Consider the following 269,234-nt stretch of genomic DNA (forward strand, 5'->3'; position numbering starts at 1 on the left):
ATCCCGCAAAAACGTGCATTACGGGGAGCACCGCCCAGCTGCTCCGGAGTCGGTACCTACTTTCCTGCTGGCTGACGGAAGTACATGCTCGCATCCGGCCGCCAGAGGAGACGGGAAGGCTAATGTAGGATCTATCAAATAAGAGCGACAACCTCCACCGAAACTGACACTGGTACACAAAGGTGGAGAGATGGAAAGAACTTCAGCCATTGTACATGGACGGTCATGTCGGATAGAGCCCATGCCAAGGGACGGACGTGCATGCCCTCTTGGTTGATTTGGTGAGTAATATTCAGATCATGGCAAGCAGAGGGTCCAAGCCAGATGCTAGACTCTCCCCTTTGCCAAGCTACCGGGTTAGCACCAGGCAGAGATCTCTTAGTCGTACGTCGTAATCCGAACCATGACGGTCGAAAAAAAAAAAAAAAAAACCGAGGGCTGGAAATGGCTGGTCTTGAAACTGCTCAGGAGGGGGACCCCATGTCTATTCCAAGACTCCACATCAACGGGTATGATTGGCTATGTGTTAGACATACATAGCCGCTGTGCATCATGCAAGTGCTGCAAAGCTAGCATGGCCACCCCTCCCCCTCTTCCTCTGGCTTGGGTTGTATCATCCTAAACAAAGCTTCAAGCTAGGAGCAAGGCTGCAGGGACTCTGCCGCCATTTCAACCTCGAATTAGGGTTGACGGAATGAGAAGCGAGGGAGCATTTGGCCTCAGCCATGGCAAGAGTTCAACGAGGATACGCCTGGTCAGCACCGTTGAATTGTCCAGGTGAGCTGGTGAAACATTGATTCGTTCATCCTTTATGACAGGGAGAGCGGTTTGATGATCCGATTGGGGAGAGCAGCATTGGTGGCGCAGAAGGCGTGACTCTCAGGCCTGAACAGCGACGCGGGCTTCGAATTTTACCGGAGCTCTTGTATGACGGTGAAAGGACTTGTCGACACTCTGGAGCTCCAAATCGTCGAGATGCTATGCAGCGTACGACAGGCTCGCGTGGTGTGTAGAGTCGGTGTCACAGTATTCCATGCGGAAACTTGTACTTGTATCTTGTACGAGGGCTTTCGATGAGAGAGGGGCTATGTTTTGGAAGACATAGACGTCATTGCCAGAGTTCCTGTCATAACCTGCCAAACTACTGGATTCCAGGTGAGAGAGAACGAGTAAAGCATATAGCGCAGATCAATAGATGAACACATGCATCGCAATGGCTCTCTGCTGATATGGGACCCTGCTCACGGGGGGGCCAAAAGCATCAAGTGCCGTGAGTGCGCAGCTTGCACGCAAGCGCGGCTAACATACCTGCGGAACCACCCCGTACCAAGCAAATCCACTGGATTCCAGACCGAGAGATAGGATGGAAAACACGCTTGCACTCTTAGCAGCCGAGCCCCTTGGTAGGCGACTGAATCTTCTGATGACAGTCCGGCATATGCGGCGTAGCTCCCGACTTGAGACTTTGCCAACGGCAGCGAAGCAGGGCTATGAATGAGATGCTTTGGCCGGGGTTGTCGGTATGGCCTTATGCCAGATCAACCCGCGGCTCATACTGCAGCATGTCATGCATAATGAGTCTCAGGCGCGCAGCGCACATTGTGCAGTGTATCCGTAACTGGTACCTCCAAGGAGGCAGAGCAATGTGCCCACCCTTGGCGCTCATGGGACAAAGAGCCGAGCGCGAAGCAGTAAGAAGCTGCTGTCATTTGATGGCAATCTCCAAACAATGCCAGCCCGAATAATCTTCCCCGTGCATGGGTCGTGGTTAAGCGCGTAACATGTACGAACTCGAGCTTGTTCCAATATTGTTGCCAACGGCCTCACATCCAGCTGGGTGGCAATCCCCTGCCCCTGGTCAGGCACTAATTTTCATTGATAACTTAGAAACCATGGCATACTCAATTGATTCGTGGTACAGTTTACCACTCCCGACCGCCGGAGCAGGCCGTTTTGATTTGGCACACGTGAAAGAAAACAGCTAACCGCCTCCACTGCGGATAACAAAGCCCTCATTGGCCTTTCCGCAGGCTGCGTGATGGTTGCTCCGAAGTAAGACAAGGAAGATCAAGATTGTAGCCAAAATTATACTAACTTCCGAGAGCGAGTTGGTCGTGTGGCTGGCCATGTGTCCTTTGTTGAAACGTGCTGGCGAGATGATACAGCCAGTGGGGAACGGCCAGCTGTCAAGCCTCCCCAGATGCAAGACACCACAACTGCTCTAGTTGGCTGGGTGTTTCTTTTTTTCTTTTGGTATCCCCGCTCCTGCAAGGTTTCTTGGTGACATACGAGAACCGGCCACGATGGAACTTCAAATTAGGGAGGATCTCTAACGCCGTCTGAGCTGGGTCTGACCCATTCTCATACTAGTCGTCTGTTTCGTCGTAAGCAGATATTCCCTTGAGCTCGACGATGTACGGAGGGAGAAGACGAAAAGTCGAAGCAGGTCGAGGTAGATCAAAGAGAGCGGGAGAAAGCTTGCCAACTCATACCCCCCTCCCCCATCACCCTCCACTTCCTTCCCCCTAAGCTCAGGCCATGCTTCGATAATGGATGGCTGGTAGGAAGTACCTGTACGGCGGGAGTGACTTGAGTACAGTGCGAGTAAATTACCGGCACCATATCTTGACCACGGCCAGGTACTTTTGGTACTTGGGGACATTAGCAATGGTAGCTTTGCGGAAGGATTTTTTTCTGGCGTCCAACGGCTCGCAAAGGAGGCATATCAGTGTTTATGAAAAAAGGGAGAGGAGAGTGGTAAGAGAGATGAGTTTCCAACTGATACCCCGGCAAACAGGTTGGTCGCAAATCCAAGCAGGCGACATGCTTAAGCCTCTTCTGCCAAAGGGGGAAAGAATTGCTCTATCCTGCAGCTGATAGAGCAGATAGTGTAGTTGATCCATGGCCCAAATTAATTGTATACACGGAGATCCATGTGGAGTACGGATACAGAGCAGAGCAATCGTACACAACAAGAAGGATGCCTTGACTGCAGATACGGCGTGTCGGTAACTCGGCCGTGAAGCGTCCATCCTCAGCAGTGTTGGTGGCGAACATCGTCAACAGGTTTGTTTGCCGCGGCTGTGCATAACCTTTTCATGCAAGATATGTGCAAGACACTTCTCTGGCGAAGCTGTGTCAATGCATGTACGGATTCTTGCACACGCCGTGGCAAGCGTGCATCAGGCAAGATGGGAGGCGCTTTAGTCCCCGACGGAATCTTGCATTCGGTCGGCAGTACCCCACTCTCCTTCTGCAGTGGCACCACATCCTAAAGCCGGCATGTGGCGGATATCAGATCCTCGTCCACCATCTCAGGACCTGCGTGAAAATAGCCATAGTAGGTGTACTTTAAGGGTAGAATACCAAGTTTCTGTATGGCTGCGAACGGGGAGAGCGAGAACCGCAGTCGAAAGGTATCAAGTCCGCATTTCCAAGGCCAGCCTTGCTCTCCGGGAGAGTGTAATGTAAGGGAACTCTCCGGGATCGCAATGGTTGGCAGGGAATACCTTGCAAATTTTCACTTGCGCTTGCACTTGCGCCTCTCCACATATGCCAGGTCCTCGGTGATCGCAAAACGCCCGCCTGGTTAAGTTATCCTCCGGCTGTGGGGTCGCCGGGCTGGAGGTATAGACTATGCTCCGTAGAACGAATGGATGTTGAGGTCGGCGTTGCACCCTTTGATAAGGCGCAGAATCCAGTTGTGCTATTGTATTTGCCTTTTCCCTAGCGACGCCCTTGGGGGAAGCCAGGGGAAAGTGTCGATTGAGTTTCCTGCGCAACGAACGATGACACGCTTATAATTGTTGCTTGTCCAATTTCTCCGACGGATAGGATGGCCCGGTGGAAAATGTTGGCTTCTCGTGTTGTCTTGACTGTCCATATATACACATCGAGAGAGGGGTGTAGATGTGTAGCCGAACAGGCGCCTTAGTCAGATGAATTATATACCACATCGAGGATAACATGTGATGCCGTTGCGGATGAAGCATGGTCGATTGAGGTTATGCCGGGTATCTTGCATCTTTGAACATTCGTGCACACTTGGCACATGTAGCACAAACTTGTCTCGGTAAGCGTTGCATAGGCATATGCGGGAGCTAATGAGAGACTGTCTTGGATGGCAGCAAGTTTAGCATTGATGGACTGGCAGTGCGTGAGTGGCAGGTGTGATTAGGGCCAGCTGGTGCCATTGGCCGTAAACTAGATTGTTTCTGAGCGAATTGTCTCGCCCACGCCATGACGCGACCATAAGCCCAGGTTCAGAACAACCAATGGTTGCCAGTCGAAGGCAGTTTTGCACGCAAATAGCTGTGGGCTAGCTGGAATCAAAGCTGCTCGTTGGGGTCGACGTATCAAGGCGTCTTTGGGACAAGTTCAAGCACGATGGCTGCGGCCCTGTGTCGAACCAAGAGTTGCGAAAATGCCTTGCAGAGGCGCATTCGGACTTGCGGCTCACCCATGGAGGAGCGTTTCCCCCCGGACATGCAGGATCCTGCAAACGTTGCCGTGCGCTTGGACCTATGCAAGATGGATGCATCGTGGAACTCTGTTCCTGATGCGAATGTGCGTCGTTCCCCATCATGCGTGCGTGCATCTTGCATCTCCAGCCCGGCTATGGGCGCACGTTGGCGCTATGCCATGCCAGATCGCCTGAATCGACTGCCTGTAGCAAAGCCCACACTGTTTGCAAAAGTTCGCGGAGAAGAAGTGCCTATGCCTGTGCTTGTCTATGTCTGTAGTCTGTAGTCTGTCTGTTCTGTTCCTGTCCATACTGTATAGACAGACAGTAGAGCATTCGTGTCGGTCCGTAGCTCCGTTTCTATTTTCGGCAGCGTCAGGTCGAGGCTCTGGCCACCCTGATCGTCTGAATCCTCACGGCACTTTTCGTTTGAGGCTGCAGGAGTGGCGCTGCAGCGGAAGCGAGCCGAGGATCGATTTGGCTCGATGCAGATTAACAGGTGATGGTGTTTTCTGTTGGGGATGAAGCTGGATTGGCCACCTTTGCTCGGTGAGTGGTCGCAAGCTCTGTCCAAGTGACTTCCACCTTCTACAGTAGCATGCACCCACGGCTCTACCTTCCTTCCCTCAGATCGCTGCAGAGCGTCGATCCGAAGCGGGGTGTTCCGCCCAGTACACCCTTATCGATACTGTGCAGCATGTACAAAAGTCTGCAGCAATTTGATGACTAAAATCTGGAGGCGCCCACTGATACAAAATGTCCGGTACCTTTACAACTCATATCAACGTGTCAATGCTAAGTAAGCTGTCACGCACGTGTTTATCCGTTAACAGTCAACGTGTCTGGCGTCTTCGTAGCCACAAAACACAAAGATCACGACGCACTGCCATCGCCAGGCCCAACAAAACATTCAGTGAAAAATAAAAACTCAACTCGCTGCAGCCTTTGGCCAATCTCCCCAGCGTTGCCGAGCAGCTTCCCAAGTGCAGCTAAACTCACGCCAATACTGTACTTGGACCGACGCAAACTCCACCTTGGCAAACAGCTAAACAAGTACCTGCAGAGGCTGTGCGCCCTAGCAAGCCGAGCCGGACGGTATGGTAGCCTCTTCACCCACAAGGCTAATGCCCACAGCAAAGTTTTGGCCTTTTCCATGCTAATCCGGTTCTCTTTGACAAAAGCCCATGTGATGTCACTCGACAGCAGGTTTCCACGTATAGACTACCTTGTCGATATGGGCTGATAGCGCATGTGCTAATCGTAGCAACCGCATAGTACAAAGTCTACCCTCTGATGACAGTGGAATACGAAGACCGGATTCAAGCTAACATTTCAAGTGTGCTAACCGGGCAGCTTTTTAGTGGGTAGTTGAACATCAAACTTTCAGGAACAGGCCGAGGAACAATGCGGAAAGGCTACCAGAAGTTGGGTATCGCGCACGTGTTTGTGCTTTAAGAACTTTGATTATGACAAAGCCACTTGGCTTAGTGCTGCAACAGAGTTCCGCGGAAGCTGCTTGGTATGCCGCAGTGCAAATCAACAGTTTACATTATTCAAAGTTGGTGTTGATGTGATCTGCCCACCAGTGGCAGCATTGTGCTGATCAGCGGAGAATGGCTTCCAGATTGGTGTGGGCGCCACCGCTGAGCTGTTTACTGCGGCCTTGTGCTTCTTCTTCACAAAAAAACACAACAACTCGGCGACGGCGCAGTCTTCCGAGTTGGCCCGCGGCCGGCTATATGGATAAACTTGAGCTCAACTCCCCGGCCTCACGCACAAGTGTCCATTTTGCTTTCACAGCTGAACTGCTAGCTGTTTGAATGGTGCTGGTCAAGTAAGCCCGTGACGTCGAATCATCTAGATGCCAACAATGTGCTGACCCTGAGTCGAGTGCTTGCTCGGCGCTGAGTTGAGGACCAGAGTACAGAGGCAGAGGTAAGCCGGACCACTCGTATCGAGACGAAAATGGCCTTGTCTCGGCCACGCCTGAGCAGCTCGGCGGATCGGTTCGAAGGACGGTGTACATACGCAAAATGGGTTTGCTGACGGTGGCCCAGCCACTGGCATTGCCGTTCCGTTGGCAAAAGCAGCCGAAGCGCTCGAAAATGCTTCGTCGGCCGACGGCTAAGCCGCTCCCAGACTAGCACAGGCAGGCCACAACAAGAGCCAATGGCCTGAAGTCGATGCTCATCCCGAGCTGGTGTCGGTATCTCACACGCTCGAGGCCAGCTGTCGCGCCCTGGACCCTTGATGCCGACAGATCAGGACGGAGCACTGCTGATGTTCGCGCCTGTAAATCCGCAATCCCAAAAGAGAGGATAGGATGCACTGATCATTTTGCTTGCCACAATGCCCACTAGGATTTCCTTCCCCTCCCTGGTGCCAAGGCAGGGACGGGAAGCTCATGGATATTAACCCCCCTCCTCTAAACTTCCCAAGAGAGAAGCGCTTGTGTCTCCCCGAAAGGCTGTCGAGTCTTAGCCTGCGCTCTCGCTAAGTCATCGCAGGGTGGCTAGCACCATTCATCGCCCGGCCCCCCCAACCCAGAATCGTCTTATCTAGGCAAGATCTCTGATGCGATTGTCTAATCGTATCAACCCTAGTCCCATGTACGAGTACATGGTACGGTAGCACCAGGCTCTGCATCCGCAGCAGAGTGAGGTCCGCTCTCAGACCGACAGTGCTCGTGCTTGTACATACGGGGCTCACGCCTGGACACGCACATGGTATCCGTCGTAAGAAGGGTCCGTGGATGTCAGGCCATGCCCAATGCCCAACAAAGGGACAGACAGAGACAGATGGCTAGATGGAGGGAAGACGAGAAAGCGGTGGACGAGAGTCAAAAGGGAACGACAAGAGCTCTGGAAGAGCCAAGCAAGCGCCGTCAGCACTCTGGGATTTGTGGCCGGAAGCCCCGTCTGCCCGTTGTCCGTCCGTCCCCTGTCGACAAGTCCAGGTGGGCCGTAACTCTTGCTAACGACCATCGACCATCACCACTTCACCTTGGCTCCATCGAATCCTGGTGCAACGCTGATCCACCCACGCCGCGCTGGCACACCCCTCTGACCCTTGTTCGCGGCCAGGCCCTGCGTTGGACGCCCAGCTCCACCCCAAATCGCAAGTCTGTACTCGTACGTGCTTGGTCTCGCAACAAGTACCGTCCGCGCGCCATGGGCCTTTTTTTTTTGCTGCGGAACTCCTTCGCACCATTCGGGAGACAGCTTGTTCTGCAAGCCTGCAAGCAGTGCGCGCCCAACTGTGGAGCCGGCGCCGTGGCGGAAGAGACCTGCAGATGCTGGCAGGAAGAAGGTTCGTCGATTGCTGCAGCGTTTAGGCCTCTACGGGCGAAGGATGGCAGGATATCGCCCCTAGCCAGCAGAAGCTGACCTGAGGGCGGCGAGAGGGCGAAAGAGGGACAAACAGCCCAGAGAGAGAGGTTGGGGAAGAGAGGAGAGGGGCTCCCCAGCTGAGGGTGCTAGAGAAGGACAGCGGACAGACCGGGCGCTGCGCTAGAAGCAACTGGCGCCCGTATGAGGTACCTACTGCTTGTATGGCACGGGCGTGGGAGCACAAGTACCTACCAGAGCCGTTCAATGGTAGAGGCAGCGCCAGTGCGTTGTCCCTCAGCGCGATAACGGCCCCGACGCAAGCTACAGCGGGCAGCTCCAGCGCCGAGTGCCCTGGCGAGGCCCGGGGTCCAAGTGAAGCGGGCAGTACGAAGCACTGTGCCGTGGAGCAGCCCGGCGGCTGGAGATATGTCGGGACTGTACTCGTACCTGCGCGCGCCAATCGCACCTAGCAACGGCCGCTGTGATGGGCCTCTGCGCCATGTACCAGTACCGGGATGCCTTGCTCTGCTTGCACAGTCACGGTGATATTCCATGTCCATCAAATGTTGCCAGCAGCGCGAGAGAGCCCACACCAGGCCGAGTCGCCAATCCACAGTTTGGCCTAACCGCGAAGGGCTGCTTGGCTTGTCTTCTTGTCCAGACCCCCCCCTGCTATACCCTACCGCTGCTGGCTCGTACGCGCCCAAGGGGGCCGGGACAGGACATGGCCTGGATGTACCGGCTGGCTGAGCGGTACCTCGTACGCACCGGCGACTGTGCCCAGCACTGTCCAAGTACAAGTCGCCGCTGCTCAGTGAAAAGTACCCTACCGTCCCCCTCCACTGTAACCAACTGGCAGCGCTCAGTTCCCCACCCCGAGCTTGTGCTTGTCCACTCTGAACCTTGACTCTACCGCTATTCCCTGGCCCGTCCCAGGCCCCGTTGGTCTGCTCCCCTCAACCGCCAAAAACAAAACCGTCCCCAGCCTGGCCTGGCGACAGTCTTTTTGCTTCTCTTCCTCTTGTCTTCACGACTCCACCGACCTCCTCATTTTTTCCTTCTCTTCCCTTGTGGTTCAGTTTCCGAGACTGAAAGGCCAGGACCAAGGTAAGTCGAGCATTGAGTCTTTGTCTTTTGTGCCTTGTCCGTTGGCGCCGTCTTATTCCCCACTGCAGTCAGCCGACTGAGAAGAGAGAGAGAAGGTCAAGGGAAAAAAAAGAAAAAAAGAAAAAAGAGAAAAAAAGAGAGAGACATTGCCAACCACGGCTTTCAGTCTCTACATCTTCTCTCTCGTCCGCATAACCCTCCTCTCCTGTCTTCCTCGTTCTCCTTCTCTTTTCTTTCTTTTTTCTTCTTGCGCATCCCCCCCCGCCTCTTTTTCTCTCTTATCCGGCATTCAACGCAGCTAATCGGTCTGCATTGCAGTAGTGGGTGACCTGACCAGGAAGCGAACAAACGTCTGCAGTTTGTTTGCACACAGCTGTGGCCCGTCCCAGAGCTTCCTCCACCCTCCAAACCGACCTTGTCCTTTCAATCGCAGCTCCCATTCCTCTCACTTTCGACTCAAAGTCATCCTTGCCCGGACTTGGTTGCAGCGTCTGTTGCACCGCCCGTCATCACCGACTTTGCCTGATATTACCTCAGAACCAGCACTCGCTGCAAGCACCTGCAACGATTTGGAGACACCAGTTCGGATGTTACGATTGAGACGAAACGATTGAATTTTTTGATGCCTTGTTACGACTAAAGACGCTTCTTTTACGAGTATCTCTTACTGTTACGGAAAAGAACAAAAAAGTTTTCGCCTCGTCTTTCTCACCGTTTGCTGTCAAGCGTTTCGATCACCGCTAGATTCTCCCGAGCCCCGTTTGGACCTTTGGAAAAACCATCCATCTCTCCCAATTGTCTTGTCATTCTTGATTGGCTTTGGACTCTTTCATTGCGAGCGTTCTTTGTTGAGTGGCTAGCGTCGATTTCCATCGCATTTTTTTTTCTTCCTGTCTTGACGAGACTCGATCCTCGTCTGCTCCATCCTCCTGCTCTTACAAGACCAACACCGGAAAGCTGGATTTGCCACACAGTCAAGTGCACACCCGAGGGCACTCAGACCTCCCGTACTTGGGCTTTCACGCCGCTTCCCGCTCATCGTTTATGAGCAGCGATAGAGTGCCGTCTCTCCCGCCGCTGCCGTACCAGGCAGATTCTTCAAACACCTCTTCGCCCCGAGTTGGGTCCATTGCATCGTCAATTAGCTCTCATACTGGGTCTCTGTCGTCGTATACCTCTGTTTCATCGTCAAACGGCCCCAAGACCCCGTCTCCCACGCTGCCTGCCCAAGCCATCACGGGGCCGGCCACTACCATCGTCAGTTACGACGCGATGAACCAGAGTGCCGACATGTACTACGCCACACAGCACATGTCAGCTGGGCAGCCGCCCCCTCCTCAGACCGTTACTTCTGGCGGTCTGGCGCACTACTCGCAGCATCAATCTCAGCTGCTCCCCCCTGGGCCTTCGCCGTACTCCAATCCGGCTCCTTACAGCCAGTATGGCTACGCCAATGGCCTGACGTCCCCTCCAGCTCCTCCCCCTTCAGTATCAAATCCCATGGGCAACCCTTCAACTGTGCTGCCTTCCATCCCCGGGGTTGCAGGCCAGGCCCAATATGTCGGTTTCGACACTACGGGCCAGCAGCCTCCCCCAGGCATGAAGCCTCGCGTTACTGCCACGTTGTGGGAGGACGAGGGCAGCCTTTGTTTCCAGGTCGAGGCCCGTGGTATCTGTGTGGCTAGGCGAGAAGGTATAGTAAACCCAGCTTTGCAAGCTCTTCGTTTGAGCGGTTTTCACTAACTTGGTCTGATGCAGACAACCACATGATTAATGGAACAAAATTGCTCAATGTTGCGGGAATGACCCGAGGCCGCCGAGATGGCATCCTGAAGAGCGAAAAGGTTCGCCACGTTGTCAAGATTGGCCCTATGCATCTCAAGGGTGTCTGGTACGTTGAGCCCCTCTCCTTTCAGACAAAAGCCGTGCAAACACTAACTTGAAATTTCTTTCATCAGGATCCCCTATGAGCGCGCATTGGATTTTGCAAACAAGGAAAAGATTACAGAAATGCTGTATCCGCTCTTTGTGCACAACATTGGCGCCCTCCTCTACCACCCCAGCGCTAATCCAGGAAGGACGAGCCAAGTCATGACCGCTGCTGACCGACAAAGACGTGAGAGCGTCCCGATGCGAAACCCGCCCCCCCCTGGCCTTCCATCCATCGGAGGACACCACTCTTTGGCTCTGCCCGGTCCTCAGCAATCGCTTCCCTCACAATCTGGCACCAGCCGGCCTCCGCTTGACCGGGCCTTGACCTTCCCCACGCCGCCCACGAGCGCTTCCAGCGTCATGGGAAGCATGGCAACCTCAGAAGGCTTTAACTGGCCGAATCAAGGCATGAACGGATCTCAGGGCGGCAGCTCCATGTCGATGGATGGTGGCATCAGCAGCGCACGCTCGATGCCCAACACTCCGGCTGCAACCCCTCCTGGATCCATTCAGAGCATGCAGCCGTATCCCCCTGCTGCTCAAGGCTATGACAGCCAGCGCCAGATGTACAATGCGCCCCCTACTCAGCAGTCCCCCTACCAGAACTCGGCGAACCCTCCCCCGGATCGCCTGTACAGCCAAGCCGCTTCTTATTCGAAGAGCGAGATGGGACCTCCTGCTAGCCGAGCACCTGCGCCCCTCCCGTCTAATGATCAATCTCAAGACAAGGGCCCTAATGGCATTGTCTCTGAGCAGCAGAATCAGAGCCATCCCGAAGAGGAGGGTGAGCATGAGGCTGAGTACACTCACGACAGTGCTTCCTATGATCACGGTCGTGCTCCGTACAACTACAACACTGCCGCAGGCGTGGCCTCTATGAACAATGAGGCAAACATGCCATCCGATATGGCCAACTCTCAAAGTCACCCCCCTGCTTCAGGGCGAGCGACACCCAGGACTGCGGCGCCCCCTCAGCCCTACTACCAGCATCACAATGGCTACAACTCCCCGCAGCGTGTTCAGCAGTCAACCAGCAACTTGTACAATGTGATGACGAACGACCGGGCGCCAACAAACGGCGCTCCTGGCAATGATGTATATGCACCACCCGCCGACATGTCTAGCTCCATGTCGAACGGCTACGCCCCCCAGCCCCCGGTGATGAATGGCTCCGGTGCGGGCATGAAGAGGGGACGGGATGACGACGATGACATTGGTAGGCCCCAAGGCGATGACATGGGAAACCTGGACCTTAAGCGACGAAAGACTATGCTGGAGACAACAGTATCCGCACCTACGTACGACGCCATGAGCCGACCTGCTTCGGCTATCGCTGCTCCCCGCCGGCGGTAAGAAACAAAACACATACACAACATACGTAATCAAACCTTTTCCGCCTTGACGAGTTTCATGTTCCACTGAGTTCCATGTTCTCGAGGTATTGCAGCATCTTCAGGTCAACCACGGTGGGGGGTAGCGGCGGCGTCATGAAATAATTTTTATTTGCAGCGATTTGTGGCACCATTTTTTTTCATTTTCTGCTTCTTCTCAGTTTTTTCTCCAACGGTGTAACGACATTCCTTGCCGTGTATTGGATTTTTTTGTTTCTTTGTACCCGCAGACGACTTCATGGGCTTTCGCACCATGCCAAAGACGCGATGATGAATTCACGACTAGCCATCGATTCTATGTTACTTACGATGCCCTGTCACGGATGTACATGGCTGATGAGTGACGGCTTTTTCTGCATGGAGGAATTTAATTGCACAAAAAAAGGCGGCACATGGTTGACGCTTTACTCGTTCTCTCTCAATATCCTTCCCGTGGGCTCTTTGAAGAGGCGGAGTGCTACGGGCGGTGAAGATTAGAGGATTCCTGTAATGATCTCAGGCGAGATGTGGTCGGTTACGGTTGAGAGAGGCTTTTTCTCCCGTGATATTTGGCCTTTTTTGCTATTATGTCCCTCTGCTCTTTTTTTTTGCTTCTGCTTACCATTTCTTTTTCTTTTTTGCCTTTTTGGTCTATTTGGATCGCTTTTTCTTTGCTTCTTCTCTTGCTGCTTGTTAGCTTTTGAGGACTGTTTCTTCGCGAAAGACGTGCGGGTTTTGCTTTTGGAAATGAGAGAAGACGTCGGGGCAAGTCCTGATAATGACCTTATGACCTACCCTTGCTTTTCTCTTCTCTGGTTCTTAGCCATAAAAAGCACTACAGACGGTGCATTGGATGGGTTGCGTTATTAGGTAACGAATTATGAAAACGACAATAAAAGCTATTGAGTATACGTTGAAATTAAAAAAATAGAGTCTTGTGTTTTAGTTTTGTTTAAGTTTTACTTTCCGAGTCCATGATGAATACCACTGGCCCAGAGCTATTTACCTGTTGAAACTCCTTTGTTCCATTAAATGCCAGTCAAAAGTGTTGAGGCTTCGTCCATCTTCCATCCAATGCCAGTTGATGGACATTGGAGTTCAACCTTTTTGGTGAATGGCGGATGCGACAGGCCAGGAACAGCCCGGCCACAGCGAGGCTAGCGCTCCTTTGTTCGTAATTGGCAGCATTCCAGGGACCTAGCCAGTGCCCCTTTCCAGGGTCTCCAGGGCCCTCTGCGGGCATGTTTGGCAACTGTGAAACTCTCGTAATGTCCCCTCACGTGAAAATCAGCGCAGAGCTAGCCCCGTTATGGCTTAACGCGCAAAAGTTACCGGGTCAACAATGCAGCGCATAAACAACAGGAAGCCCTCAATTCACTTTTATTAATAGCAGGCAGGGCCCTGGTCTGGACAAACTACTAAGAACTAGGAGTGCCTACTAAGAAGGCGGTGCGAAAGTTGGCCAAGTGACACCAAAGCTTCCATCTCCATAAACCGAAGCGCAACGCAAACGCGCACACAAACCGCCAGCAAAAAATCGAGAAAAAATCCAAAATCAGGGGCGCAAATCAGGGAGGACAAGTTGCGCAACAGCCAACACGCCGCATTCGCATCATGTCGTCTCCGCTGTCGCCGTCCGCCGATGCAATGTTGAATTCCACCTCGTCAGCGTCAAGCACCGTCAGCGACAAGTATGAGGATGCCTACGATGACATGACCAGCACACCGACAACAGACATTTCGCAGCCGGAGCAGTTCAGGCCGCCGTCGCGAATCAGAACCGACGACGCACGCTTTAATCAGGAAAACATTTCGCCCGCCAAATCCCGCCACAGCCGCATTATGTCAGGCACAGAGCTGTCACCGCTCAGGATTGTGGAGAGCCAGAGGAGCTCATTGGACGGCTCGCTGCTCAAGGTGAGTGGAGGGGCTGTGCGCAGCCCACGCAAGGTGTCGCCCGATCGCCGGTTTCCTGTTAAGATCAACCTTTCGGGCGACGTGCCATCGCGACCGACATACGACACGCAGTCGCCCAGCATCGACGAGGTGGTCCAGGACAGCAACGGCCTGAAGAAGCCCATTTCCATTTACGAGGACGGCCCGCGCAGCATCCGCGAGGAGGACGAGGCGGGCATGGACGACACCGAGAAGCTGCACCGCGGCGATGCCACCGCCGGCGACGAGGACTTCACCATGGACGTCAGCACCTTTAGCGCCTTCTCCGCAGTGCCCAACATGGCCATGCTCGCAAAGCTGGGGCAGACGCCCAACGGACGCCGCGAGTCTTCGGCTAAGAGGGCGCATCACGCGATGGAGGACGACAACTCCAGCCTCGCGGATTTCGGACGCTCTCAGAGGTCTCCTCCCGGCAGGCGAGACGTCTTGTCGCCTTCCCGAACCACGCCTAACCTGGCATCGACGTTGACCCCCAGCCGCCAGCTCTCAAACCTCCTCGATAATGACAAGACGCCTAGAAGCATTCCGTCGATCACCCCGCGGGAGCTGGAGACGCTCAAGTCCGACTTTTTGTCTCAGATTTCTTCACTCAAGGCTTCGCTGAGCGGCAAAGAGGCAGAAGTGCAGTCCCTCAAGACGGCTGTCACGGATGCTGAGAAACGGGTGGGCGAGTCGATGGAGAAGCTGCGCGAGGAACGTGGCCTGAAGGAGCAGATGGAGGGCGTGCTGCGCATCGTGAGAGAAGAGATTATCGAGACGCAGAGAGAGAAGGAGGACCTGGAGCAAGAGCTGGAGGAGAGTGAGATGCGAAGAGAGGCGTCGGAAATGATGCACCAAGAGGCAGAGAGCAAGCTGGCCGGCCTGCGCGCTGGCAGGGAAATGGAGAGAAACGCATCCCCCGAGAAGCCCAAGGACACGCGAGAGGTGGAGATTGCCGTTGAGCGAGTGGCGCGAGAGCTGCACGGCCTCTACAAGACCAAGCACGAGACCAAGGTTGCGGCGCTGAAGAAGTCGTACGAAAACCGATGGGAGAAGAAGGTGCGGGAGCTCGAAGCCAAGATCCAGGGCCTGACAATGGAGAACGAGAAGCTGCGGGCTGGCCACGACTCCACCATGACCATGGTTGACCATGCTGATATGGAGGAGTGGAAGGCCCGGTCTGTGCGCGATAATGCCATGATCAGGGAGCTGGAGGCGGATGTTCAACGACTGGAGGCGGTCATCTCGACGGTGCGCCGCGACAACGACGAGCTGCGTGTCAACTTGCAGCAGGAGAGGGTTGAGAAGGGAGAGCTGGTGCAGCTTGCGGAGGAGCTGATGGCCATGCAGAACCTTGCTGCTGCTCCAACTCCAGCGCCGCAGCGCCAACAACCTGCACCGCCGGCGGCGCCTCAATCGCCACCACCACAATCATCCCTGCGTCAGCCGGAGCGAAGAGAATCGGTGTCCAAGAAGCCGGCGCTGGAGCGATCAGACTCGGTGTCCTCCAAGACGTCGTCGAGAGCCAACCCGAACCGCATCTCCGTCTCCGGACTCAGGGCGCCGGGAACGGGGCTCCGGCCGCCGCACGAGCGGGGGAAGAGCAGCATCGGAGGAGGCTTGCCTCGGCCGGGTGGCGCAAGGGGGAGCGGCATCTTGAACTCTATTGAGAAGATGGGCAATTACAGGGGACGCGATTGATTTTCCATTGCAATTTACGATTAACCCAAGCTTAGCCCTCTTCCCCACGGGGCTGAAAAGGGAAAAGACAAAGACGAACACGACGTTTACGGCCCCCCGCTTAGCATAGTGATGAAGGGAAGAATATGATTTACCAATGGCGGTTCTTCTTTTCTTTCTCGCCTTCGTCACTCACACTCTCTTCATGTTTTCTTTGGTTTTTTAGAACCGTCTCTCTTTTTTAGATCACATGGTCTTATTTCCTACGATCACCCGACTTTTTCTCTCACTATCTTTCTCTTCTCTTCTTTCTTTCTTTCTTTTATTAGGGTTGGATTTGGAACGGCAAACGGATTTGGAGAGGAAAGAATGAAATTGTACGAAAGCGTGCGCCGGTCGTGTTTCTTCTTTTTTCTCTTAACTTGAAGAAAAATTGCTGCCTGCATGGTTTTGTTTTGTTGGTGATGATGATATCCTGGTTGTGTGTGAGCTGTCGTGTTCACCACGTGTGGGGAGGCTTTTTGATACTTTTCATTTCTTACACTTTCTTCGTCTTCTTCTTCTTCTTGTGGTTGTTGCCCTTCTTTCTTGGGGGGAGTTTATTAATTTAGATGATGATGATTTATGCTGATGAGAATCTTATTTACTCGCTTTTGTGCCTTTTTTTGCGTGCTGTGTACCTTCGTGATGATGAATGAAGCTCTTTTGGTGTAAACGTTGAGCATATGTTTGCTTTTAGACTTTGTGTAAATGGTGTTTTTATTTACTATTAGGTAGATGGTGAGATCTCATTTCACATAGTTCATTAATAAAATCAAGCATAACAACTCGAAAAGAATCTGCCCGCTCCTCACAGCCCATACGCTTGCTTAGCCGTACCCCCAAAGATCATGGCGCGATCCTCATCGGTCAACGACGCCATCCAGCACATCTTCTCAACCACCTCCCTCCACTTGGGCCAGGCCTCGTTTGACCCATCACCGGCCTCGTCCTCGTTCTTGTCGAAGCCGACGGCGCAGACGGGCCAGTCGCTGGCAAAGATGATGCGGGACGGGCCAAACGTGGCGAGGACGACGCCGAGCCAGGGCAAGGTAGACTGGAAGATGTGGGAGGGGTCCTGCTCGCGCAGGGCGGGGGTCATCTCGGCGAAGCCTCCGGAGAGCTTCATGTATGTGCGGGCGCATTTGCCGAGGGAGAAGATTGCGGTGCGCCAGGCGGTGAAGGAGGGATCGGAGGAGACGTTGTAGACGGTGAGGTCGGGCTTGCAGAGGTGGTCTGTTTATGTATTAGATTGGTTAGATGAAAGGGGGGAGGATGTTGTGTTGTAAATGGAGGTTTACTTACTGATGATAAAGGTGACCTTTTCATCGTCGGGGACGCCCTCGTGTGCTCGACCAATCATCTCGACCGTCTCCTCGAGCTGCTTCCGGCCTCTGCGGTGCTGGTCAATGGCCACTTCGAAGACGAAGCCGCGTTTGCCCAGATACTTGAGCCCCTCGATGAACTTGTCCTCGAGCATGGTGCCGTGCGGCTTGTCCTGCAGGAGGTACCTAAACCCCTTGATCTTGGGCCACGCCTCGCCGGCCTCCTCCTCGACTCTCTTGAGGTACTTTTCCATGATGGCCTCTCCGCAGGGCACGGGGGCCCAGGGCACAATGGCCAGGCATAGGGACTTGTCCTCTGGGGAGTGGCCCTCGCCTTCGAGGGGCGTGCCGAGGGCGACGCGCTTCAGCCAGCGGACCTCCTTGAGGGGGCCGTCCCAGCCGGCTTCGGCTTGGGCGTCGTCGCCTGAGGTTATGGCGGCGAGGTCGTTTTTGCGGTCTGTCTCGACGAAGATGAAGCCTAGGAGGGACGGGGCGGAGCGGGCGGCGTGCTTGAACTGGTCGACGGAGAATTGGCCGGCGAGGGGATGGTCGGGGGTGCACCAGGCGAGGTTGGAGAGTTCTGATTCGGGGTAGATGTGGATGTGGGCGTCGATGATGGGGAGGATGAGGCGGTCGTCTTGGGAGGAGGCCATGGTTGGGGAGGTCGGTGAGAGAGAGACTGATGTCGATATCGGGTGTTGTTGATTTAGGGGGAACAGGTGTAGTAATTGTTGATGGAGGTTTACTTGATTCGATTGTAGAAGAGGAGTATGGAGGAAGAAAAAGAAGAAGAAGAAGGAGATATGGATGAAAAGAGATGGAAAGAAGCTGAACCGTATTAATGCAGCTGGTCACATCACGAGCTCCGTCACTCTTCACCCCAACTTTGCTATCCCAAAGCTCTCCCCTTGTCCCCTTTTTATTTACATACTACCCCGCCATGCTAAGAATGCAGCTCCGAGTGGGGAGTGGCTCTTCAGGGGTGGATTGATTTTTTGATAGCGGAGAACAAAAAGATGCAGATGCAGGAAGCAAGAGAGTGGGGGGTTTTTAGATAGTTTTTCAGAAGGAAATGGATGTGGTCAAAAGGAAAAGGGCAACGGAGCCGAGATAGCTTTTGGGTTTGGAGGACATTAACCCGAGGAGCCGGAGGCCACGATGGGATTGGAGTTTTTTATTTATTAGTGGAGGTGAGATTTTGGAGAATGACGATAGCTAAGAGTGACCGTCTGGTGGCTGATGGGGATAGTGGCGCTTGGTTTGGGGGTGGCGGGCACGCTAGGAGTATTTGTTTAAGGCGACGGGTATTTTTGGTTGATGGTTTTGGGGGTTTAGGGATGAAGATGAACCGAGACTATGGATTTGATTGCTTAGATGGAGAAGTGGGACACGGGATATAGTGTATACTGTATTAAAGAGGAACAGATAGATAGACTGCCTATAATAGATGGGGATGTGATTACAAGATGTAATAGTCTTTATGTAATTGTAGCGAGAGAATGGTGCATTGGTATGCTATATCAACTGGTTTGGACATGTTTGCATTGTGTAAGTGTAGTACAGACACATATAATCTACTTGGTGCTTCTTCTTCTATCCTTTTATTTCTCTCCCTCACAGCGAATTCTCAAGCTCAATCAGCCCTCCCACAGCCACGTCCACCTCGCCATCCAACTTGGCCGCATCCACGGTGCTCCCCAATGGCCTCCTGCTCCGGCCACCGCCGTACCCATAGTACTTCTGCAGCGCCGCCTTGATGCCCGCAATCCCCAGCTGGACGAGCGCCCAGTCGGCCCTGCTGAACCGTGTCTGCAGCTCCTGGGCCTCCTTGAGCTTGCCCTCGTCGTACAGCCGCAGCATGTGTTGGTGCGTCTTGGGCAGTAGATTCGCCGTGGCAGCAATAACACCATGAGAGCCGCCGACCAGGCCGTGCAGGAAAAAGTCCGTCTTTCCGGCAAAGGCAGCAAAGGGCCGGCCGATGCGCGGGTCGTGGGCGATGCGCTGCAGCTTGCCCATGTTGCCGCAGGTGAGCTTGACGCCGACAATGTTGGGGTTGGCGACGGCTAGGTTGATGATCATGTCCGAGTCGAGGTCGATGCCGCCGGTGACGGCGGGGAAGTTGTAGAGGACGATGGGGATGGGAGAGGCGGAGGCGACGTCGTTGAAGAAATTGAAGATGACGGGCTTTTGCATTGCGCCAACTGATTGATGATGATGACAGCGTCGTTAGCATTCATCCTCTACCTCTTCAATCACCATCTATCCTCCATAAACTCACCCCAGTAGCTCGGCGACAGCACCAGCGCATAATCGGCGCCCGCCTCCTTGGCCTCGCGGCACAGCTGGATTGTCTCTCTCGTGCTCTGGACGCCGCATCCCGCCACAATGACGGACCCAGGCTTGCCGTGCTCGTTGAGGACTTCCCTGGCTAGTCTCAGCACCTGCTGCCGCTCGTCGTGCAGCATGTGCATGGCCTCTCCGTTGGAACCCTGGATGACGAGGCCGTCGACGCCGCCCTTGGCCAGGCGCGTGAGATGCGCTCGGATTGCATCAAAGTCGATTGTCTCGTCGGGGTTGAAGAAGGCCACGGCGGGGACGTAGATGCCGCGGGGTGGGCACGGGATTGCTGCGGCCATGGTGTTTGTGTGGTCTGCGTCTGCGTCTTTGATGTTGATTTTTTGACTTGGTCTTTTCCCTGGCCTGGACGACTCGATACCTTATACTGCTTTTGCTGCAAAGAAAATCGAGGAATCGGGAATCAAAGAGTCAATTCGGGATATTCAATGAAGCTTCCCTTCGGCTTAAGATATCCCACCTGTCCCGCACCGATTGCGGAGACCATGCCGCCTTGTAAGTGCTAAACACACCATCTTCCCCCTCATCCCCTCCATCCAGCAATGCGTAGTAAATAGCGGATTTTTATCCTGCTCAGCTTGCCAAGCAAATGTGTGAATGGCTCATCTTTCTGCCGCTCCAATTACCACATAGTAACAGGCATTTGCGCCTATGAGCGTGAAGCAACCGCGCCTTTTCTGGTCGTCGTGGTGTTATGTATGTGCTTTTGTACCCCGCTGACGGAGACGGAGCTCGAGTTCCGTCTGCTGTTGTAGTGTGAGAGCAGACGGATTAATGGGCGTCGTATAAGAGATTGTAGGGATGATGAAAAAGAAGCTGTCGAGTATGGAATAGCTGAGTTGAATTTACTCCAACGGAGATGTCGGACAGCCCTCGAGGTACATACATGCTTGCATGCCTTAAACATGCACATAAGGGCACACACACAATAAAAACCACGTGCTGCGGCATGTGCTTTCAAAAAGTCTCAAGCTACCCATATACCGACGCCGTCTGCCTTGAAAACATGCCGCAACAATTCTTTGGTAATCAAAAGCCCAGAAACATCGGCGATAATAAGAGTATGACGCTCCCACCAATATCGCTCACCTCATAGGCTGGCGGACATAACGCAAAATAGGCTAGACCCTAGGATTGCCGGCAGCACCAGCCGAGATCCGGGACGCCAGGGGCCGTTTGGTCCATCGGTCGAGGTTTAAACGCCGAAAGCATATGATGGCGATAAGGCGCCAATAATTCGGGGTTGCCTCAACATTCGAGGGCGGCGTTACTGTGACGTTGTTGATGGAATGAGCTGGAGCTGGAGCCGGTTTGTAAAGACCGATGATGGGATTTCGCTGCGATGGATTGATGGATAGATAAAAGGCCATGAGTTGGCACTTTTGTGCATGGCTTTTTGTTCAGCATCATCAAGCAACTTGAGCATCACTTACAACAACTCTCAAAGCATCTCTTGAAATCATCTCTGAATATACAACAACGAGACACTTGCACAGCTTTTCAACTTATACCTCAGACAAAAACAACAACAAAGCAAATCAACACCAATACCAACAACAATGGCTATCCAACCTGTCTGGTTCATCACGGCCGCTTCCTCTGGCTTCGGCCAAGCCATCGCCCTCTCCGCCCTTCGCCGCGGCCACACCGTCATCGCCACCGCCCGCAACGCATCCCGCATCCAAGATCTCGCCGCTGCAGGTGCCCATACTCTGGCCTTTGACGTGACTTCGCCGCTGGCTACCATCGAGGGCGTGGCTAAGCAGGTCTTTGCCGAGCACGGCCGCGTCGACTATCTCATCAATGCCGCTGGCTACATCCTCGAGGGCTCTATTGAAGAGGTCAGCCCCGAGGAGGTCTATGATAGCTTCAACACCAATGTCTTTGGCACCATGAACACTGTCCGCGCATTCTTGCCGCATATGCGCGCACAGCCGCTGGCTGATAATGGCGTTCGAGGCGTTGTCGCTACGTTTGGAAGTTTGGGCAGTTGGCGTGGTTCGGCGGGTTTTGGAGTCTACTCCATGACCAAGTGGTGCTGTTCTGCGCTGGGCGAGACGTTGGCTGCTGAACTTGAGCCTTTCAAGATCAAGGCGACGGTGATTGAGCCTGGTTACTTTCGCACTGGATTTTTGAACCCGGGCACAAGGGTTTCTTCCAAGGCTCGGGTTGATGCGTATGAGGATGAGAACACGCCGACGGGCAAGACGCGGAGGGCTATTGTGAAGACGGATGGCAACCAGCTTGGTGATGTGAAGAAGGGGGCTGAGGTGATTGTCGATGTGCTGTCGAGCACTGGTGTTGCGAGCGGCAAGGAGCTGCCTGTGAGGGTGATGCTTGGTAGTGATACGGAGAAGGTCGTCAGGGATAAGTTTGCAAGCACCGTTGGGATTCTCGATGAGTGGAGCGAGGTTATTAGGAGCACTGATTCTCCTCTCAACTGAGGTGTTTGAACGAGTGCGAGGTTGAGGAGAGAGAGGCGGAGGTTGGCTTTTCTTTTTTGCATACTGGTTCGAGGGCATGGGCTCAGCGTTGGATATTAGGATATAATAGCATATAGATGATAGAATCCAGTCTTTTTTGTATCTACATGTAGCTGGTGGTAGAATCTACCCTGCATGTGAATTCATAACCCATTCATCCATATCCGATTCCATTTGCAACCAAAAGGTCCCATCATTTCCACATAAACTCTAGTCATGCTGAATACAAACAAATGATAGTAATATAACAAAAAACAAACTCCATGCTTGTGAACCTCATGTTCTTTTAGAGACCCAATGCGCCTCGCAGAATCTGCATAAACTTCCAAACATCCTCGAACCGGCTGTACAGCGGCACCGGCGCCACGCGCAGCACGTCCGGCTTCCGCTTGTCGCACATGACGCCATTCTGCTCGAGGGCCTGGGCAATGTCGTCCAAGAGGCCCTCTCGCAAGAGGACACTCAGCTGCGTACCTCGCTGGGCGGGGTCTCGCGGCGTGATGATCTTGAAGAAGGGCTTGGCAGCGTCAGTCTCGGTGTTGATCTGGTCCAGCAGGTGCTCTGCGTAGGCGGTCAGGACGAGGGCCTTGGACCGGAGATCGCGCATGCTCGTCTTGTTGAAGATGGAGAGGGCGGCGGCAACGCTGGCCAGGTCCAGGGCGGAAGGGTTGGACACTTGATATCCGGCGGCGCCGGGGGTGGGCACAAAGGTGTTGGCCATGTTGAAGCGCACGCGCTTGTCGCCGCCGTACCAGCCGGACAGACGAGGGCGGTAGTTGGGGCTCTCCGAGTTGTCGACGAAGTCGACCTTGCCGTAGCGTTCGTGCACAAAGGCTCCCGCGGTGGCTCCGGGCCCGGCGTTGATGTACTTGTAGGTGCACCAGCAGGCAAAGTCGACGTCCCAGTCGTGCAGCTTGAGCTCGACGTTGCCAGCGGCGTGGGCGAGGTCCCAGCCGACGACGATGCCTCGCTCCTTGGCGTAGGCGGTGATCCGGGGGATGTCGAACAGCTGGCCCGACCAGTACTGGATGCCCGGCAGCAGGATCAAGGCCGTCGAGTCGGCGTGGGCGTCGATAGTGGCGAGGACCTTTTCCGTGGGGATCAGATAATCCTCATTGGGCTCAATCTTGATCATGCTCTCCTCAGGATTCAGTCCGTGCCAGACAATCTGGCTCTCGATGGCGTAGTGGTCGCTGGGGAAAGGTTTCCACTCCAGGATGACCTTGTGCCTCTTGCTGTCGGGCTTGTAGAAGCTGGCCATCATCATGTGCAGGTTGACCGTCAGCGTGCTCATGTAGACAATCTCGCTGGGCGAGGCTCCGACGAGATCGGCCGACTTGTTGGCGCAGTCCTCGGCCATGTCCTGCCACTGCACCAGCGGCGACTGGCCCATGTCGGTGAAGTGACCGTTGACGCCCACCGACGCCCACGTCTCCAGCTGGGCGTTGACATAGTCGCGGACGGCCTTGGGTTGGGCGCCCAGCGAGTTTCCGACAAAGTAGATGCCCTGCTCAGTCTCAGCGCCATTGACACCGTTGGTGCCGTTGGCGGTGCTCTTGGCTTCACCTGCGGTATATGATTAGCATCTTTGTCGTTTGAATTTGTGTCAATGAGTATGCGGAAGTAGTGAGATATGAGATGAGTGAGTGTTCAATGGCTTTGGTGCTTATGTCTGAGCTGAAATTGATTGGATTGGCGCCCGTGATTCTGCTGCTTACCAGGAATTGAGCCATCCAATGCCTTCTTCTTCAACGAGGCCTTTGTAGGTAGAATAAACTCATCGCGAAGATGCCGCAGCGAGTCCTGGGAGTCGAGTTTCTGGGCGAACTGCAGCGAGTTTGCGTCCGCGGGGAACTTGGGAGGGGCGCCGCTGCGAAGCCGCTCTACGTATGCCGGCAAGTCCATTTTGCTGTTGCTGTTGCTGTTGATGTTGATGCTGCTAATTGGTCTATTCCAGCTTCTGAATGAAATCAATGCACGCCTATTCAAGATTCTTGTTGGCGATTGCAGCTTGGTGAAGAAGACGTGAAGGGGCATCTTCTTTCTTTGCGTTTTGGTAATCACACTCACTTTATCTTCCCCAGAGCCCAAAGAGCGCCTCGCTGTCCCGCTCTGATCCGCGTCCTGCCGTAAAAAAAGCCCCGGCGTTTATCGATTGCAAGGGAGAAAAAGGGCGGCCGATAAAAAAAAAGGTTGCAATCCGTGGTTCCGCATTCCGAGATCCCGCCATCCGAACTTCCGTGTCCGGTTTGCCGCCAACGTTTTACGATATCTGAACACAAGAAATTGCGGCACCGGCGAATCAAAGAGACGCACAGACAGCTAAACTTGCTGCTTTGGGTCTTTTAGTGTCTTACACGTGACTAAGCTTGAGTTGCCGTGAAAGTTGCTTCCGCATCAACTGTCACATTTGTTACGGTATATGACGCGGATTTGTGTCATGTAAGTCAAATGACATACAGTAATGTACGAGTATACACTGGACCAACAAGTGCTTATTCTAACCTTTGCTTCATATCAGCTGGATTTTGAGTATTGTATCGAGTAGTGTATCTGAAGTAAAGACTTGATATCATGGCGATGCTGCCTCTTCGTATCCGTGGTATGCTCTTACGCTGGAGGATGAATGCACGTGAATGACCGCATCATCTGAAAACAATATTCATATCCAAGAGTTTCAATGCTCCGAATAAGTGTAGTCAACTGTCAATGCTCTTTCTGGCCGGTGTGAAAGCCGAGTCTACCCCTTGACAGCTCCCGCGTCCATGGCGCTAGTCTCCGTGGATGGAACACGGATCTTCGGATGTAGACGGATCGAAGGATACGATACCATCTCCCTTCCCAAATCGTGATCAAACTCTCTCCTTTTGTTAGACTAGCTGCTGTATTATGCTCCGTACTCCATAGATTGGACCGGGCTAATGACGAATCTTGACAAAGAGAATGATTACTCTTGAACCGTTCCGAGTGTCCACATGGCGTGATGTTTTCCTTTCTTTTCCTCTCCATCCGCTAGGGGACTATTGCTCCCAACTCCTCAACTTCCCCGAGTAGGGTCATATAACACCTTGCTCGCTCGGTCCAGAAGCCAAGTCCTTAATCGAGAGAACACAAGAGAAACTGACAGTCTCATACTGCTTCATATCATCCACCAAACGGACACGATACAAAACGAAGATCCTGTTTCAAACCATCAGTATCCATCATGTCTCCCCACGCTATCCGTCCAGAGGCCTTGAGCCAAGAGCAGACAGACCTGTCCAAATTTGCCGTCTCAAGACACGCCTTTCTCCCTGAAGACAGCCCCCCTAAGATGTTATCGGATTCGTACTATGAGCCGTGGGAACTCGTCGCTCACAACCTGCCAGAGCTGATCAAGGCTGGTCGTATCCATGATGCCATCAGGGAACTTCCGATCCTATCAACTGAGGGCCTCAAGTCCGAAGCTGAATGGCGGAGAGCCTATGTCATCCTGTCTTTCTTCACACACGCATACATCTGGGGCGGAGATGTCCCTGAGCAGGTATGATTGCTGCCCTATCCAATCTTTGGCCGAGACTTGTATGCTAACACAAGATTCTTGCCAGATCCTGCCGCCTTCAGTGACCGTTCCGTATCTCCGTGTCTCCGCTCATCTTGAGCTGCCCCCTACCTTGACCTATGCCGGCGCCAATCTTTGGAACTTTACCTGCAATGGAGAAGACTTTTCCAACCCAGAGGAACTCAGTACCTTGTTGTCCTTTACCGGCACCGAATCCGAGTCCTGGTTTCTGCTCATCAGTGTTGCCATGGAGGCCAAGGCCTCTTCCATCATTCCCATCATGACTCGAGCAATTGAAGCCATCAAGGTCCACGACTATCAGGTCATCATCAAAGCATTGGAAGAGCTGAAATCACATATCGAAGAAGTTGGAACTCTCCTGGAGAGAATGCACGAGCGCTGTGATCCCATGACATTCTATCACCAGATCAGACCATTCCTTGCCGGTAGCATGAACATGGAGGCTGCCGGCCTGCCCAAGGGTGTCTTTTATGACGAAGGAAACGGCAAAGGCGAGTGGAGGAAGCTCCGGGGCGGAAGCAATGGCCAGAGCTCACTCATTGCGTTTTGGGATATCGTCCTCGGCGTCATGCACAAGGGCCACTCAGACAGCAAGGGGAGCTTCCACGAAGAGGCCAGAGATTATATGCCGGGCCCTCATGCTAGATTCCTAGTGCACGTGGCTCGCCTGGGCAGCATCCGCAAGCTTGCACTTGATCTTGAAGATCCTCTGCAGGAAGAAGAGCACCTACTCAGGGCAGCCTATACGTCTGCAGTAGAGACCTTTACTGCGTTCCGACAGAAACACATCAACATTGTGACGAGATACATCCTCATTCCCTCTAAGCAGCCTTGGACCGGACCGACTCGCGTGAATTTGGCAAGCTCCTCATCGGAAAAGAAGGGAGAGGGGCTTACTGGCACCGGAGGCTCCCAGCTCTTCCCGTTTTTGAAGCAGTCGAGAGACGAGACTACCGTTGCGGGCAAGCTTGAGAACTCGAAGCCATGAACGAACTTGGCTGAGGGATTGAAAATTTCAACAATGCATAGACAGGGACGGGCGTTTTGGGTATTATGACTTGATGTTTTCTTTTTTTTTTTTTTTTACAGGCAGGACAGCGAGTGATGGTTATGATTGGGCTTTTGGTGCCCTACTGAAGCAAGAGGATACAGGTATTCGAGCGATTGATATGATACATGAGGCGTGGGGCTGGAATAGAGTTGTCATGATCATGAGCGATGAAACGAGGGGCACTGGATATAGAAGGATGATGTAATCCATGTATATAGGAGAGAAGATATAATTGGTATATATCGGATAGTCTATAGGTATGTAGTTGGCTAAGAGAATTCAACACCTCTCCCCCCAATTCATACAGGATGAACCGACAACCACTCGGCATCGGCGCATCAACACGAGACCATGATGAGTCCTAGCTCTGGCCTATGAGTCAGTGGGAATGAACCGAAGCCCCTCAGTGGCGCTGCTGCTGCAAAAGACTCATACGATACACCATGTGGAGCTGCTAGTAGCATTTCTCGGTTGCAGGCGTCTCGTGATCGATTGCTGCTCTCAAGAAAATTAAGCAGAAAAAAAAAGAAAACGCAAAAGACAGGCCGTCATCCAGAGGCTGCCCGATATGCACGTCACGCATCCTATGAGAGGGCAATCTGCAGTCCAAAGTGGGTGGCGCTCCGGCCTGTGGAGGTGCGATGCCCCGCCCAAAGTTACAGGTGCTGTTAGTGCTCCGAGGCCACTGTGAGCTGCTGCACAACAGCGCCCAGCACCGCGCTAGCCGGCCAATTAGCGGTTTGCCAACGCCTGAAAAACAAAGAGCGGTGACGATTGACGGTTTTTTCATTTGATTCGCATCGCGGCATCTGGTCCCAGGTTCAGGCCTAGACGGGCTTAGCCTCTCCCCTTCGTTGCCTCCCTGCGAATCAGATCGCAGACCCCACACATTTGGTCCAAGAAAAAAAAAAAAAAAGTTTGGGATTGCAGTTCTGGCAAGAGGTACATGGTACAATGTACTTGTCGCGGGGCCTTCAAAACTTTTTTTTTCCCATTCGATTCTCCTCCTCCCCTTTGCTGCATCATCAGCAATCAGCTTCAAGCCCAGACAACGAAGTCGCCCTATAGCCCAGGATTCAACCCTCAGAGCACCCCCAGTCAGAAACTTCGTCGAGCCACAATGCCTTCGGCCGTCGCTGAGCTGTAAACGCCCACTGCGGGCCGTGCCCATCACGGCTCGCAGTCCAGCAGTTCAACGAGCCTAATCAACCAATTCGTCGACGATAGTTTTTCAACAGGCTTTTCCCGCTACAGAGCTCGAATGCTCTTCCAAAGCCCGTCTCTGAATCACAAATCCTGCCAGTTGCCCGCTTTGATAGGGCCTTCAACGTCTCAATTGCTGCAAAAAAGTTTTCAACAAAACCCAATCTTGACAGCTATCACATCTCCTTCCCTCCTTCCACCCCTACTACTACGACAAAAACACATTTACCCTCGACCCCCAATACGCCCAACACTACGTCTACTTTTACTCGAATCAAAAGTCCAGCAGCAAGCATTGAAAAGTTATAGACCACATTTGTACTGAATCGACCTGTTCAACCTTTTATTGTTTTCAGGGGAAGAGAGAGAAGAAAAGGCTCTTTATCACGGCTAAAGTGCTATCAATTACCGACAGGAGAAAATTTCTTTTACTCAAAAAGTTTATCTGATTACGGGACTACACAAAATGTCTCGCAACATTCGTCAAAAGTACCCCGCAACTGCGGCCAAAGCTCAAAAGCGTCGTCGTGGCTCGGACACATCGTCATCCCTTGATCTTTCCGATGACTCGGGCTACTCAGCCGTCGAAGACATTAGTGACTCCGAAGACAACGATGAGGAGGATGTAACGGCGGTCGAGGAGGCAATCATAGTCACAGAGGACAGACCCCGTTCCTCTAAACTTCCTCGACCGCAGTCGGATGAAGAAGAAGAAGAAGAAGACGGTGACGAAGACGATGCTGGAGAGGAAGCCGAGGATGAAGACGACGATGCAGATGTCCTCCCAGATGATGCGGATGATGATAATGCAAGCTGGGCCGGCATCTTGTCCGACGTCGACGACGGCAATGCATCCGATTTCTACCATGATCCCAACGCTTTTGCTTCAGATCCCATTATAGAGCGCCATGTTCGCTTTGATGTGCCGGACAGCGATTCTGATTCCACCGAAACAGAAGATGACCACGCCGATCTATTCCCCGATATTTTTGTCTCGCAAAACTCACTCGATCCCTCGTTCCGTAAAGAGCTTGAGCACGACCCTGATGAATCGTCCGGCTCCAATTCCTTTTGGGACTACCATGGCCAGTACGAGGAAGAGGAGGAAGAAGAAGAAGATTCTGAATCAGACGCCGAAGAAGTCGTTCGACAACTCTCCGATGACGAAACTTCACCTGCCATGCCCACTCCTAGCGCTGCTAGTGTGGTTGAAAATTTTACTCCCACCTTTGAAGAGTCTCTAGAACTGGATGGTTATGAGTGTGAGTATTATCATTACACAAGGTGGAAACCGGCTTGCCCCTGTACCTTCTTGCTAACACCAATGGCTCAGCTGATGGCGACACAACTGATGAAGAAGACATTCCTGAACCTGTCATCCGCAAGAGGACTCGACGTCAGTCTAATACAATGAGTGACGAAGCATCAGACTCGGAGGCAGACTCGCCTGTCAAACCAGAGCGTGGCCAGCCTCGCGTGGGCCGCTTCAACCTAGACCGGTCTGACAAAAAGCCCATTGCTGTTCTCAACCCCCTGACACGCAAGATGATGATCTTCACACCCCATCGACGACGACAGCTGGACCTGTCGCCTGAGCAGTTCAACTTCCCCTGGGCCATCGAGGATCAATCATCACCGCTGCTTAGCAACTCGGCCAACATGATGCTCAGCGCCATGTTCTCTTCCAACACCTTTGGCGACTTTGTCAATGCTCAGGCCATGGGGCCCGCCGAGGCGTTCTTCCCGTTCCAATCCACGGCCAACGGCGATGATAGCTCAACGTCTCCTAGCATGGAAGACGAGGACGAGGAGGACGACGAAGAGAAGCTCAACATCAACGACTTTATTACGTTTGGTGAAGCTGATGATGATGATGAGTCGTCAGGCGACGAAGGAAACGACAATTGGGGCGCATCACCTAAGCGCCCAACCACTGCATCTGGCGAGATCCTGTCACATCTCAACTCGGATACTGTTGGCGCCTTCCGCCGCAATCAAATCAACCAACAACTGATTCTGAGCAACCAAGCGACCCAAGATTCGCTAGCCTTCAGCGGGCCATACAATTACACCGCCCTTCGGGGTCTAAAGTCGGATCGCTTTGACACTGCAGCTGTCCCCCTGACTCCGGCCAGACGGCACAAAAAGCAGCTGAGTGACCGCGCTCCTCTCGAATCAACCTCCACGAAGCGCAAGGCTACGAGCGAGGCCAATGGAAGTAACCACAAGAGACACCGAAGCATCTCTTCGGATGTCAACTTCCTACGGATATAAATACGTATCGGAGGCTAGCTTTGGCAAACAAGGCAACCAAATACGACCGAGGACGGTGCACAAACGTGCCCCTGGCCTCAACACTTATACATTCTTTTCGGCATCTACATCAAAGCATTTCCTTTCCGTTTATTTTTTTGAACAGCTCAAGCCAAGACACGACGTTTCCTTTACAGCGTTTACGAAAGTTTACGTTTTCTCCGCCTGGTAGACGGCGTAGGCAGGATGTGTGGCCTTGGAAACAAGCTCTGTGGTGGTCGGGATACTAAACATGGTTACAGGAGAATCTCTGTGGGAACAAAAGCATTAGAGGTTTCACGTTTACCCAAAAGTTTTTTTTGTGTGTGCTACCCAAGGACAATGCACGTCTTGGCCCTGGGTTTTATAAAAGCTCTTCCCTTGCTATGGCCGCGAACTAATGACTTAATGCCAATCGACGATGGCTGATGTGAAGATGAGTCCGTTGCCTCACTCGAACTACGTCTGTCTCTTTGTCTTCATGACGATTCTGCATTTCTTTTTTGTTTCCTTTGCTTCGTTTCTGTATTCTTGCTACCGTTTCTGAGTGTGTATGTACGAATTGAATTGAAACAGTTGAAATTACCTTTTCTTGCATTTCCCATTCTATGTGCGTGTGTGTGTATGTCTCTCGCTTACCCTTGTCATGTCTAAGGTGACATTGTTACGCGATGAAAAAAAAAAGGCACAGGGATCGATCTCACTGAAGCCGTGAATTTTAAGTCTCAATCCCTGGCAAAAAGTAAAAAAAAGCTAGCAAGGGTGAAGCCGATCTCATGCAGCGATTCAACAGGATCGAACAAACTCGAGCTCCAAAAGGAGCAAAAAAAGAAACAGCCTAGTCCGATCTAGCCAGGACTCGAACCTGGAACCTTTGCCACCGGAAAGCAACGCGCTGCCATTGCGCCACTAGACCAATAGTTGGTATGTGAATTTCTTATTTAGTACTATATGTGGCTCTTCAATTATGCAACCCGTTCGATTTTCTTGAGCAGTAGCCGAATTTGCTAATCGGCCTCGGCTATCGTCATTCCATTTCCAAACCCGCGATTTCAAAGCAATTTGAAGACCGTACATCACAACTTACAATTTACAACTGCCCACAATGTCATTGTCTGTTGGAAATTCTCTGCGTCCTGCAGCTTTCCGCTGCGTTGGTGCGTCTGCCGTGCGCATGCGATGTGCTTTTGGTACGACGGCGTTGCGAAGAAGCGAGAGCTCGACGCCGGGCGAGCTTGGGGTTGGAGAGCTGCAGGGCGCGACGTTTCGCATTGAGCCTCTCCGGAGGGTTGGCGAGGATGCCTCGACTATGCGAGCGAGACTTTTATGTATGAAGAGATCTACAAATGTGTTTACAATCACGTTCAACTGGCTAACTTGTCTGCTTTAAAAGACCAATCTCGGAAGCGCGGAACGCTCGAGTCGGACCTTTTACTGTCTACGTTTGCGTCACAGAACCTGCCCACGATGACTGCTGAGGAACTGCGGCAGTACGACCTCTTCCTCGACGAGAATGACTGGGATATATACTACTGGGCAACGCAGCGGGAGCCCAATTCCACGACGAACCCCTCCGTGACGGAGAGTCCCGCGAGTGCGTCAGCGAGCGAAGGGTTCGAGGCGAGAAAGCAGGATGAGTTGCCTAAGAATCCGCCGAAGGGGGAGTGGGCGCAGACGGTGGGCAACTTTAAGCCTGCGTATAGGCCGGTGCCGCAGAGGTGGAAGGATAGCGAGATTTTGGAGAAGTTGAGGGCGCATGTGAGGAGGAAGAGTGTTAATGGGGGGGAGGGGACGGGGATGGCGTTTATGCCGCCTTTGGAGTCGTGATTCTGACGATGGAAAGGATGAGAAAGAAAGACAGAGAGAAAGAAAGTTATGAATGATAAAAGGGATTTTGGGGGGAATGTAACGATAGGGAATACGAGATGTGTATAACAGACAGGATTAAGTGACGACGGATTGTCACGAATAGAATAAAGGATCTGGATCTTGCATGATGAATTGATGGAGGCTGGTTAGCTGACTACATGCTACTTCGTGGACTTACACAGCTAGTCTTGAAGAGAATATTCGATGTGGGCTATTCTACTATCCCAGGTGAACTACAGAGTATATTTCCAATTCTACTTGGTCAACCGTTCAAGCTCCCTTCGCATAAAAGAAGGGGGCGTATATTTGTGTATACATGAGACTGCAATCCTGGGAACCCTACGAAGGTGAATCTCTCTTCCAAGGTGGTGTAGCTTAAGCTTTTCCGACTAGACGAGGAAATGGCCGACTGACTCATTGATAGGTTGAACCTTCATCCTGTGACTCAAAGGACTAGGAGCAATATGTCTATCTGTGTCATGATACAGCCCGCTATGCATGCACCTTTTTCACAGCATTTTGAACTCCTCTCAAGGCCCGGAGACGACAAATCAAGTCGATTTCCTCTACTTCTATGGCTTAGGGGGGCGTGGCTCTTTCACAGCAGTTTTAACATCAACTCCTGAGGCTTGAAGAGGAAATCACATGCAGTCACACACTCACTCCACTACGGTGGTCGGGACAGGGATGAGGTCTCTTTCACAGCATTTTTAACTCCCCGCCAGGGCCTGGGGGCAGAGTACACACCAAGCCAACTATCCACTACCTACCTAACACCCAGCATCCAGTGCTGCCGTGAACTGGACAACAGCGAGCGCTATTGGGTGGCTTTTTACTGCTGGTCTTTTATGTAATTTTTCGTGTTGGTTGTTAGCCACTCTAGTTGGATACTTGACACGAAGCCACTTTGTTGCAAATGCGAAGCCAGAAGTTGATGCGATAAGAGCTAATGTACACACAAATTACAGTCATGGGAAGAATGTAGTATAAGCGTTATGTCCTTTATCTCCAGGTATGCCCGGGCGATGTGAGTGGTGGAAGTTGCATGGAATCGGTGTAAGTCGGATGGATGGCTCTACTGCAGCTTCAGCATCCGAGATTTGTGTAAAAGTGGTAGCAAGTACCGTTGACATGATGTTTAACAGTGGAGAGAAACCACTAGCTTGAACATGTATATTTGGAGGAGTAAGATCGATGCTGGAAGGGGTTTAGGACGTGCATCTGGGAGTGAGTTGTGCATCTTGAACCCTTGTCTGATTAGCTGCGGGTACTTGGATTTCCTATCTTGGGCCGTCGAGAAAGAGATGGTGGTAGATTTCTAGTGGTGGGTATAAATAAACACGTCTTGGTTGGATACAGTTGGAGATAAATATCAAGATACGACTTGTCTACGTATTGATCATATTTACAATATTGTATTTGTAGAAATAGAGAAATATACTGGGGACATACACACGTGTACATGTATGCAGTATGCAGAGAGACGCCCTGCATGCGAAGCGAGGCTACTCCTATCTTGCAGATAAAAGTCACCGTGCTATCACTTATCGTTTAGGTGAGACGAGAGCCTTCACCGTTATCATCAGCCACGCATGACTCTTCTCTCCAATCTGAGGGCGTTGCTTTAGGTGTGCGCAGGATGCGGACGTTTATTCGTTGCTTGGTTGTTTGGTGGCAATCCGGTGGTGTTGCGGAACGGCTACCCTGCAGTAGTTGATGATGTATGTGTGGGATTTTGGAAGATCTATGATGGATTTCACCGACTGGGGGCACCGACGGGGGGGGGGGGGGGGGTTTGTTCAGATATTATCGTAGTTTCAATATAATCTTGCCCATGGTACATGATTTACATGTTGGTGAGCAACTAGGCGCTGATCATATGGCTATAGGCAGGTACAAGAGGAGAGTAAGGTAACCGCTATTTGTTGTCATCAAACTGTATGATTCACCAATGTAATGCGTTTCATTTCTCTACATATCCGATCATGTTATAAATATGAATCACTATTTTGGTTATAAGGTTCTCTGCAACTGGTAGTAGTGTTGCTAGCACTAGTAATATGCTTCAAGTCTCTTTTATTGCAACATATTGTAACCATCTATTCATCCGATATTCTCAATTGTAGTTGGACAATTTAATACTTCAGAATTTAGGTGATAGCATGTCTAGTGTCTACTTTATACAACATACAATTCCCATTTATTAAGCCATCCCATCTTTCGGCTCTCCAGCAATTGAAACACAATTACCGTACTCTGACTTGTGTACATGTAGTGTTAATAAACTGCTTCCCTATAGTCTGCTGGCCATTCTTTGGTGTCTAATCCTCGACTATGGCCGTTAAGTGTTCTTTCAAACCTCATCTCCGAAAGTTATCCGAATTTTGCTACCTGATTTAATATCGATACTTCGGACCCTAAGAGGGGGATTCGGGAGATCTTCTTTGGGGGCTGGATCTCGTCTCTCGACAGGGTGATCCGAACGACCTCCTTCAGGTTTAGGGTTCAAATCCTGTCCTTCGTGAGAACGACTCGGGCAATTTGAACGACTTCGTCCACGGTTGGGGTAAAAATCCTGTTCCTCCTGAGAACGACCCGGGCGGCCTTGTCTGTGTGTAGAATCTCGTCTCTCACGAGGGCTATCTGATCGATTCCGGTTAGGGGCTGGATCTCGTCTCTCGTGAGAACGACTCAGGCGACCTTGTCTGAGTTTGGATTCTTGTCTCTTGTGAGGGCGATTCGAGTGACTTCTTGGCTTAAAGATATGTCGAAATTTTGGAAATGTTGGCCGTTTAACTGGTGCAGAAAGATCTCTCAATGAGCCCTCGGCATGCAGAAAAATGGTCTTTAGCATTCGCAAGAGTTCCTCCTCATTAACGGGCTTTAATAAGTGCTCAGGTTTGAAGTCATCAAGTAGATCTGTGTTGTATTTCGCTTTATCTTCCCTGATTCCCTTGAGGATCAAGGCTCTGTCGTCATCGCCGTCTTTAGAGTTACTAGGAAACAACTCCTCAGTGGGAAACACTAGACATACAGCGTGCAAATCGTGGTCAATAAGAGCTCATATGAATACAAGGAGACGATATAATCTTACCTTTTTTTGTATAATAATCCATAAGAGCGGATAATAACTGGATTTGATGTGATATTACGATGCATGCGACCTCGTTGTTGACTTCCCCGTAGAGTTTTTCCGTTGGTTTTACTCTTCTAATGTAAGCTTTCAATAGTTTGAAGTTAATGTAGTGATCCCAAAGCCCAGGTTCACCCTTCATTTTAACGTAATTAAATTCATGGAAGATATCTCCGACATGATCGAGAGATTGTGAGATAGCGTTACAAAGAAGGGGCATTGTATGCAGACCGGTATTGTATGCCTTTGGCAACTGTCTGAGAGAGTCAAAAAATAAAATAAAATAAATACTCCTTCAAGACTTTGTTAATTTTATTCGGTGCAATTGGTGATCATTTATACTGGTTGCGCAAAGGGACTGCTGAAGACTTCTGCTTGAACAACAGACAGCGGGAACAACAAACATCGAGGATGTGAACAAAGGAGAAAAAGCGATTCACTGCAAACAATACATAATCGTTTGATAGGCTAATTTTGGAGTGTTCCTTTGAGTTTACTGCCTATTTGTGAACATATTGTTTCAGTGTTCTTCATGAACACCCATGCTATTGGATGCATCTGCTTTGCCTCTTAAGCCTCAGCGGCTGTGCCAACAAAGAACTTGCGCATGCGACGCTTGCGTGCTCTACCGCGCCTCAAATGATGATACCACTGAACAAATAATGACCACAACCAATGACAAACGCTGGTCTTTGTTCTGAGTCCGTTCATCAAAGCCTGTCTGCGCTAGGGAGTCTTTCATCCTGTACTGAACAATGAAAAGTCATACGTAAAAGTGACTTTTTCATCTACTTTGGCCACATAAATACCGACATTCGTCCTAGTCGAGTGGCTAAAGACTATATTGCAGCAAAGTTCTTGCAGTTCTCTTGCGGAGAGGATTAAAGACATTGGGAACTCTTCCACTCGCGTATATCGAATCAACCGGCCGAGAATCCTCAAGCAAGTGTCGCAAATTGCATGTCAAAAGACCGAAAAAAATATAACTTGGATTAAGAAGGCTACAGAAGCACTTCTCTTTGGAGTGTGCAATCAGCTAAATGTGCGTGATCCTTGAACTCTGATTAAAGCAATCTAAGAACTGATGAAGGGTATCTGGAGATATAGCAGCATATCATGAGTCAGACCAGTGAAAGCATGGAACAGAAGCCAGAAATGATAATTTCGCAGGAGGATTTGTTGCTTCTGCTAGATCCTAATGCTGTCGCTATGCACACTGCTTAGAAACAAATTCTCAAAAAAGTACTACACATTGGGTTACCCATGGTGGCAGAGGCACAGAAACGTATCGAATGGCTATTGACAAATAAGAACGTCAACCATTGGTTTTCATCAACCAAATCACAGACAATTCTTGTCAACGGCTATGGTTCCTTGGAGCGCGTTACAACAATGTCGATTTTCTGTGCTATGCTCGCACAGAGCTTAAACTCACCTGGCTCCCTCATCGTCTTGAGTCATTTCTGTGGCCTTCAGATGCTTGACAGGAACTCACAAGATGCAAAAGAGCAAAAAACGAGCGGCTTGTTAAGAAGCCTTCTGATACAACTTCTGGCGCAGTGGAAATTTCCCAATATTACTTGCCTCAAACACGACTTCATAGAGAAGTTGAAGAGAACCAGTCCGAATTGGAGCTCTCGCCGACAAGGGCGTCTTTTGCGTCGCCTGGTGGCTGAGCTTCCCAAAGCGACACCCATCTTCATCATTATTGATGGCACCAATTATTACGAGATTGCAGACTTGTGCGATGTCATGAAAGAAGCGGTGGAGGAAATTAACGAACTTCTCTCTTCAAAGAGTGTGGAAACAATGGTCAAAATATTAATCACGAGTCCGACACGGTCATTTGATCTCATCGAGTACTTCAAAACTAATGAGATTATCAACGTGCCTGAAGACATGGATGACACTATAACAAGATTTTCTGAGTCCAGACTTAAGCTACAGTTTGATTCTAAAGTGGAAGATTTGAAGCACTCGTTGAGCAGAAACGAGTACATGTGAGATATGTCCTTGATGGATTACTAAGGGACATATATCCTTGGGAAAGAATGGAGCACATTGCTAGAGATATTCAGCGTCATGGGATAAGCCTCTCGTGGACTGATTCGAGCATGAGGAGGAATTATTATGAGGAAGTATGGGAGCCAACGTGTGGGTTTTGATAGGTTTCACGGGTGCTAGTGACGGAGAGAGTAGACCTGGTTATTCTGGCGCCTCTGTTGACTCTGGGGGTCCTGGAAATGGCCTTAATGACCTCTTTAACCAGTCAAACAGTCTCACCAACTACGTTACCAGAATTCATTGTGAAAAGTACGAGTTATGAGATCAGACAAGTTATTGTGATTTTTTTTCTTTGTTCTTTTATAACTTAAATTTATCCTTCGTATGCAGTTCCTTCGCGACGAATAGAGCGGCCTGGTCAGCTTGAACGCCATCAAATTGACAAACGTTTGGATTCTCTGGAGCGCAGCCGAGGCCTACTGGACTAAATGCGAATGGGTTTGGCCATAATGTTGTGACCGGATCGTGGATGCATGGCTGAGTGCTCATTAGAAAGAATGATAGTAATACAGCAAATTTCCCGTCCAACAGAGACGCTATCTTCATATACCCAGTTTGTTATAGTTTGTAGTATAAACGAAAGCTAAGCAAAATTCAGGGTAAAGGCTAATAACAAAATGTTTTCAAGGCTACAGACGCATTCAACAGACTAAATTCCAAATGTTACTTGAGTTTTCTTCGTAATCATTGGCTAGGAAGGTACTTTAGTTATCTAAAAGAGTGTAGAGAAGCGAATTTGCATGTTTAGTTACCGAGACTAAAGTCTGAAGCTTCTGATAGTTTAAGTAGATTAATAAATCGCATGAATGATCTAGTAATCTCCTTCTAATCAGTTCCGACATGATTTTGATCTAGAACTACACACTCCGCAGGCACATTCTTATAAATGTGAGAGTCGGGTAATGATAATCTATCATTATGTCAAGGTTTGTTTACCAGCGTTGACAGCACCAGTAAATTGGCTCATAGAGAAAAGGTCCGGTAGCGCAGGATTGAGAAACCGAATAACAGTTGTGAAAATTGCCGCCCTTGGTCCATACAAAGCCAGGCTTGCCGCTGCTGTCACAGCTGTTGATTCCATTGCCGGTGCCGTAGCCTGGGCCACCGCTGCAAGGGTTGCCTTGAAATTCGTTCTGGGAGAGACCAATATCACCACAGTTGTTGGCGGCGATGACCCATTCGTCCGTAACCAAAACGTTGTTTTGTCCTTGCCATTGGTACACCTGCTTGCGGCCGACGCCAACTTCGCCTGAGTTGCAGATAGCATTGGCGCCTTGAAGGTAGCCCAGTGAAAGGAAAGTAACAGCTGTCGAGAACCTCATATTGATTGAGAGCTGATGGATGAGTTGTTTGGAGTAAAAAAAACAAAAGGGATAGAATTGAGAGTTAAGAGACAAGCAGAAATATAACTGTGAATCAATCGGTTGTTGCGAGAGTCAGATTGCTCATATTCTGCTTGATCCATCCCTTTCTTAAGTGCGCCCTTCCTTTCCTTATATACTTCTTCTGTTCATGTTGCCCCCACTGTTAATTTTCTCATTTCACCATCCCAGTGATCGTAAGATCATTTATGAACTCCGGACTCGCTTCGAATTCGTCTTAAAGCGGCATTGAGGAGCTGGGTAAACCCGTTTCTAGCTTTCGCTTCTCGGTTCCTAGTTCTACTTCCACGGCTATAGACGTAGCTAGAGTAATATATATTCTCCGAGAAACATTTTAAGTTAGTTCATTGATATGGTGGAGGGTCTGGATTGTTTAGATGGAATCTAAGAAGCTGATGACCTGACTTATTCAGAAGATATGACTTTTGGGTTACTTCAATTAATCTCTGCAATAATCTTGGCTCCCTATACGATATCTTACAAAGCCCGTTGTGAAGATAAGCATCCCATAAGTTTCCCAATAGTAACACGATAAGCTCACATCAAATATTATACAAAGCTTGTATGATATATCTTCTATTGGTGATCTTTTTCCAACTGCAAGATCTATTCTGGACAAGCAATCACCGCGATGTATTCTATAGCCCAAAGTCACGTATAGAAAGTTGCCTCTGCCAGCTGTAATTTAGTGTCTTAATGGGCTGCTTATTTCAGTAATTTTTTCCGAGGAACATCTTCACCGGTTTGTTTAGTAAGCACTAAAATCTTATATCTTATTGATAGCTGGGGAACGTAATCTAGATCTACCCAGCTGGTTGATCAGGCAGTCGCTTATTCTGCCTCTCTATTACAGAGGCGGCAACATAATTCATAACTTTACTGACTTTTTTCTCTTTTAATCATAAATATATATCTCAGCGGAGTGATAGTCACAGCTGAAATACTTGACAGGTATTAAGTAGCATCTATACGCAATGATTTTTGTACGGCCATGATAATATCTTCTGGGGGTATAAGCTTAAGAAAGAGCCTTAATTTAGAGACTATATTTCGCTAGCTTAGGCAGTACTTGGGTATGGTTTAGGGGCTACTTGTGTTAAAGCAGAATTAGCTTAGGCATTCGAATGAAGAAGGCAATCTGAATATCAGAATTCGGGTGGTATATTCGGCTGTTGTACTAACCACCGCTGGGTACCAGTCGTCCTGTTACATATATACCGAGTCTAGACGGCAAGGATTTCCTCACTCTGCTAGGATCTTGAACCCTCGTTGTTTTTTACCAGCCACATTATAAGTGGACACCTGACATTAATCTCACGCCATCTAGTTTCCAATGTTCCATGCCTACTCCCTAGTCAACTAGTAATGACTCGATTGTTACTGTATACGCTTTCGGCCAAATGGTTTGTAAGCCGCCCTTAAACTATAGAGGCATAGCATGTAGCTCACCGTCTAGAGACGTGGAAGTATTGAGGGTTATCTACCAGAGTTGTCTAGGACATGAATCGAATTCACTACTCAACTCCGTACCTACCCATGATGTCATTTTCGCGCCCTCTTGAGACTTTGCGCCCTCTTAGGACTTTACGCCTTCTTAAACTTTGCGCCCTCTAAGATTTCACGCCTTCCAAGTTGTCGCGCCCTCCAAAAACATCATGAGAATTATTAATGTTTCTTGGTAAGCCAAGCCTGTCGATGCCAAAAAGGGCTTTGTCTTGAGCTTATTCATCAAGATGAATAAGTCTTGTGTCTTCTTGTTGGTGAAAAAGCCTGTCGATGCCAAAAAGGGCTTTGTCTTGAGCTTATTCATCAAGATGAATAAGTCTTGTGTCTTCTTGTTGGTGAACAGTCTCAGGACTATATCTACAGCGCTTCGCATTCTACTATTTAGGTTTCAATATTCATCCATCTACTGCATTTCCACTTACAGTAATCCATAATGGCCACTACTTCTCAGGAATCTCGGCTTCTTGACCGAGTGATTGAGGCACACGGCGGATTGGACCGATGGAATCGTGTCAAGTCCATTGATGTGACCTTCAACTTTTCCGGTGCTTTTCTCGAATTAAAGGGTTATCCCGGTCACCATCAACCAACCATTACTGTTGACATCGAGAAGCTTAAAAGTGTCATTCAAGGACTTCCAGGCACCACCCCTGACAACAGAGGGTATTTCGACGACGATAGGACGTGGCTAGAGGCAAGAGATGGCTCGATCATAAAAGAATACAAGAAAACTCGCTCCTCTTTCAAAGACCACGTCCGTACCACTCAATGGGACGATCTACAACTCACATACTTCATTAGCTACGCGATGTGTAACTACTTGTCCATCCCGTTTCTCTTTATTCGCCCCGATTTTACAAGTCGTGAGCTGGAACCGCATACGGAGGGCGGGGAGAACTGGCGCGTTTTGGAAGTAACATATCCGGATGGGTTTCCGACTCACACGAAAGTTCAGAAGTTTTATTTTGATGACAAATATTTTCTCTTGAGGAGGATGGATTATGTCACAGATGTTGCGAAAGGAGTGGCGGCTCATTATTGTTGGGATCACAAGAATATCGATGGCCTGATTTTTCCGACACTGAGGCGGATTGTCCGAAGAAATGGAGACGATGCCGCACTCAACGGGCCGTCAGGGTTTTTGATCGATTATACCAATGTAGTTATCCATGATAAGTCAGCTTAAGTAGATCTGAGCCTCATGTCAAATGGAAAGTTTTTAGTGACAACGAAGAAGTTTGAAGTAAGCCATACGATAGTAATAGAAATGACAATATTATATAATGACTGGTCGAATAGACTATACTATCAATTTCTTGCTATTCGTAGTATTAAGTCATTCTTAAATAAGGATCGCACTCTCTCTTGCACTCTCTGCACAAACCCGTCAGGCCTTTTTCGGCTGTTCGCGTTCGCCGATTGATCTAGGAGCTGTATGATGCTGTTACGCCTCTTCTTCTGAGCCAGTGACCGGACAGTCTCGTGATTCACATGTTTTGCATCAATGTCGATGTTGCCCGTATCAAGAGGCAACCTCACTGCTTTATCACGGCCAAAGTGGACGGTGGCTAATAAAGGCGTCCAGCCGTTTCCGTCCGCCCCTCTATCGATCAACAACTTGATGACATTCGACATACTGTATATGATGGCGTGTCCGTCCACATTCATCTGTTGCATTTATATCGGCCCCTTTGTACAGTAAAAGTTCTTTGGCAACCAGGTTGCTATGTTGACTGCTGTAAATGGATGGTGTGCAACTCTCTGTATCTGCCATGCTAGAATCAGCTCCACATATACTATCTTGTGTACTGAGTGGCTCCTGCGACAACACTATAGTCGATAGGGGCCGAAGTCCTTATATCCAGCGCCCTTGACAAAGGTCTGCAACCATGGGCCTTGCGTCTTCGCCTCTGCGAGCTCGCAGAAGAGCTTTGCATGTGCCTCTCCATCAATCTTAAAAGCAGCTGAGCCATCTGCCTTTCGTTCATCGACATAGTAAAACCTATGCAATGGTCAGTCACATTCACTCCAGCAGTTAAATGATAGTAGGAATTACATACTTGAACCCTTTGTCTTTGTATTCAGAAGCGGCAGCCATCATCATGTGCGCAGATGCTGACTTGCCAGCACCGGATTCCAGGAACTGCGGGAGCGGCTTGACGTTTAGTATGTTGCCCGTAAACGCGAATACCTTTGGTGCATTGGCAGGGAGCTCCGCGAAGCCGAGCACGGCCTGCTGTGCTGCGACAAAAACACTGGTATTGTTGACAGTCATGTCTCGCTTGAAAGCGTCCAACGGGATCCCAAATGGGTCGCCCGGGGAAGGGAAGGTCGCGGCGCCGGCTACGAATGCTTAGCAGGTATTCAGTTAGTGTATCTGGTGCTAAGGCATACCGTTGTATATCACTACGCTCGGGATTCCCAGCTCGCTCTTAACCTTTACAAAGGCATTGACAACATCGTCGGGGTTGGCGAAGTCGCTTTTGATGTTAAGCTGACTGCCTGTGCTGTCTGCCTCGTTCAGTGACCGGGCTGCGATTGCAACCTTGTAACCTTTGGAGGCAAAAGCCTTCGCCGTTGGGAGGCCGACTTTAGGTCCTGCACCGAGGATGAGAACGACAGGAGATATTCCGGGCATAGTTGGGAATGAATGGGAGAGGCCAGACCGTGTGCAGTCGAGCAAGAAAGCGAGGTGCCTTTATCTGCTTTATATATGCTTCCATGTCTTCGCATTGAGGCAAAGAAAGGCACAGGCAGTGATCCGAGACGGTGAGGGTTCTGCTTGTACTGTTTGTAATGGAAGCCATCACGGAGCTGGAGCAAGCCTGTATGCCTATTTTGGCTAATGAGTGGATTCTCGCCGGTCCCCCGGCCCCGGACCCGGAGCCTTCGGAAGGTCCGAACTCGATTACATAATGTTCAATTCCGTTCCTTACCAATGTCGCAGTTACTTCTTTGAGCGGCGGTGATATCCATTTGCTGCCTCAAACTCCTATCATTCCATGCTATTACTAATTATTTACTTGTACGTCAAATATTGTCATTGTCTTTGAACCTACACGAAGTTGCTCGTTCCATCCTGCGTAAGGAAATTTAGAAGCGGGGCATGTTCCCGTGGATTACCTATCAAGTGAGAGGAGGGTTCTGTTTTATCTGCGAGTCCTCCGCTCCGGCTGACTTTAGTCCCTTGTAGTTGCATAAGCTTGTATATTCGCTTTCCCTTTGTTAATTCGGTTTATTGAGTTGAGTAGGAATGTTGTGTCGTAATGTCAACATTTGTCAGCTTGCTACTCCTTCATGATGAATGTTGAATCAAGTAGAACTCTCAAGGCAGGCAGAGAGAGGCGATGTATTTAAAAGGAGACCGAAAGTACATGACACCGAATTTTTCTTGCGCTATATCATCTACTGGATCTTTCATCATCAGTCAACACCTGAATCAATTTGCAAGCTCTCGATCCTACAATCTATCTTCGTATATCTCGATACACCTTCATCTAAACGGGTGAAATGGAGCCGATCAAAGTACTTGGAATTCACGGGCCCAACGCTGGCAAAGTTATTCTCCTCTGTGAGGAGCTAGGTCTGCCATATGAGACCGAAGTCATCCCACTTAACGATGTCAAGAATCCCAACTACGTCGCCATCAACCCAAATGGGCGCCTGCCGTCTATCCAGGACCCAAACACAGACCTCACGCTGTGGGAGTCGGGCGCTATTATCGAGTACTTGACAGAGAAATATGATACCGACTACAAGCTAAGCTTTGTGCCGGGCACAGCTGAGGCGTACCATGCTCGTCAATGGCTTTACTTCCAGACCACTGGCCAGGGACCGTACTACGGGCAGGCGATGTGGTTTATTATATATCAACCGCTTCCCGAAGCGCGCGAACGCTACGTCAAGGAGGTTAATCGCGTGACTGGAGTACTGGAGGGGCATCTGGCAAAGCAAAAGCCCGACGCGGACGGCAACTCCTGGTTTCTAGGTGGCCGCCTCTCCTACCTGGACATCGCCTTCTTTACGTGGCAGAACACAGCCGAGCCGCGAATTCCGAATGAAGAGTTCAACCAGGATGACTACCCGCACGTCAAGAAGTGGCTTGACAACATGCTCTCGCGACCGAGTGTGAAGAAGCTTCTGAAGCTCCAAGAAGCTAAATAATAGAGTGTGGCAGGGGGAACGGGTCTCCGTCTTAAACAGGCGAGTTGCTGCTGAGTGTGGTTGGGGATGGAGATAGGGATGGATCATTTAAAGTAGGATGATAAATAGACACTCCTACCTTATGCGCCTCTTGCTTGGTGTTCCATTAATGAGCACAGATTGGACCTCCAGTGCTTGACATCTGCTTGGGTGCATAAAAGCCCTTCCAACCATCTTGAAGGTCCTGCAAGACCGACTTGCAGCTACGGGGGCCAAATCAAAGCGTGTTTCAGTTCAAGGCAATTTGTATAGTGACAGACATCTTGCTCCAATAGGTGTCTTTGCTTGTTTTGATACAACGACTATTAGTATCTAGTTACCTTGAATACACTCGTCCTGTGATTGAGCACCAGGTCAGCAGGAGTGAATCTCCGTTTTAACCGCCACCACGTAGCCTTGTCCCTTGAAGACCGGCGTAGCTAGATAGCAAGCTTCTCGACCAATGGTCAGAGGTGCCAACCCCTGTTCGCTACACTTGTCGTGGCAAAAGAAAGGTGGCCTCTTTATAGCTGTGATGGCTATTACTGTTGTAGGGCCTAGAGAGTCTAAGTGTTGCGTCTTCAAAATCCGAGGCTTGCTTAATGGTTGTGTGTTTAGTTGGAGGATTAGCTACCCTGGCCGGAGTCATCCAGACTGCATTATGCGATGAGTGCTCATAAAGCCCGCTAGGCGCTTAGCCACTGCGTCGCAAGGGCTGCTGCTGTATCTGGGATAGGTTGTTAATGAAGTTTTATTAGAGACCGGTTATGCTTAGATGGTTATGTAAAGGACGCCAGAGGTTTTGAACTGAAATGTTGAACAGCCTTTTTGGCCTTGAGGTTTAAGCTTTTGCAAGTGCGATGCATTTGCACCAGCTCCTTGGACTGTGAGATTGTGTTTGGATCCTTGGCGAGTGTCTCCAACAGACGTAGAAATGGCTCGATGAGATTGAGATCTGAAATTGCATTTGGCGATATGGGATTATGTGTCAAATTATGGAGCATGCTGCTAGCTGCAGCGAAGAAAGCGTGAAGAAGCATCCTACAGTGTGTCAGATAAAGATGTCCAGAAGGTTCTGCTTCTCTCGAGATCACTTACCAGACACAGGCACAGTCTCCTTGGGGGATGGCTTCAATAAGACGGATCGCTTTGCGTGCCTCAGCGACGCATAGGCTACCTGGGGGTGACATTGGTTCAGACCGGCTGAGCTCTTGGTTGGAGAAAGGTTTCGCCGCTAGAGGCAAGTGGCGATCGATCATTGTGAGGCAATGAAGATATGTGAGTCGTAGGACCACTTTGTGTATCATCTCGCCTGAAAGTTGGAACCCTGGTAATGCCGCGAAGTCCTCTAGTATTTCCAGCTGCGCGCTGGATTTCCAGTACGATAATAAAGAACTCAACTCCTGTGCCGCAATCGCTCTCTGTGCAGCCGTTTGTCGTCCAGCCCGTACCGAGTACAATTGTTTATACACTTGCCCCTGAACAAGTGCAAGGCCTATGCGACAGTTGAACAGGTCCAAATTTCCGGACTCAAGACTTGCTTTTGATGGCAAAAGTACATCCATGTCATCATCATCTTGACCAAAGGGTCGGCCCGTCCGTAGACTAACATCCTTGTCAAGAATATACACCTTCCAAAACACCCGCCTCCGTTTCTCGGCTTCTGATTCCGTGACTCCTGGGCTGGAACATTCTCTGTGCAGATTCATAAGCTGTGCCAAGCGTAGAGCTGCGGCCACGAGCATTGCGGCTGGCTCCGGATCCGGTGTGCCCTGAAGAAGGCAGGCCATACCCGCCAGAGCCTGGACAGCAGAGAGACTTCGATCGGAGACATTCAGCTCGGAGACGACGCTGAGAGCGTTTTGTGCATAGCCATAAGCCAGAATGTGCTCCTGTGTCGGATCTAATGTGCGTATGGCGCGGAGGCGATGAGCTATCGACAGCACAACATTGAGGCATGCCCACCAACCAGCATCCCTAGGACTAGAAGTCGAATATTTGAGGTGAAACTCTCTCAAAAAGTCCTCTTCGTGAAAAAGTGGAAGAAACCTATTATAGTTACTGAAAGTTTCCTCAATCAACTCCTCAGCGACTGCCTTTGTGGGTAGCTGCTGACGCGCTGGTAGAGCAACTAGGCGTGATTCTGGAGCGGAACGAGGCCACATACGGTCAGTTACATAACTTCCAAGCGTAGACCAATCGGTTGCATCGTGGTCGGGTACTCGAAATGTAGCTCCATGGCGAAACTCAACTGGATTGTTCGTATGTTCGAATGAGGGAACTTGTAGCTCATTCTCTGGCATCCATGAATTACTTTCATTGTGAGATTTGATCAGTGCTGCTGTGTCAGGTAATGTTGCGGCCGTCGTCTGGTCTTTATGCGAAATGATGTTAGGCACAGTTGGCTTTCCCAATGACCTTTCTCCTAGCAAAGCCTCTACTCCCAAGAGTCTTTTCTCGAGCTGTGCGATGTATTTGAAGCTGCAGAACACTTAATAAAGGCAAACTTCGTAGGCTGGAGAAGCATACTGACCCAGCTGGTCTGCGAGGCTTCCTCTTCATTGCAATTGGCGTAAAATGACACACTGTGCCATATTTGGTGCATGGACTGCATCCTTGGGCAGTAGGCTCGCAACGAATCTTTTTCTTCCGGCACATGTCGCAAGCCTTGCATTGAGTGTCAACAGATGCGGAACGGCATTGAGTACGAGCATTTGGTTCAACTCACGCGAACGATGACTGGCCGCTCCTCTGCCCTGGAAGTTGGCTGGGCCGCAAAACCCGCGTGTGAGTCCATAACTCGGATTGGAAGGGTGTAAGGTGAGAACTCGGAGAAGCAATTGATTTGCTGCCTAAGCGACTTCCAAATACATGAGGAAATTAAACCTCGCAAAAATGCATTTGACGAGTTCCAGAATGTTTATCATCCATCAGCTCTCTCACCATGGATGGATTATAAATCAGACTCCTTCAGCTATTTAGTACAAGACAGCCCAAGCCCCACACTTTGTCTTACTCTGATTCGCTTTATCTCGTCACTTATTGTTCCCTGTTGACAGGCCTCCATCCTCAAGCTTCAACAGCATCACTTTCGACAATATCCTCTTTACTCAATATAATGTCGCGATTGATTCGAAGTCATATAAAAATTCATTGAGAAGTCTTCACGGATGTAAGATATTTATTAATAGAAAGGAGCCATTGAAAGAAATGAAGAGCGAGAATTGAAACATTCCACATGAACCACGTATATAGGCCTAATATATGCTCGACTATCAATTATGACAATCCATGGGGCATACATGTACTTTTTGGAGGCAACAATAGGTTATGGGTCAGATTGCTATAGCTGCCGGAGTATATGTGGCGCCACCTAGGCGAAAAGACCTTTCATGGTGCTGATCCCATCCTTCGGCTTAGGCAGCTGAGGTAGGAGAGTCTGAATCCAGCCAACAATCTGCGGAGCCTGGACAGAGATCCTTCAAGACGTCAGTAACTTCACTATTTTCAACGGGGAATGATATGGAAAAGAGAATACTTACTTGCAGCCAGTTGCAGTGGAGTCCATCTTGGTTCGGGACTTGGACTTGGAAGAGCTGTGGGACCCAGAGAGTGCAAAGGGGCCGTACCCGACGGAAATATTGGCCGATGTGGACGATGCAGAGACAGCGCTTTCGAGTTTAGTTGTGTCTCCAGAGAACTAGAGAAGACTGGTTAGATTGAAATCTGAAAAGGTGCAGGCTGGAGGGCGACTTACACTGAGCTCTACATCGGCAGCGACAACAAATGCAGTTGGAAATGAGGAGAACTGCTGGTACTTGCCTTCAAGATTTTTCTCATTTTGAAATGCCTCCTTGAGTGCATCTTCACCAGGCGAGATTTCGAAGCTGTAAAGGGTTTACGGAGTCAAAAGAGTTCGTGGACCACAGCAGTGGTGTAGGAAGTGATTGAAGACTTACCTTCCAGAGTCAAGCTCGGCATCGGCGAAAAGCTCTGCGTGGAGCCAGGGGCGTTCAATCTCCACGACCATGCAGCTCATGCTGATCTCAACGTCGAGGTTGGACATTTGCTGCATTGCCTCACTGAGAAATACTTAGTATGGCAATTGCTCGGCAGGAAATTTGGAAATGATAAACTCACGAGCTGCTCTCAGAGTGACTCGCGCTGGCGGAAGCGCTGAAAAATCCCCAACCTGCCTTGGCTGCGATTGCAGAGGCGGATTGCGACGTAGAAGTGACTTTGTTATCGGACTTGGCGGAAACCTTGCACGAGATCTATTACAGGTCAGTTCATTTGAGTCTGGAGCAACTTATGAGCTCTATTCAGTCGTTGAAACGTTACCTTCGTCCAGGGGTCTGGCCCATCGTCGGTCTTGTTACGCCAAGTCTCCTCGTTGTCCAAGTCTTCAATGTCTGGTTTGCCCGGGTTCTTGATGCCTAAGAACCGCGTTAGCCCTCTGGTCGACGAATCCAGAGTCGCACCACGAAAAAAAAAGGGGGAGGAAGATGAATTACTTGGGTCGGCCCTGGCTTCTTCGTCTGTTATGACAATGCCATTTTCATTCACAACAGGCAAGGGGAGAAGCTTAGCCTGGGCCTGCTCCTTTGCAATGCCCAGCTGCTCTTTCAGATCGGATATATCCGCCTCCAGCTGCCCGATCCTGGCGTCTAGCCAACCTTTAACATTAGCCTTGTTCGAGCCGTCGATGTCACGCACAGTCGCAGTGGTGCGGCTAAGGCTCTTCTCAGTGTAGTCTTTCTGCGCGTTCTCGAGTTTCGACAGAGGGGACTCCCTCTTGGCAGCGTTGGGGTCAGCCTCAGCAGGCGGCGCGCCTTCCTTCTTTTCAAATAGTTTCTTGTTCTCTTCATCCATGCTGGCATAGACCGCCGTGTAAGCAGTTTGAAGCTCGCTCTGATCTGCGTCCTTGTTGCTCGCCAGAACAGGGAAGAATACACCGTCGTCAACGGCCTGATAAGATCAGCTTGGATCACATCGAGTATAATAGGTAGCTATTGTTTTATAATGGATCTTACCTTTTGTAGGGTCTTGTGAGACACCAAGAGGTTCTGAAGACGGCGAATCTCGGCGCGGACCTCGGCGGGGGATGGCCCCGAGTTGTTCTTTTTCCAGTTTAGGACTTTCTTGGCCACGATGGTTGCCCTAGGTTTAACAGTGAGCATAAGTTGCTCCATAGAGAGTCATGGTAGATTACACTTACCAGCTACTCGGGCTGAGCACAACTCCGTTGTACTCGCTTGAGCCATCAGGAGCAATGACTGTCAGGTTTCGGTACGCTTCCTTGCTGTTCTCAATACGCTTCATGCCCGAGGAGATGTCGACAACTCCAAAGTGGAAATCGACCTGGCAAAACGTAAGTTCTCAAAACGTAGGCGACTCTGCAAACTAGGGTGCCTCACCATGAATTTGTAGCCGTGCACCACCCAGTCCATATACTTGGTCTGGATATTGTTTTTGAACTGATCAACACGCATCAGTATTATACTCTTCTGCTTAGCGATATAGCACTCACCTCTCGGGCATGCTCTTGGATCCACTGCATATACTTCTCCTTGGCCTCTCGGACCTGCGCAGTGGTGGCCCCAGGTGGCGGCTGGCTCCTCTCCATGGCTTGAGCTTGAGCCTGGGCATACGCAGCCACCTCCTTAGCCCACATAGACTGCTTCTGTACATACGTATCGACCTTTGACTTGCCATTACTGCCAGGGGTGTCATCTGGGGAGGTAAGATACGCCATGGACAGCTTGTAGCGGTCACGGATGGTCTTGAGGCGCTCGTCTTTGACCACTGAGGTATCATTGCCGATCACGCCAGAGACTGAGGCCTCCACAGGGACCAACAAATCTAGTGCGGCGAGGTAACTTCGGGCAACACTCTTTCCAGTCTTTCCGGCCTGTATCGTCTCCATCGTTAGCGATCACATTCACAAAGTCAATACGCCAGGATGTCTGGACTGACGGTAAACTTCGATAATGGGATCATTCCATCAACGAGCCTAGCCTCCTTGACCTGAATGTCCAGTGGTGGCCTGATGAGCTTGGAGGAGTTATAGTAGTAATCCCTGACCATTGAGTCAGTGTGTTAATATAGTTCCAAATAGTGAAAGCTCTTCAGGAAATGCCATGATGCGACTTACTTCCAATCAATAATGGTTCCAGGCAGCGAAACAGTGAAGACTTGGTTGTTCGGGAATGGCAGCGGCAATGGCAGAACGGACAGTCAATTGGGAAATCAGCATTGCTTTCATCTCGATTGTGGGACAAGACTAACCTCGGAAGCATTTTTCATCGAGCTGAGCACAGCTGCTGCCTGTGTGTCCCCCATTGTGAAAGATGATAAAGTTGAAAGTGCGTTGGAGGCGAGAGTAAAAGCTAATAGTAGAGGGGCTGTTATAAAAAGATAAAGAACTGAGAAGTTGCTGATGCAAAGTTCGACTCTTGATCTCGGTTGGATGTCGATGACATTCTTATAGCACCGCTTAGTTCATAACATGACATAGATAGCCGCTCAGCGATGGCCTCCACGAACTACTGAAAACTCCAAATCACATCACGGAATTGTGATCAGCTCAAGTCTTGATCGTGAAGGCTGGGGTCCATAGTGGCTGAAATATTGCCAATAGTCATTTTTTATTCTCAAGCTGATAATGGAAGCTCGTACGGTAAGCTATAACCAGATAAAATGTAATCGTCATCAAAACAGTCAAGATCAAGGGAAATGGTGAGTTGGGGGTGCGTGTTCTCTGCCTTGCCTGGATCATGTCTACCTTCGTCAAATGACCTTTGATGGCCATGAGGGCGGACTATTGGCAAGCCACGATGATGAAGATGGCTCGCTTACGAACTCTACGAGATCTAGACGAGTTCAGTTTTGACAATGTTTACCAAAAGACCGCAACAGTATCCCGATTGAGGATATTGTTTGTTAATAGAGGTTGTTCAGGTCGCCACCTTGTCGGGATGCTTCACGCCCCCACCTTCTCGGGATGGCTCAAGTAATCTGGGGTGGCATCCGAAACCATTAAATGAGATGCCCTGGCGAAGGTAGTTAAGCCTATGAGGTATTTGATTTGGCGATGCGCACAAGAAGCACGGCATCACCGTCAATAAGCGGGCTCACCACAAGGCGCACAATGCGAGTCACTCGCCAGGACTAGTTAGTACTTACATGTCGTTATTTACACACGATCTTGAACACGGCAGCGCGGGCGCTAATACCCTAATCTAAACACCTCGGGAACCATCACGGCTATGTCCGGTTGCAGCAATAGTAGCGATGGCGGAACATGCCTCAGCTCGCTACTTTTCGACTTTGACGCCCAAACAGGTACAGGGATGGAGCGGGAGGAAAATCATGGCTGGCTGTTCCTTGCATATTAGCCGCCGAAAACCAGACTATCTGTTGTGCCGTCTCAAAGCGGGTCTTAGACTAGATCTTTATGCGTTGATTGGACTGGCTGTTTTGTACGAGAATCACGATTGATGCGGTCTTGACCTGGACATCCGTCTGGATCGCCGTCTGGGGTGCTTAGGAGGAATATGGTTGGCCGCCTCGAGACCTGTCTCGTAAAGCCACGGACAATCACTCGTCCACGCAATTCTCAACCAGCTGAAGGTTCAAAAGTCTCGCCCGCCGAGCAGATGAAATATTATTACCTACCATTTGACTACACTGGGTCTCCGGGCGGCTTCAATTATGTGTGTGTTGGTGTGAAAAGACTGTGTGTATTTGAATTAAACCCTATAAGGCTTGAGACTACCTATGACTTAGTGGTGTATTAGCCTCAATTTTATGTAAATGTAAGTTTGATCTCTGGGCGAATATCTACCCCTTATACTAATAATAACTTCACGATATTGGGAGTCTCATAAGGATTTAATGCTTAGCATGTTTAATACCCCTCAGGCATTCAATGTGACAGGATTCTGTTACAAGCTGTTGTAAAGGGCAGTGATAGCATCGGCTGCTAGCATTGGCGAATCTTTTAATCCATTGGCTCGATTAGCAATCGTTCCAATTTTAGTTACATAGAACATATATATCTAGCAATATAAAATAACCCAGTAAAATAATTTAAGCCGCTATATACGAGTACAGTTTACACTCCCATACTAACACATGATCATGAGCTGTGGAAAATTTGGGGACTCGTTAGACTCTTGATCAAACTTCGGGATTGGCTATGGATTTTAAAGACTTAGAGTTCTCAAAATTGGAGTCACAAGGTTCAATTTTTAAGAGCAACTGAAATCACAATCTAGTACACGGGCGCTCAACGCCAACGTAAAATCTATATACACAAGAACGAATCAACCGTGAACAGGTCAAGTTGAAGCCAGAAGAATACTGGGGTCAATACCAGAAACAAATACATGCATATTTCAAGGTGGCTTAGTTAAGGCACTGAGAGTACCACTGGTTCTGTGACTTGCAGGTGGCCGGAGGCTGGCAAACGGAAGGACCTGTCCAGCCAATGCCTCCACACTGGCCGTAGAGTGTTTGTTGTTGTCCACCGGTGGATGGCGGTGTCGATGATACCGCTGGCTTTGCCGAAGATGTCACTGGCTTTGCAGACGATGTCACTGGCTTTGTGGATGATGCCGCCGGCTTTGAGCTCGAACTGCTGGCGGGAGGAGGCAGGCTAGTGTCATCGCCTAGGACGGGCGTGGTGTCGGTTTCTTGTATTCCATTGCATTGACAAGTTCCCCAGTCAGCAACAGCCTGGCCCGGGCAGGCAATAGGCTCAAAATCAACAACCACATTGTCTCCAAAGACCTGATTCTGTGCCATTATGTCAAAGTGGTAGCTGTAACCATACTGGTTAGTATCACCGACATTTGGGCACCACTGCTGATTTCCATTATAGGGGCACAGGTTTGTGACCATCACGATAATGCTCTGGCCAGCAACACCACCTGTGCCACAAGTAGAGCAAGGTGCCTCTCCCGTCGACGTCAGTTTATAGCATTTACCGCAGCCCGCGCCGCACCACGATGCACCGGCCGTATCGAAAAAGGCCTGAGAACCAGCGGCGGTATAGACTCCGTTACCAATGCCCAGCTAGAGAAAAAACGTCCATCAATTACTGCTCATAGTCTGGACAAGCTTTGAGTCTTGACTCTTACCTGCCATGGGAATCCACCAGAGCTTGAGCCGCATCCACAAGCACCCTCCTGCCCATCATAATAATGCTAGACTTCCAGTTAGCCGCGGTTAAGCAGACCTCATTAGACTGCATATATGCTTACAGTAGTAGTAGCCTTGTATGCAGAAGCAGCGCCGATAACGGCAGAGCCAATCAAGAAAGAGGTCCTCATATTTGCAGGTGCTAGATCACGATGCAGAAGAAATGCAATAGATTGCCAATGTGCAGCAGTCAAGTAACGAAATGTTTACTCAAGGCCGGTTGGTAAGTTATATAGACAGATATGTTTGGGAGGATTGCTGTGGTTGGTTACCATGGGGTCTTTTATAAACAACTGTAAGGGGCAATGCTAACGTACAAAGTATTGTTTGCTTCTGCTACAACAGCTCAATTCTCAGTATAACACCCCTTTATTCTATTTACAATATATCTCTGACCGCGTGGCGCCCCTTCACCTGAAATTCCCGGGCCGGCTGAATCCACCACATCCCCTGCATCTGTGCCTGAAAGAGACTAGGGTACGGGGATGCTGCCGCTGAATGGCTGCAAACAAAGAGTTTCTGCGATAAATAAGGCCAGCAACAAAAAATATTAAAGGCTATAGACAGTATTTGCTAATTTCACTTTTACAATAAGAAAGCAGCGAACTCTTATCTAGTAAATGAACATATAATGATCAATCATAATGTCTTATAAACTAGTAAATAATATCAGCTCACACCTTGTAAGGATATTACCTATACCTTGTACAAATACTCCGTAAGAACGTTAAAAAAAGGTGCTAATTAAACAAAACAAAAATATTAAAACAGCGCCCCGGAAATAAGCAGTACCAGTACACACCGATGCAGGGATATATAAGTTATAAAGTGTGGCGCAAAACAATAAGGACCTCAAATCTCTCGGCAAGGAGATAATAATATACGTGAGAGTTAAAGAGTGGGGAGCCCACAGGTGCCCATAGATGCGAAGTCCTTGGCAAGGAATTAAACGTTCGTCAACAATGCAGAGGATAGGAGCGAGGAGGAGATCGCAGTAGGACGTAGAAGAGAAGTTTGGCTAGAAAATGTGAGGTTTCGCTTGTAAAGATTGGGAATGAAATTCGAAACTAACTAACACTTACGAGTGAAGAAGATCGGATGTTCCCTTGATGTAGATGACGCGTGGTATTGGCTTTTTTGGACTAGTTCTGAACTTGACTCCTGAAATGGGACAGCTAAATCAAGTGCTTTGTTACTACAGCCTTTCCAACAACCTTCAACTCTTCTTCTAGGCTATCAGCATGGAAGGCAGCTGCTCTTTGCTTTCGTCGAACATTGCGTCTACTCATAATACACTTTGTTGATCAGTGTCCCAATTTTCTCAATATGCACTCTCATATCGTCTCCATGCTGCAAGACTATCTTGGGGCTCCTAAGTCCTCCTATCCCAGGTCCCGTACCGGTCATGACGACAGTGCCTCGCTCAAGCGTTGTGCCCTGTGAAAGAAACGAAATAGTCTTGTTTATACTAAAAATGAGTTCCCTGGAATGAGTTAGCATCTGTTAATGCATGACTAACATTCTGCCTGGCTTACCTGGTATTGGAGCTCTGCACAATAGTCCCGTTGTGAATCCCTTGAATGTCTAATATCGGAGGATCTCCGATCACGTCTGGCCTGACGAGTACAGGGCCAATTGGCGCTGAGCCATCAAATCCCTTGGAGAATGACCACTGACTGTTTTTGAACTGTTGACTCCTGCAAGAAATATCATTACTACAGGTATAGCCGAGAACATATTCCTGTGCTTCCTCTTCTGGAATATCGCGCCCATCTTTCGAAATGATAAACGCAAGTTCCGCTTCGTAGTCGCTTGTGCCATCCTGAGCAATCAATGGCACGTTAATCGTTGCGGGATATGGCGAACTAATAGACGTCCGGGGTTTTATGAAGAGGATAGGTTCATTGGGAACGGGAATGTTTGCTTCCGCCGCATGATCACGGTAGTTAAGACCAAGGCAGCGAACTATTGGTATTTCGTGCTGGGCTAGAGGGCAAAGGAGCTGTACCAAATGAGAAACTATGTCATTATACATTATGAGCCATGGTTATGTAGCACTTTACCTGCTTAACTGTCAAGATCTTATTGGATACTTTCCCGTCAAACGCGCTGCCAATGACGAGGTTTGCCTTTACTAGTTTACCTGCCTCGATATTGAGTCCAATGTCTATTGAAGGATCAATCTGGCCCAGATGGACCTGATTATCCTCTTCGGCAATAAATCGAACCAAATGAGTCCAATTTCGCTCCATATCAGTGAGTCAGAATGTATCAATAATAAGAACTTGGGTAGTCATATGTGAAAGCAGCCGAAGAGTGCCACACGTGTAGATGATTATGTGCGGTATTAATTCTGCCTCGCGTATCATCACATCATGATGAATTACATACCGAATACTTCGAACTCCATTATCGATAGATGTTGGAGTCGGGTATCTCTCCCGATGAACCCGACGGAGTCACTGATGCCGAAGTTCTAGGCTGTACTCCTATTCCGAACTCCAACGGGAAGCCACCCGACGGCCCGACAAAGTACAAGGGCGAAGATGACAAGTTGTCGGATTTATGTCACATTACGTCTTATCTCCACATATTTATATTGGTACAGAGAGTCACTTTAATTTTGCCCACCGTTACAGGCCGACCGTGTTAAATACCATACGCGTGCGTTGTACAAATAACCAGTTCATGTTAGTTTCGTGATGTATTAAAGACTGCGAGGTTAGCCGCCTCTAGCCTAAATATCGTTAGTAATGTTAATATTCTCTATTACACAAGTCTCTCTCCCCTTCCCCGCAAGTGACACAAATACAAGAGTAGTAAGACAGGATGAGCTGCTACCACATACAAATACATTACCACTGCATATTATACTCAATGCTTACCATAAACACATTCACATTCGCAAGTCCATGGCCCGTCCTCTTGTGGTGTAAAAGCCACCATCAACTGCCGCCTCTTTCTCCGTACTTGTCCGGCCTGTCATGGCCACCTTCCTAAAGGAGCTATATAGCTTTATCCAACTCTATTTTCCCTATTAATACCCTGATTCATAGAACCTAGTTTCAATTCGAACGCAACCAACGGCTTTTCATGTCTAAATAACAATGGCGGAATCGCAGAGCCTTAATGACCATGACGCAGGTTCTATGCCCTCTTACAAACGGAGACGCGTAGCGGTCGCCTGTACATCCTGTAGAGGTCGAAAGTCTCGCTGTGATGGGGCCCGACCGTCATGCAGTCTATGCGTTCATCTTGGGTTCGATTGCTTCTACGAGCAGCCTTCAACAAGCAATTTTAGAGGAGCGCACCCGCAGCCAAGGAACAATGACAATGATAGGCTCTCTAAAATCGAAGAGATGTTACATATTCTCTTCCAACGAAGCCATCAGACGGCCGAGTCTATTGAGCGATCGAGTCCTTCAACCCAGCATGCTGAAGTTGATACCCAGAATCAACTCCATAGTAAGAATGCTATGGATATGAATCATCTCATACCACGAAACGATGCGGATTCGGTGGACGGCATGGCTACCCTCATGGGATCGAGGACAGTGATGAGCAAATTTTTCGGACCATCTTCAAACATAGAATTCCTTCGACAAGTTTCGGATGCGTCGGTAGCAATTTTGAAAGCCAATGTACAGGTGAGAGAATCAACGACCGACGCGATCGAAGCAACGATAGTGGAAGGATCACATGCGGTTAATGTCCCATCGGGTCGGCGGCTCAAGTCTCTACAAACTGCCGATCTGTACGATTTGCCAAAGGAGACAATCGCGTTACGCCTCATCAAACTGTTCTTCTCTGATACCGGGATGATCTTTCCAATCACAGATGAAGAAACCATCCTTCAAGCCTACTATTCAGTAATAAATGTGGATGACAGACTTACAAATCGGTCCTGCGTCTGTCTTCTCAACTCAATCTTTGCTATTGCAACATACATCAGCGTGAAACCTGATCGATCCCCGATCAAGAATGCAGAAGACTCCGAGGCGTACTGCGAGAAGGCACGAGCCATATGGGCCTGCACTGAATCAAATACGGCCCAGCTGGAAACTGGTGAGTGTAATATATAGTGACAGCTTGCGCCCCAAGAGCCGGTTAACGCTCCTCCCTTCGAAGCGGAACAAAAGTTTACCAGACACAGTGCAGTATCTCCTCCTGATGGCGCACTATTACCAGGGTACGAATAGACCGGATGAAGCATGGAACCTCCACGGACAAGCAGTGCAAACAGCGTACCAGCTTGGGCTACACTCGCGATCCTTGTGCTATGAGTTCAGCGCGTCGGAAGCCGAAAGAAGGAGAAGAACCTGGCTCGGTTGTGTCGTACTGGATAGGTCAGAAGAGCTATCTTTCATAACGTCATAATATTGGATGTCTAACAGCAAGAGTCTAGGTTGTTTAGCATGACGCTGGGACGACCGTTAATAATCCCATCTAGCTATATCAATATGGACCCCCCTGATACTAATACGGTACAAGGTCTAAGCGCCTTGAGAAAGTCAAGGAATGGATCGTGTTCTTGCCATACCGTCTGCTTATTCACTGCAACAATGTATGTCAGAGTGGCGCCAGTTTCTCATAGTTATTGACACGACCGTTGCAGACGATTATACGAAATTCTTCAAACCATCATCGCTGATTTATATGGCTCAAACCTCGATCAAAACTTCTCGCTTGACTTATCTGCGGCATTTACTTATATCATGCCAATAGAACAAAGATTGAACGAGTGGCGAGAAAAGCTGTACAGACAGCTGCAACGGAGACCATGGGGCGATAATAATTTTACGGAAAATGATTCTGAGGCTATCTTTGATAAGCTTAGTACTATCATGACGCTGAGGTATCTCAACATCCGCATCCTTCTTCATCGCCCTGTTTTGAGCACTGTTCTGCTTCATTGCCATACTTCGTATTCCGATAGACGCCCTGAAAAGGATCCGCCGTTCTCCAGGCATGTTGCAGAACTCAGCATTGAGAGCTGTCAGCAATCAGCTATCGATATTATCGACATCGTCTATAAGACGCGCGGTTCATATCTGGCGCTGAAAACGTGGTGGTTTACCATATACTACAGTAAGATATCCACTCCTTCTCGCATGGCATTGTATATACAACTGCTTAACGCGTCAAAGCATTCAACGCTGCCGTAGTCATATTCAGCTGCATACTCCTGGAAATCGCTAGCCCGTCCACCAGTTCCAGCTCTGAACAAGCCAGCACGACCACCGATACCTCCCGCTCTAATAAGATTGTGAATTTATTTGAGTATCTCCAGCGCGCTGCTGAGTCTTTGCAGCGGGTCGGAGAGAACACCAAACAAGGAAGCAGGGTTAATAAAATGCTGCAAAAACATCTAGAAATTAGCAGCAAACTTATCCGAGAAAATGCAGACCGCTACTCTGTTCCTCTTTCAGTCCTCTCACTCGGCCAGGAGTCCCAAGACAGTAACAGTCAGCCCAATGTATATAGTTGGGATTCTCAACTTGATAACAATGAACTTCTGGCTGTAACCAGCTGTCCCCCTAATCCTTTGGAAATGTTTGAGCTCGGGACATCTCAAGAATGGATCAATTCTGATCTCTATACTGACCTATTTCAGGCAGGAGAAGGTTCGGCGACTTAATTCTTGGACTGAGTGCGTCGGTATACTTTTCAAGGTCTTGTTGGTCCTACCCCAGACTAACCAAGTTTATTCTAAGCTAGAAGCATAAATACAAATCATTATATTGTCGGTTGTATACATGTATTGACAATTATTTCTAGCCGTTTCACTTGAATTCGTCTTTCCTATAGGTTCTTGGTTTCTTTCCACCGTTGCAATTTTGACTCTAATCAACCGGCAAGTGCCACCTATTTCCATTCATATGGGACATGTTTAATCCCTCCAGCTCACTACCTTTGTCTGAACCCACTCGTCAAGCCCTTGCAAACCACTGAACCGTCCCCAGCCACTACTCTTCACTCCTCCATGAGGCAGTGCTGGCTCATCATGAACAGTCATGGAGTTAATATGTACAGCACCTGACTCTATCGCGCGGGCAACATTGAAGCCACGACGGAGGTCTTCCGTGAACACAGCGCTGGATAAGCCATAGGGGGTGTCATTTGCAATTGCGACAGCCTCCTCGTCAGTGTCGACCACAAAAAGAGATACCGTTGGCCCAAATGACTCGGTGTTGTAGATTTCCATACCAGGCTTGACATGCTCTATTATAACTGGCTGCATTCGCGTGCCGCCATACTCAACACCATGAGCAATGTTGTTGGCAAGATTGGCTCCCTTTGCCAATGCATCTTTGAGGAGCCATTGGTTCTTCTCCACAGCAGTAGTATTCACGAGCTGTGCAGCATCAGTGCCTTGATCCGCAAAGAATTTGAGCACGGCAGCGCAAAGAGCTGAACGGAAGGTGTCGGAAATCTTGGCGTTGACAATGATGCGCTCAGTAGACATGCAAATTTGGCCGGAATGCAAAAAGGCACCCATTGCGCATTTGAGAGCAGCCTGTTGGATATCGGCATCCTCGCATACTATCACAGGGTTTTTACCACCGAGTTCCATGACAGTTGGCTTCAGGTGTTTACCCGCTTGCTGGGCAATGACGGCACCGACAGGCGTTGAGCCGGTGAAGTTGATCTTCTTGATTGCCGGATGCGCAATCAACATGTCTGTGATCTTGGCGGCGTCAGCTGGTCGATGGTACAGCGTATTGAGGCAGCCTGCCGGCAGACCGGCTTCGTGAAGGATAGACGCAATGGCCCACAGAGTCCCCGGGGCCGCTTCTGGGCCCTTTAGAACCACCGTGTTTCCCCTTTACAACGTCAGAATATGAAGGCAACAAGGAAGGAAAATGAACGACTTACATCGCCAGGGGCTGCAAACAAGCACGCAGACCCAACACGTTGGGGATATTCCAAGGAGATATTGCCAAGACAACACCATAAGGCTCTTTAACCAACATAGCATGACGACCCTCCTCGGCAACAATGGGCATCGACGATGTAGTCGCGACCTGGATTAGGCCCGCAATACTTCGGCACGCATTGGCGGCAAAGCCATGCTCGATGTCGAAGATGTTCTGTGCTGCGCCCGTTTCGGTGTGGCTGTAATGAAACATCTCTTTTCTCCTTCTTTCAAATAGCTCTGCGGCCCGAAGAAAAATGTCTCTTCTTGTGTCTGGCTTGGTTCGAGACCAAGAGACGTATGCCTCTTTCGCGGCATTGACTGCTCCGAGTACATCCTCTTCAGAGGCAGAAGAGCATTTGTACAGGGGGTTTTGATCAAGAGGAGAAATTACATCGAACGTCTCGGCGGATATAACTTGCTTGCCTTCGAGCCAGAAAGGGATCGTTGACGATGTAGTAAAGGCGGAGACGGACGAGCCGCTGTTCGCTCCCATGGAACCCATGTCTATAAATGATGGAAAGAAATGTTAGTTAACAAAAATATGGGACTTATGGCGTCTATGATAGGATATACGATGAATTTTCACTCTAGCTTGGTGTATATTAAATATATATATATACATATATAAGATCATGGCGGAATAAGCGGCCCTACCTGGTTGCTGGAATAACGGGGGATAATCGGCTGCTCCAGGTCTTTGCCGCCTTTACGTGCCGTCGGGTGTGTATCGGCAAAGCGTACATGTGTTCCCCTGCCGCATCTCTGCTATGTGGCCATGGACCTTAATAGCTATCATGTACTTAACGCCATTGACAACCTCTCCTAGCCATCTCTCATCACATCTCATTCATCTTATCTGACTCGACGAATACAATCATGGCCTCTTTCAAGACGAACCAGCACGCCAATGCGGCGGCAGACGCCAGCCAAAAGCTGTTCAAGCTGGCCTCAGAGGCACATACCAAGCCTCTATGGACAGAAATGGCAAAGATTAACCCACGAGTCCCGAATTCGTCGTGTGTGCCAGTGGTCTGGCAGTACGAGCAAATCAAACCTGTCTTACTACTTGCGGGGCAGGTGGTGCCTCCAGCGGAGGCTGAAAGACGAACATTGATGCTGATCAATCCAGCTCGAGGTGTGTAAATTAAGCTATATGATTGCATGTAATTTGGGGTTCAAAAGAAGTGACGCTGGACAATGTTATGTACAGAGCCTCCATTTGCAAATGACACGTTGGCTGCGGGACTCCAGATCGTGATGCCGAATGAAGTCACCGTCGCACACAGACACACAGCCTTTGCCATGCGCTTCATCATTGAAGGCGAAGGTGGCTTCACTACTGTGGAAGGCAAACGTCTTCGCATGCAGCGGGGAGACTTGGTACTTACGCCTCCGTGGCATTGGCACGATCAGGGCAAAGACGGGTCGGGAGCCATGGTCTGGCTTGACGGCCTTGATGTGCCGAATTATACACTCATGCCGGTGCACTTTGTTGAGCACTACCCGTCTCCTGCATATCCGTACGAAGAAGTCGATTCCAAGTCTTCGCCTCTCGTTTTCCCCTGGGTAGCCATGCAAACCAAGTTAGATGAGAACGAAAGCGATTGGTCATCGGAGGATTATACCAAGTCAGACGGTACATCAGGTATGACTATAGCAATGAAAGTCTCTCCAGATTGTTTCCTTAACATATTCGATAGTTTCACGAACTCTTGGTGGCGCAGCTGAGCGTCTGAACGCAGGCTGCACATCGCCTGTCATTCGTGAGACTGCCTCGTCAATATATCACGTATTCTCGGGCAGCGGGTACACAGAGATCAATGGACAGCGCTTTCGTTGGAAGCAAGGAGATACATTCTGTATACCCGCATGGAATAAGTATCACCACGCTGCTGATATAGAGAGTCGCGTATACCTATATAGATTCCATAACAAGCCGATGTTAGAGACGTTAGGATATTACCGCACTGAAGCTAATTAATCAAGCACTATTACATCCACTGGATAATGCTGCAACTTGTTCTTGCGTTATAATTTTTATAGCAGTTAGGCAAGCTAGGTTGCTTGTGTGTTATTTACTGTTTGTCAGTCCAGTTTAAAAGTGCGTTCCTTAGCTGTCAATAAAATGCTTTGTTTTAGCTATCCTGCTGCGAGGCCTCTGAGAAAACAGACGTACTTTTGAGCAATAGTGACGAAGGGATTGAGCTATATATTTGACTCCGGCACAAAAGTACGCTTATGCCAGGCGGCCTTCAATATATTAGAGCATGTATTTGGCATAGTTTAATAAAACAGAGCTACTGTTACTATTTGTTTTGTACTAAAAATTTCATTCGTACACATACTATATTACAACAGGGTTATATTTACAGATACTGGTATTGTACTTATTTCATTTTCTTTAGCTGAACTCATTTGACGTTATTGAGTAAATGCAATGGTATGTAACAACCTGAAGTATTCTATTAGTATCGTGACTCTATTGCCATTATTGGCTAACTAAAGGTACTCATATGGAAAACACCCCAGACTGATATGTTGTTACAAGTAGGCACGGTGGTGAAATTTCCTCCGCGACAGCCCAGCATTTGAAACAAGAAATGATAGTTAGCTGCTCTCAGTTTAAGCAGGACTAAGCTAGTAACGTTAATTCTAGTTATGATATGTCGTGCAATTAGGCTATTTTTTATTCAGTATCACGATAACATAAAATGATAAGACTCGCCATCTACGTCTAGTTCTCTTCCATCTACCGCAGTTGCCCTCCCTCAGAATCTTTCGTAGCTCGTCTATAACGCACTGTATCTCCAGTTGGCGGAAATGAAACCGTCAAATTCTTAATGTATCGTGGCGTCGGATCTTTCCCATCTTTATCTTCAGGTTGTATGGCATCTGAAAGATCAATACAGTGGGTAACTCGAAGTATCGTAGAGAATTTAGACATATACGAGAAACCACTATTATGGTATATAGAGACAACGCCTAGCAAGATACTAAGAAGAGTCATACCAAGGGCAATTCCATACGCAAGCCAAAGAGTATTGGCCGCATATGAGTAAATTAAAGCATAGTGTGTCTGTGTCACGGGTACATCAGGTGGTGCGTATGGGGAAGAATAATTGGGCCTGTGAGTATATTAGCATAACTGTATATGGCAAAGAAAGTAAAGTATAGGCAAAGAGATGCTAGAGATATGGCTGACTGACTGCAACAAAGAATTGCTCATTAGGGACACAGTGGCATTGCGGAATAGCTCCTCCATAACCCCAGCCATAGGGATGGTCGAGTTGGCTGCTGCTTCGACAGAATTGCCGTTCCACAGTATTGGGGAATCAGCAAACCCTTTCAGGAACTTTGAGTTACCTGTCACAATAAGAGGCTGCAAGAAGTTGAAGTCTTTCGTTCGTAAGAGCGGTGTTGATGCCATATCGGCAGCAATTGTTACCCCCACAGTGTTCCCATACGCATCGCCGTCAAAGTCACGGACGATAGCTCCCACAAACATTCGCCCAAAAGCATCCATTACAGCCTCATAAGCATAATTTTCGACTCCTTGTACATTGTACATGGGCGGATTGTGAAGGGTTTGGTTAATTTCGAGCGGAGATGTACCTGCGATGGGTTCCATCGCCGAGATGTTATTGAACGAGCCTTGCGTTGTAATATTTACGCTCTGAATGTTGTTGACGTATGTAAAGTTTGCTATGTATGAGGTGTTATACATATAACAACTCGTAATGGTCATATTAGGCAGCTGTCTTTGGCAAGTACTGTTCTGATCCATGCCCGGCATGGCTGCGATATAGAGTTCCAATACTTCAGCGTCCCTGCTTACTGGCCCGAGCGGCAGTGATGGTGGTTCATATACAGCACTACTCAATTTGCTATCCGAGATATTAAAGAGGCTAGGGAAGGGTAACGAGCTGATGGCTCCGGAATTGATATCGGGGACAGTCGGCACCCAAGAGAGGTAGCCGAAAGATCGCACGCAACCGGCTGCTCCCGCAGTCATTGCGTTGAGGATATTATCAGAGATGTTGTGATACAAAGCCGATGCTTTGTTAATGCTTTCGCACGACAGAGCCGGCCCGGGAAATTCCAGCAGCCATGTAGCATTGTCGTATGGTGAGGATATTGGCAAGACATAACCTCCTGTCGTGCTTCCCGCCACTGTTTGCAGGACAGCGTATTGGGGATTGCTGTATGCATACATAGGCGAGAGGCTTGGTTGTGATTGTATGTTGGCAAAGTTCAAACTGGTAAAATCGATCTGTGGGACTCTCATTAAGGATGTGGACGTTGTTGCTGACCATACTACGTTAAGGGTGGCTGGTGTTATGAAAGACGTAATGGATATAAGCCTATAAATGTGAGTATCTATAGGCTTCCGTATATGTATATACATCATCTAGAAGATCCGTATTTACCATAAAATAGTGACTAGAATCATCCTAATCGGGCTCTCTCTCCACAATCGGAAGTCAAATATACTCCAGATTCCGGTTGTCGCGGTCGCCAAGTTGTCAATAGTGCCCAGCTTCAATGTTTTTGTCCGAACCGTTGCCCACAGCGCCTGATCCGCCGCAGTGGTTATCACAGCGCCAAAAGCAGAGTTGACAAGGAAGGCAAATACGGAGCCGACGGCCAAGTTAACTTGTTGTCCAGTTAAGCCGCCACCAAGATGGCTGAAATATACTGAGCTTGGCGGCGGCTTTCCTGACAAGCTTTGATAAAAGAAGTGGTGGCCTATGGAAAATGTAGCGCCGAACAGCAGCATCACCACCATTGTCCCCATAGCGCGATGGGTTGCCCACTTTGGCAGCATAGTGAATATGGTCTGTATGTCCAGAAAGTCTGGCCAATTGTACAGGTATACACAGTAAGTCGTCGATTGTGGAGGTCCAGGTGAATCAGCGAGGCAGTCAGCTCCTCATTGAGAAATCGGAAGATCGTCTGTTCCTAGAGAGAACACCATTTCCCCGTGCAAAACTGGACTGAGTCGTTCTTTTTATGGCAGCATGCTAAGGTGGCGAAGCTAGCGTATTATCTATCATGATCGAAAGAGGGTTGATATATGAGGGAACACACAGTCCAGTATTGCGAGGGAATATATAGGCGATGCTTCATTCCTGCGGCTCTGCCCTCACTACGTCCCTGGCTAGCATCTCCGCCCATAGTTACAAAATGCCTAGCGGCTATTAACGACCGGCGTTGTAGTTAATAGTACATTTAATGTGTGAAAAATGATGATATTTAGGAGTTCCATGGTGCCAGTGTGGGACTGAAGGATTTGTGCAAGCTTCGTATCAGGCAGGAGCTGGCAGAATTGATGATGATTGAATGAGGGGCGGCCGTAACATGAAAATGGATCTTACTGCTAATTATAGCGCATTGAAGACATCAGTGGTATGATCGAAAACAAGAAGAAGAAAAGATGATCAACGACAATGCTAACACAGACCAAAAGACCCGCGAGTATTAGCACTAGACTCTATGCTAACTGCCCCATGCATACATTACTAACTTATAAAGGCGCCTTATAGCGAAACTCTGCATCTCACACGCTTCGTGTTTTACCCAGTCACTGTCAAGGTACACCCATGTGATGCTCCCTCGGGTAATGAATTGTGTATTCATTGGCACTAATATCTGGAGGTGGCTGCCAAGTCGGCGTTTCCAGGTCGGCGTTTCGACAATCAGGCTGGCATCTTGACCAATCCTCTGTTTTCAACTCCGCCAAAAGGTAGCATTGAGCTGCAGAGGCCGTCACCGAAACCGCACCAAATGGGATGTTTTCAGCACGCCTTGCGCCAAGCGAGAATCGACGTAGGTCTGATAGATGGTTCCGGAAATCTGGTGGTTGATGAGGTACTGCGTGAATTCGCCTCATGAAAAGCCCCAATATACTAATGGTATCACCAACTAACTCATTTGTATTGACAGTTGTTCTGCCATTTAGTGAGACTATTCCATAACTGACAATCTCTCATCATCATGTCGGTGATTAATAAAAGCGTTAATGAAAGAGTCAATATCGTGAATGGGGTCAGTAGATGCCGCTCTCTTGCCAAACGAATGGTATCTGCTTCTTCGGGCACGCTTACTCCTAGTTCTAGTAGAGGCATGGGTAGGGGAATCCTCGGGGTCTCCCATGAATAAGAGGTGACCACCAACGAACACCGGCTGATTCTAGCACCCATTTGACATAATAACGGGTCATTTTGGTAGAGATTCCATTCTCTTTTTAAAGAGACCGAGAGGAGAGAGAGAAGAGAGAATATCTCTTTTACATACTATGCAGCTGGCCAAGACCAGGCTGAAGGCTGTGTCACCACGGACCGACCAATCCAACGCTTGAAGGTCCAGCCAGTAATAGAGGGCGTCTGCCCAATCATCTTGACCAGCCTCGAATTGGGACGCGGCCCTGTCCGCCTATTAGGCGCTGCCCGACTTGAAAACATCTAATTGACAAGAGCCTGGGAAACAAATTGCGTTGCTCGCGAAGCTAAGGCTTGACGACATTTTGCGGTATAGGTGCCAGGTTTTGCTCTGCTTTTACCGACCCTGGAAAATACCGCTTCCACCCAATTACTCTGACCCTCGAGTTCTTGGAATCTCTGTCGTCAGCGCAGCAGCGTTATGTCAGCCGATCGCTACCAAAATTTTAGGCTACGAGGGATCCCATGTGAATGCGAAACCAGGGCCGATGTCCGTGAGCTCGTTAAGAGAATCCTTTCCATGGAAGCCGGCGCCAACGTTGTTGTTCATTCACTTGCAATCAGCCCTATCGAAAAAATCAGCAAAGTCGCAACTCTAAGTTTTCATACCCTCCCAAACTGTCTGTCCGACTGCTCTCGAAATGAATGGGTATTCAACCTCCCGGCGGACGAAACTTCAGAGGAGGATGGCTTCAGCCGGAGAAAATCACTTGTGTTCGATACTCATTTCTCGGGTTTTACGCCTCTTCAACATACCAAGAACGATGACTGCTATGTGGAGTAAGTCAACGGAGAATTTCCAACAACATATACTGTGTTGACAAGTACATTCAGTGTAATCGCAATATCCGGTCTCGGCGGACACGCGTTTGGTTCTTTCAAAGAGAGACATGGGTCCTTTATGTGGCTCCGTGATGCTCTCCCAATAGATGTTCCCGGTGCAAGGATCTTAATCTATGGATATGACACTCGACTCATTCGGAGCAGGTCATTTCAGAACTTAACGGACTTGGGCAAAGCTCTTCAAATCGACATAAAGGGCGTTCGGGTTTGTAGAATTGTTTTCTCATATTCAAATTGACTCCTCGAGCTGATCTTGTGTTCAGGAGCTCACCCAAACTCGTCCCACAGTTTTCATTGGACACAGTCTCGGTGGTCTTGTGATTAAAGAGGTTTGTGTTGTCTCCACCAAAAATTAATGAAGCAATTTCCGTGCCACATACTTACAATCCGAGTCACAGGCTATAGTCAAGTTGAAAGAAGAATTGGACGAGAAAGATGCATCAATACTGAAGTCTACTTCTGGATTCCTGTTCTTCGGTGTTCCTCACCAAGGGATGGCTATTGAATCACTCGTTCCTTTGGTTAAAGACAACCCTAACAGGAGTCTTCTTGAGTCGCTCAATAAGAATTCAGCACTCCTTCAACGCCTCGAAAAAGACTTCAGCAATGTATTCGGCACAAAACGTCTTCGAATTGTCTCCTTCTACGAAACGGAGAATTCCCCCACTGCAGTCGAGGTGCGCTCTTCAGGATTTCTATCTTTTATATTACTGCCCTGAATTGCTGCTCATATCTCGTTCAGATGGAAGATGGAAAATGGGAACTCTCCGGAGATCCTAAAGTGTTAGTTGACGTCTCATCCGCGACATGCGGCAGTAAGCATCAACATCCGATTAATCGCAATCATTCCGAGATGGTGAAATATAACAACCAATACGACGAGCTCTACACTCGTGTTCGGATCGCTCTAGAGCCACTAATAAAAAGATCACAAAGCAAGTCTGCTACCATGAGTACGGCACTAATAAGAATATCACAAAGCACGTCTGTTGCCATGAGTACGGCACTAGTAAGAATATCACAAAGCAAGTCTGTTGCCATAAGTACGGCAGTTAGAAATAACTGTGCGTGACCAGCCCTGACTCTACATATACAATACACTAACGGCTCCTCCAGCACCAACACAGCTTTCGGATGAGAACATTGGTGTGTAGATTGAGAATCATTTGCAATAAGTGACTGACCCGGCATAGAGTGTCTCCAGTCGCTTTCTTTTCGAGAACAAGAGCACAGGTACAAAGAAATTCATTCAGCACAAGATACTTGTGAGTGGCTCCTCGATGATTCGCAATACCAGGCTTGGATGAACAGATCACGAGGTCTTTTCTGGGTCAAAGAAATCCCGGGGCTGGAAAGTCCGTTCTCATGAAGTACGCCGTTACAATGATGCATAGCAGAAAGTCCCGGGAGCTCGTTGTGTCCTTTTTTATTCACGGTCGAGGAACGCCTTTGCAGAAGAACCTACTAGGTCTATTCCGTGCATTACTGAACTCCATGCTCATATCCTTCCCGGAGTATCTCTCTCAGCTCACTAAACGGTTTCATGACCAGGAGAGACGATTCGGGACATACCAGGAGAATAGATGGGCTTGGACCAAAGAAGAACTTCAAGATTTCATGTCTGAGGTTTTGACCAAAGGGACGAGGAACCGGCCTGTAGTCATCTTCGTTGACGCGATTGATGAATGTGGAGAATTTCATGCCAAACACCTGTTGGAATACTTCAAAAGCCTCATGAACAAAGTTGAACGCGAAGAAGCGCAGGTAAAGATATGCTTTTCTTCCAGGCATTTTCCACTTCTTGGCCTTTGCACGACCTCAACGATCTCTGTGGAAGAGAGAAATGACAAAGACATCCGGTTGGTCATTCGAGAGCGACTGAAGCAAATTCAACCAAAAGCAAAGCGCCAGCAGATGGAGAAGGAGATCTTGTTGAAGGCTCAAGGAGGATTCCAATGGGTAGTCTTAATCACTTCAATGGTGATTGATGGAAACACAATTGGCATCAAGGCGGAGAAGCTGCACGAGATGATCACAACTACCCCGGAAGCCCTTGACGAGTTGTACAGCAACATTTTGAGCGGCGTTACTGGAGCCGAAAATCATCAGATGACCAAGCTGTTCCAGTGGGTTCTATTTGCTGAACGACCCTTATCCGCACAAGAGCTTCGGGAGGCGCTTGCTACAGATAAAGACATGACTTACACGACTGTCTCCGAACTCAGAAACCACGACAGCTGGTCCGATACTTTGGAGGATTTCGAAAAGCACGTTAGACACATTTCCAGAGGCTTGGTGGAATTCCGCACCCGTGACCTTTGGGAGCAATACGAACCTGGCGGAGAAGACTGGGATCGGGAAGTTCAGTTCGTCCACCAATCAGTCGCTGACTATATACTCGAGAAGTTTCTCAACCATGTGAGACTTGGGGATGCCTCTCAATCTCAAATCGGAACTGGCCACTTTGAAATATCGAGGTCCTGTCTCAGATACATGGCATTGAGGGAGGTGTTAGAAGGGGCTCAGCTATCTCGCGGCACATTCTCAGCAAGATTTCCATTAGTACCATATGCAGTGCGTTTTCTGTTCCACCATATCAGGGAGGTGGAGCGGGAAGGAATTTCTCAACATGATCTCCTCCAGCTCATTCAATGGGATCGACAATCTGAATTCATGAGGAAAATTGCGAGCATATGGAGAGTCATGGATCCTAATAACGCCCACTCACCCACGGGGTGGCCCTTCATTGGAGCAACGCCGCTGCATGTCCTGGTTGCACTTGGCTCGAAAAGCGCCTTCGACGCACTCCTGCAGAAAGATGATGTAGAAGTTGATGGTAGAGACTCGGACGGCAATACACCACTACTTCTCGCCCTCAGAGATTGCCACCAAAATATGGCACTCACGCTGCTGAATCGGTCGACCGAGTGGCAGCAGCCTCGAAACGAGGCGATTAACCAAGGCATCATTCAGGACAAAGACACAGACGACCGAAGTAACCACTTTGTGGACATCAATGCGGAAAATAATGACGGCGAGACACCGTTGATGATTGCCCTAACAGTGGACGCCGAGGAGGTGATCTGGAAGTTGATTGAGGCGGGTGCTGATCTTTTTAAGCAGCAGACCTGGCTCATTTTCTATGCCATTGGTAATAGAAACAAGACGCTACTCTTTAAGCTTCTTGAGAAACACGTCAAACTCGACGGAGCTGTCTATTTTGCCTTAAAAGAGCTCTCTTACAAGGACTGTGACGACGTTCTTGAGGAGTTTCTTTCGGAATTGCTCAGAGCTGGAGCCAATACACATAAATTACAAGGATTCAATAAAAGCTTCGAAGACAAGGACGAGGATGAGCGTGATGATGAAGCACTTCTCTTAGCTTCACGAAGAGGTCAAACGGCCATAGTCAATCTCCTCTTGTCACACGGCATATCTGCAACTTGGCGAGACAAACACGGGGATTTTCCATTACTGGTGGCTGCAGAAAATGGCTATGAGACTATCGTGAAGCTGCTTCTCGAGAACGGAGGGGACGTTGACGCCAAAGATACGTTAAATTATGGCTATGCTTCGCTGATGAGGGCTCTTCAAAATGGCCACGAGGCAGTGGCAAGGTTTCTTATTGACAAAGGAGCCGGCGTTAATGTCAGCGATATAAATGGATTATCATTGCTCTCGTGGACCGTATTAAGGGACTTTGAGACAGTGGTAAAGTTTCTTATTACCAATAAGGCTAACATTAACGTTACTGATAAAGATGGAGCATCGTTACTCTTATGGGCCTTACAGAGTGGCCGTGAGGCAGTAGCGAGCCTTCTGATTCGTAATGGAGCCAACATAAGCGCAAGTGATAAAGATGGGTTGACACCACTCTTATGGGCCTCACGGAAGGGCTACGAGGAAGTAGTGAGGCTTCTGATTTATAATGGAGCCGACATCAATGCCAGCGGTAAAGATGGGTCGACACCACTTTCATGGGCTTCACAGAATGGCCATGTGGCAATAGTGGAGCTTCTTATTCATACTGGAGCTGATATTCATGCCAGTGATAAAGATGGGATAACATCACTCTCATGGGCCGTACGGAATGACTTCTATGGAGTCGCATGGCATCTTGTTAATAGTGGAGCTAATGTAAATGCCAGCGATAAAAATGGATTAACACCACTTTCATGGGCCTCACAGAATGGCTCTAAGGAAATAGCAATGCTCTTGCGCCGCAACAACAGAGGCCCTTTTTTGGAATAGCAATGTTTCTTGTTGATGAAGAAGATGATATTAATATTAACGATAAAATGGATTAATACTAGAGCACTTTTATTATTTTACGGAACGGCCGCAAGGTAATAGCAAGGCTTCTTATTAATAAAGGAGCTGATATGAACATCAGCAATGGAGACGCATAGGTACATTGACACCCGACTACTTATATTGGCCTTTCGGAATAACCGCAAGGCAATTTTAGGCCTCTTTCTTCATAAGGGAGCTGGGATCAGGACTTCTAATCAGCAAAAGAGGCTAGTGTTACACTAGAGGGCAGATGTTCATCTTCTTCCGCTCACTGTTCTCCAGTCTATTCTCGAAGTTCTGTTGCTGAGCTCTGTTGCTGAGCTCTGTTGCTGAGCTCAAAATGATTAAGATCCTTGCTAGCCATATGACACAATTACCCACACCTAGAGATCATCACGTTCTATCTGACCTAGGTGTATCTACTGCAGCTCGAGAAATTTCACTTCACAGCTATATTGAGGTTTCAGCAGAGGGACTGACCGTGCTCTTGGTGACATACTTAGGCGCACGACGGCGCTGGCTTCACAGCTTCTGGAGAAGGAGCGACTACTATATTCAGCGATATTGTACAGATAAGATGTCTTTTGCCTGAACATGTAGGGAGTACACGGAACACGCCCATCTTAGCAAGCAATGCTGATAATTGCGACAACGGCTTGGCATTAAGAGAGCGATAAAATGCCTTACGTACCAATTGTAAGATCTCGTTTTCTTATGGTCTAAAAAGTGGTGGTGGTTCGCCGCGTTGCTGACCGGGGTCATGCTAACCATCGTGCGTGAAAGAAAGCTGTGTAATTCGGTGATCAGTTGCATCTCGCTGTGAACTAATAATTACTGATACCGGAAGCTTGTAGTTATGAGTCATAGCCTACCTAATCTAATACATTATCGGACTCTGATGGTGACGATGATGACGAGGGCGTATCCACTCACACCACTTACACGCACTCTGCGGAGCATGCTTTGGGCGTGTTGCCTGCTGTCTACCTTTCCTTTGTGGTTCTTCAATTACCTTTTCTCTAGTAATTGTTTCCAAAAATCATGCTTTTCCTGTTTTCTTGTTAAGAGTGATTCTATAATCCTCTACGACAAGCTCTCTTCACACAAACATCTCCCAAAGGGCTAACAACGGTAATAACAGGAAGTCTTCAAAGGCAAAAACATACCTGCTCTCCCAATACCAAATCTCTTTTCTTCATTTATTGACGGATGCGCCAAACTATTGCATTGTTCGCCTAAGAACCTCTTTCGCATCAAATTAAGCACCATGACCAAGGTCACAGCTCCAAACGCGGTGCCTAGTGACTCAAATGAGGTTGCTGTGTTGTTGGACAAACCAGAATCAAGTCCCGAACAAGCAGTCGCGGTTAGCGGAGATCATCCAAAGTCTAAATCTGAACCCTTCATCAGCATTGAAGACGGCGTTCACACAATTCATGGTGTCGACTGTATTTGGCACAACATGTATGCTGAATCGACTTTCACCACTTTCCGCTGGATTTCTCCCTATGATGGCATTGACGCGATGTTGATCAAGGTGGCTCGCAATGTGGAACAGGGACTGTACTCCATCATTAGCATGAGTGCATCTAAGCATTCACTTACTGTAGTTTGCGCTTGTGAGAAGAACTGGGAGGATTTGCCAGTGGGTTGGTACTGCCGTTAAGTCGTTACCCTGACGGAATAAAAAGACTTGGATTCAGAGAATGTTGCGCAGATTCATCTTCTGTAAGTCAATAAGTCCATAAATGTGATTCGCTATTATGCACTTGGAGGCACGTATATACGTATTATATCTGCCTCATGCGATGAGCATAGACCTGAAGGATCTCGGGTTGTATTCAGTGATAGTCGCGTTCGCGTCTTCTCTCGTTAGATCATTATTGGATAATTTCAGGCAGCTGCCCGGGCTATTACTCCTCGCCGTAGCGTTAGGATGTTGGGTGTTGGATGTTGGTTCGTTTGACGCTGCATCTTTGGCCCCTGTCCTCTGAGTTATTTTACCACTGGATTGAGAGTTTAGGCAAAGATGCTGATGAATATTTGTTGACATGGCCCCCGCCCTGTTTTCCCATGCCAATTTGAAGCGTTCTAACGAATGGTATCATATTGTAGATCTTTGTTCCGGCTTTCATTTATACTTGGGCCTGCCTTGGGATGGCAATCGAATTGCCTTTTGGTTAAATATCCCAGAATCACTACGCTCTTGATACTGCTCGATACTAGTATTCGACGATTCAAGAATGCGAAATGGCTCACAATCTGATGGACGTGAAGGGCAAGATTTCCAGTCTCACAAATGAAGACATATTTGGTATGAATCCGTTTCGCCGGTTGTATGCAAGAGTGGCATCCTACTAACACTTTTCCTAGCCTCATCTCAGTATGTGTCTACATCCCATCCGCCAAATCAACCTTGGCCTGGGATTTTGACCATCCTCATTTCTCATGGTAATGGCTTCTCTATACCGGATCAATACCATCAAGCTGTTAACAGCGTTCAAAGTGGCTCTTCTTTAACACAAGCCGAATTATCCAAGAGGCCGTGGCTCAATCTGAACGGCCGCGAATTGTCGCTGCTCTATGCCATTGTAGAGTATGACAAACTTTCCGCACGTTCATTCTCAGCTTCAGAAACCTTTGAGAATCTACGGACCATTGAGAATCTACAGTGGGAAAACTTAGGATCTTACAGCGTGAAATTTAATGTCTTTCGCGCTGCAGAGTTGGTCTTCAGGTTCTACCTGTGCTATCCTGGCCGTGGCCAAGGAAGTAGCGATTTCTTTCTTGGAAAGGCTAAAATTGAGCCAGTGCTTGAAGAGAAAAAGTATACCAAGTGGCTACGATTGGAAGATGGCGCTGGAGAAATCTGTGTTGAGATTGAATACACCAAAACCGCGACGCCGGGGATACAAGCGGTCGGCGGCCGCCAAGGTCAATGTCTTAGGGACAGCTGTAGCCCGAACCCCTGTTACCATTTCCAAGTCGAAAGGCAAGATACAAATTTGCTTTACGCCAGCAAGAAACTTTTAAATGTCGACGCAAGTCATGTATTCTTGTCTCAGGCGGGCAAGCCATTCGTCGCACCGCTCGGGTTTGTTGCTCCCATTTCCGAGGGGCTACAGTTACATGCACCATTTATTCATGGAGGGCCACTGTTTTATCACCTTCAAAAACCACGACGTTTTGATGTTGATCGATGTCGGTTCTATGCCGCAGAGATCCTTTGCGCATTCGAAAGCTTACTGCAGTCCAACCCTTCATATCGCGGACCCAAAACAGAGAACATCCTGCTAGACTCCATAGGACATGTTGTTCTTTGCGACTTTAGTCTCTATCATCTGGATACATAACAACCTGCCCACAGCAGCGTGGAATATTCTGCCCCTGAGCAGCTTTTGCATGGAAACTCCAGTACTAAACCATATGTACGCTGGTGGTGGACCTTGGGAATATTTCTTTACGAAATGCTAACTGGATTACCACCCTTTTACGCTGAAACTACCGAGAGGATACATGAAAGGATTACGTCTAGTGAGCAAATCGTGTATCCAAATTCTCTTCCACCATCTGCAAAAGACATCCTGGCCGGGCTTCTCGAGCGCAACCCTGAACAGCGACTAGGTGCAAAACGAGGAGCAAGCGAGATCAAACAACACCCATTTTTCGACTGTATTGACTGGAACAAGCTGACGCGACGTGAATATCATCCCGACTTCAAGCCTCCCAAGGTTACGATGCCCTTTCCGGAGTCACACAAAGCGCGAGGGCTTGCCAGAGCTGAAGTCATGAGACGATTGACTAAAGGATCCAATTATGTGAGCTCGGACCAATATAAAAAGTCCATGGAAATGATGCAAGGGAAATTTCATGTTGCTACCTATTCTCTTCCTCCGCCTCCTCCTCCTCCTCCTTTTCCAGATGTCAAGATACCTATTGATGACAATCCGGATTGGGAGTTGGTTTGGGACGAAGAAGCCAAAGGCTTTTACTTCTACAACCGCTCCAACAACGCAAGACAAATAATTGTGCGGCAAACATTTTATCCAAGACAGCCTTCGAATCAAGCCCATGACGGTTCCTCTACGGGTGGTGTCGGCAATTTGCCTAGTCAGATCCAGAAGGAGGATGCACTTGAAGTGGTGTTGAAGGCTGGATATAGGCATTTGATCCCACAAATACTGCACAAGTATGGTGGTATGGACCTCAACGTTAAGCTTTATGGCTTTCATAGGGTACCAACTCTGCTTGAATTTGCTGTCGAACAGGAAGACGCAAACCTACTACAACTGTTCATTGATGGGGGCGCCACCGATACGTCGGGAAACGCGCTGTTCTTGTCGTAAAAAAGGGCTATCAGGAACTTGTCGCCACTCTGGCCAAGATGGCCGACAGGGTTGATCTCACCAGAGCCTTGGGAAGGGCCGTGGATCGAAAGGATATGGCTGTCATCGATATCTTATTAGCCAGCGGCGCCAAGTGCGATTTCGAGGACTCTGATCGACCTCCTCCTCCTTCTAGAGGCTACTATTTCCTCGACGTCCCGCACAATGAAGATTATATGCCTCCTCTTGTCCGAGCCGTCAGGCTGGGTAACATGGAGCTGGTGCGATTACTACTTGCACACGGCGCAGATGTTAATGTGGGATACCATGAGTTTCATGGAGAGCGCCTATCTCTCTTTATAGATGTGACGTGCGGAAGGGTGATAGAGGCGGCCATGGAGCTGGGACACCGGGATATAGTTGAGCTGTTTCTAGAGATGGGGGCGGATATTCATCTGCCGCAGCCGACCTGGCAGTTTCGCGACTGTTGGATGATAGCAAGGCCGGTTTACTTGAGAGTTAGGACGCAATTGAGGGAGGTTGAAGCGGCGTGGCAGTCGGCAAGAGATTCGGCTGAATGGGTAGTTGTGTAGAGTGCGAGCGTATGTAGTCCTTAATTGCTCTATTTTGTACATGTCTATTGATATCATAGCATCAAATTGCTAAAAACAGAGGTACAACGAAAACTGCCAAGAGAACGTCATCTTTAAGATCTGAGGTCAGACCCCAAAACTGACGGCTCGGCTGGTTGCTCGGCAGTGGCTTCAATGCCCATTTTCTACAAGTATCCAGCTGAAGAGATGTTGTGATTGCAGTTTGTCTGCTATGGTGAGAGAAAGACCTACAGGATTTCACATGGAGCATTTACCTAACTGAGGTACATCACGACAACTTCCTTCAATTGGTAGAGGTATACTTGATAATGGATCTGAGGAGGATTACCAACCTAACCTTAATGCAGTATTTCCCTTTACCAGCTAGGTGCATTTCGAAGCGGGGTTGGTTAGCTACACCACTCCGAACCAAGGTCGGTAATTTGATGCCTCGGCTGGAGCTTTAATACCAGTGGAGGTAAGCTATCAGATTGCGTGTACATGTAAACTCTTACCTCTGACGCCACGTGATGTGCTGCATTGAGGGAGACGGACGCTTATTCGGACGTAAAGTATGAAACGGGCACCATACTTGAGCCGGGAGTCCGTCTCCAACTGGTGTCGCTCGCACTCAAAAAGTAAAGTAAAACATAGACCATCGGTTCGTTGTATCTAAGAGTCCGGGTGTGGGGAGAAGCTGGCGCGACTAAAGGCTTTGGCGCTGCATTAGCTTGCTTGAACAGGCACAAGGACAACATTTAAGGCAAGGCCTGAAGCTGGAGCGAATGCGAGGACACTAACGGCAGTCCGCGGGCACCAGCCCGAATCCAGCCTCGATTCTGTCGTAACGGAGCAAACGGACACTTTCTGCCCACCGATTGATTTGGTTTGATTTGATTGATTGCAATTCCACATGCCAGAGCGTTTCTGCCGCGGCCTGACTTGGGTTGCGATGCTGGGCCAACAGTTGTGTGACATACATACGTTTCATCTCCTCGGCTCGAAATAAATCCATCGCAACAATTTCGCATCTACATCCATCGCATCTCGACAGCTAGCTCCTGCGCTGCGACACACACTGGAAGCTTCAACTCAGCTGTTACATACAATCAGCACTAACAACTAGCAAGCCAGCAAGCTACCCAGCAGTTACACAGCTCTTCTAGCAACCATGGCGCTCAATACAACGGGCATCCCGCCGCTGCAGTTCACGGCCCTCGACGACATCACGGCCCAATACAACAAGGTCCGCGCCACCTTCAGATCCGGTCGCACAAAAGACGTCGAGTATCGCAAGCAGCAGATCCGCCGCCTCTACTGGGCCATCGTCGACAATGCCAAGCTGATCGAGCTGGCCCTCAACAAGGACATGGGCAAGTCCAACTTCGAGGCCAACATCTCCGAGATCGACTGGTGCAAGCAAGAATGTCTCGACGCCGTCGACAACCTGGACAAATGGATCAAGGACGAGGGCATCCCCCACATGCCCCTACAGTTCATGGCCATGAAGCCGCGCATCAGGAACGAGCCGCTGGGCGTCATCCTCAACATTGGCGCATACAACTTCCCCTTCCAGCTCAATGTGACGCCCCTCGTTGGTGCCATTGCGGCGGGCAACACCTTTGTTCTCAAGCCGTCCGAGATATCGCCGCACTCAGCCATGGTCTTGAAGAAGATTATGGACGAAGCGCTAGACCCCGATAGCTACGTCTGCTTCAACGGCGGCATCGATGAGACGAAACATATCCTGGAGCACAAGTTTGACAAGATTGTCTTCACCGGCGGCAAGCGAACTGGCACCATTATTGCCCAGAAGGCGGCCGAGACACTGACGCCCGTGCTCCTCGAGCTGGGCGGCCAGAACCCTGCATTTATTACCCGAAAGGGAGATCTCAAGATTGCGGCCCGCCGTCTGATGTGGCAAAAGTGCCTGAATGCTGGCCAGGTGTGCCTCTCCCACAACTACGCGCTCGTGGAGCGATGCGTCCTCAACAAGTTTATCGAGGAGGTCAAGAAGCAATACGCCGAAATGATGCCTCAGGGAGCAAAGGCAAGCCCCGACTTTTCCCGCATCGTCAACCAGGGCCACTTTAACCGCATCAAGAAGATGCTGGACAATTCCAGAGGCAAGATTGTCATGGGCGGGTCCATGGATGAGACAGACTTTTTCATCGAACCCACCGTTGTCTTGGTTGACGACATCAACGACAGCATGGTGGTGGAGGAGAGCTTTGGCCCTATCTGGTCCATTGTTCCGTTTGATACCCTGGACGAGGCCATCAACATCGCCAATCAGGTTGATCCAACACCATTGGCTTTGTTCGCCTTTGGCTCGGATGCGGAAACCGAAAAAGGTGCGTCATTCCACAAACATCCCTCCCGCTGTATCAGTTGAGAAAACAAAGTATTAACGTCTTCTATAGTCATCAACAGCGTGACGTCAGGGGGAGCCACCATCAACGACGGCTTCTTCCACGCCATGCTCAACCCAAGCCCCATCGGTGGCATTGGATCCTCCGGCACGGGCAACTACCACGGCTACTTCTCCTTCAAGGCCTTCAGCCACCAACGTTCCATCGCAAAGGTCCCAACCTGGGCAGACAAGCTGCTGCGCGTGCGATACATGCCCTATTCAGCCAGCGAGCTGAAGCGCCACCACCGCATCTCCGAGAAGAAGCCCAACTTTGACCGCAACGGCCAGCTCGTCAAGGGCTTGAAGTACTGGTTCACCGTGCTGCTAAGCTTGGGCTCCAAGAATGCGGCGAGCTTTGCTCTCAGGTGGGGGGTTCTTATTGCTCTGGCTGTGACACTAGGTCTGAAACGCAACTCTCTAGGACTGTGAATGAAGATGAAGAGACGAATGAAGTGAAGAAATAAAGTTGTGTCAAACGCAATGTCTATTGTGAGATGGGGTCTCTCTGGTAGCCCCTACGTTTTTCTCTGATTTAGTATTTTGCAAAAGCTTGAAAGCTGAGATACCGGGTTTGTCAAGTACCTTTATGTATTATTATATAACACACTTATAACACTCTTCGCCGGCTGCTTCATACTAGAAAACAAACAAATAACTACATGTAGGTAGTGACCAGGCAGCATCCAAGATCTAAGAATCCATCCAGTATCCCAGCATCCCAGAGTACATCGCCGAGTGATCAACATGTGGGAAGCCATCTAGAACAAGAGACGAGTAAGTCAGCTTACAGGGACATTACTAGATCCAGCATCGTGATGTAACTCACATCCATACATCGCCGATAGAGAAGAGAATCAAGGCTCAGGCTCCCTTGGTACCTGTTCTCTCAGCTCAAGAATGTGTGCCCCTACTATGCTCCTGTGCCGCTCACACTCAGCAATACGTTGCTCAAGCTCGGCTATGAACGCCTTTGTCTGCAGCAAATATTGCTCATACACCACCCTTTGTTGCTCCCACTCGTCAGATATTATCCCATACGCACTCGTAAGCGTGTTTTTGCGCCACTCGATGTAAGCGAGGCGGTCTTTCAGGTGCCTGATATCATAGTCAATCTGTCGCATACCCGCGAGCATGGCGTATACGGTTTGTTCGATAGTTGGGGGTTGAAACATGTCCATCGTGGGACACGAAAGTTGGACAAATAAAAAAAGCAAAAGAGGTAGGATATAGCGAGGAGAGCAGTAGAATAAAGCTGCGTTTGGAGGGGTTCTGGAAGTGGTTTTCTTATTTTTAAAAAAGAGGCAGAGAGCGATTCCAGGGCACTGGCATTATTTATAAGATGTCAATAAACTTTGTGCCAGCGGCTTCATTACACCTTACTTGGCGAGTTTCAACGCGGAACGTCTTTCCTGATGGAGAATAATTTACAAAACGGCTAGAAGACCAAATTCTTAGATGGCGAGACTACTGCGGCCATCATACATGGATAGAAATGCATGATTCATTTCCAACTTTTGAGAAACAGTACACGAAAGAAGACTTACCGTTGAGTCGGAACAGTTCATCGAAAGAGGAAGGAAGTCCTTCAAGCATCGGTCCGGTTCTAAGATCAAACAGTCGAGGCAGCTATATGTCCGCTAAGTTCAAGGTTGTCCTTATTGCTGGGTCATTGCTTGTAGGAGACACAGGTACCAACGACTTCTAAGCCAACAGAGCAGGCTTATACATAAATCAAGCCAAACAGCGTTTCGTGTGAGAGTCTTCATAATGGATTTGGACAATGTCCAATATCTTGCATCAACATTACAGCTTTTGCTATTCCTCAGTCTTTTCTATCGTCCAGATAACGCTGCCGCTAGCCTTTTCCCTCGCTCTCCTCCCAAGTAAATGTCGTCGTCTGCCGACTCTCTTCCAAACTCGACTGCCTCGTGGTATCCCCTCGTCACAGTGTCTTCATCAATCTTGACTCCATTCTCCACCAGTGCGAGGATCACACTCCTGCACCGCGCAATCTCTCTCATGGTGGGGACATCGATGTGATTGTTTTGGCTGGAATAGATTTGAGAGCTGACGCTTTCTTCCATGCGGTTGATACCCGCTGCCTCGGCCGCAACGTCGCTCTCGATGTGCTTGCTGATCCAGATGTATCCGTTGACACCCAACAGGACGTCAATCTTGCTGCCTGCGTTGGAAGTTTCCATGGTCCACAGCTGGCGCTTGGAACGCACCACGCCTCCACCACCTCCCGTGCCACCGACGGCGACGAAGACGCCGTTCCTCAGCTTTCCGTACTTCAAACTGCGGGTGTGCAAGCTCGCAGCACCGTCCTGATGCAGCTGCTGGACTTCAGCGACGAGGAGATCGCCCTCTGAGAAGAAGCTGCGGATTTGGAGCTCATCCGTCTCAGTGCGCTTGCGGAGGATGCCACCGGGGAGATTAATGGCAGAGATCTGGAGGATGGCGAGCTGGGCGGCAGCGACATCGACGCGCCAGCGCTTGGCCTGGACCTCGACGATGCGGCCGACAACGAGGTCACCGATCTCGGGGTTGTAGCGCGCCCTCAGGGGACGCACTGAGAGCAGCTTGTTGGTGCGGGTGAGTGTGCCGGCAAGAGAGGAGGTAATGGAGGTGGTGTTTGGAGGGACGTATGTGCCGTGGCCACTGAGACAGGTTAGCAAATGGTGAATTTTCAAATGTTTTGGTATTGTGGGCGCAGATGTTCTCATGTATATGAAGATGTATGGTTGATACTCAAAACACCAGTTGATGCAGAGATTGAGGGAGAAGAACGTGAGGGAGAAGCTGGAGAGCATAGGTGAGATGGTAGGGGGGATAGTACCGCATCCATTGAGCATTCGACGTGATTACTGTTCCAGGAGTGAGAATCTCGTCTCTAATGTCGGTCTGCTCTTCATCTTCATCCTCTTCATCCACATGCATGCTCTCGCCGTCGAGCATGGGAATGTCGCCCTTAATCGCTGCGCCGCCGTTTTCTGAATCTGACTCCGAATCTGAGGGAACATCCATATCGATGTCTACTGCACGCGGCCGCCGCGGTGCCGGCGCGTTTGGCTGCGGGTTGTGAATTGTGATAGGCATGGCGGGCTGTGAGATGATGGTTTTTTTCACTTGTTTTTCTTGGGTGTGAGAGATTGAAGGGCGAAAGGGCGCCAATATTTGGCGGCTAGCCTGCAGGAGACTAGGTCCGGCTGTCTCTGAGTAGAAGACCACGATTCTTGTACTTCGGTGTGCTGGATTGATGCTTTTGTGTTGATTCAGTCGTTTGAGTTGATGCTCTTTGGGTTTGTATGAAAAAGTTGGTATGAAAGGTTGAAAGTGGGGCCGGTGTTTGGTGCCGGTTTTCGTTTGTGAGCCACGGGAGAGCAAAGACGGCGAAGCTGCCAGAGCGAATGTTACAATATTACCACAGAAATTTAAATAGAGTCGTCTTTTCAGATGAGACGATTAGAATTCCGGATGAATTATAAATTAAAGTTCCTTGCAATGGTGCCGTATCTACTGCAATTACATATGGGACTCTAATGACATGCGATAGTGGCTGACAATAGCACGTTTTACTTCTTGCCTGCGTACAGAATAAGTGCAATACAGTTTCGATGTGGGAGCCAAATCAAGAGAAGAGATAATTCAATCCGTGTATCTAGCTAGGTAGCTTGTTTCCCATGACCTGAGATCGCGTGCGCCGTTTTGTTTTCCGAGAGACCATCTCCATATGCCCCTGCTTAATCATACATGAGGTAGTACATAATATACATAATAAGGATAGTTGTTGATATTAATCCAATGAGCCATGACCGTTTGGACACAATTCTTTCATTCGTGCATGTATTCATGAGCGAATGGCGCCGAAGCAGAGCGCAGCTCATTCCTTCATCCCGGGTCATTCATGGGATCCTGCGAGATATGTACATCGCAGATCCTTTTAGTTTGTGCAACATGAGAGGCCAAATGATCGCATTCGCACGGCTGCAAAGAAAGACACCAATGCCTCAATCTCATTTCAGAGCTCTCCAAAGGCCCATCCATGCGAGAGCGGCCGAGATGGTCACGATGCCAGCCCTTCGGCTCCTCATGCCAAAGATCGACTTGCTCTGAAGAATAACGGCCCGCTGCTTTTCGAGCTGCGACATGCCTGAGAAGTAGCTATAGCCCGCAAGACAGAAAAATGCACCACTCCCTATTTCCCTGTCAGCCTCTCCTTGTCCAGATGAGACTGCCTTTGCATGAGACCATTACTAACCTATAACTTTGCAGCTCAAGCAGTCATCGCCGCGGTCCTGGCGCAAAATGTCCTGAAGCCGCTCTGGTTTCTCAAGCGACTGAAGAGTCGGAATCTTATCGCCGGCCATGTTGAAGAAGCCGCTGGTTCAGTAGTTGAGGCACTCAAACTCGAAGCAAGATCGAGTACGATTCGATAAGAAACACCTGATAATGGTGGGTTTTCAAGCAGCTTGTGCAGCGACGTGAGGTGATTGGCACAGCTGCCTTAGTCAGCACAATCCACCACCGAGTTTCGTCATGCTTAGTTGCGCGACTGGAGAGCTGGAGCTCGTGGCATTGAACCTTGGACAAGGCGCTGAGCCGTCACCATGAACGGCGTTATTGAAGCGCTGCACATCTACGATGACAACAGGTAACCTCTCAGCACCCTATAGGCCCTTCCAAGCACTGCTAACAGGTATAGGAATCCCATTCTATCGCACACCTATACGGGACGGCCCCTCTCAGCTTCCCACCTTCTCTCTCTCTACCTCGAGCATCCGTTTCCTCGGCCGAGCCTGATCTACCTCCCCAATGCAAACCCTCCGACGCTCGTCTTCAGCCTGACACACTCCAATCTACTGTTCCTGGCCACCTCATCGACCGAAATCGAACCCCTCCTCGTGCTCGAGTTCCTCCACCGGATCGTGGACGCCTTCGAGGACTTTGTTGGGGCACCCTTGCTGGCCGTCAAGCTAGAAAACAACTACGATGTCGTCGCTCAACTTCTAACGGAGATGTGTGATGCAGGGACCGTCAGTACGACGGAGCCCAACGCTCTACGAGAAGTGGTGGAGATGGAAGGCTGGGTCGATAAGTTGCTAGGTAGCATCAACCTACCTGGGTATGTGCAGACCTACAACACTTCAGCAACTGATGGATATGCTTCTCTCAACTAACTTTGGAATAGGAAAAATCCACTCAATACAAATTCAAACACACCGTCCCTAATAGCCTCCAACACGCCAGCGCTCCCGTGGAGACGGGCCAACGTACGGCACACGTCAAACGAGCTCTACGCCGATGTCGTCGAAACCCTCTCCGTCACGCTAGCTCCTTCAGGAAGGCCTTTGGCTGCATTTGCCAATGGGACAATTGCATTTACGTCAAAGGTGTCAGGCGTTCCAGATGTTCTGGTGACCCTAAGCAGTCCGTCAGGAAAACATAATATCGGTGGCATCATGGAACTACCCGTCTTCCACCCATGCGTTCGGCTGAACAAGTGGAATGAACGACCTGGAGAATTGAGCTTTATACCACCCGATGGACGATTCATCCTAGCTGGTTACGAGGTTGACCTGTTACCTTTTACAAGTGGCAAGAGTGGGAGCGTAAACTCAAACAATCTCAAGCTTCCCGTTAACCTTGAGATGAAAACCGGCCTTGGACCTGTGGGATCCGAATTCGAAGTCAGGTTACAAACCAACAAGATTTTTGGCACCCCTAATTCATCATCAGCGGCAAGCCAGCTGGGGCGTGCTGCAGGCGTACCTGGAATCCCTGGACGGTTGTCATCACCGCATCCTGGAACCCCAAGCTCGCCACTTCTAGATGACTTGACAGTCACTATTCCTCTGCCTGAAGACGTGAGGAACCTCTCTGATATCAGACCGTCTAGGGGGGATGCAAGCTTCAACAGGGCCGAGGGGCGACTCGAGTGGCACATCCCCGCAAAGGAGATATCTGGCCCGACGTCTCATTTTGGATTGAGGTGTACGGTGGTAGGGTCTCTAGCTGATGACGATGAAGGGGAAGAGTTTGATCCTACGGGATTCGGCTTTGGTACTGACTATTCATACAACGAGCCATACCAAAGCACACCAGCTGCCAAAAAAGGCAAGGAAAAGCAGGGCGCGGATGATGAACAGGACCCTAAGAGGGTAGCGCAGAACAAGATTCTGATGCCTAGCTCGGCATCTGTAAGCTTCTCTGTCAAAGGTTGGCTGGCAAGTGGGTTGAAAATTGAGAGCATTGTAATAGACACAAGGAAAAGCCGAGGATTGGGCGAGGGTGTGAAGCCTTACAAGGGCGTCAAGTATCTGACAGTTAGCAAGGGAGGAGTAGAGATTCGCTGCTAATAGACTGCTAGACTGGGTTTTGAATTGCGTTGCTCGCTATTGTTATTTAGCAGTATCCCTGCTTAAGCAGGCAGATGGAGTGTCATGCTCGTACTCGTGTTGGGATTTGAATAGTATAAGTCGATCTAGTCAATACCCGAATCAAGTCCGGAGCGACTTCACTATTACTGACATCCCCCGGCAACTGCACACCAATAAATACCGTCAACAGATCCTTTGGGCCCAACAATTTCAATTGCCCCAACGAACAGCTGCAGCTTCCAGTAAGCGGAAGCTTTTAAAGATGCCGGAATCTGCAGCCCTTTGGCATTGCCGTGGCTAGGTATTTGCTAGTGCAGATGCTACAGTTCGGTGACAGCTCGGGAACAGCCACTTATAACGCTATACCCCACGTGCTTCTTATCCGGGTGCGTCACTGCTCCTTATCCTTATCCTCGGATGAGCTTCTATAGTACCTACTTCACTTCTGTTTGGCCATTCCATATCCACCCTGTCATGCCGATTCTGGCCGTATAAAGCGCAATCATCGACCTGAAAGAAGGCGGAATTCCCGTGGTTCCAACATTGGCCGTCGCGAGGCCATGAAGCGCTTTGGGGGTCCTGTTCTGCATTGCCGGCGTAGCGCGAGGGTCAGCCGAGATGCGTCATCGCTGACATGGGCTTCGCGATGTTGCGCGCCGGCATCTGGCGGACATTCAGTGCGATGGAGCTCGAGCAGGCCTGGAAGGCCGCGGACGGCGATTTTCTTCCCGGGTGAGCTTTGCCTGTGCGATTGCCGAGGTTTAGAATAGCTCTTTGTGACTGATGCGAGCTTTGCGCGAGTGTGGAACAGGTCAGGGAGTGCAAAAGGTTGGCATGCTGTCGCCTTGGCTGGAGGCGTTTCCCTCGACAGCTTCGCAGATTATCGAAGAGATTGACCACTGCGCTGGGTTCAAAATCTCCGACGTCATACAGAATGGCCCGTCCAAAGTGCTCACGCAGACGACCATGGCCCAGCCTGCCATCATGGCCACGTCCATCTTCATCTTGCGCATCCTCGAGCGCGAGTTCAATTTCCGAGTTGCTGACCACTTCGACTTTACGCTGGGTCATTCTCTGGGCGAATTCACTGCATTGGTCGCTGGAGGATATATTGCCTTTGAGGACAGCTACTATTTAGTGCAGCGGCGCGCAGCTGCGATGTCGGAAGCGACGAAGAAGGCTATACAAGAGTATGGAGGCGAGTACGGCATGGTGGCTGTGATTACAGAGCCGGAATATCTACAAGGCCTAATCAAGGCGATCCGGGATTTCGTTGGGCACTCGAGCGACGGGAGCAAATCGGAGAGCAACCAAGATGTGCCACCGATTGAGCAAGTGTTGATCGCCAACATCAACAGCAAGAACCAAATCGTATTGAGTGGCAACATGGAGAGAATCAAGATGCTAATAGCGCATGTTCGCCAGTTCTTGGGTCACGACCCACGAGCGGTGCGACTACACAGCGACAGTCCCTTCCACAGCCCTATCATGAAGCCTGCGGTAACTGTCATGAAGACGCTACTGGAGAAGAAGAGTCGCGTCCCAGGCCGAGAAAACGAGGATATCGTTACGTTCCCGGGACTGATGCCATGCATCAGCAATGTCTCAGCCAGACCGTTCCAAAGCAAGGAGCAGCTAAAGGATCTCCTGGCAAGAGGATGTCTCGAGACGGTTCGATGGTGGGCGGCAATCAAGTACCTCGACCAAGAGGAGAAAGTCAGGCGATGGGTTGGTATCGGCCCCGGCAAAGTAGGCAGAAACCTGGTAGGAAAGGAAGTGGGCATGAGAGGAAAGGATCTCGTCAAGGGAGGGGGCGTATGGGCGATTACAGACCCGTATGAGGTGGAAGAGGTGCTACGAGGATTAGAAGAGACGGCAAATATCTTAGAGGATGAGGACGAATGAGGGATGACAGCTTTATAGATATCTAGGTTGGAGGGCTCAGCTCCGGTATATAGGGTTCCGTGTATTAGTAGGGTAAGGTTAGCAGAAGATGGCGAGCACATTGGCACGACGGATGCGCCCAAGGGTGTTATTTTGTAGGCGAATTGTAATATTATTTAATGATTTTCTCTTTATAATTCCTGTAAATCAGCTGCAGTGATAAAAGATAAGGAGTCTATGTTACCATGTCTAGCGAAAAAGGTGAAGCTTTTAGAGATGACCGAGGCCAACCCCCACCAAGATGGCCGTACTTTATACGTGCATCCTAATCCTTGCCCACTGCAGCTAAGCTCCTGCACCTCAACATCAACCGCAACCTCTCCAAACAACACACAAACGAACCATGTCAGCCGCAATACCTTCTGTCGCCTGCCTCGGCGTCATCGGGCGCAATGTAAGCTTAGATTTTCCCTCTTCTCTCTCTAGAAGCTAGAAGAGCGCAACAAGATTGGGCCAGCAGCTGACGAAATCGCGCCCGCAGAACAACCCCCTACACATCTCCATCTTCCCTTCCTACGATCCAACCGCCAACGCCTTCACGCCGATCCGGAACCCCCTGCAGTTCTCCCTCCTGCTGTCCTCGACAATCGACGTCTTCGACTTGCGATCCAAAACCAGCACTGCGTCGGGCGACTTTGGGCTCCTGCACGCCATCGACGACCGCCTCGCGGCGTATGGTTTCGAGACCAACACGGGCGTGCGGATGGTCTGCATAGTGGACATGCGCGGACGACGCGTCGAGGCGGGAGGTAGCGGCGTTGCAGGTCCAGGTGGTGGTGCGGCGGGAGCATCGACAGCTTCCTCGACTTCGGCCTCGGCGACGGCGGCGCGATCGTCTGTGGGGAGCGTGGGCGCGGGATTGCGGGATTCGGAGATCAAGCCTGTGTTTAGGGCGATGCAGAGCGCGTATGTGCGGCTGCTGCAGAACCCGTTTTACGATCCGGACGAGCATGCGCCGCTGGGGGGGAAGGGTGGGCGGAGGATCACGAGCAAGAAGTTTGGGGATGACATGAAGAGGATAGGGGAGGCGTGGACGCCAGGAGTGACGACTCTGTGAAGATGAGGAGAAAAAGAGAATATTGAGGGAGAGGGAGAGAGATAGAAAGCTGTGATTAAGGGTAGGGCGATTGGGCATTTGCATTGGCGTTTTGGCGGGTGGGCTGGCTATTCATGATATCCATGATTGATATGGTGTACAACTAGCGAGATTGCGAGATGTCGTTTGGTTTTGGCTCAGACATTGTTTTCCTGTCTAGGGCATGTAGGATTTTGTAATGGTTATAGTCCATCTTCAATACATCTCTTGAAATCTTCAGCCGTCTATATCTATGAAGTACTCCATAGCAACTAGACACATAACACCTATATATATGTCATTCATGTCCATTTTCTCATTCCTTTTCCCCGCTCAGCTTCTTCAGATGCTCAATTCTCCATTTTGATAGTCCTGCTACCTCTTCTACCTCTACACTCTCCCCCATCTTCTCTGCGCTGTCCACGGTCTGCTTCACCATGGGCTTCACCTTATAAGGCTTCGACGCCTCTCCCCCTTCCCAGTGCCGTGCCTCTATTGTCAACGGCTGCCACCAATCTCCTGTTCTAGCATGCCACCTCGCGCTGCACAACTCCCATAATCGCGAAGCCGCTCTCTTATAAGCAAAGCGTTCGTCTTCTCCCGTAAAGGCGCCCGTGTTACCAAAGTCGACTGGCCGCTTCTGTAAGCCAAAGTCGGAATCCTGGTCCGGGTCGTACTTGGATGTGGCAGATCTGGTGTCGTAGTAGGACACGTTGGGACGGAAGGGGGAGATTTGGTCTTGATAGACTTCAGCCACGGTTTCCGAGTATGTAGCGTCGTCAGCGTCGGTGTTTGCATTCTCGCTGTTGTCGTCGGACTTTCCTGATGAGCTTGTAGATAGCGATGTCTCGGGGAAGAAGAGATCATCAGGAGGGTTTTCGGCGCGGATGATGAGCTTACAGCGAGCTTCATACATAGCGTCGAGGAGGGTGATGAAGCGCCTTGCTTCGTTTTTGCTTAGTATTGTCAGCACGGGGACGCGGTCGATGATGAATGTGTGGTAAGTGGATGCCATTGTGAGATAGTCTGCCGGTCCGAATGATTCGACGAGCTTGTCAAAGTTCCAAAACACAAAGCCGTTGTAGTAGCGCGGAGTGACTATTTGACGGCCGTAGACGATGAGCTTGGACGGCTCCCACGGGATTGGCTCGCTGTTAGATCCCGAAACGGCTTCTTGGACTTTCTGAGTAAACGTTTGCTCATCTTCACCAACGAGATAATAATAGTGTGGCCTCTTTTTGGTCGTGCTCTCATCGTCTGCCTTTTCAACTGGAGTGGCGATGCGCGCAACACCATTGACATCTTCCAACTGATTCACTGAAGCATCAGGACTGGAATGCTCTTCCCTCCGCCGCCAATCTTGGACTCCCTCCATCTGCCAAAAATCGCATCTAGCCTTGAGGACCTCTAGAAATGCAGCAAAATCACTCGACTGGCCGAAAAGCTCTCCTCGATTACGTGTCGCGCTCCCAAATATCTTGCCCATAATACCCCTCGATGTCGGGGCGTAATCAATGCCCGTAGCGTTCTGTAGCTCCTCCGGCATCCGATTTGATGATGCGACAAGGACTCCGCCGAGCTGGAAGAAGGTAACGAATAAGTTGCTGAGAATTTTGCTAGCAGCACGGTCTGGGAGCTGGAATTCGTCTAGGAAGAGGATTGGAGACTCGTCGATGAGTTTCTTGGCCATCCAGAGGAGCGAATATTCTGCGGCTGCGTCTGAAGACTGAGGGTGTGACTTTCGATGATTTTCGAGTTGGGATAATGTGTAGAGCATGAACGTGTTGAAATGCCATCGCTTCTTCTTCTGCGTTGGCAAACCCTCAGCGAGAAGATCCAGCAGCATCGACTTTCCCGTGCCAACTTCTCCAGAAAGAAATAGTCCCTTGGGAGAATCAATGTCAATAGCTGTTTGGTGATTGGTAAGAACTCGAGTAAGAGCAAGGCTCTCTCTACCCTCAGGCGTGTTGAGTAGATGTTTGAATATGGGATTCCGCCATATTGCGTGGTGGCGTAGTGCCAGGATGCCCTCTCCGGTTTCTTCCTGCGGTGTCTTTTTGGGTTCAGTGAGACGGGCTACTTGATCCAGCCGCTGGCGATATTCGGTCTGGGGAGAGTAGTCCTTTATACGGACATAGATCTTGTGTAAATGGCGTGCCAGACGGTGTTGGGCCGGGTCGGGAGAGTAAACACCTGCGGCAACTAGTGACTGGTATTTGACCAAAGGGTCGGTGATGATAACGGCCGTGGAAAATCTCCTCATGCTGATTATATGGCTCATCTCTCTAGTTGTATATAAGTGGCCATTCAGTGAGTAATGTTCGAAGATTTCTTGCTTGATATTTCTGCCATCTACATTCTGGTCTTCGCGGCGGTCCTGTATAGAAGCGAGGAAGTGTGAAAGGGGAGGATATAGAACGATGAGGAGAATTGTACAAGCGAACCTCTAGAATACGAATGAAGAAGGAGACATCCAAGAGTTTACAATAAATACAGTGTAGAGCATCTAGATGCAGTCAGATATGCGATTGTCTTAATTGACATCAAAAGATTGTCCAAGTGCCAGATTTTATAACACCCGAGGTTGTCTGGCAGTAGCTGTAGCTTACCCTAGGAAGTTCGAGGGAGTAGCTGAGCTGGTGCCATTACAGTACCTGCATGATGCTAAACACCGTACACTCACAGAGATGTCTTCATACCTGCAGTCGCACGTCTCCAGTCATAGTTCTCAGCCCTTCTAGGTGGTTGGTGAATCAATGCTGCATGTAATTTAATTGTATTATGTCAATCAATGCCATTGAGCTGCTTGAACAAGGTAACTGCACTGTATTTGATACCAACTCGATTGCGTGTTGGAGATACGGAGTACTTTTTAATAGCAGCAAAATAACGTGTCGGCCGTTGTACTTGTGCACGGTTCTCCAGCTATGACTTTTTTTTCTCCTTGTCCTACCTAGTAGATGTCTGACGACAGTGTGATTGCTTTTTTTTTGTTGATTATTACCCGGCGTGCAAGTACCTTCTGATATACTAAAGCCTCATTGGTACTTGTTCCTGAGGTATCGCGTGGGTACGTCAGATGGCCCATCGTTCGGCGCGCCAGAGCAATGCTACTTAGTAGGTACCTCATCTTGTATTGTAAAGCAAGTGGAAGCCCACGTACCTACACTGTCTCCACCTCCGTGCGCTGGCGATTCTGCCCATTTGTTTTTCCACCGCCAGCAGAACCAATGAATCCAAGCAGCTGTTTTGCTTCTCTCACGCACTACACCACATTTGCCCTTTGGCCTGTGGAGGTCAATCTTGCATCCTTCATTACCCAAGAACAGGCATTTCGGCATGTCCTTCTGAGTCTCTTTCCATCATCGAATCCATCTCCCGAAAACCCCCGGAACCATCAGCTGCTGCCATCGCGACTCGCGCGCCCGGCGCGATCCCTGCGATCTCAAATTCCAGTTCATCGCCTGGTCCAGCCTTTTCGTCAACTATCATGTTTTCTCCATCCGCGAACGAAGGTGGCCCGGCCACGGCGACTCGCTCCCGACGGCGATTGCGCCCTAAGAGCCAGGAGCAGCTCGTGACGGCTCCCAAATCCAAGAGACAGCGCGTGCCTCTGAGCGAGCAAACTTCGACCAACAACGACGCCCAGCCCGAGATGGTTGAGGCCAGACCGGAAAAAGCTGCAACACCCGTCGAGCCCAAGAAGGATATTGCCGTCGAAAACGCTCCTCCAACACAGACCGTATTGCGCAAGGAGCTAATTGTGCGGACGAAGAAGCCTAAGCATGGCGATCGTGCCGCCCAAAAGGGTGATGGGAGCCTCGTTCTAGTATGCCGCAAGCTTCATCCTCGCTCCCCACGTCGCATCAAGTTCTTCATCAACAACTCCATTGTCGAATGCTAATATTTTTTCCCCTTTCTCTAGACAAGCACCAATGCCTATACTGTCAGCAAATTGCCAGCACTGCCAGACAGAATCCGGAGTGACTGGTCTGGTATGTTTTGTTCAATTTTTTTTTTTCGCACCTGCGACATCGCGTTCTAACCTGAGCAGGGAGCCAACACGCCGACATTTTCTCATCATCCGGCTATGCATTGACACTAACACCTACACATGCTGTTGTTTGGCCTTACAATTCGACTTCGCAATCCCCCGAGACCTTCACCTTCACTCTGCCGTCCTCCTCGAAGCCCAACGATGCCCTCCCGGTGGGATGCCTCGTCTCTCCCTCTGCGTCATCAACCGAACCTGGACTGGTTGTTGTTATGGCTAGTACTGGCAAGGTCGTCTTTTGGGAGTCTATTTCTAGCGCTGCTACGTTCGCCTTCATCAAGAAAGACAGGTCCGGCGTCGAGTATCAGATTTCTGGAATGTCTTCGGGCGAAAAAGTGGTTGCCATCACTAATGCAGAGACCGCTGGGTTCCTCCTAACCTTTAATAGTGGGCGCTTGGCCTACATGAACGTGCGAGACAGCCACGGACGACCGGCAATTTCTGTTCAGTTTTTACGAAGCAATCTTTCGACTTCTACCAGCGGCATATTCGGCACCATTCGCTCTGCCTTTTCGCACCTAAGCCTTAAGGGGGATATTGCAGCTGTCCGGGCTGATAGATCCACAAGAGTTGGTGAAAAGAATATTGTTGCTATGACAAACAAGGGCAAGCTGCAGTCATGGAATGTTCACCGCGGAGGCCACAGTGAACCGTTTGGCGAATTTGATGCCCGAGAGTCCATCATATCAGCACTCTGGGAAGTCGACCCTTTCTGCCGCGACCTTCCAGCCGACTCCTTCGAAGCTCTCGACTTTACTTTTGTTCCGAGGGGCCTGGAGCACAAATACCTAGATCTTAGCAAGCTCAGCGCCGCTACATCTACGGATGACCCATCTGTTCAGCAACTGCTACTGCTTGTTAGCTTGACTAGCCGAGCCGTCTCCCGTTACGCCCTCGTCGAGGTGATTCTAACGCAGAGGAGATTCCAAGTAGGCATGATTCGACCGATTACCTCCTACACTACACCAGTTTCCCCGGCGGATTCTATCCAGGCTGTAAGGCCGCGGCTCTATCTGCCACGTCCTGCACTCGTGGCTTTCGCAGTATTTGACCGTGCTGCGGTAATAGCGTCCATTGCAGTATCTCCAGAGTCCCCTGATGCCCAACTTCAAACCGACACACACACCCTGTCTCCTTCATTTGAAGATGTCATCGACTTTCGTGAAGATAACGTGCATGAGGTCATTGGATCTGGATTTGAAGAAATGTCGCATGTATCGTCTTCCAGCGAGGAAAGTCGAGCTGCTCGCGCCAAGAGCAAAAATCCAGCCGTGGTGCTGATGGTTCGCGGAGCTGGAATCGTCCGTATTGCGACAACGGATGTGGACAAATTCGCCAGTGATCAACCTCCACAAATATCGGCCAAAGGCAAACTCGAGCAGGCCGTCTTCTTTGGCACCAAGAAGAACAACCCTCTGGTTTTCAATGCCCGCCAGGAAGTGACATTTTCAAAGGACGAAATCGCGCAGGCGGCACAAGAGGTCAGCAACGAGATTCTGAGTTCGACTACCGCATATATGTCTACCTTGCCTGCGTCATTGGAAGAAAATCTTGTTGCACGCTCGAATGCTTTGGAGAAGCTTATCCTTCACCTCAAGGCTACTGGTACCCATCTGGACCGCAAAACCCGCTGGAGTCTGTTATACAATGCTGAAAAAATGCACGTGGCAACGCTCCTTTGGAAGCGACAGGAGGCTTTTGTCGCAGCGCGCCCGTCTGACAGCAAGAAGAGCTTGATCGGATACATTGTTGAATTCATTCATCAGGATCAAAAGCACAATCCTAGTGCTGAAATTGGCGAGGTTGATCGTATCCGACACTGGTTTATTAACGACATATTCCGTCTTGAACTCTTTGTGGCATGGGCATACGAGGTTATTAAGATCTTGTACAAAGATAAACTACTGGATGACGCCAAGGTGACAATGATGATTTCCGAAGCACTTCAGATTAACATATGTGCTCTGCTTGGAGCTCTGGAATTCCGCAAAAACAACCTTGCGTTCTACGGGCTGGGTGACGAGAAGCTGAGAATGGGCATCTTGCGTGATGGATACGACGGCCTCCCTGAGCCATGGACAGGATGCCATTACGTTGCCAACAATGTCGCGCGCTTAGTTGAGCTCTCGGATCAATGGTATCAGAAATGGTCAAAAGCCGCGGATGAAAAAGCTAAGCCATCAGGCAAACCAGACCCTGCCATCATTTCCAAGATTTACAAGGATCTCCCATCGGCCATTGACGGCATGCTCACTTCTATTCTGGAATATGCTCGATGGGCTGAGACGACACCGGACCAGAAATCCATGGGCCAAACCTTTGCCAAGGAATATCAAAAAGAAAGGTATAACAGACCCATCAGCCTTGGACGAGCAGGTAAATGGGAAGAAGGAGCTACTATCGCCGAGAAGCATGGCTGCCTAGATGGCCTAGCAGTTATCCTACTTGATCATATCGAGGAATTAGAGCTGATACTCAGCGAGCCCACACTGACTACTTTCGAGTCACAAAACTTGAGGGTTTTGAAGAAAAGAAAGGAAGCAGAGCTAGAAGAAAGGTTCACCCGATATGGCCAAGAATTCGCCTTCCCCGTTTACGAGTATATGCTCGAAAAGCACGGAGTTGATGCTGTGTTGGCATTTGGGCTCGAGACATTAGGCTACAAGACCCGGTTCCTTCGCAGCAGACCTGAATTGGCACGGATATCATGGATCAATGACATTCAGCAAGAACAGCAAGTCGGTCATGCTGCAGAGACGCTAATCCATCTCGCTCTTGAAAAGGAGCATCAAGTGTGGAGCAAGAAAATCGAGCTCAGCCTTGGAAAATTGGCCTTGTTGGCTGAGATAGAGAAGGTAGAGAAGACGTCGCCGCCTTCGAGCTCCAAGCCAAAGACAGACCTTCGACTTGAGCAGAAACTGGCGCAGGTTGACAAGGAGCTCATTACAGTTAAGATCCAAGATCAGCTCTATGCCCAGATTTTCCCCAGTACTTACGACGCCGTTGACGAAGCAGCCGCTTTGAACCTTGCCATGGAGGCCCATGGTGCAAATGTGCCCAAACGCCAGAAAGCTCTGCGCCAGGTTTTCGAGGATGGCATGGAAAGACTGCTCAAGCATGAAGCTCTTGATGCCATGACGCTGATTGACCTGTTGACACTCGTGGAGCTCACACAAGAATCCCGAGAAGAAATAGCACATCCGTTTTGGTTGGCTCTTAAGGTGGCCGAGAGCAGTTGCCACGGCGATGAACTTCGCGACGCCAAACGGCTCATCTGGAGGAGGCTCTTTATCCGGGATGACTGGTCAAAGATCAACGACACGCAGTTGAAGGATGACAAGGAAGTGGTGGAGAGACTGGCAAGCACTGAGCTATACGCAATGCTTTCAGACTGCATTCAATACCGTGAGTGGAATCAAGAAGACAAGTAAAAGAAGAAAGCTAACGCAACCTTACAGAGACTGCCCATAGTGTCTTCAAGCCCATGTCGCCTCAAGATGCCCTTGGTGCCTTTTCAGAGCATCTTGACAGCCGTTTCCGTGACTTTGAGGCGGGCATGAGGTCAAAGCTGATTGACGCCATGCATCACGAGGACAAGCTCCTCACACAATACATTGAAAAGAATCGCCTGACGGAATGGGAACGCACCGCTCTGGAAGCGGCACAAGCCCAGCACATCAAGGAGCAGGCAGAGAATGCCATTCCTCCCTTGAATCTGTCCGCGCCCCTGTTGGGCGGCGAACTTAACCCTAGCACTAATGGTAAGGCCTTGTAAAAGGCCACGCGGAGGAAGAAATGAGATGAGTGAAAGAAGGTACGGAGGGACAAAACCGGGTTCAGAGTGAAGAAGGGAAAAGACGTAAAGAGAAATGACTTGACAAATTTCTGTCATTGGGCGGCGTTTGGCTAATTGATTCATGTTCATCTGGTCTCATCGATGCTGTACAATAAATAAACTAAAGGAAGAGGGGAGGAAGAAATGACGCGTGGGAGAAATGGATGGAGAAAGAGGCAAAAAAAGCAACGAGGCCTGCTATACACAAGGCACTCGAGAGTATTATCTACTAGTTTTACGACACAGAATGCTTGCTTTTTTTATGTTATGACTCCTTGGGCTGGGGAATACAATAAGGCACTGATGTGCCTATTTTTCTTTTTACATCTATGTCTCCTTACGTTTGAGATGTGCACGTCTAGTGGAATGGGGATTTTGAGAGAAGTAGAAGACCACATTTTGCTTTCGATAGAATGGCTGTCGAGAATTTTGGAGATCATTCAAGTACTACAACAATATGTATCTTACCGAAGTCAAAGAAGAGTCGTGTATTGCTCATTTTCCTATCAGCTTCAAGTATCAGGTAATGTGGATATTTAATATATATATGGATATCATCAACAAATGCAGAGATCGCTGAGATACCGTCCATGAATGTCTTGCGGCGTGTATTGACAGTTCATCTACAAGTGAAATGTGAAATGGGTAAAGAGTCACTACGGGGCACATGCCAACTTTACACGAATATATAGATATTGACACCCGTCATTCCGGAAGAGACAGCTCTGTGTCAAACGTCAAATCATTTCGGCGTAAGGCATATGACGACCGCTATGTATCTCATCTGTTCCATGTCCATAGTAGATCAAGAGTAACTTGCTTTGTACTTTCCCTCCCCAATATAAACACAGCCTTTTAGCCCTTGCATCTTGGGCTTACCGCTTTTCCTCCATTCCTCCCACAGCCTGATACCCCCATTTCACGCCGTGTTTGACACCATGTTAAGGGCATAGGATGAAAATCGAAATGGTGTCTCAAATCGATCCAATAAGGCAGAATTTGCCGTTGCAGAAACATCGCTTTGAAAATCAAGCACCTTATTGGATATTGAATACATACGCATGCGTATAGAAGCAGGGCTAACCTTAACCCTGCATCTTCTTTCTCTTGCCGATCTGGGCAGAGAAACCCGTCTTGATGGCTGTGACACTTCGTCGTGAACCGCAGTTGTTGCAGGTGATGAAGTACAGACGGTTCTCACCCTTGTTGAGCTCGGTATCGGGGGACCTGCAAGTTTTGCAGGTAACGTACTCGACTGAGAAACAGGTAGTTAGTATGACATTATTTTATCAAGATCAAAGAAAGAGGATAGAGTGAATGGGAAATGGAAGAGTAAGAGATGGCGATAGGAGTGAAGAGGGTCTCGTCTTGGGCCCGGGATGGACAGTATGAGGCTCCTCCCTCCACTCCACTCCACCGCCTATGCGTGATAGGGTAGACGTACTGATGTATTTTCTGACGACGTTCTCAATTTGCTTCTGCTGGAATCGACCCTTGATGACCAATCTCCTATTTCCGTCAACGGAGCCGTTTGTACCCAATTCGGCAAACAGGTAGGCGGTGAGATGTTCTTCGGTTCGCTTCATGCGCTTGCTGATGTCGGCAATGTTGGCAAAGACAGTTTTCCTGTTGCCTTCACGCATGCACTGGGGAGGAGGAATCTTGTAGCTCTTGGTGCCGCTGAGTGAGTGGTCGGGATTCTTTTGTGATAGGACGGTGAAGAAGCGGGAGAGCAGCATGGTGTAGGGGATTGTCTTGGACTCGTCGTGGGTCCAGACACCGGTGCCAGTCTCCATGTCACCCTCGTCCTCCTGAGCTGCCTCCTCGGCCTCTTCGGCGTCCTTAACCTCGAGCTGTTTCAGCTTGGCAGTGAACTCATCTTCCTCAGCACCCTCGGCCTTCTTGACCTTCTTCTTCTTCTTCTTCATGGTCAGGTCGAGACCTCCATCTTCGGCAGGGGCAGCGCCATCCTCAGCATCGGCATCGGCTTCGACGCCCTCGACCTTCGTCTTTTTCTTCTTCTTCTTTTTCAGGAGAGATAAGTCAAGGCCGCCATCTTCGGGAGGGGCAAGTTCGTCGGCGGCGGCTTGAGATGAAGTATCAGCAAATGCTTCGAGGGCGGCAGACAGAGGCGGCGTACGAGGCGTGTGTGACTGAGCCGTCTCCTTGGGTTCCTCGACAGCACTCATGATGGTTATTGAGCCGTCGGTCTCGACTACTAATTGCTCGTCGGTGAAGGCAACGGATTTACGGGACGGCTTGCGTTCGAGTTGGTCCTGCGTAGTGGGGAAAAACAGAGGGAAAACGTTAGCAATGCTGGATGGCTTGTCTCGTGATGGAATTGAAAAGTCTAACAGAGGTAAAGGCAATGGCAAAAAAGGGAAAATCTCAAAAGGGATTAGGCTGGGGAGTGGTACAGTACTGATGATGCCTGGTGATTTGTGATGCCGTCTAAATGGCAAAGGCTGTGACTCAGAGGTATGACAAGGGAGGAAGAATCATCGGGTGGATGAACAAAATGTCCGCGGTGAGTGTTGGTGGGGTAAATTTGCAGTGATTGGGGCTATTTTTTGCGTGGCCGGTGCTGGACCTTGTGGGCTGTGGGAAGAGAGGGGCAAAAATTGGTGTAGGAAAAGCAGAGGGAGAGCAGAGCAGCTGGAGTGGCAACGCCAGGGCTAGCTTGCTTGGTCCAGAAGGTAAAGAAGGTTTCCATGAAAACGGAGACACCCTCTTGGTTGGGTGTACCCAACTGTAGTGGTGCAGCGTAGGGTGGCAGACGTCAGACTTACCAGTACTTCGTTGTCCATGATTGCGGTGGTTTCTTGACTTTTTGCCTTTGTCTTGCTTGTCCTTGGCTTTGTCCTTTTGACAGCTCAGGTCTGCTCACTAGAGAAAAGCCCCTCTCTGTGCGCACGTCTGTCTCAATCGCTGTCCTTCCTTGCGTCGCTGCTTGCTTGATAACTGAAGCTGGCCGCTTATAGGCGCTGAGATGTCGAGTCGGCGGGCGATGGCTGACGCTTTGCAGCCAAATATGCGCGTATCTGCACGACGATGGCGTTTCCTGCAGAGGCTCACTGGTCCTTGTTGTAGCTGCAGATGGAAATGTCGAGTGAGCAGCGCTGAGTGAAAAGGTTGAGTTTGAGTCAGCTGCACGTCATGTCATGGGCCGTTGTTTGGGCCGATATTCACGGAGCTGCTGGGCACTGATCTGATTGCACGGGGGAGTCACACCAAGAAGGAGGGGGGTCACGTGAGTCGACAGTGCACGATAAGATAACAGCTTCTGTGCCATTGAAGTTCCAAGTTGCTCCTCATCCAGCCGACAGTACTGTACCAGGTACGTACCTCAGGCCTGAACTGAACTGAACTGCAGCGCTGCAAACCTCCCGAGGTGGGCCAGTTGCAGCCGCCCTTCGGCATCAGTAGATCGGAACAAGCTCCACTGCGATTGCGAGGCCCAAGACCGTTCACGACGTCTATCCCATCCGCAGAGACAATCCAGATCCAGCAGTCGCTTGCATCTCCATTCATGGCCTAAGATCTCCGACGACGCCGTAAAGCGACCTCTCGTTCTTCCCATCGGGTCTCTCCCTCTCCGTCTCTCTCCATAGAACAACCACTCCATCCTCTCTCCCTCTCCCCCGGAACCTCGTCGCAATGGCCTCAGACGAGTCCCTCGTCGATCTCCACGCCTCCTCCATCACCGACGACAAAGACGACGTCGATTCTCTCCCTTCCGAGTCCACCAGCGATCTCTACTCCGAGGCCGACTCCGAGGCGCAGGCAGAATGGGACCGCAGCCTTGAGCAGCTCCAGCTCCTCCTCACCATGATTCTGGTGCCGTGGATGGGGAAGCTCTTCGGCCGCAAGTTTGCGTATTGGAGTGAGTTGCGCCGGATATCTCCATTCTTTTTTCCCTCTATATGTCTCAGCTGCTGACCATTGCTCTTGCGCTTAGGCTGGGGTAAGTACATGAACTGGGTGCACAACGTAGACGTGCAAGTTACGAACAAGAAGTCATTCAATGCTGCTGGCGCCGTGGCCGCAACTTTATAGCCGTTAGTCGGATTAAAGATCATTCGGCGTTTTTGGATCGACTGTTTGTCTTCACAAGCTGGGAGTGGGAATGCATAGATTGATTCCGGTTCGATATATAAACATCAATCCGATAAAACATCAGAGCCACCACATCCACATTTTCGGCAAAATCTATGACCAAGGCCTTGCAAATACATGCTAGGAAGCACGAGGGACATGCTACTGCCAGGAATAATACCACATGTAGCGCAATGGTAATGGGCGACGAATAATGTATATATAAACATGACTTTGTTATTCATCCCTCAATTACTACATTAGTTATCATTTCCATAATACTGTCCCTTTCCCGCCAACCTTTGGCAATACCAACCCAATACCGAATATTGCCCATCGTAAATGTACGTGCTAATACAGCGTAACTTCATATACCCGCCCCGACCCATCAACTTGACACCCATTAAACATGTTGGCTTCTTCTTGACAAAGCTCTACTCGCCATGTGTTGAATTGAGAGAACATCTTCATATTAAGTCTAGCTCCCTCAATTGCTAGATGATCCACCGGGGACAAAATCCTGTTGATCAACAACAATAATCCTCTCATAGCGAAAGAGCGAGGGATGTGAGGGGAAAGGACAGTGGAGGCTCTTAGTCGAGCACACTTAGACCTGCGACATGGCAGGCCGAGATGATCGTGAAGAGCGGGACGTCCGGATCGACCCGCCAAAACCGCCGCTGCTCTTAGAATCCAGGATGGTGATGGCCAAGAGCAAGCTGAAGCACACCCAAAGGAACCACATGAACGCAGTGCTGGCCTGGATCTCACGGCACCTCCTCTCATCATGGTGAGAACCGAAGCCGATCCAGCCACTGGGCAAGTGAGCACCGGAAATGTTGCCGCAGTTGGGAGCTCGCAGCTCGGCGGCCAACACAATGGCGCAGATGAAGGTGAGCAGAGTGCCCAGACCGTCCCAGAAGACGAGCGCAAGAGGCACGGCGAGGCTCACGACGAAGACTGCAAGCAGGCCGTAGAGGAGCGCAACCCAGGACCAGGCGGCGACGAACATGGTGAAGTTAATGGTCTTCATGTGACCGTTGACATTGGCGGCGATGACATTTCCGATGAGGGCGGTGATGAGCAGGGTCCAGATGAGTGCGATGATACGCAGGATGATCTTGAAGAGGTTGGACATGGTGGCGGTGAGGTCCAAGCTTTCGATTTCACTGTTTTGATGTTGATTTTGGTTTGATTCAATTCAATTGGCGATCCAACAGTCAGTCGCGAATTGTGGGATTGATCTTCCGCAGACCAGGCAGGGGGAGGGCGTGTCTTTTGTCTGCGGGTTTCTTTTCAATCGGCGGAAATGCCTGTCCGTGCAATGGGAGCTACCGGCACAATCGGTGAAGCAACACGATAGCGAAGCTAATAAGTGTAGAAGCGCCTAGCAGCTAAGTGTATTATGTGGGCGATATTGTGTTTGGCTTGGAATGGAAAATTGTTACGGATTCAATTGAAGCAGAAAAAAAGACACGACGCTGCACACGAGAATCGTCGAGGCAGAGACGCAGGCGATTCGAGTGGGAAAGGCGTGATGCAAGAGTGTCGACCGAGCAACCACGGAAAGGAAGCTTATAAGGTGAGATGGGCGGGCAGTGACGTGTGGGGGGAGAGGAGCTTCGATCTACCACTTCTAAGGTAAGGGTAAGCTGGGAGCTGGGGGGTAAAAAAACAACACGAAAACGACAAAAACAAAGTACAGCGTCTCCGCGATTGGCAGAGACGGTACCTCTTGCGTGTCTCAAAATGCCAAACGAAGGAGGTGTAGCTTCATGCGTCTTGTGCTGCCGGAGTTCTCGGCACTTGTGAGGGCTTGCATGACGTTTTGCATCCGGGCGTCGATCAAAAGTGTCAGTGTGAAGCTTGTTTTTGCCTGTGACTGCTGGCTGCATTTTGCTTTTGGCAGAGAGTTATGTTTGGGAGAGTCTAAAAATGCCCTTTAAAACACCCTGACGTCACACTCGTCTCAAGCGAGAACAGCCCAGCAAAAAGCATCCTTCATCACAAAGATAAAAAATTAAAAATAAAATACAGCCACCAGTTACTGTCTCAAATCTTTCACCTGTTGTGACACAATTGTCTTGTCTGCCGCATTGTCGCAAAAAGCTGTTTTGTGCTGTTGCGTGTGCGGATTGGCTTCATTGGTTGCAGCTGGACCCTACATGAGACAGATCTCCCTGGTTAGGAATAGTCGCGCGGCTGCTCGTTGGCCAGTGGACAAATCCATGTCGTCATCGCCATCATTGGTCGGGAAGCTTTTCCACGCCCGAAACGGACCTAGCTGAGCACTTTGACGAATAAATTGCAGATGTTATGTGATGCGAAGGGAATGTTGGAGGTGAAGCGCGTTCTCGTGTTCGTATCCTCATCCGTCTTCTTGTTTCAGAACGTTGTTTACGTGTATTGAGCACAGCATGTAGCCAGATGCGAATGGCCAATCATTGCGCCGCTCCGATCCGCCCATGAGACCATTTTCATAGGACCTCAGCTGAGGCAGAGTAAGATACAACTGCCAATCAGAGCAAAAAGATGCCAAGAGGAAGAACAAACTGTGAAGTCTAGTAGAGTCATCCGGATAAACAGTCCTCCGTTATGGATCTCATAAATGTGTCTCAATAAGATGGACTCCGGCTAGCCTCGCTTGTCCACCGCCGGCCCCGAGCTCCGAGTTCCGGGGACTTAACCGGAGCTCTTCGGTGGTCTTCGGACATAAACGGGGTCATCAACGGTTGCATAGCCTTATCAAAAGCAAGCTGTGGCAACGTCTGTGCTCGTTTTAATAGAACTCTATCACGATGGTATTTATGCCAGAATCCTCATCCAACCCAAACCAGTTACATCTCCGTCAAAGAGGCACACAACAGCCTGAACTCACCGAGGAATCCCCAATTTTCTCCATACCGGCTCTACAAACGGAAGCCAGGAGAAAGAATGCTTCAGGTAACTTTACTGGAACTTTGTCATCGCTTCCCTCGCCGTCATGACGACGCAACCCAAAAGGCCCCCGAGGCAAGGGCAGGTCCCCACAAGGCTTCGTAAAATGACATGCGCAATGGCTACTGTGGCTGAAGAACACTGAAACTCTGCTCAACCTTGGGCTTGATTCTTCGAGGCCCACCGAGGCCATGCTCTCTGAATCAAGCAGCTACTTTTCCCGGCCTTTGGACACGGGTAAAGTTGCCGGTCCCACGTGGTGGTTAGGGTTGAGTGGCTTTTTTTCCCTCCCTCTCATTCATGAGCCACCTTCAGCTGGGGACAAGCCCCATTGATGATAAAGAGTTTGGGCTGTTGCGTGGAATCAAGGTGGTCGCGTGCGTGTCCCACCATCTCCGGTTGGCGGACCACCAGCCATATGATGGCTGGAAAAGCTTGTCACCCATCTTTATGTGCGTATATTCCACGTCACGTAGAGATGAGATTGGGCTTCGTGTGTTGGATGACATATCATCTCTCCCAAGATATCTTGGCAGATTCCCGAAGATCCGATCGCGTACCCGCCACGTTGCTGATATTTGGTTACGTGGTTTACCAGACTCCTGGAGCGATGCTAAGAACCAGTATTCTGGGTCAGATATTCTGGTGAGAAAATCGGAGTTCCGCAGTTGATGGGGAAACTAAGAAAGCCTGGCGTTTGACAATGTCGTTTCCTTGCTCTCCTCTCCGTTGTCGGTAACCAGACAAACATCTCAATCAAGGGTCAAAGCTATCATCAAGATCTAGTAGGGCTTGCCTTAGCAAGAAGCTCTCGCCAACTCAATAAGCAATACCTCATAGCTTCTTTCATACGCCGGGAGTTGCCACAGTAGAAACTCTCGTCTGTTGTAAAAAGTTTGGAACTGAGTACCAAAGCTACCTTCTCGTGCTTTGTAATGTACAACGAGAGCCATTAGCCAAAACCCTATCTCTCGCTGAAACAAAAGACTAGATTTACATTCCGATGTACGGCGTGGACAGAGATGCTATGTGATTCGTTCACTCTGAACAAAGTTGATTCGCAAAAAGTTGCAAGTAGAAGCTACATTGAACAATATGTCAATGCCACACATGAGGCTGAATGAAGGTTATTTTTTCCTTTCTTCCGAGACCTCCGTTCTATTTACAACTTCCCAAATTAGCAAACAACGTGTTGCAATCAATCTCCTAGTTATTTCCCTGGGCAGCCGCTGAACGAAAGTACAGTTCTTTCAACGTGTTGGCTAGCAATTTGGTGCAAACTCTCTCTCTTCAGGTAGGGTGAAGTTTATGCCGCAGAGGCTCGGCGAATAGTGGCAACGAGTTTGCCGCAGCGTAGAAATAGCCGCGTGTTAAAAGGGAGAGTGAAATGCGTTTCTCCGCTCAGGCGCGCCTCAAAAGCTTGGGAATCGGAGATATGGCGGGAACTTCTCCCAACGTGGAAGTGGCACCGAATATCCGCAAATTTCTTAAGCGACACTAGATGATTCAGGGTTTTAGTTGGCGGAGGTTGATAGAGAGGCCGATGGTTGATAGAGCTGCCGATGCGTGGAGGGCATTGAACCGTGGTTATGTGTACATCTGAGACTTGGGACGTGTAGGAAGGGCTGAAGCAAGTCATGTACATCTGGAAATGTTTTCGTAGAGATGGGTAGGTGTATGATATAGAATACTATGTAAATGTTTAGCGGTGAGATGATCCATGTTCCGTGCAACATTTAGGAGGATCGAAGACAATCGTGCTATATATGTCTTGAGCAACAACCTCACTTCTTATTCTAAGCTCAACTGAAAATATTGTCATCTATACTACGAGGAGACCAATCCTGTAGCGCCAAGTTATAATGTAAGACACGTAGAGCGTGCCATCCCTAGTCAAAGAAGGATTTCTGTAGATCGTGCTATCCTTAATCAAGGAAGGGCTTCTGTGTAGGGGAACAAGTATACAAAACAACAAGACAAGACAAGTTAAGCTCAAATCAACCGAGCATTCACAGTGGTACCACTCAAGCGAAGAAGAAGAAGAGTATATCAAATAAGATGTATCAATTGAAGTGAAAAGTAAAAACAAAAGTCTATAAGTCCTTCGCTGGTATCTATGTAAAGGAAATTCGTAACAGCATCAAGCTATATTGTAAACACCAATCCAATCTTTTTGAACACCCGTTCAACCAAGCCTTCCACCTTTATCCACATGATCCACACTGCATCGAGGGGGGAATCCTTCCAAACATTCCAAGATAGATAGTCATGAGATATCATGTCCCATCAGGCATGTAAGCAAGGCTAGGCACCTTAGTTTCCGGAGGCTCGCGCCTTAGTGCTGGCGATGCTGCTAATCGGCCATCATCCGAAGGAGCGAAGAGAAGCAGCCGAGATCGCCTCGACATGTGAGATTGTACTAAATCTCCCATCTCGTACGAGGATGCAAAGGTCCTGGGCTAGCCAAGAGATTCAGGTCCCCGAATAGGCGGCGCCGGATAAAGTCGAGTTTCCCGTCTTGGATGTTTTGCTGACGCTTGGCTGTATAGGCGACCCTAAAGGCCCTAACCTTTAGGGGCGGAGGCAGCGCCAGGGGCAACAAGGTCGTCCGACTCTTTAGCGGGCTTATGTGGTTCATATCGCCCTTTGTGGGTCCCGCCTTTCAGCGATCGCACAAATGACGAAAAGGAAAAAGTGGTTTCTGTAAATGAAGAAGAAAAAAAAAGGGGGGAGAATGTGAAGAAGAAGAAATTGGGTAGTGCATATGTGCATGCCAATTGGCGTTTTGGTGTGCCTGCATATGCATTGCGAGGTAAAGATGGGGTAGCGTGAAAGTCATCAGTTTTTTCTCACAGGAAGAAATTGTTGTGAGTTGACAGGTTGATAGTGACAGGTGTAAAAAGGCTGCCACGTTCCGTAACTTTTTTTGGTCATGGTATCATGATGATAGGTAAAAAGTTTGTTGTAATGGTGAATGTGATGGTGAATATGCTGGTAGGAGTCCCTGCGCACAGCCGGATTGGTGTAAGTGTTGCAGGGTCTTCTCCTCCAGGTGGGAAGACCGAACTCTTTTTGGGGAGATTTTTTGTTTTCCTTCGTTTGCTTTCGTTTTCCGTGTATGTCATGGAGAGGGCGGCCGTCCTATGAAGAGCGCAAGGTGTGATCCAAGGGATCGACCAGTGTGGTGGCTCAATGGAGCAAAGCGTGGTGATGGGATGTGAAAAAAAAAAAAAGTTGAATGAGGGGAGAGCGACAATGATATCACGCTTCTGCACCGAGGGCGAATGATCGCCTGTTTGGGGCAATGGCCAATTGCTCATGCCCTGGTGTGATCCCAGTATCGCTTGCGCGCCTTGACGGCTGTCTTGTCGCCCTGGAAGCGGTGCTGGAAGAAGTTGAAGACGGCAAACTCATCGCGGGTCATGACATAGGAGTCGGGCTGGGCCTGGACCTTGCCCCAGATCTGTGACAGAGCCAACTCGAGGATCTTGCTGACGGTGGGATCTGAGGCACCATCGGGGCTTTCCCTGGCAATCTCGAGGGCCTGGGCAACGGCAGCATCCTGCTGGGCCTGGTGCTGCTGGGCAGCGGCGGCCTTGGAAGCGTGGTGGTGATGGGAGTGACGATTGCTCATGCTGGCGTAGCCGAGCGAGACGTCAGGCTGGCGGTGAGGCATGGGGCGGATGGGAGAGTGGTTGAGGTGCTGCTGGTACTGGATCTCAGAGGGATAGACAGACAGCATCGTACTTGGTAACTGAGCGGTGGTGGTCGGGGCGATGGTCATATATGCGTGGGCGTGTACGAGCAACTTGGGGAGGAGCTTGTACGAGTGGGTGTCGGATGGAATGGCGTGCGTCAGTGACCGGGGTCTGGGTATGGCGTATATATACACGCACTTGTTCGGGGTAGCGTATATATAGAAACAAGAACAAGCAAGGCAAATTACTCGAGGCGTCCAAGTAATAACCTAGGTATGCATATAGTACTTCGAGTAGTACAGCACTACCAGAACCAATATATGCGGTGGAGAGTGGGCGGGAGTATCGATCCACGATCAGGCTCTGCCAGGGAGGGGGATCCTTGCTCTTCACACACACTCCCAGCAGGCTTGACGGCTTGGCGTACGGTCCGTGTGTGGGGGCCAAGAAGCGGGTGTGAGCTTGAGTTCTCTCGTGCGTCTGGAGTCTGCCTGTGGTGTCCCAAGAGGGGGTTCTCAGCGAGACGCAGCCGCTCTTCTGGGCAATCTGACACTCGTGGGGACAGGGGGGTTCCCTGCTGGCCAGGGCGTAGCGGTATCAAAAGCAGTACAGTACAGTAGACCAGGCGCAAGTCGGCCGTGTCAGGTTCGGGACACTGGCAAGAGAGTTACCGTCGACGTTTTGGACCGGTTGGGTTGTATATCAGTCGAGAGGGAAAGTCTCTTTTGTGGTGGACACGTGCAAGATGTTGGGGGAGAAGTAAAAAGAAGAGAAAGAAGAAAAGCCAAGAAGGACGTCCCAGAAACCCGGCAGCGAAGGATAATTATAGTTATAGTTATTCGACCGACCCGGCGTGCTGGGAGAATGAAACAACGTTTTGTTCGGGTTTCCCATCAAGACGCAAAAAGCTTGACTAGCGCCAATTGCAATGGAAAAGGCAAAAAGCACACGCACGGAGCTGAGACATTCGCGTTACCTGTTGCCCAATCGAGCATGTCCCGCGCCAGCCCGTTTGCCGCCCAGGCTAAAACGCCTCCGAAGCAGGAGAGACACAGTTTGCAGCGTGGCAGAACAAAGGGAAAAAAAGAAGTGACAAGAAACTGGCATAATTGGTAATCAAGCGGGACCCGAAGTTCCGGGACTCTTCGCCGCCGTGGGAAAAGTTAAAGATACGAAGTATGGGGTACAAACGTCCACTGGTACAAACGGCGCTGCGAAGTCGGTACGGTACTGGTGACATTGGCGGAGGCGTTTGCTGGCCATGCGAGCGCCGGCACTAGTCCGTTGGCCGTGACCGTGACGGTTTAGTCAGGCCGAAGTACGAAATACATGGCCAAAAGTCTAAAGAAGGAAACCGAAAATGCTTGACACGACACGACGCAGAAGCCCACAAAATGCCCACAAAACGTTGGATGGCAATGGCAAAATGGAAAATTTTAAAAAAGGAGAAGAAGGAAAAAAGAAGATGATGATGATGAAATTACAATTGGTCCGAGCAATCTCGGAACTTGCCTTGAAGCAGAGTTTGCTGCCCAAATTCCGATGGCGATGGGCCTGAGCGGAACTATACGCACACGCACACACACGCCCAGAGACATGCTTTCAAGAGGCCGAAAGTCAGAAATGCCGCTGTGTGCAAGAAGAAGCACGGAGTACCGAGCACACACAGAAACCCAGTTTTTGAGTCAACCATCCCGAAGCTAGAACAACGTGAGGGATGTCCACTTTCCAACGCCCTTTTTAGCGCATGGCACCATGACACGGTGGCTGCTGTGCAGTCCCTGATGGGCAGCGACTTGTTCGGGTCCTGATGCGCTCTGGGAAGTTATGGGAGTCTGGGAGTTCTGGGCTACTGTGGGCTGCGGCTCCGTGGCATTCGGCGATAATTCCACCTAGCCGGATAGGCAGTACGGAGAACCGGACTTGAAGGTTTGGGACTTAGGACGTGGACAGTGGACACAGAGACGGACAGCCTCGTTCAGAGTTGCTGATTACATACATACTCCGTACATACAAGCAAAACCTACAAGCCTACACCTACACCGCCTTGTTTGGGGTGGCACCCAGAAGATCCGGCTTGTGTTTTGTAGAACCATCTCGTGTGTGTCTGGTGTGTGCTGTGTGATGTGTGCTGCATGTTAGTCGTGCCCTGCTGTGTGCCCTGCTGTGCTGTGCTCAATGCAATACTGTTGAACTCTACTTACCACTGTGTTACTGTACGAGTACGTATACTGCGCAAAATAATCATCATTCAATGATAACAATCATCATCATAGTAAAAAGGGATCAACTTGGCCCGAGTCCCCTCAGTCCCCTCAGTCCCCACGCAAATCTCGATTCACCAAGCAATAACAGGCAGCCGCCAAAAGGTTTCTGTTTCTCACACGAACTTGCCCTAGGGGCGAAGCTACTCAGCCGCTTGGGCTCAATCTTGTGCCTGCAATCAAATCAAATCAGATCAATCTGAGTTTTTTTTTTTGTTGCTGGCGACTCAAGTGCTCTGTGTCAAGCAAACCCCCACACGCCATAAACTGACTTTGGCACCATCTGGGTCCCTGTCCAGCCCAGCCTCAACGCGGGTGCCAGGCGGTCAAGGGCACGTCACCGTCGTGCTGGAGGAAGTGCGGAATTCGCAGAGGTGCGTGTGCAGTGCTGTGTTTCTTCACGCCTCCAGGCCTTTTTTCCTCCGTCCCTTGTCCGTTCTGTTACTCGTCCGTCTGGGCTCGTCCGTCCGTTTGTGCCTCTGTTGCAACATCTTGTATATCCGGCCGGCATTTCATCGCTCTCACCTCGCTCTTTTTTTTTTGACCGACCGGGCTGCCAAACCCAATCCAATGCATACAGTAATACCAGCCTCTTCTTGAGCGAGTAATGCGCACGCGCCGCTTCTTCCTCTCCCCCAAGAATACGAACAATACAGCCCGAAATGGTGAAACGCGCTACTATTTTGGGACGAACCTTCAAACCCATCCCCCATCTCGAGGGAATGCCAGCTCCAACCGTTTTGTGCTCCTTTGCCTTTGTGCAGCAATTACACTTTCTGCTCGATTCCATTCCAACAGCGCGTGCCCACGAGGCTCGACCCTCTTCTCTCCACATGACAGGCGCCCCCAAATCTTCCATTGGGACGCGCCAGCTCAGCTAGAGAAAGTGGGCATTGCAACGACACCGTTGAAGTGTAAACCGTGCTTTTGGCAAGCCAATATCAGAATCTTAAATTGGATATCCCACTTGGCTTTCCGACCCCATTCTATCACAAACAGCCTCGTGCCCATTCTTAAATTTTTATGTTTTTTCTTTTTCAGCTCGGCCTTATGCTTGTTATTCATACTTTGGGCATTCATGCTTACTGTCTGATTCACTACACGTTTGCTCATGGGCTGTGAATACGCGCCGGGTGGAGAGAGGCTGCAGCGCCGCGAGAGCCCTGATCAGCCTCCTTCACGCCTCATCTTCGGTAACAATAACACCACCTGGGACAGATGAATTGAAACGCCGACACTACCAGCAACCGGTGGAACTACTGGACGGCACTCGGATTATAGAGCGGCGTTTGGAAGGAAGCCTCAGCGAGCCAACCGTTGGCTCACCCCTATTGCCCTAGCCCAGCAGGCTGTCTGATGCAAAAAGTCTAATTCCTTTAGGCGTTTATTCAACCACCACACAACATCTTCTCTAACCGCGCATTTTCTTTCCCTACCGCGCGCATGCATTAGCAATTCCTTCGATAAGAAGACCTCGCGGATTCGTTAACAAGAATTACTTGCTTTGGTTAGTTTATGCGAGTAGGAGATCCACGAGTAATGCCTCCCGTCGTCTAGCCTGTTCCCTGACGCCTTCGATGAGCGTGTCTCTGATCCGTCGTTGAAATCGAAATCGAAGATGCGGCACTCGCTCAATCAGCTAACAGGGACCGTCGGCGAAAGTCGGTGCCAGTTCCCCTGACCGACAGTCTCGAACCATTGGCTCTACTCCGTACATGGCCTAGAGGAGAATGTCAAGGCATCTCGCTGCTCGTCTGCTGCTATTATATGCTTCGTATTTGACCAGGCACAGCTAATAATAGGATGCAGTCAGCGAGGTTAGATAAACAGAAATCCCTACAATCTTACATATAACAATAACAACAACAGATCCAAATATAAACCCAAACCAACGTCAACGTCAACGACAGACTTTGGATGCTCAAGGTATCCCATCTCGCCCGGTCCCTGTACTCGTACGCCCTGGGTGGATCGTTTACGGTGTGTCGTGACTCCCCACGATCGTCGTGGAGCATAACAGCAGCCCACATGCACTAAACAGCGAATAATGACACATAAAACATACAACTTGCTTGTTGGCAGAGCCTCTGCTCCTGTTTTAGGGCCCCACCGGAGATGCTAGTGGGCCAGATTCGATGTTCTGCACTCTTTAGATGACGCCGAGGGCAGATGCGAATTGCCTAATACGGCCCTTGCACTGACTCGTCATGTACGTACCCCAGGCCTTACTATCCATGTGCCGAACAGCGCCTTGAGCGCCTTATGTCGGAATACCTACCCCAAACAAGATTCTCTTACTCTATCACGCCTTTCCTGAAAGAAGGACCGGACAGTCGCAAGTGTGCAGCAGCGGCGGTGGTGGGGGGTTCTCCAACTTGGGGGGGGGCTGGAAGGACGGAACCTTAGAAGTCAACTTTTGAACGGAATACATGGATGACGGAGTTCCGCACAACGGAAGGTCGAAATTACGGCAAGCCATGACAACATGAATGTCATTCCGTTGGCTCGTTAGAGGCCGCTGTCAGGTAACGCATTAATTCACTTCATTTACCGCTATTTCGTGCCGGTTCGTTGCACGGTGGGGGCCCTCCAGCGTGAAGCATAATCAGACCGTTTTACACAGACAATGGTAGTGGTAAAACTTGCCCATGAACGAACATGGCTCTTCGGCAATCCACCCCGAGGTGCCCGTCGTTCTGCATCGCGGCGCCCAGACATACAAAGTCCCAGAGAGCATGGGGATCGGTCACCAATTGCCGGCATGACATAAGTGCTCCCCATTGGTGGAGGTTGGGCGCTGAAGGCTGAAGAGCATCAGCACCTATTTGCTAATTCGTTGGTTCTCCACAATTGCGAGACTATTGAGAGAGAGAGATGATATACTTGTAACTGCCAGCGGGCGACTCTGATGCGCAACGACTCATGCTGCAGCAGCGTCATGATCAACGGCACTGTGACAAGAAAGTGTATTCTTGTGTGTCGCATCAGAACGAAGAGGAGGGAGGGGGGGGGGGGGATTCAATGGCTAAAACCTCCCAAGCACAAAACAAAAAAAGAACCGCCGCGAATCACACACTCTGGAATACCGCATGTTCTGTATACGTCCACATGCGTTTTCTCGTTGCCTTTGGATATGCTACTATCAACCACCCCCTGGCCCGCACTCCACGCTTTCGTTCCCACGCTCGTCCAGTAGGCATTTCCAAAGACGGCAAAGGTAGCGGCGCTAGAGAACTGGCCATGCATGTCAGAGTCGAACCATGGCCCGGCTTCCAAGAGATTCCCGCGTAGCTCCCCCATACCAAGACGCCCCGCCGAGTCCCGGAACCCGAGTATCTGGGAAGAGCCCTTTTAATTTCTTTTTTTCTCCTTTTTCCTTTTTTCCCTTTTGTGGGTGTGTGTGAGCTGGGCTGAAGACCACTCTTTTTTTTATATATGAGATCACTTTTCTGGGGCCAATTCTTGTTTAGATGTCAGACTTGAGCGTTCTACCTTTCAAGGGCACCGCTCAAAAACAGCCGATATCACAAAAGGGCCTGCGTGGGGAGACAGAGTGTGGCTACACAAAACGACCTGTTTCTTACACGGGGAGACCAGGATGAGGATGGCGTTTTGATGCATGATACAAGTTGCTGGTCTGGTCCAGTTAGCACGGGCGGGTAGTTCCAAGGAAGGGCTGCCGTGCGCACATCGTTGCATGGCTGCACTGCACACTGACGGAATCTCCCAGAGCAAAAAGAACTCAAGGCTCGCATTTTCCCACCCGAAGTCACATCACACTAGGACAAGCGCAGATCCTTTAGCATCGTGTACCTACGCCGCATTGAGATGGTAGGTAGGTACCCAGGCTTGCCAGGTCTGTTTTGCTGTATGTATGTGCAAGTATGTATGTATGTATATGCAATGCACGACTAAATAGTTTTGGCCCTTGTTTTCCGCCCAGTCGCCGAGAAGAGAGGGAGAGAGGGGTGTGCGTGTGTGTGTGCGAGGAATATAGGCGAGCACGTATACCTATAGTGTCGTTTGGAGGAAACAGAAAAAAAACCCCGAGCAGCATCAAATCACATTGCCTCGTTCATTCAGCCAAGCGAGCAAAACGAGCAAAGATCCTTCATACTGTACACGTAAACACGGCAAGGCGAGGCAAAGACGGGATCAAAAGGTCCTCTGCCGTCCAACAAAGGGCCGTGGGCCCTTGTCGTATGTTTTTTTTATTTTTTACTGGGCACTCGGGAAAAAAAAGAGAAAACACACCACCAACGAGAAGAGGGAAAAAGAAAAGTGCAGTGCGGTCTCCTTTTTTTCACTATGCGCGATCCCTCACCGAGCCAGGATGGGCATATGCAAACCGCAACTCTAAAACGAAAAAGAGGCGTGACCCTTTCGGAACGGGTCCCTTGTTTTTTTCTTCTTTCCCTTTCCCTTTCCCTTTTTTCTTTCTTCTTTCCGGGGTTATTTTGTCTTGCTACGCCTTTTCCGCTCCGGTATAGGATAGATAGATACTGCCTAGTACGTAGGCGCCAAACTCGGCTCTCGTCCACCCCAAGCTCCTTCGATGGTCTGGCATCTAGAACCTGTCCAAGGAAAGCCGCCATGGTTTGGGGCTGGATGGATTTAGCCACGTTCATGTTGGCTCTGCCGCAGATGCCGCTGCTTGCTGCTGCTGCTAATGCTCCGTTCCGAAGGAAGGGCGCTGGCTCAGGCAGATCAAAGCACCAGCTCGCGAATGAAGGGCGGCCACCGGCCAACATCCCTGGCTGCCGGGAGGAAGGGCTTTGGAGCCATACGCATAGGCCGCGCATGTATGCTGGTCTTGCAGAAACGGGTTGCAAAGTATTGGGTGCATCCCGTCGATGCTACTGGCGGAAGCTCGCATGTAAACTAATGTACGGTATAGCCTGCAGTTGCAGCGTGCAGCAGTTGAAATGCAGGCGGCCCTTTGTGTCTCATTCAGCTATGCCGGATGCAGTTTTGCCTACATATGAGGCCCTCGGCAAATCCTCCATTACCGCCCGCATATGCAATGCGATGCGCCCTCGTCCGCACATCACCCACGCGAGCATGCGGGCCTCGTCCCTGGAGAAGCCAATAGGCCGAATTACTTGGTTTTTTGGAGCCGCCGGCCGGTTTTTTGCACCTCGAGCACCTTTGGGAGCTTTTTTGATCACGGTGTGCAAATGCCCGACGACTCGGATGTTTGTAGAGAGAATTGAATTGATTCCGGACTTGTACCGTTAGCCTGGTGCACGCCGCGAATAGAGTTTGATTACAGACTGCTGGATCGGCGCGCCATACAGTAGCAGTCTCAGTCTCTCCCAAAACCACCAATTGGCATCCATTGAGGCAGACACAAAACAAAAACACCCGACCAAACAACCGACCAGACACCCGACCCTTGGAAACCTGGAAGCCATACACAAACCGCTCAAAAACTGCCCAACCCAACAAACCCAATTGCGGCCTAGCCAGCCCGCATCCTGGACGGCCGCTCGCCAGAATCTTCCGGCTCCACCCCGCCGAGTCTCCCTGAAAACTCTATTTAATGGGCTTTGCTGGGCCAGGGGACGTGGGAGGGTCTCAAATAGCGGCAACAACGTGGCTCCAGTTACGTGGTGCGTGGGCAGCGGAAAAAGAGGGAACCCGCACGCTTTCTCATCGCTACTTCGTGGGTGTGGTTTTTTTAACTTCCATTGGAAAATCCATCTTTTTTTGTGTTGCCTGTTCTGTTTGCTGGCACTGGCAGGTTGGTAGTAGTTTCGAACTCTGTCGGCTAGGTCGCGAAAAGGGGATGCCCAAGCGAGCGAGTGCGTTGTTTTCTTGTCACCTTCTTCTTTTCTCTTTCGCTCCATTTTCCCTTTTCCCTTTGGCTTTGGTTTTTGGCTTTGGCCCTTTTTTTTCGTGCAAGTGCCATGTGAGAATTGGTCTCCGTTATCCGCTTTTCCGCTTCATCTCACTTCTCCTTCTTCTCCTTCTTCTCCCCCATCTTCCATCTCCCCCCCTCACCTCCCCTGATAAACCGCAGCCGGGAGCCGATTCCCGTACAATTGCCCGGGGCCGTAGTTGATGGCGTCTAGGCTTCCCACGTCGTCTCATCAAACTGGGGACACAACGCGAGCAAGTGGGAAAAATCCCGCTCTGTGACATCTATCTGGATAGACAGCGAAAAGAGGCAACTAGCTTCCGCTGTGATCCGTGATGCCCTGTGAAGTGAAGTAATAACAACGTGGCTTGTGGGTTCCCAACCACACACACTGTCGCGAGAGCAGCATGTCACTCATGAGGGTTGTTTATGGGGAAAACGCATCATCACAATCACCTTACCAAAGTGCTCTGATGTCTGTCTGACTGCCTTAACCTCAACGACTAAACTACTAAACATGCCATAACCATACTACCTCCATACCTACTATTTCACAACTACCTCCAACCTTGTCAAAGTTCCCCACGTCTTTAGCAGTCTCAGACTCCATCGTCGAAAAGCACCGAAAACCCAAAAATGTGCCAGTCGGCGATTACAAGGTGGACGTGGAACGCCTCCCCATTACCAATCTTCGTCTTGTCTTCTTTTCTCCTCTACGTGGTTTCCACAAATGGCAAATTCCCAGAACGCGTCAAAGGGCAACAAAAATACAATAAAATGAAATAAAAAAGACTCACCCGCGTTTCCCGCATTGTCCGATCTTCCCGTTCTGAGTAATTGCTGTTCCTTCATCATTTCATTTCGTATAATATCCCGAGTTGGGAAAACGAGCCCGATCTGTATCGTATGGCTACCCCCCCTTCTTCTTCTTCTTCTTCTTCTAATGTTGTGCGCGACTCATGTTCTGAACTTTCTATTAGAATTTTTTGTTCTAGAAGGGCTGATTTACACGCACTACGGGTTGTTTGCTCCTGGGGCGGCGCCGCCTCGTTTTGCTAAGAAGCCCTTGGGAAGAGATTACAACTGCTGGACTACTCTCTGCCCACCGGAAGGTAAGGCGGGCCCAGCTTTGGCCGCTTGTCAAAAAAGAAAAACTGGTCTGAAAGCTAAAACGCACGTTTTAGAGGAGGGGCGAGGCGTTTTTCGAGCGTCTTCGTTCGCCCCGGCTTTGTCACCATGGCCATGGTAGAGGGGGCTTGGGGGGGAGAGGAGAACACCAAGAAACGCCGCACGGCGTCCAATTTCCTTGTCTCTTCTCTGGAAGAGAGAGAGAGCGAGGGCCTTGTCACTGTGTCCGCTGGGGACACACCCCCCTCAATCTCTGCCAACTAATGAGGAAAAAAGGGTTGAGACCAAGTTGCCCACCACGCTGAAAAGATGGCCAGACGCTGGTGTTTCTCATGTTAACACTGGTGTTCCTCCTTGTGACGCTGTGTGTGTCGGCCCGAGATTCCCTGATTTGCCCATTCGCAGAAATCTCCTTGAAGAAGGGGGGTACGGAGACGGACGTGAGCCCGATACAGGCCCGGAGAAAGCTGCGGACTCTTGTCCGTACCCCTATCGAGACACGTCAACGTCGCCCGCGGAATTGCAGCTCTGGGTCGATGTGCCCTTGTCTCGCCACTTTTTTAATTTGCTTATGCAATTTCTCATGGATCTTAAGCTTTTTGAGTTTCCTTCCATTCAAACGTCTTTTTTTTTCTTGCTGACTGACTCTCCCCCTTTCAGCTCAGCTCTCTTTTCTGTTCCCACCCCAGGTTTTGTAATCACCCGCCCATTCCATTCCAGAGAGACGGGAAGAGAGGGAAGAGAAAACGTGACAACCCCGGACCGCTGGGACGGACGCGGCGTTTTTCTTTCCCTTTTTCCCTTATTACCTACCTACCTAACCCATGGTAGTGCTCTTCTTGCTTGTGGCGCCGAGTGGTTGACGTGATACGTCATGTTTTCTTCTGATTACCGATGACAGCTACTTAACTGGTCTTGGCTAGATTTCCGCTCAAAGAAATCGGTGCTAAGCAGTGCTGGTAGCTTTTTTGCGGCTTCGACAAGAAAAAAAAGGGGGGGGCTGAAGTTGGATGGTGTTGTCGGCTTTTAAGACTTGACTTACGGCCTTTTAAGCTTGTAGAAGCCGCTGGCGGTGTCTTTCCTTTCCTTCGTCGGCCTTTGTCCGTTGCACTACTGCGCGCTTCTGCTTCTGGCGCTATCCGCCGTTGGAAAGTTGCCCAAAGCCCAAATGTGATATCGGGAATCAAGATACGAGCAGCCGAATAGCCGTAGAGAGAGACAGAGAAAGAGAGAGAAAGAGAGAGAACTGGCCCCCATCTCTAGTTTTGAGGCGTGGCTTCGTAGACTTGGTATTGTGCAGAGTTGTTGGCCAATCTGTCGTTGCCAACGAATGTGGTTGCGGGCGCAAGCGGGCTCATTGCGAGTTTGTGTGTACTCGTATCGTTATTCTATGGTATGGAGAGTCTCTGTCTGTCAATCAAGAGCATCATGTTCTCTGTCTAAGCTTTTTTGGTTGTCTCTGCCATGTCTCTGTCATGTCTGTACTCTTCCAGCCTAATATTTGCCAAAACCTGTCTAGATGTATAGTAGTGCGATCCGTACGCCCGTGTCTAACTGCACCACTGCGCCCTCCCCCCAACAAACGTTGATAATAGTATTACAAAATTCATACAGCCAGATAGAATAGCATGCTTACTTGCAGATCTCAAATGCCAATCTCGGCTTCCTTCGGGTTGTCTGTCATTTATGACCGTGGGGTCCGTTTGCCAATATTCCAACCCCATCCACGAAGCACCTTGACCACCTTGGGCGTCACCGCCGCTGTCAAGGGCACCCGAAGAAAAATGAAGCTCTTGTGGATGGCGTACGCCAGTGCCAGCTGCGTTGCCAGGCCTGCCAAAACAAAAGATCATTAGCCTCCTGTGTCTCATATCATGCCATACTGTGCCCTCCTCGGCTGCTGCAAGTTACACGCCTCGAAAAGCAGTCGGGCATAGTCCGATGACGTGGAGTCGTGCAAGACATTGCCAACGCAACAAGACATTCTCGGTGAAAGGGGGGGCCGTTCAAACTCACTGGCTTCTTCCTTGTTGCGCTGTTGCGCCTTCTCTACTCCCCAGCCCGCCATTTCCACCTTGTCGCTGATATCGTTGCTGCCCAGGTGCTGCTTCTCTTCCGACTTGAGAGATTCTCGCCATTCGTTCCATCGTGTTCGCACCGATTCGGGGATAAACTTGGAGACTGCGGACACGACGTAATGTTCAACTTGACCTGTTTGCCATCCCCACGCTCACATCAGCATACTCATTCTCATACTTATACCCATACTTATATTCCTCTAGTACGGCATCGACGACCGAGAGGCACACGTACCTATCCGCTCTGTCCCGACCACCCTCACCAGGAGGAAGCAGAACGGAAAGTCTAGCACGCTGAGCGCGAAGTAGACGCCGACGGCCGACCACCCGTATTCCCTGGAGAGCTTCTTGAATCTTCCGCTCAGCGACAGCTTCTCCTGGGTTCCTTGCGCAGTGTTGCGCCTCCATGCCGAAAATACAAAGCTCCGCCTTTGCGCCCCCTTCGCAAAGCTGTCAGCGAACTTGACATTTGGTCGCATCGAAGCGCCGTGGCGCGTGGTTTCCCGCCAGGGCTGAATTGAATGTAACCTCGTCCATGATGTGCTGCTGCTGCTGCTGCTGCTCTGCAGCTTTGAGACAGGCTGTGACGAAAATAGCCTTGCCCAAGCATCCCTCAATGCTCCATATTGTGCCGTCGTGCCCTTGGCCGCCCTAAACGGTGCCGCTCTCGATTGAAACGCTGCTCGAATCATTTTGTAGGATGCAGGGAGTGCAGAGGTTCCTCTTCTTCCTCCTTACCCAACGTAGTTGTTTATATCGAATTTCGCTCCGTTCGTGAAAGGCAAAAGAATGACAAAGGACTCTGGAATGCTCGCCGAACCTCGCAGAAGGAATCACCGGTGAGATGGAGATAGCGGAGCCTCGGAGCTGCAAGAGTCCGCACCGGCAGCAATTTCGTATGCCGTGCAGCTCAAGCCGGAATTGCCGAGAAAAATGCGTGTGTACGATGCCGAGAGCGCAGCAATTCAATTGCAATGGCTCCCCAAGACGTAAATAAATATGAAAAGCAACAAAGGGAAAGAGGTCAATCAATCGAAAAGCCCGCTTTGGCCTCCTGAGCAAACAATGATATTGCTTTGTTGGGGCTGGTGGGGTGATCAAAGCATGAGGTAGCTTGCAGCTGGGATTTTTTTCTTAGCCTTCTAAATTTTTTTCTCTCGCTAGGGCTCTTCCGACATTTCTCTATGCCGTCAGGTCACGATGATGTAAAATAACGGCTCTCCCCGATCCGGGTCCATCAAAGGATCGGGACAGGGATGAGGCGCGCTAGCAGGGCTGGTGATGCATATCACGTGCTGGAGCTCTGGGCGACGACGTTGAAGATGGAGAGAAAGCTGAGAAGGCATCGATTGAGAACGAGTGTAGACAAAATATTTATTCTGATTAGCTTTCAAGAGAATTATATAGTATACGACCCTTCTTTGGTCGGCTGGTGATGCGTATCGCATGGCTTTGATATCCACTCTTATGGCATCATGTGTCTGAATGATGATGATTCGGAATTCCTGGCTTGATAGAAGCAGTTGCTAGGTAGGTGTAGCTATGTATAAGAGAATAAGAAAATTTATTTTAAATAATAATATCCTGGTTTAAATTACTTTTCTTTCTGTTTTCCCATTGATGTCGTAGATGCTTTTGACCAAGCGTAGATGTAGCAACCTTTCAAGACACCCAAAGCATCCTGTATCACGGCCTGCATCTTTCAACCACTGACACCGGATTCCTGTTTAAAGATGCATTAATTCAATGAAATATACATGGTTATTATCATAGTATTAGATACAAGACTGCAGGATATATATGACGCATTGGGCAACCTCGTAAGCTTGCAGTTCATCAGCATCGAAGAATATGACCTATCATGCACACTACCACCAAAAGTGAGCCATACTCTTAATATAAACTCCCGTCCATCTCACACATCCGATGAGTGTAAACGTGTCTCTAGTTGCAGCCTAATCGTTTGATGCCCAGGCAGTGATTCAGGGACACGCTGCAGGTGGCTCCTGCCACATGTTCAGTGGCATCCTCCCCCTGAACAGCTGTTCATCACCTGCCAAGTCCTCCAGGGCTCCAACATCCGGCCAGTCACTCCCTAAAGGCCTCTGAATTAAAATTCTGCCGCAGCTTGCACCATAAAGGTGCATAAATATGTACGTTTCTTCTCCTCACCGACATCGGCGCCTTTTTTCTTCTTCTTCCTCCTCCTCCTCTCCAAAACATGGGCTCATAAGACTCTGCCCTCTCTCGAGAAGCAACACAACGCCTGTCCTCTGTACTTGCGCTCTTCCTTTCCGACAAGACAAGATTTCGCTTGCGCCTCGCCTCGCCTCGCCTCGCCTCTGGGACATGAAATCTCCCAGCTTCGCCGACCGCCCTGACCATATGTATGATCCTGGTGGCCAACCTTAGGGTTTCCAGAGGTTGCTTCTCCTCCGCAGCGCTGGCTTCATGATCTGCCCTCGACAATCCAAATTTTACCTCACCACTTGGGAGATTTTGGTTGCCCATACCGCCATTCACCGTTATTTTCCCATTCCACTCGTTTGACTGACTGACTCCAATTCACTCGTTTTTCCTTTGTGGTTCCTTTCGTCACTCATTTTTCGTTTGTCTTGTTTTTTAAGCCATTTGGTCTTCTGTTACTGGCTCATTCACTTCATTTTTTGTTCCTCTTCTTGTCCTTACGGCTTTGAAATGGCGCCCCCGCTTCGAACCTATGGGAAGAAGAAAAGTTTGCTTGGTCCCTTGGGCTCCCGACATCGTTCCAAGGCCTCGGCCGATTTCCTTCCAGCAAAGAACCCCGGTAAGCCATTTCTTTTATACAATACTTAATAAGAGGCGAAACTAACTTAGGGACAGATCTTGGTTCACAATCTGTGAACCCCTGCTCCGATATTGCGAAGCGACACTCTCGGACTCAGAGTAATGTCCAACCAAACAGCATTGAGGAAATTGCGAGCGCCTTACTCGATGACAGCAGTTCAGAGCTGCCAGCAGAAGGGGATGCCAAGGGACAGTTAGCAAAGGACGATCCTGACTGTACAACTTCTATTCCTCCAGTTCGCGAAGACTCTACACCAGAGGTTGGAGAACAACCCATCATCTCGCATTCGCCAAAGTCGTTAAAGGAAGGATCGACTAGCAATAGTCGAGCACTCCGGCCGAGTGCTCCGAGAATTCAGAAAATGTCTCCCAACAATAGGTTTGCAAAGTCCTCACGGCCTCGTGGAAGCTCAACTTCATCTCCTAAACGGAAAGACTACAGCTTGATCCGCCCCCTCGCGGACTCTGTGAAAAAGTCGACCCATCGTTCTCCGTACCCTGTTGTGAAAGATGCCGAAGCTGTTTGCCTTCTTCCGCACAACGTCATGGATGGAACTCCAAGAATTCTCTTGCAAAGCGAGTTGGCTGGTCAAGGCCGCGCTGTGGCGACTAGTGCCGATGAGATTCAGGAGAAAGTATGTGCCATGTTGGCGGCAACGGACGCTCTAAAGCCGTCTCCTTCTCAGCCGAGAAAGTCGCCTGTTTCCAAGATGACTCGCATGACTCCATCAAGGGTATTGGCCAAAGTATCCAGTGCATGGGATCGATGGCAGGTTAAATCGTCCAGCGGAGGAACCAAACCTCGTGCGAAGCTCGCGAAACAGCCCGTTCATGAAGACTCCCCTAATGGCCCACTGACTTCCCATCCCGTACTTGTGTCTCCTGCCCTCAAAAGAGCGTCCTTTGTCGACACGATTGAGATCCGTCTAAATGAAGGAGACAATCTCAATAGAAAGAAGGTACAGCAAATGGTGGGTGGTCGTGTAGCTCGCAAACCTGTGGCCAATGACGGAAAGGCCCTCAGGAGCGGCCGATCCATGGACGATGACCCCTTTGCTGAGCCCGCTCTATATCATAGCCCCAGTGCTATTGAAAGACGCCAACATTTGAAGATTATGGTTGGATCCAATACAGCGTCTCTGCTCATCATCGACCCTTTTGAAGCTGAAAAGGGATTCGAGAACAACCTCGAAGATAGGATCTTGAGTTCTTCCCCGGTCTGTGCATCAACGCCTCGGATTCATCTCCATAGGGTTCAAACTCCCACTCTTGAGGATAGTCTCGACGAACAGTGCTCCAAGCTGCCGACTCAGATTAGCCTAGAGAAGGGGACCACTGACTTGACCATATACCAATCTCAAGAAGCCATATCTTTCAAGAAATCCCCGAATCAAAGTGGGCAGATGAAGACGCTGCCAAACACCGATCGCATCACCGTTGGTTTGATACGAGACGGGTCTTCTCTCGATACGTGCAGCGCAAAATGGTCAAAGAAGCACCCATCTCCGAGCAAGAGGGATCTGGAACAGCTTGAGATAGCCTTTCGATGCTATAGCGAGCTCAAAAGACGTGGTATAGGTGAAGAAGCTGATGAACTCGCGGCGCACTATACACCCTCCACTCGGTACTTGTCCCCTCGAGATACGAACAAGATGATGAAGGCTCGTGAAGAAGGTGTCAAATCCATGTCTAGCAGTGAATCCCAGTCTCCCGCCAAATCGCAGATACGACGCCCGACTGATGACCTAAGACGTCATCATCAAATTCGCCTTGCTCCTGTTTACCGACCAACGATTCCGCAATCAGATGAGGTTGACGTATTGCAGTGAATCTCTAGGTTGAAGTCATATCTTTGGTGAAAGGGGAATTGGAATTGCAACTCATTCAAAAAAAAAAAAAAAAATAGAAAATGCTACAAAAAAATGGGATTGGGACGGGAAAGTACACAAGGATTTGCAACAGACTCAGTGAGATGACAGGGCATCCAGAATGGCTTCTACGCATAGGTCCGTCTAGAAATTGTGCATTCAACGGTGCTCGCACAGGAGCCACATCTACAGTTGGCTTTGACAGAGTATAATAGACAGGAGTTACAGGGAAATAATCGGCATGAATTTGATGTTCTCAGAAATATCAAGGTAATTATTCAATAGATATTATTAATTTAAAGAAAAAATGAGTGTGAGGCGTTGCAGCTATCCTCTATATGGGTATCATTCTGTGCCATCATCATTTCGTGAAGTTTAAAGCGCCTTTACAAAAAGCGTCTGCGACGGACGTGCGATCCACGACCATCTGTGCCGCGCATTCTGCGAGTTCCGGCAGCCTAATTTTTTAATCGATGTTAGCCATCAAGTCTTTTCTTCTCCAACTGTCATGCAGTGGTAAGAAGTGTAAGAGATGTCGGTCATACCTTTACACCTGGACGGCGAGTCAAGCTTCCCCTCAATTTGAGGAGAGCGCCGCTGACTTTGTCCTTGAGCGTAGGCTTGCGCTGGTGATGCACGCGAGGAGCCCGAGTGGTTCGAGGAGTTCTGCGGGAAAAGATGCTGCGGCGATAGGGCCGGGCTGTAGTGGTGGTTGTTGTGTGGTGATGGCGACGGTGGGTTGTGAACGGCATGATGGTGGTTTTGTTTGTTTTTTGTATAAGTGATTTGTTTTGTCTTAATATTTGGTTTCTTTTGTGTTTTGTGTGGATAATGTGTTTATGATGGAATAAAACATTGGTATTATGGAGGGAAAGAAGGGGATTTATATATCTGATTTGCAGTCATCTTTTACATGAGGAGATGGGTCGATAACATGATGCAAGTCATTGTGGAGGGTACCCTGCAGGACCAAAATCGACGATCACAACGTAATCGATGCGTTACGTGTAATCGTGCCATATAATTGAAAACAAGGTAATATAGTTTGTATTATGGTTGGGAAGCTACACGATGGCTTAATATGTGCCATGGTCGTGCAGACAATGCCTTGGCGATCTATTAAAAGATGCTTGGAGTCCGTCATTCTACGTCACCTTGTTGGACGACGTTCAATCAGGATGCTGGGATCGTCATTGGACCCTGTGGCTAAGGACGTCATTTGTGGCGCTGGTGGAGGGTGGGTGTGGCTGGTGGTGCGTCACTGAGGGGACCTGGGATCGAGATCAAGCAATTTGAGGACTGGATTCTAGGCTTTTCTGTAATAGGAAATTCGAATGCTTCAAGATTCTAAGCTCTAATTCAGCCGTTTAGGTGGAAATAGAAACTGGATATGCAACAAGAGTTTGAAGTTCTCGATATAGCCATCTTCAACGTTATCAAGCGTCTGTGTGAATCTGGCTTCCTTTATAGAAACAAAGTGTCATGGTTTTCTGACAGCAATTGTCATTAGGTTGTTATACAAATACTTGTTACCGCCAGGTTGCTCCAGACATTTCCCACAGCTCCTCAGCCTTCTTTCGGTAATATCTCCTCTCTTCGCTCTCAACTACAGTCCGCCCCATACGGCGGTCATCAAACTTAAAATTAGCTCCTGCTGCTAACAGCTTTTCAACAATCTCTCGCCTGTTGACTACAGCGGCCATTAAAAGTGCAAATGTTCCTTGAGGAGAATCAGCATTGGCTCCCGCTGCCAACAGCTTCTCAAGAATCTCTTGGTAACCGTCTTGAGCTGCTATCTCAAGTATACTCTGTCCCATAGAGCCAGTAGAAATAGAATTAGCATCAGCTCCTGCTGCCAACAGCTTCTCAACAATCCCTTGATGGCCGTTTCTCACTGCCATCACAAGTGCAGTTTCTTTATCAAGTGTGCTATTAAAAGCGTTAGCATTAGCTCCTGCTGCTAATAGCTTGTCAACAATCTCTTCATGGCCGTTCCTAACTGCTATCACAAGTGCAGTTTCATGGCTATGTGAATCTGTAAAAGCACTAACAAGAGCTCCTGCTGCTAGTAGTTTCGTAACAATCTTTTGATGGCCGTTCTCAACTGCTACCATAAGTGCAGTTTCATCGCGATATAAACCAGTAAAAGCATTAACATCAGCTCCTGCAGCTAATAACTTCTCAACAATCTCTTGATGGCCGTTCTCAACCGCCATCACGAGTGCGGTTTTTCCACCAGTTGAAATAATAATACGAGCATTAACATTAGCTCCTGCGGCTAATAGCTTTTCGACGATCTCTTGATGGCCGATTTCAGCTGCTGCTATGAGTGCACTCCAAGAGCGAGGAAAATTCACATCAGCTCCTGCGGCTAATAGCATCTCGACAGTCTTTTGATGGCCTCCTTTAGCTGCTGCCAAGAGTGGACCCCGTCCTACAGGGCTATTTAAATTAACATCAGCACCTGCTGCTAGTAGCTGCTCAACGACTCCTTGACGGTCGTTTTCGGCTGCTGTAAAGAGCGGACTCTCTCCGTAGCCGTCAATAATATTCGCAATAGCTCCGCGTGCTAACAGTAACTTGGCGAGGACCTCATGTCCGCTGTGGGCCACATACCACAGAGGCTCTCGGTTGCAAGCATCTTGCTCGTTTGGGCTGTATCCAAGTTCAAGGAGTGTATCTGCGGCCTTGTGCAACCCAAAGAACCCTGCCAAATGGAGTCCAGTAATTTTCTTTGGCAGCGATTGACTATAATTATCCGCATTGACTGTCAGCACTTGACTCGATGCCTCAACCTTGGCTGGACTCTTGAGGAACTCGATGACTTCTTGACTCGCTTCATCTTTGGGAGCATGGTGCCCCCAGTTGCGTGCGGCATAACCGTAGAACGGAAACAGTTGTAATCGTTTCCTAAATTCCCGGTTTGTTTCACACCGCCCAGTCTCGAAAGCGCTGAATGAGAGGTAGGTGACGCAAACTGTGGTGATTTCGGTCTGTTTAGTTGGAAACCAACGATTCTGTGTCCGCTCAAAGTATTCCTGAGTTGTATAGTGGACTAGCCGTATGATCTTGCTTTCTTCGTCGATAGTAACCAGCCCGGCACATACCGAGACCATGTCTTCGATCTCGACGAGGTTTTCTTCATCTAATTCGGTCTTGCCTATTTCTACAGCAAGCGCATGCTGTAGCTCCTTTGTAGTAAGTGGGCATTTTGCGCAAGTAATCCATGATAAGACCAGCCATGCTAACTCCTTGGAATCTGAATCGAGATCCTGGATTCTTCGTACAGCCTCTTCGTAAGCAAAATCGTATGCTTTCTGCCCGGTCGGGAAGTTTGCTAGGATATCTTTCAGTTTCTTTAACGTCTTTTTAGTTTTAATAGTTTCGAAATGAAGCTGTGCGAGGAGGAACCTGTGTACATGTTATTTGTTGCCAATTTTTTATGTAAAGGTAAAACAGAAACTTACATTCCCTGAACCACTTTTGTTATATCTGTTACGACTTTTTCGCGATGTGTTTTTAAGAATGCTGAACCAAACTGTATTATCCGGCTCTCTAAATATTTTCGCACGTCTTCATCATGAGCACGGATCTCAACCTCTGTGCTACCCTTGAACTTATCCCTAATATCCGGGATAAACCTCGATGTCACAAGGATATTTGCTCCATTGCTCCTTTGTAGTTTAAACAGTTCCGAGATAAACCTCATCCGGCAGCCACTGGATTCCTCGCATTCATCAAGAGCGTCAACGACGATGAAGATTCTTGAATATAGTAACGTCACAGATTGAAGAACTGTCAAGATTTCATTAATGGAAGGACGTGTTCGAAGGGCTTTATGGCGATCATAAAGATCTTTGACACTCTGAGGTAGACAAAACTGGCCTTCAGCTAACTGCTTTAGCACGCTTGCTAATAAATCGTCAATTGTCTGCTTATCCCGCATTCTGAAGTTGCAGTAGATGTAAGCAATGCCGATTTTCGAGTTGTTATAAAACTGTGAGCAAAGGTAATCGACCACAATTGACGTCAGGATAGTCTTTCCTGCTCCGGGAATGCCTGGACAAAACAACGTTTGCTTGCCCGTAGCAACCCAATTTTGGAACTCTACCGACTCAAGAAACCAAATTCCAGTTTCTGGTTGACGTCGGTTAAAGTAATCGCTTTGCTGCGGACCGTAGTCGGTTCGTGTAAGCCAATCGAGGATTTCAATATCATCCTTTCCATCCAGCTTGGCCTTGATGTGTGAAACGTCATTATGAACTACATTTAATATCAGAGATCCGCCATCCACTTAACTGGGAACAACTTACCCTCTTTAATTATGTCTCTCACTGGTCGCTCTTCGTCAACATCGCGTGGCTGAATATAGTGAAGAAGTTCCTTTGCAAATGCCGCGGCTACTGCCGCAGCATATTCCTGCCAGTCTTTGTTCTTTTGCGAGTCTGCGTAGTCGCAAATGCCCCGAATGATAATACATGGGAAATTATTCATCAATCCTGCGGCCTCCATTTCGACACACAACACATTCCCCTCATAGCGCTGGTCAAGGCGGTCACGAAACTCGGCGTCTTTGACCACTTGGTTACCGGAAGCGATCAAACCATAATGCACGCATGTCTCTCTCGGCTTTCCCTTATCTCCCTCGGCCGCAGGAGTATGCAAAGGATCTTTAAGTGACTCTGACCAAGTATACTTTGACACGAGTCTCGGCCATCTCTGTCTTAGTTCGTCTAGATACTCGGGTATCTTAGACCCGCTCAACTCATTGTCTGTCCTCAGTTTCGTCAAGGCCGTGCGGAGGAGAGCCGGTGGGTTGTTCAGCGATCCGGTCTGCTTAAATTCACCCCCTTTCTCTGCCTTGCCGTAGTCCCATTGAACCACCCCTGGATAACGCCCAGTAGGAGCACTAACAACTACATCGCCAAGTCGAACCTTGGGGGCAATGCCTCCGCCAATACCAACCATTAAGCCAAACTTGATTGATGGAAAAGTGGAGATCATCCATGTCGCAAAAGTCGCTGCTGAACTAGTACCGATTTCACCTTGAGGCAAGCAAGCTATAACAATGTTGTGCTTGCCGATCGATCCCAAGGTATATGTATTTGGGTCATTTGGCGGCTTGAGAAGATCATCATGTCTCTCATCAAGCATAGCCGTAGCCGCGGTCTGCTCTTTAGATAGGGCACAGACCCATCCCACAGTGTAGTCATCATGAGTCCTGCTCTTGGTAACTGTTTGGGCCGCCATGTTAGCCGTTACGGAGTTGAGTAAGGCCCCATCCCGGAGATGGGGTTGCCTAACACTGGCGTACTCGTATGTGATACAGTAGTTGCGGATAAATACTTTTACCGAACTTGAGTGGCCTTTCTGTAACAGGAAATTCGAATGATTCAAGACAGGACTCGGATATTCAACAGAGTCGAAGCTCTCAGTATAGCCATCTTCAACGTCATCAAACGTCTATGGTATCACAAACAACAATGCAAAACAGATTGATAACTGCCACTTCTTCTCTCGTCATCATGGCAAAACTCAAGAACGAATGTTCTTCTTCACAGTAATAAGATCTTCCTCTGACAGCCCCAGAACCTTGGTCACATAGCCGTCCCAGCCACCAAACTGCTCTTCGAGACCCCCGACAAAGGCAGTCCAGTACTGCGGTCGCAGCTCAACGAGGTTGTAGAAGCCTGGTACCTCCATATCGTTGGTGCCAACGCTATCCATGGCGAATCTTAGAAGTTTCTCGCGAGCGACTTCGGTACCGATTCGGGAAAGCATGTAGTCACGAACTGCATCGTCCGTGGCCGTACCGGCGAGGTGGTGAAGAAGGCCGGCGAGAACTCCGGTGCGGTCACGGCCGGCTAGTTTACCGTGTTAATAACGAGGACGCAGCCCGTAGCCAAGAAGAATTGCCTACCTGTGCAGTGAAAGAGAAATGGCTCCGCGGGACTATCTCTGATGTGTTCTAGGACTGCCTTGTATGTCGGCGCATAGGTGAGAGCAACCGCCATGTACTGGTCCTTCCAGGCGGCACTGCCGTCCCCCTTGGCGAAATCCTCCAAGCTCGGCGTCTTGTATTCTTGCGACCCAGGGAACCAGACATTCTCAACTCCCTCAATCTCGGGGTCAGGGCCGTGTTCTCGTTCGAGTGGCTTGCGAAGGTCGTAGATGCGGCGGACGTTGGCCTTGATCCAGGCCACGGTGTCGGGATCATGGCTGGCGTACTCTAGGGTGCCGCAGCGGAAGATGCGCCCAGAGGGAATCTTGCTGCCGGGCACAGCGCCGATATCACGGGCGTTGATGAGCGTCTTGCTGGGAATGAAGGGTGCAGAAGAGAGAATGGGGAAGAGAACATCTGGAGAAATGGGCTTGTCAACACGAGTCCGAACGAGCTCATCGAGCTGGGCTGGTGAAGTCGGTGTAGCCATGGCTGTGACTTTGTTGGGTATCAATTAGGCCTAGAAGCTTTCGACAGGAGTAGCTCGACCGTGTTCTGAGTTCTCTCTTCTTTATTTCCAAAAGAAGTATCTATTCGCGGCAAGAGGACAAGAACAAGGAGAAGTTGTAAGGGTGAGAGAAGGAGAAATACGAAGTAATACGAAGTGATACCTGGGTGGTTTGCTAGTCTAATTGCGATCAATGCGACAAACGGCAAGTCGCTACTCTGTCCTTAAGCTCTTTCCTTTCCTAGATGATGCCATCACCATCGCTTGCACACGTGATTCACCGCCGAATTTCTACTTCACACATCACATTATTCCAATGCAAACAAAACAACAAACAAACAGCCAAATCACTTGACAGACCAGCAAACGAATCATCAACAACCCTCACAAAAAGGCTGTCGCGCAACCCCAAATCCCACTGAGGGGTTCTTCAACAGCCTGCCCCTCCTTTTTTCGGCGCCATTTCACCCCGCCATGCCTCCAACTCAATGCTAGTGTCCGCAAGCCAGTCCCTGATCAGCGGCAAAATAGCCATGGATTCAACAAATCAAAATCGATATCGCAATCCTTTGGCTAGAGATAGGGCGTCGCACTGCAAGGGACCAAAAAATGTCTCGGACTACGGTCGGGAAACCAAAAGAAAAAAAAAAAGGCTTCTCACAAAGGCGCACTATCAACATTTCTAGGACCACTTTTCGTGCCCTTCATGTAAAGCATTAGCACTTTTGGCGTAAGCCATGCAAATATCATGTCAGAGTGATTCCGAAACTATAAGAAAAAAAATTGTATATAAGCACTAACTTGGGGATAATTGCTGTTTCGAGACTTCAGAATCAACGCCAACTCTGAGAAAAAAATGGCTTTATCGCCGCTCCTTCGCTGGGGTTCCATTATCTCAGTTATTGCAGCCGCGGTTTTTGCCTACTCTTTCCAGCAACATCCGTTTCTGTTCACGGGTGTTCACAATGACCCTCTTCCGGTATATTGCTACCAAAGTGTGAGGACTCATGATGCCGCACATCCGTCTGCTGAATGTTTCTCGGTGGAGGGTGGTATGTTTCGCTACGTCTGGACCCAGGATAGCAAAGATTCTCTGCACCAAGTGAAAGGAGCCGACATTACCGTTTCAGACGGCTATGCGATTCCTGGTCTCTGGGATGGCCATGGGCATCTGCTACAGTATGGAGAATTTCTTCACTCGATTGATCTTTTTGGCTCCAAGTCACTCGATGAAGTGAGAGATCGCATCAAGACATACCTTGCCGCAAACCCCGGAGCCGGCACCAAAGGCCAGTGGCTTCGTGGTATTGGATGGGACCAATCTGCCTTTGGGCGTATGCCTACTGCTGTCAGTTGATGACTTCCATAGATACCCTTGAAACCTACTTTGCTAATAATTGATCGTATCATCAACTTTTAGAACGATATCGAGCAAGACGACGAGCTCAGAGGAATTTTCATGATGCTGGACAGAATTGATGTCCACTGCTCATGGGTTTCACAGTCAGTGTTGAATCTCCTCCCGGATGAAATCCCAGACGTTCCCGGGGGTGATATTATTCGTGATCCTGGCCCAGGAGTCTTCTGCGATAATGCCATGGACATGATTATGGCCCTATGGCCGAAGCCCGGAGAAGAGGAGAAAGCTCGAGCCGTCAAGTCAGCTATGAAGGAGTTGAACAAGGTTGGCCTGGTAGGAATGCACGACGCCGGTGTGACGGCAGACAACGCTCGGCTGTATTCTGAACTGGCAACTTCTCCAGATTGGACTGTCCGAGTTTACAGTATGTTGGAGTGTGCGAAGAGAAACACATTTTGCCCCGAAGCCACTTCTCAAATCAGTCTTTCAAACGGCATGTTTGGATTACGCAGCGTCAAACTCTTTGCTGGTAAGTCACTCAACTTTAACATATTTTATTGCAGTGCTGATTTGGTTTTCCCTTGATCAAGATGGAGCTTTGGGAAGCTGGGGAAGCGCCATGCTTGAGCCATATAGTGACCACCCTTGGACTTCCGGATCACTCCTAATCAATGCATCAGCCCTTACAGAGGTGACCAAAGCTTGGGCCAGAGAGGGTTTTCAAGTCAATATTCACGCCATAGGTGACTTGGCCAACCGCAATGCCATTGATGCCTTTGAAGCAGCCTTGAAAGAGCAATGTGAGCGGGAAAATCTTGCTGACTGTCAATCCAATCACCGATTCCGCATCGAACACTCCCAGATCATCCACCCCGATGACCAGAAACGCATGCACGCTCTCGGCATCATCCCTTCCATTCAGCCCACCCACGCCACCTCCGACATGAAGTACGCCGAGGAAAGACTCGGACCAAAGCGAACAAAAGAGGAAGCCTACCGCATGAAGTCTGTACTCGACATCAAACCCATCCTTGGCAGCGACTTCCCCGTCGAGCCACCAAACCCGTTTCAAGGAATTTACGCTGCGATGACGAGGAAGAACCCGCACACTGGATTAGGGCCTGACCCGAAGAACCCCTCGCAAGGATGGCATACGCAAGAGACTCTCAGCTTGGACGAGGCCCTTATGGGCTTTACACAAAATGTTGCGTATGGAGCGTTTGTCGAACAATATGCAGGCGCAATTAGGCGGGGTGCATTTGCGGATTGGGTTGTGCTTGATGAGCCGCTGGAGGACATGGATATCGAGAAGCTTCGCACACTCAAAGTAAGAGAGACTTGGGTGGCGGGAAGAAGAGTATACTCCCGAGACGAGACACGATGGCCCTTGTCAGATTCCAATTAAGAGCAAATTACTAGGTGTGTGCAGTTTATGCACTGTACTTGGATGAAGAACGTAAATTTTATGAAGATATGATACCAGATAGAAACCTCCCTCGACGGTGATGATCAATGACAAAATCAAGCCCATATTGGAAATAACATGACACCCCGCTATTAACGCCATCTAAGCTGCAAAGCTCTTAATTTATGCATCCGAATCAAAGAAACCTTTCTCCTCTTCTCTCCGTAAAGATCTTCATCTGAGCTCACTGTTTGGCAATCACTTTGCTCTCGAACCACTTGGCAAACTTGACAGTAGGAATGTCAACCGCTCTCCAGAAGATATCCGCCCACCACACGACCGTGGGAATACAAAAGCACGCCCCCAGGACGAATCCGGCATTGTACCAGTAGCCTTGCACTCCAGTCAGGCCGTATGCCCACTTCTCAAAGTGGTAGCCAACAACGTGCATGGCTGGTCCATGCATAAGGTAGAGGGCGTATGAGATCTTGCCAAAGTACTGAACCACTGGCAAGTTGAAGAAGCGTTGCCATCGAGGCGAATGGCTCACAGCAATGATGAAAATGACGGCACCAGTCGACTGCCAATAGCGGTACCTTTCTTCCTTCCACCACTTAGGTATGAGGGAGGATAGCCATCTCCATCCAGGGGTAATCTCACCACGACCATCCGGCTGACACATCAAGTACAAGCCAAGAATGCTGAATAGGGCCCAGAAGATGGGCCACAGCTTGGTTTTGGTCGAGCGAGGCTTTTCTTCCATCGGTAGGGCTGGGTTAGATGTCGGGACGTGCGCACCACGGATATGATCATTCTCAGCAATGAGCATCCCGCAAAAGAATAGCAAAAGTTCCCATCGGCTGTTGCGATAGGTAACCAACATGACGAAGACAACAGTGAGCCATCTTACCGAAGTACGCAGGCGGGCAGTGCCGATAATGGTAAGAAAGAGGTACAGCGAGCATCGGAATTCAACGGGAATGGTCCATAAGTGGACATCGTAAGCTGGAAAGAGCGTGTCAGTATGCATTTCTAGAAGATATGTTAAATAGGTATGGATCATTTCGTCTTACAGGTACTTCCGCCAAATTTGTCCCAGCTGAACACTTGGAGAAATCTAAACATGTGTAAGAGCCAATCTTTGTATTGAGCATATGCATGTTCCATGCGGGCCGGATGTGGCTCTACAATGTTTTTCATGTACTTTCGGTCGTTGGCAAAATCTCGAGTCCATTCGTATGCGCCGATGCGCAAGAAACAAATAATCATAAAAGTTGAGATTGCAGTAGGAAGATATAAACGAATTCCACGTCGAAATATTAAAGAGCTCATGGTATTGGCGAAATCAGGCCAAGCTCCGTTTCGAATTAGTTTCATAGGTCGGTATGATAACGCATATCCAGAAATGACAAAGAAGACACAGACGGCCGGAGGGCCTTGGTACCATAGACGAAGGAATGGCAGTTTGAGAATGTGGTAGTTGGTCTCGCCACAACCCCATCCCTCAGCGATAGTGAATGCTTGATAAAAGTAATGACAAAAGAAGACGAAGAGTGCTGCTAGACCGCGCATGCCGTCAAGGTAGGCAGTTGGAGCAAGCTTAGCCGGGCATATCTGCTCGCGAGCGTGACGGCCTTGCAAGAAGCTAGGTGTGAGAAAGACAAGGAAGCGGACGGCAAGAATCCTCCATGGCGTTGATCGAATGTATCCAAAGGGTGCTTTCAGGGAATCAGCTGAAGGGCTTAAAAGACCGAGTTGAAGATGGCCGTCAGTATGGACCGGAGTTGTGGCAATACCAGCGCCAGTCGCAGTACCAGTACTGCTGTCACTGACGTCTGTTGCGGCATCCGAACCCCGTCTTTGGTCCAGTAGGCCCATCTTCTCTTCTGATGGTAAATCGTTGATAGAACTGTGATGGCTCATTGCCACTCAATAAAACAATTAGGGTTTGGGGCTCGTCCAGTACGGAGAGCCAGGGTGATAACTCAAATCACGAAACTCGTGGATATCGAGATATGCTCAATTTGCGGCTTCTTGTAGGTAATGAACGGTTGTTGAAGCGAGTGGCACGATCCTTCCGCTGTTTTCATTGGCGTGTGTATACTCGTACAGGATCAAAGGAACGAAGGTGCGCTGAAATACAAACTGAAAAACAGACTCTATAAAGAAGAGAGTACAGTAAAGGCGAACCAGTCGGGGAACGAGGCAAGCGACTAGAGAGGGCAGAGGAGAGGTAACCCGGACTCTCTCTCTGTCGTTATCTCTCCCGCGGTTTGTATAAGAGGGACTGAGAATGGAAAGAAACACAAGACTGAGACAGGGAAGAGAAAGGGAAAAAGAAGATAAAGAAGATAAAGAGGAGAGCATTTGTTTACATCGGAAATGAGAACAAAGAAGGAGACGACCAGAAAGGAAAGGATGTGAAGCTAAAAGGCGAGGATCAGTGCCTCCTGCTCATAATAGCTCCAGTACAAGGCGATACCTTCCTTGTCGATCCGTGTGAGATGCCCCTTCCGCATGCAGGTTTCGGATTTCCACATTTATTCAAGGCCTACCAATGTGTGGCTTGAGCAAGTGCTCGTACGAGACAAAGATTGCGACATGCGTCCCGAGTCCACTTTCACTTTCCACTTTTCCATGGTTTTATGAAGAAGGCACGGTCGGCCAAGCTGTGACATGCCAAAAGATACATGCAGGTACACAGTTACACAGATATCTGTACGGAATATCGGATGGCGTCGAGGAAAGAGCCGTGGATCGTAGACGGGAAGTTGCGTCTCTTGCCGGTATCCCCAGATCTACAAAGGGTCCAAAATGGAATACCACTAGCTATTGAAAAATAAGAATAAAAAAATCTTAAAAGTGAAGGCAGTCTAAAAGTGCCATAGATAAATCTTGTGAAATTTCCGGTGGCCCGAAATGGTCGAACCATGATCGACGAGTCTCACATCTCAACCGGAGGCGGATATGTATATGTGACCACCAGTGAAACCCATTGCGTGCCCTAATTGCTTCTTAGAAGTACAGCATCATCTTGATTTTGCATCTAACAACAACTGCTGCAATGCCCAGATGCTTCAATCTCGTTTCCTAGAATTAAAAAAAAAAATGGCATTGGATGGATGGAGATGTTTGAGCCATGAATCGTTTGAGCATTCTTTCGAGCATCCCATAGTTCAGCAGAGTCGGTCCCACGGCGCCACCGCTATTCATGCATCCACCGATCGGCGCATGACGGAGCATCGCTGGTGCTATTCGTGTTTCTTTGGCGCTGTTCCCTTCCTAAATGGACGCAAACATCCTTGACCGGGGCATGAAGCACAAAGAGAAGTTTGCCGTTGGCTCTCCTTTTTGTTGCTGTACGAGTAACACAGCTCAAGTTTTGTTGGTTTACTTGTTTTCCCCAGAATCTCGAAATTACCAGTGCGTCTGACATTATCCGTTTTCAGACCGGATGCAGAACATCTTAAAAAGGATAGTGAAGCAGCCAATTGCTAACAAAGAATAGCATGTGGCACCCATCGATTGTTCTGCCGTCATCAAACAATCAAACCCCTGCCGCTTCATCAGCTACACCACGCATACCGCCAGGGGCGGCTGAAAAGCTTGTTTGATCAACGTTCTTTTGGCTGAATCTAGTTGCAATAATTGGCTTCTCATCATACGCTAACGGCAGTGCCCACCGACGCATACTCGTAGCTGTCCATTTGAGTATCCCAAACTCACACCTCATGGGAAAGATAGAAACGCTGTCCCTGAAAAAGCCCCCCTGGACCCACGGCCGATCGCATTCGCCAGTTTCCTCTTCGTGTCCGTGGACGGTCCGTTGTCTGACCTACAATAACGCTGATTACTCTTCTCCGCACAGTATCTCCTAAGAGTCCGTCTTATGATAGTACGTTGAACTCTTTCCTCATTACCATGATTAAAGGTGCTATGCTTGGTCAAAATCCCATACCAGCATGAAGTTTGCTTCAGTATCTGTATCATTTCTCATCTGCGTGAACCATTCCGGCAGGCCTGCCTATTCAGCCCATACTAAGAGCCCCGGGTTCTCTTCACTGTCATACTTGCCGGCGTCAATACCTCTCTGCACCCCAGGCCTTGCTGCAATGCGATCAATCCACTTTAGAAGATGCGGAAACTTGGGCCGCATGTCGGTTTCTTCAGAGAATCCCAATGACCGGTACCCTCGAACGTGAGGCCAAGTGCCCATATCAGCAATACTATACTTTCCTACCCCATCGCCGGCGAGGTATTCTCGAGGCACTGCGGATTGCCCGTTATACTGTCCGCTAAGGTGAGCTTCTAGCACGGAGTATATGCGAAGCATGGCCCTTTCGAAATATTGCGCTGCATCTATTGTTGGTCGTTGAGCCTAGGTCCTTGAACTATTTCCTTTGTCTTGAGAATGAAAAAGGTAACGTTACGTACATGGTATGGGTTCTGCGGTTCCCTTCATAAAATGCCGAGCGTGTCCTTGCACCGGAGCCGAAGAATGCCAGAAGAACAGCCACTGTATCGCCTGGCTTTTCTGGTGGGCGGAATCGAAGCCAAAGACGTTGCGTTCATCGTACTTTTCTTGTAAGTAGATGAGTATGGCCGAGCTCTCTATGATGGAAACGATGGTCTCCGCTTCAACGATGTCTAGAAGGACTGGAATCCGGCCTAGGTGATGTCAGACTGTTAGAGCTTGCGAAACTGTTAAAAAAGCACTTGAGAAATACCATTTGGGTTCAGCTGGAGGAACCAGCGTTTCTTCTGCTCGTCTGTTTCGAGGTCGATAAGGTGAGTGGTCCATGAAAGCCCGTATATATCGTGGAGCTCCTCTAGTAGAATCTGCACCTTTTTGCCGTTTGGAGTATTCTCTGTAAGCAGCTGGAGAGGATACTAGAATCGAGACAGCAAGGTGTCGTATCAGCAGTTGATCATGCGCCCAGAAACTTTTTGGACTTGTCTTTTATTTTGTTTCCTTGTTTTGTCTTGTTTTCTAGCAGTGATTTTCCCTTCTTTGCCTACCTTGGACTCTCTCACTTGTAGAGGCGTGTCTGCGCTGTAATGCACCTCCATGTTTATGTTATATTTTACAGCTTAGCTGGACTTTTGAGTTCTTGGACGCAACACTCATCCGTGGAGAGAGAGCATTATGCAATTTCTACGCAAGATGGTAGAGTTTTACCATGAGAATTGTTGACTCATACGCCGAATCCTCCGCAGGAACTGTTTTCCCGCGTTTTAGCATATGGTGCCATCTTCGGCACTTGGACGACGTCGGTACTGGACGATGTTGGATGCAATGTCATCCACTCCACTGCGGCAGGATGCGCATATCTGGCCAATAATGTTTTGCATTGGTAAGCTGCAATAGAGTTGATTGATACTTTATTTGTGAGCAATAGAAGGAAACTACAAGACATGGTAACTAGAGTGGAAGAGAGCACAACATATGATGAGAGAAAGGTAAGGGTGATTTACTGGCGATGGAATCGTACTTGTTTCTACACTTAGAATGAAAGTATGGTAAGTATTTTTAAAAATCCTCGCTCCCAACTTCAATGTCACAAAATTAAACATGACGTGCATATGCAGATAATTATGATGCTGTTGGTTGGTTACCCATCCCACAACATCATGCATCCATCTGCACGCCAGGGCGGAATCTCATCGCAGCTAATCTAATCAATCCGATCCAATGTCCGGCCGAATCATCAATATCCCCGACAGCCTTGAAGTTTCCCCCGAACTCCTACATTGACAACTCCGATCCTAGGAAATTTTTAAGACCTGTGGAGACTAAGACATATATTTTTCGCTACGGATAGAACCCCGACTTACCCGATCGCAAATAGATACCCCAAAGCCTCGCCATTAGGATGCCGCGGCAGACCATCTTCGGGTCCCATTCTGGCTGCGCTGGTCGCGCACAAAGTTGCCTCTTTTAAAAGAAAAGGAGCACCGAGAAGTCACTCTCCGATCTGTGGATTATTATATGCATTCAGTAGCACCTACTATGGCTAGGTGTACAGATTATTAACCATCTACCGTATTTCAACCAGCTGCCCAAGGAAGAGTGGCCGATGAAGGATCTCAGGATTGATAAGCATAGCCAAGGGATCTGATAATCAATATCAGAGAGACGGAAGTTCCCAGAGTCTAGGCTATTATCTTGGCGTATCTAACATACCTTGCTGCGAGGCCGCATAGGCCAAGCAGTCGGATGATCAATATTGGACAGACGGGAATTCCCAGACTGCTAGGTACTCTCTAGTATACCTTGCTGCTAGACCGCATCTCCGCTTTGTGGAAAACGACTATATATACTACTTAGCCAGAATGAACCACTTAGTTGAGAACCCATAATCTCAACAATTCATCTCAACCGTTCTCTCTCGCCCTTTTGCCTATTCCTCCACATACATCTGCTACACCACTACCAACCAACATGGCCATCATCCACCTCGTTCTAGTGGCCTTCAAGCCAGACGCCACTCCCGAGGCCATTGCAGATGTGCGTCTATATCCTCCAATCTCAACATCAACCTCCAATCCCCCCATCACAAGAAACAAAACAAAATACTGACACAAACCCCCCAAATTTCCACAGGCCAACGCAGGCCTCCTCGCCCTCAAGGACAACTGTCTCCACGCAAGCACAAAAACCCCCTACATCAAGTCCGTCACAGGCGGAATTAACAATTCTCCCGAAGGCCGCAACGTAAGTCCCCCAAAATCTCCGTTGGCAGAACTATTGAAACCCCGTGTTTTCTTTTCCCTAGCTACTCAAGATGAGAGGGGAAGACGTTCTGTTCTCTCTGGTTGCCCATGATGAGAAGGGGGAGATAGATCACAGCTAATTGGGCAAAACAGAATGGCTTGACTCATGGTTTTAGCTTCGAGTTCGGCTCCCTCGAGGACAGGGCATACTATCTCAAGGAGGATCCTGCTCACCAGAGCCTAGTAGCCAAGCTTGTTCCCATCATCGAGAAGCTCACTGTCTTTGACTACGAGACTGGTGTGTTCTAGTGATTGGTGGACACAGAGATGAATAGTGATACAATAGCTGTATAGACTAGACATTTGAAAAGCATAGAAGAAATAGGAAACAAGTCAAAACAAATACCGTCATGTGCATCTCGTATCATAGTACAACACAATGAGGCAGAGTAAAACCAGGCGCAAAGAAACAGATGTTAGCAGTCACGAACGGCATCAATTGATGAGTAGAATATTGAATTAGGAAAAAGAAAAGCTTCAAGTATACATCATTTCATTACCCTCGTGTTCATAACCCATGCCTCGCTCTAAAGACGTAAAAAGCAGATTTCTAACGGCACATGTTACAAAGTCGGCCTCCATCAAATTGCAATGCCAAACGCCTGCTCTTTTTTCCCTTGGTATTTTATTTGTCCTTTTCCTTGAAACGCAAACCCATTATTTTCTCTTCATTTCTTCATCCGAAATATTAGTTGTCGAGCCAATCGAGGAACTGGGGGGTGAAGTAGCTGATGACGATGGTGGCACCAGCTCGAAGAATGCTCTCTGTAGATTCAAAAGCCATGGCCTTAAGATCAAACACTCCGGCCTTGGCAGCAGCGTGAATCATTGAGAACTCGCCACTGACTTGGTAAGCAGCGATGGGCAGGTCCTTGCCAAGGTCCTTGGCGTCACTAATAATGTCCAGGTACTGGCCAGCAGGCTTAACCATGATGATGTCGGCACCCTCGTTCATGTCGCGGATAATGGCTCGGCGAGCAAGGCCACGCCCTCCAGGGGGCAGCTGGTAGCACCTGCGGTCGCCAAATGACGGGGCAGAGCCGGCTGCGTCCCGGAAAGGTCCGTACAAGCAACCAGAGAACTTGGCAGAGTATGACATGAGGAGCGTCTTGTGGGCAATGCCCTCCTCGATCAGCTTCAGCTTGATAGCACGAATACGGCCATCGTTCATGTCTGAGGGGGCGACACAGTGTGCTCCAGCCTTTGCGTAAGCGATGGCAACATCAGAGATGCGGTCGACAGACATCTGGTTGTTCAGGCTGCTGTCGTCTCGTAGGATACCACAGTGGCCGTGAGAGGTATACTCGCAGAGGCAGACATCGGCGCAGATGAAGAGTTGAGGGAAGCGGCGGCGGATGAGCTGAATAGCTTGGATGACTGGACCCTCGGGATCATCAGCGGCACTGCCAAGGGCATCCTTGGTGCCAGGCTTCATGGGGACACCAAAGAGCATGACGGATCGCAGTCCCTTGTGGACGAGAGGCTCGAGGAAGCCAGTCAGTCTGCTGATGCTGACTTGGAACTGGCCAGGAAGAGAGGCCACTTCGACCATGTCATCCTCGCCGTCGGTAACAAAGATGGGGTAGATGAGCATAGACTGGAGGCAGAGAGTCAGTAAAAGACAGATATAACACCAAATTGTCGGGAATCCCGTCTTACCTTGGTCAGCTGGCGCTCAGACTGCCAGGATCGAGCCAGAGGATGAAAGTAGCCGCCGTGAAGCTGGCTGCCGATGTCGCCAGCGATGCTCACGCTGGTGGCTGCGGTGCTGGCATAACCAGACATGGTGCGAGAAACGTGCGATGCTCGGTCATCGAATGTTGAGACTGAAGGCGCAGGACCAGGCCGGCGAGCACTGTTGGCATCGCGAAGGCTAAGTTCCTGGACGAGACTGGAGAAGGACATGTTGCGCTGGTCAATTGAGCGACTTGGCTCTGTGCGAGTCGTGGTGATGGTTTGGTGGGACCGGGAAACTGTGGATGGTGACACTGATGGGAAGGTCGCCTTTCGATGGTCAGCACAAAATCTAGGACTCGAAAAGGCCGCAGGAAACGAGATGCCCGGCACCAAACAAGAGGCGGAGGCTACTGAAGAAGGAGAAAAATAAACAGTGAAGTTGAAGTGTGGAAGAAGAAGAAGAAGAAAAAGAAGAAAAAGGCGAAACGATGTCGGCCCCAGAAGTTTCAAGGGACGTACCTGCAGTCAGATTTTTTGCCTGTGCGCAGCAGCGGCTCCGCGGAGGCAGGAACTTTGATGGTGCAGGTGCTGCAACTTGCCTCGGAAAGGCGCTCCAGTACGCTCCCGATACGCAAGCCGACAGCCAATCAGCGGAGGGGATTTTCCAATATGCGCTACGGTTTAGCGGCTTCTTAGTGGGCAGAGAGAGGAATGTAGCACTCAACGGCTCCTGCAAGTGTTTGGCGGTGCCGAGCTGCTTACAGGTGCTTGCTTGCCGAGGGGAGTAAGATGAGATCTCGGAGGAACTGATTGATCCATGTTGTCGTATTACGAGTATACGGTCATGAATATTGTTGATTCACTTCCTACAAGTTCATTGCATTTGAGAAAAGAATAAAATAGAACAACTGCTAATAATATTACATACTGTATAACCGGCACAAAGCCACACTAACTAGACCACCTCCTTTTGCTCATAGCGTGCGGCACCATTCGGGAATCCTCGTACGAGTCCGTGGAGCCGGATCACGCCCGGCATTTGTTCGGGGTGCTCCGATAACACCTCAATTCTGCTCTGCGCGGTGCGGTGCAGGGTGCGGCACAATTCTTGCCACCACTTCCGTGCTCTCCCCAGCTATTGATGTCATATTCCGAGCCTTGTCTAATTTTATCGCTTCTTGTGTATTTGTATCATATTCCAGACCGCATTTCAATTTCTCTATATACATCCAAGGGCCTTCCTCATCGTGAATAGTCCGCCAATGGAGCAAGGTGGTCTCTCGCGTGAGCACTATGCACCACGAAGCCCGGGAATGTCATCACCTGTTACACATCTTCGCCTTTCATCTCCGCAATGAGAAAAATGCCATCTTTCACGATTCTCAACATAGTAGGGGATGTAGTAGTACATTGTAATGTCTATCTGCGCCATACATGAAGTTATAGATGCTTCCAGCCTGATCAAGTGCAATGACACCTTGCTCAGATTCGCCTTTTTTTTTTATGTCATACTCCCAACAATCCGTAACCCTCTTACAATCCTCGCAAAATTGAGTTGTCTCGCTTGTCCAGTGGAACGTATCTCTCCTTGAGAATCTCTGCTGTTGTCCGTGTGTCTTTTGAAGGCTTCTCGTATCGTTGATTCAAAGCCTGCTGCACAGGGCTCAGCGATTTGGCCTTGTCGCCCGTCATCTCTTCCACCTGGGCCTCTGCTAGACCAACGGCAGTCTTGGCCTTGCCCACAATCTCCTTTGCCTTCTCTCGACCCTTGTCCAGAGTTGCGCTAACGATTCCCTTGGCCTCCGTAGCTGTCTCCTCGATGGTCTTCTTGGTTCTCAGCCTTGCGTCCAGAGCCCGGTTCTCGGCGGTCATCTCAACGCTCTCAGCTGATTCCTTGGCCTGGTTAAACGCCCCTCTCGTAGCAGCTGCAATCTCGCCGCCAGCCTTCTGCGTCCTCTTCACAGGCTCCAGGGAGCGCCTCGCCTTTTCCACCTCCTCCACAGACTGGCCCGTGGCCTTGGCCCACAGGTACGCGACTCTGCCCTCCATGCCCTCTCGAACCTCGTCCCAGTCCGTGTGCTGCACCCAGCGCACAGCGTTCTCGACCTCAGAGTTCCATCGCTGCTTGGCGACCTCGACGGCGGCTTCTCGCTGGGCAGCGGCGACTTCGGATCGGGTCGGGGGCAGTGGCTGCGGAATTGGATCGATGAGGTGCTGGATCATGAGCGTTTGCGTGCGCAGTGATTTGCTTTGGGCCTCGCGGGTGCGCTGGTGGGCGAGGACAGAGAGGTAGGCGAGGGACAGGGTGAGCGTCACGCCACCAGTCTATGTAGAGACATGTAAGCATTGTACTGTAGAATCAGCCGCAACGTGAAAATCAAGAATTGGAGGCACTGAGTCGACTCACGAAGCCGGTTGCGAAGCCCATGGTGTCGCTGAAGAGACGATGCGAATGCGAACGGGGGCGGCTGATGAAAAGAGAGATATTAATTCCTGGGGCGAATCTCGACAGGTGCGGCTGTGTGTAATGCCCTATGCGCGGCTTCTCATGATGCAATTGAGCTGCGCAGCTCCCACAAGATGCAAAATTACGTGTTTCTCAGGCCAATAAGCAGGTTAAACTTTGCCTGCGCCGGTGGGAAAAAAGAGTGACGATGTTGGAGCTTTGGTGGTTGGTTTTGACGTAGCTCGGCCGATACCAGCGTTCGACGTTCCCAGATTGGGCCCGAGATTCGCCGCCAAAAATTTAGACGTGCAAAAAATTACAGCCAACCAGACGACAGACAGCCCACCACAAAGTCCCGGCGCAGTGAGACGTTTCGACCTCAACCGCCAAAAAAGCAGAGGAAAAGCGACCAAATCCTCTCGCAATTCGCACGTGCATTCGCATTTCTACATCCCGCAACCCTCAATCGCACGCCGAGTTTCAGCTGGCCGCAAATGGCTGGTGGCCTCGTCAAATACCGGCATCTGAGCCGCAAGTCCTCGGCCAGACAGGCTCTGCTGCGAGGCCTCGTTACCCAGCTCGTGCAATATGAACACATCCAGACCACATACGCAAAGGCAAAGGAGACGCAGCGCCTCGCCGAAAAGCTAATAACGCTGGCCAAAAGAAACAATGAGCCGTGCAGGAGGTCGGCGCAGGGTATTCTTTATGTGAGTTGAACCTCTCTTTATTGCAGCTTGGCTTCCTCTTCCCCTCCTTCGACTCAGCTACTTACCGCTTGATATCAGACACCAAACCTGCTAATGCCCAAGCTCTTTGGCGAGCTACGGAACCGCTACCTGACCCGCGAGGGAGGCTATACTCGAGTCGTCCGCACCGAGCCCAAGAACACATACGACCAGGGCGAGAGCGCAATCCTCGAGTTTGTCGACGGAAAGAAGGATTCTCGCTTCATGATGACGGCCAAGACTCTTGCGCGAGACCGGTTATTAGGGCGCTCCTCGACCCCTGTGACGCTGCAGAACGTGAAGAAGGTGACCAAGTTCCGCGACGAGAAGGAGCTGGAGGAAATGGTTCAGCGCTTCATGATTCTCAGCACCGAGGGCGAAGGTGCGGTTGAAGCTCAGAGTGTTGAATCAGCCAAGTTAGCGGAGAAGGAGGGCGCTGCTGCGGAAGTCATGGCGGGAGATATTGTTCCTGAAAGCGCAAAATCTGGCGAGCAAGTCAAGAGGTGAATGATTCTATGATGCATGAAAGACGGATATGGGCTATGACGGGAAAGGGGAAGAGGAAAAAAAAGAACAAGAATCTAGAGCTGCGACACACCCTTTCTGAGGGATGGACGCACCATGTACAACACAACATATCTATGTACATTTATATCTACAATAGTGGAATGATAAGCCAACTGCCTCAAGATATCGAGGCTTCGAATCACAATTATTTGCAGACAATCCCCAACGTAACAAAGCCAACATGCCAAGTATAATATTGTGCTAACCAATTTCCAACTCTATTTTTTGCGCCGAGTACATATCTACACGAAATCAAAGGTATCACCACGATCCTGAATCATCTTTCCCACTCTCTTCGAACCCGCAATCCTCTCCAGCTTCATTACGTCGTATTTGGAGAAGATGGCCCGCACCGTTCCTTGGCCAGGCTCAATCTTCATGTCTTTCTCACTCTTGGCCAGGTATCCACCTGCAATCTCCTTATAGAAGATGGGATTGTCCGGCAGCCCGTAAAAGATGACTCTCTGAACGCCGCTGAACTGATACCGACGGAAGTGGTGAGCTCTCTCTGTGTAGAGCAAAATCCTATGTCGACCAGTCAAGAAATGAGATCGAGCTCGAGATGCTTCTCGAACCTCGGTGTATTCAGATATTACACCAAAAGTGAGGGCACTCACTTCGTCGGCAGTGGCGAAGTAATTTCTCACGCGGACAAAGTCAAGATAGGATGGGATGAAGATGAGCGTTCCACTCGAGTCCTTGGATCGCTTCACCAGAGAGGGGATAATGGCAGAGGTAAAGTAGTCAAACCTAGCTTCGGGATCCCTCTCCACGGCGCTTGACTGGAAGCGTGAAAATGTCTGCTTGGCCTTGACACCCAGCTGTCCAATAACACCGGGGTATTCTGGCTGCAGGCGGACTCTTCCGGCCCAGTTATGGCAGTAGAGCCTCTGGAGTTCTGCCAGTTCGGGGGTGTTAAAAGCAGACAGGATGATAGTCTGTCGGAAATACTTTGCCCAATCTTCCAAGTACCAATTTCTGACACGGCTAAAGTCGGCGTCGTGGGCATCCTTTGGTTGAAGGTTTAGATGTTCAAAGATGTACTCGACGTGCTCCCAATTCTGCATCAGAAGAGCGTCTGCTTGATCCATGACGACCATCTCAATAGAGCTGAGAAAGTCAAAGTCAGGCTTCTTCTTCTCTTCCTCAGATCCCATTGCCATACGGAGACCAAGAGGGCTAGCAAAGAGAATATCGGAGCTATAGAATTGCGCAAAATATTTAATCGTCTTGCGCGTAAATTTGACACCGATGCGGAACATGTCATCGTCGTTGCCGCCAAAAAGGTCCTTGAAATCGGCAGGCCGATCAGCACCGAAAGCTTCGTCGCTTTCAGCGTATGATTCATTGAACCGCTTAAAATTCTCCTGTTGGTCTGGCTCAACCAAGTCTTGAATCACCTTCATCATCTTGGCACAGGAGTTGCGTGTTGGTAGAAGGAACAGGACCTTGGGTCTGGTGAAGCCCTGGTCTCGGAGTTCAAGCTCCGAATCATCACCAGCCTTTGAAAGCTTGTAGTTGTTATTAATCACTCTGTCTCGAGTCCTGGAATAAAGTTAGCACCCCATCGTCCGAAGTAGAAGCTTTTTGGTTCATCTTACTTGAATACGTGGTTAAGTGCATGGAGACAGATCGCCTGTCGTATTTTGTTGGAGTTCTCCACAGACCGATCGCAAAACAAGATGTCCTTGTAGTCGAACAATAAGGGTGCGAATGCTTTTTGCGTTGCATCCAGGTTGCCCATCTTTTCCTTTGCCGTGTCTCGCAATTTCTGCTTCAGCTTCAATCCACCGAGCCCTGATATCGGCTGGGGAACGAATGCATTGTTATCAGTGCCAGGAGACGTAATAACTGCTCTCCAAGGCTGTACAATAGCTCGACTTGTTGTCCACTCTCCATTCTTCACTGCGACAACTGCTTGCGAGCTGATTTGTTGATCTGGATTGGCGAAATGCGAATCGAACGGGTCCGTAGCGTCGATCTCGTCTTCTGAATCGTTTTCGGGGTCCTCTTCGATGTTAGAAGCTGGATCTCCTCCTTCTTCCTCCTCTTCATCAGCCTCGTCAATATCTTCCCGCTTAGACTCGGACTCTTCCTCATCGTCTGACTGGTTTGCGGCGGGACTTGGGCTCCGGTTCGAGGGCTCATCGTGCGCAATCTTCCTCCTCTTGGCGCTTGGCGCACTTGAATCATGGAATTTCTGCATGAGTGCCATATACGGGCGTGCTGGAGCTTCTTGGTCGTCGTCGTCGTCTGATACATCTTGGAGCATTTCGTCTTCCACATCTGAGGCATCGGATCCAGATCCATTCGCGCTGTATGGGAAATGATTTGTTAGCTACAAGTGAATACAGGCCAATAGTCAAAACAACAGATCCAAGATTCTTACTCTTCATCTTCGCCATTTTCAGCCAGACGAGCACCGTCGAATCTCCTGTCTGGGCCCCATTGACTGAACTGGCCGCCTCGGCCTCGACCTCTACCTCCTCCCCGACCTCTGCTACTGCCTCTGCTGCCGCCTCTGCCTCTTCCGCCGCCTCTGAAACTGCCTCTCCCACCGCCTCTCGAGCCGCCGCCTCTGAAATTTCCACCTCTTCTAGGACCAGCCATTACGTTTTATTGCAAAGGAACAAAATTGGCTGCAAATCAAAGTAACTCCTCGCAATGGAAGGCAGATTCAACAACAGAACAAGGTCGGAAAAAAAAGTTTCGAGTGAAGCTGTCAGCCTTGCATGGATATGTGGATCAGACTCACCAGCCACACAATGGTGGGGTAAATTCGGCCTTGCGCCACGCAGCCTTGTCGCAAAGGTGAGCTGCAGCAATTTTAGTGCGCACAACCCCAGCGCCGCCCGCCAAATCGTGCAAATCACAAAATCGGCGAAATTTGGAGACTATCGCGAGGAAAAAAGAAAGCGAGCCAGTTTTCGAGAGAGCCGGCGCCACTCGTTTTTTTCTTTCTCCCCCCTTCCCACCCCCACTCTTCGAACCTTGTCATACGCATCGCAGGGAGAAGGAAGAAAAAAATCGTTCGACACTCTTTTACGTTTGTCGAGACATTTTTTTTGGCCCAGTATGGCTGCCGCAACGGAACGGTTTTTGCACCTCGCTCGCCCGCTGGCGCACACGAACATCGGGCTCCAGACGAACATTGCCCCGCTTACTGTCCAGATCCAGCCTCAGGTATATAATGCACCATCACGAGAGAACCCCTCCAGTTTGCTTCGATATAGGACCGGGAGAGACATAGAGAGGGCATAAAGAAGAGGGGGGAAAGAAGAAGAAACAAGTTCATTGGCTGATGTGTTACTGTGGCTAGGCTGTCCTCTCCATCCTCGATCACGCCGTTCGACGAGATGTCCGTGAAAACTCCCAGTCCACCCGGGTCATTGGTGCCCTGGTAGGCACCCGCTCCGAAGATGGAACCGAGGTCGAGGTCCGCTCGTGCTTCGCCATCCCCCATACCGAGGAGGAGGACCAAGTCGAGGTCGACGTCGAATACCAGAAGAACATGCTCGCCCTGGTCCTCAAGGCCTCCCCCCGCGAGTCCCTGCTTGGCTGGTACACCACCTCCCACGAGCTCAACAGCTTCAGCGCCCTGATCCAGAACTTCTTCGCCGCCCCTGACACCGGCACCTTCCCTCACCCCGCCATCCACCTCACCATCTCCACAGAGCCCGGCAAGGATATCGAGACAAGATGCTACATCAGCGCTCCTGTGGCCGTCAACGCCGAGCGAGCTGCCGAGAGCTGCCTTTTCATCCAGGTTCCCCACAAGATGCTGTACGGAGATGCCGAGAAGAGCGCCCTCGAGGCTGTCGCAAGCGCTCGGGACCTCGAGTCACGGAGTGCTCCCCTTGTATCAGATATTGAGAGCTTGGGTCGATCTATCGAACAAACCATTGGGCTTCTGGACCGTGTCAGCGAGTGGGTTAACGGCGTACTAGACGAGGATGAGGAGCCCAACAATGCCTTGGCTCAGTACCTCATGAGCGCCCTGTCTCTGGCCCCCAAGGTCGATGCTTCTCAAATTGAGCACGACTTCAACAACCACATCCAGGACGTTCTCATGGTCAGCTACCTGGCTAACACCATCCGCACCCAGATCGACCTGTCCCAGCGACTGGCCACGGCCAACCTGGTCAGCAACGAGAAGGAGGAGGGCAAGGGTGACGGTGAGAAGGGTGGCCAGCGCGGAAACAAGCGTGGCGGACGTGGAGGTGGTCGAAGCGGTGGTCAACAAAGAGAGCCCAGAGAGCCTCGCGAGCCCACCGAGTAAAGGACACGGCGAAAGTGATATTAGCAGCTATATATAACTGTTTCCTTGGGCTTAATTTGTTTTTTTCTTTTCCATCCCCGGCAACTAAGCCCTAGAAGGAAAGACCCCTACGAAGGAAGTGGAAAAAAGGAATATGGAAGTGGAAAAAAGGAGTCCGCCTGAGGCGTCTTTGGATGGACGGATGGGAGAGGAACTGGGCATGTATCGTGGCATTGTCCCAGCAATACACAGACGCACGAACACAGTATCATCACGGCGTTGTGGTATGCCAAACTTGATTTTGGCACTTGAGATATTAGATATGAATATTGATTCGTCACGCAGTCTCTTTCTGGCCTGGTACTATGAACATGGAAATATCCCGATGAAATACGATGAGTTGTGATGCTGGAGAGCAAGATGAAAATTGAGCCTGCTGGCCCATGGCAACCACTAACACTTAAATGAACGTATGTGTAGTGTATGGTTCATTGAGAAATCCGTACGGGATTATCGATTCTTAATTCTCATGATATTGATATGAGTCTGGTCATGTCCTCTACGAAATGCAACAACCTAGTTCATCTCTTCGACAACGCACGTCTCACCGTGATCAATCACCCTATGCTAATTGGAGTTTTCAATGGAAAATCTTCATGAAAACTATACGCGACTGGTACAACAAGCCAGGAAATAGGTGACAAAAAGCTCCTTCAAGTAGCCCCTGTTAATTGAACTTCTATATAGATACTTTACGTCAAGCAATAATTTCTGTAGTATCGCTATTCATGGTATGCCCCAACTCCATGCGCCAGTAGGAAAGCAAACAATTATACTAGATGCAATGTACATTTTCCATAGCCCTCCTCCAACGCACCTCACGCAAATGATACCCTCTTTTTGCCCGCCTTGGACGCTTTTGAGCCCGTAAGTGATATGCTCTTCAGGTTGTCGTCTCCATCGCCCTTCTCACTCTTTCTCTTGCGCTTCTTCCTCAGGGACTCCTTGGTGTCCTCAAACTTCGCCTTCTTCTCTGCCGCCTTCTTATCGGCTTCCACTTTCCTGGCCTCGCGAATCTCCTCCATCTGGCGGGCCTTCATTATCTTCGACTCGATGTGGCCTTCCTTTTCGGCTTGCACTAGGGACAGGATTGTCGTCATGCTCTCCTAATCGCATAATTAGCACTCAATGGGTTCCCTTCAAGGCGTAATTCCGTCATGTTAAAGCTTACCTTGTCGTCCACGAAAACCTTGCCCTTCTTCTTGCCCTTGGGCTTTTCGACGCCAATGGGAGTAATCATGTTCAAAGTCGGGATGCCAAGCTCTTCGGCAGTGTACGTCTTCTTCTTCGGCCGCTTCATCAGCAAGGCACGGTTCTTCTCCTTGACCTGCTGCGACACAACGGGGCCCTTTGGCTTGGACTTGGATTTGGGCTTGGAGATGCCATCGGTGGAAGACCGCTTTGCGCCGCCCTTTCCAGGCGCGCCCGCGCTGCTCTTCGAGCCTGCGTGCTTGTTCTTGACCGTCCGCGTCTTGCTGGGAGCCATTGCGAAAGCTCTTTTAACACGAGATGTAGTAAGTTGAATTTGGTGATTTAGTGCACTCTAGGCAAATCTCCAAGCTTTGCTGTCGCGCCGCAGAAATTTTTGGGCTTATCGGCTCTTATCAGTCGCATCGAGGGGCGATAACAGGATGGCCGTGGATAAACAAGTAACTTTGTACTTTGTGGGGTGGGGGATCTCGGTGGTATTGGATGAGAGCTTTCGACTTCTGGAACCCAGCGTTGCTGCATTAGACAGCAAGGATGCATCTTGATACTCGGTGCTGCATCAGAAATGTGGTGTCACACGAGCTGTTGTTTTAATGTCCTTGATTTGCTAATTGGCGGACGATATCTAAGACCTGCCATCTATCTGTCCGACTGATGATGACCTCACCAGTGTTAACCCAGTGTGCCGGCCTATCTTTGACGCCGGAAGCAGCATTCAAAATTGTTATCTTCACGGATTTGCGCCGATAATGATATCATATCAATACAGCACAGTGGTTTTATCCTGCTATATGTCTTCTTTTCACTTATTGCTTGCCAAATAATAGTCCTCATGTGCGGTCCTGTTGCCATGCAACGAAAGTCGCGTGCTCCAAGAGGACACGGCAGATTATTTGACACATCACATCAACAAGACATGGTCAGCTCTCGCGCTCCGAAACTAAAGTGTAATATGATCTGATCGATAACAAGGAGGTCATAAAGCTACCAATAATACCACTGCAGTACCTGTCAGTAGCTATTTTGACCGGTATGGAGGCTGAGACATTGATTATGCACTTATATGCAGCCCCAGAGATCTACAGCATCAACGTTCTCGTCCAAGGTGAGAGCTACCTATTTATGACTCAAAATGTAGTTCCATGCACAAAGAAAAAAGGATTTCAAATCGGATCATGCAAGGACCCAAAAGTCCAATAGCACGGTGAGGCCCTATTAAGCCCAATGGGCAGCCATCAGGCTAATATGCAGCCATGTGGTAGATGATGGAGAAAAGGAAAAGGGAAAAAGAAAAAAAAAATGAAGCAGTGTGACGTGAGCCAAGCCTGTCTAAGCTCGGTACAACACCACTCGAAATGGAACCTTTGTTCTAATTTTTTTGTGTATTCCTTTTCCCCTTGGGAGTAAGCTCGATATGACCTTATGGAAGCCATCCACCTATTGATCTCGTTGACATTTTATAAATATACATCTCCCGTCTCATACCCAAATCCCCCACGGAATGGATCATCAAGAAGCTCCCCATACATCTGCGGGAAACACGTGTAAAACTAGGCTTGCTTTATATTATTGGACAGATCAATTCCCAAGCACCGTTTCATGCGTCAGTAGGTAGCAGCTTGAGACTAATGCCGCACACCACCATGCACTCGCGGTTGCAGTGCTCAGCCGCCAGCTGCTAAACGCACTGACAGAAATTTCTACAGGCGTCTGACGCGCTGTCGGTTCCGGCTTCAAGGGCCTGAAAGTGGGTTTCATGTGGGCTTCCAGAATGGAGGGCTTCTCTCAAGCCGCTAACCGTAACCCCGTTTGGTACGGCCGGCAATGTACCTGCTAGCACTCCACGTAAATTTCACCAACCGTCGATGTCACGCAGAATTCTTCTACCTTCAAGAACCCCAAAGATCCACAACCTCACTACATAATTCTCCCCAAACCCGAACAGCTTTTTCGTCGACACATCGCGCAATCACCGCCATCCCTCCGCCTGCATCGCTCTTCCAAGTATTCAACAATCCTCCTCGTCTCGCGACCGCCTCCTCGAAGCCCCTCCATCGCCTTTCCGATCACCAGCTTTTCTAAGCAAACCCCCCTCCTTCTCTCGCTCCCTCCCGCATCGCATACCTAGTTTACAAGTTTTTCTCCCATCTTGTCACCGACTTTCGAGACCCGCGCATCCAGAAACATAGCATCGCCTCCTGTCACGCCTCATCCTGCGACTCCCTGCGACCTCCGTCTGACCCTCGAAAAACCTTTCCCGAGCGAGGCGTCCCTCCCCTCCCCGCAGCACCGGCATCAAGACCAGACGAATACCCCCAACAAGGCTTAATGGAGAATCTATGGACTCGTCGAACCAAGTATGATCTCCCCACACGTCGCCTCCATGGCGAACCCCTTGTGACTGACCTTCCGGTGTCTAGCTCGTCAAAGCTTTCCCTCACTACGCCTTCCAATGGGGCCAACGGCTTGGGGGGAGGTGATCCCGCCTCCCGCAGTGCCACGGTAAAGTCGTCGCATGGCAAATCGAATCCTTTCAACAGCACTCCGGGGAGTGCGCTGGTGTCTCCGACGGGGGGAGCGTCCAGCGCCTTTGGTCTGGGCTCGGGGGCTTTTGCTTCGTTTGGCTCGTTTGGCTCTGCCAAAACGCCAAAGTCTGGCGGGAACCCTTTTGAAACCGCGATGGGCTCAGCCGTCGCCAAGCAAAACGCCTCCAAGGACGCGGTGAAGCCCGTAGCCAGACCACCCAACATGGCGCCCATTTCCGAGTCCAAGGCCGCAGAGCCGCTGCCCGGGGTCACACAGATACACATGTTGAAAGATGCATGGTCTTTCTGGTACAGGCCCCCGATCTCGAAGGCGCACGGTTTCATCGAGTATGAGAATACACTGCACGGTATCGCCACGGTGCGGTCGGCGGAGGAGTTCTGGCAGATCTACTCTCACCTCAAACGGCCGTCAAGCCTGCCCGTCGTGTCCGATTATCACCTCTTTAAAAAGGACATTCGGCCAATATGGGAGGATGAGGTCAACCGGAAGGGAGGCAAGTGGGTTGTTCGCCTTAAGAAGGGCGTGGCAGATCGGTACTGGGAGGATCTGCTGCTGTCCCTCATCGGCGACCAATTCGGCGATGCCGGAGAGGACGTCTGTGGTGCCGTGTTGAGCATGCGCAATGGCGAGGATATCTTGAGCATCTGGACCCGAACTGACGGCGGTCGCGTGCTCAAGATCCGGTATGTGTGAACTTTTTTTCTCCTTCTACGTCACAACTTTTTACGACCCAGCCAACTAACCCCTTGTTTGCCATTTTAGCGAAACTATGAAGCAGGTTCTCAACTTCCCGGCAAACACCCGTCTCGAGTTCAAGTCGCATGATTCTAGTATCCAGCAGCGAACTGCTATTGACGAACAACGTCGCGAAAAGGCCAGTCAACACCACAATGACAAACGCCACACGACCAACGCAGCCAAGCAGACCTACGAATAAAGAAGAAAGAAAAGCTTGAAATCATCAAAAGGCTCGCACAGCCTTAAAACCTCCTCTTGTGATCTTATTTATGCCGCCAAACTGTGCCATGTTTTCGTCCTTCTTGTCGGCTATGATGGAATTTTCCCAAAGTTTATGTGTACACTACCGGGCAGAGCGCTTGGGTATGTTGCAGACCCGTTGTTTTGTTGCTTTTCGTTGTTTTTCGCTTCCTGGTTTTCTGTACGTCCTCTATGTTTTTTTCTTCTGTCTTTTTTTTAACTCTATATCTTGGGTGCGGCAGTTTTTCGTGTGATTTCTTTCCGCGGATGGAAAACTACTGGGATGTACACTGGGAGACAAACTGATTTTTGCTCTACCTGGAAAATGGTGGGCGGAAGGGCGGGTTTTTTTATTATGTGGATAATGTACTATAGCTTGATGGTTTGAGCACGGCAAAGCCTGGCGGCGGCCTGTGTCTTACGAAACAGAAAAAAAAGGACAAGAAGGAATGAAATAACAAAGATGCTCTTGCGCAGGCTGAAGAGCCTGCGAGTGTCAATTCTATTTCGACATATGATTGAGTCCTCCTTTTATTGTGATGATTTCGCCCTTGATCCAACGCCAGCGTTATATAGTGGTATTATATGGTGGTATTACATGCACAGCTCCATCATTCACGCTGTTCCTTTTCCTTTTCCCGGCCCTGCTGTCTTGGTAGGTGTTCTTCTTCGCTCCCAGATTTGTAGATATGTCTCTCCAAGATAGAGCAGCTCGCTCTGCACCTTGTCGACAAACAAGTCCTGGCACACAACCCACTCGCCCGTGGCTTTGTCCTTGACCTGGACCTTCCAGGTCTTCTTCTCCTCGCCGCTATCCGCAACATCGTCCCTCTTGCGGACCGCCTCGTGGACGACGTTGGCAACGAGATCGTACCATATCGGCTCACCCACGGGCCATTCATTTGGATTGGGCTCCACGTACGGCGAAACGTCGAGGTTCCTCGCGTCGAAGGTGACGATTGTGGGGTTCCGCTCAGAGACGAACTTGTTCTGTGAGAAGCGCTTGACGTGAAGCAAGAGATACGGCGGGAGCGGGTGCAGCAGGCGGTATCGTTTTCGCTGTGCGTGGTGCTCTTGCGCCCGCTTGCCATCATATTTACTCAGGATGGTGCTCAGGGGAACTTGCGGGATGATGTTCTTTTCCAGTTCGTCCTGGAACAGCGGCGCAGACGGTAAGTCGAGCGTCAAAAAGAGGAAGCGCACAATGTCGACCTTGACTTCGGCGGCCTCTTCAAAGCGCAGACGATCGCCTGCATCGGCTCGGGCGGTGATGGCCTGGGATTCGACCTTGAGCTTGCCTTGGAATGTGCGCTGTATCATGGAGCTGCCCGGCTTCGTCTTGCTGCCGCCGAGGCCGAGATGGAGATTGTTGAGGAACCACGAGAGGAACTCGACAGGATCTGATTGGTTCGTGAGGGTGAATCGTTTGTTGGAGAGGAGGGCGATTTCCTGTAGGAGCTCGTGCGGTGAGACGTGGGATTTGAAGGCGCGCGGGTTCCAGATCTTGCGAAACAGGATGCTGCACCTCTTGACGAGCTCGGATTTCTTGGAAAAGTCTTCCAGCAAGAAGTAGTTCCGCAGCGGAGAGACGTGTGACAGTGCCTGCACCACCACGTTGAGGTAGTCGTTCTCTTTGATGTTGTTCATGCCGACGAACCCCGGCGTGTACTCCTTGCCGTCGAGCGTCCAGCTGACGTGGTTGACGCGACGGTCCAGCTGGATGACTTCATTCTTGGTGTATCTAGGATCGGAGACGTATTTGATGTCGTCGAGCGACTTGCTCTTGACCTCGTAGCCCTCGGGCAGGACGTAGACTTTTTGCGTCTCGAGGTTGATGTACACGTGATGATCCTCGTCGAGGGAGTGAAAATAGGCGTGCGACTTTACGCCGCGGCCTTGAAAGTATTTGCCGCAGACGAGGCATGCGTAAACGTTGATGTTGGAGAGGGAGACGGAGCACAGCTTCTCAAAGTCAAAGTCGAGCACGTTGCGGTCGATGGTGTCGAGATAGAGGTCGTCGTATCCGTCGGCCGGCCCCGATTGCCGGACAGGAGCCGACATGGGCGTCTCTTCGTCATCTTCACTGAAGCTTTCGCTGTCTTCATCGTCTGGACGGCCGTTTCTTGCGTCTCCGTCTTGCTCGGGGCTTTGCGCATCGTCGTGGCTGTTTGCGAGGGGCGAGTCGAAGTCGCCCATTCGAGATCGCTTGGACGCGGGCGATGCGACGTCCTGAAGCTCGTCGAGAGCTTCAGAAGCTTGTCGTTTAGACATGGCTTGTGATGGAATAGCAAGGGGGAGAAGCTGTGTGTTTGGAGAAGAGCAATGCTATGATATGAATTGGACAAGAGGTTGAGGTTGACTGGTACAAGGCTGAAATGGAAAATGTCAGTGGGTCTAGTAGCCTAAAAGTCAGCGGCATGGGCAGCTGCTATTGTAGAGAGGATGACATCCATCCCATCTCACAGTGTTCAGCTGAAGCAGAAACAAATTATCTATTATAAGCAACGTGAAGACGATTGATGAACCGATTTAATGGAATTTCAATTACTAATCGTATTACAACCAACTCACAGTTTTCTGAAAACAAGTAACTTTTTGCATCTTTTATCTGCTTCTCTCAAATCATGATGCCCTCCTAACCTAGACTCAATTTTCCTCTTCTCGGGCCTCACGTTTCGTTCAGATAGAAACATTGTTTACTTATTTCGAGCAGTGCTAAGTATTACAGTAATTGGTATAATGACCATGAAACCAATGTATTACTACCCTTTTATTTATCTAATCCTTTCGCTATAATATGATGATTTTGGAAATGGCCACTTACATCCACTCATCCTCCAACCAGTAAAATACCAACTACTTTATATACTGCCCCATATATGTTCTTCCGTGTAATTGAAACTCTAACCACTCATGACAGTGTCGCCCTGGAGCGTCGGGGCGAGGCTGTCCATTTCCTGCAGGGTATACTCTACCAGATAGCTTTCGTCCACCAATTCCTCCATGCGCTTGTAGTGTCTCTCAGTATACACCCTCAGACCGTGCAGCACATCCTTCAAGCTCTTCTCTCCCCTCGAGCCCTTGACAGGCAAGTTTGAGAACTTTGAAGCCGGGTAGCTCTTGATCAGCGTCCACAGTATGCGCTGTGCCACTGGAGCTGTGCGAGCGTTTGTGTTCCAGTCCCGCAGCCTCAGCAACAACAAGTATATCTGGTCGTCGGAGAGTGTTGCAAGAACTTCATCGACTGCTTTGATACCACATAGACTGCCCTGTTCGGGCTTGCTAGTTGTGACAACAGAGGTAAAGAGGCCGAGCAGCCGTCCAGGATGATTCAGCTGCAGGGCCAAAGTAATGGCTTCTCTGTAAGATCCAGCATGCATGTGGTTCTCAAGCTCCTGTTCTTGCTCGATGAGCTTCAGTGCTGCCTGAGATGCTGCTGCTTGAGTTTCGGACGTTGTATCTTTCCAGAACGTAACGGTAGAATCACCGCTTCCAGAGACGACGGCATTGGTCTTTGGATGCACAGCCAAGGCCCACACTCGATCTTCGTGGTTGTCCAAAGTGCACTCAGTTTCTCCAGAGTTTGCATTCCAAATCTTAACAAGCCCGTCACCACCGGCACTCGCGAACTGCACCAGTCCTTTGGCCTGTTCCGAACGCGAGGTCATGCTGAGCCAAGCTACCTTGAGAATCGAGTTTGAATGCCCCTCAAATGTACGAATGCACGTATAATCTGACAGATTCCAGAGCTTGATGCTCTTGTCACCACTGCCTGTCAGGATAACACCCTTGCCTGTGACAGGGCCATCTTCTCCCTGAAGAGCGGGCATTTGAGCAGGCGAGAACTGCACAGTCCATACTCCTCGCTTGTGCCCACGAAGAATACCTTGCACTTCTCCCTCCTCTACTGACCACACCTTGACAGTCTTGTCTTGTGAAGCAGATGCAAAAAGCTGGCCGGCATGATGCACATTGATTGCGTTGATATCTTTGTCGTGGGCTTTTCTCGTAAAGACTGATCGGGCGTTGGTTTTTTGACCTTGTTGCTGGGGTGTTTTGGAAATCTCCCATTTCTTGATTGTCTGATCTTGTGATCCTGTCAAAAGAAAAGGAGGTGGATGGTTGAGAGGATCCGTTCGTGCCGCTGAACCTTCGACAGGAACAGTTTTGGGCAAGGCCACAGCACCAAGAGATTCTGCATGTCCCGAAAAAGTAGCCCAGCACACATGAGTGCTACTGGCGGGATCGATTCTCCAGAGCTTTGCAGTATTGTCTTTAGCTCCAGTGGCGACCCAGTGCCCAGACCAGTCAACATCCAATGCAATTACAATATCCTCATGTCCTCGTAAGAGGGCCACATCTTGGCCAAAGAATGGAGTCTCCGATTTTGTCCACGCCGTCTCCTGAGCACCATTTTCTGATTCGGCTACGGATACCAAACGAATATCCTCAGAGTTCGTGGCCAGAGCAAGCAGTGAGTTGTCGGGTAAGAGATAGGCCATGTCGATGATCTCGTCATGTGTGCCGGATATCCGGCGGAAAGGCTCAGGTATGGTAATGGTTGTTGTCGTAGCCTTTGATGACAACTCGTACAAAGCCAACGTGTGATCAACCTGCACTAGGAGAATAAAGGGAAGTTCTGGTCGGTAAATGCCGGCAATGATTCCCTCCTCTTCGCTCTTGGCAGATTGTTTCGGTGTCAGCTCTGAGCCCTTGTCGGTATCCCAAATGCGAAGACATCCGTTGGCTCCGGCGGAGAATGTGAGGTTTCCATCGTCGATGAATCCCGCTGTTTCGACGAGCTCGAGACATGGGACGACTTTTCGGATTTTCCACGACTTCGTATCCCACCAGATGAGAGTCTTGTCCCTGCTGGCCGTGACAAGAGCATGCTGTGCTGGAGAGTAGTCAATCGCCTGTACGTCAGATACGTGGGAGTCCAGGTTGGCGATGCAGCTCCTCTTGTTCAGATCCCAAATCCGCACTTTTCCATCTTGGCTACCAGAAGCTAATCGGAAATTTGTAGTGGTGGCGGCGTCTGCCTCGTCTTCGTCCTCATCATCTTCCGTCCTGGACCGGTTCTTCGAACCTTTGGGGTTTTGATTGGGCATTGCCCTTGCTGCAACCTCAAAGAAACGCAGTGCGGACACCAAAACTGATGGTCCTCGGAAAGTATGTGTGACATATCCACCAGCAATATCCCAAACCTTGATCACACCATCGGTTCCGCCTGTCGCCAGTAGAGTGCCAGTACGATCAACCGCCAAAACAATGACTGGGGTCGCATGTGGCTTCAGTGTACGGACCAGTGATGCTTCGATCGAATCACCCTCTGAGGACCATTTGAGCACGAAAATTCTCATGGACAGCGATCGGGAACAAACGATGAGATGGGAACCGGAAGGCGTTACTACACAATGTCAGTCTCTGCGTTTTACCAATGTTATGCGGGATCCACGAACGTGTCAATGTCGAAATTGAATCTCCATCCTTTGTTCAATTAGCTTTTCATCCAAAGTCGTCTCAGTCCATAACATCACTTACGCCTTCAATCTGTGCCAAATGCTTTCCATTGGTGGGGTTTGTTAGAATAGCATCCTCGCCCAGAGTTGTGGCTAGAATCTGTGCCTTGTTGTCAATTGCAACAGATCCTCCGGTATAGATTGGCCGAATGACGCGCTCGACGTCAAACGTCGTCTTCAAGGGCTGTTTCGTCGCCATGGTGGTGAACTCGGCTCGTCGTGAAGAGGAATCTAGAAGCGCAATGCGCCTGTCTGGGAATTATTTTTTGATGCTCCGATAAGATAAGAGCCGGGCTAATGCGCAAAGGCGACGCCGCTCGGACATGATTGGTCTTGCCTTTGTGCCATGGTTTAACCGTTTAAGCGCCGCTGACGTCCACTTCATTTACAGGCAACTTGCTCCCGTGCTAATCATTGCCAATCCTACTGAATGTATATAGTGAGAGAATCTGGGGGGGAAAATACATCCTTTAATCATCATACAGTATAGCTCCATCTATACTGATATCCGCGTCCGTGGACCATGTTTGAGTGAAGTGAGATGCTGAGGAGCTTGTCTGCTTCAAAAGTCATTCGCAATGGGGATGCAAGGCCCGCTCGTGGCCCAGGCCCTGGTATGAGATGATATGCCGGCCTATTACTTATCACTTCTGACACTGTTAGGGCCGCTCGCCATTTGACGATGTAGTTCAAGGCGAAGGTGAAGATGATCCGCGGATACCAAGTCAGCAATACGACCATGGTGGACGTCCAATCAATCCTGACACTATGAGGATCAACAGGGACATCATCCGGTCACACAACCAGGTCATGTTTATCATTGGCATAGCTGAACCTGAAAATCCAGGCCCCGAAGTTGATTCGCAGAGACGACATGGCGCCTATGAAGAAGCAATTGGGCTGAAGCTGGCATCCTCTGCTAAGCGCTGTGTGGAGGCAGTTGGGCTATTTGGTGTCAATGGCCTAAGAGATCGGATTCTGGTGAAGCGCCCTTCTCCAATCAACGAATTCTGCATCGTTCGCGTTATTGGTGCTAATTGTGTATTGCTAGATTTATAAAAGATATTCCCGAATTCCATTTTGGGAACTATATCAGCAAGCGCGACAAGATTTCTCAATCTCCAGGGATATTCTTCCTGGTGCTCCCGCAAACTTGTTGTCAAATTACATCGAGTTCTCAGTCGCCCGTTTGTGGCTTGGTGAGCAAGAAAAACTGACTGCTCGGCGCTGGTAAGTAATCATCTTCGCGGCAGTAGACTTTGTGTGGAATTACTCACTAATTCCCTTCAGTGTCCATGAAGTGTGGTCATACATCCGAGTTCATCTAGAACTACACATATCCCTACAGAGACTTGGTTTGATACCGAGCAGTCAGTGGCTGCCCAGTCCCTCCTTTTTTATCCCCTTTACTCAAGAATCACCGATTGTCGCCCCGCCGCCGCCCGAAAACTTTGGCGTCTCTGCAATTCTGCAGTGGCTGGGCAGTGCTTTAATAACCAACGCCCCATTTCTTGTTTTTGTTATGACTCAACGAATGGTTCGTGATTGGAAACCGCACATATGGGCCGAGACTTTCAAGCGTCTTCCCAGCACGGTCTTCCGTGGTAAGACGATACCACAAGCTCCGCCATCAATGTCACAGTCTTTCATGAACGAGGCTCCTAGTGAGATTCACAGCAATGAAGGAGGTTCGCCCGTTGCGCCCGTGGATAGCCAAATGCCAACCGACACGGGAAGCATGGAAGTTGTTCGTCGACCCAGTATATTCTCGGCAAGAGGTGATGATTATGGGAGCGATGAGGAGGACAACGATGTGATAAGAGCGACCCTCATCAGTTTTGACGTCGAAGCGACTGAGTCTACAGATGCTCCCCAAGGGCTGTGGAGTGCAGAATTGCGGCCAAGCGTTGCCAACACAGATTCAAGAGCATCTGTCAGTTCTCAGCCAACATATTTAGATACACTGCTCACCCAGATTCCGGCACTGTTGGCGTCGCATATGCTTGCCAACTCCATAACACGGTTGTTGATGACCCCATATGATGCAGCTGCCCTGCGTCTAGTGGCACGAGCATTTTGCTTGCGAAATGGCCTACCCTGTGAAGACATATGCGAGACTAATCTTCTCAGTGGCTGCTCTTGGACGTCACTTATGAACTATCTAGGGACAGAGTATTTGCACCTCTTCCTCACCACCGAGGTTTGGGCGGTTTTCACTGGCCTTTCCCAGTGGTATCATTTCTCCGAGGAAGAGTGGACAGCTGAAGAAGCAAAGAACTAGTGCCATTGGGAGAGAGACAACAGTACTACTATAACACATGGGGCTGGTAGCTTTTGCCCTCCCCTCGAGCATAATGATTGGGAAACCATAGGTTTCCAGCTACAATCCCCTATATATAGACTTAGCGAACGGAGAAGCAAGGGGATTATTTTTAATCAAGTTACAATGGCATTCGGTCAGCTGATTAGAGAGAAGTCGGTGTAATTTGTTTGGCGCTGCACCGCCTTATCGAAGGAGATGGATTATACGGCCGAAATCAAATACCGTGTGTATTAACTCGAAGGGTTGAGCTAACCCTATCTATTAAAGACCTCCATCCCATTTTTGCTCTTTTGTCTATATAATTCATAATCTTGTCTATCCGGAAAGAGAAAATAATGTCAATGCCTCCTAACTCCGCACAATGTTCATTTTACGTCTCATTGGGTCATAATCAGAGCCCGGAAACGCTTGCGATCTAGCGGGATAATCCATTGGCACGACGCTATCGAGATCAACCTTGTATGCCATGTGGTTAAGGAAATTGCACACCTACAGTATTGCGTTAGCGACTTTGGGTAGGTCCCTTGGACTTGTCGCCCTTGAGAGAGAGAGAGAGAGGTAAGGTAGTACATACCGGCCGGGGGTGCCAACGGGATCCTCCGGGTTCAAACCAGCACAAATGGCCGCCCAGAGATGTGGTGAGCAGAATTGTGTTGGGGTTCTGACGGAATTCCTCGAATGGGATGGCTTCTTTGACAGCAATCTGCAAGACTGTTAAAATACAAGCTTTCGTGATTTAGGAGAGAGGAGAACGGACTGGGTCATCTATTGCTGAAATCGCCAAGAATGGTATCTTGATTGAGAGGATTGCGTCTGACGAAGATGCATCACGGTAGTAAGCAGTCTCGGTTGGGTATCCCCATGTGGGACATCTGTGAAAGTATCAGCATGAAATGTGGATGACGCGATTAAGAGGTATTCTTACTGAATTTGCCGATCAAACTCATATAAATAAGTAACGTTTGCAATAGCAGCGAGATCCAAGTTGGTGTGCTGCTTGAGCTCTTTTTTGTGCCTCTCAATCAGGGATTTCATGGCAGCTGCAATGTGTTATGGTTCGGTTCAAGCGTGTATTTTGAGAAGAAAACTTACTGCCCATTACTCTGCTGTAGACCTCTTTTCCAATAAAGGTGCTTGTCATCGTCTTGCTCGCAATATCTAGACTGAATGGGTTTGAGCAGGCGATAGCAGCCTTGAAAAGGCAATCCGATCCCTCTTCACCGCAATACTGGCGGGCATGTTAGCTACTAATGCACTTGAGCACTTGGAGACTGGCACTTACATTGGTTATAATATTAGCACCGAGAGAGAAACCAATACCGAACAGTGGGCGATTTGGAAATGTCTTCCGAAGCCACTTGACCGTCTATTTTTGCGAATTGTTAGTGACTCTTCATGTCTGCCAACTGGTTTCGAGGAATCTTGCCTGTCTGATGTCCCACGTTGCTCGTGCATTATACAAGATGCCACTCGTGATTTTGCTGCCCGCGCAGCCTCGAGAATTCACCACGCAAATCTCCCAGCCCTGTTCGGGTAGAGGAGCAATCGTGTGCCTCAGGTAAACCTCGTGAGAGCCACCCGAAAGGCCATGCAGCACCACCAGCATAGGCTTCGCATCGTCTGAGCCGATAGTGGCGAACTCTTCTTCCGAGTAATGGACAGTACGTGGCGGCAGGCCCTCATCTCGACCATCGTGAGGCTCTACGACAAAATCGACAGCAAAGGATCCGTCATAGGCCTCATGTTCGGCCTGGAAGATTTTGCGCTTGTAGTACACCAGTGGTCCATGCGGCTTCGTTGCCGTCCAGATTGTCTGTATGTGGCCGTTGAATAACAGCGGATTTAGCTGGCATGGCGGCGTGTTTGATTCGCAGATCTTGAGGAGGTCCGTCTCATTGCCGTCCTTTTCCTTGATCGTCCTTGGATTTGGCGAATGAGTAAACTCAATCTTTGCCCTCCCGAGCCACTCCATTGCTGTGAGAGTTCGAACGGTTTTGTAACCCGACGGAAGCTACAATCACAGAGAAAGGGCTAGAAGGTGGTACAGTATCAAGGGCAATAGGGGTGATTGAATCTAGAAATACGCCGAGACAACCAGCAAAACTCGGATCTTTATCTAGATGAAAAGTGCAAAGCCCGCTTCTTGATAACGAGGGTTGCACATGCAACAGTGTCCATGAAGCGGAACCCCTGCGGGTTGGGTAGACAGTACAGCCATGGCGGTGGCGATAGCTGGTAACGGGAGTGTACACCGTACAGAGCGGTGCCAGTTACTCATTTGGCATCAGAGACTGCAGGGGCCCACTGACAGGTTCCGAGGCTTCGAAGAGTTACACCGAACCGCGGCAAATGCTGGAATTGATGTTAGTTTGTTGAGGCACGGAGTAGACTAAGACACCGAGTACCTTGCGATGGATTGTATTTTGTTGCTTCAAGTTGTTTAGCTGGAGTTTGCTGACGCCTATCAACTACTATTTATATGTCAGATCTGATTGCTTGCGTCTTAGTCAATTTGTCTTCAAGCACTGAACATGGCCATTGATTCCCTTATTTTGCGGGTCGATTTACACAAGGTACCTGAGATGCTGGACGGAGTAACTCCCGGCACTGAGCAAACTTAAGGGCACTAGAGGTACCCTCACAGCGTCTGCCTCTCCCTTAGAGCGACTAGTGCATTTTAGGAAGCACCCCCGTTACTGTGCACGAGAAAAATCACGTGGATCAACCTTCTTTTTGGTGTGGGTTCGCACGAAAGAGACTCTACCATGCAAAGCAAGCATCACCAACGCAACGAGTTCGCATCGGCGCTCCACGAGACGCGATGCCTGTGACTGTCGGAATCTTCTGGAGAGCGAGCGCCATGATTCTTTTCTGGGATTCTATGGCATTGCCCGCCAGACATGGGGGGAGTGCGAAGAGGAGTTCGGCGCTTCTGACTCCCTGACGAGCGATTTGGAGCCTTGTCCCCCGGAATATCGTTTCCCTACACGAGCCGACATGTTGGATGCGGCCCACTGATCAAGTACGGGCTTGCTGGGGCTTACGAATAAGACATGATATAAAGCCGCCGACCCTCGGATGAAGTCGTCGCCAATACCCCACCGCAACCTTATTGTTTGCGTCGCAACAAGGCACCTGTAAATCGCCTCACCGTGCCCTCCCTTCGCACGCCTACGGTATCTCCCTGTGACGGCTAGGTTTCTTGGAGGAATCGACTTTGCATATAACGGATAAAACCCTATGCGGTCGTGCAGATATATCGTGCTCTCAACACCAGAGCCCTATTCAAGCCGACATGGCGTCTTTCACTTGTCGAGAAGTCTTGTCACATGTTCAGGCGCCGGATTTGGCGGGATAGAGGCCATTTGCGCATCATATGGACCCAGATTTATTTCTCTGCTTGCTCAGCAGCCTCTCTCTATAGCCTTGAGGCAGGGATTCCGTTGACTTGGATGCCATTGAGATGCTGCAGTGTCGACAGTGACGCTGACCAACCCTGAGGCATCCTGAATGATGATTGGCTACTTGACTGGAGGGGGAATGAACCTTTTAAAAGGAACGAAAAGAAGAAGGAGAAGAGCTACGACACGGAGATCGGGCTAATAACGCAAAACTTGCGCGTTTCATCCCTACATATGTTACGTGGTGGTCAGTTCTCTCATTTGACCTATGCATCACATATCGACGGTCACGAGATAGCTGGCGAAGTTGCGTGGCAGAAGGGGTTAGAATGGCGATTGATGCCCATGGTAAGTCTCGTAAATGATCCGCCAGGATACGTACATAGCGATTTGTTGCTGGTTGATGACGGCTAGAGCATGCTCTGCTCTGGCTGGTCGAGATGATTGGCAGTAGCTGGCTGTCTTCTGCATGTCTTGGGGCTATGAAATGATGGGGAGGTGTATGAGAAAATTGCCATGATGGTGCAAGCTTGCAAGTGCATGTCCGGAAGATTGGGTGGCTATTTGGGCGTGGCGGATTTCCGGGACAGGACGGCTTTGGGGAAGAGCCACGGTTGAGGCTCAGGGCATCCAACGACGGCCGCGAAAAACTCATCATGACGGCGGTCAGCTCTTTGGGGGGGATGTTCGGGGCTGTGGCACCAGGGCCTCGGCGCCCTTTTCTTTTTTTACCCTTTTCTTTCCTCTTCTCTTCCTCTCCCTCTACTGCCCTGCACTTTGCTCTCACAACCCTCAACTGCAGCGCCATTTGTCCCAAGCTGTGGGACGCGGACATACCTCGACCCTTGCTCCTCCGGCTAAGGTGCGGCGATTTACCAGCGCTGCGACGCTAAAAACTCAAACAAGGTGCAGGTCCCAATGGGGCAGACTACATCGCCTCCGCGTCGCCCTCGACATGCTGCCATGAGAGACGACGGAGGAAGTTATGATTACAGAGAACGGCCTCGATCTGGCAGAGGAGTGACATCCTCGGATCGACCAGGATCTCCTCCCCACGGGGCCCGTCACAGCTCGGATTACTCTCGCCAGCACCATCGCCCCAGAGACTCAGCGCCAGCGCACCGGCATCGCTCACGAGACCGCAGCCGGGAATATTCCCGGCGGGAGAGGCCTGCATCCTCGCGCCCGCTTGCCGATTCGGACGACCTGATCCCTCGCTATCGTGAGAGCAAGGCGCGTTCCTCTGAAGTCAAGCCCAGGACGACTCGGGGTAGCCGTAGCCGTAGCCGTGAGCGAGGCCGAGATCGAGACCGAGATCGTGACCGTGGGGGACTCGGCTCACCGTCCTCCTCCAAGCGACACAGAAGTCGGAGCCGCAGCCGCAGTCGGTCTCTGAGCTCATCACGTCGGAAACGCTACAAGAAGGCACACAGTCCGCCACCGCGCGGTCGAGATCAAGGCTCCAAGCCCGAATCCAAGCGACGAAGACACCATTCTCCCGATCGTCGAGGCCCCTCACCGCGTCACCATCGCTCTTCCCACAAATCTCCTTCCCGAGTCGACGACGAAGCCCGCCACCATTCGAGACGACGATCTCATTCCCGCTCTCCAACAAGATCTGAGGCCGACAGGAGACATTCCCGACGCGACTCACGCCACCGTCACAAACCCGAAGCAACTCGAAGCCCGTCACGGAGACGGTCGCCACTACCTGCCAGCAGTCGACATTCATTTTCAAACCGTAGAGATTCGCAGTCACGTGTGGCCGAGCCGGCATTGACGGTCCGCACTGCCACTGACGACCGATCGCGAATCGACGGTGACTACCGACAAGCCAATCGAGACCAGAGACCTGCGTCTCCTATCGCCCATCGTGATCGAAATCGAGGCAAAGAGTTTTCCGAACCGCTTCACACTTCGCGGTCCGACATTGACGACGACATGACGTCTCGGAGCAGTTACCGAGGAGGATACAACCCCACCTATTCACATCAATCCCATCACAGCAATGACCCTCGAGGATATTCTCAGTCTCCTCAGAACTCGGGTTCCTTTCACAACTCGCCATCTCCATCGTCATATGGTGCGGGTCGTTCCGGCTGGAATCATCAATACTCTCCCCAACAGTATGTGTCTAGCTAACTATCTGCATTTCATGGCTGCTAATGAGAATAAACAGACAATATCCTCCGCAGTATGCTCACGGTGGCAGCGGTTATCCTTCCAGTGGCCCTCCTCAGAATGGATCACAAAACCATTACCATGTGAATTCGCTACATTCCCCTCCTTATGCCGCACCCACTGGTCCTCAGGGTAACTACCGAGGGGGTCATCGAGGGAGTGGCTTTCGTGGCGGGCCCACCGCAAATCGAGGTGGCTATCGTGGCACTGGCTTCAAGAGCACCTCTCGGAACCCTTCATTCCAAGCGCCGCCGCCGCCGCCTCCCCCTCCCCCTCGAAGCAATGGATTCCCGTCAGATGAAGAAGTTGATCAGAGGTCCACCGCCGCAGATGCGGATGCGAGTGCTGCGGCAGACACTGAGACCCTTGATGCTCATGAAAATGCCTCTTTGGATCGCTCAGACGATGCACCACCAGCTCCCACCAGTCATACTACGTCCAAGGATGGTGCTGAAGCATCATCACAAACTGCACCCAAGCCGGGAAGTGGTGCCGGCAAGTTCAGCTTTGCGTTTAAGCCCTCCTCAAAACCAACCCCCGCGGCTCCGAAGCCCGAGATTTCCCAAAAGTTCAACGCCGCCCCCCCAAGAAGAGAGTCTGTACAGCAGGCCCAACCCACTAACCGTGAGCGTGAGCGTGAACGCGAACGTGATCGGGACCGAGACCGAGAACGTGACCGTGACCGAGAACCTCCGCCAAGTGCACCCACTGAGCCGTCTTCCGCACGTTCTCGGCGAGAGTTTAGGAATCCTCCCGAGGGACCAAAATTGGGACCGAGAACGCGGAAGGTGATGAAAGTGATGAAACGACCAAAGCCGCGACCGACTCTCCCCGACGACTTGATTGAATCCGACTCGGTGTTTTTCAGAAAGCCTGGAAATGAATCTGTTGTCGGCTCAGGGACATATGGAAAAGTGTTCAAGGGGCTCAATGTATACACAAAGGGACTCGTTGCTCTAAAACGAATTCGCATGGAGGGTGAAAGAGATGGCTTCCCCGTGACAGCTGTCCGAGAAATCAAACTGCTACAATCGCTGAGACACACCAACATCGTCAATCTTCAGGAAGTCATGGTAGAGAAGAATGACTGCTTCATGGTTTTCGAGTACCTCTCTCATGACTTGACGGGTCTGCTCAACCATCCTTCCTTCTCGCTAGATTCAGCTCAGAAGAAGCACATGGCCAAGCAACTTTTCGAAGGGCTAGACTATCTCCATGAGAGAGGCGTCCTTCACCGAGACATCAAAGCTGCAAATATTCTTGTTAGTAGCGATGGAATATTGAAGCTGGCAGATTTCGGACTGGCTCGGTTTTATGCGAAACGACACCAGCTGGACTACACGAATCGGGTCATTACGATTTGGTATCGCTCACCGGAGCTCCTGCTGGGAGAAACCAAGTACACTGCTGCCGTTGATGTTTGGAGTGCCGCCTGTGTTATGGTCGAGATCTTCACTAGGCTTGCCATTTTTGCTGGCGATGGAACAGAGCTCAGTCAGCTGGATAAGATATACAATGTTCTTGGGACGCCGACCCGCCACGATTGGCCTGGAATCACAGACATGGCGTGGTTCGAGCTGCTCCGACCAACTGCTAAACGGAAGAATGTCTTTGCGGAGAAATACAAAGACAGAGTGTCTCCTGCTGCCTTTGACTTGCTACAATCCATGTTCTGCTACGACCCGGCGAAGAGGCCCACAGCATCCACGATCTTGCAACACCCGTACTTCACTACCGAAGAGCCACTGCCCAGACAGGCAATAGAGTGAGTTTGATGCTCCTTTGGATTGATTATCCTGTCATGGACATTCTAGTTTACTAACCCATATTGACAGACTAGCAAATATTGGTGGTGATTGGCACGAGTTTGAGTCGAAAGCGCTGCGGAAAGAAAACGAGCGGCGAGATCGGGAGGCTCGGAAAGCCGCCAAGGACACTGCCCGCGAAAAGGACAAGAAACGCGTCCCGGAGTCTCATGACCGCGAGAGGAGTGCCAAGAGGATACACGTCGATCAGAAGCCGGCGGATAACCGAGGTGGCACTGCTACAGCAACGGCAACGACAGCTACGAAGGAATGAATTGAGCAGCTCTCTATTTTCTTCAAGGTGGCATTGTGAACAGATTTTTACCTGTTTGATATATAGCCGGCTTTTCCTCCCTCCTAGCTCTACTGAAGCTTTGAAGATGGGACGGCGTTGTCAATGTAGTTTATAATGCCGTACATGGGCATGAAAGGTTTCGTTTGCATTTTCGTTTTCTCTTTCTTCTCACTCGAAAGGTGTTCAAAAGGGTATATCTGGCGTTTCGTGGACGTGGAAAGCTTTCCTAAAGGGAGAGGTGGCATTGCATGGCAGAGACTTGGCTCTGCGTCGTTGTTTATGGCTTTGAGAGGGATGTAGAAGAGAAGAACCCGGGCTTCTGGCGGGAAGTTAATATACGAAAGCTGTTACGACGAATTAAAGCTGTGTTGTGCACTGTGCCACTGAAAATGAATCTTCATTCCGGCTATACTATATACATCGAACGCCTTTCAAGTTCAAATGCATGAAAACTATTCATTGCCTCGTGGAATGTATAAGTAATCCAAAAGACACAACAAATATAAAGAAATCCAAGTCTTCTGAGAATATCGTCCCATTGTCATAACGTCATCAATAAATTCATCATAAAGTGTGGTATCATAAGCTCTTTTCTCATGTGCGGGTATCCCATCAAGTAAAATCCAAACAGCCAGCCAAAATAGAAAAAAAAAGAGAAACCAAGTAAGAGGGTCGTTCTGTGTTCTCCTCCTCTTTCTCAGTTTTGTTTGGTATCATATTCGACATTTGCGCTTTTCGACCATCCATTCACCCATTGATCTATCCAATGCCTCTTTTCGGTACCGATCAACCAAGGGATCATTGAAGTATTCCCTTTCCCTTGTAGTCGGTTACCTTTAAGAGGTCTCGGAGACTCCCCTCAGCAAGGCCCTTGTTATGATGGGCGGACGGATTGGAAGATGGCTTCCAGGGCATCCAGCCGTTGATCATGGACAGGATGCCACTGCCTGCAGTGTCCGTCTTGGTGTGCGTGATGGCTCCCTTTGCAACAGAGAGGCCGTATTGCTTCGGAAGAGCAGGCGTCTCCTTGACTAGAACGACAGGGGGCCCCTCAAGGAGCTCCTCTGGGGTTGTGCGTATCTCAAGCTGGCTCGTTGATTCTTGGGGCCGCGCTGGCTCACTGACGAGGCCGGTGGCCGATGAGCGTGGAGAATCTATAGCCGTGCCATTAAGTCTTGTAGAGGCATCGATGAGAGCAAGGGACGATGCGGATTTCTTTGGAGTAGCATCCTCGTGGTGCGTGTCACTTCGCTCATCAAGGGTTTCGCTGGAAGAGCTGCTGTGAGAGGAGTGTCCTGACCCCTTCAGTGCCGCCCGACCGCGAATTTCCTCTGCAATCTCGGACGCAGTCTTTTTCCTGCCGGGCTGTTCTTCATCTGAAGATCGACTAGACGATATGATTGTTTCTAAGGTTCCTACAGCTCTGCTATTCCGGCGAGCCATGCGTCTCCTCCTACGGGTTGATGCTCCTACACTGTGTTCGTCGTCGGCGGAGACTGCCTGCAGGGTTGGGCCTTGGGAGTCATTCAACTGGGCCGAGGAAGTGAAGAAGGAGACCCCAGATCCATGGGGAGTATAATGGACCTCGTATTGATTGCTCAGCGAGTACCTGGATCTGGCACAAATCTCGGCAATCCGGTCTAGATCGGCGTTGATATCACCAGCAACACCGCCACCCTGTGCTTCGATATTGGCCATGAAGCTTTTAAAGCTAAAGGCTTCCACCGGGGGCAGGCGGGCTTCGTCCTCGGCACGGCCATTTACGGGTTTCTTTCCAAAGGATAACACCATGGTGCTCAACATGCCGGGCTCTCCGGACACAAACCTGGAAGGGACGCCGGCGACTGCTTCGGCAAATCGGCTGACCTGGGACCCGGAGCCGGCACCAGGACCGGAGACGGTCGACCCGTGAGCGATGGGGCCACGAGACGAGCTGGACGGCCTGCTGGACGGCAGCGGAGGGTAGTAGCTCCGGACAATGACGGGCTCCGAGTATGTGCTGCTCTGGGCGCCGGTCGACTTTGCGTAGCGATGGCTCGGGAAGTTGTGGTTGAGCTCTCGGAGGGCGGTGGTGCGGTACTCTACGGTTGAATCATCGACGGGGATCGGCTTGCCTTCAGCAGTGGACGGCACAAGGCTTGTCGGAGACGGATTGGGCTGGATGGAACGCCTGAAGGAGATGGGGAGGGAATTGCCGCCACCACTACGAGGTTCGGTGGTGGACGATGATGACCGAGGCGACAGCAGCGATGAAGGCTGAGGCTGAGGCAGCAGCTGGGATTGAGGCTCAGACTGGTGTTGAAACTGAGACTGAGGATCAGACGGAGACTGGGAATGAGAATCAGGCTGAGGTTGGTCTGACGGCGGTTCAAGGCCAAAGGTGGGTAAAGACATGATGGGCTGAGAAGATGCGTATCGGTGGTTAAATACGATATATGTAAGGCCAGGCAGGTTGGGAGAGAGTATTGGGGTGTTGGGCTTCGGCGACGATCGGTCCAGGGTCTCAGCAAGACATCGGGCGCGGCAACATGCAAGCTGTGCAGCTCCGAGCACTCCAAGGCATCAATTCGTGTCGTTCGGACAAGGTCCCTGGCCAGGCCCGGTCTGGTTTGGTCTGGTTTGATCCGGTCTGGTCTGGCTTTGGTTTGGCTTCGACAGGATGGGATAGGATGGGATGGGGGAAGAGGAGGATACTGGACGGATACGTGGTAGGGCCGTAGGGTGTCCCTCGCTAGTGACAAGAGTGGCACGACAGTGACTCTACTGCTGTATGTAGCGTTGGCGGAGTCTCACACAACGACTAAGGGCCAGCGTAAGGCAGAGGAGATGCAGATGCAGATGCAAGAGGGTGCTTGAAATAGCAGTGGCAAGCAAGCGATGGGGGGTGGTGTGGTTGGTGGTTTGGTGGTGGTAATAGTGGCGAAGCAGCAGCAGGACGAAACGAGGGAGAGAGAAGAGACGCGGCGAGACGGAAGAAGATGACAGAACGCTCAATCTCTTCAGCTGTTAAGGGTAGTGATGGTGTAGTCGTAGTAGAATGGCCGCGCGCAAGTTGCAGTGAGGGGCAAGACAGAGACGCGCAATTGGGCCAGGCGATCAATTCACGAACTCAGCACGCCAAACCAAAATCACCAACAGGCGTGGGCGGAGCAAAAGCAAAAAAGAACGCAACACGCATTGCATTTTCGAAACTGCACAAGCTGCATAAGCATGCAATGGCATATGCGAAGCGAAAAGCTGCACGACCGTCGTGGCCGCTGCTCAAAGGCGCTTCTGCCTTCCGGCGCCGGCCGCTGGGGGAAGCGTCTCGCCTCTGCCTACAGCTGTTTTGGCTGAATTTGCCCTCGCTCGTCATCCCTGCCGCAGCTGTTTGCTGCCGTGGGCGTCGGCGATTGGCTGGCGAAGAGGCATCTCGACGTGTTCGCCGACTGAAGCGGAAAGGCGCACAGCAGCGGCAAAAGCGATGCGCTCCAAAGAAGCACCTCGAGCTGCTGTTTTGCATGGCCGAGGCCAATCACGGCGCTGGGAGATGATGCTCATCACCAATTGCTTACAGGGTACATGCACGGTTTGATGGTTTGGTGTTTGATGTCGATGTCGATGTGGGCACTGCCTAGATGTTTTGTGGGTGAGATGAAGAAAATTGATATGTAGGATATCATGGATGCTCGCCAATTGGTACCATCAGGCAATTGAATCTCCAAGACTGCATATATCCAAGAGCTTTGGCCCTTTCTCCCCGCAGTCGTTTATCTGTAATCAGCCGTATCATCAGCACCAGCATCAGTTGTCTGTGCTTCTGTAAACAGACCCCAGCCCATTGCTCCGTGCTTCCTTTTTTTTTTTTTTTTTTTTTCTCTTTTCTTGTCTCACTTTTCAGCTCTCACAGTTCGGAGGTTGGGGCAAGTTTTGCGGGAGCGGGGAAGCTTGGCTCCAATTCGCCAAAAATCTCAAGCTCTGCTCCGTCGACGCACATTGACTCGACAGCTTATGCTGGGTAATGAATGCATGATTCGCAAAGTGTTTCAGGCCAATGCATCTTGCGGTTTATCGCTGCCATCCGATTGGCGTTGAAAATGCCTTGCTGGCCGTCTGTGCTGAATCTACGGACGAGATATTCCGTGGCAGAAATCTTCAGACAGAAGCGCAAAGGCGGAGATGCTCGGCCGTGGTGATGTCATCCCCCAATTCTTCACCAAGCTCATATACATACGGCGAGATCTAAATGATATTTCCATGCCCATTACTATTATGACTACATAGCAGGTAATGCTATTTCTGCTCCGGTTTAGATACACTTCTCTCACGCAGGGCATGACTTTCGGCCAAGACTTTCTGAACCTAATCGGCTAGAATGTCTACTGGGCACTACGCCTGCGTCGCGAGTTCATTCGAATCGACTGTTTTCCTTCAACTCAATTCAACTCAAACCCTTCTGATCCATGGCAACAGAACCCATGATGGTTGAAGCGGTGACTCTCAACATGCTTTCTGGATCATCTTCCCTCTTCATTGTAGGTGCACGACTACTCAATGCCCTTTGCTGAAACAACGGCACTTAGGCATATCCCTGGGTTTGACCTTGGTTGCTATACCCTTGGTTGACATAGCCTTGATTTGCATAGCCTTGGTTGTTGTTATAACCTTGGCTATCATAGGGAGGGCCAGCGACAGGCGCTTCAGCACCAGCAGGCTGCCCAGCAGGCGGCGGTGCCATCGTTCCATAACCTTGTCGACGGCCTTGTCCACCAGTTTGCACCTTGTCAGAGTAGATGCCAGGAGCACGACGCGGCGGATAATGGCCCTCGCGGGCTTGTTGTCGACGGTCGTAATACACGTATTCGAGATAAAACGCATGTATATGACCTGGGAAATATCCAAGTATCGTCAGGCATACGTTGATGAGTAGGTCTAGAGAGTCTCAGCATGTCATTCTATTGCATTCACAGAAGACCGTTATCAACGTTCAAAAGAAGAAAAAAGGACATACCCATTCCACATCCTGCCACAGCCCATGCGCCGAGCGGAGGAACTACAAAGCATGATTAGCAGGCATTCGTCAACTGTCATTTGAGACGGTCCTCTTAGCTGGACTTACAGAAGATGGTGACGATGACAATCAGTACTGCTGCACAAACACCCATGATGGCGGTAGAATGTCGTCGCAAGTTCTATGAAGGCTCGTTAAGAGTTTGATTGGCTTATTAACGTGTAGTCGTTGCACTGCACGGGTAGGTAGCTTTCGATTGCAAAGAGACAGTCCGCGTAGATTTGGATTCGTCTTTCTGGTGCCTGGAGGCGAGTCTTTACAAGATCAACTGTTGCGACGGCAATCCTTCCAAAAGATGAGAGACTGGCTCTTTTAATTGCAGATTGGAATGCGACAGCAGGTTAAAGTTTTAGCCTCCTATTGCGTAACAAGCTTGCGTTGAAGTGATCATGCCGTTATTGAGTTCACGCAATCAACCACCATCAACCGCCTCTCTAGGCAGTGGCTAGGCAGTGGCTACCCGCGATGTGCCAACAATGACGCAGATTTGAAGGAGTGGATGACGTAGGCGCACGTGGGCGACTTTTCCGCTCGCGATCAGGAAGGAGCGTGGCTACCTCGTAGGTCCAAACTCAATTGATTAACGGTGGAAGAAATGGAGCTGTCAAGAAGAATTTGAGAAAACCTTAAAAAACTTCCAAGTTCTTTCTGTAACCAAATATTCACAGCAGCCCTGTTATTACTTCTTGTCCCTCATCTCCGCACTGATGGATCAAGGGTGCATATAGAGACAAGACAAGACGCCAAATTTCGTCCAAAGGCTGCGAAACATTTTCCAATGCTTCCAAACCCTCCAAAGCGTCCGTCTCTCCATGAGAAAGAGAGCACGTTGTAGAAGATTGCTACAGTATCAGCAGCCCATCATATCATGTTGGTGGCGATGGGGAGATGGCCTGCACGGCTTACAATCCCTCGTCCAAATGGGTACTTGTCCCGCAGCATTGCAAGGTAGCCGACCGATAGCCGGACCATGTTGCATCTTTCAAGCTGAGACATGCTGACTTCATTCTCTTCACAGTCCAGGCAAGCGTATCCTACATAGCGAGTCATGATTGCACCGGTCTCCAAATGTATGACCTTCCGGCGACTTATAGCTCCGACGGAATCGAGCCGTAACTCCCGGATTATGGATATTGCCCTTACAAACAAACGAAATTCCCGACCAGCCCCTTGGCTGGTGCTAGAACAATGATGTGCGGGGAGCAGAGGTGAAACACTGCTGGACGTGTCTCAGCTGAGAATCGGAGTAAGAGCAGCCAGTCTCCGGCAACCCCTGCGGCATGCGTCGAAGCTAAGAGCATGACAGCCAAGTAACGACGATTAAAAACACTGGCATCTAGTCGAGCTCACTAGTGCATCCTTTGCAATTCCCAGAGACAACGACGGCTATTACTATGAGGATGAGACACACCCAACAGTTAGTACTGCGGGACTGGGTCAGTTGGCAATACCCATCGTATACGAGTCCTACAAACTACAAGACACTGCGGTTCTGACATCGTTCTAGAAACTGATCTGGGTCAGTCGGCAGCCCGCCACTGTGCAGGCCTCGTGGTTGGTCTGAGCTCCGAGAGGACATGCCAAGGGAGGAAACCCCGCTGCCTTGCCCACCCAAGACAACTTCAGACGCGTCTGAGAGTCTGCCTTGAAAGTACGCTAAAATCAGAGCACTTTGTCCAAACGAAACAGTGCTTTTTCTTTTTTCTTTTCTTTTTTTCTGACCCGTCATCACGACATTACGACAGGCTTTGCCGACGCTGAGCGCTGTCCGAGGTACCGGGAAGCTTAACCTTTTACCCGTGACTCAAATCGGATCATTTCCCACTCTTGAGGCCTGCCCAGATGGCTCCTCTGTGAAGTCGGTAAGGCGACTCTCCTTTTTTTATGTGGAAACAATGACGAGAAGAGGCCACTCGTCTCTCGACCTTGCTTCCAGACGTCTCGCAGAGCGGGTATTCCCGACATACCGACGCCCATGCGGGAGTAGATACCAGTTAGTGTGGCGGACTAAAAAGGTTCGGGTTTGTGACGGACACTATCATTCTGGACACTAGCCGCTGCTTCAGAGAAAAGAGGAAAAAAGGACGCCATGCCCCAGTCAAGTGTTGTTGTACGTAAGTCGGACTCAAACGAGCGGCTGTAGTACTTATTACCAGCAAAGCCGTGTTTGATATAAAACAAGGGCTGCGCAACTACGAGCTTTCGTGGACCATGCCTGTATACCGAATATGGAGGAGAGAGGAGTGGCTCTTTTCTCAAGAGAGGCTTGATTGCATGAGACTGGTCACTTTTCTCCCAACAGAAGCTCCTGTCAAAACCTGATTCAGCATGATGCCGCTAGGGTACCGCACACTGTATTGGCCTCCGCGCACAAGTGACCAAGTGCAGGACTCTGCAGCAAATCTCAACGTGATACGTGGGATGTATACTATTAGTAGCAGCAAGTACAAGAGTCCTTGGCCACAAAACAATGGAGAGCCGCCAGAGATCCGCGCGATAGAGACCAATTCTGTCTCGCCACACAGCGCCGGTGTCTTGGTTCGACGCAGCTGGCCTGCGAGTGCATGGTGGAACTCGTCTTTTGTCATGCCAGCTAGCAGTCGTTTATTATGCATAATACGCCAATGGCTGCCGACTGATTGATTTGGAAAGCTGGCGGGCTTCTACTCGCAGCTTTCCGTCCTGGGCCCAGTCCAAGTAGTGTAAGAAACCGTACTAGCAGGATTACAATATGCCAACTTGCTTGCGGCGGTGAGAGAGAGGTCCTCCTATTCCTAGACGGAGCGAGGATCAAGATGCTACTGCTGCTGCTGATGCTGCTGTTGTTGTCTCCTGCGGAGATGGTGGCCGTCACCTGGTCATGCTGATCATTGGTGAGACGATGATACTCGCCCATATTTGTATTGGGTACTGTACGGAACGGAATTAGACGGGGCCAACAGCAGCTGCCGGATATCAATGCATTTTCAGTACATCGTATTCAACTGACACTTGATAATTCTGGTCCTTGCTGTGTCCAGCCTAGATAGATATACACGGACGAGACAGAGGACGTGCAATTGGTAGCTGGCTATCTGGTGTGTCCTCCAAGGTGGAACAGCTTCTCCTTGCTTGAGATTCGCCTATCGAGCCAAACCAGCCGTCCTGCGCATAACCTAATATAGATCTGGGGAATTTAGGCAAGGCTACGACATACATGTAAGGTAGTGCCGTGCCTGTACCTGAGCATGGAGGCATTGAAGTTACGGTGTACAAGTCGCAGTACATAGACCTGCCGAGACCAGCGGCGCGGCGGGCATGATTCAAGGTTTTTGATGGACATTGCCCTGGGACGGCCAATGGCTTCGGACCTGGTGCGTCAATACGAATTCGAGTACCTGAGGTAGTAAGGTTTCAATTAGCTTCCATCCATATGACAGAAGGACAACATCATTTGAAAGGCATCAGACCCGAGGTCAAACCCCAAGGTACCTACCTGCTTGTACTTTGTAGTACCGGGCTGTCATTGCTTTCCAGGTACATGTACCAAGGGACTTCCTACGGTGACAGGCATTGACGGCACGCAGCGATGCTTGAGGCTCTACCTATTCATCTAGCAAGTCCCTGTACTCGTACCTGCACAGTAGACACATGCACTCTGCTGATGAATTCTCCCAATATTGCCGTCCAGTCTCCGACTTGCCGGATGGCCGTGCCCCTTCTGCCCCCATTGGGTGGGACGCTCCAGCCAGCCAGCCCCCGATAAGCGGCCCAGGCAAATGGAGGACAGAAAACCCGCGACGGAGAAGATTTCGAGCACCCGCGAGTTAAATCATACGCCTACAAAAGGAATGACTAGGTACGGAGTACTATATCTACGTTTCCTGATTAACTACTACTACATCTACATTTCCCTATTAACTACCTACTACTATATCTACAATTCCTTATTAACTGCTACTAAATCTATATTTTTTTTTAGTAACTGCTACTAAATTTATATTTGTTTTTTTAATAACTGCCAAGTTATATTATAAAGTCTAGGTGCTGGTAGAATAGGCGTTCCTCTGTAAAAGCACTACTTAATGAGTTAATTAGGTGTATATATTGCTGAATGTTTGTACCTATTCAATTTGCGGTCTCGCTTTTTCTGACCTCCGCTTGCCAGGTAGCACCGCCGTAAGTAGGGTTCATTGTTTCCCGCCAGGTTAGTTGGGGGACGCTTAGCAGCACGGCTAGCAGGGTTGCGGCACAGTCGAGCGCCTCCAGTGAGCTGGCCAGCTGGAAGCGCACCTGGTGCAGCCTGGAGCCCACTGAGACGGGTCCACAGAGGCCCTGAAAAGGGCCCGTCAACGGTCCTTGTTACTGTACCGCCCGCTGGAACCTGAGCAGGTACCTGAGCTAACTTGTACAGTAGCCGTAGCCGCTGCGACAAGAGAAAACTGCTGGACCACCAATTTCCCGCTCGCCCACGGCCTCTTCCAATCCTCCCCATTCTCTCTTTTGCAGTCTTTCTTCATCTACTTCAAAGCTCGACTGTTTCGAGGGTGTTGTTGCGCATTCTGGCAGGGCGCGGCCAATCTTTTCCCACTCCGTCGACCCTTCATTGTGTGCTCACCAGTTCTTCTCTTCTCCCGGCCGCCACCCGAGCTTCTCGCTTTTCCCCGGCAGTTTTTGTGTTTTCTGACAACGCCTCCTGAAGCCTCGTCACGGCTTCTCTCCCATCGCCCTTTTTTTCCCGCCCGTGAAATATTCGAGCCGGCTGGGGTCCAAGGCTGCCGTTCGCCGTTTCTGCACTCCTATCCCCCCTCTCGACGACCCATTGCGAGTGGTCCGGCGATCGCCTCTCCGTCGATAGTCGCTGCTCTGCGTCTTGCATACGTTTGTTGGCTCGAGCCGGCAGACCCGTCGCCATCATGTCTTCGCAGCAGCCTCAGCTCAACATCGACCGCTACGTCGTGATCCATGTTGCGACTACCTGCGATGAACACGGTGTCTACGTTACCAAGGATTCCGCCGAAGTCATTGAGCTTGGATGGATTCTCCTTGATGCTAACAGTCTGGAGGAGGTTAGAAATACCTTTGCCCCCCCCCCCCCCCCCTGCGCCACTACCTGGCCACACCATGCTGCACAGACTGCATGGCTTCCCAGCTGAAGCATCGCTAACCCGGGCCGCCATCACAACAGATCACCCACGAAAGCGTCCTTGTCAAGCCTGTCAATACTCCCATCACCCCGCTATGCAGTAAGTTTTTCAGTGCCGTGCATCCCTTTTTGCCCTTTTCTGTCGCGACCTCCCCCTATTGCCTTGCGCTCGTGAGGGCGGGCACAGAATTGGCGTCCAAAAATTCTAAGCTTGCGGCGAATCGTCGAAAACTGGGGCTGACTTGTGATGTTTTCTTCTCGCAGCGAGCCTAACGACTCTGACCTGGGAACACGTTCGAAATGCCGGTACTTTTAGGGATGCTATCAGTCGATTCGACACGTTTGCTACCGAGTATCTGACGTCCAAGAACCTCGACTTTGTCTTCGTCACGCTCGATGCCTGGGATCTGCGAGTTCAGCTCCCGCGAGAAGCTCGCGACAAGGCTGTCGTGCTGCCTCCCTATCTGCAGCACTCTCGCACCTTCGACCTGCGAACTGAATACCAACGCTGGCAACAGCACCACCCAGAGTCTCTGCCGTTTGGCCCCTCGATGCTGTCAAACATCTGCGCTGCTCTCGAGGTCGAGCCAGTCCAGTCCAGTGCACCTATTAAGCATAACTTGCCTTTCCACCTGCAGGCTCTGGCTCCCGCTTCTCCCCGCCGCGCAATGGAAGAGGCCATTACCTTGGCCCGCGTTCTTCGTGGCTTGATTCGCAAGTCTCAGCCCGCCCAGGATCACCCCGATGTGTTGACTCGACCTATGGATGCGAGGGCAGATGTCCGGGCGTTCCTTTCCGAGAGGAGCAAGGTTTTGCACATGTCTGGTCTGCCGCATGATACTACTCAATCCGAGCTGGAGAGCTGGTTTACCCAGTTTGGTGGTCGTCCGATTGCTTTTTGGACTCTTCGAACCCCCGAGCAGCACAAGCCCACTGGTACAGGTTTTGCTGTTTTCTCATCTCATGAAGAAGTGAGTCCTTTTTCTTTCTCTTTGCTCAGAGTCACAAGGAGGCTTGCACGTACTCGCCCATTCTCTGTTATTTACAAATATGTATACACAAGTTGGGGGAACTGCCGTAACTAACCACGTCTAGGCTGCTGAGAGTTTGTGTATGAACGGACGTGCGCTGAACGAAAAGGCTATTGAGGTTTCTCCCTCTTCTAGCCGTGTATTGGATCGAGCTCAAGATATTTTGACACCCTTCCCGCCGAGTAAGAACCGCCCCCGACCTGGTGATTGGACTTGCCCCTCTTGTGGCTTCTCCAACTTCCAGCGCCGCACAGCTTGCTTCCGTTGCTCGTTCCCTGCTGTTGGAAGCGGTGCCCCTGGAGACATGGGTCCTGGCGGCTACCCATACCCATACGGCCCCCCTGCTATGATGACCCCTCCTCACCATGGTGGCCACCACGGTCCTATGCACGGTGGACGGATGGGCGGTGGCGGCGTTGTGCCCTTCCGTGCCGGTGACTGGAAGTGTGGAAACGAAGTTTGTGGATATCACAACTTTGCCAAGAATGTCTGCTGTCTTCGCTGTGGCGCCAGTCGTGCTGGTGCTGCCGTTGTTGCGGATTCTGGCTACCCCTCTCCGATGGATAACGGCTCGCAGTATGGCATGAGCCAGGGTTCGATGGCTGGTACGCCAGGTCCTGGCCCGTTCTCTTCTGGAGGATCCTTTGGACCGGGAGGCGGCTACGGTCAACACTTTGGCGGCCCCCCTAGCCATTTCCTTCCCTCGGGATTGGGTGGCGGTGCTGGCGGCTATCCGGGCTCTCTTAACACGCAGGGCTTCGCTTCCGCCCCTGGCTCGCATTCTGCTGGCCCCTTTGATAGTAGGGCTGCCGAGGCGGCTTTCCAGTCTGCGACTAACGGTCCTGTCTCTGGTGGGCCAGGCAACAACTTCTACAACAACGGCAACCCTGGCAACAACGAAAACGATCCCTTTGCCTTCCTGAGCAGTGGTATCGGTGGCCTCTCTGTCAGCGGCGACGCTCGCCAGAATGGTGCCGGTGCTACCCCTAACAAGTCACCCGCCTAGAGGTGATGTTGTTGTTCGAAACGGTGGGGCCAAAGCATCTGCGGCACACGCCGTCTTTTAGATGATGATTTAACTCAACTGGTTACATGTACCATCGGTATATCTTTTTCGTTCCTATGCGACGAACTTTGGAATGATGAACATAGAGCATTTGACCTTGGCAAATACCTTCTGGACCTGGCTTGCTTGCTATTTCAAGGGAAAGGGGTTGGTGTGTATTTGGTTTGTTTTTGGAGGACTAGGACGGAGTGTCGGATATGTTTTAGGCGGGGCTGTGATCTTGTTTCGAGGGCTGGAAGACAAAAGTGAAATACACCACGGCTATTCTGGGTCAACGAGTCTTGTGGTATCAAGCTTTGCTGAGGAAGAAAAAAAATTATTGGTTCTCTTTCGCGCTAGGGGGGCAAACATGGTTCTTGGCAAGGGAAATAAGGTTGTGTGGACTCGATTATCGGTCGGACGTGGCATTCTTTTTTGCTGGAATCCTTTGTCCCGGTGCTGGTGCATAGCGAAAGGGAGTGTAAGGGTATATCATGGCCTTGTTTGACTCAATTATCCAGTTCGCTCGGTGTCGGATTTATCACTCAGATCTAAGGGGGTCTTTGATTTTGTTTCATCTCTTTCTCTCTTGTCAACTTGCTTTTTACTGGTCTGAAATCTCTCTTGTCTCCGTTTTCTCCTTTTGATTCTTTTTTCTTCCCTTTTTTTACTTGACCTCTTTTTGCCACAAATCCTTTCTTTTAACTTACATAGGACATTCTCTCTTCTCGCATTGTACTTTTTTCCGTTCGCTCGTTTTTTTTCTCTTCTTTTTTTAAACAACGTTGGGAAGAGAAGGTGTCAAGGTAGCAGCATTTCACAGGAGCGGGGGAAATTCTGGCGGGAGTTGGGTTGAAATCGAGTTTTGAAGGGAAAACAACACCTTTTGTTTTTGGGACAAATGAAATGGAAACTTTGGGGGAGGGAAAGGCGATGGATGGATGGGAAAGGGGGAGGAGACTTTCAAATTGGGGGGTGGGTGGTTGGCTACGGTTGATTTTGCTGATGTGAGAATGCTCTGATGTTTTGTAAACGTCCAAAGGATTGTGGACATGAAATAAAAGTAGAGTGAGATTTGATGGGATGGGGGGAGGCGTGTCCTAATATATTGTGTGTTGATTTTTTTTTTTTTCTTTGCAATTATTTCTTTGGGGGCTCATGGAGAGGAGATTTATTACCTATTGTGTGATATGTTTGTTTTAGGGAAATGTTATCCAGCATCCCAAATTCATTATCCAACACTCTAGCGACTGCGTGGAATTTAAGTATAAAAAGAATATAAATAGAAGCCTCCTTTATACTACCATCACTACATTCTGCTACTATCACTACTGTCTGCTACTATCACTAGGTACTTTCTGCTACTATAACTACTTTCTTCGAGTATTTACTATTATAAATATATTCTTCCAGTATCTAAGATTATTCTTTAGTCCGTATAGCTTTTATATAAGACATGGGATGCTGGATAATAAACTTGGGTGGCTGAATAACCGCTCCCTTGTTTTAATGGTGATGTATATGAGACTTGAGCTAGTACATTCTGTTTGACTGAACTATAGTAGATAGATGAGCATATATACTCTATGAACTTGTTCTGATAGCATAACTTGAATCTTCAAAGTTTACAAATAACCGCATTGTCGAGCCTTCACAGCTAGCTTTGCCACTGCATCCATCTATCCAGGAGAGCCATATCCCCCTTTGTGACAGTAGAAAGGAAGGTGAGTGCGAAATCACCAGATCATTCAAAGCACGTCATCGTAATCCTGGCCCTCATCTTCATCCTGCAAGAGTTCGTCTTCTCCACTATAGAGTCCGACAGGATCTTCCGCTAAATTGGAAGCGGCAGATGTTGGCATAAAGGACTGCAGATCGAGGTCCATCTGCGCGTCGTCGAAAGGGTAGTAGTAGGGGAATTGGGCATCAGAGGGTGGCTGGAAATGGAATTGGACGCCCTGGTAGATGCTCCCGACGTTGTTTGGGTTGTCATTATCCTGGACAATTCCTTCATCCTCTTCTTCATCCTCCATTTCATCATCTTCCTCTTCTCCTTCGTCATCATCTCCGTCTTCCTCCTGAGGCACAGATGACGCTGCCCATTGTTGCTGCCGGTGCCTACTTCGCAGCTCCGCCAAAAAGGCGTCCAGCAGCTGCTCGTTGTCGATCTGAGGCTCGGCCTCAGGCTCGGGATGCGAGTTCCACGCCTCGGCCCTCAGTCTCTCATCTCCTCCGAGGTCGGGCACCATACCCCCCAGTATCGACTGGTTGACAAAATTGACCCAGCCTTGCATATCATGGACACCTGGAACAGTAGATTCATGGTCTTTGGGCTGTGGAGGCACAATATAGCCGCGGTTGATTTCCTCATCGAGATCGAGCGATTCGTCAGAGTCTGAATCTGAGTCGTCCAGACTGCCGGCGTCGTCGTCTTCGTCTAGGGTGCTACACCAAGCTTGGGCGCGTAGTCGTTCGTCTTCTTCGTCGGACAGGATTTCATCTTGCTGCTGGGGCGTGAGTTCTTCCCAGCGCTTCTTGAGGACGTGCTTTGGCTTCCAGTGCTCAAGCGTATCGACATTGGCGAGCACTTCATCTTCGTCTTCAATGTACATCTCCTCCAGCGAGGGGACAATGTTCTCGCCCGTCTTCCAGTCAAAGTATCCCCAGATCACCATGTGGCTCAGATGGTCGTCCAACTGAAGGCCTCTGCGCACAGCCTCTACAGGAACGGCTTCGTCTGGGCGGAGGAGATGCATTCGACCTGCTCCCCAGCCTTCCTTGTGCTGCTGACCGACTTCGTGAAGAGGGATACCTTGGATCTGGCTCAGCCCATGTTCCATCCAGTAAGTGCCCTCGCTGACAAAGTTGAAGTCGTAGCGCAGCTTGAGATCCAGGATGTCGGCCAGCTTGTTGAATTTCTTGCGGGTGAGTAGCTGCCAGAGCTTGAACAGGCCTTTCTGGCCCATCATGAGTTGAACCAGATCAAACGTGCAGGGGCCGTAAACAGGGTCGTTGAAGGCCATGCCGAGCTTGATGAAGAACATTTGCATGTTGTAGAGATCAGTGTCTTTGAAGATGTGCGTCATCTGCAGCATCGCCTGTCTCTGCTGCGTAGTGGCAACGTCCATGAGAAGCCAAAGGCGCAGCAACGAGTGATGCATCGTCGATGGCATCCTGTGGCCGCATCTAGCCATGATGGCGAGAATCTCCCTGCAGTACTTATCCCGACCCAGGACGAGCTGTAGATACTTCAGTCCAGGCACCTTACGGACCTTGCTGTCCTTCTTTGGGGAAGTTGTCATGCCTTGATTCAAGGCCATCCACGTTCTCTTCTGAGGATCGTCAACTAAATGCCTTGCGTACAGCTGGTAGTGGAAGACTCGGCCTGCTTCAGGGGCTTTGTATTCGATCCACGCGCGGACGCTGGAGAGCAGATAGCCGTTGATGGCATCGTAAAAGCGGCGATTTGCGAGGCACAGATTCAACACGTCTTTTCCGTTGAGATGCTTGCCCAATTCCACGGCGAGTTCTACATGCTGGCATATCACCGAGATGAGATCTCTGCCCGCATATGCGATGCCAGCCTTTGCTTTCTTTGGTCTTTCGTACGGATCGACGTTGCCAAAATGATCCTCAACGTCGAGGTCGTCGAACTTGAATTTCTTCTTGATCATGCTGTCGACTTCAATCTCTTCGATGGTGACGCGGTTGATGCCCCTGAGCAGCTCAATGTGATCGTCGATCAGTTCCATTCCCTCGATGTCATTGTCGTTATGGTTGAATAGCCACTCCATTCCGGTCACATCAACCCCCATATCTTCCAGCGTGTAATCACGGACATTCTGCGTCAACGGGTCACTTTTCAAGGCTTCGTCTTCTTCCGATGCTCGGCGTCTGATGTCCTCGAGCAGTCGAAGGAATTCTTCATCGTTGGCTTGCGGGTCGTTGCTCGGCCCAGCCTCTTCGTTGTCACCATTCATCATTTCCTCTTCGAAAAGGACATGCGTGAAGGGAAGTAATGTTCTACAAAGTAGAAATTAACAAAGAGAGTATCGCGAGATGTAGTTTGGAGAAAACAGGGAATTGGGAAGGGAGGCAACTGAGTGAATGTTCTTTGGATTGAGGCGTCTCTTGTTTAGCAAGGGGTGTTCCCAAAAATCAGGAGGAGCAAACAAAACTGAAGTTGAAATTTTCTGAGAACAATGTGAGACAGAGGTGAAATATAAAGAACGACCCGTCGGCCAATGGGAAAAGATGGGAGAATAAAATATTAAGGCATCTGTCCGTCGCATCTGCCAACTGTCAGGCAGCTGTCACTATAAACATTTTTCGGCCATCTCAGCCAATGTATCTCAATTTTCCTGTACAATTGCATAGCTTTACCCCTAGCTAAGAAAACATGTTTGCTATCAAACCGTGACTCATTTGGATTCAGAGATAATCACTCATCTCGTCTGCCTCTGAATCTACTATGATCAGATCCGAAGAACGCCTGCGATAGGACTCATCCCCACCTCGCAAAGTCTCTGTTGTCTCATCTCTCGTATCCTCTTCCATGAAACTCAAAGTCTCATCCCCAGGATTCGCAATCACAACCTCAGGCTTGGTACGGAGGGATTCCATCTCCCTGGCCCATTGTGCACGAAGTTGTGCCATCTCATGCCAGAGCTTCTCTTCACCTTCATCCTATGAAGATCGACTCTTCTCCCAGAACTTCCACCTCATCTATCGGTCAAGCTCATCAACCGGCAGGTCACCGTCGTCTTTTCCAACAATGGATTCTGCAACTTTCCAGATCTGTAGCAGATTGTCTTCCGCGGCGCTGGCAACCAACCAAGGTTCATTGGGATTCCAGCTAAAGTCAGCGAGATGGTTCGTATGGCCGCCATGCATAAACAACCTATTAGTAAAGCAATTGGTTAGCTTGGTGCGAAACAAGTTGTATGGTAGTGTTCTGGGCATGTAGATAACTTACAGCTCAGGTGGGCCATCATCCTGGTCATCAGGCAGCTGTTCCTCGCCGACGCGGGATAGATCCCAGAAAATGATTCTTCGATCATAGCTGCCACTTCCCAAGATACCAGCTTCGGTAGGATGCCAGGCAAGAGAGGTAACCGCATCATTGTGACCCTCGAGGGTGTGCACCTTCTCCTTCACATTTCGGAGATCCCAGATTCCGATCGTCTTATCAGCGGAAGCTGTGGCAACGAGGACTTCGGACTTGGGGTTGAAAGCCAGCGCATTGATGGCATCCAAGTGGCCTCGCTTCGCAACAACAGCAGCCTTGTTCGTCTCACTGTGTCGCAAGTCTACGATTTGCAAAGTTTGGTCGTCTGATACGGAGCCGATGAAATTCTTTGAGATGGGATGATACTGAACATCGTTGACAATCTGAGTATGGTGAGTGTACCTGCGAGCAGGCCGCAGTATCCTCGAGTCTGCTTCGAGAGTCTTCAGATCCCTACATGGAAAAAAAGAAGAGCACGGTTAGCGGCGTCGTCGCCAGCGGCCATCGACAGTTATACATACCACAGGCACATGGTCTTATCCTCACTACCCGAAACCAGGCAACCCTCCTCGTGGGGGTTCCAGTTGAGGCCGAAACCTTCGGCTTTGTGACCGATGAGCTCAATCTGTGCATTCACCTTGCCCAGATTCGCTGGCTGTAGAGGATGCTTCGTTCGGTCGAAGATGAGGATTTTGCCGTCGACGCAAAGAGTAGCAATAATATCCGGGTTTTGAGGCTGATAACGGGCCTTGTTGACTTCCCCAGGGTGCTCAATCCTCTGTACGATGTCGCACTTGAGGGCGGCAACATCGCCTGCCTTTCCATAACCTCCAATCTCGCCTCGTTCCTCGTCGTAGTCGTTGGGGTTCGGCGCCACGGCTTTGGGTATCTGGACATCGGCGATTTGAAGAAAGTTGGCACTGTCGTCAGAAGTGTGTGTTCCGAGCAAAAGACGGTGCATGCGATAGTTTTTGCCCTCGGGTTCCTTGACGTCAGGGAACCACTGAACGGTAAGCGTGGGCCAAGTCAGGGCAGTCCTGGTGCAGAAAGGTTAGAGCAACAAATCAAGTCTAGAACCACTGCAATTGGAGAATCCACTAACCCAAGAATCATGTCGTATAGAAACGGGCTGTTCTTCTTCCACGTCTTATACTCTATTCCAAGTTGAGATCAGAAGGCTGTACAATGCGAAGCTCGGTCTCAATCGAGATAGCCGCTTACCCTCATTGATGAGTCTTTCCTCCTGGTCATCTTCCTCGTCGTGGACCATGTCGACTATAAGTACATGTTAGCACCCGGTATCGCACGATACAGCTTCAATGGCTACTAACCATCCGGGTCGAGCTCAGAGCCTTGAGGAGCCATAATGGATGAGGGAGGGGCGTTGAGTGCTGAAGAGAGGCGAAATCCCAAAGAGTGCAGTATTATTAAACTGTGATTATTAGAAGAAAACAGGAGCCCGCGCTTCGCATCCAACAAGAGAAGCTTCCGGGCGTGGACGCAGCGATAGAGAGGGAGAAGAAGAGAAAAGGCTGCGTTCAGAGAAGAGAAGCTTGAAAAGCACCCAGTTAGTACCAACTGGGGCGCGTCGCGCGTTAAGTGACAAGCGGTTGCTCTGGGGCGTGCCGCTAGCAATTGAAGTCTAAGGCTCAAAGCCGCAGCCTTGCCTGCCACCCCCCTCCCCTCAGTACCTTGGTACCTTGTACTCAACTCCCGCTGGCCGCTAGAGTCATTCCATGCGAGCCATTGTCGCAGCAGCTTTTGCCATCAATTCCCACCTTTCATCACCTCCCAACAATCTCGTCGACTCCAGCTCCAGCTGCCTAGAAGCATCCTAATCGGATCAGCTACAGGCGCATCTGCAGGAGTTTCGGAGCCTTCTTTTCCTTGGTGTCTTGCGGGCGTTGTTCTCTGTTCCTGTCCCTGAGACACAGCGGTTGAATCTGCCAGCTTTGCGATATCTGGTGTTGGTTTTTCGGCGCCGTCGGGTATCTGCGGCTGCTTTCTCCTACTTGTTCGACGTATAATTCTTCTGCATTCTATTGGCGCAAAGCTGCCCGGCTGCTGGCATCATGGGGTTCGTTTCTTGGCTATGGAATCCTCTCGCTACTAATGCTGATACATGTGGCCTACAGTGTTCCCAAGTTCTTCAGATGGCTCTCAGAGCGCTATCCAGCTATCTCGCAAGTCATTGCCGAGAATCGAATTCCAGAATTCGACTGCCTCTATGTAAGCTGCTCTCAATACCGAATCACAACCCAGAGTCCTAACCCGTCTCCTCCCAGCTTGACATGAATGGAATTATCCACAACTGTACACACAAAGATGCGGGCGAAGATGCTACTTTCCGACTCAGCGAAGAGGAGATGTTTATTCGCATATTCAACTACATTGAGCATTTGTTCGGCAAGATTAAGCCTAAGAAGCTTTTCTTCATGGCAATTGATGGAGTAGCCCCTCGTGCGAAGATGAACCAGCAACGTGCCAGGCGTTTCCGAACTGCCTTGGATGCTGAAAAGGCTCGCGAGAAAGCGATCCAAGATGGAATAGAGCTCCCAAAAGAAGAGCCCTTCGACAGCAACTGCATTACACCAGGTTTGTCATGTCCCTCCACAGCCTCTTCAGCTCCAGAACTAACCATATATTCTCTTTTACAGGTACTGAATTCATGGCCAAGCTCTCCCAACAACTCCGATACTTTGTAAACAAAAAGGTCTCAGAAGACACCGACTGGCAAGGATGCGACATTGTCCTATCCGGGCATGAGGTTCCAGGTGAAGGAGAGCACAAGATTATGGAGTACATCCGAAATGCAAAGGCACAGCCAAACTACGATCCAAACGTTCGGCACTGTCTTTACGGCCTCGATGCCGATCTAATCATGCTGGGACTTCTCAGCCACGATCCTCACTTCTGCCTGCTGCGTGAAGAAGTTACATTTGGACGGGCATCCAAGACGAAGTCAAAGGAACTAGAACATCAAAATTTCTATCTGCTCCACCTCTGTATTGTGAGGGAATACCTGGAAATGGAATTCCAGGAGCTTCAGAATAAAGATGTTTTGGGTTTTCCATTTGATCTCGAAAGAGTCATTGATGATTTCATCTTGATGGCATTCTTTGTTGGAAACGACTTCTTGCCCAATCTTCCTGGCCTGCATATCAACGAGGGCGCTCTGGCAAAAATGTTCAGAATATATAAATCTGTGCTGCCACAGTGTGAAGGTTATATCAACGAGAATGGTGTTATCAACATGCCTCGTTTGCAACGCCTGCTCGACGAACTCAGCAAGACTGAGTTGGACCACTTTGAATATGAAGTTTCTGATCAGAAATGGTTTGCAGCCAAGCAAATGGAGAAGAAGCTCGAAGAGAGAAATGGGGCCAAACCCAGGTCTCAAAAGAACAACCAATTAATCATTACGTCGTTCCAAAGGGATTTGTGGAAGCAAAAGATTCGCCCTTTCATCTCAAACAGATCCCAACAGCCGCTGGATTTGGGGTCGGACCTCAAGGCAGAGGATCGAAAATTCGTCCAAGATCTTGCCGACTCCATGCATTTACAATGGTCTACTGAAGAAGACGAGGAGGGTAACCGTCGCCTTAAAATCGCATTCCCCCCTAAGAAGGAGAGCGATGATGACGACGATGATGACGAGGAGGGCAACCTCGCTGCCTACCGTGTCATGAAATCCTACGATAAGGCAACTGTTGTCGATGTCACGCCAGAAGATGCGCAAAAGCAATATGATGAATTGTACCAGCAGAAATATCAGGGCTGGAAGACCAAGTATTATCTACAAAAGTTCGAGGAGTGGCCTCAAGACAAGTATGAAGAAGAGCAAAAGCAGCTATGCGAGAACTATGTACAGGGTCTACAGTGGGTGCTGTATTACTACTACAAGGGAATTGCGTCGTGGCCGTGGTTTTACGCATATCACTATGCACCACTTACGTCGGGTAAGCATTGTCGCATTGATCTTATCGTACTATGGAACTCTCTGCTAACAGTTGTTTCTTAAAGATGTTACCAAGGGTCTTGGTGCCGACCTGAACTTCAAGAAAGGCCAACCTTTCAAGCCATACGAGCAGCTCATGGGTGTGTTGCCAGATCGAAGCAAGAAAATCGTGCCGACGGTCTATCACGATCTGATGACTAACCCAAATTCCCCCATCATCGATTTCTATCCGAGAGATTTTGAACTGGACATGAACGGCAAGAAAATGGAATGGGAAGCGGTGGTCAAGATTCCTTTCATTGAAGAGACACGTCTCCTCACTGCCATGAGGCCTAAGAATGAGCTTTTAAGCGACGACGAAAAGGCACGAAACGGCTTTGGAGTTGCCATCAAGTTCACCTACTCCCCAGAAGTGAATTTCGTCTATCCTTCTCCCCTGCCTGGAATCTTCCCGGAGATCCAATATTGCCGTTGCATTGAGAACATATTCGACCTACCCAATGTTGAGGGGCTTGAGTACGTCTCAGGGCTGACCAACGGAGCCTTGGTAAACATCAAGGCCCTTGCTGGGTTCCCGACAATGCATACGCTACCATACTCAGCACAGCTGGTGGAGGGAGCTGGAGTCAATGTTTTCCAGCAGGACAGCAGGAATCCAAGCGTCATTGTCACTCTTACCGATACGGAGATGCGCACAAAGGTCGGAACTTGGAAAGAGAAATTGGGAAAGCGCTGCTTCGTCGGCTATCCATTCCTTCAGGAAGCCAAGGTTATCAAGGTTCAAGATGAACTCTTTACCTACGAGTTGGCTGAGAATGAACAAGATGTCATCACAAAGGATCACAGTAATAGAGATGCTGCTGATTATGCAAAGGAGGCAGAGTTCTTGGAGAACTGGCATGCCAAGCGTCTAGGCATCACAGTTGGTCAGGTTGAATGCCTAGTCCACGTCCACATGCTCAAAGGCCTCATCAGAACAGAAGAGGGTGCTCTGATCAAGGAATATGCCGAAAACCCTAGCCTGCGCAAGGTATATGCATCGCAGACTATCGTGGAGGAGGTAGTCAACGAGGACGAACGCTTCATTGAAAGGCCAGCCCTCCCCATCGAAGAAGAGTTTCCGCAAGGCACAAGAGCTTTCTTCCTGGGCGAGTTCGCTTATGGCCGCCCATTGGAAGTGACGGGACACGTGAATGGAAAAGCAAATATTGTCGTGTCCGTTCCTAAGAACAAAGAGCCAGAGATCACCAAGCAGATGATCTTCCAAGCGGAGCGCAACAACCCATACACGCCTTCATACGCAATTGCCAAAAAACTAGGCATTCATCCCCTCATACTTAGCAAGATAACATCATCTTTCCAAGTTATCAGTTCCGCAGGATTGAAACTCAATCTGGGTCTCAACCTGAAGTTTGAAGGCCGAAAACTCAAGGTGTTAGGGTTCTCACGCAAGTCAGAGACGGGGTGGGAATTCTCTAACCAGGCTGTGAAACTGATTGCCGACTACATGGTGGCCTTCCCCGACTTCTTCGCGGCGATCCAAAGGGAGCCGCAGAAGAGCGAGACTTATGAAACCGACCTGTGGAACGATCCCAGCGTCGCAAACCAGAGGATTAAAGACATAGTGGCATGGCTGAAGAAGCAAGAAACTAGCAAGTTTGAGCGAGTTCCGCTGGATGCTGAGCAACTGGACTCAGAGGCTGTCATGGCCTTGGCCAAAGCCGGAGAGCAGCTGCACCAGGCGAGTCTAGAAGCGACTGCCAAGACTCTCAACTCTGTGCCTCGTACAGCCTTGCTGAAACCAGCGGACGCGGAAATGGTATTGGGTAACCAGTATTTTAAGTTGGGAGACCGAGTCACTTTTGTCGCCGCTGCTGGAAAAGTCCCCATTGCAACTCGGGGAACAGTAGCTGGTATTTCTCGCACCGCGACTGCTGTTCTCTTGGATGTCGTCTGGGATGTCCCCTTCATGAGCGGCACAACCCTTGGCGAGAGAGCCCCAATGTTCCGTGGGCAGACCGTGTCATCATCTACCGTGCTGAACACTACAAACTGGCAGGTCGTCTCTGCCTCATCCAAGTCCCGGCAACGACGCAATGTTCCAGCAACCGGGTCCACCGGATCGTACGGCTCGGTCGGTGTAACACAGTACAAGGACGCTCCTGCGCCTCCCGCTTTACGCGGCGGATGGCGTGGAGCTGCCACGGGCGAGTCTGGCCGTGGACAGAGCAGCCCCAATCGCGGCGCACGTGGAGGCAAGCCAAACCTACTGCACAGCACACTGGTCTATCGGCCAGGCTCACAAGGGGGACCCCCAGGAGGCGATGACGCGAACAAAGCTCAAAATGGCAATCATGTAAATGGGAGAGGCGGCAATGGCGGTGGCCGAGGTCAAGGGCGTGGTCGAGGCAATGGCGGCAACAGAGGCTCGGCTGCTCCACAAGCTGGAGGACGAGATTACTCCAACGTCCCGCCTCCGGCCAACCTTGAGGCATCGCGAGGTGGACGAGGCCGTGGCCGAGGAGGAAGGGGACGTGGCGGGGGTAACCCCAATCGCGGCCGTGGGGGGGCTATAGCGCACCAGGCTTAGGAAGACATACCTCTATGGCCCTCCTTCTCTAGGCTTGAAGTAAGAAGAAGATGGCGTTGAGCGCAGGATGTTGGGGTGCCTTGTGACGGATGAATGTAGCTATGACAACATGTCAGATTATATCTCGAACCATTACTTGAGTACGATGTGGCATGATAGGAGCAAGTTCAATCTGACTATAGCGGCACCTTAATATCATTGGCAATTTAACGTCGTGAATTGTTACTCTTAAAACCCTATACGTACTTCAAATTTTACATCTTTTTTATTTTTATTTTCTTTCGCTGCTATTCTTTTTAAATGGGGATATCTCAAGGCTTCTTGCCCTTGGTCTTGTTCTTTGTGTTGTTCTTGTCCTTGCTATCCTTAGTCTTGAGAGCAGGGAGCGTGAACCGATCACTGATCCCGCCCTTCATGGCATTCCAAGCACCGAACGACTTGTCCATATTCCACGTCAAAAGCCCGACCCAGGGCTGGACGTTGTAATGTAGCTTCAGGGTCACGTCGGCAGTCTCTGCGATCTTGCCGCTAGGGTGGGTGATTTGGTACTTGGGCTTCTGGTTCTTGAGCTTGAGTATTCCTCTGCAATCGCCAGCGTTAGTTGACTTCGGGGGACAATACATGCACGCATAGAGTGTTCAAAACATACCGCTCAGGCGCAATGCTCTTGCCTTCGGCACTTCTCTTGAGCTTCTTCATGGCCACGGGGCCAATGTTCTGTAAGTGGTCGGCACTGGGGTTGGTGATGATGCTATCCCAGATGACGGCGGAGTTGTTGGTGTTGCCGGGGCCGGTCCAGTCTGCCGTTACGTATACAAAAAGCTGCTTCGTGTTCCATGTGAAGAGGGAGGAGAGGTCAGCCTCTAGAGAGAAGCGGATGATGGCATACTCTTCCTTTTTCGAAGAGTAGTAATGGGGTCGGCCCTTGACACTGTTGATTCGGGAAAGACGAAGAATGGGTTAGATGGGTCAATGTATAATAGATGTTGTTCTGTTGGAATCACACGTACACTTGAATGTTGTCCGTCTTAATGACACCGCTGGGAGAGCGAGTAGAGCCTAGATCTGTGGCGGCGATGAATGCGCCCAGGACGAAGGCAACTGTTGTGAAGAAGCCAAAGACATTCTGGAGACGGGTGAAGGAGCTGTGCATGCTGGGCAACAATCTGTAGCGCCGGCAGGACGCAGCAATTGGGGTCGAGATTCGTCAATTAGCAGGAGTTCCGGCGTTGTGGAGAGAGTGAGGCTGCCGATTCCCATGTGGATGCTGCTGTATTATAGCCAAGCTTTAGTAGCTTAATAGGACACGTCGCTGGGGCGGGAGTTGGGAGTGTCAGCCTTGCAGCCGGGTCTTGCCGTTCATTGGATGATTAGAGGAGGCTGCAGCTAGCGATGGACGCATCTAATTTGATAGCTCAAAGTCACTTTCATGTATCGATCGATGCGACTAAAGCCAAGATGGGTTGCACTTGGTACTAAGAGACAGCCCACCTTTTTTCCCCCGTCATCTTGGGCGGAGTGTCGCTTCACATGATTTGTATTGATCCGTCTCCAGGTGTTGAACAGTGCAGCTCTTTATCCGCCTCTCTCCGTGATATCGCTACCAACCCGGTACGAGTGACCTCTCCCATGCCAGCCTCCCCTCCTCTCCTTCTTCTCCCTTTCTCCGAACCAGGAGCCCGAGAGCCCTGGCAGTGAACGCAACCAGCTGGAATCGCTGCCAACGCGATAAAAGCCCAGCGCCCCGTTGCTTACTCGCATAGCATCGATAGAGCGCCGCTTGAACTTGAACAATGCGACCACAACCGACGACGCCATGTCCCTCTGCGACGACGATAAGCCGCCCAGCGTGACCACAGCCGCGAGAGACGATGCTGCAGGGCCCAAGGCAAGTAAATAGAAGCATTTGATGGAAGAATTGAAGGAAGCATCGTCACCCAGCCTTGCTATTCAGTCTTAAGACGCGCTGCCGATTTATCTACCCTCTCTATTTTTATTCCTCGACACTTTTTTTCCCTTCCATCTCATCCTTGGTCTTATTTTCCTCAAAATAGCACTGAGCCTTCCTGGGCGAGTCCCCTAGTGGAGGCTCCAAGGCGCGTGGGCCCTGACGCGCTGTGACGCAGTAGGCTATGTCCACTAACTTGCGCCAGCTCACCACACCACCTGCGCTATGGCCGCTACCTCTGATTTCCAAATTCTGCCTGCCCTGCCTGTGCTGTGGCCACGGGCCGATTTTGCCATTTCATCGTGGACCCCTCCACTAATGTCTAGAATATGCATAGACCCAACCACTATCGCCGTCGTTGCCAAAGATTCATGTCCATGTGCAGCCAGAATTTGTAGCTGTCGGGGCCCCAAAGTAAGCCCATCGCCTCTCTTCCTCTTCACCTCCCGGTCATCCTTCAAGCATGTGCTGAACTCGACTAGGCTGCCCGAATCGGCGCCAAGCGTCGCTAGCCGAAATCCCATCGAAGCCGTTGAAGAAAAATTGCCAGACAGTCACGAGGACCAAGGCAGCGATAGGAAGCCGACGACGAAACCCTTGGAGTATGTGAACTCTGTTGACGCCCAATGATTGCCACTCGCGGCTAAGCTCAGGATCTTTTCCCGCTGACTTTGTCTCAGCGCTTTTGCACGCTACCTATCAGATGCAAACTCGTTTCCAGATTATGGGTAAGGCTTCGATTCCATCTGATCACCTTCTTTCCTGATTACTGACTTGAACAGGGACCGGAGTCGCAGATCTACCATGGGTCCGGAACGGCTGGTTGGTCATGACATTCGTTGATGGGGCGTTCTGCAGAGTACTGACAGCCAGCGAGCAGAAACAGATCAACAGGCTGGTGGCCAAACCAGTCAATACCCTCAGCGTGCGACGATTCGAGAGCCACAACGAACCAGATGTACCGTCTGCCAAGCGTCAAAAGAAAGACGGTGCGCGACCATGCGACTCAACAATGAGCCCATATTTCACGACACCTCGGGCGAAAAAGAACAGCGAGCTTCACGACGTCCGCGTTGAGCCGGACGAAATATATGATATTAGAAGTAGTTCAAGCGCGGGAAATGCAGGCGCCAGCAATCTGTCACTCCTCGAATATCGGAACGTACTGCCGCCGAGTAAGAAAGGAAGTCGGCGACGTAGAAGCCGGACCGGGCTGAATTCGAGTTCCCAGCAGCGCGATCCGGTTGACTCCAGTTCTGGTCCCTATCGACTTCCCACGATTTCTACAAAGCGAACACTTATATCTACAATCTCGGACAGCCCAGATGTCCTCAATTCTGAAAAGCCACCTTCTAGGGTTCCGGAGGCAGTTTCTGATATCTCTCCGCTTTTCAATGCAAAAAGAGAACGACCACATCGTCCTGGAGACAACTTTGGACGTCAGTTCAAACGGCAAAAGCCGTCAACAGCCAAGGAGACCATCGACATTTCGGAAGATGAACTTCAGGCCGATTCTGCCAAGCAGAAGGCCCCGAACGAAAGAGAAAACGCAATCTCACGATCCTCTGGCACTGCGGGTGGCTTTAGCAAGAATCCTATGCGAGGTGACATCCAACACACGATTTTTGGGAAAAGGTCACGCCGGCCACGATCCGAAATGATAGCCATAACCAGGGCAGTCTGTGGGAAATGGGTCTATAATCGCGGCGACCGTTCCGGTGCAGTCTTTTTGCATCGAGAAGGAAAGGAGGGCAAAAAACTTGACCCAGTATTCGAAAATGGTCAAGTATCAGGCGAACATGCTTGGCTGGGCGTTGATCTAGATCAAGTTCGTTCCTTTGGAGTTTCAGAGGTGCCGAACCGTTATGGTTTCGTCTCACGCTCGCAATCGGGAGATGCAGGCCCAAAGCTTTATCTGGAATTTGAAAACCATGATGGCATCGAGGCATTCTGCCACGCTCTCAAGTCTGTGTCCATCCCAGAGAAATTCATGTACGTTCTATTTATTCCTTTAGCTGAATCGTGTTACTGACTTGACTGCTACAGCGCTGAACTCGAAAAAAGGGCCGAGAGAGCGTTCGACGAGGCAAGGAGCTGGATAGCTTCAAATAGCCCTCCCAAGTACAGCAGCCTAATATTTGCCCAAGACAAGAGAGAAAACGATACAGACCTAGCACCCTCAAACCCAGATGGACGCCCAGGATCGACGCGCGCAAAGCTAAAAGACAACTTAATACAGTCAGCCAAGAGTTTGAATGATTCTGATGCTTTGCAGCGAAAAGACAACTTAATACAACCAGCCAAGGATTTAGATGATTCTGATACTCTGCGGCGAAGAGACAACTTAATACAGTCAACCAAGAGTTTAGATGATTCTGATGCTTTGCAGCGAGTTGAGGAGATGCTAGATTCCGATACCCGTCGATCTACGAGATCATCCGCTCCGACTACTCGCTATCGCATGCCGTCCCCGGTAGGCTGGACACAAGTTAACCCGGACTGGCATGAATCGTGGCAGGCACCGCTCGTATTCCCCCCAACTGGAAAGAATAGAGCGACGGTGGATAAGATTGACATTCCCAGACTAGATGAGAATGAATTCTTAAACGACAACCTCATCAACTTTTACATCCGATACCTTGAGCACAAGTTGGAAAGAGAAAGGCCGGAACTGCTGCGCAAAGTCTACTTTTTCAGCACCTTCTTCTTTGAAAAGTTAAGGTCTACAAAGGGCAAGATTAATTATGACGGTGTTAAAGCGTGGACTGCCAAGGTAGATTTGCTATCTTATGACTACATCGTTGTGCCCGTCAACGAACATGCTCACTGGTATCTGGCCATTATTTGCAATGTTCCCAATGCCATCCAATCCACCTGGGAAGGGAAAAGCTCAGAAACATTGACAAATTCAATGTCCAATGCCATAGAAGTAACAGATACGCCCAGCTCCCCCAGATTATCGACGGTTGAGAGAGATTTGACAGAAATCTCCTTGGAGGATGGAACTACGGCGACTGGAAAGCAAAAAGAAGAGACAGCTGAGGTATCGCGATCGCCTCCTAAGAAGAGGAAATCTGCAGGCGCTACATCGTCCAAATTTGACCCTTCACAGCCGAGAATCATCACCCTTGATTCACTCGGTGGGCCACACGCCCCAACCTGCAAAGCGTTGAGGGAATACTTGATCGAAGAAGCAAAGACAAAGAAGGGGATAGAGTTGACAACAGTTCCCGCAGGCATGACAGCTAGAGGAATACCCGAGCAAAACAACTTTTGCGATTGCGGCGTCTTCATTCTGGGCTATATGCAAGAGTTCTTGGTAAACCCTGATGAAGCTGTGCGTAAGCTACTGATGAAGGAAGAACTTGGATGGAATATTCGTCCGTCTGAGATGCGAAATCGCATAAGAGGGCTACTCTTTGATCTTCAAGGCGAACAACAAGAGCACCACAAGCAACTCGAAAAGGAAAAAAGGCTCCGCAGGGCGAAGAAAAGGTCCATGGCCCCATCGAGCCCGCGAAGCTCTTCACCGGTCAGATCGGTAGTAATGTCACCCCTAGTACCAAAGCTGCCGGGTGCATTTCCATCAGATTCTCCAGAGAGTAAGCCAGTACCAGAGACAGCGCTTTCGGCATCAGAATCTATACAAGAAACCGACGGCTCGGAAGGCAAAGGCTCGAACGACAATGCGTCTCATGAAGCTCGTGAGAAGCCAAATACATTCGAAGAATTCCGATTCATAACTCCCTTGCCTGGATCGAGCATCAGCCCCCCAAACACAAAGGACAAAACCCTTATCGGCACTTCCTCTTCAATCCCCAGACTTGACAGCCGCTCCAGTAGAGTTGTCGTAGAGCTGAAATCTGCAAGGGGGTATGACAAGAGCGAGTTTGAAGAGCCAACTTTGCTCGACGACGATGAGGTCCAGATTGTGAAAGAGCCATACGCGCAAAAGGGCAGCTCAAAGGCTACAGAGACACGCAGGCGTCGACACTCTTCAGTGGAAGTGGTAGAGGCAACAACAAGTCGACCAACTTCATCCTCTCGGATGCAAAATCAGGAGAACAAGCCTTCCGTCCATACTTCGCCTCGGTTGAAACCGCGTCAGTCTATTGAATACGACAGTGACCATAAGACCCGCGGAGAACCCAAATATGATGGCATAGACAGATCGGGTAAATCTTCTGGCCAAACAGTATTATAATTTATTCTTCTGGCATTTATTTATTTTTTTTTTCTTCATTCTCATTCTATATTTGTTCTACGGAAATACCAAGTGACCCGTCATTTCATTGCGAAGGGTACACATTGCTGAGACAAGGGGAGTTGTGGACAAACTTTCACTCTGAATTTGTTGCTTCCATGCCGTATGCGTTTGCGGGTTTTAAGGAGAAATACGGTTGAGCATAGCAAGGAGCGTCTTTCATAATTGGCTTTTTTTCTTTCACTTTTTTGCAGCCTTGTGGGAAGTCAACTATGCAGATGGGGACAGGTTTGCTGAATTCGATACCTGGCTGGCTAAAATATCATGTTGGCGATATAAATGCAGCCGGAAGCGAGGGAGAGAGATATAACACAAGATAGAGTAATGAACAAAGAAGAAAACCCCTTCCGAGCGTTGAGAACCCCCATAAGATGATCATCACGGTGTTTGTATACATGCATATTTATGTGCCCCTCTTTCAAAAACGTGAAAAGAAAATATTATATACATGAACCCGATGCTGTACGAAAAATTGGACTTTGCTATTATGTACCCTTTCTATGATTTTGCTGCTTGATGCTTTTCTTCGCCCTCGTCTGAGCCGTCCCCTTCTTCCTCTTCTTGGTTATGTACGCCGTTGGTGGATGCTTTTGGGATTTTGGGGATCTCAAACACTACTCCGCCGTTTCTCACGCCTTTGCCTTTGCTCACGCTCCATCTTCCTAGGCGGTGGTCCTTGGCCACGGCAGCGACGATGCAGACGCCGTCTTGGCCGCGGTCGCCGCGCTCAAACACGGCGATGTCGTTGATGACGCCGTGGACGGATCGGGGGTGCGAATTTTCCTTTGCGTTGTTCTTGGAGGAGGACGCGCCGTTGGGCTGGCCTTCGGCGTTGGCGTCTGCCAGCTTGTCAGAATCGTCCGGGGAGCCGCCGAGGGTGGCGACGAGGTCAATCTTCTTCTTGTCCTCTGACAGCCGCCACACGCGCACGTGGCCGTCCCAGCTCCCGCTGAGGATGACGTCGGAGTAAGGGATGGTCTTGAGGGCCGTGATCCAGCGAGGGAGAGGGGCGGGGACGGCCTTGCGGTCCGGCTTGACCTCGGCGGACGCGGCCTCGGGTTTGAGCGGCGGGTCGAGGCCGTGGGCGAGGGGCTGGATGTAGACGGGCTTCTTCTTGGAGACGCTCCAGAGGGCGAGGCTGCCGTTGTCGCTGCCGGTGACGAAGAGCTCGTCGTCAATCATGGCGATACGGTCCATGCTGCCCTCGTGGAGGAGCGACCGGGGGTTGATGCCGGGCTGTGGCTTCTTGTCCACCGCGCCGCCGCGGAAGACTAGCTGTGTCTCCTCGGCCACCTTCCATAGTCGGGCCGTCCTGTCACGGGCGCCGACACTGACACAGCGGTCCTGAGCGAGGGCGTCGATGTCGAGGATCTCGTCCTGGTGGCCGAACAGCGTCTCAATATAGGCCAGCTCGTCCAAACTCCAGACCTTGACAGTTCGGTCTTTGGAGCACGAGTAAAGCTGATTTGTGCCCCTCCGGAACGCCAGTCCTGTTACGGCGTCGCGGTGATGTGTGAAGACCTTGATTGGCTTGAGAGTTTCGGCGTCGTAGACGATGATTTTCTTGTCCTTGCCTCCGGTGACAACAAACTTGCCATCTGAGGAAGCCGCAACAGCTAGGATATTGCCCACGTGTCTCTTATAATCCTTATCATTTTGCTTGCCCGCATTTCCCTTGATCCACATCTCCAATTCGGGCCTCTTTTTGGGCGGTGCCGGTGGCTTCTTCGGTTTCCGTTTTGTTGTCTGAGGGTACTGATGCTGAGGGAGGTCCTGTATCCTCCACTTGTGCAGGAAGAGATCTTTGGTGGTGGTGTATACGTATGGCGCGCAGGCGGCAATGGATGTGACAGAGTTTGTGTTTGATCTGAAGAATGTTTGGCGGACGCTCTCAAAGGCCAATTCCTGGGCCAATTGACGGTAAACTTTTCCTTTCGACTCGGCGACGTCTTCTTGTAGCCTCTCGGCGATTAGATCTCGATCAATCTCCGCGGCGTCGAATCCAACCTCGTCCACGTGCTCCTTGACGTTGTCCAGGTAGCGCTCAGCCAACCGCAGTCGCTTCTCGGCGGCGGTTTCGCCCTCGTTTTCAGAGTCATTGTCGTCTTCGTCGTTGGTCGCGTCGGAGGCGCTCAACTGGCTCTCGTCATCTTCAGAGTCGCTGCCCGAGATTGACTCGTCGTCACGCTCAACTCGCTTCTTGCTGGAGGCTGCAGGTTTCGCGGCCGGCTTCGCAGATCTCGCAGAGGACTTGCCGGATGATTTTGTAGCGGCGACTCTCTTCTTGGGCGCTTCAGGACCTGCAGGCCTCTTCCTCTTTCCAGGAACTGTGAAAAACGACGACATTGTGGCTCAATCCGCCCGGCCTGCTATCCCACTATGTGCGGTCGACCTTCTGCCATTAAACCCGTCTTGAAAAAAAAAAAAAGTTCGAGATGGATTGGCCCACTGAACTTTTCGGGGCCCACCATGTCTCGCGGCGGCGAATCACACGACAGGCCCGGGTTATAGTGCTTCCGGCCCAGGGCGGTCAGCTCTGGCACAAGCAAACGGGCAAGTGGGCGGTTCGTTGACGCGCAGCGCTACAGCCTAGCGGGACGAGGTAGCTCTGGCTGCTGCCGCCGGTGGGCTGTAACTGTAACTGGAATTGAGGGCAGTTCGAATCTCTGCAGCTCCAACAAGATACATCATACCCTAACACACACAGTCATCATGTCAGTACCTGCGAATGCGCCTCGTCTGCGGCTTGTGATGGCTAACAAACTGTCTCTAGGGAGGTTCTTCTGGGAATTACGGGCAAGGACTTTACTCTCATCGGCGCCTCCAAAGCTGCCATGAGGGGAGCCACCATCCTCAAGGCATCCGACGACAAGACAAGGGCGTTGAACAAGCACACTTTGCTGGCTTTCTCTGGCGAAGCTGGCGATACAGGTGAGCTACCCCTCGGGTACTGATGCTGTCCGGAGCACAGGAGTTTTAACGGTGTCCCAGTACAATTCGCCGAATACATCCAACGAAATGCCCAACTCTACTCCATGCGCAACGAGACCGAGCTGTCACCCTCTGGCCTCGCCCACTTCGTCCGAGGAGAACTCGCCACCAGCCTCCGATCCCGAAACCCATACAACGTAAATCTCCTCATGGGAGGAGTTGATCCCATTACCGGCAAGCCCTCTCTATACTGGCTGGACTACCTAGCGTCGTTGGCGGAGGTACCGTACGCAGCACACGGTTATGCGCAGTATGTGCTTTGTTTCCCGGTTGTCAGGCAGCTCTGGGCATTAGAGCTACAGCTCTGAACCATCTGCCTCATGTTTTCCAGGTTTGCTAACTGCTGGCTACTCTCTGAATAGATACTACTGCCTGTCTCTTCTTGACAAGCACCACCACCCAGACATTACACTAGGACAGGGAATCAAGCTTATGACGATGTGCATAGATGAGCTGAAGCGTCGACTACCGATCGACTTCAAGGGAATGGTGGTCAAGGCAATCAAGGCAGACGGAATTGTCGATATAGAATTCGACGACGACCGTATTGTGAAAAGCGCATAAGCAAGAACAGCGGGTGCTGGAGAAGGGATGGCGTGTATCACTAGAAACTGGCTTGAGCTTGGTAATTAATATACGGCCGCTTCTTCCGGTTCATTCTTCATCAATTTCGTCATGCGACTGGTCAAGGGTTGGCGAATGCAGGGCGAGAAGAGGTATACAGTGCCTAGTAGTCGCTGTGGGGGCGACAAGGAGTATACGGTAACTCTGGAAGTTTGCTGGATGATGAATATGCCATATAGAACTGCTGCTGTGGATGCTTTTTTTCAATGATTGGCATCTTTTGCACCATCGCAGTGTGTATTATTCTTGTAGCGGCCGACTTATAGCCATACCTGAGTGATAGTCTAGTCTCCATACGGCTGCATGCGAGTGTAAGAATGGCCGGATGTCTGCACGTAGTTTCGATCGCAAATGAAACTTGCCTCTGTGCTTTGTATCGAACTGAGCTCCCAAATGCCAGGCACGTTTTAGTTACAGTACCGAACCCGACTTTTTTGTCGAGTTTCACCATGGCGGCTATGAGACATTTCAGCAGTGATACCTTGGTTTCAAACGCAGCCTGGATACTTGCTATATCTCATTCGTGTTATACTTCAAATTTCTCCGTACATCCACCGTCTGGAATCGTTTGTGTTTTACAGTTCCCCTTTCTCAATGCGTAAGCTGCGATTTGTGGGACATTTTACCACCTTGTAGCATCAATCCAATATCAGCTGGCCTACCTTGGTATTCATCAATGAATATGTGTCTGCCAGTGCATCTATCAACCTGTGCAAAAGATGGAATTCTGCATTTATCTGTATACCAGCGCCAGGCGCACATGCGGTGCTGGGATAGTATGGGGTCTCATGTTAGATACAGGCAGGTGGCAGTGATCGGATCTCCTTGGGTTGAATCACCGGTACCTGGCAAGGGCCCTGGTCAAACCTTGAATCCTCCCATGTTACGGAGGGTACAGTAATACTGACGTAGACAGCCTTGAATGCTTTGCCATGGCCACTCCGCGGTAGTTTGCGATTCAAATCATAAGAGCCCTTTTTAACTTTTCTTATACTGAGCAGGCATGGTGGGTACTAAATTGCTGCTGTTTGTTCAATGAAATCGCCCCCGTTACTGGGATAAACCCGCTGTTCCTGGCACGGACGAAGATCTGGAAAATTCCCCCACCTGTCAGAGCAAGCCATCCAGGTCTTGAATCGGCGGGGATCTGTGCCGCATTACAGGGCGTCCCCTCCGCTACAAGAAGCACTGCAGAGTTGTGTTAGGATTGATTCCATTCATCAATGATGATTCAGTTCGAAAATCATTATGTAGTGTGGTCGTATAGCTGCAAGGGTTTGCAGCGTTGGCCTGCCTCCTTTTGATTGCAGCGCATGTCATCCACGAATGCGCGTGTACATGTCCGTCCCACTTCTGCAGGTGGACGAGGCGGTATTCACTTGAGCTGCACTGTACCTACCTATCGGTGTAGGCACGTAGGCATCAAACGAATAATATGCTTTGTGTTGATTATTAGGGCCCCTTGCTGGTTGGTCCGGATACAGCACTAACACTAGCATATTCATACAGTAGAAGTGTCGTAATGAACAGGCTGGCACATGTCAGGCATCATGATAAGGGTCTAGACGCCAAGACGAGACGAAAGAACCCGACATTCCCCAAACCTTCTGGCCTGGCACCAATCCGAACAAATGCCATTTCCCGAAAGTCTCTGTCTCTAGACCGGCAGCCAGCCTCGCTGACCCCGAAACACTAAATCCCCCGTAGTGGCGATTCGGATAGAAGCCATGAGAATGTTCAACTGCCAGAAGGGAGGAAACCATCGGTCTGCCCAGTAACGTCACAAGCCACAGCGCCACGGCCCTGCGAGGGATGGCCTAGGTAGCGGACAGGTACCGCAGCACTGGCGCCCCGTGCAGGGACAACTCCGAAATGCGCACAAACACGTGATGCAGTACTTGTAGAGTACTCCCTCGGTGGCTTGCATCCTAAAAATCTCTGACCCCCCTCGGGCACTAGCCGCTTTCTGGTCCGCCTGGAGACTAATTTTTTTCTCGCCTTCGCCTCAAAGGCTCGCCGTCCCTTTTCTTCTTTTCTTTCCCACAACTCTACCCTCCCAACACACAAACCTCTCCTCATCTCCATCTCCCTCTCTTTTTTTCATCCTCATACTTCCTCGAGGCATTTTCGTCTTTCCTTGGTCTTTCCTTTGAAGATTCTGCGTGTTCTTCGACGGAAAGTGCAAGCACAAGTTTTTTACGCGTGCCCAATTTAATACAAGTCGGAGAAAAAGAAAAAAACAAAAAACAAACAGGGAACTCTTGTTCTTCCCGTTTCTTTCTCTTCGTGTTTTCTGTCTTCATTTTTGCGGACAGGCTTCCCTACTTCACTCTCATTCATTTTGCGAGGGTGATTTCTGATCGACCAAGTTCGACGATTACATTCGCGATTTGCGAACAAAAAAGTTCACTACGACGATTCAAGTCCCTATTCACCGGAACCCAACTTCCAATATGGCGGACCAACTCAACATGAACGGCCTCAACCTTGGCGGTGATGGTGGTCAAGCGGCTTCCCAGGCTCGCTCCTACATCCCGCCTCACATGCGTGGCCGTCAAAGCGCCGCTCCCCCTGTCCAAGACGGCGCCCCTCCTGCCGCCGGTTTGAACAACAGCTCCTGGGCTGGGTAAGTGCAGAGCACATCATCTCTACTTCGCAACTGAACAACGTAACTAATATTGATAACAGTAACAACCAAGGCTACAGCGGCGGTCGACAGGGCGGTGGCAACTGGAACGGCGGCGAGGGCGGTTATCAGAACAACCGCCGCGGCGGTGGTGGCGGCTGGGGTGGTCGTGGAGGCTACTCTGGCGGTGGTGGTGGTAACTTCGAAGGACACGGCGGCGGTAACCACGCTGCCCGTGGCTCTGGAGATGGACAGTGGCGAGACGGAAAGCACGTTCCCGGCCCAGCTAACCCCCGTGTCGAGCGTGAGCTCTTTGGCACCGCCGACGATCCTTCCAAGCAGCACACCGGTATCAACTTTGAAAAGTACGACGATATCCCTGTTGAAGCCTCGGGTCGCGACGTCCCCGAGCCTGTCAACCAGTTCACTACCCCCCCTCTCGACGAGCACCTTTGCCGTAACATCGAGATGGCCCGCTACAAGGTCCCTACTCCCGTTCAGAAATACTCTATTCCCATCGTCATGGGTGGTCGTGATCTCATGGCTTGTGCCCAGACTGGTTCTGGCAAGACTGGTGGTTTCCTTTTCCCCATCCTTTCTCAGGCCTTCATCCACGGTCCTTCTGCTGTCCCCGCCAACGCTGCTGGACAGTTTGGTCGTCAGCGCAAGGCCTACCCCACCTCTCTCATCCTTGCCCCCACTCGAGAGCTGGTTTCTCAGATCTACGAGGAGTCCCGAAAGTTTGCCTACCGATCTTGGGTCCGCCCTTGCGTGGTGTACGGTGGTGCCGATATTGGCTCTCAGCTTCGCCAGATTGAGCGCGGATGCGACCTTCTTGTTGCCACCCCCGGAAGACTTGTGGATCTCATAGAGCGAGGCCGCATCTCCCTGTGCAACATTAAGTATCTTGTGCTCGATGAGGCCGATCGCATGCTGGACATGGGTTTCGAGCCCCAGATCCGCCGTATTGTTGAGGGTGAGGACATGCCCAACGTCGCTGACCGACAGACTCTCATGTTCTCGGCCACCTTCCCTCGCGACATCCAGATGCTCGCCAGAGATTTCCTCAAGGACTACGTTTTCCTGTCCGTTGGTCGTGTTGGTTCTACCTCTGAGAACATCACCCAAAAGGTCGAGTTCGTCGAGGACATTGACAAGCGCTCTGTTCTCCTCGATATCCTCCACACCCACGCTGGTGGTCTGACCCTCATCTTCGTCGAGACCAAGCGCATGGCCGACTCTCTGTCCGACTTCCTCATCAACCAGAGCTTCCCTGCCACCTCCATCCACGGAGACAGGACCCAGCGTGAGCGTGAGCGTGCTCTCGAGTTCTTCCGCAACGGACGCTGCCCCATCCTGGTGGCCACTGCTGTTGCTGCTCGTGGTCTTGATATCCCCAACGTCACCCACGTCATCAACTACGACCTTCCCACTGATGTCGACGATTACGTCCACCGAATTGGTCGTACCGGCCGTGCTGGAAACACTGGTATTGCCACCGCCTTCTTCAACCGCGGCAACCGTGGTATTGTCCGCGAGCTCATTGACCTTCTCAAGGAGGCCAACCAGGAGATCCCTCCCTTCCTTGAGGCTATCGCTCGTGAGTCCTCCTTCGGCGGCGGCGGTCGTGGCGGTCGCTCTCGCCCTGGCGGCGGTGGCCGTGGCAATGCCAACCGAGATTTCCGCAAGTTTGGCGGTGGCGGCTTCGGTGGTAGCGGCGGCGGCGGCGGCTTCAGCAACCCCCAGCAGGGTGGTGGCTTCAGCAACTATAGCGGAGGGTCTCAGGGAGGCTCTGGCTATGGCGGCGGCGGCGGCTACGGAGGCGGTTACGGCAACGGTGGCAGCTACGGCAACCCCGGCGGTGCTGGAGCCCAGTCCTCGTGGTGGTAAATACTCACGCTCTCTCGTGATGGGCATATCGCTGTGTCTATCATTGTGGCTCCGGTTTCAGCCACTACTCTTTTTTTTTTCTCGTTTTCACTTTTCTCTTATCGTCATTTATTCTATTTGCGCATCAATTTTGCTTTGATAAAATCGGTTATTTCACATTTACGCATCATGTCATTTGTTTTCGACGACACGGCGGCATCATGACCTGCGAAGGCGGAAGAGTGCCTTTTTTTTATTTGCTGCAAAGGGCAGTAACGGTCAGGGGCATTTCACGACGCATGTGATAGATTGCATTTCTTTTGATTTCAGCATCCTCCCTCGCTTGATACCCTTAGACCGAGAATAGAGGAACTTAACGACGCTGGCAGAACGTGTGGTGTTGAGAGATCTACGGTTGTTAGATCTGGACTAGGACATCACGGTTTTTTTCATGTTTCTGCTGTCTACGAGGGTTTCCTCCCCCCGCAGGGCATTTTCTCGCTTTTCATGATAGAGGGTCATGCTATCGCCGTGGCATACATAGACAAAAGTGGATTTACTCGGTTCTCTGGTCGGAATTACTCGACGGTCTCCCACGGATTGGGACGGAAGAGAGAGCTATATGAGCATAGACTGGGAATACAGATGGCCTATGGGTCGGTTTCTCTATTTCATTCGAGAGCAAGAACTGGGCCTCTCGACGCTAGTTATGGATTTTGGTTGGGAGGGCATGGATCAAAGGCTCTCGGCTCTTTGACCGTCATACGCACAATGGAACGCTTCGACTCGGCCGAAAGGGTGCCGAGTACGCAGCCTTGAAGGAACAGGGTCTTTGGGAGTTTTTTGTTCCCGTGATAGACAGACAACCAGAGCGGACTGAGGAGTCCCAAGTAAAAAAATAAAAGGTTTTGCGATATAAATATGCATGGTACTACTACCGTGATGTGACCTAATATCTCGTCTGTTACATGTGACGTATTTGAGCGATGTACGAAGAATAATGCAGAATGATTGGTGGCCATATCTCTGCTTCTCCGTCCTTGCTATGAAAATTTTCATCATGCATGTTGAGGTTTTTTTTCTCTTGCTACCCTGGATTCTTTCGTTTTCTTTTTCGCTTTCTTGTTTTCTCCGCTCCCCGATCAGAAAATCTGAAAATGGAAAAGGATTCTCCAGCTATCTGTAATCTGCAATGTCTTTGTATCTACGTAGTCGGGGTTATTCATAAATACCACCTTGCCAATTGGGCTGTGCTGCGACGGTAAGAGATTTTCTCATACGTGGAAGATTCTGGACTAGTTGTCCGTCCATGTATGAGAGGTTTTGTTGGAGCCACACAAACCTGCCGTCATCCCGCCCAGAACCTCCCGCGGCAGCGGCTTAAGCAGCCAGACATCACTCACTGGGGCTGTCACGGGTAGTGGACCGAATTTGCTGTAATTCAGTGGACTGATGTATGCTGGCGATGGGAAGACGGCGGATTTTTAGGGCATCGTCTAGCACTGCACGTTGATTTCTCGGGCTGTGAGCTCCACTAGAGCTCGGTACCTAGCTGACATCTTCCCCGCTGCGCCGGTGCGGCCGGAGAACCTCAGGTAAGGCTCGGGGTTGGGTACGATTGGAAGTACTACTGGGCTCGCTTATTACTGGCCAACTTGACAGTCATCCATATCTCACATTGTCTTCCCCCCCACCAAGCTGGTTGGCAGCTCTTCTTCTCTTCCTCTCCCATCACATGCTTCGACCCTAAAGGGGAGCACAAGGAAGCATCACCACGACTCTTGAAGCTCTCTTGCCTTGCTCCCGAGCGACGAGATGGGTCTCCTCGAGAGCCTCGACGCCGGCATCACTGGCTTTGTGGGCCAGTGGGATGCCTACTCGACCGGGCTGGTGACGCTGCTGGTTGTCCTCGTCACGTACCGCATCACCTCGTCGCGCGAGCCCGACGTGCACCCTCTGCTGCTTGCCAGACAGGCGGGGGCTTCTACGGTGCGCAATGAAGGCGAGAGCGCCGCTTACAGATGCCTGGCTGCTCCCCACAGCATGCCGTTGAACAGCGGACTGGATGTCAAGGACCCCGGTGCTTCTCGATGGGCGAGGGGACGCGATGGCGATCTTCGAGACATCTGGCGGAAAGCGGCGACTGGAAACGATGAGGGGAAGAAGGGAAAACTGCTCACTGTCCTCGGATCCGAGAATGTTATTGAACACCGCCTAGGTAGGATCCCCAAGACCTGTTTACTTGTACATGAAAGCTCACCTTTTTTTCCCTTTTTTGTAGAGGACATTACGAGGCAGATTAACCTTATTGGACATTACATTGCAGAGCAGGGCGGCATCCGAGTTGCCATCTATCTGCCCAACTCTGTCGAGTTTCTGGTTACACTCTTGGCATGCAGCTTCTACCCGAACTTGACAACTGTCCTGATCCCTTTCAACGTCTCAAACGAGGAGCTCGTCTCCATGATGCGCCGATCTGCCGTTGACACCGTCGTAACAACACCCGGCTCATTCCCGCTCGATGACGTTGCAAAGGCATATCCGTCGCTGAGACAGCTTATCTGGGTCGTGGATGAAGGTAGCTCGCACCTCGACTGGAACGAGGTTCCCGAGGGCATGGGTGGCAGCGTCAATGTTGCTACATGGCAAGAGATCATTCGCGATGCCCCGGCGGACTCTGGCACTGAACTTCCTCCCCTAAACCTGGAAAAGGTTCCCATGGATGTGGTTACTTTCTGGCAAACGAAGCCTGGCCAATTGGAAGAGATGGTGCGCTTTACACAGGCCAACCTGGTTGCTGGCATTGCCTCCCAGATCAATGCTGTACCCATCAAGGAGAGATTGACCCCCTCTGATCTATTTCTTCCCGCTGAATCTTTGGCCGGCATCCACACCCTTGCTCTTACCTTGGCTGCGCTTTATCAGAATTCTTCGGTAGCTTTCAACTCAGTTGCTGGCCGATCGCCAGATCTGGTTCTAGCCACTCAGGGCATTGCTCCGACGGTGATTGTTGCCAGCCCCTCCAGTTTGCTCAAGATCCAGGAAGAGTCTACCGCCAAACTGAACACTCCTCTTGCCAAGGCCTCTCATGCCATGTCGACTCGTGCTCTCACTCAACAGGGCGTTCTTCCATCCTCGAACTTGCTGTCTGCGTTTGCGGCTGGAGCGAAACCATCCATTGGCACCGACCTCAGCAAGTTGCGTCTCGTTTATACCGCAGAGCGTGTTGGAGCGGACACTCCTTACCTTTCCTCCAAAGTCCTTTCTGATCTGCGCGTCTTCACTGGCGCTCGAGTTGTGTATGCTCTGACAAGCGCTCGGGTGGTAGGCGCTGTTTCGCAGACGGCCTACTATGACTACAGAGTTGAGGAGGGCGACAGCGGCCACTTTGGTGCACCTGCGACAAGCATCGAGATTCGCTTGAAGGACAAGGGCTCATTCAAAACAACAGATGATGAGGTTGTGGGAGAAGTAAGCTCAATACGTGGTCTCTCTGGTAATCCAATAGTTCCCACTGACATATGGACTCAATAGATTTTTGCAACTGGACCAAGCGTTGCTGGCGGCGAAACTAACTTGGGTGTTGTCGGAAAACTCAGACACGACAACACGTTGGCTTATGTGTCGTGAAGCAGGATCTACGGATGCTAGTTCAAGGGGTAAAGGGAAAAGGGCCGGTTGAAGGGAAGCAGGGTACACAATAGGCTAGGCGCATAAATGTGCTTTAGGAATCACTTTGGAGAGATTCGTCATTGGATCAGCTGGGAGACTCGGCGACTTTTATTATGCGCTTCAGAAAAGAAATAGCGAAGAGCGTTGAATGATACAAAGTAGATTGATTATGATTATTATATGTTGACTGATGTTGATATGACTTGTAGCCATCTCGGAATTATCTACGGGGTATCTACATGAACCTTGCTTGAATACCACGATGCAGATGCAGAACGGCCCGAGGCAATATCGAGCTGGTCGCGTGCAACTCTATTTATATCCGCACGCGCTGGATCCAGGCTTGGCGAGACGTCCAAGACTGCAACACTCCAGAGACTGGAAGCTAATTTGGAACATTTCCCGTCTACCCCAGGTCCTCGTGGTGCTACGTGCAGGGTTTAGTAGCAGATACGGAGCAAGCACAGACACGGGAAGTAAGACTAGACTAGATGCTACCTGATACTGCCTCGGGGCCGGGGTTGTTTGAAGTGACATGGTGACTGGAGCGTATAGAGCACCTAATAGAGGAAGGGAAGGATTGAAGCGTTACGATGGCATTTGCAGTGTATTCCCGGTAAGGGTGTGTTGTGTTGACCTTCTTCAAGCATGCCCCGTTTGACTGCTCCTGAAGCTGTCAACAACTCATATCTCTGTGGTGGTGGACTGTCCATTGATCATTTTCACGATATACACGACTATTGGGTGGCGGAGATGGTAGCATAAATGCCCTAAATTTGTCGTGTTAATGCTTCAATCCGTCCCCCAATATTTTCAGGTTTGATTCATGTCACTGAGAAATTATTGGCTACATGTACTAGCGAGGGCATGGTCCGGCGCTACGAAAACGGGGAGAGGGGGAGGAGGAACTTGAAGTGGGAGCGGCGCGTCAAAGGGAATCAAATGGATGGCTTGATTGCTTGATTTCAAATGGATGAGAAAGGCTGAGAAAGAGGGGGAGGGGGGACTGAAGAGATTAATTTAAAAAAATCAAATAGGAAAATACAAATAAAAACACTAAAATGAAATAGAAAAATCTGACTGGCGTGCAGCTCCAAGTTCAATCAAACTCGGCGGATCAATCAGACGCCCCGGTCCGGCGGTTTTTTACGGGCTATTGGACTCTTGTCTTGCCCTTCCACCCACTATTTTACTTACCCAAGTCAAACCATCATCTGCGGTGGGACCCCTTGGAACCTCCTGATCCCCGATCCGCGGGCCTGGTTTCTCTGTTACTACGTTAGCTCTCGGTGTGTCTTATCTCCTTGGGTCTCTCTCCCTCGTCTAATTTTTTCTTCTTTCTTTCTACTGTAAAACTCTTCTTATAATATACTGGAGGCGTCGTCTGGTTTGGGACCCCTGTCTTATATCTTTTTTTCTTTTCTTCTTCTTTTTTGAATACCCCGTCGTGCCATCTGGAACTCTAATTTTAAATCGCTTTTCTGGAATCATACGTCTACCTTATTTTGGCTGCTTCCGATTACTAAAGAGGTTCATAACAAAAAGCCATCCATCGCATTCCTTTGCGACGAGATCACTGTTCCGCTTTTCTTTGCTTGAAGAGAAGGAGTCGCGGGTTCACCACATAATATCCGCTCTTTTATCATTCCTCTTGCATTTATTATCATTTTTTTTTTTGAAGGCGCCTCGCTGCAGAGGCACGCGCATCTGGTAGCACGGGAAGATGCGCAACTGTTGAGTGAGAGTGAGAAGAGAGCGCGAAGCGAGTGAACGCCGGACTTTTTTGGATCACGTTACTGGACCTCTAATCGACGGGCGAATCAATTGGGATGAAGAAGTTTTCCAAGATCCTGTCGCGGCGACTTGGGCGATCTGGCGGCGACGACCCTAGCCGCTGGGACGGAGGGCTGGAGTCTTCGCTCGACTTCCACCAGCTGACGTCCAGACGGTGGCGGAGTGGTGACGATGGACTGGCGATGAATGGCGAGAACCACAGCCGCATCTTTACGAAAGAGGTTCCCAAGTACGGCGCCGGGAGGATATTGGCGGATGGGAGCGACGACGCTGGCCAGCTCTGCGACGTTTGCCGGGAGATTGACTTTGCGAGGCTGCTGGACTGGCAGCCGGGGGATTCAAGACCATGGGTTTCATTGGCACACTGCTTGAAGCTGAGGCTGCCCGAGGACGAAGGGCTGGGCCTCGACGGGATGACGCTGGACGGAGACGAGATGAGCGAGGACGAGAGGCGGAGGAAGAAGAGGAAAGAGGGAAACCAGTGTCCGTGGTGTGTCTTCTTCCACTCGATGATCACCACAGTGTCGGAAGGGGACGAGACTGGTGGCCTGGATGGGAGGGATGGGAGGGTCATGAAAGCCAAGTTTACGCCGTATCTGCGTATCCGCTTGGCGTTTGAGCGACTTGGCGGTGGGGAGAAGCACGCGTTGGGGAAATCGGTGCTCTTTGAAGTCACAACGAGAAATCGGTCTCTTCCGTGGGGGTACATTGTGAAGGCTGCGCCGGCGCTGGAGGAAGAGGAGGAGCAAGAGGAGGAAGTAAAGGCCGATGCAGAGACGGAAGCGGAGACAGCGACAGAAACAGATGCGGAACTGGAGGCAGAGACAAGCACCCAAGGGGAGATAGAAACAGGGACGGATTCGGGTGTTGAGGCCGATGCGGAGTTGAAAGAGGAGATGTTATCAGAGGTTAAGCCAAGGGCATCGACAACCGACGATGTGGAGGACCATGTTGAAGAGAAGCAGAATGGCCATGCGAAAGTCAACGGAAAAGACAAGCGACAAGACGAATCAAGGGTCATTCGAGGGAGGGAGATAACTCCGCTGCTCCATCTCCCGCTGGTAAAGAGCTGGATTGACTTTTGCGACGAGAACCATGCTGCCGAGGCCTGTTCCGTCAAGAATCTAACGTTGGTTAAGGGATTGAAGCTGATTGATTGCGAGGAGAACAGAGTTGTTCTTGCAGAGGAGCTATCCGCAGCAGCACCTCGCGACGAGATACAGGACGATAAAAGCCAGAGTGGTACTCGCAACAGCCATGAGAACAACACCAGGCACCAGAACGTGGATTATGTCACTCTCAGTTATGTCTGGGGAAGTTCTCGCCGCAAGGACACCGACGCTGCCTCCGAAAAAGGAACCGAAGACGGCGACCAGCTGCCGCGCCAGCTCCCGAAGCTGATTGCTGATGCTATTTCCACCACCAAGGGCCTTGGATATCGGTACCTCTGGGTCGACCGATATTGCATGCCCGCAAAGGGAGACGTGGAGGGAGCATCGGAGCGCCAGCGACAGCTCAGCCTCATGGGCCAGATATTCAGCCATTCGGCACTGACGCTCGTCGTTGCCGCGGGCGAAAGCGTTGACGATGGCATCGTCGGAGTTAGCGCGCCGCGCGAAGAGCAGCTGTCAATACAAACAGAGTCGGACCTTTTCACTACGTCGCTCCTTCGCCCAGATCTCGAGGTTGCTTCGTCGAAGTGGGCGTCTCGGGCATGGACATACCAGGAGGGTCTCTTGTCGCGGCGACGCCTCATCTTTACTCCCTCGCAGATCTACTTCCAGTGCCAGGCCATACACTGTCACGAGAGCCTTTCTTTACCCCTCGAATATGCACCGGGGTTGAACTTTGGTCGGGTCTTTCCCCACTCGACTGAAGATATCCTTCGGCCTAATAAGCTGAAGAGTCATATCAAGGCCTACCTGGCCAAGAGCCTCACCTACACCGACGACCATCTAGATGCCTTCAGAGGCTTACTCCACGAATACTCACGGCGGGAGAAGCTCCCCGTAGAGCACCTTCTCGGTCTGCCCCTTTTCCACCCCGACGACTTTACCAGGCACAAGGTCGTCAGCCAAACGGACCGCCTGGCCGTTGCCCTGGGGTGGATGCCCAATCGCACACTCCCTTCTTCTTCCATCTCCGCCTCCACTACCTCTTCCCACGACGACCTCCTTCATAACCCCGTCATCGATCCTTACTCTCTCATTGATTCCCCCTGTCCCTTTCCCTCGTGGACCTGGCTCGCATGGCGGCCCAACCAAACAACGTACAACTACAATACCCCCAGCTACTCCTTCAACTTCAACCTCGTGGACGACACTTCGCCGCTTCTCGATGGCGTATCCGCCGCGCCTGGGATGGAAGTCTCCGTCGGCTTTAGTGATGGCATGGTTCTCTCGTGGGAGATTGACGGCGACGCTATTGCCCGCAAGGCCGACAAGATCGAGATGCTACGCCTCAAGACGTACTGCTTCGACTTGAACGTGAAGAGAACACCCGCTGGCGCAGGAAACAGGTCGACCCTGTCCCTGGCCGAGCCCGTTGCCTCCGCGCTGGGCAGGTCCGCTTCCGAATACATAGACGCCTGGATCCGCCGCTCGTCCGTCACCACCCTCTTCGCCTCTGCGGAGGACACGCCGGTCGACCCGGAGTACCACCTCGTCGGCGTCCTCGTCTCGGGGCGGCACTGGAAGTCCGATGGGCCGATTCATCGCGCCACGGGCCCGGGGAGTGCCGCGGCTACGGCGACGGCGCTGATATGCGGACGCAGGAACTGGGATCCTGAGGGCCAGTGGGTGCGTCTGGGGGCTTTGAGCATCGCGTATGGCGGGCTGGTGCCTGTGGCGGACGAGGCTGATGCGTCCATCATGAAGGGGGTCGATGCGAGGAGCGGGGAGAAGAAGGATTTGAGGGTACGGTTGCGGGAGTTGGATATCTATTGAATTATCCTTTGATTTTGTTTAATGCTTGTATACGTTATGAGGGTGGGGATCTAATTAATTGACTTTTTGATGTATGAGTGTTTTATGTATATATATGTCTATATACCAAGGGGATGTTGATTGTTTTATTCGGGATGGGAAAAGTGTACGCGGCGTCTTCATGACGAAAGATATCGATACCAAGTTATAATCATTACATTACTAGTTTACTCTTGCGCCTTAGATCTTTGTAAATGTTTCTTCATACATCATCCAAACGGCAAATCATGTCTCTGGAGTTCGATCGGCTGCTTAAAACAATTCAATCCATCTCCATCATGGCCCTCACAGACAAATCATTATGCACCCAACCCACTATCCGGCTCGCCACATCGCCCACCAACCTATCATAATGCGGCCCAGGCAAGAAAACCGCACAATGGGCCGTCACCTCATCCATGCCGTCCATGTACACGCTCACCCACGTAGGATCCATAACCCCATTCGTCTTGCTCGGCGTATTGCAAAACTTTCTCAACTTCTTAGGCTTACCCGTCGCTTCAGCCTCAGTAACCTCAGCCAAGGAGGCGGAGGACGATGCTGCGGCTGCTTCCTTGTCCAGCCGCTTCTTCTCTGCCTTGCCAGCCTTTTCTTCTTCCTTCTCAAGACGTCTCTTTTCCTGTTCCGCTTTTTGCTTTTGCTTCTTCATGTCTTTTTCGAGCTTATCCGCGTCCTTTTGCTTCTGCTTCTTCATATCTTTTTCGAGCTTATCCGCGTCCTTTTGGGCGTCCTTTTGGACCTTCTTTTGACGCTTCTCGATTAGTTTTTCGCGTTCGCGGAGGGCCTTGCTGCGGTCTTTGACGGCGTTCTCGTGGGCCTTTTGGAGGCGGCCGAATTCCTTTTCTGCTTGTTTGCGGGAGTCTTTGTCTGTATATTGTGATAGATCTGGCTGCTCTGGGGCTTGAGGGAGATCAGGGATTGGAGGGAGGTCTATATCGGGAGGAGAAACCAGGGGCGTGTCTGACGGGGGTTTCTTTTCATCAACAGAGCCCTCAGTAGCAGCAGATGGCGCGTCTGATGTGGCTGGTAGTGTCGTTTCTAAGTCTTGCTCTACAAAATCGTCTTCCGTTTCATCCATGGGAATTGGTTCAATCTCCTGCATAGATAGCATAGACAGAGTAGACAGCCGGTTCGAATTAGTAGGCAACTCCGGCTCTTCCAACTGGGTACTTGAACCAGCGTCATTAATAGCCTTCTCTATTTTTGGCGCTGAGGCTGCTACCGGTTCATTCAGATCACTCTCTTTAGCCGGAGTGCTGGACTTAGAAAGAGTGGGAGAGGCCGGGCTTCTCGTTTCATCACCTGTTGTTGAAATGATCACATCGGCCAGCTTTGTGTTAACATCGTCCTCAGCCTTGCACTCGGATACAGGAATTGTTGACACATCGACCTGGCTTGGATCACGACTGCCTTCAGCTGTAGATGGCGGTTTAGGGCGGCCAGAAGCAAGTGTATAATAGTTGGCAAAGCGTACTCGAGTGTGTGAATCGTTGAACGTGCCGCCGCTCAAGACTTGGAGATCGTCAACATCTTCAAGAGCACGAAGTTGGTTGTATCGCGACATGAGCCCGCGATAGTCGGCCAGACATCCCCCAAACTCTAGATGGGAGGCAATGTGGTTACCAAAGGCAGTAAGGAGGCCTTCAGACCAGTGCTTAGAACTGAAATTCATCATGCGAGTAAGAAACGACTTTTCTCTAAAAGGCGAGTCATTGACGAAAGGGGGGTCAAAGTTGGGGTCTCTTGGTTCGCTCAGTGGACTATTCATAGACATGGTAGGTGATAAGGGCTGTGGATCAGCCGAGTGAGCCTCTTGAGGGGATGGCGACGCGGAGCCTTGGCCAGGAGGAGTCGGGGAGGGCTGAAAAAGACTTGAGATTCCCGAAGCTACGATACCGGGATGAAGTCCTAAAAAGGGTGAATCCAACGACAGAGTCCCCAGAATACGATGCTTCAGAGAACGCTGGCTGGACGAGATATAGGTGGGCTGTAGAAGTTCACGGCATTAGAACAGGGAAGTCGCTATAAACATGGGTCTTCTCAGATCAGGGATGGCTTACCATGAGAACCATCTCGGCAGCCAGTAAGCCTCCCATGGAGTGACCTATGAGGATAACATCGGTTGTTGGCGACTCGTGAGGCTCCAGCCAGGCGCTAAAGTTATCCCTCGCGACATCTATGGCCTTGTACGTCTTGTATCTAGGGTAAATTTTGGAGTGGACGGCATGGGTTTCTGAAAGGGCTTCACGTAGGAAGTTGTGGACATGAGCAGGGAATGATCGAAAGGACTGGTCATTCCCATAGAACCCATGGATGTAGACCAATAGAAGGATTCGCCTAGCATCCGAGTCGGAGCTTGATGGCACCAAAGATTGTGATGATGAAGTACGGGGGTCTTGGACTTTGACTTTAGAGAGCAGGATTTGGGGGCCTTCTTGATCCGGAGAGGCCAGCGAGGCTCGGGACTCATCCACGGCAGAATAGGGAGGTGGCGGAGGTAATTGGGAATTGTCCCTTGGCGGCAGGGGAGGTGGCGGCGGCCGCGGAACGGATCTTTCTGGTAGGGGAGGAGGCGATGCCATGGTGTTGGATTAAATTATGATATCAAACGGTTGGCTTAGAGGTGAAGATGATATGAATATCTCCGGGATGTGGCAGGAGGGTGTTGGAAGAGGCTTGATGTCAGGAGAGGGTTTCTGAGTGAAATTGTGAAAGAGTTGCCATCACTGTTGCCGTATCATGGCCGCAGATGTATACATGTAGCACAGCTTCGTCGTCGTCGTCGTCATCCAAGACGAATAAGAATAAACTCGTGAACCAAAGTCAAACGATCGGCGACGGGACTCGGGAGACTGTCAAAGTCCCGGAGCGGGGGAAAGATGAGGCTGGCCGAGATGCAGATGGCGGGGCTGCCGTTTCTTTGCTGCGCAATCGATAAGGACCCTGAATCACTACCGGGTACCTAAGTAGATATTGGAGTAGTACAATGCCTCTGCACTGCAGCTGTATAGCGGCTCTAAGTATTCCCCGTCAGTGGAGAGACAAGAAGTGCTACGGCGCTATTTAGCGAGCATTTAGGTGTTAGGTATTGGGTAGAACCGGACTTTTACTGTACAGTGCCTTGGATTGATGCTATGAATAGCCCTGCAGTTGGGACTTGGTGCCTGGGCGTACTCGTATGTTCCCTCCAGGCACGAGCTTGTTGCGCTAGGCCGCGCTAGGCTGCATGTGGCAGTGAAAAAGCCACTGCATGGTGCCTGCGCATGGACCGTTCAGAGTGGGGGTTGATGTCTCAGCCTGAGCCAATGGCAGCGAAGCAGAGCGACAACGACATGCAAGTACAAGTTCTGGTGATTGGGGGCATCAATGCTCTAAAAGGAGCACCATCACGGCACATCCGTCGTTCCGAGCCACGCTGATTCAAGACACGCACGCATTGGTGCCGTTGGGGTCGGTTTTGTGGCATTTTGATTCATGTCAAGTGTCATTGGACCCAGCTTATCTCGTATTGTTGGCGTCTTTGTTTTATAGCAGATGCACGCTACCTGATCACCGGCGTGTACCTACTAGATACCTTAACAATTGAACTTAAAGGCACACGCTTTGGCTGTCAGTGTCTATCAAAATACCACATACAATTTGACAACACGATACTCCGTACTGCTGCTGTAGATATTACTGCCCACGAAACTGTTACTAGACCAGCCTAGCGGTGCCTGTAGATTAACCAGGAGCACGGCGAGAGCTCCTAGTCTCCGCCCTCTTTCGTCGTGCAGTCTCCCATCTGTAGTGCCAGGGACGCATTGATGCTACACAGCACTAGCAGGGTTGCCCATCGCTTGCTCGCTCCGTACCTTGGACAAACGGCGAATAGCGCGCAAACAACTAGGCGGACGAAGACTGTATCGTACAGTAGTGAGATGAAGAAGAAAAAGAAAAGTTCTTAGTGGCGCAACTCACGTGCCGTTAGAGGAAGCTATTCCGGATGCTAATGGACGTAGAATAATTAAAGGGCATGGCGAGATGACTCGTGACGAGTCTGTTGCAACTAACGGCGATAGAGTCAATACATTCTCGTACTACGACGAAATCTCAGTCGTCATGTTCTGTAATACCGACCAAATGCCTGTCTGTTCGCTTGTGAGTATGTATTCTCCGTGCTTACTCCGTATGGGTACTGCATCATGCTATATTTCGCCGCGTACTTCTTCTCCGAACCTGGCTCGGAATGCCCCGTCTCCATTGATTGACTGATCTTTACTGTAGTACGAGTACCCAGTCGCACCCTCGCGCTAACATACCGAGATGGAGCACATTGTGATTACCGACGACAGATGATCCGTACTATTCTATATTAAAACCACAATGCCTTTACCTATATCATCTTAGATTGTATCAGCTGCCTCGAAAAACGCACGCACACATGCTATTACGTATCACTGCTACTTACTACAACTCGTACTCGTTTTGAACAGACTACACAAGTACCATACATTGATTGGATTTCAATTTCATCAATGCCCGATGTTGTTATCGTATCAATCATATGCAGATGCTGGTGCGATGGATGCCTTTTGCAGCTGCTAGTCCTCAGACGGGCACATCTCATGCATCCCGATGGACGGATCAAAAGCTTCACCACCTCCTTGTACCCTCTGCTGGCCAGTGGCATCTCGCCCTGTATCGTATCAATCTGTGCGCGGACCTGCATCGTTTTGGTGCGTCTTGGCATTTCGACATTCTGCGCTCAGACCCGTAAATCGAGTGGTCGCCCACTTGTGATTGGCTGCCGGCGCCGCAACCCCCGCCATAGCGAAATTACATGTACCGACAAGTATCCTCTCCAGCGGCCTTTTGCACCTGGAAGCAGGCCTGTCCCAGCACCTGCGCTAGCATCAGCCTCAGGCACGGAGCAATTGGGGGAGATGCGCCAGTGCCTGGAGCACCTGTAATTAACCATCGACCAATAATCCTGGCTGCGAAAAGGCCCGGCATCCTCGTCCAAGTCGTGCAGCTCGGCTTTTGCACAGGCGATCCCAGAGGCCTTGCCCGTGTTCGTACGAGTACCTGCAGTGCAACCTGCAGTACAACGCACCTTAGCTGTGCCGGCGCAAAGTACAGGTACCTCTGCTGGTCCTTGTCTGTGTACCGTGCTGCGCCGTGCAAGTACCTACACGAGGTACGTGTACACGAGCAAATCTCTGGTGGCCCGGTTCGTCCCTGTGCCTTGGCGGAGAGATTGCTATCGTCGTCTCCCCTTCCTTCGCTTCTCCTCTTTCGCCCGTTTGCTCTCTTTTTTCTTTTTGTTTTTTTTCTCCTCGTGGCCAGCGGACGTGCGCGCATCATTGCTTTGTTTTTTTCTTCGCCATGAACTTTGCCTTTCTTTCCGTTGACATTTGTTGAGCCGTTCTTTTGAAAAAAGGGGAGTTCGCGTGCGAGCTAGAGGAATAGAGAAGCAGAAACGAGAGACACCGGAGTGCCACGAGCAAACGAAACGAAACGAATCGCCGTCGCGACTTTGATCCCGGAATAATTTTGGCCATAATTTTTTTTTTTACTCGATTCGATTTCGCCGCCTTTGAGCTTTGTCAGATCCATCCTCCAGTGACACGGACGGATGGTGAGATTGTGGTGATCCTCTTCGATAAAGCATCGCCAAGACGGACAACACCAGCCACGACGACATTGACTACGACGCGGTGGTTATTTTGGGTTCTCAAGATGCAGCCAGCAGAAGGAATAGCGAATTAGAATTTCACTTGCTTCATCCCTCGGCGTCAGCCAGCCAGACCCCACAACACCTGGGAATTCGATACGATCGTCGCTGCTGGGCAAATCAGCACTGCCCACCGACATTGCCACCATGACGAACCGCCGGCCTTCACTCCTTCAGGCCCGGAGCGGTCCGCACGCTCACGCTCATTCTGCATACAAACTTGGACACGCACACGGCCACGGCCAGCATTTGCATCATCAGTATCCTCACGACGCCGTAGCCGGCCCTCGCCCTGACGACATCAAGCCCGATAACGCCCAAGCACCAGATCTTGATAATCGAGCTGCTGTGCCAGTCCCGGACCAAAAGCCTAGTGATGTGCTAACTCCAAGCGCAACCTCTCTCATTACCAGGGTCGTCCAGACCGTTTCGCTCGTTCAAATCGTGGATACCCGTGGATCACCAATCGAAACGCAGACTCGCTTTGCTATTCCAAACACCGTCGTTGTGGATAAGAACACGGGCAAGACGATATCTGCTTCTAACCCGGATCACACAGCAGCTCCAGCTGTGCCGGGTTCCAGCCCGGGGTCTAGCGGAGGAATCAGTTCTTCAACATCCAGCACCGGCTCGCAAACAAATGCCACCCCTATTGCCCCAAGCTCAGCTTCTTCTTCGGGGTCGTCCTCGGAGTCGTCATCGGGGTCTTCATCGGGGTCTCCACCAGTGTCTTCGTCGGCCTCCTCGTCAGTAGCTTTGTCGGTATCTCCCCCGGCATCACTTTCTCCGCCCGCTCATTCTTCACCTCCAACGGCACCCCCTGCGCCTTCCCTGGGTATTGGCCATAACGGAACAAACAGTATGTCGTCATCCGGTTTTCAAGTCTAAGCTTAACCAAACATGGCCCTTCTAACTCTAACGTGATAGTTCATCATTCTATTCATCATAATGCGACCAATTCATTATTCCACGCTGAATCAGTAAACAATACCGCCTCATCAACCAAATTCTCTTCGACGACAACACGCCACCATACCTCATCGACGACTTCGGAGGTTTCCTCTTCTCAATTTACATCGTTTTCAGAAACCTTCATCTCAGCCGCCACTTCTTCCTTTGAGCCTGCGCCTACTGATGGCGCATTTGGAGGTGTATTTGGAGGAGATAGTGCACCAACGGCGAGCGGCGCAGCGCCCACGACGTCGTCATCTTCCAACTCGACCGACAGTGCGCTCTCTCCTCAGCAGAAGCAAGTCATTGGAGGTGTAGTTGGAGGACTGGCTGGCGCGGCTTTCTTTCTTGTTTTGGTGCTCCTAGCTCTGAGGTACAAGCGGCGTCAACTTAATGCAGCTCAAGCCGCCAGTCAACCTACTTCAGAGTCCCGTGAACTACCCCCGGCCACCGGTGCCCCTAACGGAGCTCCCAGCGGAGGAAACGGGGGCGGCAACGGAGGCGCAATGGCGGAGAGATACGGCGCGGCGGCACTTACCGCTGCGTTTGCTGGTCTGTCCCCCAAAACGAGTTCCGCTTCTGCAAACTCTGCGGATACCGGAGAAAGAGGTTTCTACCGTGTGTCTGGCAGAAAGCTGCCATCAGTTCTGCAGGTGGGTGGTGATGGGTACTCAGACCCTCGTGCTAGTTTCATGAGCGGCACCTCAGACTGGAATCGTGGCTCCCAGGCCTTTGATCCCTTCGGAGGACCGGGAGCCCGGTTACAGCTTGGTGTCCCCATGCGACCAGACAGCGGCGTACCCGTTGTTCGATCCGGTCCAGCCCGAGCTGTAGTCGCAGAGTCAAACCCATTTGCAGACCCTCCGAGAACCCCCCCTGCTGACGCCTCAGTGCCCCCTATGATGCGGCAACGTGAGAGCCCCGGGAGAGGATCCAGATTTCAGGAAGGCCTTTGATTGATACCAAATTCGTTACATACAACTCCATACCCATATTGTTTCTTGTACATTTTTCTCCTCTACAATCTATCACCACCTAAGAAGATACTTTTCTTTTCTCTCTCTTACTGCTGCTGCACTCACTGGGCTGCTCCCCCACTTACGGAGCTTTGATTTTTGGGTTCTTTTCCTTTTGTTTCTCTTTTCCTTTTCGGTGGCGTTGGCGTGGACAAAGTGGGGGGTTTTTGGCAGTAATCTGAGGAAAAGGAAGGAAAGGATATAGAGGAAAAGTACAGAAGAGATTTTTTTCTTTCATCTTGGAGGGTTATTTTCTTTGTTCTTGTCTATCTTTTCTTACTTATTTTCTTTTCCCTTTCTTGTCCATCTCTAACGATAATCCATTTGCATCGGTGGAGGGTTCAAAGAGCGATTCTTGTATGTACGGTGCGCTTGTACACTTTACAATTATGTTATGTATAGCTTAAGTAGGACGGTGCGAGTTGTGAGAAAATAAGACAAATACCCATATGTATGACTATTCTCTATGTCGTATTTGTGTGAAAATGATGGGGTTGGGGAGCAAGCGGAGGTCAGAAAAAGCGAGACCGCAAAATGAATAAGTGCATACATTTAATAATATAAGCACCTAGTTAGTTTATTAAACTGACCTAATATAAATATAATATTAAGTAGTAGATATATATAAATATAATAGCGGTTGCTAGAGGAATATAGATATAGTAGCAGTTACTAGAGAAATATAACTATAGTAGCAGTTACTAAAGAAGTATAGATATAATAGTAGTTACTAGAGAAATATAGATATAATACTCTGAAGCAGATGCTTAAAGAGTTAGGATTTATAGGTGTAATATTTGAGGCGCGTGTAATCATAATCTTTTCAGTCTCGGGTCTTCTGTCCCCCGCTTGGGGAGATGCTACGATGCTGCAGTCAGTGTCATGGGGCATAGAATGGAGAACGTAGTATTGCATATGAGCAGGTAACATCGCTCGAATATAAAGGACCTATCATGGCAGTCGCTGTTTTCGATATAGGGCATCGTTTGTGGACGGATGGCTCTTGGTGTGATGTCACACAGGAAGCATCTCTTGGATGATCTAACAGCGTCGAGTGATCAGTTATATTACATCTATGTGACTATGTTTCCGGGATGTCCGTGCAGCTCGCATGACATCAAGACAAACATTAGACGAATGAGAAAAAAGGATGAACGTGATGAGTGTGACGGACGCGTTGATAAGAAGACGAGACGTTGATGAAACGGTGCAGGAAGTGTGTGTGAGCGGGCCGGTGTTTTGATACAAAGATCCAGAGCCGGCACTGGAAAACATGGGACGCAAAGTCCGCCCTGAGAAGATATTTGCATTGAAGCGTGAGTCATGTCATGGGAACTCGAGGACTGGAAAAGACTCGTAAGAGTTTTGTCTGGGCTCCCACGTGGTGCTGGACGTCTGACAGGTCCTGCAATTGGAGAGACGTCGGAAGTGTCTGCTTGTCATGTCTTGCAGTATTCCATCGGGCTCTCATGACTGAGAATGTTGCCCACAGCTGAGGATTGACTACCAGCTACTAGGTAACGTGAATAGTAAGTAAGCCACCTATGTATAGCACGGGAAAGCAGGACCGCGGCCGTTGGTCCAAATATAAAGTGTGCTTTGAATCCATAATAAAAACCAGGTGAGCTATATTAAGAAGGGATCGAGTAAACTTGATAGGGCTGACGACGCTCTGGTTGGCTTGCTTACAGACTTTCCTACTCTGGGCAACTTTTTAGTGCGATGGGACCTTTTGAAGGGCACCAACCAACTTGTAGACGCATTTTTAGAAGCTGACGAGTGGCTTTTCTGGGGCTCTTCTAGTTTGTTGCCAGCTTGGATGTGTAATGAGCGAGTTTGTTGGTTGATTGGCCGAGAGGTTTTAGTTGGCGGATATTACAAGTCAAGTGCATGTGTTCTGAACTGGTATAGAAAAGCGAGGTGCAGGTACCGGTACCGGGAACTCTGTTGGCGGAAGTTGGTTCGTTGATGCAGCACTGCGGATTGCTCAGCAATGGCGAAAGGATTGGAGAGCCAGAAGCGTGCAATCAAATCAATTCCAAATTACATAGGTAGGTGGCGTTTGATAGTGAGGGATGCAGGATTCTGAGTAGCCTGGCGTCTCGCGATTGCAGCATCGATCGGAGTGTGTGTTTCACGTATGATTTATTCTTGTCGCAGCTAGATTGGCATCGCGGGTTTCCTCCCTGGTGGTGGCGGCGGGGTCTCAATAACCCGAAGAAGAACAATAGGGAGAATTTGACTTTGATTTGTGTGTGTCTGTGGGAAGAATGCGCCGACGCCGACTTGGCGTTCTTCTGAGGATTTTTTACTTGTATGTGCACTCCTTATGTGTGTGTGTTTTGCGAGGATGGAGATTTGACATTGACTTACAAAGTCCGCCGTTGCGTTGCACAGGTCCGCATAGCGTAAGATTGCTCGGGATTCCAAGCAGTTTGTGCGTTCATCTCCGCAATAGCCGATGCTGTATCGGAAATATTACGCCTGGGTGTTTTTTGTGACTTGTCCATCTTTTCGCGTCAAGAATTATTCGGAACCGTATATCCTTGTGAATAGTAATGTTAACCAAGGCATGAGACTTTCATGTTGACAAGTTTACAGTTGCAGCCCTGAATGACTATCTTGATATGCGCCTCGGCAGATACTGTACGGAAATATAGAAGATTATTAACTCTCATCGGGGTAATGATTAACGGCGAGCTGCAGGTCGTACATAGCCTAGCTGACAAACGATCAATGCCAGAAAGACAACGGACTTCACGAAGCCAAGACGACGGAGGGCGTTACAGCATGCCCGAATTTGAGCATCGATGGAGCACGGATGGGGAACCAGTAAAAGACAAATTAGTTCCATATGATGTGATGCCGCACCTTGTTTCTGCTGTCACACGATGCCGCGTGCTAGTGGCAGTTCCCTATTAAGGCATCAATCATGGTGGTCAAGCGTCGTCTGGTGAGAAAGGGGTCAATCAATGAAGCAAAACCACACGGCGACTTTTTTTTTGTGGTGGTGTTGGGATGTTTGGTGGCGGGCAAGATTGTTGCCCCTTTGCACCGCCTGTTGACTTCCATTTCCTTCTATTCTGCTTCATTTCTTTAATACTGCTTGCTTATGTGTCTGTTATATAACCATTTGATGATTTGCCTTCAGTAACTTACATCAAATGCGTGTGTGTGGGCAGCCTCGCTGAAGCCGTTGTGTGTGAAAGTAAGAGGTCCAATGCTCGCTTCAACGCACTGACAATTGGAGGTACCTGTACTTGCTACACAGCATGACGCCAGCGGTATCACTTGGCCAAGGCTCTAGCCGTTCACGGCCGCACGTACAGGGTATCAGTGGGCTGATGGGCGCCGAAAAAGAAGCAGAAGCGGCTTGTGCGGCAGTTTGGGGCCCCGATGCGGTACCTGTACCTGTACCTTGGCAGTACGGGGAACCGTCAGACAGCGCCAGAGCCTGTAAGGAGAGCGTCAGGCGGAGCCCTTCAGAGGGCTTCCAAGTTCCCGAGTGGGTTTTGGGGCTCAGCAACTGGAAGAGAGCGCCTGTGTCATCCGTCGCCGGGCTGCGGGCTGCGGGCTTGTGGTCGCACCGAGTACCAAGTACGAGCACCAACTGGAGATAGTAGCTGGAGTCCGTACTCGTACAGGACAGGATCCAGTAGGTTCAGGTTCCTGGTCCCCGCTTGTTTTCTCACTGCTCTCAAATCAAATCATCCTCCTTCGCTCACTCCTTCAACTCACTCCCTCACGTTGCCCCAGATGCGCGCATCCGAATAGCCTCTTGTTGAGTTTTTCTTCAGAGGCGAGCTTCTCACAACTTCTGCATTCCAAATTCGCGTCGCATCGTCCTATTCGCTGTAGCCTCCCTGTGGCGACTCTTCAACAACGGATTAAAGCCATAGAGAGCCCATTCGCACTTACGTCTCTCACCTCGGCCCAGCTTGCATTCGCCATTGACACATCGCATTTGATGCCCTCTAACCCTGCCTTGGGTATCACAAAAGACCTCACGCCATATAGTCTTTTCTAGTGTCGCCTGTTCATTCTGCATCGGCATACGGCACCAACTGTTTGACGCTGCGTTACCTGGGACTATAACACCAGTTGCCGGATTAGCCTCAGACCATCCCGTCTTTTGCATGTTAGCCGTGTCGACTGGTCTCAATCATAGGCCATAGCGATACACGCACAGCAAGACAAGACGATTCGCATATTTTACCGACAAAGGCAACTTCAACTGCATCTCATCTCGCTACCACCATGGATCGCATGGGGATGTTCCAGATGCCCGGCCTGGTGCAACCACCGCTCACAGGCCAACCACCACAGATCTTTGGCTACGATGGCTTGACCAACTTGCAGCAGCTTCCACCAGACATGACGGCACAGATGTTTGCTGACTCCAACTTGCTGCTTGACGACAGCCAGGATGCCAAGAGAAGGAGAATTGCTAGGGTAAGCTTCCCCCATATGCCCTTTGGAGCGGCGCATATGCTGCAGTTGGCTTCCAATGATGAAGCTCGACATGCTAATCCAATCTTTCTCCAGGCCTGTGACCAATGTAGAAGGAAAAAGATCAAGTGTGACGGCAAGCTGCCATCGTGCACTCACTGCACTAACTACAAGACCGAATGCATCTTCACCCAGATTGAAAAGAAAAGGGCGACGCCCAAAGGGTAAGACTCTCTAGGCGTCCTTTGTACGAGCTCTACTCACACATGATAGGGCCAAATATATCGAAGCACTGGAGAACCGTCTAACCCGCATGGAAAAGCTTCTTCGGCTAGCCGGTACGCTCTTCAACCTTTTCCCCCGAGACAAGTTTTGACCTTACTTACGCATGCTCCTTAGGCATTCTCGTAAATGAGGATGATGATCTTGCTGAACTCGAGAAGCGACTTATCGAAAAGTCAGGACATCCAGCAGCCGTTGCTCCAAGCTCCGGCCCCTCCTCGCCTTCTCGCCTTACGTCGGAAAGCGACGCTACAGCTTCCCCCAGAAGCTCCGTCACATCTCCCGGTCTGCATAGGGAGAAGGAGAAAGAGAAGGACAAGGACAAGGATAGGACACAAGAGGATAAACAGAAACCAGTTGCCACGCCAGGCAGCCTTCAGGGTGAGGAGGAAGTCGAGGCTTTGTCTGAGATGATGTGCTCCCTGGTGACAAATCACTGCGGAGAAACCAGATATATTGGTAAAATCATACATACTGGCAGACTTGTTATGGACACGCTCGACTAACAAGACGTAGGCTCTTCTTCCGGGTTTTCCATCTTCTCGCCCAAGGGTGTCCAATGGATCAACAACAAGACTGGCGACGCCACTTTTCAGAATATGATCTCTGAAGTTTCCGAGGACGACCACAAGTGGACAAATTGGAAGCCTGAAATATTCAGCGACCTGTTTCAGCGACCCGTCTTCCGACCCCTACCGTCAAAGCCCGAGGCCATGTCCCTGCTCAAGGACTTCTTCGAAAACTTCAACTGCATGTTTCCGCTCTTCCACCAGCCGACTTTTATGCACCTAGTCGAACGCCAGTACTCCGATGATCCATACCAGGGCTCCGGTTGGTGGGCCAGTCTCAACTGTGCTTTAGCCATCGCTCATCGCCTGCGCGTCATGAGCAACCTGGTTCCACAAGAGGAGGATGAAAAGGCATGGGGTTATCTGAAAAACGCAATGAGCGTCTTTGCCGAGCTCACCATGCGCAACACGGACCTGCTGAGTGTCCAGGCCCTGCTTGGAATGGCGCTCTTCATGCAGGGTACACCCAACCCTCAGCCAACCTTCCTTTTGATTGCCGCTGCCATTCGACTTTCGCATAGCATTGGCCTTCACAAAAAGGGAACGGGATTCAACCTCAACCCCATTGAAATCGAGCAGCGCAAGAGGGTGTTTTGGATTGCTTACATGCTGGACAAGGATCTCTGCCTGAGATCTGGGCGTCCTCCTGCCCAAGACGATGACGACATGAACGTCGAACTTCCCGACGCTGACCCTGAGGATAACATCGGAAACATTCCTCTGGCAGATGGAAAAGGCAAAATGAACTTGTTCCGGGTCATGTGCGAATTCGCCGTCATCGAAAGCAACGTATACAAGAGACTATATTCAGCCAAGGCGGCAAAGCAATCCGACGGCGAGCTTCTTGCTACAATTGGGGAGTTGGATCAAGAGCTAGAGGAATGGAAGGACAGAATCCCCATTGACTTCAGGCCTGAACATGAAATTAGGGCTTCTCACACGCCCCTTATCCTCCACATCGTCATGGTTCATTTCACCTATTACAACTGCTTGACGACGATCCACCGCATGTCGATTCACCATGGATTTTGGACAAGCCGACTGGCCAACTACGCAATCTCGGGCCAGAATGTGCGGCCGCTGAACCCTAGAGTGTTCTCGTCTGCTATGCTCTCAACAGCGGCAGCACGGGCATCTATTGCTCTACTCAAGTATATTCCACAAGGAGACTTTTCTTGTGTCTGGTAAGAAACTCATGGTCCTCAACTCAGGGGAGGTAAAAGCTAAACATCTTGATAGGTTGATTTTGTACTTCCCAGTATCGGCACTCGTGACTCTTTTCGGCAATATCCTTCAAAATCCTCTCGACCAGCGGGCGAAATCGGATGTTCGACTAATGAATCTCGTCGTCACCTTCCTCTCGATGCTTGGCCAAGAGGCAGAGCAAGGTGGTGTCCACAGAATGCTAGGCATCTGCTCCGAATTCTGTCGCATCGCTCAGAGAGTTATTGAAAAGGCTGAGAGAGAGCAATCTTCCCGTCGCAAGCGCAAGCCCGCGGAAACTCCAGCAAACGGTGATGCTCGTAACCAATCCTTGTCGCCGAATGCTGCACATACAGCCAAGTCGACAACCCCAGCATCTTCGACCCATTCTCCGCAGCACACAGGCAGCACCGCAACGACGACGCCGCAGTCCCATGCCCACGACACCCTATCGCCCGAGTTTGCTGCTGCTCGTTCATATCAAAGTGCTGCGAATAAAGCTACACCGTCAGGGTCGTCACCGTCACTCGACCCCATGGGATGGGCACAGGATTTCCAGGTTCCCCAGGAGATGGAGTTTGAATCCTTTGAGGAAATGACCGGGTTCGGCGGTGACCTTCAGTCGCCACCGGCGCCCAACGGCCGTGGTTTCCAGCAGCCTTTGCTCCCTCAAGATCTGTTTTCCCTATCAATGAGTCTTGATTGGAACTGGGTCGAGATGAGCGGAGGGGCGTATCCCACGGTCGAAAATGGCAACTTTGGTGGCCTTGAGAATACCGGGGTCCTTGATCCAAGACAGCATCAACAGTGATTTGGATGATGCTGGAGAAGCTGGAATTTTGAGTTGATACCATCCTCGCATGGCAATCTATATACGATTCGATGTGGGGACTGTTTATAACTTGTTTGTTTCAATCTTGTTCCAATTTTTGTGATTAATGTGTGCTGAATGGATTTTCGTGGGACAAACTGGTTTGAGCGAGCCTGAATGTATTCTAGCATGACTTAATGACCGAATGCCGTCTCAACTCTGTCTTTATTTTTTACTTATTTGTTCCTTTCCTTCCTGTTCATTCTTTCCTTAGAATTCTCATGGTACTATCAGACAGACATGTATAGTGCTCTTGATTTGAGACGGAATAGTGCTGAAAGTAATCAAGGTGTATATTATTAAACTACTTTCGTGTAATTTACACTTGGCCGTCGTATCTCGTAAACCCTCACGTGGGTGGTATCAAGAAGCATTTCTCGCGCAAACACTCGATTTACAGAGAGACAAGTATATGTGCCAATTACGCTGGGGGACCAGCTTTATTGTTTCACCTACTGGTATCTGTGTAAAAAGCAAACACGACGAGCCATAAAGTCCCCCCCCCAAAAAGGGGTTTCTAAAAACCCCAGGGGAAAGAGGGCTAATAAAACAAACCATCACACCCGCATTTCCCTTTCCGCTGTCCCCGAGGCAGGGAAAAAAAAAAAACTTGCACCTTTGTGACCAAAAAAAGGGCTGAGCGTTATTCCCATAGCCGCCCTCCCAGTCCCAAGATGTCTTTAACCCTCGTTTTTTCTCTCTCATTTCAGCCGTTCTCATTCCGTCCGAATCGTTCTCCGTCCTCGCTTGAGTGTTCCCTTCCATGACGTTTCTGCGGCTTGTTTCAGCAGCTCAGTGACAAACCATATTCCCCGTCCCCGCAAGTATTTTTTTGGGTTTCAAATTTCCAACCGGCCCTTTTCTGCTGTTTTGCTGAAAGGGTTGTATAAATGAGCAGAAAACAAACGGAGAAAAAAAAGTACAAACGCAAATGTCAAAGGATGATGAAAAAATGAAAGAAAAGAATAAAAAAAGAACAAGGGCGAGGCAGAATATTTCCGGTGAGAAGATAGAAATAAAGGAAGCCTCCGCTCGCCCCAGCATACATACCCCCCTTTGTCCTCTCCCAAACGCCGTGCTAGACAAAAATCGCAAATGTGAGGATTCAAGTCCTCTTTGTCCAAGGATGCAAAAAAATGTAAATGTCGAAGAGAAAAAAAAAAGCAGAAAAACAAAGCAAGCCAGTCCCCCTTTGATCTTCTGTGAGAGCCGAGCCTTCATGTATCGTGATATAGAGCCTGTACAAGTTACCAAAACCATTGTCCCCATAACTTTTCTTTTTGTTCCACGCCCAAGTCGCAAAAAGTCCAAGTTGCAAAGAACCATCATGGACCACAAAATCAACGACGAAAACTAAAGCTTCTGGATTCTTCGAGAGCATTGATTTCAGCTCTCCACGAGTCCCTTCGGTAAACTCTGTTGAAATGGCAGGTCGGATTCAGAGAGGCCGTAGGTGTCATACTCCGACCATTCCAGGGCCGTAGCTCGATTGGCGCATGGCGCTCGGGTAGGGCGGTGTGTTTCCTGAACTCTGCTCGGTGTTAGAAATGACCGGCAGCATCGGAATTCGGGTTCTCGCTTGCCTTCTTGCGGCGCTTCTGGCCTCCTTCACCTTCTCCCGTAGAGTAGCCTGTTTCAAGGCCAGTGTCGTCGTCGGGGAATCCCTCGCCGTATCCTTCGTAGCTGCTGTCGCCATAGGATCGCTTCTTGATGCTGCGCTGAGGTCGTGCGGCATTTGAGCCAGACGACAGCTGAGACTTGTGCCGGTTGATGGCCGCTCCAGGCATGGATATTAGAGGCGTGTTTGGCGCCGTCGGTTTCGCGGACGGTGCCTTCGAACTATCACCATTAGATGGGCCAATGTCCCCTAACACCGACGTGTCCCAAACAGATTTCGCGACTGGGCCCTTGGCCATAGTCAAGGCGCGGCCCAAGGACGACTGGGTCAGCTCCGACAAGCCATCCATGAGAGAACGGCCCTTGACCATGTGGACGTTCCATTCGTGGTCGGGAACCTGCAGCATGGCTAGGAAATCCGAGGGCGAGTCCTCCTTCTTCTTCTGGACATCAAAGTGCCCAGTGACGCCCAGCCGCTTAATGTGACCCTTGTACGTCTTGCGGAGCGCGTTCTTCTCGCCGTTTGGCTTCTCTCTGGCGACTTCGGCGGCCAGATTGGCCAAGTCGAACATGTCGTAGAGATCTTCCGACGTGCTAGGAAGAGACTCGGGATGCGCTAGATGGATAGCAGTGTCAACAAAGCAGAGATCTTAGTAACGACAAAAACATCCCAACGACTGTCGAGATCCCGTCATCCAAGGGAGGAGGAGCGAGACGAGAGCAGCGAGGGAAGTCTTACGAGATTTCAGAAGGAGGTATTTCAGGCCCACGTCCCGGTGCAGGTCTTCGATGGCGAGCTTGTAGTCGTCAATGTGAGCCTTTTTCAGGTCGCGGTCGTCGCCGACATCTTCGAGGGGCCGCTTTCGCTTGTGCGGTGAGTCGTCGAGCATGATGGAGTCGGGGTGCGAGGAGCTGCCGTTGACGCTGTGTGCAGGAGTCGGCAAGGTCGTCGTTCCTGTTCCCGCGGCGGCCACAGAGCCGGACGAGCCGAGGGAGGGATCCGAAGAGGTTGCGGGCGAGAATTGCGAGGGACTTTGGGGAGTTTGGGGGTGGAAAGACATCATGAACCAAGGCTCCTTCGCGAGGGACCAGAGTGGCGTGTCGCGCCAGGCCGGGAGGCCGAGATGTCGCTGCGGTAAGGGGAAGGGCCGAATTCAGGCGGTCGGCTTCATACACTCGGCCTGTCGACGGTGACGGATTGCCTGGCGATGGTTTCTCTTGCGTTCTCTGGAGATGACGGGAGGACAGCTGAGGGCGACGGTCCCGTGTCGGCGAGCCGAGAGGAGCAGAGCCCGGCGTCTTTCAGGGTTTTTTTCCTTCCTATCGCTAGGGGGGCGGTCGGTGGAATTCGCTGGGGGAGAAATTCCGCTGCGGCGCAAAGATGCGGGAGAGAGAATGGACACGGACAAAACCGTGGGCGTCGTCGATTCAACAGTTGGGCAGGGAGAGCGATTGTAGGGCGACGGACGGGGGCGATGATGGAAGCGCTGAGGGCTGGAGAGGCGATAATGCTGGAGAAGCAAAAGGTGGAGAGGCGAAGGGATCCTCCGAGCCTGAAAGACGAGGCACAACAGTCAATCCGCTGGATTAGTGGACTGGGCTGGGCTGGACTGGCCAAAAGAGCGGGCGGCTCAAGGGCTGCCTTTCCTGGCCGGGCTAAAAGGCTAGTGGATGCTTCCAGCGCTGTCAGCACTGGCCGTCGGCGAGCACAGAAGCTTGAGGGCAACGGCGCTAAGCTGCAGTGGGCTGTTGCGTGAACAAACGCGTGTTTGCCGAGGATGGGCCAGGCCAGCCAGAGCCTGTGCGCTTTTTGCTTTCGTTGGAACGCTGGCACGTTGCTGGGGGATGTGTGACAACAAACACTTTGGGCGCTTGCAGACCTTTTCTAAAAAAAGACAGGAAAAAAAGAAAAACCACAAGTACCAGAGGGATACCTTTGTCAATGTCTTTCAACGTTACTAAACGAGGCACTAGTTCTCCCGTCGTATTCAACGGCATGTGCCTGTATGTCTCAGCCTCTCTCCAAAAACAATTCGCCGTGCTCGTCAATATGTACTTTCGTACTCCGTACAGGTTCCGCCGCTAGCGCTCCATCATCGGTGAATTCGATCAATCAATGCTTTCCCGCTGCATGAACAAATGCTTATGTAACCCAAATGCAGAGGCTTTCAGCACTTCTCCACCTTTCCAACTTTCCAACCGCATCAGTAAGCAGAGCACATGCGCATCACAAGCTAAATCACATGACCGGCGGGGCAGAATTCCGATCCCGAGGGCGTGCAAACAAAATTCAAACTTCTCCCCGCTGGAGCTTCTTCTTTTCTTCTTTTTTTTTTCTCATCAAACCACGACCAGCAATCGATAATGAAAAAACCGCCGCCGGCCTGTTCCTGATCACTCAGCGACACCTCGATGCTGCCGACGATATCTCGATGCCTGGTCCAGAGCGCACTTTTTACAGCAACCTTGCCTAAAACCATCATCACGAGGGCCCCGTCTGTGTGGCTACCATGATGCGGTGATGACCTGATGCAAGTGACATACCATCCTCACTATATTTATTAAGTAATTGGGAAACGATCTGCGGGGGAGAATCATGTGCAATGGGTCATTGTGAATGTGTGTGTGCGCGCATGTGAATAGAATATCAGTCTTTCGACTTCTCTCACATCTCCATGAATCACCAAATAGAATGCCTCACCTCGCACACATGCATCTCCTCAGGATCCAGTCGGAATGCCGTCGTATCATCACTAGCATGTGTATCTTTCTCTCTGGAAACAAATTGGAAATACAAAGGTAAGCTATACTTATTCATAGGCTCGACTCCGTAGCGTTTTGTCTTCCAACCAAACACACCACTTATTATGATGACACCTAACATCTGGTAAACCTATCTGCCATGCTGCCGTTTTCAGGGGATTCAAACGATATCGTTTATATAACCGTCAACCACTTGGCTGCGTGCGGATAATCATTGGCTTAACTGATTAGAGTGTGGTGACATAAATGGAGCAAAAGAGTTGCCTTGAAATTCGTAACCGATATACTGACCAGAGTCGCTTATCCAGGTGAGCCAACGAAGCCGAACGACGTTACCAGCCTAGACAACGCATATCGCGGATCGCAACATCGTTTTCATATCATAAGGTGTAAGCCGCTCAAGGTGAAATCTGTAGTCTATTATTACGAGAAACGACCCGTCTGTCGAAGTTAATCCGCCTTTTCTGTCTTCCTTTTTCTTTATCAAATCACAAGGTTGGCTGGAGAACATCTTTCTCGTGCACTTTGCAAATAGCAGTTGAATTTTACGACGAGTAATGACAATTGTGTCATGACAAAGAAAAAACCTATTCAATTGGTTATCTTCGCCCAACGACGAGGAGCATCCGGCTGCCAAGAAAGTATTTTTGTTATATACAAGTAAAAGAAAAAGAAGAAAAGAAGACCACGTCTCAGCGTGTCCAGTCCCTGCCAGAGTGCAACTTTCTCAAGAGAAAGGGGGTAAAATCGGGTATGTCCTTGTTGTAATCTATACAATTGAACGGGAAGAAGAGAAGGAGAAAGGAGAGAAAGCAAAGAAGGTGGTCAGAAGAAGAAGATGAAGTAGAAGAAGAGAAAGATGTGAAAAAAGAAATTGCAAAAGAGAAAAAAATACAAGAGAGAAGAAGAGAAGAGAAGAAGAAATTGTCGGATGTCCAAAGATGTTGCGTCGTTTGCCCAACTCCAAAAGGGTATTTGGTATCTCAAATTCCGCACATGGTCCCGTCGTATCGCTCCAGGTAAATGCGTTTTTTTTTTTCAAGTCCCAGACCAGTCCGCCAGAATAATGTTAGAGTAATCCCAAGGAAACTCCTTTACCATCAGCTAAGATGGTCCGGGGACAGTATATAGTTGAGTTTGGCTTGGGAGTATGGCCTGCTGATTCCCTTATAAGCCAACAGCTCCTCTGCCGTATTTTGTGGCGCCCGCCGAGCCTGCCAGGGCCCGTCCGTAGTGCATCCCAATGCATAAATCATTTGCTGCCCAACTCCAAAGGGAAAACGGTAATGAAAGGGGAGAAAGTCGACTGAGGTGTAGATGGGCAAGCCCTGGCCTCATCTATTTCGCCGTTTGTCAAAATGTAATATGTGAACTGCCACATCGCCACGTAGCATGCACTCGCCTTCCGTATACTAATCGGTCGTAATTCTTGTCTCTGTGGTTTATGTAGTTATGTCCGTTCAACTTTTATGATCGGGAACGTATTGGCAGTGTTTCTGGTGCTCAAAGCACAGACTTAACTTGTGCTATGATGCAATGAGGGCCTCGCTCTATCGAGTGGTGACGTTGCTCCTCCTTGAGTTATATATCCTCGATCCCGTTTCAATGAAATTGCGCTGTTTAAATCGTTCATGCCATAGCTGTCGTTACGTTGCTGGTTATTTGCGTAATCCGGTGCCCCGCTAGGATAAACGCTTCTCGAGTCTGTACGAGAATCATGACCATTCAGGCCACTCTGCAGAGTCTGGGGAAACCCAGGTGTACCCACCGAGTCTGGATAGTCTCTTACACTTGATGGTGTAGCTGATGTTCGCGGCGGAGGAGCCGCCAGAGAAGGGGTCAGCGGCGCTGATAAAGGAGCGGCGCCGTAGCTGGCCTGGTATGTTGAGGATGCTCCATATTGCGAAGAAGATCCGGCTGTTCGATGATTTTGCGACTGAGGAGATTGGAGTGCTCGATAATGGTCTGTCGTATTCAGGGGCAACGAGGCTGAGGCAGCTCGAAGACGAGATCCATTCTCAGATGTCTGCTGGAAATTGGGGTAGCTCAATCCTGTCGGCGATGATTGTGCATTACTGCCGCCTGTTGATCATCATCAGCGTCAATATTCAACCAGTTTCGAGGTCTATCAACTTACTTGTGTAGGGACTCCGGTCAACACCCCCTGCGCTGCTGGGTGGCGCTTGGCTCATCTGACCGGGCTGATAGACCAAGGAAGACCGATCAGATACACTGGAGTGCGTATTCACACCAGGATGCATATAGTGTAATTGCAGAGACTCAGACCTTGGCCTGGATACCGGATCCCGGTTATGAAAGTTTTGGAGTGGCCTAACTCCGTGGCGATGCGCATCCAGGGGCCCGTGTGGCCCGCCACTTCCATGGGGAGGATAGCGCTCACTAGAGTGCGGTGATATTGGCGACATGACTCCGGATGAATTTACTGTGTTCGAAGGGTAAAAGCCGATGTTGCCAAACGATGGCGTCAAGCCTGTGGGTGACATATGACCTGGTCCCTCTTGACGCCGCACGTCCACCATTAGGGGTGCTCTCATCGAGTTGCTCGGATATGGAGGGTGGTGTCCAAAGTCTACGGGGGCTGCCAGCGGCATCGGCATATGGACTGCCCCGTAAGGAGAATGCAAAGCTTGTACATTGTCAAAATCGTCTGGAACTGCTCTCATCTTGATCATTCGATCACGGTCATCGGCGTTGAGCCTCTTGATCTTCGCACGCCTAACAGACTAGTCAGATGCTATTGGTGTTCCTCCCACTCCCGGAGAGCCTGTGATAGAACATCTCTTGTTAATCTAACTTACCGGTTCTGAAACCACACTTGGACTTGTCGAGGGCTTAATCCAGGTATTTCTCTGGACAACCTTTCTCGATGGGCAGCGTCGGGATGGGGCTGCTTTGCAAATTCGCTCGTCAAGAACCGTGTTTGCTGGTGCGTAAGCCTTCACCATCATGTTAGCTCGCTGGCTTGTTCATATCCAGCCGTGGCTAGGATCCTACCTAAAGCGTTTCATCTTTCTGCGAGCTGCCACCCGTTCCGCCGCAGTTTGAAGTAGTGAATCCGCCTCATCCTCGGCCATATCCTCGTCAAGTAAGGCATCTTCTTCATCCTTCGGTACTACCGCACGTTGATCATCTGGTCCAAATCTATCAGAGGGATTGCCCAAGCCTTTCGCCATAGTTGAAGTTGAGTTGACGTAGCCTGAAGGTGCAGAATCTCTAGTAGTGGCTCTGGCAGTCGGTACGGGTTCGTCCAGCAAACGGGATGTCGTGCTCATGCTTCTTGATTCCTCCTTTCTCTCTGATGACTCGGCAAGTCGGGAAGGGTGGCCGTGGTCCTCTGCTGCTCCGCGATAAGTATTATGGTGTAAACTGGGTGTCAGTGTTGGCTGTCTATCTGTATGGGCTTCTAGCCGAAGATTTTCGCTCTGTGCCATGGATTGAGGTTGGACTACTCCCGAGTTGGCATGATTCGATTCGGAGGGTTGAGAATAGGCAGATCCAGCTGGCTGCGAAAGATACGGATACTGGCCCTGCCAGTCTGGCTGTGTTTGTAATGAGGAGTCGTATTGGTCTGACATGCGTGGACTGGTTGAAGCTTTACCAGGAGCCGGAAAGTATTTGCCCAAGGACCAGTGGCTGTGCTCAGGGTCGCAGGACCTAGTGGCGAGCATTGGGATGTGGTTTAGGCCCTTCGGATGGAGAGGCACCCGCGGAATCACCCACACGATTTTCTCGAGAAATGGTTGAAAGCGCTGCTAAAATCAACTCGACAAGAGCCAGACAGAGAAGCTACTGCCGTCGCCAGGAAGTTATCGACAGATCCAGATCCTGAAACAGTCAAGCCAGCTTACGAGGTCCCGAAGGAATGTTCCGTGGTACTCCGATAGGAAATAGAAGCTGCTGGTTGAGTCGTCTCGCTCGCGAGTTGTATGATTCAGAAACTCGAAACCAACCAACCAAATGATTTATCACGAGGAACAAGTTTAGTTATGCTCAGAAGCAGTGGCACGGAACAAGGACGGCTCGGATTAGTTTGGTCTGGGTTGAGGGGGCGGGATCCCTTCGAAAAGGGACTGCCTTTGATCTCGGCCTGCGGAGAGCTTGCTGTACTGGTAATACAGTGGATGTATCCCTTTGACCGGGTTGGCCAAGAAAGAAGTAGGTAGTTAGCCGCCTGCAAAGCGAGAAGAACCAGTGAGCGACCCCTGTCTGAGCAAAGTTAGGGCATGAGTGGCTATCCAAGTTCAGGTCGCAAGACTGATTTGAAGGGGTCGTATCTTAGTTCCAAGGTTCCACGAGGTAGGATTGGGATAGACTTGTATGGTGACATGAAAATGAGGACCGCATACCACGCGCTTCAGTGGGGTCCGACATCGATTTAGGTGCAATCGATGGTCCTGGAATCATCAGCTCGCATACAGGTATATGCCTCGTGCAGGTATGGGGTGCCGGGTGGTCCCAAGATGCTAGCAGGATGACTGACTTGTCCCGAGCCTGCAAGCTCCAGATCTTGTCAGAAAACAGAGTACTCGTAATATCCGTTAGGAGGGGTTTCAGAGAATTGTCCGCAGAGAATACGGCAAAAATGGAGGCTGCCGCTAGAGACAAGGACCTGTATCGATGGAGAAGAAGCTGTGGGGGGGGGCGTCTCCGTACCTGGTACCTGATGAAGGAGGATGGGGTGGGTGAGCCTATGCAGGCTTTGAAGCTTCTTGATTCGAGAAAAGCCGCACTGTAATGGGCCAGCAGTGCAGAGCATGCGCTCCTCACCCTTGCGGTTGTCGGTTGAGCTACCAGGAGTCTTCCGTGTTCCAAGATCGGGAAAGAGGGACCACTACCAGGAAGGGTATAATTGAGAACGGCCCCTTGTCCACAAGCCTTTCTTGGTCGAACTACTACGACGACTTCTCCGTACTTCCAGTATAAAGATGAACCAACTTGGTGTCATGTAGTTTTGTGAAAACAACGAGTGGCAATGAGTCTCTGGCAATTGCCAACAACCAGTCGACAAGCAAGGAGTTGACTAAAAATGAAAGCTCTGTCTGACATGGGGAGCGGCCGGAGCAGCGCGGATCTGGGCCCTCAGTCGAGCAAGTCGAGTAGTACTACTACTAGCATCTATAATGTGCGTGTCGGCCAAGAGGGGGAACTCAGCCGCGGCGACGCAGCGATCCGATGCTCTCTTTGCGCCGGGTATGCAAAAGCAGACCCATCAGGGACGCCGCGTTCAGTTATTCGTCCGCACAAGCACCTGGAGCCGCAGCATGAAGGCCTCGTCCATTATGCCAGACCGCCGCTTCCAACTGCGAAGATAGTTGTACGCCCGCGCGAAAGCACAAGCTAAAGTGGCTCTTCAATCTTAGCGGCATGGGATCGATCTCATTAGCCAGCAATTTGCATCAAGGGACAGGGCTTACAGCAAGACCAAAGCCAAGCAGTAGCAAAGGACCACATAAAAGGGCCGCAAGAATCGACTACCAGACGGCACCTCGGCCGGACCACTGGCGGGTAGTTCAGCGGCTCCTGGAGAGTAGTAGCACATTTTCTCTTAATAGAGCCCGCGGACGAACGCATGACCGTCGCTCGAGGCCTGTTTGCGTACTGAACCAATGGGCTCTTCAACGAGTTACAAAGGTCATGGTAGTTGATGGCATAGTACAACGGGCAAGGGGGGTCTTCGAAAACAAGGAGGGTTGACGCCAGGGGGCGCGCATATCGGTGACCAGGGGTGCTGCCATCCAAGACAGGGGTCGCCAGCGGCAAGTCAAAGACGACAAGAAATCGCAGGCCTTGTAAGTGGGGGGGAGGGTCGCCACATTTGAATGCAGGTAATAGTTACAGCGGCCGAGGAGGAGGACTAGGCAGTGGTGGAGCAGTTGTTGTCTCTGTGTTGAATCGAGACAACGCTCGTACTGGTAGCCATTGCCGATGTGAAAGAGATATCTCCAGCTGTCTGAGTTATTCTTTTGCTGTAACCGGAAGAGGGTGGGAGCAACAGTGACTAACACGTCCAGCCTCGTTCCGCTTGTTCATGCAGATAACGCGCGCGATCAATTGGGCTTAGGAGAACATGTGAAGCGGATGACGGTTGGGAAAACTGCAGCACGATGCCTTTCAAGGTATCCACCCCTCCTCCCGAGCGTGGCGTAATGGAGCTAGGCCCTCTCACTGCAGAGTCGTGCCTAGCATATGCCTCGTTAGCTCTCATACGATGGAGGCAAAGCGAACGGCATTTGCAGCTAGGGTGGATTGGATTCCCATTCTTGCATCAGGCTGAAGCGAGAAAGTGGCATCCCTCACCTGACCACGATACACATACACAGAGACGACGAGATGAGCCGCGTTGCTGATATTGGAGGAAAGAAGTTTCGAAGTCGAATCTGCCACAGGTCGAAAGAGCATCGCCAGGATGTCCGCGCACGGATCATTCGACACGCGGAAGAATTGCAGGGCAACGACACGCTACCCGTACATCAATCTAGGGCTACCCAGGATGTACTCGTACTTCGTACTTTCGTACGAGTGCCAGCCTTTCCATGGAGGTGCTGAGAAAGGATATGCGCCGGTGCAACCGGGCCAGTCTTAGTGGGGCTAGCTCAAGCCGCGAGATGCTCAATCCACGTAGCATTGCGCTCGAGTGCATGCGTCTGCGCGTGTATGTATGTGTATGACCAGCTCGCGTTTGGACCAAGGTGCAGGCAAGCTGGAGCCTGCGAAGTGCAATCGGTCGCATGTCTGAGCAATGAGGTAGGATGGCAGTACGATGATTCGTACAAGCACTCATGACAGCACTTGAAGACAAGCTGTACTGTAAACCAAGTCGTTTCATCCCGAGCCGGGGGGGTGGCTAGACAAACTCACGTCTCTAGCTCCCTCAGGGGTAGCTACGAACTAGAACGCTCAAGTATGTCGCTGTGCTCGGTAATTGGCAGGCCCGCCGCCTGCTGAATTGTTGTTTTATATTTGCTTTCAAAGTTCCCGCTCTTGCAGAAGTGCAGTAGGCCACGTGCGAAGTATTAACACTTTCAGTCCATATCGGGTAGAGCCATATTCTTTAAGAGTCTAGTTCTAAGAGCATTGCAGTAGTATTAGCGAAAGCGAGCAACCATAAGATCTCACACAGTTAATGTTTAAGCCTACCTGTAGTCCACAGTAGCATATCGATTGAAGCTGTAGATGCTACTACAGTATGTTGCGCATACGCGGTAATGAAAGGAGGAGAGCCATGTCGTTTCAAGATGCCTTAGCAGTGGATCTCGGGGTCAGGGCGGATAATGCTGTCAACGGAGCCGGGAGCGAGATTCTAGAAGAAAGAAACACTCCACTATACAGGTGCAGTAAGACATCAGGGGGGGATAGTCCATCACAACTGTTGGAATAAGCATGAATGCCAGCAACGCGGCGGCGCGGGGCAGCGAGTCAGAAAACACAATACGGCGTATTATTGTCCGTCGTTATATCGTAGAGAGCTGCAGGTCAGACAGCAAGCCTCGCGAATCTGCCAGACCGCTGCTACTGCCCCTGTTGAAACAGGTGCGCATGACGGATAGCTCTTGTTGTCGCCGAACTTGTGACTCTTCTACCGCCCATGGTGCTAGTAACTGGGAGGCACCCAAGACGTCGCACGGAGTGCAGCGCAACAGCGGTCGAGGGCTCGCACAATGCCTGCCGCCCGTGAGAAGATCCGGAGCTCAACGTCTCTCGGGCCCTGCCTGCCCAACCGTTGACGTGTCTACGAAGTAATGATATAGCATTTGTCTGGTCATCTTTCCTCTCCGTCGTCCCGCCTGGAGCAACGAAAGTCGCACGTTGTATTAGGCAAGATCCGACCACATGGCTTTTCGTGCCAGGTTTCGGATGGCCGCCGGCCACGCGGACGCAAGTAGCCGCCATGTCGGAAGTGGGAAAGCCCCAGGGCCACTTGACTCATTGGGTATGGGTCGACTTGGTTGACGCAGCGGGCCTGGCTGTTTAGAAGTCATGTTTGGAGCTTCTGCTCCCTGTCTGGAAGAAGGAGAAAATAGGGACCCCGGTCAGCTGTGGCACGACTGTGAGCTTCTAGCTGCCGCCGTTGTGAAGCAGCTAAAGAAAGAATGGATCACCCGATGGCCCAGGGCAGCCCGGGCGAGTTTCGAGAACGGCCGAGCTGGTATTTGTACGGTGCTGTCGCCTTCTCTTTTCAACATGTTCCAAGTTAGAGTTCCTAGGTTGTGCTCGTATACGAGTACAGCAACTCGGCAGCTCGTTTTGCGTTCTCAGGGCCCAACAGTCAACAGTCGACGACGATAAGGCATCGTTGCAACATCCGTCATGTGCATACGGTTGTGTGTGCATGCATGGAGCAAGTAGCCTTGCCGTACCTGTACAGTAGCACGCACGCAAGGTGTTAATCTCAAGATGCTCCGAAGGGTCAGGGCCATCGCCTTTGCCGTAGCATTACATGTGTAGCACCGGCGATGGCCTGCACAAGCACGTACCTGTACTTGGGGCCTGGTATTAACTGGACTGCCCACTAGCAGGCCACTCGCTGATCGCTTGCCAGATGCCACCCTCCACGAGGAAACTGGCCGGAAGAAGGAATGGGCAGCAAAAGAAGAAAACGAGGAAACACGACGAAAGAGAGCAAGGCTGTGCTAAGGGGGAGGGTGAAGGTGAGAGCTGCAGGCCTGGGAAATAGATATCGACACTCCCCCTCCCCCAAACCTCCAAGGTTGGAGTGCCACCTCAGGCACCCGTACCGGATACCTGTTCCTGTTGCTGCAGCGCTCCTGTCTGCTCCTGTCTGCAGTGGTTCCCCTTGTTCCAGTACTTGCTCATGCACCTGTACCTTGTACCTGCACCATGGCCCGACCGGTCTTGTTCTCTCCTTGCCCTTACCCTGGACTCCCGCCAATGGCTGGCCGCTTGAAAGATTTCAGGACCTCTCGCGTAGCCTCGCGTCGCCGCCTTTTCCCCGCGCCTGACGCCTTGCGAAGCCCCCGGTCTTGTCCCAGCCGCTCACATGCACATGCTCGCTCAAGCTTCAAATTTGCTGCGCGACAAAGCGGGGAGCTCTGAGGAGCGCGTTCCAATCGAGGCCCGGACCAATGCCTCAGTCAGTGCTAGTTCCCGCCCGAACAGGTAGCAAATGGCTTGCGATGGAGAGGCAGATGGAGCAGCCGGGCCTTTCATTTCAAGATGCTGCGACCTGTCCCGGACGGAGCATTGCGACTTGTACGACAGGACAGTTCCCCCTACCAAGCTGGCTGCATGTGCTGGTCTGGTGCCATGGAGAGATGAGCAAGCAAGGTACCCGGCTCTAGGGGAGAAAAAAAGAAAAGAGGCTTACTCAAGCTTGCACAGGACCGAGTCGTCAAGACGTTTGGTTTGTCCTCTCCGGCCGCGTGCGTGGGTGGCCTGCCGGGCGTGACCGTGAAGCATCCTCGGGTCTACTCCAAGATTGCCCGAAGGCCCAATGGCAGCGTTCGCTCACGCCTGTGCCGTTGGTTCTCGACCTACTGCATCCAGCTGGTGGTGTGGCGAGCAACCCTGTGGATGGACGGCTCTGATGGGATGCCTACTGCACAAACTTGTTTGTTTGGTATCATATGCGGGCGCAGAGCATCTTGTACTTTCCTTGTACCGGTGCTATGATGCCGACCTTGGAGCTATTGGAAACAAGCTTCATAGGATGCCCAAGGTAAGTAAGGTGTGTCTGCGGTGTGTGTGTGTGCCCTCTGCCCTTGTAGTACTCCTACTGCCCTCGGTGCTGATTCTACCTATCAGCAGGCACCTGGATGAAGACTCATACTTGTTGCCACGCGTGTGTATTACTCCTTTCGAAGGAGGGTGCTGCTACCACGACCGCCACCAGTGCTACATACTGCCAGGCAAGGCCTTGGACACAGACCTATCCATGCTGCAAGCCATGTCGGGCACATGGGCTGGACACATGTTCTCTTGGACTAGGCCGGGTCTTTAATCATCGCTTCAGCAGGCGGGAGATCTGCCCCCCGAAGTCGCATAGAGATGAGCGAAGCATGCAGATTCATCACTGCCGCCTCTCTACTTTACGGCAAGTGCGGAGTACATGCCGGCGTAAATTAGCCGGAAATCGAAATCATTTCTCAACAATGGGCCCAGCCGTGGGTTGCAGAAGCTGAACATTGGCGTGATGGGAACCCTCACCTTCCCGGACGCCCAGCTTTTCGATTCGGCCGACGCCTAGGTGCAGTACTGTATCTGTACGAGTACATCTCGGAGGGGTCCTAGCCGGTGCTGGATGTGCAAACCTGCTCGTCTAATTTCCCTTCCGCTCCCGGGAGGAGTCGTGATCGAGCCATCCACGTAATTGCAGAGGGGGAAGAGCAATCCTTCAATTCAGCCTCAATCTCACGAGCAAAATCCTGGCCCTGGCAGCGTCACATCAAATATACAAGTACAGGCAGAGTGACCGATCGCCGCTTCGATAATTCCGCCTATTTTTCTTCTTGTTTTCCATTCCTCTTCTCCCTGTCGGCGTTTATTTCGCAAATTTGCGGCGTCGGAAACGGCTGAATACTCTGGACTACTTACAAGGTGTGCCAAGAGCTGAAGTGAGAAGCGCCGTCTGAGTGCCGCATCATGCATCAGAGCATCGGCCTTCCTGCATCATCTTAGTTGTGCATTAGTCAGTGACCCGCATCCTACAGGAATTCTCTCACTCTTGGTCAGATACGCAGTCGAAGCCCTCAAGAATATTAACATGGCTGGCATCGAATGAGGCGCCCCTCGCGAGATCAGCCACCATACTCGTATAAGGTAAATGTACCGGTTTAATCAATGTCCTCAATGGGACCACAAGTACCTACTTTACTTGAGGCGTGGTGTCCACGGCTTCATTTAATACTAAAGTACCTCACTTAGGTGCTAATCAACCGTTATTATTGTAAGGCTTGGTGAGACATTTCGCCAGGAACAGCCCGATCTCCAAATGAATCTATTATTAGCCCCCGTCGGATGACTTGCCTAGCGCTGAAACGCTGGGAGCACAGACGCTAGATGCTCGTTTTTGACGGGTTGGAGAAAAGTAGTAATTCGTACATGATGGCTTTGCGACATTGCCGGATACGAAATAGCATCCGCGAGCGAAATAAGCAGACGCTGAGTGCACCCTGAATCGGCTACAGTACTGTACGCATCAAGGCAGGCTATTTTCTCCACAGGACGGCAATGAAACTCGCTGTACTTGGACGATTCAGGTTTTCTATGTGTATTGAATGCAAGGTCGTCACCATCACTCGACTTCTGCCGGCATATGCAAGTCAACCCACCTCGTAACTTAATGCTTACGGATACGGACGGGTGCTCAACCTTGTTGGAGCTGTAAGAGCATATATTACCTTGCCGTCACTCTGATAGTCTCGTGACCTCAAATGCCCAGTAAGCGGTACCAGGGGGTTGTGATGAAAGATGTACCTGTATAGAGACTTTTGTTCTTCCGCACACACCTATGAATCTTTCTGGTGATGGCCTTAGATCTTATACTAAGTCCTAAGGAACCATCTATAACCATTGGATCATCAATTAACTATTAATATGATTTAAGATAGAATTTGAAATGGCTGAATGGATTAGTAGTAATTGGAATATAAAGAAACGTATCCACGATGAGGTATTCGCATCTTACACGTTGTGACAGCAACATGTGTAGATATATGGCAAAGAGGACGCCCAAACTGTAAACATGTACGATTTCACGACTTCGAGTTATACATAGGTACGAGTCTTTTTATTCAATAAGACACATTGTCGTAGCTTTTGATACACATGTCCTTGGGCCATTAATAGTCGTAGAATCCCTTTCCACTCTTCTTTCCAAGCCACCCAGCATCCACCATCTTTCCTAGCAATACACTTGGGCGGTATTTAGAGTCGCCTGTTTCTGTGTGCAGAACCTTCATGATAGACAAGCAAGTATCAAGGCCAATGAAATCCGCAAGTTGCAGAGGACCCATGGGGACGTTGGTTCCGTTCTTCATAATGGCATCGATTGAGTCTCTGTCGCCAACTCCCGTCTCAAGGCAGATGATGGCTTCGTTGATATAAGGCATGAGAATTCGATTGGCGAGGAATCCAGGAGAGTCAGCCGAAACGGAAGTGACCTTGCCCATTCGCTTGCAGAACTCAACCGCCGTGTCAAGCGTCTCCTTGCTGGTTTGCAAGCCGCTAATAATCTCTACACCCTTCTGAACAGGGACGGGGTTCATGAAGTGAGTAGAAACAACTCTTGATGAAGCCGAGGTGTCATTGGGATCGGTGGTAGTGGCGGCAGCAATGCGCGTGATGGAGATTGAAGAGGTGTTGGTCGCCAAGATTGCGTGAGGGGGGGCCACCTTGGCCAGCTTGCTGAAGATGTCGAACTTGAGCTGAGGGATCTCGGGCACAGCTTCGATGATGAAGTCGACAGAAGAGAAATCTTCAATCTTGGTGCTAGTCGTCAGCAGGGAGCGAGCTTGATCAGCTTGTTCCTGAGTAATTCTGGACTTGGACACGTCCTTGGCTAGCAGCTTCTCTATCACGGCTGTCAGTCATGACATCACTTAGCCCGCGGGCACGAGGCTCCAACGCACCAGCAAAAGCAATGCCTTTACTCAATGCCTGCTCAGAAGCATCAACGAGAGTAACCGGAACTTGCGCCCTTTGCGCAGCAACAAGAGCGATGCCCAGGCCCTAAACGCAGTATCAGAATGTCATCTTCACGTGTAAGCGGGATCAATGCTCTCACCATCTGGCCGGCGCCGAGAACACCGACGCTCTTGACATCAGCGGCATATTGCCTGGGAGTAGAGCTGAAGCAACGGGCCTGGCGCACGGCTCCCAGCGCCCTCCCTCGAAGAATTGAACTGGCCATTTTGAATTGTAAAGGGTAGAGAGAGATCGGTGAAGGTCCAAGCCGGCTAGACGAGGTACATGAACAACTTAATATGGATTGCGGCAACCCGGGTAACCTCGGCCCATTTGCTCGGTGGAGGTTAAGTGAAGCCGTGTTATCAGTGCCGACAATCATCCGCTTATCGACCGCGTAAATTGTTACACCAAGCGCGTCTAGCTAGACGCGTTCTGGAGGGGCAGCTGTAGATTTATGAACTGAACTGACAAGTGATAGCTGGAGCATTGAAGCATACAGCTGCTTGCATTTGGCCGTCTTCGATGCTGTCAATTAATTCACTTTTTTACTCATAGCAGCTTCACGCAGAAGACGGCCACGATGGAGCTGGGCGACGGCACAACGGACATTGTCCATCCTGAAGTTCGGGCACACATCAGCAGCCTCATTGCAGCGGTAGGTTCTCAAGGTTCTCAAGAGAGATCACGATTATTCGAACTCCCAGGACAATTTTATACTGACAAATCTTGGTAGCTGGGAGGCGCAAGCACGGAGGACGATGGCCGATACCACTTGGGAGACGATGCGTTGGAGGTCCTCCGCGATATCAAACGATGGATTCGCTTCTACGACGAAAAGACGAACCGCATGGATGTTGCCCGCTGCATCCACGAGGCGAACTTGATTGAGGGCGACCTGCTCCCGATTTTGGCGACATGGCCTGAAAACGCTACCGATAGCAAGTACAAGTCTCGAATTGCGCTGTCGTGCTTTGAGATCATGGTTCCTTTAACTTGGCCTATGGAGCGTGATAAGGAACGGATGACGGTCAATCACCATCGGCACATGCCTGTGTTGGAGCTTGCACAGGTTCAATACAAGAGGGCCATTATCAACTTTGATGAAGCTCGAATACTTCATGCTGCCGTCAGGACTGCTCTGCCCTCGCTGGCGCTCCCAGCTGGCGACAGAGCAGCACGAGATCAAGGCATCATCAAACTGGTGCTCTTCTTCCTCCGCAATATGGCCATGATTGCCCCTCCACCCAATGTTCAATATGAGGGTGATGAAACGCAAATCTCGCGGTCGGCTACCATCGATGCCTTTTCATACCAAGACATATTCTTATTCCTCCTTACATTGGCTTCAAACATGGGTGATGATTTCAGAACTGAAGACACCTCTGTCATGGAGATCATCTTCCATCTCATCAAACGAGTCGACATAGAGAAACTCTTTATGACAGAGCAACAAGTACACAAAGCAAAGGCTAATGAGCTCGCGTCGCTGATGAATAAGGAATCGGCCATGCACAAGGCCTATGCCCGCAACAGCGCAACCAGACACAACCGCTTCGGAACGATGATTTGGGTCAAGCGTGAAGATGGGAAGATGTCTTCCCTTTCGGGACAAGATGCCCTTGGCGACGCCTCAACACGTAACCTGAAGATGGATAACAACAAAGTGTTCAAACCTCCTCGTAGAACAAGAAAGGAGAATAAGGATGAGAGGGACCTAGGCCCGCCGGCGAAGCTTAACGCGCGAGCAGCCGGGCAGCTCCGTTCATTTGTTGAAGAATTCCTTGACTCGGGCTTCAACCCCTTATTTTTACACGTTCGCAAAACGATTGATCGAGAGGCTTCGCATGTCATGCAGTACCACCGGAGACAATTTTTCTACCTCGTAGCATGGTTCCTTGAAGCTGAACGGACGCGAAAAAAGCTGAAGAAAGGATCTAGTAACAAGGCGGATGATGAGGTATCCAGCTTCAGCCTTGTGGCGGGCGTTTTAAACCAAGAAATGTTCATCACTCTCAACAAGGCAATGCACGAGGCATATGAGTACAAGGACTGGCATGAGCTGGCTGCTGTTATGAGATGCTTCACCCAGATTCTACTCACTGTTCAAGAAATGTCCGAGAGTGGCCGAGAGGATGATGAGGAAATTGCAGAAAACGTCCTAAGTCGTCTGTTTTACGAAGAATCGACGCACGATACCATCGCCAACATAATCAGGACCTACAAAGACCAGGGATTCTACTACCTAGATGCTGCTACGGAGCTGGTTCATCATTTCCTGCGTATTCTGGAGGCATACTCAAAGCAGAATGCGGATATGCAAGTTCGCTCTCGCAAACGAACACGGCAGAAGAAGAATAAAGAGCAGCAACTGCAGCAGGGTACTGAAGACGGTGCTCTAGCTGAAGAAAACGATGACTCGGCCAACGATGAGGAAGCTACAGAACGTACTTCCAAGGAACGCAAATTTGATTTCCAACGCTTCGCGGCTCGCTTTTCACCACAAGGCGTGGTGGATACTTTTGTCAAGTTCACGCGATTCTATCGCGATATGGATGATACCCAGTTAAAGCGCGTCCATCGATACTTTTATCGCCTCGCATTCAAACAGGAGATGAGCGTAATGCTTTTCCGTGTGGATATAATCCATCTGCTATACAATATGATCAAAGGCCCCGAGCCTTTAGATAAGTCTTCAAGCATGTACAAAGACTGGGAAGAGCTCGTGAAGCAAATACTTCGCAAGTGCTTCAAGAAGATTGAGCAAAGGCCAGAGCTCATTATCGAAATGCTCTTCAGCAAATTGCAAAGCACCGCTTTCTTCCTAGAATACGGATATGAAAAGCAGACCGCTTCCAAGAAGCAGGCGAAGCCTGGGGCTGAACTTGTTTTCAAATACACAGAAGAGCTCGATCGGCAAATCGCCATCGTGGTTGGTGCACTGCTGGATAAGAATGAGGGGGATCATATCAGTTGGGTGAAGGGTGTTATTGCCGAAGCCGAAAGCGAACGCCGATCGTGGGCTGCTGCTGAAGAAGCCTTGGCAACAACAGAAAATCCTTTTGAAGAATCAACGGATGCCAACGAACCCAAAGAACCGAGCAAACCTCCCCCCTTCAGTAAGTCTCTAGTGATTGTTTGTACTGTGATCATATCTAATTTATGTCTAGACGTACGACCTGATAGCGACGAGAGACGCACCGCTAGATTTAAGAATCCATATCTGCGTCTTCTACTAAATCTCTGCGGATTTCGGCTGTTCGGGCCTGCCTCAGAGGAGACGCCCGAGTCCCTCTGGGTACTCCCAGAAGATATCACTGCCGACTCACTCAAAGATTCATTGCATTATATCAACCAAGCGGAATTCAACCCCCCAACATTTGACGATGGACAGCTGGCTGAAAATCAGCTCAAGAGAAAAACACTGCCCCGCAAGAAGGCAAATTTTGATGATGACGAAGGTGACGACATAGATGACGAGATTCTATTTGAACCCGGCGGCCCGACGGCAAGGAAAGTAATCGATGAGTCAGAGAGACCCAAAAAGACAAGAAAGAGAAGACGGAGAGATAGTCAAGTACAGGAACTAGATGACGAAGAACTCGAAGAAAAAGCTCGCAAGCGGCGCGAGCGAGAGCGAGAAAAGGCCCGCAAGATCAAATCCGCCGTGTACGTCAAAGATGGAGATGATGAATTCGACGAGGAGGAGGACGAGGCTTTTTTCGCCCGTGAACGCGAGATTGCCGCTCGTGCTGCAAAGGCTGCGCAGTCAGCTGTGGATCCTGAACCGGTGAAGAAACGGAAAGCTGCTAGGGTGCAGATTGATAGCGATGAGGAGGATGAGGGTGGTGAAGACGACGATGTCTTGGGCTTGATTAATGACGAGGAGGCGGAAAGTAGGGATGATACCCCCATGGGAGAGAGCGATGGCGAGAGTAGGAAGAAGAGGAGAGTTAGCGTCGAGGATGAGGATGAGGATGTTGATATGGAGGATGCTTCTAATGCTGCACAGCCTCAGCAGGTGGAAGACAATGCCAAGGAAGATGGCGATGACGTTCCTGTTGTGACTCGCAGACCGAGGGTGCGCGGTGGCTTTGTCATAGACAGTGATGACGAGGAGTAGAAAAGGCCAGCTGAGAAGGGTTATCCGTATATTTTACTATATGTGTACAGAGCATTGCGAGGAAATTTTGGGATATGAATCACGACCGCATATTAATAAAGAAAAAAGTCGGTATCAATCGTATATTATTTTGTATAAGTGGTATCGTAACCAAGTCTATTATATATTTTGTACGCCGAACTGCCAATTTTTCATGTCCAGGCAACGTGTGACAAAAATCTCCATCAATTCCACAGATAGCCAATTATAAAATCATCATCCCGGGTATCAAAACTCCATCGTCTCGTATCAAATCACTTTTGAGATTTTATGCAGCATCAGACATGATGCTCCCTCTCCACTCTTTTATCAATACTCCTCCTCCTAGCTACCATGTTATGTCCAGTAGGAGCTTGTCCAAGCTCTGCTAGATCCTCTTGGCTCTTATGCAGAGAGCCATGGTGAACGCCTCTATGGTCACGACCAGGACTGCCGCTTCGCTGAGAAGATGACGAGGACCCGCTCGCTACGGGGGTATCGTCGCTGCTCTGAATCTCATCTTGTTGACTCACACCGCCCCAGGAGCCGCCTATTCCTTCCATGATATAGTCGGAAGCAGTTGGCTCGTCGAGCACGACCAGTTCTTCTGGGTGAAAGATCCTAGGCAGGACGAGAGCGCGTACGGGGATGAGGAGCAAGATGATAATAGGAAAGCCGACGGCAGCAATAGTTTGTGTAATGGCAAAGGTGGCGCCGAACCCGACCAGCTCAACAATGACAAAGCCCCAGATTGCGGCGCGTCGCTTCACTAGTTTGAGAGGTGAGCTCGCGGGAGTCAGATTCTTATCCCGGGCCAAGAAGAGTAGCTTGGCTGTAATACCATTTGCTTGAAGGGCCTGGAAACCCATGATGAAAAATAGACCAGCCAAAACTCCGTGGGGGACCAGATGGAGGACGACGAGAAGAGGGCCCGTCATGGTGCCAAGGGTAAGGAGTCCCTGGGCCAGATTGGATACACGCTGCTCGACGACATGAGTCGCTTCGAAAGTATACGCTCCCTTGTCCTCACCCTTTTCATCGAGCTGCTTGACGGCTTTGGTGACGCAAAGAGACTCTGTGTGAAAAGGGGCTTGTGGGATCAGGCCATTAGGGAAGGGTAAGCCGAGAATGCCGGCCACACCGGTGGTGATGCCGAGAAGAAAGAAATCCCAGTGGAAACCAGCGGGCTTTCTCAGGGGGAATTCGCTTCCCTGCGCAATAAGAGATGACACTAGATCGATGTCAGTAACTAAATGCATATTGAAAAGAAAGGAACAGCCTTACCATTGTGGTCAAACCAGAACAGGATAGTCAAGAGAATGGCAAATGGGAGAGCGGTGAAAATTTCTCCAACGCTCAAATCCCAGAAGTTGACGGCCCATCCTCGATCAGCTGTTGGCTCAAATGCAGTGCTGGTTGGGAGCACCGCCAAATGAGTCTCAGACATACGGCCAATGTGAACAAATCCAGTGAAGAAAACGAGGGTCAATGGTGTTCCGTAATCCTTAAGGAAGACACGAATTGGGTGTCTGAAAAGACTACTACCTCCCAGTTCTCCACAGATATAAGCAACCATGAAGAGCAGTAGTGCCGCGACAATGGAGAGATAAAAGGCACTCCCATCGCCAAGACGCTCAAGTGTTTGGATGCCCTTTTGGAGATAGATGAAGGCTACGTAGAATCCAAAGATATCGCAGGGGAATCGTGTGACCCAGCGAAGCCAGTTGCAGGAGTTTGTAATGGCAAGGATCCAGTGCAGAATCAGCGACCATCTAGAAAGGACAACGAGTCAACAATTTGTCAATGTGCAATCTCAGGGTGACATTGAGCTTACATTCCGATCCAAGCCATGAATCCCAGGTAATTGACGCCTGTTGGTTTCATGATGTCATAGACTGTACTGTTGAACACAGTGATGGGGCCTACAGAATGCCATGTTAGAACCAAGAAGATATCGTGCAACTTATACAAATAGCATATAGCACACTTACCAGTGACCCCAACAATGACGAGCGGTTGAGCAGAAAATATGGAAAAGACCACAGAGCCTAGGACAGATGCCAGCAAAACCTCATTAACACCATAGTTTGATCCGGTATTCTGAAACATGTCCAGAGAGAAGGCAAGGGCGGGCAGGATGCTGTCAATGGCACAGATTAGCAAATGCTTGCTCGACAAACTTCCTTCAGTACACAAAGAGACGCCATAGATATCACATACTTTGCAAAATACATGAAGATAGTGGCGGGTACAACACGATAATCCCACGCGTCGAGCCAGTCGCTGACATAGTACGGCGCTCTCCGACGGACATCGTTGACCATGCCACGGAAGGGATGAATGCTCCACCAGGCTTCGTGACGCCGCTGTGATGTCGACGTCGATGCCCTGTCGTCTCTCGTCGATGATGCTGTCGTCGTGATTGGCACCTCTTGGCCTGGTGCCGCTCGAAAGATGGGCGTCGCTTCATAGCCCCCGTCCTCACCAGTCACTCGTTCTCCGCCGACAGAATTCGCCATTGGGGCTGTCATGGTGAGCTGGATTCTCGGTATATGCAACCTCGCCGTGTGACGTCGAGTTTGGTTCTCGGCACTGAATACGCCGAGACAGAAGCCCGGGTTCTCTGGAAGGACTGACCTCTTCGCAGAGTTGTGGAACGGGTTGAAATGTCAAGCCGGGTATGGGCGTCTCCTCATAACAAAGTCATCGAGACGGCGGAAACACTCGAGAAAGCGAGACGAGGAAAGCAAAGAGACAAGAATCGTTATACGAAAGATTTTATTATGGCGGATGGATCCAACAAGGGAGTCATGTCAACACCCCCCTGGCCAAGGCAAAAAAGACAGATCCGCCACTGCAACTAGCTGTGAAGGATTAGCTGCAGAGGGAAAGACAGTGGAGATATTAGAAGATGAATTTCCTCTTCTCCCCTCCCCCGCTTGTTTGATAAAAGAAAGTAGAAAAGACCCTGCCTCTTTATTTTTTGGGTTCTTTTCTTTTCCCAATTTTTTTTCGGGAGGCTAGATCCAGATTCGAGATCGGAGGCCACCAGCACTAACACCGCCTATGACATCGCACACTGCACACATTGGATGAAACACTGCCCGACTTGGTTTAGACGGCCGTGGTGTGTCGTTACCGCATTTCGCCCCCACATATGGGAGTGAGTGGGCTTTTTAACTTTATACCGAGAACAAAGGCATTGACAACGAAATGAGTTGGAGTAATAGATCATTATTTCATCTACATAGATAAACTGATTGCATACTGATCCAACTCAACCGCTGCATCATGTACATCTTTGGTCTGAACTGATATTAGAGTTTCGAGACAGACGTTGTGATTCTAGCTGTACCTTGGTAATAAGCGGCCTTGACGCAGCCAGCCTCTCTATATCACAAGCATCAACAAACTATATTACTTCACCCTCACCGTAAAATACCAACCAACCCAAAAAAGCAAAACCCAAATCCGAATTGATACCTCATGTAGCAGGTCATCTCTACCAATTACCCCATAGCAATTTCATTTCTTTCCCAAGCCTCACTGTGGAACTTTCTCAACTACTAGCATCAACCGTCAGCGCCAAACGGCTCACAAGCAAACAATCGGGATGATGTTTTAATTACAGACAAGAACTTTTACCACCAACCAGCAAACAAGACGCCTCACACAACATGCTCATGTACTCGCTGCACGGAACTTTTACTCTGCTGTGTAACCAAAGTTATAAAAACCAGACAAAGTATGTAAAGGTACTACAAGCACGGGGTATGCTAACCTTGCGGCTCTTGGCAGAATCCCCTGCAAAAAAAAAAAAATCCACCAGTTCGCCTAACCCCAAGCACATGGGCAACGATAGGTAAAAAATCCAATCATCCCACAAACATCCCTTTTCCCCCCCATCATCCCAGATGCAAAATAATCTACATTCGGAGCTTTGCATTTAAAGCATCGCCACTTTGGGGCTCCATAACGCCTGTCTTTGTGTTACCCATCGCCCGTTTTAGCGTCGCCAAAGGTAGGAACTTTCCCGGCCAATCATATTTCGCTTCACCCTCCGGGGATGTCGTCCCTTGCGTTGCCAAAACTTCAGGACAATTAATTACATTGGGAACGACAAGCCAATGAATGTGATGTTCGCCTTATCGTGCGTCTGCTTGGTGATGGAAGAGGCCGGAGGTGGTGTAACTTGTAAATCAATAGGCTATCCGTTGGAATGTCACCTCTCCATTTGCGAGTGTTTCAATGGCATACTCACGGCTTATACCTGATATTCATCATCATCATCAAATTCCCTTCTTCATTTTGAGCCGGATGGCGCTCTTTCTACTTGATTTCCTGATCCTACCAATACGTCTACAGTTCTAAATCCAGATACGAGTACACAGTAATGTTCAATAAGCCCCTGCCACCCTTTTCCTTACCCGCTAGTTTCCCCCATATGATGATAAATAAGTACATGCAGAGGAGATTTTAGCATCCCCCTTGCTCATGGTAGAGTTGAGACTCGTAAAAAATAAACACAGGCTGCCATCGTGGGCCACAGGTTAGCGGATGTTGATTCCCGCTCCGTTGGCGAAGATGTAGCAGCCAATCCGGGCTTGTCAAGAAGTTCCCGGCAGTTCCCCCATACTTGGCTTCATGAGGTACAACATTTCCCCCTTGATTATTTCCCTTTAGACTTTTCTCCCCCTTTATTCATTGCAGCTGTACATGTCCCCTCAAGGTCCGTCATCTTACATAATATCAACAGCACCTCTTTCACTCGTCTGACAGCTTCCGGAAGGCGGGCGCGGGCGCAGGCGGCTCTTCCTTCGGTGTGTCGGTCTCGGTCGGGAAAGGTGGCGGGGAGCTGGCCTCTTTGCCTCCGAAGAACTTCTCAAAGTCCTCGTTATCATCGAATGGTCGCTTGCCAAGGATTCGCACCATGTCGTCGCGAGACAGCACCTCCTTTTTCAGCAGCTCTTCCGCAATCAGGCCGACTTCCGTCTTCTTCTCCACCAAAAGGTTTCGGCACCGAGTGTAAGCTTCCTCTACTATCCGGTGCACCTCCTGGTCGATTTGTTGGGCCGTGGCCTCGGCAAATGGCTTCACCATGCGGTTCGGATCGTTGTCAAAGTGGACGGGTCCCACCTTGTCCGACATGCCCCATTGGGTTACCATGCTGCGTGCCATTTGCGAGACCTTCTTGAAGTCATCGCTAGCACCGGTCGTTACTGTGGGGAAGTGTAGTTCTTCAGACACACGACCTCCCATGGTCATGGCCATTCGGTCCATCAGTTGGTTAGTGTTCATCAGGTAAGCGTCCTGAGGAAGGTATTGCGCATAACCCAGGGCACCCTGGCCACGGGGGATAATGGAGACCTTCAGGAGAGGATCCGCATATCTCAGGAACCAACCACAGATGGCATGTCCAGCCTCGTGGTAGGCCACTGTCTTCTTCTCCTCTGGCCTGAGCACTAGGGACTTGCGTTCCAAGCCTCCGATGACCCTCTCAATGGCTCGCTCGAAATGGATCATCTTGACGTCGTCTGCGTTCTCTCTCGCGGCTGTTTCTACCGTTAGTACTGCATCTCAAAAACAGGCATTATGCTACGGCTTTAGGGGCTTACCAATCAGAGCTGCTTCATTCACGACATTGGAGATGTCTGCTCCGGAGAAGCCAGGGGTCAAGGTGGCAAGTCGACCAATGAGATATTCGTGGTCTTCCTTGGTAACAATCTTCTTAAGATAAACCTGGAAGATCTCTTGTCGTCCCTTCATGGTAGGTCGGTCGATGTAGATGTGCCTATCGAAGCGGCCAGGTCGCATCAGTGCCTTGTCTAGTATATCGGCACGATTGGTACCGGCCAAGACGACGACCTGCTCTCTCGTGTTGAATCCGTCCATTTCCGTAAGAATCTGGTTAAGTGTAGCCTCACGCTCGTCGTTGCCGCCGAATCCACGGCCGCTCTCCTGTCGAGCACGACCAATAGCGTCGATTTCGTCAATGAAGATAATGCAAGGTGCATTCTTTCGACCCTCAGCGAACAAGTCTCTCACACGAGAAGGACCCACACCAACAAACATCTCCACGAACTCAGATCCGCTCACGCTGAAGAATGGCACGCCAGACTCTCCAGCGGTAGCCTTGGCGAGAAGAGTCTTTCCTGTTCCTGGTGGGCCGGCGAGAATGGCACCTCGAGGAATCTTGGCACCCAGCTTCTCAAACTTCTCAGGTTGTTTCAAGAAGCTGACAAACTCCATAATCTCAGTCTTAGCTTCCTCCAGACCAGCAACATCGCTGAACTTGACCTTAACAGCACTCTCAGCGTTGAATTTTTTGGCCTTGCTCTTTCCAAAGTTGAACATGCCTCCAGCACCTCCTGCTCGTCCACCCATAGATCTCTGTGTCCACAAGATCAAGCCGATGAAAAGAAGGGTCGGTCCGAATGCCAGGACCAAGTTGCCAACGGTGCTACCACCAGCCTCATAGCTGACAGGTATCCTCTCAGATGGCGGAATACCCAGTTGGTCCTGGGCTTCCTCCAGCTTCTTCTCAAACGACTCAACGGATCCAATTGAGAAGATGTAAGTTCTTTTAGCTCCAGATCCATCAGTCGTTCCCTGGACAGCATCGGGATGCAGTTCCACACGCACTTGAGATCCATTGACTACTACCAGTTTCTGTACAAGACCCTTGTCCAAAAAGGCCTTGCGCAGCTCCTGCCAGGTAATTTCTTTCTCGGAGAAGGGTCTGCTGAACGATTCGATAGCCCAAAGTGTAACACCAAGAACAAGACCAGTCTGGAGGGCATCCATCCACGCGTTTCTTTCAGGCTTGGGTGATTTGGGGTCAGATCCTTGCTGATTTGAGTGTGATTCGCCGGACGCCTTGTGGGATCGGTTGGCGTCTGCTCCCCTCTCTCCATCCTTATGGTCGCTCATCTCAGGGTTGTTCTGATCAAACATGCCTCGCTTTCCTTGCTGCTGTTGTTCAATTTCCCATTCTGCCACCCGTTCGGCCATGATGAAGACGCATCGCATCAGCCGTCCCTTGTCCATTATCGACAAGTTGCCAGGTCCCTGGCGCATCTTGTGTAATAGCTCGCGTATTTCGGCCGGTGCACCGGTATGCTGAAGCCCCACCAGGATGTCCTTCAACGTCTGTCTTTGGCCTTCGGGAAGCATCTCCTGGAATGCCTGCAGCTGAGTTATCTCCTCTTTGGACAGGCGAATCCAACCCTCTGGCAGAGGCGGCAGAGGAATCTTTGGTGATTCTGAACCGCCTTCTGACTCTGGCTTTGCGCCCGCATCATTGTGGTTGATCGGCTTCTCTGGACCGGGGTTTTTGTTCTCATCGGGATGCGGGGGCTTGGAGGAGTAGTATCGCGGGAGAACGCCGTAGGGTGTCGGCAATGCTCGGAGAGAGACTGCGCTGGAGCCGGCGACGAGTCTCTGTGTTCTCTGTAAGCTCACGCTGTTTGAGAATCTCGCCAGCCGCGCGAGCTGGCTCGACTGACGAAGATATCTTGACATGGTGGAGGGCGGCGGGTTGTGGTTTGCGGCGGATCCGCCGGTCCTGGGTCAATGACGAGGGAGAAGTGCAAGTATATCGCACTCGCTGCGCAGGATTGCGCTTGATGGCTCCGGGTTTCGCTTTGTCAGGAAATCGACATGCGCTGTGAGAAAAATGCAATGCTCCAACGCCACTGCGGACTTGTTCTAGATGACACCACGAGATTGAAGCCTGCCGGCGGGCGGTCCACATTAACCCCGAAAATTGTACGGAGTCACGTGCGGAGTTCGGAGCGATGCAGGGTAGCCTCGGAGGATCGGGGTTCCGCCTGGGAGAAACTCCGTCCTCTACTTCTTCCAGATTCTATGGAGTGATATGATCTCTAAAACTAATATTATAATAATAATTACATATCCTCATTATGATGGTCCAGTTCCCTTTCACGATTTTAATATTTACATAGGGGTATAAGTGTCATAATCGGCAAGTATCAGACGAAGTTAAACGAGAGAGGGCGCGGTATGAAGCTCAGACATCCAGTTTGATGAAGATGGATCGTATGTTGCCACTACCTTTGGTTGAAACAAGCCGACTGCTTCCGTCATCCATTGTTATTTCCAGTGGAGATTCTTCATCGTGACCTGATGCTAAATCGGGCCAATCTCGCCAGACTTCTATACGTGAATTGGTAGCAAGCTTGTGTTGGGAAAATCGCGATATAACCCGAAGTGCCTGCATCTCATCACCAACCTCTAAAAGTATCACCTTTGGCTTGAGGTTGTTTGCGATGCTCAGCAGTCGGGAATAAAAGACGTCTTCGTGATTCCAATTTTCAGGAATTGGAATGTCATTCCCTGGGATTAAAGCCAGAGACGGCTCGTATTTGCGAACGGAGTGTCCAATTTGGCCACCTCCATGACTCCACACTCGCCGGGAAATGTACGGTGGATTGGATACCATCACATCCCAAGTTCGTCCTTGAAGCTTCTCTATGACTTCGTCCTGAAAAATGTCTTGTTGTAAAATGTTGAGGGTACGATTTGGCCGAGGGTGTGGAAGATGACCAAGCTTAACATTATGACCAATGTTGTCTCTAGACAGGCTAACAGCTTGATCAGAGATGTCCACTCCAACGACTTCCAAGTGCTCAAACTTCCGATAGAGTAAAGAGTAAAGAAGTAAAGGTATACATCCCGTTCCTGTGCAAAAATCGACAACACCGAGGCGTTGGCCGTGCTCGCCAGTCTTTAAGCTCCCAGCTTTGATCAAATCAGCCAGGTGGTAAGTATACGCCTCGGTCTCAGGTCTAGGTATCAAGACGCCAGGACGGCATTTGACATCCAGGAGCCCAAACGGTTGAGATCCCAAGATGTATTGCAAAGGATAGCCATGGCCTCTTTTTCTGCATAACCTAGAGAGCAAGTTTTCTTTGCTGGCGCTTGCAGTGCTGTTGACATGCTCTTTAAGCCATCGGAATTCATTCATGGCCGACTGGAGGTCTCTGCATGCCGGGAGCAGTGCAGCAATGTTGGCTGAGCGACGGCTGGCCTTGCGGAAGAGCCATGGCGGGATTCGTGACATTGGCCTTGTTATTGCTGAAGGGAAAAAGGCACCATGATACAAGTGCAGACAGTTTGTGGCTAGCCTAAGCTCTGCCAAAACGGTCTACCGAATGCTACTAAAACGGCAGTTAAAAATCGTATTTACACAACGCATGCGATGTGAATGAAGATTCGAATAAAAATATGAATTATTAATGTTTCGTATTATGGCAACTCTTTCCCAATTATCTAATTTTATTCAAGAGGAAGTAGAGCTGGGTGGTATAGACGATGCCACTTAAAACTCGCTGCTTTTTTTTAGCGCTTCTAGTGGACTAAGCCATAGCCGATCTTTAGCCGGTCTGCTCAGCTCTCATACTCGCCGCTCATCCTGTAGTATCAATCTCAATCTATCCGATATTCATACCACTTTTTGGAACCGATGTCGACAGACCCCTTTTGAATTACTTTTGCCCGAATTTTTCTTGGATTATCAGAGAATATTTGTTCCCAGCGGCTTGACATTAATCTGCTCTCGTCTTATATCGCCATCTATTTCCGCAACCAGCTCAACGGTATCCCCCTGGTCGTGCAGCTTGCCACGAGATTTCATTCAACGCGTCTCCGATTAATCTATCAAGTCTTCGCATCCAAATAACGCTATTCTCTCAAGATGAACGCACCGGATCGGTAGGTTTACCATTTTCGCCATTGGATTGCCCGTTGATGCCGTTTTCCTTCGATACCCTTCTGGAGTCACCCACGCTGTGGCCAAGGCTCCCCTAAAGCTGGGAATCATCATGCACGAGTACAGATGCCTAAACCCAAGAGCACGGCATAAATCGTTTCCTTCTGGACTGTTATTGAAGCCACGGATGATTTATTCTGTATCATGTTGTGTGCATGCTGCTGCTGCAAGTGCACGCTCAGCATGAATGCCTTTCGCCTGCTGCATTCTCAATCTACACTTGTCATCTACCCAAACCTACGAAGCCACCTTCCTGGCAGCTGTCAATTTGGCAGCTGCCTGTATCCGACCGTTTCCGCCTTTTCACACTTTCATTTTTCTTGTTCAATTTGTTGAATGCCCTTTCGCCCTCACCAGCACCCTGTCACTTCTGCCAGGCACCAGCGAAAATGGCGGGATGCAATACGAAGCATGACAACCTCCAGGACAACCCGTTGCGTTTCCCCAACTCCGAGCCATCTCGATTTCTTTCATTTGGTTAACAGTATGCTGACCCTAAAACAGTTTCGAGCTCTTTTTGCTCGGCGAGGGCGAAAAGAAGATTGAAGAGAAGGTTTATTCTGGTTAGTGACTAATATTACATCTTGGGCTCGAATGAACCTAACGCTTCTTCACAGGCATGTCCAACACCTCCGACTTCATCTTGAAAAAGGAGGACCACACGCTGGGTAATCTGCTCGCCGAGCATTTGAAAGCACACCCAAATGTCTACATGGCCGGATATAAGAGTAGGTTTCCAATTCAGTTGGGGTCAGGGTTAATCATGCTGACCAAGATAAACAGTTGCTCACCCTAATGTTCCTGAGCTCTACATCCGGGTACAGACAGACGGAACCATTTCGCCCCGTGACGTTTTTACGTCAGTATGTGAAAAGCTTATCAACCAGCTCGAGATGTTGTATCAAGAGTTCACTCGCGAGTGGGAGCTAAGACGTATCACCAACACTGGAGACCAAGGGGCCTCCAATGGCCACTGAGAATACCATCAAGTCGTCTCATAGTCAGGCGTTACAGGAACAGGAAATTGGGCTTTGCATTTCGGCTTCATTTGGACCAGGGGAAATGAATTTAAAATTGTGTTATTGTAACAGAGAGCATGCATTCAAAGATAATGCAGACCAGTCTCGATACTGGCTATCCTCCAACAATGGGAAAGTAGAATTCCACTGTTGCCATATCCCAATGAGTAGCAACTCTGTCGTAAGATGCGTGACACACGCGTAATAAGCCGTCAGGGCGTGGTATTGATTGCAGTAAGCCGGCACGTACTTGGACATGCCATTGAGACTTGGGTTTCTCAAGCTGCGGCACCAACTGGGCCTTCTCCTCCGGGAATCAGCTGGGGAAAAGTGTCAGTCCATATGGTGTATCAATAGTGTAGGGAGTTACTGGCTATACCATGCAGATATTGTTGCCGTTGAGCAGAATTTTAGGAAGCTTTGTGTGGTTTCCAGAGTAGTCACTACATGTGAAAACATGGTCAATACAGCCCCAGATCTAGAGCAGATTCGGCAAAGACTCACAATTCCGTCACATCCTCCAACACCATGTCTTGAATACCGTTAGATGAAGTTGCAAGCTCCTGTTGAGAAAGGCGTCTACTTACTGACATAGTCGTCAAAGCCCAGGAGCGTACCGCTGAACTCTGCCCAAAAGTGTTAATTCTGCAGCACAGGCTCGAGGCAAGGCCTGGAGCTCTCACCTTTATCTCCCTTCATGACGACCCATATCCTTGATCCGACACACTTGTCAATGAGTTCTGAAGCGGAGTGTCAGCTGGTTGTTCCAGAGCTCGGGGAACATGGACATGGGGCCCGAAGCCGATGAACTCACCGAGGGGAAGCAGCTGTGACGCCATCTTGGCAAGGGGTTCCGCCTGTTGCGTTTATGACGTGGTAAGAGCAACCTCCGACTGCAGATATATGAAAAATAGATTCGCACAAGCTTATATTTCGACCACCGGGGTACAAGACGGATCCAGCCAGCGCTCTCTCTCTCAGTTGAAGTCGTTCCCAGCAGGTCTGGTGGGCTGGGCAGCGCTAAAACAGAGCACGACAACGCAAAATGCCTGGCCCCCACATTGTCGCGAGGCTGACTAAGGGCATCTCGGCCTCCAACGCCGTTTGTCCCTTGTCCTTCAAACTGCAACTAAGCGCGCTGAGACATGATGGCTGCCTCGGCGGCCAATCACCACGATTCACAGACTCAGCTCCCCGGCTGCGTCAAACCCTCCCTGGAGCCCGTGGTGCGATCCGAATGGCCTGTTCGGAGCATTTGGAGCTGCTGAACGGAGGCCCTGCTCATGTGCCGTCAAACTGCGGAGGTTGCAGTGCAGCTACCTAACGGTACAGGCACTCATACATATGGCGGTTTCTAACTGAGGTATACTTAACGCGCCCTCCTCCACTCCAGGCATGCATTCGTGTCTGTCTGCGCAAGTGCTCGGTTCCTGCAGAGCTTCCTTGGTCAGAGCTATGAGCTACCACCATACGAGCCAGCTCTGGAGCTCCCAGTTCGGCGTGCGCTTTGGAGCACTTGCAAATGTACGCCAGGAATCAACTGCTTCTACGTCTATTCATACTTCTGCCCTAGGCGGTGATGAGATCCGTACCGACGGCCCTGTAATTCCGGCCGAATTCGGCCTATACACGACGGATGTTACTCCAGATCCATTGCTATCAGTTCCACGCTCAAGGAGTCCTCGGCGAGCGCCCATTGCTCTCCCGCCACGCCCAACAGACGCTCAACGACCATCTATCGCTCTTCCAGATCCAAATGTCGCAACCCACTCAAAAGATGCGAGCTCAAAGGATGCGAGCTCAAAAGAGAGCGCCGCGGCTCCTGGCGCTGACAAGAAGAAGATTGTCGTCGAGCCACCGTCGACTTTACTAGAGTTCAGCATCTCCAAGAAAGAGTTTCTTGCTGCCCGCGCTGCCATTCCTGGCACTCCCGAGGCTCACTGGTCATATACCATGTACCATCGAACGGGTGAGAATGGAAAAGTCGATAATGTTAAGGTCCATTATTGTGAAAGTAAGGCTACCACGGAGCGGGTCTGTAACGAGTATTTCTTGAACGAAGATGTCATCGGCCTTGACCTGGAGTGGATGAAGTGGGCAAGGAAGACGGATGGCCCACGGCAAAACGTCTCTCTAATACAGATTGCAAGCCCTAGCCGGATTGCCTTGATCCATGTCGCAGTGTTCACAGAGAAGGAGGACTTTCTAGGGCCGTCATTTCGCAAGATAATGGAGAATCCCAACGTGAGCAAAGTCGGCGTCAACATCATACCGGATTGCACGCGCCTCAAAAACCATCTCGGCGTCACTGTTCGGGGCGTCTTTGAGTTGAGCCATCTCTACAGGGTCGTCAAGTATCTGCCAGAGACGCCTAACCTGGTCCACAAAGGACTGGTATCACTGGCTACCCAAGTTGAAGACCAGTTGCTGCTGCCTTTGTACAAGGGAGATCTAGTCCGAACCGGGAATTGGATGAGACGGCTCAGCTCGCAACAAATCAACTGTAAGACAAACCCCAATGTGTCACTTGGCCAAATATGCTTCTGAGTTCACATGGCTAATCAGCTGCAGATGCTGCGTCGGATGCGTATGCCGGCCTTCAGCTCTACTACGTGCTTGAGGAGAAACGAAAGGCCCTCGTCCCTTGCCCTCCTAGACCGCATCATGCGGAACTGCGGTTACCTATTCCACTTCCTGATCCCCCAGCTCCTCCAGCTGTTGAGAAAACAGAGGGTGATGCTGCTGCCGCGGACCCGACAACAGCCACTTCTGCAGATACAACGGCTTCCACATATAAACGCAGAACCTACAAGCCTAAAGATCCTAAATTAGAAGACTCTAAACCTCAAGATCCTAAACTAGAAGATCCCAATCCTGAAGACTCCAAATCTAAAAGGCAATTACCAAAAACCTTTTCGCCAAAACTTCCAGCCTCGGAAGCTGCAGCATCGGGTGATTCGGCTCCAAAGCCCCCCAGGGCTAAAAGACAACGCCCGCCAAAAGCCCCCGACACAAGAGACCCACGGGTCATTGCAGCCGAAGCAGAGATGAAGGCGTACAACGATGCGTACACTGCCGCCAACTCGACCTGGCCGGTCACCACCCCGGTCCGTATCAGGGCGTACTACATCTGGTATCGGAACGAGGACCTTTGCCCTGCCGATATCGCGGCGCTCTTGCGAGACCCGCCGCTGCTGACCAGCACTGTTGCGGCGTATATCGTGGATGCGATACAGACGGAGAAGTTTCCTTATCCTTTGGGCAGGTTGCACAAAGAGGTGGTGTGCCATATAGACCTCGAAAAGCCGTACATGTATAAGTACAAGTCGTTTTGCGAGGAGTGTTCAAAGGCAGTCAAGCTGAACGGAGATGACGAGGAAACGAAGCAAACGGAAGTGAAATCAGACGAGCAGAAATAGCAAACGATAGACATAGCGTGTAATTAATTACTAGTATAGCCTTGGTATATTCAATTTTAAGACAAATTCTGAAGGAAAATAGCATCTATGAAGCCAGCAGCCCGTTACCCCGATTGATCTGAACCTTTTTGTCCTCTCCTCCACTTACAATTCCCCACGTCTTGTCCCATGCCACGCTCAGCACCTTGGCGCCGTCTCCGGCAGGCGGCAGCTTCTTGCCCTTCAGCCACTCTCTTCCAATGGTGTAGACCGGCTCGCTAACGCTGCCGCCGCCCTCTTCAGATGATGCGAGCCGGACGCTACGCAGATCCCACACACGGCACGTGCTGTCGTGCGAGCCGGAAACCAGCGAGTAGTCGTTCTCCGGGGAGGCAGCCACCGAAACAACCATGTTGACGTGACCTCGGAGGGTCATGGCGGCGGTCGCGGCAGCAGACTCTCTGGGGTCCAGCAGGGTAATGTGTCGTGCCGAAGAACCAGCGGCTACCAGCGACGCACCAGGCAGTGCCGTCGCGCAGAGAATGGGGTGCATGGTGGTGAGGCGAGACACCTCCCGCTGTGTTGTGAGATCAATCGTCTTGACTGTGTGGTCCAAGGACGCGGAGTAGGCGACGGTCGAGTCCTTGGGATGGAAGATCGCGGCAGTGACTGCCTCCTCGTGCAAGGGGATCATTGCCAGGGGTCCGCGCTGGGCGGTAGAGCCGGCGTTGGACAGCTTGGCTCGCTTGGTGTTGTGAGCTGAGGGAAGGGATTCGGGGTCAGCCTGAGGCGCTGTTCTTTTGGAGGCGGACCACAAGCCGACGCGACCATCTGAGGAGGCTGTCAGGATGCGCCGGGTGGAACCGTTGACATCAATGCTGTTAATATTCTTTCCGTGACCCCAGAGCTCCATGTTGGGCTTGAGAGTTCCGGAGAAGCCATCATCCGCTTCCTTGTAATCCCAGACAACGACTTTTCTATCCAAGCCAGCTGACGCCAGCTGAGTCGGTGACAGCCATCGCACCGCGTTGATGCGCTGAGTGTGTCCTTCGCCTTTGCCACCAGCAGAGACGGCAATTGCAGTTCCTGAGGGGTTCCAGATCCTCACAAGCCCATCGTAAGAGGCACTGGCAACCCGCTCATTCACAGCAGCATCCCCAGCCAGCAGACCAGCGGGAGAAGTTGATGAAAGAACGTCAACACCGCTAACCCAGTCGTCATGCTCAAAGCTGGCTTCGTAAACTGGGGGGAGAAGACTGCGGACGTATTGCAGGGTCAATGTTGTTTCCTGAGACAGGCCATTTGACTTGAGGTATTCTTCAATGCTCGTTTTCAGAAACGTGCCGTTGGCGAGGAAATCGAGAGGGACTGGCGATGAAGTATCCAGCATCGACTCGGAGTTTAAGATGCGAGAGAGGCCATAGCGCTTGATATCTAGGGTATGTTAATAAGACTCGTCCTCATATCTATGTATAAAAACTGTGGATAACAATCTGGCAAAGGAACTGACCTGCTGGTACGAGCAGTTGCCTCTTGGACTCTGGGAGGACGAGATCTTCCTCGTTGGTGGTGAAGACGACCTTCACCTGGGCAGATGAGGCGTCCATTGTGGTAAAAAGAAGAATTACTTTATATGATGAAAAGATTGGCGAACTAATAATTTGGATGCCCTTGTTATTTCAGCTGATAAGGAACCGTGTTCGTCGAATCGTCACTCTGATGAGAGTTGCTGGTAACGGCTGATGCACATGTAGGCTAGAGAAATCTCAAAAAATTTTGGAAAATGAAGCGCAGCCTTGTCAGTAGTGGATCCACTGCGGGGTGCGCTGTTGAAATCAGTGGCCAATTAGAGTTGAGACAGCGCAAGGCTGAAAGAGCGACCTAATGCACACTAACCTGCATCTAGACCGCCTAATTGATGCTCTAAGATGCCACAGCACATGGAGCAGAGACATACATCCGACTAGTAGTCAGAGAGTAGCTGAGTAGAATCTGTGGACCGTCAAGTTGTGTTAGCCGCTTTGGATTACCTATCCTTGTTCCCTGGGAAACAATCTTGATAAAGAGATCCCCACAAGAGATAGAATAGCCATCCTTGCCATCCCTTGCATACCCAACTAACACCAACAGAGCGTCGTTGATAAGCACCATACGTCATGTCCAGTGTTTCGAGGACAGGTCCAAGGGGCAGACGATGTCTGGGCGTACACAATGATGCGAGTTTTTGTCATTGTAATGCCGTTTGGCGTCACCGCCTTGCAATTGAGTGTTGAATACCACCCAAGCTGCAATGGGATGCGGAGGATATGCAACTCGGGCATGGCTTCTGTCCCATTGGGGACCAGCAACGTGGAATAACTCGTGGCAGAGACCAAGATATCCATGGCAAATGTCCATCCAGATGCAAAACACCAGCCAATCCGCATCTCTCATCACATAACCTCGATCAGCTCCCCCGCAATCCATGGCGTCATCCCCACACTGCTAAGGTAGTGCACGAGGCCAGTTTGGCACCTCACCACCCGCGGTTGGCTTGCGGCGACCCGCTGGATTGGAGAGACGAATGGTTTGTTATGCAGGCACATTGAGGTGTTTGCTTGTGCCAATTGAGAAGGGGGGACGTCAGCGGCTCTGGCTTGTGGGTGATTGACGCTGAGAGGCGCTGCGTAGCGGCCCGGGGAACCATGTAAGCCTGGGGAAGGCAACGGCGAGTTTTGGACGAGGAACCGAAAGAAATAGGTTAAAATAGTTGGAGAAGAGGAAGAAATGAATAAAGATGAGCAGCAGCATAAATAATCCCGTGCAATTAATGCCATGCAGCACAAAGCAGGCCTTAGGTAAGCTTGCGGCCTGATTCCAGACGTCTTCTCCCGATGATGCGCATGCGTCAAAACTGCAGACGCAAATCGCGTACATGAACACACCTGCGCAGTCACTGCTGTTAGTGGTTTGGCCGGCTGGGCTAGCATTGCGCTATCCCCAACCCCAGACCCACCGCCTCGAGAGGTCCCCACTTTCTATGTAGCACCCCTCCAAAGCTTCAGTCCAAGTCCCTCATCAAGTTTCTTCTCCCCCTCTCGGCCTGACTTGTTTCTGCTTTTCCTGTTCATC

General features: G+C 50.3%; 85 protein-coding genes across 85 annotated transcripts; 42 read left to right on the top strand and 43 right to left on the bottom strand.

Moving 5' to 3' along the window:
• Window positions 1–9,942: 9,942 nt before the first annotated feature.
• Window positions 9,943–12,183, top strand: T069G_09414 (uncharacterized protein; the record flags this gene model as incomplete). Its single annotated transcript, XM_056176624.1, has 3 exons — window positions 9,943–10,591; window positions 10,657–10,789; window positions 10,857–12,183. The coding sequence occupies 3 exons, from the start codon at window positions 9,943–9,945 to the stop codon at window positions 12,181–12,183; spliced, it is 2,109 nt and encodes a 702-aa protein (XP_056025102.1).
• A 1,631-nt stretch (window positions 12,184–13,814) lies between these two features.
• On the top strand, window positions 13,815–15,836 carry T069G_09415 (central kinetochore-associated domain-containing protein; the record flags this gene model as incomplete). The annotated part of the gene is made up of 1 exon (XM_056176625.1): window positions 13,815–15,836. One exon carries the CDS (start codon window positions 13,815–13,817, stop codon window positions 15,834–15,836), a length of 2,022 nt encoding a protein of 673 aa, XP_056025103.1.
• Window positions 15,837–16,665: 829 nt separating this feature from the next.
• T069G_09416 (amidohydrolase domain-containing protein) lies at window positions 16,666–17,832 on the bottom strand (the record flags this gene model as incomplete). The annotated part of the gene is made up of 2 exons (XM_056176626.1): window positions 16,666–17,090; window positions 17,160–17,832. 2 exons carry the CDS (start codon window positions 17,830–17,832, stop codon window positions 16,666–16,668), a joined length of 1,098 nt encoding a protein of 365 aa, XP_056025104.1.
• Window positions 17,833–18,793: 961 nt separating this feature from the next.
• Window positions 18,794–19,815, bottom strand: T069G_09417 (dihydrodipicolinate synthetase family domain-containing protein; the record flags this gene model as incomplete). The annotated part of the gene is made up of 2 exons (XM_056176627.1): window positions 18,794–19,380; window positions 19,458–19,815. 2 exons carry the CDS (start codon window positions 19,813–19,815, stop codon window positions 18,794–18,796), a joined length of 945 nt encoding a protein of 314 aa, XP_056025105.1.
• Window positions 19,816–21,093: 1,278 nt separating this feature from the next.
• Window positions 21,094–21,978, top strand: T069G_09418 (short chain dehydrogenase domain-containing protein; the record flags this gene model as incomplete). The annotated part of the gene is made up of 1 exon (XM_056176628.1): window positions 21,094–21,978. One exon carries the CDS (start codon window positions 21,094–21,096, stop codon window positions 21,976–21,978), a length of 885 nt encoding a protein of 294 aa, XP_056025106.1.
• A 325-nt stretch (window positions 21,979–22,303) lies between these two features.
• Window positions 22,304–23,922, bottom strand: T069G_09419 (aminotransferase class-V domain-containing protein; the record flags this gene model as incomplete). Its single annotated transcript, XM_056176629.1, has 2 exons — window positions 22,304–23,583; window positions 23,736–23,922. The coding sequence occupies 2 exons, from the start codon at window positions 23,920–23,922 to the stop codon at window positions 22,304–22,306; spliced, it is 1,467 nt and encodes a 488-aa protein (XP_056025107.1).
• Window positions 23,923–25,222: 1,300 nt separating this feature from the next.
• On the top strand, window positions 25,223–26,567 carry T069G_09420 (indoleamine 2,3-dioxygenase domain-containing protein; the record flags this gene model as incomplete). Its single annotated transcript, XM_056176630.1, has 2 exons — window positions 25,223–25,540; window positions 25,605–26,567. The coding sequence occupies 2 exons, from the start codon at window positions 25,223–25,225 to the stop codon at window positions 26,565–26,567; spliced, it is 1,281 nt and encodes a 426-aa protein (XP_056025108.1).
• A 1,732-nt stretch (window positions 26,568–28,299) lies between these two features.
• On the top strand, window positions 28,300–30,107 carry T069G_09421 (uncharacterized protein; the record flags this gene model as incomplete). The annotated part of the gene is made up of 2 exons (XM_056176631.1): window positions 28,300–29,095; window positions 29,167–30,107. 2 exons carry the CDS (start codon window positions 28,300–28,302, stop codon window positions 30,105–30,107), a joined length of 1,737 nt encoding a protein of 578 aa, XP_056025109.1.
• Window positions 30,108–31,230: 1,123 nt separating this feature from the next.
• T069G_09422 (flavinator of succinate dehydrogenase domain-containing protein) lies at window positions 31,231–31,952 on the top strand (the record flags this gene model as incomplete). Its single annotated transcript, XM_056176632.1, has 3 exons — window positions 31,231–31,453; window positions 31,519–31,700; window positions 31,842–31,952. The coding sequence occupies 3 exons, from the start codon at window positions 31,231–31,233 to the stop codon at window positions 31,950–31,952; spliced, it is 516 nt and encodes a 171-aa protein (XP_056025110.1).
• Window positions 31,953–36,390: 4,438 nt separating this feature from the next.
• On the top strand, window positions 36,391–37,131 carry T069G_09423 (uncharacterized protein; the record flags this gene model as incomplete). Its single annotated transcript, XM_056176633.1, has 1 exon — window positions 36,391–37,131. The coding sequence occupies one exon, from the start codon at window positions 36,391–36,393 to the stop codon at window positions 37,129–37,131; it is 741 nt and encodes a 246-aa protein (XP_056025111.1).
• Window positions 37,132–38,123: 992 nt separating this feature from the next.
• Window positions 38,124–38,513, bottom strand: T069G_09424 (uncharacterized protein; the record flags this gene model as incomplete). Its single annotated transcript, XM_056176634.1, has 1 exon — window positions 38,124–38,513. One exon carries the CDS (start codon window positions 38,511–38,513, stop codon window positions 38,124–38,126), a length of 390 nt encoding a protein of 129 aa, XP_056025112.1.
• A 1,999-nt stretch (window positions 38,514–40,512) lies between these two features.
• Window positions 40,513–41,265, top strand: T069G_09425 (uncharacterized protein; the record flags this gene model as incomplete). Its single annotated transcript, XM_056176635.1, has 1 exon — window positions 40,513–41,265. The coding sequence occupies one exon, from the start codon at window positions 40,513–40,515 to the stop codon at window positions 41,263–41,265; it is 753 nt and encodes a 250-aa protein (XP_056025113.1).
• Window positions 41,266–41,909: 644 nt separating this feature from the next.
• On the bottom strand, window positions 41,910–42,717 carry T069G_09426 (short chain dehydrogenase domain-containing protein; the record flags this gene model as incomplete). The annotated part of the gene is made up of 3 exons (XM_056176636.1): window positions 41,910–42,081; window positions 42,140–42,422; window positions 42,474–42,717. 3 exons carry the CDS (start codon window positions 42,715–42,717, stop codon window positions 41,910–41,912), a joined length of 699 nt encoding a protein of 232 aa, XP_056025114.1.
• Window positions 42,718–43,589: 872 nt separating this feature from the next.
• On the top strand, window positions 43,590–44,243 carry T069G_09427 (uncharacterized protein; the record flags this gene model as incomplete). The annotated part of the gene is made up of 2 exons (XM_056176637.1): window positions 43,590–43,847; window positions 43,899–44,243. The coding sequence occupies 2 exons, from the start codon at window positions 43,590–43,592 to the stop codon at window positions 44,241–44,243; spliced, it is 603 nt and encodes a 200-aa protein (XP_056025115.1).
• Window positions 44,244–45,040: 797 nt separating this feature from the next.
• Window positions 45,041–46,823, bottom strand: T069G_09428 (fungal specific transcription factor domain-containing protein; the record flags this gene model as incomplete). The annotated part of the gene is made up of 3 exons (XM_056176638.1): window positions 45,041–45,302; window positions 45,360–46,742; window positions 46,795–46,823. 3 exons carry the CDS (start codon window positions 46,821–46,823, stop codon window positions 45,041–45,043), a joined length of 1,674 nt encoding a protein of 557 aa, XP_056025116.1.
• Window positions 46,824–47,634: 811 nt separating this feature from the next.
• T069G_09429 (uncharacterized protein) lies at window positions 47,635–51,072 on the bottom strand (the record flags this gene model as incomplete). Its single annotated transcript, XM_056176639.1, has 14 exons — window positions 47,635–47,740; window positions 47,804–47,961; window positions 48,019–48,148; window positions 48,221–48,343; window positions 48,402–48,535; window positions 48,603–48,697; window positions 48,776–49,229; window positions 49,295–49,421; window positions 49,480–49,622; window positions 49,679–49,738; window positions 49,792–50,172; window positions 50,238–50,340; window positions 50,416–50,455; window positions 50,940–51,072. The coding sequence occupies 14 exons, from the start codon at window positions 51,070–51,072 to the stop codon at window positions 47,635–47,637; spliced, it is 2,187 nt and encodes a 728-aa protein (XP_056025117.1).
• A 1,598-nt stretch (window positions 51,073–52,670) lies between these two features.
• Window positions 52,671–53,596, bottom strand: T069G_09430 (fungal cellulose binding domain-containing protein; the record flags this gene model as incomplete). Its single annotated transcript, XM_056176640.1, has 3 exons — window positions 52,671–53,339; window positions 53,405–53,470; window positions 53,528–53,596. 3 exons carry the CDS (start codon window positions 53,594–53,596, stop codon window positions 52,671–52,673), a joined length of 804 nt encoding a protein of 267 aa, XP_056025118.1.
• A 1,150-nt stretch (window positions 53,597–54,746) lies between these two features.
• T069G_09431 (fumarylacetoacetate (FAA) hydrolase family domain-containing protein) lies at window positions 54,747–55,717 on the bottom strand (the record flags this gene model as incomplete). The annotated part of the gene is made up of 3 exons (XM_056176641.1): window positions 54,747–54,948; window positions 55,001–55,467; window positions 55,529–55,717. 3 exons carry the CDS (start codon window positions 55,715–55,717, stop codon window positions 54,747–54,749), a joined length of 858 nt encoding a protein of 285 aa, XP_056025119.1.
• Window positions 55,718–56,824: 1,107 nt separating this feature from the next.
• Window positions 56,825–59,103, top strand: T069G_09432 (fungal specific transcription factor domain-containing protein; the record flags this gene model as incomplete). Its single annotated transcript, XM_056176642.1, has 5 exons — window positions 56,825–57,530; window positions 57,619–57,811; window positions 57,871–58,029; window positions 58,081–58,553; window positions 58,613–59,103. The coding sequence occupies 5 exons, from the start codon at window positions 56,825–56,827 to the stop codon at window positions 59,101–59,103; spliced, it is 2,022 nt and encodes a 673-aa protein (XP_056025120.1).
• A 252-nt stretch (window positions 59,104–59,355) lies between these two features.
• T069G_09433 (aldehyde dehydrogenase family domain-containing protein) lies at window positions 59,356–60,886 on the bottom strand (the record flags this gene model as incomplete). Its single annotated transcript, XM_056176643.1, has 3 exons — window positions 59,356–60,153; window positions 60,202–60,289; window positions 60,342–60,886. 3 exons carry the CDS (start codon window positions 60,884–60,886, stop codon window positions 59,356–59,358), a joined length of 1,431 nt encoding a protein of 476 aa, XP_056025121.1.
• A 374-nt stretch (window positions 60,887–61,260) lies between these two features.
• T069G_09434 (cupin domain-containing protein) lies at window positions 61,261–62,365 on the top strand (the record flags this gene model as incomplete). Its single annotated transcript, XM_056176644.1, has 3 exons — window positions 61,261–61,519; window positions 61,595–62,029; window positions 62,085–62,365. 3 exons carry the CDS (start codon window positions 61,261–61,263, stop codon window positions 62,363–62,365), a joined length of 975 nt encoding a protein of 324 aa, XP_056025122.1.
• Window positions 62,366–63,133: 768 nt separating this feature from the next.
• On the bottom strand, window positions 63,134–65,209 carry T069G_09435 (uncharacterized protein; the record flags this gene model as incomplete). Its single annotated transcript, XM_056176645.1, has 4 exons — window positions 63,134–63,509; window positions 63,591–64,086; window positions 64,156–64,745; window positions 64,812–65,209. 4 exons carry the CDS (start codon window positions 65,207–65,209, stop codon window positions 63,134–63,136), a joined length of 1,860 nt encoding a protein of 619 aa, XP_056025123.1.
• A 1,913-nt stretch (window positions 65,210–67,122) lies between these two features.
• Window positions 67,123–71,696, top strand: T069G_09436 (ankyrin repeats (3 copies) domain-containing protein; the record flags this gene model as incomplete). Its single annotated transcript, XM_056176646.1, has 9 exons — window positions 67,123–67,382; window positions 67,437–67,650; window positions 67,709–67,774; window positions 67,844–68,122; window positions 68,188–68,260; window positions 68,562–68,591; window positions 68,743–69,209; window positions 69,360–70,596; window positions 70,765–71,696. The coding sequence occupies 9 exons, from the start codon at window positions 67,123–67,125 to the stop codon at window positions 71,694–71,696; spliced, it is 3,558 nt and encodes a 1,185-aa protein (XP_056025124.1).
• A 1,309-nt stretch (window positions 71,697–73,005) lies between these two features.
• Window positions 73,006–73,404, top strand: T069G_09437 (uncharacterized protein; the record flags this gene model as incomplete). The annotated part of the gene is made up of 1 exon (XM_056176647.1): window positions 73,006–73,404. One exon carries the CDS (start codon window positions 73,006–73,008, stop codon window positions 73,402–73,404), a length of 399 nt encoding a protein of 132 aa, XP_056025125.1.
• Window positions 73,405–73,988: 584 nt separating this feature from the next.
• On the top strand, window positions 73,989–75,091 carry T069G_09438 (protein kinase domain-containing protein; the record flags this gene model as incomplete). The annotated part of the gene is made up of 2 exons (XM_056176648.1): window positions 73,989–74,052; window positions 74,112–75,091. 2 exons carry the CDS (start codon window positions 73,989–73,991, stop codon window positions 75,089–75,091), a joined length of 1,044 nt encoding a protein of 347 aa, XP_056025126.1.
• Window positions 75,092–75,205: 114 nt separating this feature from the next.
• T069G_09439 (uncharacterized protein) lies at window positions 75,206–76,084 on the top strand (the record flags this gene model as incomplete). Its single annotated transcript, XM_056176649.1, has 1 exon — window positions 75,206–76,084. The coding sequence occupies one exon, from the start codon at window positions 75,206–75,208 to the stop codon at window positions 76,082–76,084; it is 879 nt and encodes a 292-aa protein (XP_056025127.1).
• A 38-nt stretch (window positions 76,085–76,122) lies between these two features.
• On the top strand, window positions 76,123–76,656 carry T069G_09440 (ankyrin repeats (3 copies) domain-containing protein; the record flags this gene model as incomplete). Its single annotated transcript, XM_056176650.1, has 1 exon — window positions 76,123–76,656. One exon carries the CDS (start codon window positions 76,123–76,125, stop codon window positions 76,654–76,656), a length of 534 nt encoding a protein of 177 aa, XP_056025128.1.
• Window positions 76,657–77,827: 1,171 nt separating this feature from the next.
• Window positions 77,828–79,498, top strand: T069G_09441 (aldehyde dehydrogenase family domain-containing protein; the record flags this gene model as incomplete). Its single annotated transcript, XM_056176651.1, has 2 exons — window positions 77,828–79,010; window positions 79,080–79,498. The coding sequence occupies 2 exons, from the start codon at window positions 77,828–77,830 to the stop codon at window positions 79,496–79,498; spliced, it is 1,602 nt and encodes a 533-aa protein (XP_056025129.1).
• Window positions 79,499–80,901: 1,403 nt separating this feature from the next.
• Window positions 80,902–82,168, bottom strand: T069G_09442 (uncharacterized protein; the record flags this gene model as incomplete). The annotated part of the gene is made up of 2 exons (XM_056176652.1): window positions 80,902–81,730; window positions 81,909–82,168. 2 exons carry the CDS (start codon window positions 82,166–82,168, stop codon window positions 80,902–80,904), a joined length of 1,089 nt encoding a protein of 362 aa, XP_056025130.1.
• Window positions 82,169–83,085: 917 nt separating this feature from the next.
• T069G_09443 (uncharacterized protein) lies at window positions 83,086–83,439 on the bottom strand (the record flags this gene model as incomplete). The annotated part of the gene is made up of 2 exons (XM_056176653.1): window positions 83,086–83,267; window positions 83,331–83,439. The coding sequence occupies 2 exons, from the start codon at window positions 83,437–83,439 to the stop codon at window positions 83,086–83,088; spliced, it is 291 nt and encodes a 96-aa protein (XP_056025131.1).
• A 240-nt stretch (window positions 83,440–83,679) lies between these two features.
• Window positions 83,680–85,428, top strand: T069G_09444 (adaptor complexes medium subunit family domain-containing protein; the record flags this gene model as incomplete). The annotated part of the gene is made up of 4 exons (XM_056176654.1): window positions 83,680–83,723; window positions 83,775–84,194; window positions 84,261–84,814; window positions 84,902–85,428. 4 exons carry the CDS (start codon window positions 83,680–83,682, stop codon window positions 85,426–85,428), a joined length of 1,545 nt encoding a protein of 514 aa, XP_056025132.1.
• Window positions 85,429–86,009: 581 nt separating this feature from the next.
• Window positions 86,010–87,354, top strand: T069G_09445 (acyl transferase domain-containing protein; the record flags this gene model as incomplete). Its single annotated transcript, XM_056176655.1, has 2 exons — window positions 86,010–86,181; window positions 86,261–87,354. The coding sequence occupies 2 exons, from the start codon at window positions 86,010–86,012 to the stop codon at window positions 87,352–87,354; spliced, it is 1,266 nt and encodes a 421-aa protein (XP_056025133.1).
• Window positions 87,355–87,736: 382 nt separating this feature from the next.
• T069G_09446 (uncharacterized protein) lies at window positions 87,737–88,450 on the top strand (the record flags this gene model as incomplete). The annotated part of the gene is made up of 3 exons (XM_056176656.1): window positions 87,737–87,787; window positions 87,875–88,142; window positions 88,191–88,450. 3 exons carry the CDS (start codon window positions 87,737–87,739, stop codon window positions 88,448–88,450), a joined length of 579 nt encoding a protein of 192 aa, XP_056025134.1.
• A 334-nt stretch (window positions 88,451–88,784) lies between these two features.
• Window positions 88,785–90,731, bottom strand: T069G_09447 (AFG1-like ATPase domain-containing protein; the record flags this gene model as incomplete). The annotated part of the gene is made up of 3 exons (XM_056176657.1): window positions 88,785–89,875; window positions 89,927–90,376; window positions 90,425–90,731. 3 exons carry the CDS (start codon window positions 90,729–90,731, stop codon window positions 88,785–88,787), a joined length of 1,848 nt encoding a protein of 615 aa, XP_056025135.1.
• Window positions 90,732–91,958: 1,227 nt separating this feature from the next.
• Window positions 91,959–96,297, top strand: T069G_09448 (uncharacterized protein; the record flags this gene model as incomplete). Its single annotated transcript, XM_056176658.1, has 5 exons — window positions 91,959–92,297; window positions 92,394–92,463; window positions 92,523–93,451; window positions 93,515–95,927; window positions 95,981–96,297. The coding sequence occupies 5 exons, from the start codon at window positions 91,959–91,961 to the stop codon at window positions 96,295–96,297; spliced, it is 4,068 nt and encodes a 1,355-aa protein (XP_056025136.1).
• Window positions 96,298–97,442: 1,145 nt separating this feature from the next.
• T069G_09449 (domain found in IF2B/IF5 domain-containing protein) lies at window positions 97,443–98,546 on the bottom strand (the record flags this gene model as incomplete). Its single annotated transcript, XM_056176659.1, has 3 exons — window positions 97,443–97,612; window positions 97,802–98,443; window positions 98,498–98,546. 3 exons carry the CDS (start codon window positions 98,544–98,546, stop codon window positions 97,443–97,445), a joined length of 861 nt encoding a protein of 286 aa, XP_056025137.1.
• Window positions 98,547–100,014: 1,468 nt separating this feature from the next.
• On the top strand, window positions 100,015–100,413 carry T069G_09450 (uncharacterized protein; the record flags this gene model as incomplete). Its single annotated transcript, XM_056176660.1, has 2 exons — window positions 100,015–100,240; window positions 100,316–100,413. 2 exons carry the CDS (start codon window positions 100,015–100,017, stop codon window positions 100,411–100,413), a joined length of 324 nt encoding a protein of 107 aa, XP_056025138.1.
• A 646-nt stretch (window positions 100,414–101,059) lies between these two features.
• T069G_09451 (membrane-associating domain-containing protein) lies at window positions 101,060–101,590 on the bottom strand (the record flags this gene model as incomplete). The annotated part of the gene is made up of 1 exon (XM_056176661.1): window positions 101,060–101,590. The coding sequence occupies one exon, from the start codon at window positions 101,588–101,590 to the stop codon at window positions 101,060–101,062; it is 531 nt and encodes a 176-aa protein (XP_056025139.1).
• Window positions 101,591–106,705: 5,115 nt separating this feature from the next.
• Window positions 106,706–107,173, bottom strand: T069G_09452 (uncharacterized protein; the record flags this gene model as incomplete). Its single annotated transcript, XM_056176662.1, has 1 exon — window positions 106,706–107,173. The coding sequence occupies one exon, from the start codon at window positions 107,171–107,173 to the stop codon at window positions 106,706–106,708; it is 468 nt and encodes a 155-aa protein (XP_056025140.1).
• A 10,850-nt stretch (window positions 107,174–118,023) lies between these two features.
• Window positions 118,024–119,109, bottom strand: T069G_09453 (uncharacterized protein; the record flags this gene model as incomplete). The annotated part of the gene is made up of 3 exons (XM_056176663.1): window positions 118,024–118,172; window positions 118,356–118,550; window positions 118,653–119,109. The coding sequence occupies 3 exons, from the start codon at window positions 119,107–119,109 to the stop codon at window positions 118,024–118,026; spliced, it is 801 nt and encodes a 266-aa protein (XP_056025141.1).
• Window positions 119,110–121,114: 2,005 nt separating this feature from the next.
• Window positions 121,115–123,072, top strand: T069G_09454 (uncharacterized protein; the record flags this gene model as incomplete). Its single annotated transcript, XM_056176664.1, has 3 exons — window positions 121,115–121,223; window positions 121,280–122,679; window positions 122,737–123,072. The coding sequence occupies 3 exons, from the start codon at window positions 121,115–121,117 to the stop codon at window positions 123,070–123,072; spliced, it is 1,845 nt and encodes a 614-aa protein (XP_056025142.1).
• A 1,568-nt stretch (window positions 123,073–124,640) lies between these two features.
• On the bottom strand, window positions 124,641–129,542 carry T069G_09455 (tyrosine phosphatase family domain-containing protein; the record flags this gene model as incomplete). Its single annotated transcript, XM_056176665.1, has 8 exons — window positions 124,641–125,476; window positions 125,576–125,818; window positions 125,894–126,522; window positions 126,579–127,374; window positions 127,425–128,135; window positions 128,193–128,574; window positions 128,671–128,975; window positions 129,032–129,542. 8 exons carry the CDS (start codon window positions 129,540–129,542, stop codon window positions 124,641–124,643), a joined length of 4,413 nt encoding a protein of 1,470 aa, XP_056025143.1.
• Window positions 129,543–130,416: 874 nt separating this feature from the next.
• T069G_09456 (amidohydrolase family domain-containing protein) lies at window positions 130,417–132,325 on the top strand (the record flags this gene model as incomplete). Its single annotated transcript, XM_056176666.1, has 4 exons — window positions 130,417–130,908; window positions 130,981–131,449; window positions 131,511–131,611; window positions 131,783–132,325. 4 exons carry the CDS (start codon window positions 130,417–130,419, stop codon window positions 132,323–132,325), a joined length of 1,605 nt encoding a protein of 534 aa, XP_056025144.1.
• Window positions 132,326–132,569: 244 nt separating this feature from the next.
• Window positions 132,570–134,248, bottom strand: T069G_09457 (acyltransferase family domain-containing protein; the record flags this gene model as incomplete). Its single annotated transcript, XM_056176667.1, has 2 exons — window positions 132,570–133,330; window positions 133,405–134,248. 2 exons carry the CDS (start codon window positions 134,246–134,248, stop codon window positions 132,570–132,572), a joined length of 1,605 nt encoding a protein of 534 aa, XP_056025145.1.
• Window positions 134,249–136,349: 2,101 nt separating this feature from the next.
• T069G_09458 (uncharacterized protein) lies at window positions 136,350–137,395 on the bottom strand (the record flags this gene model as incomplete). Its single annotated transcript, XM_056176668.1, has 5 exons — window positions 136,350–136,451; window positions 136,524–136,684; window positions 136,760–136,993; window positions 137,053–137,215; window positions 137,345–137,395. 5 exons carry the CDS (start codon window positions 137,393–137,395, stop codon window positions 136,350–136,352), a joined length of 711 nt encoding a protein of 236 aa, XP_056025146.1.
• A 1,372-nt stretch (window positions 137,396–138,767) lies between these two features.
• T069G_09459 (stress responsive a/B barrel domain-containing protein) lies at window positions 138,768–139,348 on the top strand (the record flags this gene model as incomplete). Its single annotated transcript, XM_056176669.1, has 3 exons — window positions 138,768–138,833; window positions 138,930–139,040; window positions 139,193–139,348. 3 exons carry the CDS (start codon window positions 138,768–138,770, stop codon window positions 139,346–139,348), a joined length of 333 nt encoding a protein of 110 aa, XP_056025147.1.
• A 439-nt stretch (window positions 139,349–139,787) lies between these two features.
• Window positions 139,788–141,004, bottom strand: T069G_09460 (delta-aminolevulinic acid dehydratase domain-containing protein; the record flags this gene model as incomplete). The annotated part of the gene is made up of 2 exons (XM_056176670.1): window positions 139,788–140,696; window positions 140,759–141,004. The coding sequence occupies 2 exons, from the start codon at window positions 141,002–141,004 to the stop codon at window positions 139,788–139,790; spliced, it is 1,155 nt and encodes a 384-aa protein (XP_056025148.1).
• Window positions 141,005–142,309: 1,305 nt separating this feature from the next.
• On the bottom strand, window positions 142,310–143,204 carry T069G_09461 (altered inheritance of mitochondria 5 domain-containing protein; the record flags this gene model as incomplete). The annotated part of the gene is made up of 2 exons (XM_056176671.1): window positions 142,310–143,101; window positions 143,184–143,204. The coding sequence occupies 2 exons, from the start codon at window positions 143,202–143,204 to the stop codon at window positions 142,310–142,312; spliced, it is 813 nt and encodes a 270-aa protein (XP_056025149.1).
• A 512-nt stretch (window positions 143,205–143,716) lies between these two features.
• Window positions 143,717–144,457, top strand: T069G_09462 (ribosomal protein l17 domain-containing protein; the record flags this gene model as incomplete). Its single annotated transcript, XM_056176672.1, has 2 exons — window positions 143,717–143,932; window positions 144,011–144,457. 2 exons carry the CDS (start codon window positions 143,717–143,719, stop codon window positions 144,455–144,457), a joined length of 663 nt encoding a protein of 220 aa, XP_056025150.1.
• Window positions 144,458–144,759: 302 nt separating this feature from the next.
• T069G_09463 (utp25, u3 small nucleolar RNA-associated SSU processome protein 25 domain-containing protein) lies at window positions 144,760–147,127 on the bottom strand (the record flags this gene model as incomplete). Its single annotated transcript, XM_056176673.1, has 3 exons — window positions 144,760–146,062; window positions 146,119–146,832; window positions 146,907–147,127. 3 exons carry the CDS (start codon window positions 147,125–147,127, stop codon window positions 144,760–144,762), a joined length of 2,238 nt encoding a protein of 745 aa, XP_056025151.1.
• A 465-nt stretch (window positions 147,128–147,592) lies between these two features.
• On the top strand, window positions 147,593–148,796 carry T069G_09464 (JAB1/Mov34/MPN/PAD-1 ubiquitin protease domain-containing protein; the record flags this gene model as incomplete). Its single annotated transcript, XM_056176674.1, has 2 exons — window positions 147,593–147,700; window positions 147,837–148,796. 2 exons carry the CDS (start codon window positions 147,593–147,595, stop codon window positions 148,794–148,796), a joined length of 1,068 nt encoding a protein of 355 aa, XP_056025152.1.
• An 857-nt stretch (window positions 148,797–149,653) lies between these two features.
• On the bottom strand, window positions 149,654–150,321 carry T069G_09465 (uncharacterized protein; the record flags this gene model as incomplete). Its single annotated transcript, XM_056176675.1, has 2 exons — window positions 149,654–149,941; window positions 150,007–150,321. 2 exons carry the CDS (start codon window positions 150,319–150,321, stop codon window positions 149,654–149,656), a joined length of 603 nt encoding a protein of 200 aa, XP_056025153.1.
• A 2,051-nt stretch (window positions 150,322–152,372) lies between these two features.
• On the top strand, window positions 152,373–153,528 carry T069G_09466 (eukaryotic initiation factor 4E domain-containing protein; the record flags this gene model as incomplete). The annotated part of the gene is made up of 3 exons (XM_056176676.1): window positions 152,373–152,401; window positions 152,465–153,274; window positions 153,354–153,528. The coding sequence occupies 3 exons, from the start codon at window positions 152,373–152,375 to the stop codon at window positions 153,526–153,528; spliced, it is 1,014 nt and encodes a 337-aa protein (XP_056025154.1).
• Window positions 153,529–154,184: 656 nt separating this feature from the next.
• On the bottom strand, window positions 154,185–155,840 carry T069G_09467 (ubiquitin carboxyl-terminal hydrolase domain-containing protein; the record flags this gene model as incomplete). Its single annotated transcript, XM_056176677.1, has 1 exon — window positions 154,185–155,840. The coding sequence occupies one exon, from the start codon at window positions 155,838–155,840 to the stop codon at window positions 154,185–154,187; it is 1,656 nt and encodes a 551-aa protein (XP_056025155.1).
• Window positions 155,841–156,472: 632 nt separating this feature from the next.
• T069G_09468 (utp13 specific WD40 associated domain-containing protein) lies at window positions 156,473–159,290 on the bottom strand (the record flags this gene model as incomplete). The annotated part of the gene is made up of 5 exons (XM_056176678.1): window positions 156,473–157,665; window positions 157,720–157,929; window positions 157,981–158,979; window positions 159,032–159,059; window positions 159,114–159,290. The coding sequence occupies 5 exons, from the start codon at window positions 159,288–159,290 to the stop codon at window positions 156,473–156,475; spliced, it is 2,607 nt and encodes an 868-aa protein (XP_056025156.1).
• A 379-nt stretch (window positions 159,291–159,669) lies between these two features.
• On the top strand, window positions 159,670–161,372 carry T069G_09469 (uncharacterized protein; the record flags this gene model as incomplete). The annotated part of the gene is made up of 4 exons (XM_056176679.1): window positions 159,670–159,705; window positions 159,755–160,072; window positions 160,143–160,321; window positions 160,463–161,372. The coding sequence occupies 4 exons, from the start codon at window positions 159,670–159,672 to the stop codon at window positions 161,370–161,372; spliced, it is 1,443 nt and encodes a 480-aa protein (XP_056025157.1).
• A 390-nt stretch (window positions 161,373–161,762) lies between these two features.
• On the bottom strand, window positions 161,763–163,386 carry T069G_09470 (alpha/beta hydrolase fold domain-containing protein; the record flags this gene model as incomplete). The annotated part of the gene is made up of 7 exons (XM_056176680.1): window positions 161,763–161,903; window positions 161,989–162,117; window positions 162,172–162,286; window positions 162,340–162,454; window positions 162,507–162,642; window positions 162,697–162,780; window positions 162,841–163,386. The coding sequence occupies 7 exons, from the start codon at window positions 163,384–163,386 to the stop codon at window positions 161,763–161,765; spliced, it is 1,266 nt and encodes a 421-aa protein (XP_056025158.1).
• A 2,347-nt stretch (window positions 163,387–165,733) lies between these two features.
• T069G_09471 (protein kinase domain-containing protein) lies at window positions 165,734–169,075 on the top strand (the record flags this gene model as incomplete). Its single annotated transcript, XM_056176681.1, has 6 exons — window positions 165,734–166,503; window positions 166,561–166,761; window positions 166,822–166,941; window positions 167,028–167,079; window positions 167,128–168,761; window positions 168,832–169,075. The coding sequence occupies 6 exons, from the start codon at window positions 165,734–165,736 to the stop codon at window positions 169,073–169,075; spliced, it is 3,021 nt and encodes a 1,006-aa protein (XP_056025159.1).
• An 819-nt stretch (window positions 169,076–169,894) lies between these two features.
• Window positions 169,895–171,490, bottom strand: T069G_09472 (uncharacterized protein; the record flags this gene model as incomplete). Its single annotated transcript, XM_056176682.1, has 1 exon — window positions 169,895–171,490. One exon carries the CDS (start codon window positions 171,488–171,490, stop codon window positions 169,895–169,897), a length of 1,596 nt encoding a protein of 531 aa, XP_056025160.1.
• A 2,164-nt stretch (window positions 171,491–173,654) lies between these two features.
• T069G_09473 (proteolipid membrane potential modulator domain-containing protein) lies at window positions 173,655–174,240 on the bottom strand (the record flags this gene model as incomplete). The annotated part of the gene is made up of 3 exons (XM_056176683.1): window positions 173,655–174,007; window positions 174,087–174,128; window positions 174,195–174,240. 3 exons carry the CDS (start codon window positions 174,238–174,240, stop codon window positions 173,655–173,657), a joined length of 441 nt encoding a protein of 146 aa, XP_056025161.1.
• A 4,801-nt stretch (window positions 174,241–179,041) lies between these two features.
• Window positions 179,042–181,308, top strand: T069G_09474 (zn-finger in ran binding protein and others domain-containing protein; the record flags this gene model as incomplete). The annotated part of the gene is made up of 5 exons (XM_056176684.1): window positions 179,042–179,194; window positions 179,314–179,371; window positions 179,536–179,852; window positions 179,910–180,242; window positions 180,367–181,308. 5 exons carry the CDS (start codon window positions 179,042–179,044, stop codon window positions 181,306–181,308), a joined length of 1,803 nt encoding a protein of 600 aa, XP_056025162.1.
• Window positions 181,309–183,095: 1,787 nt separating this feature from the next.
• On the bottom strand, window positions 183,096–185,330 carry T069G_09475 (uncharacterized protein; the record flags this gene model as incomplete). Its single annotated transcript, XM_056176685.1, has 1 exon — window positions 183,096–185,330. One exon carries the CDS (start codon window positions 185,328–185,330, stop codon window positions 183,096–183,098), a length of 2,235 nt encoding a protein of 744 aa, XP_056025163.1.
• Window positions 185,331–185,778: 448 nt separating this feature from the next.
• T069G_09476 (WD domain, g-beta repeat domain-containing protein) lies at window positions 185,779–187,720 on the bottom strand (the record flags this gene model as incomplete). Its single annotated transcript, XM_056176686.1, has 7 exons — window positions 185,779–186,033; window positions 186,121–186,247; window positions 186,323–186,808; window positions 186,877–187,392; window positions 187,458–187,509; window positions 187,577–187,630; window positions 187,687–187,720. 7 exons carry the CDS (start codon window positions 187,718–187,720, stop codon window positions 185,779–185,781), a joined length of 1,524 nt encoding a protein of 507 aa, XP_056025164.1.
• A 707-nt stretch (window positions 187,721–188,427) lies between these two features.
• Window positions 188,428–192,903, top strand: T069G_09477 (uncharacterized protein; the record flags this gene model as incomplete). The annotated part of the gene is made up of 7 exons (XM_056176687.1): window positions 188,428–188,432; window positions 188,491–188,584; window positions 188,641–188,950; window positions 189,013–190,314; window positions 190,379–192,139; window positions 192,221–192,568; window positions 192,611–192,903. The coding sequence occupies 7 exons, from the start codon at window positions 188,428–188,430 to the stop codon at window positions 192,901–192,903; spliced, it is 4,113 nt and encodes a 1,370-aa protein (XP_056025165.1).
• Window positions 192,904–193,214: 311 nt separating this feature from the next.
• T069G_09478 (signal peptidase subunit domain-containing protein) lies at window positions 193,215–194,056 on the bottom strand (the record flags this gene model as incomplete). Its single annotated transcript, XM_056176688.1, has 3 exons — window positions 193,215–193,485; window positions 193,553–193,834; window positions 193,914–194,056. 3 exons carry the CDS (start codon window positions 194,054–194,056, stop codon window positions 193,215–193,217), a joined length of 696 nt encoding a protein of 231 aa, XP_056025166.1.
• Window positions 194,057–195,554: 1,498 nt separating this feature from the next.
• Window positions 195,555–199,055, top strand: T069G_09479 (uncharacterized protein; the record flags this gene model as incomplete). The annotated part of the gene is made up of 3 exons (XM_056176689.1): window positions 195,555–195,579; window positions 195,634–196,843; window positions 196,898–199,055. The coding sequence occupies 3 exons, from the start codon at window positions 195,555–195,557 to the stop codon at window positions 199,053–199,055; spliced, it is 3,393 nt and encodes a 1,130-aa protein (XP_056025167.1).
• A 558-nt stretch (window positions 199,056–199,613) lies between these two features.
• T069G_09480 (WD domain, g-beta repeat domain-containing protein) lies at window positions 199,614–201,461 on the bottom strand (the record flags this gene model as incomplete). Its single annotated transcript, XM_056176690.1, has 2 exons — window positions 199,614–200,713; window positions 200,780–201,461. The coding sequence occupies 2 exons, from the start codon at window positions 201,459–201,461 to the stop codon at window positions 199,614–199,616; spliced, it is 1,782 nt and encodes a 593-aa protein (XP_056025168.1).
• Window positions 201,462–201,584: 123 nt separating this feature from the next.
• On the top strand, window positions 201,585–202,670 carry T069G_09481 (proteasome subunit domain-containing protein; the record flags this gene model as incomplete). The annotated part of the gene is made up of 4 exons (XM_056176691.1): window positions 201,585–201,619; window positions 201,889–202,046; window positions 202,107–202,356; window positions 202,469–202,670. The coding sequence occupies 4 exons, from the start codon at window positions 201,585–201,587 to the stop codon at window positions 202,668–202,670; spliced, it is 645 nt and encodes a 214-aa protein (XP_056025169.1).
• Window positions 202,671–205,183: 2,513 nt separating this feature from the next.
• T069G_09482 (DEAD/DEAH box helicase domain-containing protein) lies at window positions 205,184–207,246 on the top strand (the record flags this gene model as incomplete). Its single annotated transcript, XM_056176692.1, has 2 exons — window positions 205,184–205,356; window positions 205,419–207,246. 2 exons carry the CDS (start codon window positions 205,184–205,186, stop codon window positions 207,244–207,246), a joined length of 2,001 nt encoding a protein of 666 aa, XP_056025170.1.
• A 1,794-nt stretch (window positions 207,247–209,040) lies between these two features.
• Window positions 209,041–210,855, top strand: T069G_09483 (AMP-binding enzyme domain-containing protein; the record flags this gene model as incomplete). Its single annotated transcript, XM_056176693.1, has 3 exons — window positions 209,041–209,443; window positions 209,507–210,696; window positions 210,760–210,855. 3 exons carry the CDS (start codon window positions 209,041–209,043, stop codon window positions 210,853–210,855), a joined length of 1,689 nt encoding a protein of 562 aa, XP_056025171.1.
• Window positions 210,856–212,726: 1,871 nt separating this feature from the next.
• T069G_09484 (heterokaryon incompatibility protein (HET) domain-containing protein) lies at window positions 212,727–215,636 on the top strand (the record flags this gene model as incomplete). Its single annotated transcript, XM_056176694.1, has 1 exon — window positions 212,727–215,636. The coding sequence occupies one exon, from the start codon at window positions 212,727–212,729 to the stop codon at window positions 215,634–215,636; it is 2,910 nt and encodes a 969-aa protein (XP_056025172.1).
• A 301-nt stretch (window positions 215,637–215,937) lies between these two features.
• T069G_09485 (PGAP1-like protein domain-containing protein) lies at window positions 215,938–218,257 on the bottom strand (the record flags this gene model as incomplete). The annotated part of the gene is made up of 2 exons (XM_056176695.1): window positions 215,938–217,638; window positions 217,736–218,257. 2 exons carry the CDS (start codon window positions 218,255–218,257, stop codon window positions 215,938–215,940), a joined length of 2,223 nt encoding a protein of 740 aa, XP_056025173.1.
• A 3,281-nt stretch (window positions 218,258–221,538) lies between these two features.
• On the top strand, window positions 221,539–223,298 carry T069G_09486 (uncharacterized protein; the record flags this gene model as incomplete). The annotated part of the gene is made up of 3 exons (XM_056176696.1): window positions 221,539–221,741; window positions 221,805–222,250; window positions 222,319–223,298. 3 exons carry the CDS (start codon window positions 221,539–221,541, stop codon window positions 223,296–223,298), a joined length of 1,629 nt encoding a protein of 542 aa, XP_056025174.1.
• A 4,317-nt stretch (window positions 223,299–227,615) lies between these two features.
• T069G_09487 (fungal specific transcription factor domain-containing protein) lies at window positions 227,616–230,672 on the top strand (the record flags this gene model as incomplete). The annotated part of the gene is made up of 9 exons (XM_056176697.1): window positions 227,616–227,810; window positions 227,904–228,031; window positions 228,081–228,145; window positions 228,207–228,374; window positions 228,459–228,548; window positions 228,606–228,839; window positions 228,882–229,842; window positions 229,898–230,172; window positions 230,218–230,672. The coding sequence occupies 9 exons, from the start codon at window positions 227,616–227,618 to the stop codon at window positions 230,670–230,672; spliced, it is 2,571 nt and encodes an 856-aa protein (XP_056025175.1).
• Window positions 230,673–232,188: 1,516 nt separating this feature from the next.
• On the bottom strand, window positions 232,189–233,410 carry T069G_09488 (rox3 mediator complex subunit domain-containing protein; the record flags this gene model as incomplete). The annotated part of the gene is made up of 3 exons (XM_056176698.1): window positions 232,189–232,263; window positions 232,316–232,965; window positions 233,089–233,410. The coding sequence occupies 3 exons, from the start codon at window positions 233,408–233,410 to the stop codon at window positions 232,189–232,191; spliced, it is 1,047 nt and encodes a 348-aa protein (XP_056025176.1).
• Window positions 233,411–236,628: 3,218 nt separating this feature from the next.
• T069G_09489 (homeobox domain-containing protein) lies at window positions 236,629–238,801 on the bottom strand (the record flags this gene model as incomplete). Its single annotated transcript, XM_056176699.1, has 4 exons — window positions 236,629–237,194; window positions 237,250–237,848; window positions 237,932–238,069; window positions 238,128–238,801. The coding sequence occupies 4 exons, from the start codon at window positions 238,799–238,801 to the stop codon at window positions 236,629–236,631; spliced, it is 1,977 nt and encodes a 658-aa protein (XP_056025177.1).
• Window positions 238,802–246,931: 8,130 nt separating this feature from the next.
• On the bottom strand, window positions 246,932–248,001 carry T069G_09490 (3-hydroxyacyl-CoA dehydrogenase, NAD binding domain-containing protein; the record flags this gene model as incomplete). Its single annotated transcript, XM_056176700.1, has 3 exons — window positions 246,932–247,662; window positions 247,721–247,820; window positions 247,876–248,001. The coding sequence occupies 3 exons, from the start codon at window positions 247,999–248,001 to the stop codon at window positions 246,932–246,934; spliced, it is 957 nt and encodes a 318-aa protein (XP_056025178.1).
• A 357-nt stretch (window positions 248,002–248,358) lies between these two features.
• Window positions 248,359–251,898, top strand: T069G_09491 (timeless protein domain-containing protein; the record flags this gene model as incomplete). Its single annotated transcript, XM_056176701.1, has 4 exons — window positions 248,359–248,433; window positions 248,512–250,894; window positions 250,946–251,727; window positions 251,788–251,898. 4 exons carry the CDS (start codon window positions 248,359–248,361, stop codon window positions 251,896–251,898), a joined length of 3,351 nt encoding a protein of 1,116 aa, XP_056025179.1.
• A 317-nt stretch (window positions 251,899–252,215) lies between these two features.
• On the bottom strand, window positions 252,216–254,447 carry T069G_09492 (HCO3- transporter family domain-containing protein; the record flags this gene model as incomplete). Its single annotated transcript, XM_056176702.1, has 5 exons — window positions 252,216–253,147; window positions 253,201–253,688; window positions 253,751–253,838; window positions 253,908–254,056; window positions 254,137–254,447. The coding sequence occupies 5 exons, from the start codon at window positions 254,445–254,447 to the stop codon at window positions 252,216–252,218; spliced, it is 1,968 nt and encodes a 655-aa protein (XP_056025180.1).
• Window positions 254,448–256,680: 2,233 nt separating this feature from the next.
• T069G_09493 (peptidase family m41 domain-containing protein) lies at window positions 256,681–259,437 on the bottom strand (the record flags this gene model as incomplete). The annotated part of the gene is made up of 2 exons (XM_056176703.1): window positions 256,681–257,468; window positions 257,532–259,437. The coding sequence occupies 2 exons, from the start codon at window positions 259,435–259,437 to the stop codon at window positions 256,681–256,683; spliced, it is 2,694 nt and encodes an 897-aa protein (XP_056025181.1).
• A 508-nt stretch (window positions 259,438–259,945) lies between these two features.
• On the bottom strand, window positions 259,946–260,998 carry T069G_09494 (methyltransferase small domain-containing protein; the record flags this gene model as incomplete). Its single annotated transcript, XM_056176704.1, has 1 exon — window positions 259,946–260,998. One exon carries the CDS (start codon window positions 260,996–260,998, stop codon window positions 259,946–259,948), a length of 1,053 nt encoding a protein of 350 aa, XP_056025182.1.
• Window positions 260,999–261,631: 633 nt separating this feature from the next.
• On the top strand, window positions 261,632–262,683 carry T069G_09495 (RNA polymerase rpb3/Rpb11 dimerization domain-containing protein; the record flags this gene model as incomplete). Its single annotated transcript, XM_056176705.1, has 4 exons — window positions 261,632–261,648; window positions 262,211–262,269; window positions 262,324–262,434; window positions 262,490–262,683. The coding sequence occupies 4 exons, from the start codon at window positions 261,632–261,634 to the stop codon at window positions 262,681–262,683; spliced, it is 381 nt and encodes a 126-aa protein (XP_056025183.1).
• A 320-nt stretch (window positions 262,684–263,003) lies between these two features.
• T069G_09496 (LSM domain-containing protein) lies at window positions 263,004–263,564 on the bottom strand (the record flags this gene model as incomplete). The annotated part of the gene is made up of 6 exons (XM_056176706.1): window positions 263,004–263,045; window positions 263,105–263,168; window positions 263,230–263,257; window positions 263,313–263,351; window positions 263,409–263,465; window positions 263,540–263,564. 6 exons carry the CDS (start codon window positions 263,562–263,564, stop codon window positions 263,004–263,006), a joined length of 255 nt encoding a protein of 84 aa, XP_056025184.1.
• A 616-nt stretch (window positions 263,565–264,180) lies between these two features.
• On the top strand, window positions 264,181–266,144 carry T069G_09497 (3'-5' exonuclease domain-containing protein; the record flags this gene model as incomplete). The annotated part of the gene is made up of 3 exons (XM_056176707.1): window positions 264,181–264,723; window positions 264,868–265,228; window positions 265,297–266,144. The coding sequence occupies 3 exons, from the start codon at window positions 264,181–264,183 to the stop codon at window positions 266,142–266,144; spliced, it is 1,752 nt and encodes a 583-aa protein (XP_056025185.1).
• Window positions 266,145–266,229: 85 nt separating this feature from the next.
• T069G_09498 (WD domain, g-beta repeat domain-containing protein) lies at window positions 266,230–267,730 on the bottom strand (the record flags this gene model as incomplete). The annotated part of the gene is made up of 2 exons (XM_056176708.1): window positions 266,230–267,557; window positions 267,634–267,730. 2 exons carry the CDS (start codon window positions 267,728–267,730, stop codon window positions 266,230–266,232), a joined length of 1,425 nt encoding a protein of 474 aa, XP_056025186.1.
• Window positions 267,731–269,234: the final 1,504 nt, after the last annotated feature.

Source organism: Trichoderma breve, chromosome 6 (assembly GCF_028502605.1).
Source record: "Trichoderma breve strain T069 chromosome 6, whole genome shotgun sequence".
Taxonomy (NCBI): Eukaryota; Fungi; Ascomycota; class Sordariomycetes; order Hypocreales; family Hypocreaceae; genus Trichoderma; species Trichoderma breve.